Raw genomic sequence first — 288,358 nt, 5'->3', positions numbered from 1 at the left:
TAAACGAATGAACATCCTAGTGAGGCTAAAACCAAAGAGACTTTATCTTTGTCCCAAATGCCATTGAGTTTCTTCTATGTTCTTTGGTCAAATTCTGTACTGGATTCTGGGAACAAAAATGTGCCTAGTTTCACTCTTCTAGGAGTGGGGGATTGGCTTTCTTTTGATATTGTTTTTAAATTTTGGGGATAGTGCTGTAAAATCAGATTGTATCTTAGTAACTCTTTAGACTCTTTAAAAGCATGGTTCATGAGAGACTTGATAAACTGATAAAACAGCCAAGGCCCTGCGAGACCCACACCCGTGTCAGTGACGGAAGTGCAAGCTACAGATACTGAAGGAGCCCTCAGTCCCATTCAGGCAATGAAAGCCCTGTCACTGAGCATGAACAAAATGTACCTTTGGGAGGATGGTTTATGGACATTTAGGACTTTGGATTTTCAACCCACAGTAACAAGGACACTTGATTTCAACCTTGGGTTTTAATACTTCAGGACCTTAATTCATAAGAGCGTTTAATGTGTGCCCTTTTAATTTCTCTGTGAAGAATTTGATACTGGCAAAGGTGTACTTTTAAATTTGCAACATTTCTATGATTTCTGAATTGTATTACTGGATGCTTTTATGTATTTAATCTTAGTTTTTCATTTAACCTCATCAGATGTCTCTGGTTAGCTGTGATGTGGATGGCTGGTAGAACAAAAAGTTGTTTCTGGTCATTGGATATGAGTAGCCTTGGAGTTAATTTAAATTAAAGCAACTTCTCACCCATATCAGAGACTTTTGGGATGAAGCTCGAAGTCGTCCACCAGCAGTTCCAGGAGGCCACTCAAGTGAGTAGCCCCATAAAAGTGTGAGCAGGACTGTCCTGGTAAAGGTCTGTTTTTCCTGAAGGGAGAGCCATATTCCGTTAATTACAGGCTTAAAGGCATCGTTGAGTGGGTTAAGAGATTGAAAGAAACAGGGGACCACTAGTGACAATTTCCCTTCTCATTCCTAATGGTACCACCATGTGAAGGGAATTTGATTAGTATAACTTTTAACCTCCCTGCTCTTATATTCACTGACACTGGCTAGGTGAGGTGACCGACTTGACGGGCAAAGTTGGGAAGAATAACTGGCCATGCTTTGCTAAGCTCTTCTTTCCTTCATCTTCGGAGTGAGTCTGGTGGTAGAGAGACAAAAGTTCTCTGCTCCACTGTGGACACGCCCCTCTCACATGGGTTTGCCTGGAACCAACTTGCTGCAACAAAGTGGGTAAGTCTGGATAATTCTAGCATTCAGTTGACAGACTCACTTGGCTATGTCGTGAAGCCCCATTTTCCAACACGGGCTCTAACAGTCAGAAGTGACATAATGTGTGGGCTCCAGTGCAAAATGAAAATAGAGTGCCTCTTGTTGAAACTACAAAGAAAAAGTGTTGTTGAAAGTATTTGCACTGGGGTACATAGTGTCCTCCCCACATTCATGTTCACCTGGAACCTGTGAATGTGCCCAAGTAAATTCTTTTTTCAGATACAATCGAGATAAGATGACATCATACTAGATGAGGGTGAGCCCTAAATGGGTTCTGTGGGTTGTTGTGTCTTCTCTTTTTCATATATGTCATCTTTTTCAGCAGAAGTGTTTGGCTAATATTGGGAAGTAAAACGAGTAAGCCAAGGATATGATCAGATTCCTTGGACATTCTTGTTTCTTAAAAAACAACTACTTTCTTTCTGTTAGAAGTAAGTTCAGATTCAAATGGAAAGCATGGCCTCCAGAGCTGTTAACACCTTGACTTAGTCTTGGATGTGACCAGTAGCACAGAATTCTGGTGGAACTCAGTAAGACTCCAAATGGGTATCAGATAAGCATGTCATGGAAAGCACACCGTAAGCAGGGTGAAAACTAGATGTGAATAGGGCAGCAGGAATTGTGGTAGACACACACATATTGCACATGTCTCCTCCGCTCATGGGTATATTTTATTGTCCCGTAAACTTTACTTACAAAACGTAAGTTCAAAGATAAAATCATTAAGAATGTCAAGACAGCAATAGCAGAGCATGAAACCAAGCAAGCATGGGGCCCTTTCTGAGCATGGTTCATCCTGGACTTGGTAAACTGGTAAAACAGCCAAGGCTGTGAGATACCCACAGCATGTCAGTGACAGGAGTCCATGCTACAGATATTGAAGGAGCCCTCAATGCCACTCAGGCCCTGCAAGCCCTGTCATTGAGAATGACAGAGCTTTAAATATAAATTTAAATTTAAATATAAATTTAGGAGGATAATCTATGGACACTTAGGACTTTGGATTTTTAACCCACAATAACAAGAAAACTTCATTTCAAAAGGAAGTGTGAGGTCTTCAAGTTTGCTTTGGTTATTGAGGGTCCTTCGTGGTTACATATCAATTTTGGAGTACTTTCTTCTATTTCTGCAAAACTAGGGGATTTTGATAGGCATTGCATTAAATCTGTAGATAGCTTTTTGTAAAATGGACATTTTAACAATAGTTCATGAACATGGATGTCTCTCCATTTCTTTATGTCTTCCTTAATTTCTGTCAGTAATGCTGTAGTTTTCAGTGTACAAGTCTTTCATGTGTTTGGTTAAGCTTATCCCTAAGTATTTTATTCTTTTTGATGGTTTTGTAATGGAATTGTTCTCCTAATTTCTTTTCTGGATTGTTCATTGTTAATGTACAGAAATGCAAGTGATGCGTGTATGTTGCTTTCATATTCTGCAAACAAACTTTGCTAAGTTGGTTTATTCTAATAGATTTTTGTTCTAATAAATATTTTGTGAAATATTTAGCATTTTCTACATCTTTTTCAATAGTTTCCCTTTCAACCTAAGTGTATCCTTAAATCTAGGGGACATTTTGACCCTCATCTTAGGCTTTCATCTTATTTCTCAACTTATTCAGAGTCTTAGTTAGTTAGTGTTCTCCTTATTGTTTGCCACTTTGGAGAATCCAACAAAATGTTCTACTCAAGGTGAGACCTCTTTTCTCTTCCACCTCTGAACCTGAATATCACTTATTACTTACTTCATTCTCTTAGAACTTAGCATTCCAAGTTTAAATGGTGATCTTTCTTAAAGGAGGTCCATATGCTCACCGAATTCAAGACCTCTGGTGAGTTGTGTCAAGTGTGGAGGAATCATATTAACTTGTTGGCTGTTAGCCCCCCTGGAAACATTTCTAAAGTGGCATTTGTGCTTGATATTCAGGTTTATTGGACACCGCATTAACGAGTTTAACAGAGTAAGAGTAGGCTGGTCTTTCCTAAAGCCGAGTTTATCCAAAGGTGACCTTGTAGCCACCTGCATCAGGCTGATCCTCGTTGAGTCATGGAGTGCCCTCAGCCCCCCTAAACTGTAAACTCCTTATAGACAAGAATTATGTTTTATAGCTCTTGTTCCCCTTCCCTATACCTAAACATGCCTGGAATAGAAGATGCCTCTACGAACAGGTGTTGCTTTATTTTAAACTACATTAAGTACATGTATATGTTCATTTCCCTCTGGGAAAGGAGGCTACATTCCACAGGATTCAAATATCAATCCTTTAAACTTCCTTGAACCCACAGATATATAGGTATTTGCATAACTATCCTCCCTCGATACAACTCTAAGATGATCATATCAAAGTATGGTCATAAATTGGTTTTTTTTGTTTGTTTGTTTTTTGTGGTACACGGGCCTCTCACTGTTGTGGCCTCTCCCATTGCACGGAGTACAGGCTCCGGATGCACAGGCTCAGCGGCCATGGCTCACGGGCCCAGGTGCTCCGCGGCATGTGGGATCTTCCCAGACTGGGGCACAAACCCGTGTCCCCTGCATCGGCAGGCAGATTCTCAACCACTGCGCCACCAGGGAAGCCCATAAATTGTTTTTAATTGCAAACAGATAATAAGCAAAGTGAAAGGAACTTCTTCCACCAAAGTAAAGGCCAAAGTTCAAAAAGTCAAATTAATATGGGATTTGTTACTATTCTAAATTCTAAAGAACACTGACAAGAAATATCACAGTGCTGGTTGCTATTATCATCTTTTCATTTTCCATTGCAGTTGTTTATATTATCTTCATGGGATTTCACTGAAGTTATCAAGGTTTCTTAAGAGTCAAATTAAAAATCAAAATCCCTTGAAATGCCAATACAAAGAAAAATGAGTCAGAACGTGAAAAAATGTTTTAGAAAAGCTGACAACATATAATCTGTCCTCATTTCTCTTTTTGAGAGGAGTTCCATCTTATTCACAACCACATGTACAATAGACTGAATAAAACACAACCCCATCACTCAATAGTGATTAAAAAAATGGAAAGACAAGCTGGTTCCAGAAAATTCCTCTATTTATTCCTAGTATCTTGTTCATCTGGCCAGAAAGAGCATTTTGAAATATTCTCTAAATTTTTGTATTTTATTTTACAATAATTTGCTTATTTATCTCAATGTAAATATTAAAAACACATGAGAAATATTTGAACATTTGGCATTTGACTCTTCCTATCTATTTCCTTAATGTTTCCTTTGTGTCCTATGATCATCTTTTGGGATAGACAGGACATACCACTCTCATACTCCCCAGACTCAACAGTGCCATACACATGCAAAATACCTCGTGGGGGTGTGTTAACATACACTTGGTTGAGGCAGGCAGGCTATAGAAGACATCGTGTTTACACCTCAATATTTTCAGTGTTTTTGGACAGTAACCCTAGTTTGAGTGCAAGTTCCATCGATTTATCAAATGCATTTCAGGTATACCTAGGTATGTCCAGTAAAATGGTAAGGCTATATTACTGGGAGACTATTTACATGAGCAAGTGAAAAGAAATCAGTGAAAGAATATATTATAACCAAGAGTCAGATATAAGAAGTCAATCAAATAGAACGTAGATCCCAGAAACATATCCACACATATAAGGACAATTGATTTTTCAACAGAGCTGCAAAGCCAATTTTGAGGAGAAAGGATAGTCTTCTTGAGAAATGCTGCTGGAAGCATGTAGGACATGGATATTGTGTCTAGATAGCCATACGCAAAAGTATGAACTTTGATCCCTACTTCACACCATTTCTAAGCTCTTCCACTACTGAAAAATAACCAATTTCTAAGATGCACAAGGGTTGTTAAACATACACTTAGCACAGACCCCAGTCCCACTCCTGAGTATTTTCTCAAGTGAGGTAAAACCCAAGTTCACATGGAAACCTGCCCTGGGATGTTTACAGCAGCTTGATTCCTGATCCCCTCAAAGCTGGAAACATCCCACAAGTCCTGCCACCCGCAGGCGAATGGACAAACAGAAAATGGAATACAACACAGCCAGAAAAGTGAGTGGCGTCTCATACCTGCAACAACAGGGATGATGGACTTCCCTGGTGGTCCAGTGGCTAAGACTCTGCGCTCCCAATGCAGGGGGCCCGGGATCCATCCCTGCTCAGGGAACTAGATCCCACACACCGCAATTAAAAGATACTGCACACGGCAATGAAGATCCCATGTGCCGCAACTAAGACCCGGCACAGCCAAGTAAATAACTAAATAAATAAATACTTAAAACAACAACAACAACAAACCAACCAGGCATGAATCTCGCATAGGTTTTGCTGAGCCAAAGCAGCCAGAATCAAAGAGCTACGTGCTGTTGTTCCCTTTACCTGACTTTCTGGAAAAGCCAAAACCTTAGGGACAGAGAGGAGATTAGCGGCCAAGAGGCTAGAGGCAAGCTGGCGCCAAAGGGCAGCAAATGGGATGACAGGATTGCTCTGCCACCTGACGACGATCATCTGTCAAAACTGCTACAACTGTGAACAAGTGAACTATGCTTCACGGCTACGAAGGATAAACAAATGATTACATTTTGAAAAATGCGCGGGCCAGCCAACCCATACATGACAAGTGCAGTAAGAGGGGCGGGGAGGCGAGGCAAGTGGATCAGCTGGAGTTCTGAAGGTTCTCCCCACTTTCAGTTTCCCTCCCCTGGGATGTCTCCGCGCCCTGCCCACTGCTCAGGCCGCCCACCCGGGCCACCCGGAGTTACCCAACCGGAACAGCCAGAGCCCAGGCTCAGCCGGGCCTCCGGGCACAGGAAGAGCAAAATAGAACGCGCCAGTGCGCAGTGGCGGGCTGGAAACCCCCGGACCTCAGATAAGTGCGGAGAACCCGGGCCCAGAGTCAACATCGGCTCCCAGGCGGTCCCAGCGTCCCGACCCCGCCCACGGCTGCGACACAGTTTCCACAAACTAACACACACGGAGCCCGCGCGAGGGGCGGGTCGCGCGGGCTTCCCCGCCGGGTCCCCTGGAGGCCGGTCCCCTGCAGGCCAAGCGCACCAAAGGGCGCCACAAAGGCGCCGGCCCAAGGCGCCCGCTGCGCTTTCCCTCCCGAAGGTGGGCTGCGGGGCCCAAGCGTAAACCCTGAGACAAGAACACGCGCACCACGCCGCCACCGGGGACGAGAGGCCGGTGCCCACCTGGCCGGACACCCTGCATTTCTGGAATCACCGGACGCCTGTGTAAATTTCCGTTTGGCATGTCATTTTCCAAAGGCCACTCAAGATCACAGGGACAAAATGCCTAACTAAAACAAAACAAAAACACAAAAAACTGGAGAGAGGGAGGAAAGCGTGTCCTCAAAAATTAAAAAAAAAAAAAAAAAAAAAAAAAAAAAAAAAAAAAAAAACTAAGCACGTTGACAGCGCCAAGAATAAACTACCAGGAAAAACAAAGCCTACATGTCAGATCATAAAGTACAGAAGGGTCACCCCGCCGGCAGTCCAGGACCAGGGTCCCCAGGCCTGCAGAGCCAACAGGAGCCAGGCTCGGGCGGCCCTCGGAAGCGGGTGTCCCCGCGGCCGAGTTCGCGCCCCCGGCCGGCGCCGGCTCCCCTCTGCCCACCCTGCACGCGGGGGCTGCAAGCGGCCGCGGAGAACCACGGCGGGGCAGGAAGGGGGGCTCCAAAGAGGTTCTGGCGACTTGACTCGCTCCGTTTCTCGGTGGGCTCAGCGCGTGCCGTGGGGGAAGAGGGGCGGGGGTCCCGGAGGAGGGGACGGGCGGCACTTACGTACACCGGCAGTGGCCACGGGCAGATGGCGGGCTCGGTCGCCACGGGCGACTACAGCCTCAGCTCCAGCTTCTCTGCCATGTCTTCGCGCGCGGCCCCCGCACCGTGCTAGTCTGGCGGGACGAAGAGGGCCGCGGCGCCGCCGGCGGAGGCGGGGCAGAAGGGCGGGCGGGCGGGAGGCTGAGGGGAGGGGGCCTGGCCTGGGCCTTAGCCGCCGCCGCCACCGCCGCGCTCCCGTCCGGCCCCCGGCTCCCTCTTTGTGGTCACAGGCCCGGGGCCTCCAGCGCTGCCGCGAACTCGGGCCGGCGTGAGGCGAGCACAATGAGCCCGGGGCCTGGATGAACCACTCGCGGCGCGCGCGCCCCGCCCCGTGGACTCGCCCGCTCTCACGCACGCACGCACGTCTTCGGCTGCCCCCGGCCACCCCCACCGGCCCGAGACCCCTCGGGGCCTGGAGTGGCGGGTTCGACTCCCGCCCTTGACGTACCGTGACCCCGCCCCCGGCCCCAAAATAAGACTATAATTCCTCATTAAATATGACAGCCGGAATCCCGGCGTCTGTTCACAAAAATGCCGTGTATTTAGCCTGTGCTACGCACCAGACCCTGGACGCTCAGTACTGGCAAAAAAGGAAATGCCCTGCCCTCATGGCACTGCCATTTTAATTGGAATAGTAGTGACAATGGTCAAGGGAGAAAATAAAGTGTCATCATCAGCACGGCGATGGTTAATCTCGTGTGCACTGCGTGGGGCCCCGGCAACCACAAACATTATTCCAGATGTGGCCAGGAAGGTATTTTTCAGAACAGATTCACACTGAAATTGGTCCACTTTGCGAAAAGGAGATTGTCAATGTCTCAGCGTAGGTGGGCCTCGTCCATCAGGTGAAGGATGGGAGAGAAAAATGAGGTTCCATAGGAAGAGGGTGCTGTTCCTCCAGTGGGCTTGGGACATCAGCTCTTCCCTGTGTCTCCAGCCCAGAGTCCTGCCCTGACTTGCCTGCCTCAAGGTCACATGAGTCAACTCCTTAAAACAAAATTATATATGTAAAAATACTGAATATATACAAGCCTATTAATCTGTATATGTGTATACATGTTATATATATGTATACACATGTTTATATGTGCATGCGTTTGTAGTATATGTGTAAGTACTATATACAGTATGCATACAAGCCTATATATTTGTGTGTATATATTGTATACATGTATGTATGTGTATCTATATATAGTATACATATTATAAATGTGAACATGCTGTATATATACACACACCCATATATTGATATATGGGTGTGTGAATATATACAGTATATGTACACTGTATATATGTATGTATACAGTGTATATTTATATATAGGTGTGTCTATATGTTGTATACCTGTATGTGCATATGTCGTATAGGTATTATATGTATATATTATGTACTATATATATACACACACTTGCATATTTATTTATATGTGTATGTACAGGCGCATATTTCCATATAGGTGTGTATGTGTGGGTATATATTGTATATATGTATGTGTATATATCTTATATATATGTATGTATATATATGATGAATTTATATATACAGTACATGTATATTTTATGCTATATGCTTTTATATGTAGATGTGAATGTGTGTCTATATGTATGTACATGCATGTATTGTGTATATGTGTATATATGTATAGTGTATGTATATACACACCTAAATAACTTTGTATGTGTATATGTGTATGATATATATGTACCTAGGTGTGTATATTGCATGTTATATGTATGTGTACATCCTGTATATATACAAACTATGCATTTTATATGTGTGTACGTATGGTGTATATGTATGTGTATTGTATATATTATGTGTGTATACATACTGTATATATACAAACCATGCATTATACATGTGTGTATTGTATACACTATATGTGTATGTGTGTGTATGCATACTGCATATATACACGTGTGTGTGTGTGTATACACACACACACACCCTATGGATTCTGTTTGTCTGGAGAACCCTCACTGATACGGACACTTATGACAATTGAGCACCTGCTCTTTGCCAGTCAGGGAGCCAAACGCTTGTCCTTTCGGTGTCTCCCTTAAGTGTCACAAGTCCAGGGAGGGAAGGTGATGCCGCTCCTACCAGTTGAGGTGCCTCAGGGTCAGAGAGGTGCACAGGGCAGGGGGCTGGAGCCTGGTGGAGCCCAGGTGGAGTTCTAGCAACGGTACAGCCTAGCAGTCCCACTTCCCCGGGTGCTTCTCACAAAAACACTGAAGGAGAGACGGGGTCTGAAAGAGGGGATGAGGAAGCTTCTGTGGGTCCGCAAGCCCAGACCAAGGCTGACTCGTCAAGGGTGCTAGAGGTCAGGACTGGTTACCCTGGTGGAGGTGGGGTTACACAGAGCCATTCACATTCTGAAAAAGTATCCATTCTGCTCTTGTTTGTATGCTTACCCCCTCCCCCAAATCTTTAAAAAACAGATCCTCTTGGTTCCTGGGAGCACACAAGGGGAAGCTGTGTGTGAGGGGGTATGACCCAGGGGACAGGGAGGATAAGCCCCCCACTTGTTGGGCCAGGAGTGGCTCAGCTTTGTGAGCTAAGGATGGCCCGCGAGGTCCCAGAGAGAAGGGTCCCTGCTCTGTGCACCCCATTCCCAGCCTGAGAAGCCCAGAGCCACCCCCCACACACACACACCAGGGAGGAGAGCCAGTCACCCTGGCTCCCAGTCTCCCGCTCCAAGGCTCCCGGCACTAGGAGCTATTTTCAGCGTTCGTGCCCTAGGACATGGCCAGAGCTACTGTCTCTGGAAACTCTCTGTCTGTCTCTCACCCGCCCTCCCTCTCTCCCTCCTCCACCTCTTCCCCTCCTGATCCAGATCCAGCTGTCCTCCCCTCCACCCTGCATTTCTACACAGGATGGCTCACAGACAGCTGCTCCCACCCGCCACCATTCGATGGATGTCACAGCAAGCCCTGGGGACTTCCCTGGAGGTCCAGTGATTAAGACTCCAAGCTCCCACTGCAGGGGGCGTGGGTTCCATCCCTGGTCAGGGAGATAAGATCCCACATGCCGCACAGCATGGCCCCAAGAATAAATGAATAAAAAATAAAGTTATAGTGATGAAACAGCCCTAGTGGTGCAAGGATGGGATGCATAGCTCTATGGTATAAAGCATAAAGGTCCAGAAACAGATATATGAGCACTTGATATGACAGAAAGTGGGGAAATTAAGGACTTTTCAATAAATGGCATTAGGACAATTGCATATCCATGTGGGAAAAAGTAAATGAGAAAAAAGAAAAAAGCAAGCCCTGGTCAGGTGTGACCTTGGGCCCAGGGCCATTGACACACGTTATCCTGTGCGACGTCCTTCCTTAGACTCCTCCCTCCCTCCTGTGTCACTGTCACTTCCTCCAGAACCTTCCTGGACTCCCCTACACAAGCCCGGGGTGTGCCCTCACCCGCCCTGGATCACCAGAATTCCAATCCCGGCCCACCCTTCCCCGCCAGGTAAAGAACTGTCCCTGGTCAGCAAGACCGTAGAGGTCATTGGCCCTTGCTATTGCAGTTGGTATTGTTACTGTGTTTAGAGAGGGTGACCCACACCCGCCCCCAGTTTGCCCAGGACCGCTCAGGTTTGAGCGCTGGAACTCTGGGGAAACCCTCAGTCCCCGGGAACCCCAGAACGCTGGTCAGCCTATTTAGGACGGACCTTTCACTTGATCTCCCAACCCCCGAGAACCAGAAAGAGAACCTCTCCGCTCCTTCCATTGTAACCTTCATTCATCCATCCACTCATCCCTTTATTCAACTCCTTTATTCAGCAAGTATTTAGGAAGCATCTACTACACAGCAGACACTCTTCTAGGTGCTGGGGATGGAACAGCATCCCTGTCCTCAAAGAGCTCACGTTCTAGCGAGGGCAGCAAACAGTCAACTGAGGTGTGATTTATTACATGCGGATGATGTCTCGGAGACCACTGCAGGGCAGGGTAGATGGGGAGGGAAGGGGCAGTTCTAAATGCAGGTGCTGACGGGATTGGGGCAGACCTTGCCCTGGGCCAGGCTGGTTGCTTCAACACAGCTGTCCTTCCCCAGGGCCATCCTGCCCCCGCCTCACCCAGTTCTTCGGTGATGTCTGGGGAAAATCTGTGCTTGTCACAACTGGCGGGGAGGGGACCCTGGAATAAAATGGGTGGGGCCAGGGATGTTGCTGAACCCCACACAGTGCCCAGGAGGGGCCCCCAGCAGAGGATGACCTGCCCCGAATAACCCCAGTGCTGTGGGGGAGACCCTGCACTAATAGTATCCAGACCCGCTGGTGCCCCTAGATTCCTGCACACTCAGGGACTCGAACCGGGTCACCTCTGTATCCCGAGGTGACCTAGAGTGGGGCAGACAGGAGGGCTGAGATGAGTATCGGGGGTGAAATGACAAATCTCTGCCCACTCTCCCCACTGCACCCCAGGGGCAATGGCCTCTATCTCCTCCCTGTGCAGGTAGCTTTTCCCGCAGCCATTTCTTCTTGTCAAGGTCCCTGTCGCAGGTTGGGTTCCCCTAAGATGACGTTGAGAGCAAGGATTGGAGTGCAGGTGATCGATGTGAGACTTGCAGAGAACATATACAGCTGCCATAGGGTCCCGCAATTCCACTCCTGGGCAGAGATCCGGAGAAAACTCTAATTATAAAATATACATACACCCCTGGGATTTCCCTGGAGGTCCAGTGGTTACGACTCCGTTTTTCCAGTGCAGGGGGCATGGGTTCCATCTCTGGTCAGGGAACTAAGATCCCACATGCCTTGTGACAAAAAAAGAAAGAGAGGGGGGGGAGGGGGGGGGGGAGGGAGGGAGGGAGGGAGGGAGGGAGGGAGGGAGAGAGAGAGAGAGAGAGAGAGAGAGAGAAAGAGAGAGAGAGAGAGAGAGAGAAAGAAAGAAAGAAAAAGAAAGAGAAAGAAAGAAAGAAAGAAAGAAAGAAAGAAAGAAAGAAAGAAAGAAAGAAAGAAAGAAAGAAAGAAAAAGATAGAAGGAAGGAAAGAAAGAAGAAAGAAAGAAAGGGAAAGAGAAAGAAAAAAGAAAGAAAAGATATATGCACCCCAATGTTCATTGCAGCACTATTTACAATAGCCAAGACGTGGAAGCTACTTAAGTGTCCACTGATGGATGAATGGATAAAGAAGATGTGGTACATATATACAATGGAATATTATTCAGCCATAAAAAGAATGAAATAATGCTATTTGCAGCAACGTGGATGGACCTAGATATTATCTTACGAAGTGAAGTCAGAAGAGAAAGACAAATATCATATGATCTCACTTATATGTGAAATCTAAAATACGACACAAATGAACTCGTCTATGAAACAAAAACAGACTCACAGACATAGAGAACAGACTTGTGGTTGCCAAGGGGGAGAAAGAGTGAGGGAGGGTTGGATTGGGAGTTTGGGGTTAGCAGGTGCAAAGTATTAAATATAGGATGGATAAACTACAAGGTCCTACTGTCTAGCACAGGGAACTCTATTCAATACCCTGTGATAAGCCATAATGGAAAAGAAAAAAAGGTTTATTTATAGGTTCCATCCCTAACTGAGCTGGCCCATCCCCTCCCATGGTTCTAAGTGCAGCCCAGGGCTGCAGACTTCCCACCGTGGTCTGCAGCTCCAGAGCAAGCCACCTGCAAACCAGCCACATCTTCCCAGGGGCTGGCAACTCTCCTTTGCTACTGATTCCAAGACACATCCAGAGAGCAAAAATGTGACCATGAAAAGAAACTCAGGTGTGTTCAAATCAGGGAAATCACTTTCTTATCTCTGTTTAGTACTCGCTTAATTTTAGAATAGCTTAGAGTCACAAAGAAGTTGCACAGATCTGTACAGAGTGTACAGAGTGCCGTAGACCCCGACCCAGTACCCCTATTTCCAACATGTTAGTACGTTAGTACGACATGTTTATCCAACTAAGGAATCAAGATGGATACATTATTATTAACTAAAGTCCACACCTTATTAGAATTTCCCTAGTTTTCCCCTAACATCTTTTTTCTCTCCCAGTCTTCTCTGGGCTATGACATTTCTCAGATGAGCCTGGGTTTTGATACCTTGAAAGTTTGGAGGAGGACTGGTCAGGTATTTGGTCCCTCAATTTGTTTGTCTATTTATTTTATGATGTTTTTCTTATGGTTGGTCTGGAGTTATGGGGTTTGGGGTGGAAGATTCAGACAGAGATAAAAATACCATTCTCCTCAGGTCACATCAAGGATACACACCATCAACGGGACTTGTGACAAACGATTTTACTCGTGATCACCTGGCCAGTATCGTCTTTTTTTTTTTTTTTTTTTTTTTTTTTTTGCTGCGTTCAGTCTTCGTTGCTGCACGCGGGCTTTCTCTAGTTGTGGCGAGCGGGGGCTCCTCTTCGTTGTGGGCACATGCTTCTCATTAGGGCGACTTCTTTTGTTTCAGAGCACGGACTCTAGACGTGTGGGCTTCTGTAGTTGTGACATGGGGGCTCAGTAGTTGTGGCTCCCAGGATCTAGAGCGCAGGCTCAGTAGTTGTGGCCCACGGGCTTAGTTGATCTGCGGCACGTGGGATCTTCCCGGACCAGGGCTTGAACCTGTGTCCCCTGCATGGGCAAGTGGATTCTTTTCTTTTTTTCTTTTAGAACCAAAACTTTAATCCCAAGGATTCTCACAAAACATATTACAAATGACATCATGAAAAAAAATATTGCACAGTAACGCAAAATTCAGCTCTACAAGTTACTCTTAATCTGGCAGGACATTGGTATATTGATCATCTCAATTTCCAAAAAATATTCCAAAGAGCTATGTATTCATGTACAGCAATCACAGAGGGGACTTGTGACCTAATTCAACGGTCTTGGACAACATCGGCTGCATCTCGGGGATCTTCACATTCAACAAGTGCGAAGCTGGGAGGGTTTTTAGCAACGCACACACTGCAGAGTGGTCCATAATAGCCTAAAGCTCATTCGAATTCAGTCTTCTTACCACTGTTTCCAAGATTCCCTACATAAACTTTAGAGTCCAACGGACAGGAATCACGATGCAAGACGCTCGTGCCTCCTGGGTTTCACGGGCCACAGGGTGATCCCGGGCCTCCAGAATCTGGCAGCTGAATCTGCTCCCACAAGCTGTCCTGTGGGGATGCTTTTCCCCCTTTGTGTCCAGCCCAGGGCCCTGCTGTCTTGGCCCGGCCTCCTGGGCAAGAGGGTGAACCCCAGCTCCCAGGAGCAGACACTCAGAGCCCTGGTGACCGGACTCACGGGGATGGGGCGCAGCTGGACATGTGTGGCTAGCCTGGTGGTGTTTGGCCCTGTGTGCAGTTCCGGTTCCAGCTGAGAAAGTGCCTCGCTGTGTTATTTTCTTCTGGTTGTGTAAGGATCCCGGGTGTCATTTGATAGAAATGTAGATGGTGTGTTCTTTCTCTCTTTTCTCCCTGCTTCCCCTCCTCCATCTCTCCCTCCCTGGCTCCCTGTCCCTCTCTGCCTCTCCCTCTCCCTCCCCCTCCCTCTCCCCCTCCCTCTCTGTCTCTCCCTCTGTCTCTCCCTCTTTTCTCTCCCACTTCCCTCTCCCTCTCTTTCTCTCTCCCTCTCCCTCTTGCCTCTCCCTCTCCATGTCCCTCTCCCTTTCCCTCTTTCTTCTCCCTCTTTCCCTCTCCCTCTTCCCTTTCCTTCTCTCCATGTCACTCTCTCCCTGTCCCTGTTTCCCTGTCCCTCTTTCCCTGTTCTGCTCTCCCTCTATTTTGTTCCCTTTCCCTCTCCCCCTCCCTCTCCTACTCTCTCTCCCTCTCCCTCCACCTCCTTCCCTCTCCATAGAGGGAAGGAGGTGGAGGGAGAGGGAGAGGGATAGAGGGAGGGGGAGAGGGAGAGAGGGATAGATAGAGGGAGCAAAAGACGTCTCTCCCTCCCTCCCTCCCTCTCTCCCTCTCCCTCCACCTCCTTCCCTCTTTAGAGAGGGAAGGAGGTGGAGGGAGAGGGGGATAGGGAGAGGAAGAGAGAGGAGGGAGAGGGAGAGAGGGATAGAGGGAGGGAGCAAAAGATGACTCTCCCTCCCTCCATCTCTCCCTCCCTCTTTCCCTTTCCCTCCCTCCCTCTCCCTCCATCTCTCCATCTCCCTCACTACCTCCAAGAGAGGGAGAGATGGAGGGAGAGGCAGAGACAAGGGAGAGTGAGAGAGGGAGAGGGAGAGGGAGAGGGAGGGGGAGAGAGGGAGAGAGAGGTCTCTTCCTCCCTCCCTCTCCCTCTCTCCTCCTTCTCTCCCTCACCCTCTACCTCCCTCCATCACTTTCCCTCCTTCTCACTTTCCCTCCATCTCCCTCTCCCTCTGTCTCTCCCTCTGTAACTGTTAGTGAATTATATTAATGAACATCTGTAAGAAATGTTGCAATGATTTCCCTAATGTGAGAGCCTGGGGAAGGTAAATCTGTCTTCTAGGATTTCCTACCCGGAGCTCAGAAATTTAGGTGTTGTTTTAGCTCTCCTACACTCTCTTCACCCAATCCCACCTTCCTGTTGGGGATCGGACCTCCCTATTGGCTATCTCATACCTGTAAACTGCCTGCTTTGTGACATCGTTCTCCTACCTAACCTACTACCACTTGGTAGAGTCTTGGGGTTTCCATGGAGTTGTTTGTAAACAAATTTGCATCATCACAGGTGACCAGTGACCAGTAACCAGTGACCTTTGGACTGGACACATGCGCCGTTCAGCTGCAGCCACTCAGACATCCTCTAGTGTTGTCTCCTCATCTCTTGTATCTGAAGTTGATGTTTCCTCTTCTTCTCTGACCATGGCAGGTAAGAAAAGAAACTTTTTTGTGTGTGTGTGGTACACGGACCTCTCACTGTTGTGGCCTCTCCCGTTGCGGAGCACAGGCTCCGGACGCGCAGGCCCAGTGGCCATGGCTCACGGGCTTAGTTGCTCCGCGGCATGTGGGATCTTCCCGGACCAGGGCACGAACCCGTGTCCCCTGCATCGGCAGGCAGACTCTCAACCACTGCGCCACCAGGGAAGCCCAAGAAAAGAAACTTTTTAAAGTTTTTCATGAGATTTATTTTGCCCCTAAATTTAGTAGTAGATTCAAAGTAGCATGAAATAATGAGGGACACTATTGAACTAGAATTCCGGAGACCTCAGTTCAGTTTTACTTTGACATTTACTATCTGTGTGACTTTGGACAAATCACTGACTGTCTCACAAAGCGTGTTTTTTTCCTTATCTGTTACATTAGAGAATAAAAAGTCAGGGAACAAAGTCAAGGCAGAAGAGAAGCCAACAATTCCCAAGACGAAGCGAAAGAAACACCAAACTGAGCTTATCCAAGAGAGCTTTAAAAAGCCTCGAAGGGCTTCCCTGGTGGCGCAGTGGTTGAGAACCCGCCTGCCAATGCAGGGGACACGGGTTCGTGCCCTGGTCCGGGAAGATCCCACATGCCGGGGAGCGGCTGGGCTTGTGAGCCAAGGCCGCTGAGCCAGCGCGTCCGGAGCCTGCGCTCCCCAACGGAAGAGGCCACAACAGTGAGAAGCCCGCGTATGGCAAAAAAAAAAAAAAAAAAAAAAGCCTCGAACCTCCCTAGGCATGCGCATGCTGGAGTCTGTGACAGTTTTTCACGCACTGGGGAAGAAGAATGATAAGAAAACTGGGCTCTCTTCCTGTCAGGTCTTGGGAAATTCAATCAACCCTAAAGACCGCCAGCCACCCCCAGCGATCCAGCCATGGCGGCATACCCCACGTGAGGGTCAGGGTCCTGAGAAAACTCAAGGCCAAGCCCACAAACCAGACAGCAGTGCTGAAAAAGAGTGTCCATCTCCATCCCAGTATGAGCTGCCTCCTCCTGGGAAGGTCAACTGGATGCCTCTGCCTTTTTCTGCCTGGGACAAGCCTCAAGCTCGACCTGCTCCTCGGAGGCCACAGTCTCTGGCCTCACATCAGCCTGCTGTGGCTGACCGTGCCCAGCCTGCTTCTACTAACCCAGCTCAACCTGCTGCAGTGAGTTCACCCCAGCCACCTCCTGCCTCTTTGCCAGGTCCCTCCAAACCAGCTCAGCCAACTGCGACCAACCCAACCCAAGCAGGTTGGACCGACCATACCCAGCCTAGTGTCCGTCCGTCTGCTGCTCCGAGGCCTGCACCGTACAAAACTTCACCTTGCACTTCTCTCCAGCGGGAGCCTGTTCCCCCTGCTCTAAGCGCCAGTCCCCACCGGAGCTCCAAACCCCATTTCTATTCCAAGACTTCAGGAAGCACCAAATTCAATGGAGGCAACCCAATGTTCCTGAGCCAGTAATGTCAAAGCCCATCGAACAAGAGCAGAGGCCAGAGCGGGAGGCCATGAAGAGGCGGCTCAACAAGAACGTGAGAATGCTGCCAAATACACCTCTCTGGGGAAACTGACGTTTTTTACTGAGAGGGAAAAAGAAATGGAAATTGCTGACTACTACGGATACGTAGTGTAAGAGCTGCTAGGAGAGTTGGTGCCACCTTGGGTACCAGCTGTTCTTCCATATATAGATAAGATAGGTATAAATTTCTCTATTTATTTTGATATATTTAAAAACAATTAAACTGAAGAAATAAATGTAATAGGATTAATAGATGAGTAATAAACCTTTTGAATTTTGAGATGCTGCCAACTGTGACATGGTTTTGTTTTGATGGGGCTGGAATCAAAGTCTGCATGTGAAAGGAAGGACTGAAAGTTGGATGGGAGAAGGAAGGAAATGGGAGGAAAGGGGTGAAAACTGAGGAAAGAGGAAGGAACTTGGCCCAGGGCTAGGAAGGCCAAAAGAGATTTATGGATTTATGAAAGGAAGCAGGAGTGAGGATGAAATGGCAGAAGTAAAAAGCAGGGTCAGAGGTCAGGGTTGAAAGAACAAAATTTGAGTAGAGTTGAAGATGACAGAAGATGAGTCTAGGTTTCCTAGGAGAAACAGAAAAAGTCTCTTGGGGAGGTTGGCCTTAAGTCTCACAACCACCAGATAGGTATGTATGAAAAGAAGAGGTTCAGGACACATCTCTGAAAGGTTTGAGTTGCCTTATGCAGGTGTGACCATAGTGGGGGAATAGGGAAATCTACCAGAGAAGTGGCTCGGGCTCCGAGTTATCCTAGGGGCAGCTGACGACAGGGGCAGAGCCAAGGGAACTGCTGCATCAGGAGGCCCACCAATAGGGCCTGGTATGTACATCACCATGTACTCAACACCTAAGCACCAGGGCAGCCAATGCACTACTCAGTTAATCCTGGCAACAACAGGCAAGGTCAGTATTCCTGTGCCGCTTCACTTAGAGAGGTGCAGCAGAGGGCTGAGGTCACATCGCATGTGGAGGTACAAGGCCTCAATTGGAGGCCCAAATGCCTCCGAAGTCCTCAGTATTTGCAAGTTCCCGCAGGTGGCCAACCTGGCTTTCAGAGCACAGCATCCTGAGGTTACTGGAGGATGAAATCAAACTTCTGGACGGGCCTAAATATGAACTTGAGGGACTTCCTCCATGGACCACGGCACATGCTGCCTTCTGTAAACATCACCCGCGGCTGAAACGCACGAGAAAAATGCGAGGGAAGCGGCCACTCTCACGGGTGAGAGTGGTGGGGGCACACACACTGGGCAGCCGCTCCAACAGCCACAGGACGCAGGCGCCCAGCGCTTCAGGGGCTCCCTGAGAGGCCTCGTGGGGCAGCTCGAGGGAGTGAGGGTGGGAGAGAGGGGCAGGGGTGGGCGTCAAAAGGAATGCAGTGGGGAGAAGGGAGAGATGGAGACAGTGGATAGTGACTATGGGAAATCTGGCAATTTTCATTTTCAAAATTATTTTTCTGAGATGTCATTCACATGCCATAAAATTCACCTTCTGAAACTGCAAATTCAGTGTCAGTTCGTACATTCACAAGCCTATGCAACCATCAGCGTCATCTAACCCATCACGTTTTCATCACCGGAAAAACAAGCCCCCATAACCATCAGCAGGCCCTCTTCATCCCCTCCTCCTTCAGTCCCTGCAACCATTCATTTGCTTTCTGTCACTACGGTTTTGCCTTTTCTGGACATTTCATGAAATAATACACATATGACCACTGTGTTTGGCTTCTTTCCCTTAACATAATGTTTTCAAGTTCGTCCATGTCGTAGCACGTGTCAGTACTTCATTCCTTTTCATGACTGTATATTTCACATATACACCCCATTTAAAAAATCCATTCCTGCACTGATGGGCATTTGGGGTTTTTTCACTAATAAACTCCATTTATTGAGAGTTTATTCTGTGCCAGGCAGCACCAGGCTAAGTTACTGACCTTATTTCACAGATAAAGAGGCTTGGAGAGTGTGAAGAGTTTGCCCAGGATTAAGAGCTAGCAATTTGGGGAACTGGGGTTTGAACTCAGCGAACTTCAGAGGTAACAGATTCACATGACAGAACATTAGAAAAGGTACATACACAAGACAATTCAATGAAAAGTCACCCTTTTTCCCACTTTCCCCAGCCACACGTTTCCCTCCTCAGAGACATCTGCTTTTGTCGTGCTGTGGATCCTTCCAGAGAAATATTTATACCCCAACATGTATGTATCACAATTGATTGACTAATCTGTCCCACTGATTTTAAATGTCACTTTTATGGTATAATAGATTCTTACACCTATTTATATTACTCTTTTCAGAGCTGTCCTATTTTTGCCTGTTTTATGTTTGCCATTTCTATAAAATTCTTTTTATCTTCTTTTTGATTAAAATTTTTTTTCCTTTTCTTGTTTGTTTCTCTTAAGGCATTATCCATTATGTTCATTCACTCGTATTATTTTATTTAATTTATTTAATTAATTTATTTGTTTAGTTTTTGTGTTGTCAGGTATTAGGTGCAGCACGCAGGCTCTTCGGTGCAGTGCATGGGGTCTTCCCTGTGCCTCGTGGGCTCTCTAGTTGTGGCGCGTGGGCTCCAGAGCACGTGGGCTCAGTAGTTGCGGCGTGCGGGCTTACTTGCCCTGCAGCATGTGGGATGTCAGTTCCCCAACCAGGGATCGAACGTGTATTCCCTGCACTGGAAGACAGATTTTTAACCACTGGACAACCAGGGAAGTACCCACTCTTGTATTATTTTAAATGTAGTCTTCATTTCTGAAATTTTTTTCTTTTACTTTGAATTCTGTCCTGAGTTCCATCATCTTACCTAATTCTGGTTTATGCTGTTCTTTCATCTTTTTTTATTATGGTAAAATACACATAAAACAAAATGTAGTATTTCAACCATTTTCAAGTATACAATTCAGTGACATTAAATACATTCACAATGCTGTGCAAACATCACCACTCTCCAAATTCAAAATAATTATGTCAGAAAAGATTGAGCAGGACCTCAGAAAGATGGAGGCAGCCGCACAGTCTCTGAATCTCTCCAAACCCTGACATGGAAGAAGATCAACTAAAACCAAACACCCATAGGTGGCATTTATCAGCATTTACCATTTCCAGAACTTTTTCACCATCCCCAACAGAGACTCTATAGCCATTAAACAATAACTTCCCATTCCCTCCTCGATCCATGTTCTTTCAACTTTTGCATTCTTTTTCCTAACATCTTTTAAAAGCCCACTGTGAAATAACAGGTTACAGTTTTGATCTGGTTTGTGGACCTGTCTTTTCCAACTTGATTTTATTGTCTGAAGAGATGCTATTCTGCTCCTTATTCTCTTTTTTCTTTCACTACGTCTGTACGGGATTTGATCCCAATCCTTTTCTGTCATTGATTTTTGGATGAAAAGAAGTTTTAAAGCACTTTGAAATGGAGGTGCGAGGCCATGAGGAAACACGTTCTTCATGGCTGTTTCATCAGTGGGCTTTTTCATTGGACAGAGTGCAGAGAAAGGACCCCATGAAAGCTGATCACCTTAGCAAAAATGATTTAGTTATGATTTCACCCAAGATTGGTCACAAATCAGCCTGGGAAACTCAATGAACCAGAGACAAGGTATAATGCCGTCTCTCCTTATCTCTGCCTCAGCTCTCAAGGATTGGTCACCTACATGTTATTAGGAATTATTATTTGGTTTCTGTTCATAATTACCATCAGAAGACACAGCACTTATGGGCCCAATTACACAGCCCAGCTACACACCATTCTTCTTCACTGTGGCTTCCTGTCCACCAGCAGGAACTTGATTTATATTTGTTCTCCCTTCACCACAGCCCAGTAATTTTTGTGACTGACTCTCAGTCTCACCAGAATCTGTAGCTCTCACTCGGCCCCAACATCCCACCCCATCATTTGCTCCCTGAAGTGTACTCTAGAAATTTAGGTAAACTGGATATTTTACCATTGTTCACCATCTCTTATGAAACCAGAAGAAGAGCAGCTTTCTTATGGAACGACGCAGAACTTGTAAAGATAAAACACCAGTCTGCACGAGAAAGGGACGAAGAGAATGATGGAAATACTTTCTGGAAAACTATTTTTACATGATGTTTTGTTTGTTCCTGGTAAATAAATTGAAATCTTCTAAATATTCAAACAAAACCTAAACCACTAAATTCAATAATACAATATAATATCAAAACTCAGTAAATTAATTTTAAAAATTTAAAAAAGAAAAAAAGCTGAAGTCCACTGACTAATTATTCAGGCTGTTATATCTTGCTATTTCCAGATACATTCCTTTATCAACTTTTGGTAAAAGGTTATGCTATGTCAGGACAAATGAATTACAAACTTTTCTCTTTTTCCAAAATTTGAGAAATTCCCCTACACTTCTACCTTCATATTTTATAAAAAGGGAAAAGTAGTGACAACCCTGATACTTACATTCAATTGCATCATCTGGCCACATGCCTTCTACATCAATCAAATATCTACAAAACAACAAAATTCAAGTGATTTGTAAATAAAAAGAAAAGAAAATCAAGTTTTTGCAAAAATGGTCCAATTTCGCTTTACAAATATAGATATAAAAATCCTAAGAAAATATCAGCACATCTAATCAATAATTATTAAAGAATGATATATACCATGACTACATAAAGGCTTTATTCCAAGGTTGCAAGGATAATGCAACTTTAGAAAATCTATTAATATAATTATTTACATTAATACAACAATTTAATTAATAAATGAAAGAGAATAAAATACAGGACGAAACTGGCAGATGTTAAAAAGTTATCTGATAACATACAACAGTCAGTTTCAGTCAAAATGCTTTGTACACTCAAAACAGGAGACTTAATATGACAGAGTATGCATCACGAACCAACAAATAACAAAAGACAAATTAGGATCAAGATTAACATCATATCTAAAAAACCCTAGCTAACCAACCATAGGAGCCAGAAGCTTAGGAATCACCGTCACTGACAGCTATTTCTCCCTCACCCTCATCGTCAACCCACCACCAGTGCTAACAGTGATACTGCCTACATACCTCTAGCATCTGTCCACATCTTTCCACCAAAATGACCACCACACCCTGCTCCAAGCCACCATTATGCCCAATTTCTACAAAAGTCTCCTAACTTGTTTCCTCGCTTCCACTCTTTCTCCCCGCAGTGTATTCTCCACTCGGTAGCAAAACGACAGGTTGAAAGTGCAATTGGGTATGTTCCACACACTCACCTTCCACAAGAAAGTTCAATGGTTTTCTATTCCTCTTAAAGTCTGAAACCTTAAACATAAGCCTGCACGATCGAGCTCCTACCCACACTTGCAGCTCCATCATCATGACATGCTCCCCCAACAGCCCCACCATCCCGGCCAGTTCCTCCCACACAGCATATGCTTTCCTCTTATAGGGTCTTGTGCTATTCCTTATGCTCAGAAATCTCTCCCCAACGTCCCTATCTGGTTAATACCGACTCATCCTTCAGATATCAGCTGAAACATCCCTGAATAAACCTTCTCTAAACTCCATGATGAGATCAAATGGTCCCTAAAATATGCTCTCATGGTAGCATGTCCCTCTCCTTGGCACTTGTCAGAGTTGTAATTCGACATGCAGAGTATGATTCTTGACTATCTATTCCCTCTCTGCACTCTTAGAATTCACAAAGGGCAGGTCAAGTCTCTTCACTCACAAAATTTCACAAGTCGTTTTGCTAGCACCCAGCACAGTGCTTAACATAACAGATGCTCAATAAGTATTTCCTGCATGAACAACCATAAACTGGTACAGTGTAGCAAAATCCACAAAAAGCATAAGGGCATAAACTCTTTGATGCAGAAGTCCAATTCTGAGTGAAGTTAACTGAGACAAAGCATATATACTCAAAGATGTTCACACAGGAATGTTCACTACTTTGACGTTTTATAATATCAAAAACTTCTGACTTTTATATGTTCATCAATAAGCAAAGGAACAATGCAGCCTTAAAAAATAATCAAATGAGACCTAATGAAACTTAAAAGCTTTTGCACAGCAGAGGAAACTATGAACAAGACCACAAGACAACCCTCAGAATGGGAGAAAATATTTGCAAATGAATCAACAAAGGATTAATCTCCCAAATATATAAATAGGTCATGCAGCTCACTATTAAAAAAACAAACAACCCAATCAAAAAATGGGCAGAAGACCTAACTAGACATTTCTCCAAAGAAGACATACAGATGGCCAAGAGGCACATGAAAAGCTGCTCAACATCACTCATTATTAAAGTAATGCAAATCAAAACTATAATGAGGTATCAACTCACACCGGTTAGAATGGGCATCATCAGAAAATCTACAAACAACAAATGCTGGAGAGGGTGTGAGGAAAGGGAACCCTCTTGCACTGCTGGTGGGAATGTAAACTGATACAGCCATTATGGAGAACAGTATGGAGGTTCCTTAAAATCTAAAAATAGAATTACCATATGATCCAGCAATCCCACTACTGGGCATATACCCAGAGAAAACCATAATTCAAAAAGACATATGCAGCCCAATGTTCATTGCAGCACTATTCACAATAGCTAGGTCATGGAAGCAACCTAAATGCCGATCGACAGATGAAAGGACAAAGAAGATGTGGTACATATACACAATGGAATATTACTCAGCGATAAAAAAGAACGAAATTGGGGCTTCCCTGGTGGTGCAGTGGTTGAGAATCCGCCTGCCGATGCAGGGGACAGGGGTTCGTGCCCCAGTCTGGGAGGATCCCTGATGCACAGAGCAGCTGGGCCCGTGAGCCATGGCCGCTGAGTCTGTGCGTCCGGAGCCTGTGCTCCGCAACGGGACAGGCCACAACAGTGAGAGGCCCACGTACCACAAAAAAAAGAGAATGAAATTGGGTCATTTGTAGAGACGTGGAAGGACATAGAGACTGTCATACAGAGTGAAGTAAGTCAGAAAGAGAAAAAAATATTGTATATTAATGCATATATGTGGAATCTAGAAAAATGGTACAGGTGAACCGGTTTGCAAGGCAGAAAAGAGACTCAGATGTAGAGAACAAACGTATGGACACCAAGGGGGGAAAGTGCGGCAGGGCGGGGGTCGGTGGTGGTGAGATGAAATGGGAGATTGGGATTGACATATATACACTAATATGTATAAAATAGATAACTAATAAGAACCTGCTGTATAAAAAATAAATAAGTTTTAAAATTTCAATAATAAATCAATAAAATTAATTAATTATTTTTTAAAAAAGAATGAGGTTGGAAGACTGTCAAAACAGCACACAACAGATCACACACTCAAGCCCCGGAAGATGGGGAACTGCCTTAATTCCCCCACTTCGGATCACATCTCCATGCCTCACAAGTCTCAGTCTGACTGGGCTAGCTTTGGCAAGGGGACGGAGCTGGATCAGGAGCTGCTGCTGCCATATCTGGATCAAGTTCCAGTTTGGGTCTATCATCCAACACCTAGCCAGACATGCCCAGCCACTCAGATGAGACGAACAAATTAGGATAGCTCAAAGAATAGGCCTCAAACAGCATCAGCCTGAAGGAGTTTATGACCCTGGAAGAAATGGATCAGAAGAAAGGATCCGGGGGACTTCCCTGGTGGTGCAGTGGGTAAAGACTCCACACTCCCAAGCAGGGGGCCCGGGTTCATTCCCTGGTCAGGGAACTAGATCCCACAGGCATGCCGCAACTAAGAGTTTGCATGCCACAACTAAGGAGCCCACCGGCTGCAAGTAAGACACGGTGCAAACCAATAAATTAATTAAACAAATATTTTTTTTAAAGATCTGGGAGTGTGGGATCTGTATGATGGACTTTGTTTATGCAAATCCAATTTGATTACTGCTGTGTATGCAGATCACCTGGGCTGTACAGGTGACTGGCTGATGAGACCCTTCACGTGCCCCTCCTGCATGGAAACAGTTGATGCACCACTGCTTCTGTCCTACGAGACCAACTGAGCCAGTGTCTCTCACCTGACTTCAAGTGAACCATCATTTGTGGTGGTTTTGATCTTTTGTCGTTGAGCCCAAGGAGCCACGGATTGGGAATTAAGATCATGCATGAAAGTTTCCTAAAAATTCCTGAACGGCTGCAGATGTTGGGGATAAGTACGTGATCTTTTAGAAATTTAGGGGGAAAAGTAGGATGCTATTTTTATGTAAAGTCTTCACCCAGTGTTTAAAAATATAATTGTATTTATATCTTGTTATTGCTCCAGTACATAGGAATTGTGTAAGTGTTACAGCAGCTACATATATTTCACTTGTGTGTCGAAGATTAGGATAAAGATAGTGGTTGTTTTTCCTAAGTGAGATAACTTTCTTCTTCCCCCTACCCAAATTCTTTTCTGAACTTACTGGCATTTGGGTCAAGGTTTTATTTAAAGCTACAGTTTACAACACTGGCACAAAAAAACTAGTTTTAAGCTTGTTTGCATACTTCTTTTTTTAAAAAAATAAACATATAGCATTTACTTTTTACTTTATAGGAACTCCACAAGTTAAGGTCACATTGTTCTTTGGCTGTGATTGTTGTTACTATTGAGGTTGCTGTTTTCTGTCTTTGCTGGTTCTTTCTAATCTACCATTTGCCATTATTGGCATATGATCATCTCAGGGTCACAAGATGGCTGCTGTAAAACCAAGAATCATATTCTCACAATACAAGGAGTGAGCAGAAAAAGAGCCCAAATGCTCATTTACCTAATGCATATTATTTTTCTTTTTTCAGAGAAAAATATCATTCTCATAAGCACAATAACAGCCTTCCCCTAATTACTCATTTGCCAAAACAGATGGATATGACCATTCATAAGACAATTCATGGCAAAGAGGGATAGAATAATGATTGTCTCAGCCTAACAAGGATTTATCCACTAAAGCTGAATGCTTCACTCCTCAAAAAATCATAAAGTTCTATGAGCAAGGAAGAACTACTAAGGAACTGTTAAGTAAACCATTCAGAATTGTTTGTCCAAGACCATATGATTCTTTTTTTCCATTGGAAATGGAATTCATTGCCTTAGGTCTTCTTAAATAGTGTTCTCTTACTGTTGGGGCTGGCTCTGTGCTTGATAACCAGTTCATTTATAACCTGTTACAAGTGCGATATCTACTGGCAGTTAAGAAAGGCAGAATTCAAAGTGATCTCCTAGCTTGTAAGCAAACCGAGATTCATTGTCCCTCTTCTCATTAAAAAATGAGTTACTGTGTCCAGAAACTAACTCTAGTAAATGGGTTTAACATTACCCATTCTTATGTGTTTCATCTAATCATTTTGGTTGTTAATATGGTGATAATTAAAAGTCAAGGTAAATTTTCAACATTAAGAATTCTGATTTATTGAGCTTGAATTATGCCACCATGCTTATGTAAAAATGAAAGAGGCACCATGGTTAAACTCAGAAAAGTTTCTCAGTTGTAAGAATTTTGACTTATTCTTTCCTGTGACCTCCTTCCCTGTTGTCTTGAACCACAGCAAAAGGATACTGCATGTCTTCTTATTGTAGTGCTGAGCTTACTGAAGTCATATACAACACATCTCAGTCTCTGTTTCTTGGAAGGAAAGTCCTGCTAGTTGACTGACAATTCTAAGCAGGGAGAATTAAGATAAATGTGTTTCATGTTTTACACACAAATGCAGAATTTGTATAATCACGACTTCACAGTTGTGATCTCAAAAAAGAAGGAATTTCTCCTTTATATTTTTCTTGCAATTAAGGTAAGAACACTCCGAATCTCGAAGCTTCTGAAGTGTTAGAAGTAGAGATGGTCTAGGAAAGATGGAGTTGTAATGTTTTACCCATTTAGCATGTGTGTATTTTTCCTTATGTACTCGAAGGTGACATATTTGTTCAGCTCAGTGATACTACAGTAGCTAAAAAAATCACTCATTACTACAAGGAGAAGCAATCTCAACCTAACAAATCAGAAGTGTTTCTTATTATTTTATATTGAGTTGAATATTTAACTCAACACTTTTCTACATACAAAACACAAGTCTCTTGAAGGGTTCTTCATAAGTTCATTATATAAGAATTTAGTATGTCATAAGCTTAAACATTTGACATTTAATTGTAGTAGTATGCATGTTGGTTAATTTTCTTATGACCCCATGATGAGTTTGAGAAAAACTCAAAGAATTAGAATATCTGGTTCTATTAAATTCTTACATGTATCTTGCTGAAATTTTTGTTCACTAATTTATATCCAACTACATAAAGCAAATTTGGAGGGAAAAATAATAATAAATAAATAATGACATCTCCAAATATTTTCCTAGGAAGCTGTCCACCATATATTAAATTATAAACCAAAATGTCTGAATACTATACCATTCAATCACATGTAGAGTCAGTTCTGTATATCCAACGGTTCCATATCCTGCAGATATGGAAGGACAATTATACTACACCATTTTACATATGGTAAAATGAGCATCTGAGGATTTTGGCATCCATGGGGAGTCCTAAAACCAATCCCGCTGCAGATAACAAGGGAGCATCGTATATGCTTACATCTGCATTTTTACGTCTGAAAACATATGTGCTAAATTATGACTGGTGGCAACCTCTGAGTAGGAGGCAAAATTGCCTTCCACTTCATACATTTCTCTGACTGCAGTTTTTGCATTCAGCTTACATTAGCTTGCATTACTATTGTAAACAGAACAATTTAAACATGGTCTGCCTCTTGGGGCTGGCAACTCACCTGCAGATGAGGTAGCCAGTCCTGTTTAAACCATGGGTACAGTGGACACCCATAAGTCTGTCTATAAAACAGGTGTCCCTGATCACCTACCACATTCCCTCACCGCTTCATCATGTTGTGTTATTTTCCAATGAATTTAGCACCACTTGACACTCCATATATTTACTTATTTATTTATCTCTCTCCCCCACTAGAACGTAAAGTACGTAAGGGCAAGAACTTTGTTCTTTTCCTACTTCCTAGAACAGTGCCTTCAACTTAGAAGGTGTTATACAAATATTTCCTGAAAATGAATGTATGAATTCTTTGCCCTTTCACACTACACTCTAGTCACAGCAGAGGCTGCCCCTCCAGAGCACAAGTTCAAGCCCTGTGCCTTTAGTCCCTTTTCCCAATACCTGGGCTGTCCTTTCCTCATTCAGGCAAAATCGTCTTCCCCCAAGCCCAGCTCAAATGATGTCTCCTCGGTCAGGCCTTCCTCGATTTTTCCTCTATTTTCCTGCTGCACTTGATCCTTTTATTATAATTAACCCACTTTATAGTCACTACATGTTTACTTTTGTAGATAACTGTAAGTTGCTACTGAACACAGACTTCTAGTCACCTCTGTATCCCCGTGCCGTAACAACAAACCTATAAGCCTCTCGGTGTTTACTAAAACAATTTATTTTCTGAGTCTCTGCCAAACTAGGGAGTGGATAGTAGAGTCTCCTCCTCTTTATCAGTGAGCCTGGCATCTGTGGGAGGGGCTTAGAGCAGAGAAAACCACCAACGGATCATAACTAAGGTCCTGAGACTGCAATGGCAGAGAGCATGGTGAAGTTAGCCCACTGCATGCAGAACACCCACACACGAGTCAGCATATGCAATGGACTACACTTGGTATAACATGTGCACAATCAAGGTTTACAAATGTGTTCTCATGCACTCGTAAGGATCTTCTAGCCCACGCGGAACAGACAGAACACACACAAAGGAGCCTGGAGGAAGTGAGAGCGCCAGCAGCTGCACCCTAACATCTTAAGGGGTAACATTTCTGTGACTACAGTTTACACAAATCAGATAATTTGCCTCCTTTCTTGACACCCTGCTTATCACGGGCAAGGACAAGCCTCTCAAGTTTTAAAGCTAAAGTACAGGGAAGATCTGTGTATAGTTCTTAAGATGTTTAAGAGCTAGTACCTGCATTAAGCATCCAGGTTATAGAATGAAAATTTATCTTGAAATTCCAGTCTCTCCTTCTCTCTCTCACCTCCTATCCCCTATCTTCCCAGCTCCATCTCTATTCCTTCTCCCCTACTCCCTGTTTTATGTATATATGTGCATCATTTTATATATACACGGAATATTTACTCTCTGTCAGGTTTATTTAATAAAGTGCACACTCCTCAGCCTAAATTTAGAAAGAGGACAAGATAAACACCTTCTCCTGTGGGTCACTGGTGTTCCAAAGATGAATGATTCCTCAGTCTTAAAACACAGCAAATACCATGTTCCTTCTGACAGTTAGATGCTAGAAAAAGGCAGGCGGATCCTTACAATTCAGACAGTATTAAGACCCACTAACAACAGAGTAGATCTTAAAGCAGAAACAAGAAAACCTTAGCCTTTGAAGCTCTTCCTGTCTGAAGATACGTACAAGAGGTGGCAGTGTTCTCCCTCACTTGCACCCAAAGGGTAAAAGCAGCAAAAATATCTTAAACACATATGATAACAAAGCCACTCTTCTGGTCCACTCTCTTTTGTTTTGCTTCTAGGGATGTGTCCCACGCTGAACCTTTGCTTTTTCTTTTCTCTTTTATATACGCTAAGAACCTGAGAGGCTTAACCTTTTCTTCCACATCTCAACCAATAAATAGGACAAAAGAACATTTTTATCTTTTTATGTATTTTCCATTCAAATTTTTTAAAAAGAGGTAAGTAAGCTACTTCAGTTCATACTTCTCACACAAATCACCTTCCAAACTAAACTAAGTTGTTTGTGACCATAAACAGGAAAAACACCATACCCTATCAGCACCTTCAGACATTTCCACCTTAATGTTACCAAACACAACAGGCCTAATGTCAGAACTATTTAAAATGTTAAAAATCCCCAACCCCACTCAAAATGCATACCAAAGTTCAGGTAAAGGAAAAAAAAAAACAGAAACAACTCACCATTATCTTTATTTTCTTTCAAAAACCCATTAACAGCACATGGGAATTTAAAAATAGTGTCATCATCTGGCACCTGATGCCCAATTGTACAAATTCTTAAATAACGAATAGTTTCTGATAAGTCCTATAAGGCAAAACCATGAAAATATGTATTACTTCATTTGTCAGGAAAGAATAAAAATTTAATCAGAGAAGGCAGAATAGAAACCAAGAGAGTACATTAAACTTAGTATGTCAGTCATTCTGATGAGAGCCATTTTTTCCAAAGCTGCTTTAACCAGTAAGTATCACTTGATTTTCATTGAAACTGCAGAAAAATCACAGTTACTAGGCATGCAAAAGGAAAAGCAAATCTATATGAATGAATGCACATGTAACTCAAAATGATATAAACAGTTCTACCTACATTTATGTTCTATCTTATATTTCAAGGGCCACAAAGCGGCTGTGATTTAAGTAGAATAGTAGAATAGAGTCTGAAGAACTTGGATTCAAATTAGGAAATAGAGCAAATTTCAGGCATTGTTGAGAACTGGTATTCTCGGGGTGGGAGAAAGTAGACTATCAATAGAAGACAGAAAAGGATAAGTAAAAATTCTGTAGTTCTGAATTTAAATGGAAAGTAGCAGTACGAACCTATGACATATTTTATATTGAAAACAAACATACATATCTCCCAGCTCTGACCACTGAAAAAGTCTAAAAACAACTGATGTCATATCAAAAGGACTCAGGAGTCACTGAGAAGCTCCAACTAACCAAAAACAGGGCCTCATTTAGAATAATAACTGTAACGGAGTCCACGGTGATATGAATAAATAAATTTTTAAAAATTGGTCACCACTGGAGGATATTTGTGAATCAACTCATTATTTTGAAAACTGTTAAATAAAAGAAGAGGGCTTCCCTGGTGGTGCAGTGGTTGAGAGTCCGCCTGCCGATGCAGGGGACACGAGTTTGTGCCCCGGTCCGGGAAGATCCCACATGCCATGGAGCGGCTAGGCTCGGGAGCCATGGCCACTGAGCCTGCGCATCTGGAGCCTGTGCTCTGCAATGGGAGAGGCCACAGCAGTGAGAGGCCAACGTACCGAAAAAAAAAAAAAAGAATCATGTACCAAAATGTTCATTGCAGCTCTATTTTCCATAGCCAGGAGATGGAAGCAACCTAAGTGTCCATCAAGAGATGAATGGATAAAGATGTGGCACATATATGCAATGGAATATTACTCAGCCATAAAAAGAAATGAAACTGAGTTATTTTTAATGAGGTGGATGGACCTGGAGTCTGTCATACAAAGTGAAGTAAGCCAGAAGGAGAAAAACATTTTTTTCTTAGATTCCATATATGCTAACACATATATGGAATCTAAGAAAAAAAATGTCATGAAGAGACTAGTGGTAGGAGGGGAATAAAACACAGACCCAATAGAGCATGGACTTCAGGATATGGGGAGGTGGAAGGGTAAGCTGTGACAAAGTGAGAGAGTGGCATGGACATATATACACTATCAAATGTAAATTAGATCGCTAGTGGGAAGCTGCCCCATAGCACAGGGAGATCACCTCTGTGCTTTGTGACCACCTAGAGGGCTGGGATAGGGAGGGTGGGAAAGAAGGTGATGCAAGAGGGAAGAGATATGGGATCATATGTATATGTATAACTGATTCACTTTATTATAAAGCAGAAACTAACACACCATTGTAAAGCAATTAGAGTCCAATAAAGATGTTAAAAAAAGAATATATGCAACTCATAGAGACAGTTTACAAGCAAAATAAAACCTATCAGAAAAATGAGGCTTTACAAAAAAAATCCTATCAAAACAGTATCATGCCAAAAGCTAAGCATATATCATATTAAAAGTTCAATAGTTTCAATTTTAGAATTGACCTCCAAGCCACAAATCCTCACTAAGAGATTCCGCAAAAGCACTTGCACCCAGGTCACCCATGAGCGTGTCTTAGTTCAGAGTGATGCACCTCAAACCAGCCATACAGTCAAGATCACATCTCCTGGAAGGAAAACTCTCAGCCCAGGTGTCTGCATGCCTTCTGGTGGTCTGATACTTCACAGATTTCACGGGATGAAATTAAGATGCTTGAATAAGGAAACAGGGTGTGCCTACTGAGTATGGCTTATTACATCAGAGATTCACACACACACACATATCAAACATATATGGCAGGGGAATCAAGCTGAGAAATTAAAAAGTCATTCTGGTTTACGAGTCCAGTGACCCAGATTCTAGTCCGTCAGTGATTAGATTCCAGCCACTGGATGACCTGTTTCTCAACAGTTATGTAAAGTTGGACAACTCAATGACAGTCTATGAATTATTTTCCTTAGCTTCTAAGTCAGGGAATGGGTCCTAAATTCTATGATTGCTGAGGCTCTAAATGTCATCATTCTGTCCTCCAATGGTCTCCAAACACCTGACTGGGTAGGGTAACCCATAAGAAAACTTTTTAATATGCATCTTATTTATTAACAAATTATATACACAAAGTTCTATACATATAATGTATGTATATTATAAACCACACAGATATTTTTAAAATGATACAAAGGCAAATAAGTTCTAATGTTTTCTTTTCCTAAATCTAAGACATTTTATTATTATTATTATTATTATTATTATTAAATATTTATTTATTTATTTATTTGGCTGTGTCGGATCTTTAGTTGCGGCATGCCAGATCTTTTATTTGTGGCATGCGGGCTCTTAGTTATGGCATGCATGTAGGATCCAGTTCCTTGAGCAGGGATCAAACACGGGCCCCCTGCACTGGGAGCGCAGAGCCTTAACTGTTGGACCACCAGGGAAGTCCAAGGCATTATTTTAAAAACTGTATTACAAAACGGATCTCACATGCTACCTAGGGTATGCACACAGACTTTAGAGGCCTGGACTATGCACAGGCAGTTTGATGTGCCTTGGGAAAATAATGGTTTCACATTTCACCGCAAGTCTTGTCTTAAAGACATTCAATTCTTTATATTCATAAAATAAATTTTGGTATTAGGGAACACTGAGTTTAAGTGAAAAAAGTCTTATCACATTCTTGAGAAAATAAAGGACTCAAAGTGCCTTTGACACTCTAAAACGAAAATTATGAGTGTCATTTTTCTATTAACAGTAACTTCTAAAAGCTCCAAGCAAAAATAACAGCAATCACTTACAAATTAGTGATTGCTAATAACAGCAATCAATGACTGTAATTAATTACTGTAATAAATCAAAAACTATTTATACAAATTAGTTCATTTCAACCTCATAATGAGGCACAGAGGTTAAGTGACTGGTTCATGGTCACTAGCTATGAAATGGGAGAAAGGGAATTGGAACCTAGGCCATTTGGCTTTGGCACCCGTGTTCTTGACTGTTTTCAATCCCAGGGGTCACTGGACTTGCCCTCTATAGGATCAAAGAATTTTTCAATTTTTAAAATCTAAATTTAAACGTTTCCAGCTTTGTGGGCTATACAGTTTCTGTTGCAACTACTCAACCCCACTGGCATAGGGTGAAAGTAGCCATAGCTACCATGTAAACAATGGGTGCAACTATGTTCCAAAAACACTTTCTAAACAATGGATGTGACTACGTTCCAAAAACACTTTCTCTACCAGGCGACGGGCTGGATCTGGCCCACCAGCCATAGTTTGCCCATCCCTGATCTGCACCATCAAACTATTAAAAAGGCTTCATGTCAAATTATTAAATAACTTTAGGCCTAAATACAGTCATTATAACCACTGTAAAGTTGTTAAGGCATTATTTTTAAAACTATATTTACAAATTGCTGATGTAGTGATTTTTATTAGCTTATAAACTACAGCAGCTGGTAAACACTTGATTCATTTAAGTCTTGAAGACTAGAATGGCATAATTTTTCACAGTATCACAATCAACGTTTTCAGTAAATAAAAATACATAAAAATATTATGAGGTATTATATATTAAATCTCTTATTTCTAAAATTAAGTGGACTATCTTTACTAAATGGTAGAATCCCAAACTGAAAACTGGTCATATACTTTCAACAAAATGAAAGCTGCACTCACATGTGTCAAAAGACAAAAATTAACTGCCATCTGTATCAATATATTAATGTGCGTCAATCACATATGTTTTCATGAAAGTTCAAACATAAAAAAAATCACCTTTAAGATCTTGGCCATGTGATCTGCTCCCTGCCATGTCACATTACACCCCATGACGTTTACTGTCTTCAGAGAGATAGAGTTCTTTACACCTTGACAAATAACTAAAAGGGAAACACACACACACACACACAATATACATTTGTCAATCTTGACTCATTTGCTTTTCTTGAGTCAATTGGAGGTTTATAGCCACATTCTTAAAATCATTAACTGCAGTCTTCCCAAACAGGTAACTGATGAACAGATGCATTCTAAAACTTGTCAGTAACAAAGTGTTACTCCAGTTAACAGCAGCAGTTTAATTGTATTTAGATACTAAAACTGAATACACTGAATACTGCAAACTGTATTCCCAACCACTCAGTAAAATACTACATACCTTTTGAGACATAGGGAAAAAAAGAAAAACCTAAAAATCTTAAGACTCTTCCTATTTTCATTTCCAATGACACTTCCCAATCTTGATGATCAATCAGCGATTTAAATGTCAATTATAAAGCCAGTATTTTATTAGCTGCTATGCAGTATACTAGAGCCATAGAAGAGAGAGGACCTCAAACCCTCTGCTCCCTCAAATTGAAAGGCAGGCTTCCTGACCCCTCCAGACCACTACTGGACACAGGGAACACACACTAATGTTTCAGGAATCCAACTAACAGTCACCTGCTTTGTGATTACTTCCATGACACACCCCCACTAACACCACTGAGTTTGCTGCTCTTATGGGACGTGACATATATTTCCTATTTTAACACATACCACAGTGCGTTATAATTATGATTGCAGATACATGTTCTAACAATTTAAAGATCACGATGACATTTTTGCTCTTTACATCTTGCCATTTCCCTTCCCATAATATTTCTTGAAGAGAAACATTAAAATACAGACAAACAGGGCTTCCCTGGTGGCGCAGTGGTTGAGAATCCGCCTGCCCATGCAGGGGACTCAGGTTCGTGTCCCGGTCCGGGAAGATCCCACATGCCGCGGAGCGGCTGGGCCCGTGAGCCATGGTCACTAAGCCTGCGCGTCCAGAGTCTGTGCTCCGCAACGGGAGAGGCCACAACAGTGAGAGGCCCGCGTACCGAAAAACAAAACAAAACAAACAAACAAAAAATACAGACAAACACAAAAAACAGAAAATATACAAAATGTGTGGTTTGTGGCTTAACAAGAAACTTAAGTAAAATCAGTTCTGACAGTAGCCAGCATGACAAACTTCCACGATACAAAGGAGAATGGATCAAGATTTGAGCAGGCACAGGAGACACTCCAGGCATGAACAACACCAAGAAAAGGTACACAGGAAGTAACGTGGTGTGTAGGAAATCACGAGACCAGTCTGATGAGAAGAGACTTAAACAAGACTGAAACTCAATTTCTAAACCTCCATCTCGGAGATGGCTTAAAGATGGCGGAAGAGTAAGACGCGGCGATCTCCTTCCTCCTCACAGAGACAACAGAAATACATCTACACGTGGAACTTCTCCTATAGAACACCCACTGAACACTGGCAGAAGACCTCAGACCTCCCAAAAGGCAAGAAACTCCCCACCTACCTGGGTAGGGCAAAAGAAAAAAGAATAAACAGAGACAAAGAATAGGCACGGGACCTACACCAGTGGGAGGGAGCCATGAAGGAGGAAAGATTCCCACACACTAGAAGCCCCTTTGTGGGCGGAGACTGCGGGTGGCGGAGGGGGAAGCTCCGGAGCCGCGGAGGAGAGCGCAGCCACAGGGTGCGGAGGGCAAAGCGGGGAGATTACCGCAGCAGATCGGTGCTGACGGGCACTCACCAGCCCGAGAGGCTTGTCTGCTACCCCGCCGGAGCGGGCAGGGGCTGGGAGCTGAGGCTCGGGCTTCAGTCGGATCCAAGGGAAAGGTCTGGAGTTGGCAGAGTGAAAACAGCCTGAAGGGGTTAGTGCGCCACGGCTGGCCGGGAGGGAGTCCGGTTGAAGTGTGGAGCTTCTGAAGAGGCAAGAGACCTTTTCTTCCCTCTTTGCTTCCTGGGCGCGAGGAGAGGGGATTAAGCGCCCCGCTTAAAGAAGCCCCAGAAAAGGGCGTGGAGCTGCCGAAGAAACAAGAGACTATTTCTTGCCTCTTTGCTTCCTCGGGTGTGAGGAGAGGGGATTAAGAGCACCATGTAAAGGAGCTCCAGAAACGGGCACGAGCCGCGGCTGTCAGCACGGACAGTAGAGACGGGTGTGGGACGCTAAGGTTGCTGCTCCCGCCAACAAGAGGCCTGTGTGTGAGCACAGGTCACTCTCCACACCGCCCCTCCTGGGAGCCCGTGCAGCCCGCCACTTCCGGGGTCGCGGAATCCAGGGACAGCTTCCCCAGGAGAATGCACGGCGGGCCTCGGGCCGGTGCAGCGTCACGCCGGCCTCTGACGTCACAGGCTCGCCCCGCATCTGTGCCCCTCCCTCCCCCCTGCCTGAGTGAGCCGGAGCCCCCCAATCAGCTGCTCCTTTAACCCCGTCCTGTCTGAGCAAAGGGCAGATGCCCTCGGACGACCTACACGCAGAGGCGGGGCCAAGTCCAAAGCTGAACCCCAGGAGCTGTGTGAACAAAGAGGAGAGGGGGAGGTCTCTCCCAGCAGCCTCAGAAGCAGCGGATTAAAGCTCCACAATCAACTTGAAGTGCCCTGCATCTGTGGAAAACCTGAATAGACAACGAATCATCCCAAGTTGAGGAGGTGGACTTTGGGAGCAAGATATACTATTATTTTACCCTTTTTTCTTTCTGTGAGTGTGTATGGGTGTGCTGCTGTGTGAGATTTTGTCTGTATAGCTTTGCTTTCACCATTTGTCCTAGGGTTAGACTGACCCGTTTTTCTGAGTTTTTTTAATAGAAATTTTTCTTCTTAATAATTATTTTTTATTTTAATAACTATACTTTATCCTACTTTATTTTGTCTTCTCCCTTTCTTTCTTCCTTCCATCCCTCCTTCCCTTTCTTCCTTCCTTCCTCCCTTCCTTCCTTTCTTCCTTCCTCCCTTTCTTCCTCTCCTCCTTCCTTCCTTCCTTTCTTGCTTTCTTCCTTCATTATTACCTTACTTCCTTCCTCCCTTCCTTTCTTCCTTCCTCCCTTCCCTCCCTCCTTCCTTCCTTCCTTCTTTCCTTTCTATTTTTTCTCCCTTTTATTTTGAGCCATGTGGATTAAAGGCTCTTTGCGCCCCAGCCAGGCACCAGGGCTGTGTCTCTGAGGTGGGAGAACCAACTTCAGGACACTGGTCCCCAAGAGACCTCCCAGCTCCACGCAATGTCAAACGGCGAAAATCTCCCAGAGACCTCCATCTCAACACCAAGACCAAGCTTCACTCAAGGACCAGCAATGAACACTGCTGGGCACCCTATCCCCAACAAAGAGCAAGACAGGTCTACAGCCCCATCCCTTAGCAGAGAGGCTGCCTAAAATCATAATAAGGCTACCAACATCCCCAAACACACCACCAGACGTGGACCTGCCCACCAAAAAGACAAGATCCAGGCTCATTCACCAGAACAGAGCCACTAGTCCCCCCAACCAGGAAACCTACTCAACCCACTGAACCAACCTTAGCCACTGGGGACAGCCACCAAAAACAACGGGAACTATGAACCTGCAGTCTGCAAAAAGGAGACCCCAAACACAGTAAGATAAGCAAAATGAGAAGACAGAAAAACACACAGCAGATGAAGGAGCAAGATAAAAACCCACCAGTCCTAACAAATGCAGAGGAAATAGGCAGTCTACCTGAAAAAGAATTCAGAATAATGATAGTAAAAATGATTCAAAATCGTGGAAATAGAATAGACAAATTTCAAGAAACAGTTAACAAGGACCTAGATGAAATAAAGAGGAAGCAAGCAATGATGAGCAACACAATAAATGAAATGAAAAATACTCTAGATGGGATCAATAGCAGAATAACTGAGGCAGAAGGACGGATAAGTGACCTGGAAGATAAAATAGTGGAAATAACTACTGCACGGCAGAGTAAAGAAAAAAGAATGAAAAGAACTGAGGAGAGTCTCAGAGACCTCTGGGACAACATTAAACGCACCAACATTCGAATTATAGGGGTCCCAGAAGAAGAAGAGAGAAAGAAAGGGACTGAGAAAATATTTGAAGAGATTATAGTTGAAAACTTCCCTAGTATAGGAAAGGAAATAGTCAATCAAGTCCAGGAAGCACAGAGAGTCCCATACAGGATAAACCCAAGGATAAACACGCCAAGACACATAATAATCAAACTGTCAAAAATTAAATACAAAGAAAACATATTAAAAGCAGCAAGGGAAAAACAACAAATAACACACAAGGGAATCCCCATAAGGTTAACGTCTGATCTTTCAGCAGAAACCCTACAAGCCAGAAGGGAGTGGCAGGACATATTTAAAGTGATGAAGGAAAAAAACCTACAACCAAGATTACTCTACCCAGCAAGGATCTCATTCAGATTTGATGGAGAAATTAAAACCTTTACAGACAAGCAAAAGCTGAGAGAGTTCAGCACCACCAAACCAGCTCTACAACAAATGCTAAAGGAACTTCTCTAGGCAAGAAACACAAGAGAAGGGAAAGACCTACAAGAACAACCCGAAACAATTAAGTAAATGGTGATAGGAACATACATATCGATAACTACCTTAAATGTAAATAGATTAAATGCTCCCACCAAAAGACACAGACTGGATGAATGGATACAAAAACAAGACCCATATATATGCTGTCTACAAGAGACCCACTTCAAACCTAGGGAAACATACAGACTGAAAGGAAGGGGATGGAAAAAGATATTCCATGCAAATGGAAATCAGAAGAAAGCTGGAGTAGCAATTCTCATATCAGACAAAATAGACTTTAAAATAAAAACTATTACAAGAGACAAAGAAGGACACTACATAATGATCAAGGGATCGATCCATGAAGAAGATATAACAATTGTAAATATTTATGCACCCAACATAGGAGCACCTCAATACATAAGGCAAATACTAACAACCTTAAAAGGGGAAATCGACAGTAACACAATCATAGTAGGGGACTTTAACACCCCACTGTCACCAATGGACAGTTCATCCAAACTGAAAATAAATAAGGAAACACAAGCTTTAAATGATACATTACACAAGATGGACCTAATTGATATTTATAGGACATTCCATCCAAAAACAACAGAATACACATTTCTCTCAAGTGCTCATGGAACATTCTCCAGGATCGATCATATATTGGGTCACAAATCTAGCCATGGCAAATTTAAGAAAATTGAAATCATATCAAATATCTTTTCTGACCACAATGCTATGAGATTAGATATCAATTACGGGAAAAGATCTGTAAAAAATACAAAGACATGGAGGCTAAACAATACACTACTTAATAGTGAAGTGATCACTGAAGAAATCAAAGAGGAAATCAAAAAATACTTAGAAACAAATGACAATGGAGATACGACAACCCAAAACCTATGGGATACAGCAAAAGCAGTTCTAAGAGGGAAGTTTATAGCAATACAATCATACCTTAAGAAAAGGGAAACATCTCGAATAAACAACCTAAGATTGCATTAAAAGAATTAGAGAAAGAAGAACAAAAAACCCCCAAATTTAGCAGAAGGAAAGAAATCATAAAGATCAGATCAGAAATAAATGAAAAAGAAATGAAGGAAACAATAGCAAAGATCAATAAAAGTAAAAGCTGGTTCTTTGAGAAGATAAATAAAATTGATAAACCATTAGCCAGACTCATCAAGAAAAAAAGGGAGAAGACTCAAATCAATAGAATTAGAAATGGAAAAGGAGATGTAACAACTGACACTGCAGAAATACAAATGATTATTAGAGATTACTACAAGCAACTGTATGCCAATAAAATGAACAACCTGAAAGAAATGGACAAATTCTTAGAAATGCACAAGCTGCCGAGACTGAACCAGGAAGAAATAGAAAATATGAACAGACCAATCACAAGAACTGAAATTGAAATTGTAATTAAAAATCTTCCAACAAACAAAAGCCCAGGACCAGATGGCTTCACAGGCGAATTCTATCAAACATTTAGAGAAGAGCTAACAGCTATCCTTCTCACACTCTTCCAAAAGATAGCAGAGGAAGGAACACTCACAAACTCATTCTATGAGGCCACCATCACCCTGATACCAAAACCAGACAAACACGTCACAAAGAAAGAAAACTACAGGCCAATATCACTGATGAACATAGATCCAAAAATCCTCAACAAAATACTAGCAAACAGAATCCAACAGCACATTAAAAGGATCATACACCATGATCAAGTGGGGTTTATTCCAGGAATGCAAGGATTCTTCAATATACGCAAATCAATCAACGTGATACACCATATCAACAAACTGAAGGAGAAAAACCATATGATCATCTCAATAGATGCAGAGAAAGTTTTTGACAAAATTCAACACTCATTTATGATAAAAACCCTGCAGAAAGTAGGCATACAGGGAACTTGCCTCAACATAATAAAGGCCATATATGACAAACCGACAGCCAGCATTGTTCTCAATGGTGAAAAACTGAAACCATTTCCACTAAGATCAGGAACAAGACAAGGTTGCCCACTCTCACCACTCTTATTCAACCTAGTTTTGGAAGTTCTAGCCACAGCAATCAGAGAAGAAAAAGAAATAAAAGGAATCCAAATAGGAAAAGAAGAAGTAAAGCTGTCACTGTTTGCAGATGACATGATACTATACATAGAGAATCCTAAGGATGCTACCAGAAAACTACTAGAGCTAATCAATGAATTTGGTAAAGTTGCAGGATACAAAATTAATGCACAGAAATCTCTGGCATTCTTATACACTAATGATGAAAAATCTGAGAGTGAAATTAAGAAAACACTCCCATTTACCATCACAACAAAAAGAATAAAATATCTAGGAATAAACCTACCTAAGGAGACAAAAGACTTGTATGCAGAAAACTATAAGGCACTGATGAAAGAAATTAAAGATGATACAAATAGTTGGAGAAATATACCATGTTCTTGGATTGGAAGAATCAACATTGTGAAAATGACTCTACTACCCAAAGCAATCTACAGATTCAATGCAATCCGTATCAAATTACCACTGGCATTCTTTACAGAACTAGAACAAAAAATTTCACAATTTGTATGGAAACACAAAAGACCCCGAATAGGCAAAGCAATCTTGAGAACGAAAAATGGAGCTGGAGGAATCAGGCTCCCTGACTTCAGACTAGACTACAAGGCTACAGTAATCAAGACAGTATGGTACTGGCACAAAAACAGAAATATAGATCAATGGAACAGGACAGAAAGCCCAGAGATAAACCCACACACATATGGTCACCTTATCTTTGATAAAGGAGGGAAGGATATACAGTGGAGAAAAGACGGCCTCTTCAATAAGTGGTGCTGGGAAAACTGGACAGCTACCTGTAAAAGTATGAAATTAGAACACTCCCTAACACCACACACAAAAATAAACTCAAAATGGGTTAAAGACCTAAATGTAAGGCCAGACACTATCAAACTCTTAGAGGAAAACATAGGCAGAACACTCTATGACATAAATCACAGCAAGATCCTTTTTGACCCATCTCCTAGAGAAATGGAAATAAAAACAAAAATAAACAAATGGCACCTAATGAAACTTAAAAGCTTTTGCACAGCAAAAGATACCATAAACAAGACCAAAAGACAACCCTCAGAATGGGAGAAAATATTTGCAAATGAAGCAACGGACAAAGGATTAATATCCAAAATTTATAAGCAACTCAGGCAGCTCAATAACAAAACAACAAACAATCCAATCCAAAAATGGGCAGAAGAACTAAATAGACATTTCTAAAAGAAGATATACAGATTGACAACAAACATGAAAGAATGCTCAACATCATTAATCATTAGAGAAATGCAAATCAAAACTACAATGAGATATCACCTCACACTGGTCAGATTGGCCATCATCAAAAACTCTAGAAACAATAAATGCTGGAGAGGGTGTGGAGAAAAGGGAACACTCTTGCACTGCTGGTGGGAATGTAAATTGATACAGCCACTATGGAGAACAGTATGGAGGTTCCTTAAAAAACTACAAATAGAACTACCATATGACCCCACATTCCCACTACTAGGCATATACCCTGAGAAAACCATAATTCAAAAAGAGTCATGTACCAAAATGTTCATTGCAGCTCTATTTACGATAGCCAGGACATGGAAGCAACCTAAGTTTCCATCAACAGATGAATGGATAAAGAAGATGTGACACATATATACAATGGAATATTACTCAGCCATAAAAAGAAATGAAACTGATGAGGTGGACAGACCTGGAGTCTGTCATACAGAGTGAAGTAAGTCAGAAGGAGAAAAACAAATACCGTATGCTAACACATATATGTGGAATCTAAGAAAAAAAATGTCATGGAGAGATTAGTGGTAGGATGGGAATAAAACATAGACCTACTAGAGCATGGACTTGAGGATATGGGGAGTGGGAAGGGTAAGCTGTGACGATGTGAGAGAGTGGCAGGGACATATACACACTGCCAAATGTAAATTAGATAGCTGGTGGGAAGCTGCCGCATAGCACAAGGAGATCACCTCTGTGTTTTGTGACCACCTAGAGGGGTGGGATAGGGAGGGTGGGAGGGAGGGTGACAAAAGAGGGAAGAGATATGGGAACATATGTATATGTATAACTGATTCACTTTGTTGCAAAGGAAAAACTAGCGCACTATTGTAAAACAGTTATACTCCAATATAGATGTTTAAAAAAAAACTCCATCTCCAAGTGGACGATTCGAAGGACACATGTGCACCAAAGTGGCCGATTTATTCAATCCCTTTAATGGGGAGAACAAGTTTAAAATTGTATTGCTATAGTTTGCCCCAAAAGCAACTATCAAATGTTGGCAGGACACAATGAAGGCTTACCTTTGTTAACATAGTTAAGTCTCTCTCTCTCACAACTAGCCCATTTAGCTCCACGTTCCTTAGCGCACCGACGCACTTAACTCAGCATTTAAGAGCTTTACACAACTAGAAGGTCACATCTTTATTTCTTATCGCAGGAACATGACTTCTGTAAACTTTATTTCTGTCACAACCTAAACCAAAATTATTGTAAAATGAGTGATTTAAACCATATATTTTATCATCATTAAAAAGCATCTAAATTAAAAAGAAGCATCTGCTCTGTGCTAAGGATTGGAAATGACTCCTGTCCTTAAAGCCTTCATTAATGAGGGAGATGTATAAACTCAAAATTTCAATCACATGAGATAAAGAAACATAACCTTTATGCACAGAGGTTCCTATGGAGGCAAAAAGTTATATCTAAGTGACGGCTTCATGATAACCCCGAAGTACAATGTAGAAAGATGAGACCATGCAGAGTTGGAGTACAAAGTGCATTAACTGCTCAGGGAGCATCTGTACAAAGACACTCAAGGCTGACACCTGCTGGGCACAGTAAATACTGCAGGTGGCGAAGACTTAAAGGCCAGGGGTCCAACTGTGAGAACAGACAGAAAGGAAAATAGAGATGCTGGCCTAAGCAAGCCTGGGAGAGAGCATGGACTGTGTCTCACAGGTGATGAGGACTGGGGCTACCACTGGCTGAGTAAGGGTGCCTCCGCTGATTAGAAAAAGGCACCCCGCTGCTGAAGGACTGATTAGATAAAGGGAGTGATCACAAAAAGCTCCCCTTCCTCAGGGCAAAGAGCCCTATGAGGCTTGGCCGAACACAGTTCAGACTACACGCCTCTGTGCAGAGCACACGCTGGGCGGCTAGTATGCACTAACTCTGTGGGCAAGCCATTTGCAGCATTATTTTAGGCATATCTTTTTTTTTTTTTTTTTTTTGTGGTATGCGGGCCTCTCACTGTTGTGGCCTCTCCCGTTGCGGAGCACAGGCTCCAGACGCGCAGGCCCAGCGGCCATGGCTCACGGGCTCAGCTGCTCCGCGGCACGTGGGATCTTCCCGGACCAGGGCACGAACCCGTGTCTCCTGCATTGGCAGGCGGACTCTCAACCACTGCGCCACCAGGGAAGCCCTTTGGGCATATATTTTTATCTTAGGATTTTACTTAACTCAAGTAGGCAGATGAACTTAGAGGAACTGAGCCCAGGGGCCGCAAAACCACCCAGGAGTTTCTGCCATATTCTGGGCAAAATGTAATATGGATGAAGAAACAAATTTAGGAGGAGGCCAAATTTTACAAGATAGACCCACTGGATATGCAAGACAAAAAGAAAGTTCAGTGAAGGAACTCTAAAGAGAATGGGCTCTACAATAAATATTTCTTACATTCAGTGTAAAATATTAGGCAAAATTAAGTACAGTGGCCTTTAAGGTCCCTTCCAGCTCTAATTTCTTTTGATTTCTAACTTATTACCCTGGTTAGTCCCATCAGAGGTACAGAACAGTTCTTACACCTGAATGGGATGCAAAGAATAATCTGACTCCTCTTCACCAGGGGATGAATTGAACTGTCCTGGAAGAAGAGATAACAGGTGGTGTGAACCCCAGATCCTAGAAAAGGGCCAGGCACACGATAAGTATTCAGATTTTTGAAAACAAATGAATAATCATTTCCTCTCCTAGATCTTCACACCCTTTCTCTGCTGGCTACTTTCTGTCAGCTTATAAACATCCTCAAATATACCCACTTAAAAAACTCTCAGACCTATATTGCTTTGGATCTTCTTGTGGATAAACTAAGTCTCTAGCATGCCTTCAAACACCTGTCCTCCCAGAAAGCCCAGATCTGTACCTTGGGCCCAGACCTGTCTACCAGGACCCTCTAAAGCACTGAAGATGAAGTAAGATCCTCTCACCACCCCCAACCCCTTTCTACTGTGCTCTGTATCTCTCAAAAAGATGCAGCAGTAAACTGTCACCCACGCTTGCTGCCCTCCCTGTTCTAACTGGTCACCAGGCCTCACCCATTCTCTCTCAGATTTGCAAAATCCAGTCCCACCTGTTATAACTTAAGTGGGACCCTTGGATTACAATTCACCCAGCACCCCATCAACTGCCTTCCACATGGAGGTCCAAGTGAGCCTCTAAGCCAGAATTCCATTTCACTGTTCTTTGGTGTTTCCCACAGCTTTCAGCATAAACATCCAAACTTCTGACAGGACAAACAAGGCCCCTTTGTGTTGGGCCCCACTACGTTTCCAGGATCAACTCTCATTTCTTTCCCAAACCCTGCATTTCAGTCCTGTACATTAGTTTTCCCACATTTGCTTATATTTCTGAAACTTTAACACACACTGCTCTCTCCTGCCACCCCAGGAGCTTCTACATATCCTTAGAAAGGATGGCACCTCCTTCAAGAAACCTACCCTGAACTTTCCCTTCCAAGAGTCTGTGCTCTGCAAAGGGGAAAGATGGGGGGGATAAATTAGGAGTTTGGCATTAACATATATACACGACTACATATAAAATAGATAATCAACAAGGACCTACTTCATAGCACAGGGAACTCTACTCCATATCCTGTAACAAACTGTATGGGAAAAAGAGTCTGAAAAGAAATAGATACATGTATAACTGAATCACTTTGCTGTACACCTGAAACTAATACAATATTGTCAATCAAGTATACTCCAATATAAAATAAAAATTAAATTAAAGAAAAAAGAGACTCTGTGCTCTGTAGCACCAGAACTCACTTCTTCCAGAGCACGGACTACTGTGATTGTGTTTACCTGCCACCCAGTAGAAGGGAAGATTACCTAGGGCAGAAGCATCGCCCCCAGCAGCCCTTGGTTCTGACAACTCATTCAAGTGCCAGAATACTTTACAAACATAACCTGCTTAATTAACTCTAAGAACCCACAGAAAGAGTGCTTATTAATATCATTTTACAAGTGTGGGGATTGTAGTGCAAAAGAAACCTGCCCAGGCCACAGACAGCATAAGCCCTGGAATTCAAACCCTAAGCTGTCTTCACACCGGTGCTCTTTGCACTATATGATACAACTATTGAAAAAAGACTTTTTTTCCCTAAGCCCTGTTTTAATGGAAAGGAAATGGAGCTGGGATATATTCATTTCCTAATCGCTTTGGTGTGTACCAGGCAAAATCATTCAACAGACCAGGTAACATCTGTGCAACAATTAACGATGCTCCAAACTGTGCGAAGTGTTCTACATTGTAGAGTCTAGAAGCATGAACACAGTGCATCCCTGTAACCGCCACAGAGACTGGGTCCTGTTAAGCCCATGCTACAGATGAGAACACTGAGACCTAGAAGCCTTAAGGCACTAGGCCGAGGTCACCGAGCTGGCAGGAGTCCTAGGCCGAACGCACCGACTAGTGCACGCACACCCGGGCACTAGGCACCAATTCGAGTGCCCACTCTCTATCTGGTACCATCTAAAACACCAATTCGCAGCGCCCACACGAAGGCCCCTGGAAGCAGGAAGTACAAACCTGTCTCGCCAAGCCGTGGCAGTAAGAAGCTCTGGAGACAGATCAGGGGCAGAGGGTGCTCAGGAGCGGCACCCACTCCACCCCGCGGAGGCGGTCGGCGTTAACTGCAGCAGGCCCTCCTGCAGGGAAGTGCGCAAGGCGGGCAGAGGCAGCGAGTCCTGCAGCGCGCACAGGTCCTCACAGCGCGAGAAGAGGTTGGCCGCGCTGTCCCAGCAAGGCTTCACCTAGTGATCATGGCCCGAGAGCGGCCTCGGGGACGCTGGCTACGGACACGATGCCCACACCTGCCTGGGGGCCCCGACTCACCTCCCGGCCCCTCGTGCGCCCACCGCCCGGCGGCTGCAGCCCCACAGCGTGCGCAGCACCCGCGTCGCAGCCAGAAGGCATAGGGCCACGGGCCCCAGCTAGGCCGGCCCCTCCATGCCGCGCTCCCGCGACCCCGCGTGGCCTACTGTTGGCGCCGACATCAACGACCTCCGCGCCGCGTGGCGGGGCTTTAAGCCAGCGTGCTCGAGGACGTCTGTCCGCTCGCCGTGCGTCCGTACGCAGCCCCGCCTCCCACGGTGACTCGGACTGAGGAGCAGGTGCGGTATTTTCGAGACTAGGGCAGCGCGAAAGGACGGAGGTGTGGAGAATTTGGGGTTTCCAAAAAGCGTTTGCTGACTCATCCACACAAAAGTGAGACCTGGTTGTATCAACGCATTTGAAAAGTAAACTCCCGGTAAGTGTCTGTACTCGCCCCGCCCAGGAGAGAACTTGCACTCCGGGAGGGACACAGGAAAGGCTGAGTGAACGTCTGCCTGTGGTCCGTTACCTGGTGCAAGGCTGCGTGAATTTCTGCGGCGAGCTCTTAATTTCTGTAGTTTCTGCTGACTTGAGACGGTGGTTGGCAAATGGTGACGTGTTTCCTGCATTCAGGACATGATCGTGGTTACTAATAATCACTTGGTTTTCTACTGACACCTCCACAGATAATTTACTACTGAATATCCACTTTACAGAAGAGAAACTGAGGCATAGGAAGTGCAGTGACTGAGTAAGAGGAAGGACTGAGACAATTGGTGTTAGTAAATTAACCCTGCAAGGAGGCCCTTAGCCTGTGGTGGCTCTAGTGATGCGGCCGCCTAGGTAAACCAACCAACATCTAAGGCTGTCAACGCCTCAGGGTGACGATCACCGCTGAGGACAACCAGTCACAAACCACCAACTAGGCTTGAAAGCTATAGCAAGTTAGTCATTTCCTTGCTTTGCTTCTGCCCTTGTAAAAGAAAAATGCCTGCAGCTCCTGTGGCTGGAGAGCTCCTCACCACTTCTGCTTTGGTGATGCCTGAATTGAATCTATTTTTATGCACATAAAGTGTTAAAATTTAAAATATGCCTCAGTTTGTCTTTTAACATTGGCCGAAGAAGTTGGATTTGTGTCCAGTTTCTAGAACAGTGGTCATCCTCTGGTCAGGCCTTAGGCGTTACGTGTACAACGTACCTCTTCTACCACCACCTTCTGGATGCCTCCACCCACTACCATCTCCTGCACATCAGATCCCCTAGATGTGGTCAGCAATGGCTTTTACATGCAGCGTGCTCACATTATCACATTGCAGACACTCCTCCGTCCTCCAGCCAGGGTGTGAAGTGAACCATTACCATTCCTGTTGAACAGCCTGCTGTACCCACTTTCCCAAACACAGCCACTCCCCAGCTGACCCTGGGCAACCACTCTTCTGAACTTGGACTCCATCACTGCCATGGATGTCTTTCTATTTAGGCTACATGTTTAAGTATTCTTAAACCACATATAGTATTCTACTATGTTTTCTCTTGTTACTTGCTTTTTTAGTGTTATGTTTGCTAGGTTCATCCATGCTGACACGTAAAGGTCTGTCTAGTTCATGTACTTTCCTCACTATGTAGGATTCCCATGGAGGGAAATACAATAATTTATATGTGCATTTTCCTGTTGATGGACATTTAAATTGTTTCCAATTTTCAATATGATTTCTTTTTAAAAAATATTTTATATACTTTTAAAAGGTTATTTTATATTTATAGTTATTACAAAATTTTGGCTCTATTCCCTGTGTTGTACAATACATCGTTGAGCCTATCGTACACCCAGTAGTTTACATCTCTCACTTCCCCACCCCTGTATTGCCCCCTCCTCCCCCTCTGCACTGGCAACTATTAGTTTGTTCTCTGTGTCTGTGACTCACCTTTTTTGTTATATTTGGTAGATTGTTGTATTTTTTAGATTCCATATATAGGTGGTATCCTACAGTGTTTGTTTTTGTTTGACTCATTTAACTTACCACAATGCCCTCCAAGTCCATCTATGTCGCTGCAAATGGCAAAATTTCGTTCTTTGTTAAGGCTGAGTAGTATGCCATTGGTTATATGTACCGCATCTTCTTTATCCATTCATCTCTTGATGACACTTAGGTTGCTTCCATATCTTGGTAATTGTAAATGCTGAGGATCTGAACATTGGGGTGCATGTATCTTTTCAAATACATGTTTTTGAAAACACATGTTTTTGTTCTTTTTGGATTTATACCCAGGAGTGGAGTTGCGAGGTCATGTGCTAGTTCTATTTTTAGTTTTTTAGGAACCCTCCATACTGTTTTCCACAGCAGCTGCACCAGTTTACATTCCTACCAACAGTGTACCAGGGTTCCCTTTTCTCTAAAAATTGTAAATTTTCTTCCTAGGGGTAATTGAGATGATAGTTGAATAATAACATAAGATCAGGTGAAGTCTAAAGAAATTTTAGAAAACCTGATAAAGTAAGAAAACATCTGTTTGCTGGCATCTGAATGTTAGAGAGACACCAAGACATGTGGGCCAAGTTCTGGAGAGAAGGGAAACACAGACGCAAGTTTGACATTTGGTGCAGCTTTTCTCCTTGGGGCATTTGCTGATTGAAATCTTACAGCCTAGCAGCTGAAAAGCCAAGGGGTTCAAAACACTCTAACGACAAAAGCCAAACATCAAGAGCTGTTTTACATTGATAAAAATCATTTTAACGATGTAGAAGCAGAAAATGAAAAGAAAGAACTTTGCATTACATTTAATAAAAGTTCAGGGAGATCTTTGTGGTATATTAGTGAACTTATATGTGGAAATTTACCCATGTACATTGTGTTGGAGAGGCACAAAGAGTTCAAGAATTCTCACTATTTGAGTACACAATTGCCTTACATGTAGGCATGGTGGCAGCCATTTACATAGCCATGATTTGGAGGATGTTGTGTTAGTCAGCTCTTGCTGTGATAATGCTTTGGAACAAATTGCACTAAACTCAGTTACATAAACAAGAATTTATTTTTCTTGGACTTATGGGCTAGCTGCAGTGGCTCTCTTTTAGACCTCTAGATGGCTGGTTTTGCTCCGTGTTTCGGGTCAGTTTGAGGTCTGTCACACACATGTGCTTCTGGGGCCCAAGTGTGAGGCCACAGCTTCCAGGCCCTGTCTTCTCACAAAGTTCACTGAAACATAAGTGGTGAGTCCAACCGCACCAGCCCATTTAAGGCCTCTGCTGCTCATTTAAGGCCATCATGTCTTCTCACACTTCATTGGCCAAAACATGTCACAGATCTAAGCTGTATTTAGAATATGTGTATTTGTTTGCTCTCACAGAAGAATATTGCATTTTGGACAGTGTTACCTGAGCATTTTCATTGGCATTTGCAAACGTGATAAACGTCGTGTGCCCGTTTTCACCTTTGAGAACTTTTTGAATTTGTGGGACCATTTCTATGGGAAAAGAGGAAGGTACACTTTAGAACTCAACGCTAGTTATGGTATTGTTGGGAGAAGAATTAATGAGATAAGGTCAATACAAATGAAAGATTTGGGATTCACATATTCATCATTAACATTAGCATTCTACAGAACATTCCTGGAGAATTGTGATGCTTGCTTTATGTGATTTCTATCATAAATCGTTATAATTTGACCAAGCCACTTCAGTAAAACATACATCATACAGTACATCGCATTTTAGTTTTTCCTACCACTCCACAAGTTGTCATCAATACTGTACCATAACACAGAAACAGAAACAGAAACTGAGTGAATTCATTGTTAGCAGACGGGCTTCACAAGCAATACTAGTGGAAGTTCTTCAAATGATAGCAGACAGTAACTCAAGCTATAAAAACAAAAAAAAGAATGCTGACTAGAGCAGTTGTGTAGGGAATTATAAAAGATAATGTAATTTAAAATTTCTTCTCCTTTCTTCTCTTAACTAAGTTAAAAAGTTAAGTGCATAAACAATATGACTATATTTGGATTGTTCTGTGTATAACATAAAGAAATATCATATATTTGATGATATGGCAGAAAGAAGGCAGTGAGAACAAAGCTGTATTAGAATAAAAATGACAGTAGATCATAAGCTGAATCTGCAGGAAGAAAGGAAGAGAACCAGAAATGGTAAATAGATGAACCCAACAAACTCAAAAATATTTATTTGCTCTACTTTCTTCTCTAAGCTCCTTTAAAAAATAAGCTTGTGAGAAGTAATCATTATGATAATATGTTGTAAAGTATGTAACATGTATAAATGTAATGGAAAACAAAAAAGAGGGGAAGGCATACAGCTCTCTAAAAGTACAGTTTCTGTTTCTCACTGAAATGAAGCTAGTAGAAGTCTGAAGAGATTCTGAGATGTATTACATAAGCCCTAGTGCAGCCATTACTCAAACAATGTGGTTAAAAATCATTAAAGGAATTACATGTGACAGTAGAAAATATCTACTTACTATAAAAGGAAAATGGAGGAACAACAATAACCAAAAAACAAAATCATGAGACATGTAGAAAACCAAAGGTAAAATGATAGACATAAATAAATCCTACCATATCAATAATAAAAACTAAATGTAAATGAGTAGCAAATTGTAGAGACAGGGAGTAGATTAGTGGTTGCCTAGGGCTGAGAGGGTTGAGGAGAATGAATAAACCTTGTTAATGTGTAATGGGATTTTTGTGAGGGGACAGAAATCTAAAATTAGATTGTTGTGATGGTTACACAAGTCTTTTAGTGGTTACACTGAGAACCACTGAATTGTATACATTAAAGTGTTGAAATTATGGTATGTAAATTACATCCCAATAAAGCTGTTAAACTTATGATGATTATATATTTATAAATTTCAAAATTCATCCAAAATGACAAATTCTTTAAAAATGCAAGCTAACAAGACTAACCCAAGAAAGAAAAAATATCTAAAAAACCTATATCTACTCCAAAAGTTGTTTGTACAATTAAGTACCTTTACAGAAAACGATTTCCAGGGATAAATGGCTTTCCAAGTAAATTCTTCCAAATATTTAGGGAAGAAATATTGGTAATCTTACATAAAAATCTTCCAGGAAACAGAAAAGTATATATTGCTCAAAATATTTATAAGGCCAACATAAGCTTCAGATCAAAACTAAAAAGAATATTACAAGAATAGAATCACAGTCCAGTTTCTCTTTTGAACATGCATACAAAATGTGTAAACAGAAGCACAAACTGTATCCATGATATGTAAAACAATCATATATCACAATCATAGTAGTTTTATTCTTGTAATGCAAGGTTGGTTTAATGTTCAAACATGAAGCTGATCCCAAGAATGAATTAGATTGGAAGAAAGAGTCATTTAAAACAGAAGTCTTGGGAATTCCCTGATGGTCCAGTGGTTAGAACTTGGCGCTTTCACTGCTGGGGCCCTGGGGTCCAATTCCCGGTCAGGGAACTAAGATCCTGCAAGCCATGAGGCAGGGCCCCAAAAACAAAAAAAAAGGTAAAAAAGAAGTCTTAACCAGGAGAAGCACAAGATCGAATAAGCATAACAGATAACACCTTATGAAAAGTAGGTGAAAATGACGGAATATTCTAAAATTTTAAAACAAAAAGAAACTTCTAAAGATTCAAGAGGATGTGACAAATATTGTACATAGGAAAAATATAAAATAAAATAAAATATACAGATGATGGGAGCCCAAAAGTCCAGATGCCCATGTCCTGTCTCTGAAGATTCTCATTCAATGGGTTCTGTTTAAAAACCTACAGGTGTTATAAAGCAGAAATTTAACACATCATTGTAAAGCAATTATACTCCAATAAAGATGTTAAAAAACAACAACAACAAAACAAACCCACTGGTGATTCTGATACGATTCCCAGACAATGTAAAGCTTCTGCTTTACAGGAAATAATACCAGATTATTTTGTTATTTTATAGTTCTATTAACAGGTTGTACTATTGATGGATATGTCTGATGTCAAAATGCACTCCCCACTAGGGAGAAAAAAGGAACTAATAGTCTCTACTGCTACTTGGTGGCAGCATGCATGTATTGCAAGGGCAATTATTGTAGGAATCCAAATTAGTGGAAGATTTTAGAATTGGAAGACTACATACAGATCACCTAGTCAAGCTTCCAACTATTATAGTTGTGAAAACTAAGGCCCATATAAATGAAATGATTTATCTCCAAAGAGCGTTAGTGAAAGAGTCTGAAATAAAAAAAATCTCTGAACTTTTAATTTAGTGCTGTTTTTATTAATCTCAAGTATTAGCTTAAACTTCAGTGTGACAGATTTGGGACTGAATTCTTGCTCAAATTTACTGATTACATGCCTTTTAGTAATTTCCTAAAACACTTTTTAAAAAAAAATAGATTTATTTATTTATTTTTGGCTGCGTTGGCTCTTCCTTGCTAGGCGCTGGCTTTCTCTAGTTGGGGTGAGTGGGGGCTACTCTTTGTTGCGGTGAGTGGGGGCTACTCTTTGTTACGGTGCGCGGGCTTCTTATTGTGGTGGCTTCTCTTTGTTGCTGAGCACGGGGTCTAGGTGTGTGGGCTTCAGTAGTTGTGGTTCATGGACTCTAGAGCACAGGCTCAGTAGTTGTGGCACATCGTCTTAGTTGCTCCCTGGCATGTGGGATCTTCATGGACTACGGCTCAAACCCATGTCCCCCGCACTGGCAGGCAGATTCTTAACCACTGCACCACCAGGGAAGCCCTACTCAAACACTTTTAACTTTGCTTTTCACATATGTAAAATGGTGAGCCTTGACTGATATAGAATATGAGATAACCTAGAACTGTTCTTAACACATACATGTAGTTAAAATTTTGGGGGCTCTCATTCCTCTTAAACAGCCTCTATCCTCTTAACAATGAAAGTGTCTTTCAGCTAGCTAAGCACCCCAGAGCTGACCACATTCGCTCAAGAGATATAGCATTCTTTTTCTTACTGGGGTTCTTTATACCTGATATTTGAACTGCGCTGAAAACATGAACATCTCTTGTTTATACTGTATTAATGGATTTCATAGATGAATTTTTAAAAGTAGTATGCAGGAATTCAGCTGCCTTACTCTCAAGAAATATAATTCGATAGTGGTGGCTAGAATGATAAACAGTGTTTGGACAGGGAGTCCATATTGGATGTGATCTACCTGTACTCCATTCGTCTATTAAGAATAAATAGAATCCTTTCAAAATCTCTTTTAAAGGGCAGTTATTTCCTTCTGACTCATTGAAGTTACCTGCAAGAAAAAGACAGTCTCCTGAATCCTTGTTTAAAAGGCTTTTAAGATAAAGCAGATAATTTTTTGCAACATTTCCCAAACTTTTCATTATCCAATTGGCTGAGGCTTCTCAACGATTATCATTTCACAACAATATCTCCATTTTCACCTTCTTTAAATGAATTGGCCTCATAGATGTGCCATTAAAACAGAGCTTCACTCTCAACACTTCTCTTTTTTTTTTGCAGTACGCGGGCCTCTCACTGTTGTGGCCTCTCCCGTTGCGGAGCACAGGCTCCGGATGCGCAGGCTCAGCGGCCATGGCTCACGGGCCCAGCCGCTCCGCAGCATGTGGGATCTTCCTGGACGGGGACACGAACCCATGTCCCCTGCATCGGCAGGCGGACTCTCAACCACTGTGCCACCAGGAAAGCCCTCAACATATTTTTCATTTTGTATTCAAACAGTATGAAGCAAACAGGATCAGGGAATTCAGCCATAAAAGTGAATTGATTACTGATACATGCTACATCATGGATACAACTCAGTGAAAGAAGTTAGGCACGAAAGGCTTCACATTGTATGGTTCCATTTATACAAAATGTCCAGCAGTGGCAAATCCATACACATGGAAAATATTATACATTAGTGTTTGCCAGGGGTTTGGAACAGAGAGAAATAGGGAATGACTCCTTAAAATGGGTGTATGTTTCCTCCTTGGGGTGATGAAAATGTGTTGCAGCTAGGCAGTGGTGACAGTTTCACAGCATTGTGACAGTACTAACTTCCCCTGAATGGTACAGTGAATTGTAAAATGATCAAAATGGTGACTTTTGTGTTATGTTCACTTTACTCCAATAAAAAGGAGAAAGAATTAGGGAAAGACTTCGAGTTTGGGAAAGTAAGGTGAACTGGTCCAGAAAAAGACAGCTCTACTATTCAGTTTTCTCTCAGCTCTCCCAGTGCATTAATCCTCAGCAAAAAGTAGCCTGAACTTGTAGATGACAGTCATTCAACAGAGTCCAGGGAAAAGTAAATAAACTAAAACCCAGCTCTTCTTCTTTAGCACATCTATGACAGGTTACCTTCCTGCTCAGCCACATGGACATTCATGAGGACGTTTCCATTTAGGTGTCCTCTACTCCAGTACTTTACTCACAGCACATTCACACACGTAGGCAACAGCATCCCTTAATTCGATGGAATCTGCTGTGCTGGTTGTGATCAGTCTCATGAAAAGAAAAGGGAAAGAGGAAAAAGCCTCCACATTGGCTTGGTGGTCTTGACGAAATGGATGCAGAAGACAGCTTGAGTGTCAAACTGGAAACTTTTATTTTCCTTTTCCTTTTCTTTTTATCTTTCCTCTCAGGTCTTCTGCCCACTTCCCACCCCCTTCTTTCCAACAGGAAAGACAGTAATCAGATGCAGTTTTTTGTTTTTGGTAAAACAACTATTGCTTTGGGTTTCTGGTTGTTTGGTGAACATTATTGTTTTTACTGCCAAATGAGCTTCGGTGGTTGATGTAGGGGGTATCTTAGTAACTTATCTTTTTCAAGTTTAAGAGGAAAATCTTTTTTGTTTGAATTGGCTTTTACCGGGTGCTTCAAGGTTTGCTCTTGGCTCTTTGATGGGGGACTGAAGAGCACTGTGTTTCCTTTGAGGTTCCAATGAATAAAGGATCCCATGTCCTCCTGGGCACTTTTTGTTGATTTTGCTGTGTGTGCTCTCTAATAGCCAAATGCAGATTCCAGGAAAATGACATACAAATGAATATAAGTAATCTAATATTTTTAGAATTTTCTTTTGCCATACTCTTGGTCTTATTCTACTTGTAGCAGATGGATTTAAAGAGCACTAGCTATGTATATATTAAATATAATATGAATATACCAATATTAAATATTATAATGATGTGTAAAGGTAATATACCAATATATATATTAATGTATAACAATTATGTATTATATTAATATATATTTTTGTCTAGCATATATTATATACAAAATATATGAGTAATGAAATGTAATTATATGATTAATATGTTTATAATATTAATATGATATATCCTGTAATATTGATTATAAAACAATTCTATCATAATATATAAATATATAATAATTATTGTCTGATATAGTACACTAGTTAATATATTCTATATAACACAATATATAATGTATTAGTATAAGACAATTGTATTATATAATATAAATATAATACATATATAAAACTATATATATTTTAATGATACATTACACATATGAGTATGTATAGCTATTTATAATTATATTTACGTAGGATTCTGTTCATCTTAACAATTGATGTAAAAATATGCAATATTTTCTTCTTTTTGAGTTGTCCAACTTTATTTTTTTAACATCTTTATTGGAGTATATCTCTTTTACAATGGTGTGTTAGTTTCTGCTTTACAACAAAATGAATCAGTTATACATATACATATGTTCCCATATCTCTTCCCTCTTGCATCACCCTCCCTCCCACCCTCCCTATCCCACCCCTCTAGGTGGTCACAAAGCACAGAGGTGATCTCCCTGTGCTATGCGGCAGCTTCCCACTAGCGATCTAATTTACATTTGATAGTGTGTATATGTCCCTGCCACTCTCTCACATCGTCACCACTTACCCTTCCCCCTCCCCATACCCTCAAGTCCATGCTCTAGTAGGTCAGTGTTTTATTCCCGTCCTACCACTAATCTCTTCATGATATTTTTTCCTTAGATTCCATATATATGTGTTAGCATACGGTATTTTTTTTCTCCTTCTGACTTACTTCACTCTGTATGACAGACTCGAGGTTATCCACCTCATTATAAATAACTCAGTTTCATTTCTTTTTATGGCTGAGTAATATTCCATTGTATATATGTGCCACATCTTTATCCATTCATCTGTTGATGGACACTTAGGTTGCTTCCATGTCCTGGCTATCGTAAATAGAGCTGCAATGAACATTTTCGTACATGACTCTTCTTGAATTATTGTTTTCTCAGGGTATATGACCAGTAGTGGGATTGCAGGGCCGTATGGTAGTTCTATTTGTAGTTTTTTAAGGAACCTCCATACTGTTCTCCATAGTGGCTGTATCAATTTACATTCCCACCAGCAGTGCAAGAGTGTTCCCTTTTCTCCACACCCTCTCCAGCATTTATTGTTTCTAGATTTTTTGATGATGGCCATTCTGACCGGTGTGAGATGATATCTCATTGTAGTTTTGATTTGCATTTCTCTAATGATTAATGATGTTGAGCATCCTTTCATGTGTTTGTTGGCAATCTGTATATCTTCTTTGGAGAAATGTCTATTTAGTTCTTCTGCCCATTTTTGGATTGGGTTGTTTGGTTTTTGTTATTGAGCTGCATGAGTTGCTTATAAATTTTGGATATTAATCCTTTGTCAGTTGCTTCATTTGCAAATATTTTCTCCCATTCTGAGGATTGTCTTTTGGTCTTGTTTATGGTATCCTTTGCTGTGCAAAAGGTTTTAAGTTTCATTAGGTGCCATTTGTTTATTTTTGTTTTTATTTCCATTTCTCTAGGAGATGGGTCAAAAAGGATCTTGCTGTGATTTATGTCATAGAGTGTTCTGCCTATGTTTTCCTCTAAGAGTTTGAGAGTGTCTGGCCTTACATTTAGGTCTTTAACCCATTTTGAGTTTATTTTTGTATATGGTGTTAGGGAGTGTTCTAATTTCATATTTTTACATATACCTGTCCAGTTTTCCCAGCACCACTTATTGAAGAGGCTGTCTTTTCTCCACTGTATATCCTTCCCTCCTTTATCAAAGAAAAGGTGACCATATATGTGTGGGTATAACTCTGGGCTTTCTATCCTGTTCCATTGATCTATATTTCTGTTTTTGTGCCAGTATCATACTGTCTTGATTACTGTAGTCCTTGTAGTCTAGTCTGAAGTCAGGGATCCTGATTCCTCCAGCTCCATTTTTCGTTCTCAAGATTGCTTGGGCTATTTGGGGTCTTTTGTGTTTCCATACAAATTGTGAAATTTTTTGTTCTAGTTCTGTAAAAAATGCCAGTGGTAATTTGATAGGGATTGCATTGAATCTGTAGATTGCTTTGGGTAATAGAGTCATTTTCACTATGTTGATTCTTCCAATCCAAGAACATGGTATATTTCTCCACCTATTTGTATCATCTTTAATTTCTTTCATCAGTGTCTTATAGTTTTCTGCATACAAGTCTTTTGTCTCCTTAGGTAGGTTTATTCCTAGATATTTTATTCTTTTTGTTGCAATCGTAAATGGGAGTGTTTTCTTAATTTCACTCTCAGATTTTTCATCATTAGTGTATAAGAATGCCAGAGATTTCTGTGCATTAATTTTGTATCCTGCAACTTTACCAAATTCATTGATTAGCTCTAGTAGTTTTCTGGTAGCATCCTTAGGATTCTCTATGTATAGTATCATGTCATCTGCAAACAGTGACAGCTTTACTTCTTCTTTTCCTATTTGGATTCCTTTTATTTCTTTTTCTTCTCTGATTGCTGTGGCTAGAACTTCCAAAACTAGGTTGAATAAGAGTGGTGAGAGTGGGCAACCTTGTCTTGTTCCTGATCTTAGTGGAAATGGTTTCAGTTTTTCACCATTGAGAACGATGCTATCTGGGGGTTTGTCATATATGGCCTTTATTATGTTGAGGAAAGTTCCCTGTATGCCTACTTTCTGCAGGGTTTTTATCATAAATGGGTGTTGAATTTTGTCAAAAGCTTTCTCTGCATCTATTGAGATGATCATATGGTTTTTCTCCTTCAGTTTGTTGATATGGTGTTTCACGTTGATTGATTTGCGTATATTGAAGTATCCTTGCATTCCTGGAATAAACCCCACTTGATCATGGTGTATGATCCTTTTAATAGGCTGTTGGATTCTGTTTGCTAGTATTTTGTTGAGGATTTTTGCATCTATGTTCATCAGTGATATTGGCCTGTAGTTTTCTTTCTTTGTGACGTGTTTGTCTGGTTTTGGTATCAGGGTGATGGTGGCCTCATAGAATGAGTTTGGGAGTGTTCCTCCCTCTTCTATCTTTTGGAAGAGTGTGAGAAGGATAGCTGTTAGCTCTTTTCTAAATGTTTGATAGAATTCGCCTGTGAAGCCATCTGGTCCTGGGCTTTTGTTTGTTGGAAGATTTTTAATCACAGTTTCAATTTCAGTTCTTGTGAGTGGTCTGTTCATATTTTCTATTTCTTCCTGGTTCAGTCTCGGCAGGTTGTGCATTTCTAAGAATTTGTCCATTTCTTCCAGGTTTTCCTTTTTATTGGCATAGAGTTGCTTGTAGTAATCTCTAATAATCTTTTGTATTTCTGCAGTGTCAGTTGTTACATCTCCTTTTCCATTTCTAATTCTATTGATTTGAGTCTTCTCCCTTTTTTTCTTGATGAGTCTGGCTAATGGTTTATCAATTTTATTTATCTTCTCAAAGAACCAGCTTTTAGTTTGATTGATCTTTGCTATTGTTTCCTTCACTTCTTTTTCATTTATTTCTGATCTGATCTTTATGATTTCTTTCCTTCTGCTAAATTTGGGGGTTTTTTGTTCTTCTTTCTCTAATTGCTTTAAGTGCAAAGTTAGGTTGTTTATTCGAGATGTTTCCTGTTTCTTAAGGTATGATTATATTGCTATAAACTTCCCTCTTAGAACTGCTTTTGCTGTATCCCATAGGTTTTGGGTCATTGTGTCTCCATTGTCATTTGTTTCTAAGTATTTTTTGATTTCCTCTTTGATTTCTTCAGTGATCACTTCGTTATTAAGTAGTGTATTGTTTAGCCTCCATGTGTTTGTATTTTTTACAGATCTTTTCCTGTAATTGATATCTAGTCTCATAGCATTGTGGTCGGAAAAGATACTTGATACGATTTCAATTTTCTTAAATTTGCCAAGGCTAGATTTGTGACCCAATATATGATCGATCCTGGAGAATGTTCCATGAGCACTTGAGAAAAATGTGTATTCTCTTGTTTTTGGATGGAATGTCCTATAAATATCAATTAGGTCCATCTTGTGTAATGTATCATTTAAAGCTTGTGTTTCCTTATTTATTTTCATTTTGGATGATCTGTCCATTGGTGAAAGTGGAGTGTTAAAGTCCCCTACTATGATTGTGTTACTGTCGATTTCCCCTTTTAAGGTTGTTAGTATTTGCCTTATGTATTGAGGTGCTCCTATGTTGGGTGCATAAATAGTTCGATCCCTTGATCGTTATGTAGTGTCCTTCTTTGTCTCTTGTAATAGTTTTTATTTTGAAGTCTATTTTGTCTGATATGAGAATTGCTACTCCAGCTTTCTTCTGATTTCCATTTGCATGGAATATCTTTTTCCATCCCCTTACTTTCAGTCTGTATGTGTCCCTAGGTTTGAAGTGGGTCTCTTGTAGACAGCATATATATGGGTCTTGTTTTTGTATCCATTCAGCCAGTCCTTGTCTTTTGGTGGGAGCATTTAATCCATTTACATTTAAGGTAGTTATCGATATGTATGTTCCTGTTATGATTTACTTAATTGTTTCGGGTTGTTCTTGTAGGTCTTTCCCTTCTCTTGTGTTTCTTGCCTAGAGAAGTTCCTTTAGCATTTGTTGTAGACCTTGTTTGGTGGTGCTGAACTCTCTCAGCTTTTGCTTGTCTGTAAAGGTTTTAATTTCTCCATCAAATCTCTATGAGATCCTTGCTGGGTAGAGTAATCTTGGTTGTAGTTTTTTTTTTTTCCTTCATCACTTTAAATATGTCCTGCCACTCCCTTCTGGCTTGTAGTTTCTGCTGAAAGATCAGATGTTAACCTTATGGGGATTCCCTTGTGTGTTATTTGTTGTTTTTCCCTTGCTGCTTTTAATATGTTTTCTTTGTACTTAATTTTTGACAGTTTGATTATTATGTGTCTTGGCATGTTTATCCTTGGGTTTATCCTGTATGGGACTCTCTGTGCTTCCTGGACTTGATTGACTATTTCCTTTCCTATACTAGGGAAGTTTTCAACTCTAATCTCTTCAAATATTTTCTCAGTCCCTTTCTTTCTCTCTTCTTCTTCTGGCACCCCTATAATTCGAATGTTGGTGTGTTTAATGTTGTCCCAGAGGTCTCTGAGACTCTCCTCAGTTCTTTTCATTCTTTTTTCTTTACTCTGCCGTGCAGTAGTTATTGCCACTGTTTTATCTTCCAGGTCACTTATCCGTCCTTCTGCCTCAGTCATTCTGCTATTGATCCCATCTAGAGTATTTTTCATTCCATTTATTGTGTTGCTCATCATTGCTTGCTTCCTCTTTATTTCATCTAGGTCCTTGTTAACTGTTTCTTGAAATTTGTCTATTCTATTTCCACGATTTTGAATCATTTTTACTATCATTATTCTGAATTCTTTTTCAGGTAGACTGCCTATTTCCTCTGCATTTGTTAGGACTGGTGGGTTTTTATCTTGCTCCTTCATCTGCTGTGTGTTTTTCTGTCTTCTCATTTTGCGTATCTTAGTGTGTTTGGGGTCTCCTTTTTGCAGACTGCAGGTTCATAGTTCCCGTTGTTTTTGGTGGCTGTCCCCAGTGGCGAACGTTGGTTCAGTGGGTTGAGTAGGTTTCCTGGTTGGGGGGACTAGTGGCTCTGTTCTGGTGGATGAGGCTGGATCTTGTCTTTTTGGTGGGCAGGTCCACGTCTGGTGGTGTGTTTGGGGATGTTGGTAGCCTTATTATGATTTTAGGCAGCCTCTCTGCTAAGGAGAGAGGGCCCAGCCGCTCTGCGGATGGGGCTGTAGACCTGTCCTGCTCTTTGCTGGGGATAGGGTGCTCAGCAGTGTTCGTTGCTGGTCCTTGAGTGAAGCTGGGTATTGGTGTTGAGATGGAGATCTCTGGGAGATTTTCACCGTTTGACATTGCGTGGAGCTGGGAGGTCTCTTGTGGACCAGTGTCCTGAAGTTGGTTCTCCCACTTCAGAGACACAGCCCTGGTGCTTGGCAGGGGCGCCAAGAGCCTTTAATCCACACGGCTCAAAATAAAAGGGACAAAAAATAGAAATGAAAGAAGGAAGGAAGGAAGGAGGGAGGGAGGGAAGGGAGAAAGGAAGAAAGGAAGGGAGGAAGGAAGTAAGGTAATAATGAAGGAAGGAAGAAAGCAAGAAACGAAGGAAGGAAGGAGGAGAGGAAGAAAGGGAGGAAGGAAGAAAGGAAGGAAGGGAGGAAGGAAGGAAGAAAGGGAAGGAGGGATGAAAGGAAGGAAGAAAGGAAGAAAGAAAGGGAGAAGACAAAATAAAGTAGGATAAAGTATAGTTATTAAAATAAAAAAATAATTATTAATAAGAAAAATTTCTATTAATAAAAAACAGAAAAACGGGTCAGTCTAACCCTAGGACAAATGGTGAGAGCAAAGCTATACAGACAAAATCTCACACAGCAGCACACCCATACACACTCACAGAAAGTAAAAAGGGTAAAATAATAGTATATCTTGCTCCCAAAGTCCACCTCCTCAACTTGGGATGATTCGTTGTCTATTCAGGTTTTCCACAGATGCAGGGCACTTCAAGTTGATTGTGGAGCTTTAATCCGCTGCTTCTGAGGCTGCTGGGAGAGACCTCCCCCTCTCCTCTTTGTTCACACAGCTCCTGGGGTTCAGCTTTGGACTTGGCCCCGCCTCTGCGTGTAGGTCGTCCAAGGGCATCTGCCCTTTGCTCAGACAGGACGGGGTTAAAGGAGCAGCTGATTGGGGGGCTCCGGCTCACTCAGGCAGGGGGGAGGGAGGGGCACAGATGCGGGGCGAGCCTGTGACGTCAGAGGCCGGCGTGACGCTGCACCGGCCCGAGGCCTGCCGTGCGTTCTCCTGGGGAAGCGGTCCCTGGATTCTGGGATCCCGGAAGTGGCGGGCTGCACGGGCTGCCGGGAGGGGCGGTGTGGAGAGTGACCTGTGCTCACACACAGGCCTCTTGTTGGCGGGAGCAGCAACCTTAGCGTCCCACACCCGTCTCTACTGTTCGTGCTGACAGCCGCGGCTCGTGCCCGTTTCTGGAGCTCCTTTACATGGTGCTCTTAATCTCCTCTCCTCGTGCCAGAGGAAGCAAAAAGGCAAGAAATAGTCTCTTTTTTCTTCGGCAGCTCCGCACCCTTTTCTGGGGCTCCTTTAAGTGGGGCGCTTAATCCCCTCTCCTCGCGCCCAGGAAGCAAAGAGGGAAGAAAAGGTCTCTTGCCTCTTCGGAAACTCCACACTTCAACCGGACTCCCTCCCGGCCAGGCGTGGCGCACTAACCCCTTCAGGCTGTTTTCACTCTGCCAACTCCAGACCTTTCCCTGGGATCCGACTGAAGCCCGAGCCTCAGCTCCCAGCCCCCACCCGCTCTGGCGGGGGAGCAGACAAGCCTCTCGGGCTGGTGAGTGCCCGTCAGCACCGATCTGCTGCGGTAATCTCCCCGCTTTGCCCTCCGCACCCTGTGGCTGCGCTCTCCTCCGCGGCCCCGGAGCTTCCCCCTCCGCCACCCGCAGTCTCCGCCCGCAAAGGGGCTTCTAGTGTGTGGGAATCTTTCCTCCTTCACGGCTCCCTCCCACTGGTGTAGGTCCCGTGCCTATTCTTTGTCTCTGTTTATTCTTTTTTCTTTTGCCCTACCCAGGTAGGTGGGGAGTTTCTTGCCTTTTGGGAGGTCTGAGGTCTTCTGCCAGTGTTCAGTGGGTGTTCTATAGGAGAAGTTCCACGTGTAGATGTATTTCTGTTGTCTCTGTGAGGAGGAAGGAGATCGCCGCGTCTTACTCTTCCGCCATCTTTAAGCCATCTCCGAGATGGAGGTTTAGAAATTGAGTTTCAGTCTTGTTTAAGTCTCTTCTCATCAGACTGGTCTCGTGATTTCCTACACACCACGTTACTTCCTGTGTACCTTTTCTTGGTGTTGTTCATGCCTGGAGTGTCTCCTGTGCCTGCTCAAATCTTGATCCATTCTCCTTTGTACTGTGGAAGTTTGTCATGCTGGCTACTGTCAGAACTGATTTTACTTAAGTTTCTTGTTAAGCCACAAACCACACATTTTGTATATTTTCTGTTTTTTGTGTTTGTCTGTATTTTTGTTTGTTTGTTTTGTTTTGTTTTTCGGTACGCGGGCCTCTCACTGTTGTGGCCTCTCCCGTTGCGGAGCACAGACTCCGGACGCGCAGGCTTAGTGACCATGGCTCACGGGCCCAGCCGCTCCGAGGCGTGTGGGATCTTCCCGGACCGGGACACGAACCTGTGTCCCCTGCATCGGCAGGCGGATTCTCAACCACTGCGCCCCCAGGGAAGCCCTGTTTGTCTGTATTTTAATGTTTCTCTTCAAGAAATATTATGGGAAGGGAAATAGCAAGATGTAAAGAGGAAAAAAGTCATCGTGATCTTTAAATTGTTAGAACATGTATCTGCAATCATGATTATAACGCACTGTGGTATGTCTTAAAATAGGAAATATATGTCACTTCGCATAAGAACAGCAAACTCAGTGGTGTTAGTGGGCGTGTGTCATGGAAGTAATCACAAAGCAGGTGACTGTTAGTTGGAGTCCTGAAACATTAGTGTGTGTTCCCTGTGTCCAGTAGTGGTCTGGAGGGGTCAGGAAGCCTGCCTTTCAATTTGAGGGAACATAGGGTTTGAGGTCCTCTCTCTTCTATGGCTCTAGTATACTGCATAGCAGCTAATAAAATACTGGGTTTATAATTGACATTTAAATCGCTGATTGATCATCAAGATTGGGAAGTATCATTGGAAATGAAAATAGGAAGAGTCTTCAGATTTTTAGGTTTTTCTTTTTTTTCCTATGTCTCAAAAGGTATGTAGTATTTTACTGAGTGGTTGGGAATACAGTTTGCAGTATTCAGTGTATTCAGTTTTAGTATCTAAATACAATTAAACTGCTGCTGTTAACTGGAGTAACACTTTGTTACTGACAAGTTTTAGAATGCATCTGTTCATCAGTTACCTGTTTGGGAAGACTGCAGTTAATGATTTTAAGAATGTGGCTATAAACCTCCAATTGACTCAAGAAAAGCAAATGAGTCAAGATTGACAAATGTATATTGTGTGTGTGTGTATGTGTGTTTTTCCCTTTTAGTTATTTGGCAAGCTGTAAAGAACTCTATCTCTCTGAAGACAGTAAACTTCATGGGGTGTAATGTGACATGGCAGGGAGCAGATCACATGGCCAAGATCTTAAAGGTGATTTTTTTAATGTTTGAACTTTCATGAAAACATACGTGATTGATGCACATTAATATATTGATACAGATGGCAGTTAATTTTTGTCTTTTGGCACATGTGAGTGCAGCTTTCATTTTGTTGAAAGAATATGACCAGTTTTCAGTTTGGGATTCTACCATTTAGTAAAGATAGTCCACTTAATTTTAGAAATAAGAGATTTAATATATAATACATAATAATATTTTTATGTATTTTTATTTACTGAAAACGTTGATTGTGATACTGTGAAAAATTATGCCATTCTAGTCTTCAAGACTTAAATGAATCAAGTGTTTACCAGCTGCTGTAGTTTATAAGCTAATAAAAATCACCACATCAGCAATTTGTAAATATAGTTTTTAAAATAATGCCTTAACAACTTTACAGTGGTTACAATGACTGTATTTAGGCCTAAAGTTATTTAATAATTTGACATGAAGCCTTTTTAATAGTTTGATGGTGCAGATCAGGGATGGGTAAAGTATGGCTGGTGGGCCAGATCCAGCCCGTCGCCTGGTAGAGAAAGTGTTTTTGGAACGTAGTCGCATCCATTGTTTAGAAAGTGTTTTGGGAACATAGTTGCACCCATTGTTTACATGGTAGCTATGGCTACCTTCACCCTACGCCAGTGGGGTTGAGTAGTTGCAACAGAAACTGTATAGCCCACAAAGCTGGACATGTTTAAATTTAGATTTTAAAAATTGAAAAATTCTTTGATCCTATAGAGGGCAAGTCCGTTGACCACTGGGATTGAAAACAGTCAAGAACACGGGTGCCGAAGCCAAATGGCCTAGGTTCCAATTCCCTTTCTCCCATTTCATAGCTAGTGACCATGAACCAATCACTTAACCTCTGTGCCTCATTATGAGGTTGAAATGAACTAATTTGTATAAATAGTTTGTAATTGATTGCTGTTATTAGCAATCACTAATTTGTAAGTGATTGCTGTTATTTTTGCTTGGAGCTTTTAGAAGTTATTATTAATAGAAAAATGACACTCATGATTTTCGTCTTAGAGTGTCAAAGGCACTTTGAGTCCTTTATTTTTTCAAGAATGTAATAAGACTTTTTTCATGTAAAGTCACTGTTCCATATTACCAAAATTTATTTTATGAATATAAAGAATTGAATGTCTTTAAGACAAGACTTGTGGTGAAATGTGAAACCATTATTTTCCCAAAGGCACATCAAACTTGCTGTGCATAGTCCTGGCCTCTAAAGTCTGTGTGCATACCCTAGGTAGCACGTGAGATCCATTTTATAATACACTTTTAAAAATAATGCCTTGGACTTCCCTAGCGGTCCAACAGTTAAGACACTGCGCTCCCAATGCAGGGGGCCCAGGTTCGATCCCTGCTCAAGGAACTGGATCCCACACGCATGTCGTAACTAAGAGCCCACATGCCACAACTAAAAGATCTGGCATGTCGCAACTGAAGATCCAGCACAGCCAAATAAATAAATAAATATTTTAAAATAATAATAAAATAATGCCTTGGATTTAGGAAAAGAAAATATTAGAACCTATTTGCCTTTGTATCATTTTAAAACTATCTGTGTGGTGTATAATGTACATACATTATATGTATAGAACTTTGTGTATATAATTTGTTAATAAATAAGATGCATCTTAAAAAGTTTTCTTATGGGTTACCCTACCCAGTCAGGTGTTTGGAGACCATTGGAGGACAGAATGATGACATTTAGAGCCTCAGCAATCATAGAATTTAGGACCCATTCCCTGACTTAGAAGCTAAGGAAAATAATTCCTAGACTGTCATTGAGTTGTCCAGCTTTACATAACTGTTCAGAAACAGGTCATCCAGTGGCTGGAATCTAATCACTGACAGACTAGAATCTGGGTCACTGGACTCGTAAACCAGAATGACTGTTTAATTTCTCAGCTTGATTCGCCTGCCATATATGCTTGATATGTGTGTGTGTGTGTGAATCTCTGATAATAAGCCATACTCAGTAGGCACACCCTGTTTCCTTATTCAAGCATCTTAATTTCATCCCGTGAAATCTGTGAAGTATCAGACCACCAGAAGGCATGCAGACACCTGGGCTGAGAGTCTTCCTTCCAGGAGATCTGATCTTGACTGTATGGCTGGTTTGAGGAGCATCACTCTGAACTACAACACGCTCATTGGTGACCTGGGTGCAAGTGCTTTTGCGGAATCTCTTAGTGAGGATTTGTGGCTTGGAGGTAAATTCTAAAATTGAAACTATTGAATTTTTAATATGATATATGCTTAGCTTTTGGCATGATACTGTTGTGATAGGTTTTTTGTAAAGCCTTATTTTTCTGATAGGTTTTATTTTGCTTGTAAACTTTCTCTACGACTTGCATATATTCTTTTTTTTTTTTTTTTTTTGTGGTACGCGGGGCTCTCACTGTTGTGGCCTCTCCCATTGCGGAGCACAGGCTCCGGACGCGCAGGCTCAGAGGCCATGGCTCACGCGCCAAGCCGCTCCGCGGCACGTGGGATCTTCCCGCCCGGGGAACGAACCCGTGTCCCCTGAATCGGCAGGCGGATTCTCAACCACTGCGCCACCAGGGAAGCCCTGCATATATTCTTTATAGAAAATGCACAGTTACAAGAGAACAATTACCTATAATCTTAATACGCAGACATAATCAGTGTTCATTTTGTGTGTATACTTTCAGTCTTTTTTTTTCTATGAATATATTTTGTCCACTTGGGGATAACAAAAATAAAATTGTAATATACTTGCTATTTCATATTCCTGCTTTTTTTCATTTAATGATGTATCATTAAGTATTCCATCTTATTGATGTCCCATAGTTTAATCAGTTATTTGCCTTTCGATTTAGACAGTTTGCTTTTCCCTGTCAGAATCATTGTGAATACGTTGTATATACGTCTCTGTGTCCATTGGGATTACTTCTGTAGAGTAAGGAACTAGAAGTGGAATGACCTGAGTGTGACATACTTGTAAGACTTTTGATACACATCGCCGAGTTACCATCCAGAAATGCTATGCCAGTTTGTAGTCCACCCCAACAGTAGATGTGAAGCCTGCCTCTCACAAACACTGGCTTGTAGCACTTTTAAAAAAATGTAAAACTACAGAAGTGAGTACCTCTCCATTTTCTGTGCCAGTAGGATTACTCCCAATTTTATAACTTTTTTCAGTTAATTTAGTATGAGCATTTTGGCAAGTCAGTAAATTTGCATCTCCTGCATCGTTTTTTGTGATTGTTCAGTATTCCATTATGTGAGTATGCCACAGTGCACATAGCTTATCCATTCTTGTATATAAGCTTTGTCGAGTTTTTCACTTACAAATAGTACTCTGATATATATCCTTACCTATATCTCTGACTATTTCTTTTGGTTAAATTCTTAGAAAGAGAGCTGTTGGATCAAAAGGGTATAGACATTATTTCAAGGCTCTTCGTACAGAATCTTGGCTTAATCTGATAGGAGAATAACCACATTTTGTTTTATTTTGTATTCATTTGATTTACTGGTGAGGTTTACTGGCTGTTTGTATTAATCTGGCTATTTGGTTAATTAGAGCGTGTGTCCATTCTTCTGTAGTGAGAGCTTGTAAGGCTTGTATCATATCCTGTCAGATCCGTATGTCTGACTTGCTATTTCTGTGTGTCATGGGGGTGTTGAAAGACTCCAGTTACTTTAACGTGATGGTCCGCACAACACTTAAAAAAAGACTCACCATAGTTTCCTTTCATGGAATAGTTTTAAATACCTGTGCTTTGGTGATGATCCCTTTGGTTTAAATGAGTAGTTTGTTCAGCCCCAGAACGACTAGAACTCATGATCAGTTTTTCTGGTTTTTGTCTGACTTTTTATGGAGACAGTTCTTGACCATCATGCTTTCATGATAGGTTTTTAGTATGGATTGTCTGTTCACACATTGTTTGAATTTGTTATTATTTGTATCCTCTTAGACTTGTCTTTTTTGCTCTAAAACTAACACTTATTACATTTCTTCTATTTTGTTTTCTCCTTTGAAGTAGTTTCAAGTGTGATTTAGAGCTGAAGATCATGATCCAAAGAATGCCGTGCATCTCTGACCTCCACCAGTTTTTGCTCGTGAGGTTTACGTGCCACTGCCGCCCTTGCTAATTATGAACTGAGATTCATTTTGTGATGCTTTTTGCTCATAGGTTATATACAGTTCTTCTTCTGTATACAGTTATACAGTTCTGTAATTGTAAACTATGTTGGGTGATTTATTGGTACTAAAGCCAGGGTTATCATTGCACATCCAAGAAGAGGTTTTTAAATTGGATTATGCATTATGTGTGTGCGTATAGGTTTCTGTTGTTTTTCCATACCCCAAATTACAAGCCTGCCATGACTTGTGTTGTGCAGGACTCTTCCACACGTGAGAAACTGAGAGTTGTCTATATGTTAAATCTGTAGAGTTAGCCAGTGACCTTTTGTCTTTCATCAAAAGCACTTGACCTGCAGCACTGTGGCCTCACCAGTGAAGGAGCAAAGGCTTTACTAAAGGCCCTTGAAACCAACAGAACTCTGCTCGTTCTGGTAATAAGAAAAAAACCCACCGGTTGGTCTGTGGTCACTTTTTAAAATTGATTAACACATAGCAAAACAAAAAGAATTTGTTCACGTATTGACAGTTTTTAAAACTTACTGTGTTCAACTTTCCTCATCATATACAGTTGGCACTTGAACAACGTGGGGTTAGGGGTGCCGACCCCTACGCAGTTGAAAATCTGGGTAGAAGTTTATAGTCAGTGGTTCCGCATCTGTGGATTCAACCAACCTTGGATCGTGAAGGACGATAGTACATATTTATTGAAAAAAAATCCATGTGTCAATGGACCCGCGAGGTACAAACCCATGTTGTTCAAGTTTCAACTGTACTTTTCTAGTGTTGCACTTCCCTTATGTTTTTAGCAGATGATGTTGTAATTAAAGTGAATTATACTTGTAAATTCTTATCTCTACTCTGAATAGAGGTGACCCTAGATACTAAGCCTGCTTCCACCGAGAGCATTATTTCTTTCCTGTGCAACCTCTGAATTCTTGCAAGGAGTACTTTATTCATTTGTCAGATTCACAGGTATTTTTTTTAATATCTTCTGTGTGCCAGATACAGGTTTAGGCACTAGGGCTAAAGCAGTGAACCAGACAGACAAAAGTCTTGCCCTCATGGAGCTTACATCCTAGTGAAGGAGCTCAGATGGCAATGAATAAACAGATAAGTAACATAATTTGAGATAGTAGGAAGTGCAGAAATATCTTAATGTAAGGAGAGTGAAGGGGGGCAGGTAGGACTCCATTGGATAGGTTTGTTAGGGGACAGCGTCACTGGAGAAGTGGCACTTGCACAGAGACCTGAATGAAGAGAGGAGCAAGCCACGGAAGGTCCGGGGTAAGCACATTCCAGGACAAGGAGGCCGTGAGTGTGCAGGCATGTAGGTGGGTGGAGTATTTCAGGAGAAGCAAGGAGGCCGACATGGCCAGAGGACTGAGTGAAGAAGAGTGTGTTATGACGTGAGGTCAGGGTGCTAGCCAGGGGTCTGATCTTATAACGTCTCGAAGGCCAGAGTACAGATTTGGATTATTCTAAATGAGTAGTGGGTATTGAACTGGAAAAAGGCATGATCCAAATAGTATCTGAATAAGGTGAGCTGGTAGAGAGAAAGAACTTGGGGGGATAAAGAAGAGAAACAGGGAGACCAGTTGGGAGACTATCACAGTGGTCCAAATAAGAGATGTTTCTGGCTTAGCTTCGGTTGGAAGTTTGGAGCAAGTGAAAAGCGCTTGAATTCAGGTTGTGTTTTGAGGGTATAGCTTACAAGGCTTGCCGATAGATTGGATGTGGGGTATGAAGGAAATAGTAACACGGAGACAAGTCATTGATGATTATGTGTGCAACTGGGTGGTATCACTTAGAAGAAGGGGGCCGATGGGAGGAGCAGCTTTTGCGGGAATATCAGAACTTTGGTTTGCTCTCTTAGATGCCCTTTAGGTATCTAAGTGTCTGGACAGTGCTCAGACTCTACTTTCTATCCAAAGGTATCCAAAGCCACCTTAGATGCAAAATGTTTAAAGTTGACCTTTGCTGCTGCCAAAATCATAGCCACTGTGGGCAGTCTGCAGTATGTCATCTTAGGTTTCTGAGGAAGAAACTAGCATACACAAAGGAGGAAATAAGTGTACAAGTGCATAATGTAGATTTCATATTTAATTTTATGGGGAAAGCAATAATTAGTTGGCTTTTGGTTTTAAATGGAAATAGCCACTCATTGGGAAATAATTACTCTAATTTCAATTTATTTGACTTTAAATCATTCTGTGATGAAAGCAGTTATGAAAAAAGGTCTGCAGAATGGAAGGAGTGCCAAGTCAGAGCTATATAACATGTTTTAATTCTCTCAGAAGAATTTCTCTTTGTTTTATTTTATTTTTTGCGATACGCTGGCCTCTCACTGTTGTGGCCTCTCCCATTGCAGAGCACCGGCTCTGGATGCGCAGGCTCAGTGGCCATGGGCCACGGGCCTAGCTGCTCCGTGGCATGTGGGATCTTCCTGGACCGGGGCACGAGCCCGTGTCCCGTGCATTGGCAGGCGGACTCTCAACCACTGTGCCACCAGGGAAGCCCAAGAATTTCTCTTTAATGGCTTGTTTTTCTTTCCTTCTTAAAAGAAAATTATCAAGGTACCTTCTGCCATCTTATGTTTTTATTTTTATTTTTATTTTTAATAACATCTTTATTTGAGTATAACTGTTTTACAATAGTGTGTTAGTTTCTCCTTTACAACAAAGTGAATCAGTTATACATATACATATGTTCCCATATCTCTTCCCTCTTGTGTCACCCTCCCTCCCACCCTCCCTATCCCACCCCTCTAGGTGGTCTTTAGTGCACCATGGCTGGTGGATCTGCCATCTTAAAACTAAGTTTTTATTCAAATGAAATGGCTTTTCTGTTTTTGAAAATGGTGTGTGATGCTTTAATTTAGCTTCCCAGAAATGCAGATTGAAGACCTTTTATTAACTTAAAATATCTTAATTTGCAGTGAAGATCAAACCCTCCTCAATTACCTGTAACTTAAATGGCATATTTATCATTTCTCTCTCAGTACCAATGGATAAGTTCTCCATCGGTGAAGGAACCATCCAAAGCTGCTAGACAGAAAAAGAGAACTATAATTTTGGGAAGTGGTCGAAAAGGAAAAGCTACTCTTAGAATTGGCAACTCTTTCTTTTTTTTTAATGCTACTAGAACTTATACCCATTATATGTCCGGTGGGTTAAAATTAAAACATCCTTAATTATTATGCCTCAACGTTTAATTATTTCCTGAACGGTTAGCTATCAGTATTAATTGTGGTTCTTATGGAATGCACCTAGAATGTTCCTGACACATAGTGTTTAATATGTATTAGATATTAATTCTACTATGATAAAGCTCGTGAAGTGACAAAATCCATATCCAGATATGAGGTCACCTTTTCTCCCTTTCACGTGGGGTGCAGGCCTTGGGAAAGAGAGGGAAGCATGTGATGTGTCTAGTGACAACCCCAAAATAAAATAAAGCAGGCAGAGGTCTTGGCGCTTTACAGATATGAATAGCTTTTCTTGTCATCAGAGCCCTGTGAACAGACAGTGTTGTACAGCACCGCAGACAGATTAGGGTCAGGTACAGCAGGGAAGTGGATCAGGCAGGATAAGAACATGCGGAGAGTCGGCGGGGGCTGGTTCCAGTGGCTTTATTTACTAAAGAAACAACAAAAATCACAGATGATAATGATGGTTTTTTTTTTCCAAATATACGAATCAGTGGAAAAACTAGAAATGATCATGTTCAGAATTGTGATCAGTTGTGTCTAAATATGTAAAAGTCAGTTACTTTCCCGTAAGCCAGAAATAACAATAGAAAACAAGGAAAGATCCCATTCATAATAGTCACAAAAATTAGTAAATATCTAGAAGTCAGTTCAGTGTTCACCTGAAAAAGTCAGTGCAAAAGGATAGATGAAATAATTTAAACATACATGTTAACATTAATAAAATATAATGTTAACATATGATCCATCAACATATAAAGCCACTGGCACTGGCAGAGGGAAAGACAGATCGGTGGAAAAGTCCAGAAACTGGTCCCTGTTTACTTGAGAATTGTATTTTAACTTAGACAATTTTAAAGTCTAACTTGACTTTTTGTCTAATTGACTGATTGAAGCATTGCTAATTCATTTAAACAGAAATTAGATATTGGCATCACAGCATACACAAATTCTAGTCAGTCGAAAAGATGCAAGTGCAGCTAAATGCAATAAGCAAATACACAATACAGGAGAGAATTTCTGTCTAACTGTAGGGAGTACAGAAGCCTTCCTAAGTAAGCCATAAAACTCAGAGGCCATAAACTGAAAGATATTTAATTACATGAAAATGTAAAACTTTTCTACAGTTCAAGACATAAAAAAAACAAAATGACAGACACAAAAGTTTGGTAGTGTATTAACATATAAAGGTGACTGTTGATAGAGAGAAGAACCCACCAATAAATGAAAAAGGATAACCAAATTTTATAAAGGCAGGGGGTGGTTTCTAACTGTATGAGCAAACCACTCAGAAGAAACACAGCTGGCTACTACACAGATGAAGAGGGGCCAACTTCTTTAGGAAATGCAGGTTAAAACCATGGGATTTTCTTCCCTCTGATGGGCAGAAATTCTAAAGACTGATAACATCTGGTGTAGACGAGGGACCAAACACACTTTGCGTATGTTAAGTATAACAAATGTGTTCAAATTTGGAGTGAGGCTTGCAGCATCCATCAAAGTTCAAAACTCTCTTGCTCTTTGACCAAAGACGTTTACTTCTAGGCACCTGCCCTCTGCCAGTACTCTGCCTTGCACAGAGCGTGCATCAAACAGGCACCCGCAAGTCCGATGAGGGAGACTTACGTAATGGGGAAACTCTAGCGACAACCTGGATGTCCTTCGGGAGGGGTCTGATGAAGGAAATGAGGATCCATCTGTAGTAGGGAGGAACGTGTGTGTGGAGCTCGGGGAAGGCCTGTGAGCAGGCTGGGAAGATGGCCTGATACGTCATCAGGTCCAAAGGGAAAAGAGCAGGTGTAGAAAAGGACATGTCTCTTATTCCACTTAGAAACCCACCGTGTTTGTATTTGTAAATACTATATATGTATATATGTACATATTGAAACATGCATATATACATGTGTACACATTTGTGTATGTGATCCTGAAAATGCACAAAAGACTATTAATGGCAACCACCTCAATGGAAGGGAATAGATCTTTGTATTTTTAGTCTAGTTTTCCTAATCGTGTGCAAATTTAGACTTAATTTTTTATGTAAAAAATTAGGCAGTCAGGAGAGGCCTGGTGACTCTTTTGTGGGCTTCTCTCACCTCAGGATGCACTCTTCACACCCTTTCTTGTTTCTGGTTTGTCTTTTGCAGCAGACACCACTGAAAGGAGCATCTTGTCATCCCTTGCCAACCGCCTGCGGTTTTCTTGCGCCCTCTAAACCCTCACCACCTTTGTGAGCTGCTGTTTCCTACTGAGGTGAAGCCTTTCCCCTCACACACACCCCTCTGGTACCTTGGGAAGTCCCGGGGTTTCTCAGTTGGCATTCTAGAATACTCATCCCAGAGATGCAGTGGGTTTTTCAGCCACATGCATTTGGGGAAAACTGTGTTCCTGTATGAATTATCCTCTTGGGAGTTCACGATTCACCAGAGCTCTTGAGACGCTCCAGGAAGTTGAGTCAAGAAACCCTTGTAGCCCTGTTAATTCAGGATTTTCTAAATTTCTGAGACTGACTGTGGTACTGCTTTTTCGGTCACAACCATCCTCATCAGCTTCCATCATAGACTCCCTGGGCAGCGCTGCTCAGACTCTGTCCTGGAAGCTTTATAGTCCCAGGATTACCCGCTGCTTCCATGCCCACCCGGCCCCGTGCTGGTGCTCTGTCAGCCTGGCACCTTCTCCCTGCCCCCAACTCATTCAGGCCACAGGCCCTGCCCCCGCTCTGGGATTTGGTGATAACGCCTGGGAGCGGTGGGCCAGCACAGCCCACGGCAGTGTTCTGTGTGGCTCACAGGGTTCAATACACACAATTGGAGTCCTTAGTGGAACATGGGAAGATGACTTAACTGCAGATGTCTTATTTCATAATCCCCGTGTCTCTGAAAGTGGGAAAAACACACTGGGAGGGCCATATGTTTTAAGTAAAAGGGAGACTCTGTTTCTCTGTGGGAGTAAAGAACAGGCCCTCACAGTTAACAGGTAACATAGGGAGTTTGTGCTGAGTCTGTCGTGTTGGGCCTGTTATAGTCATTTCTATGACCCTTGGGTCCCTATTGACATTTGCATTTACTGCCCATGCTTGAAACTCCCCAGCGTCCCTGTCTTGGTAAGGAGCCCTGATTCTGTGGACCTAGAAGTTCTTTGTGGGAGCTTTCTAGCAGGCCTCTCCCCCAGTGTCCCCACCTCCAGCCCCTATGGCGGTCGTAGTGCTTTTTCGAAAACACAGAGCTCCTTGTTGTGCAGACCTGCATGCTCCTCGTTGATCCGATCGATCCAGTTCCCAGGAGAGCGTGTCTGCAGGGCCCTCTGCGGTCTGCAGTCGTGCCCCCAGCCAGGCACCCAGCACCCCAGGTGCTGCAGAGAACTTGCTGGGGTCCCCTGTGCCTTGGCAGAGACAGCTCTCTGCCAGATGCCCTTCCTTCGTCTCCCCCTGTCCTGCCCCTCCCACCTCCCTTCCTCTGAAACCTTCAGCCTTCTGTGTGGCAGAGTTACTTGCTCAGCTCTGTGCTTCCACAGCGCTTGTCGTGTGGCATTTGAATTCCCTCCACAGCCGTTTTGCCAGGTTGTGAGCAGCTGATTCCCCTTCATCGTTTTCTTCCCTCAGCCCCACACCAGGGACGCTCTCGGGCACCGTGCAAAGTTAATCTTCAATTTCTAGTTGTTATGACGTTGTTGCTGTCATGGTACCACCTACGTTCACAGTAGGATGGGTAAATGTGTGTGGGATGACTGTAAATACAGATTCTTTGTAAATGTAGGTTCCTAATTCTTCCCCCTTGTAATATGTTTTCCCCTTAAATCACGTGTCCTTTTAGCTGCTCCAGCTCTATCATTGGACTGTCACCTGGGGAGCCTGAGGCAGCAAAATATCAAAGAGGGTAGACACTACATTTTTAATGTAAATGTCAACCAGGATACCTGCTAGCTGTGCAAAGGGGCCCCAGAATTCAGGCTCAAAGCCTATTACCAGATAGTTGGTTTCCCTGCTTGTGTCTCTTCTCTCTGTCCATGTGCACTTGACTCCTATTAACTTTCACAGGAATTATGTGTGTGCCCTGAGGGGCGAGCATAGCTTTGAACGGGGGCTTCCTCACACTGCTTTTCTGTCTTGTTTACTTTTAATGAATCCACCCTGTAGAAGTGGAAGAATGACAGGATGTGTTTGAGAAAATTTAGAGAGTTATTACATATTTTCCCTGTAATCCAGAATAGCATGCCAGCTCTTCTTCTGTTTGTCTCCTTTGGTTGTCAGTGGAAGATAATTTTGGCTTGCTTACTTTCCAAATGAGAATCTGAAGTCCAATACAAACATACCCTAGGTGAAACGTGACCCATTCATTTTTGAGAGTCTGTATGAGGCCTTTGCAAGGTGTGGAGAATAAAGGGACAGATTTATTGGCTTCAATAGATACATACATAGCATTGAATGTGTTCCAGACACTGTTCTAAATTCTATCAGTTATCTACTTTTGCATCACAGAACACTTCAAGACAGTGACTGAAAACCACAGCCATTTCTTGTGCTCAGGATTGTTTTCAGTCAGCAGGTGGGGCTGGGCTTAGTGGGGTGGTTTCTGCTGCTGGTCTCATCTGAGATCACTTATTCAACCAAAGTCATCTGGTGATCCACCTAGAGTCTAAATGGCCCCCCTCATCTGTCTGGCAGCTGGTGCTGGCTGTGGGCTGGGCCCGTTATTTCCAGCAGGCTAGCTCGGGCTTGCTTACATGGCAGTGATATTTTCAGAGGGCAGGTAGAGGAGCTGCATGCCCCTTGAGGCCTCAGCTTGGAAGTTGCACAGCATCACTCCTGTTGCAGTCTCTTGGTCAAGGCGAGTCCGCAAGGCCAGCCCAGATTCAAAAGGTGTGGAGCACTAGGCCCCACCTCTTGCTGGGAGGGCTGCAGAGAATTTGTGGCCATTTAGTCCTCACATCAGAGAGGCACAACAGAGAGATTGAGTCACCTGTTCAAGGTCACACAGCTCGGGACAATACAGTGTTTTAAGTGCTTTGACAGCTGCTGCTCATTATTTTTAAAGCTTACAGCCACTATTCGGACCAACTTATTGTTTTTCTCTGCAGCCTTGTAGAGAAAGGGTCATTCACATTGCTGTGTGACTGCCATGGGTTGGAAGCTTCATATATGTTGTAGCATTGAATTGTCATAACTAGTATAAAATGGAGATATTATTATTATTCCCAATATTCAGATGAGGAAACTGAGGCTCTTGGAAATTAAGTATGAGTCGCATAAGAGAATGTTAGCTCACTGTTCCATATGCAAGAATGGTCTCCCTATGTAAATTATAAATGTCCTGCCACAGATCTTTTTTTTAATCTCTTGTTTGCATCTGGAAAATGGTTTTTAAAACTTTTCTGTTACTTTGTTAATGGCAGTTGCACATTACAGAAAAAAATCTGGAACAAGAAACATGTTTTTCAGATGTCCAGTGGTGCCCCAGAATAGAAGCAAGATGAATATTGCATTTCGCATTGGCAACACCAAAGGAGATGATCCTTTAGAAAAAAGATTTCGCGACAAAGCTCTTGAACTCAGTATGATCTCCCTGAAAGGGCATAGTTGGTGAGTACACGTCCCATCCAGAAGCTTGTCAGAGAACTGGTTTACTTTTCAGACGCTGAAGGAAACACATGTAGGAGGCTGCCCATCCTGGAGTAGCAGGTACTGTAACTCGTTGGGAAAGACCATTTGTTACGGGGGTTCTCCTGCTGCTGCTTACAGACCCCTTAATACGGTTCCATGGCCGAGAGCATGGCGTGGCCACACTTTCTAGGAGCTTTGGTCAGAATTACCTTTGAAAATCTCTGCTCTGACAGCACAAAGGGTGCCATCCCATGTCTGGTGCAGCTGGCAGAAGCCCGTTCAGTGTAAGAACAGACACTGTTGCTCCCCTGAACATCAGAGAGAGTAGTTAATTCTGTAAGCCCCATGGAAGATGTATGTTCTCACGCATGAGAATAGCTGCCCGCTCCCTGCCCCCTGCACGGCAGGCTCATCGAAGACTTGAGCTAACCTAGGTTACCTGTGAGCGTTAGAAAGGAATTTTCTAATGACTGAGATGTGTGATGCTCCTGGCCACCTGCGTTGGCTTTCAGGTGGGAGGTTGGACACGGTGGTGTCAGGTGCTGCGACCCTCGCAGGAGCTGTTGACGGGAAGGAGGGTCGTCGTGATGCTCAACCCGGTGCTCCTGCTCTTAGCGGCTGCATCGGTGGTTCTTCTGGGTCCGTGGGAGGCATTCGGGCCTCTCTGCATAACGCTGTCACCATCGAAGATGTCTAGAAGCTGGCAGCCTTTGTGAAGCATTTTTTGGAGATGCTCCAGCTATGAGCACATGCTAACCAATATACACTCTGCCCTTGAACAGTGTACAAAATTGAAAGTCACTTGGGCATGGCTAAAAAACCTAAACACACACAGTAGTTTTCTCGAACGAACATGCTTATGATAGATTTTCTTCGTTTTTCAGAGAACAGCAAAATATCCACAGCTATGCCAAGCTGTTGAAATTTAACCTTAATTCTGACTTGAACTGGAAGCTTTTCAAAAATCTTCTCTTGGGGCTTCCCTGGTGGCGCATCGGTTGGGAGTCCACCTGCTGATGCAGGGGACACGGGTTCGTGCCAGTTCCAGGGATCCCATATGCCGCGGAGCGGCTAGGCCTGCGGGCCATGGCCGCTGAGCCTGCACGTTGGGGCCTGTGCTCCGCAGTGGGAGAGGCCACACAGTGAGAGGGCCACGTATCGCAAAAAAAAAAAAAAAAAAGAAAAAGAAATCTTTTCTTGCTTTTCTACCAAATGCTAGCTGCTGTTGTCTTTGCTTCTACTTTTTCTGCCTAGATCTCATATTCAGAGCCGCCTGTGGGTTTAATTATATGCAAATTGCAGGTTATTGCTTATAGAGACACACAGCATGGAGGGTGGGTGGGGCCCTCTAGGTGCTGAATTCTGATCCTTTGCAAGATGACAGCAGTGGGGTCTTCTGGTTTCTTTCCTTATATGGTTATTCTCATAAAGCGATAAAATTGACTTACTATATGTTTATGTAGCAAGGTCTGTTTTTAATACCATGTAGTTTATATCTCTATGCATTTATATCTCTGTGCCTTTATATTTCTAATAATACGGTTCTTGTTGGGATATGTTGAGACTTTGAGAATTTGTCAGGATCCTTGGCCTTGTGCATTAGAGTGTTACGTTCTCAACAGTTGTGTGCCTCCCCTTCCCCCTCCCCTCTCGCGTTTTAAGCTGCTTCACCAGATTTGGAAGCTCCCTGATTCGCCTTTACTTTCCTTTCAGTGGGTAGAGGACGGTTGGTTGTTTGGTTGGTTCTTCGTTTTTCAGCTATGCTGTTAAACTAAAAATCTCTGTTAAATTCCCTTACTGTTTGTTCACGTGACTGTTCTCTTTCTGGTGTTTGACCAGTGATGCTGTGAGTTCGGGAAGATCTTTGCTGAGGAGTCTTTTCCCCTATTGTTCATCCATTGTCAGTGTTTTATGTTGACCGTGTGAAGGACATTAAAGTCCTAAAACATCTAAACCTTAGTCAGTGAATTTCTTTACATGCTTTTTAGACAGATTGTTCTTTTACGAACTTCATGTTGGGAAAACTTGAGTCTAAAAATAGCGTCTGTGAAGGGTATTTTGTTCAGAAAGGTGTAAGACTTGAATCCTGTCCATCCATGTTTTTAAAGATTCAGCATACTGGTAGCTTTCCGTTGGCTTTTGGAATGGACATTGTCCACAAACCACCTTACAACACAGCTCACGGTATAAAGTTGTATGAACTTTGTCCCACTTAGGCTGGAAACATGCCGCTTGGACAGTTTTGAGCTATCTTCGTGTTTCGTTGTATTGTGTAATGAGGACTATACTGATCTTTCGTCCGAGCTCTGCACCAATTGGTTGGGTTAGTTGGGTTTCCTGCTTAGGGCTCAACCTTGCCAGTCTTGGTTCTCTCATCTCTAAAAAGGAGGATTGAAATAACTCCCTGACTGATCTCGGGGATGTTTGAAAGCTGAAAACAAGGGCTCAGTGCAGGATGTGACTGTTTAAACACAGTAAATGTTTCAACAGCAAAAGCCGGACAGTCCATGGACGCCATCCAAGTGTTCACATATAATAGTGCTCAGAGTCTATTTTGCCTCTTTCCTCATCCATTCATCTGATGGTCACAAGTCCCTGTGGTTTGTACCGGCCCCAAGTCTCTTGAATCTCCGCTTATTTCCATTCCCGTTGCCACAGCCAGCTCTGTCAGCGCTCCGCGGATCATGTCAGCAGCCTCCTCTGGCCCTCCCTGCCCCGACCAGCACAGCCCGTTGGACGGTCACTTCCCCTTCGTGCTCCTCCTTGGTGCGTAAAAAAGCCCAGACTTCTGAGCCTAACAGTCACAGCTTTGTGGTGTCTGGTCTGGCTTCTTCTTTCTTGTGTTTCTGGTTCTTGGAATGTGGCGTGCATATATGCCCATGCTACGTCGAGTAAGCCTGGAGATCCTGTCCCGGCTCAGCAAGACTGACGTTCCTTCAAGACACCTGCCAACCTCCTGCCCTTGTTTGTGTCTCCTGCATTGGAAGGATGCTCTTTTCCTTTGTTCTTATAAGCGTGACCCGTTTATCTCATCACAGCACCTTCATTCTGTGTTTTCCTGTACCGAGGGTGTCTGCTTACGTGCCTTCCCCATCAGAGCAAGAACTAAGCCCTGTTTCTCCACCTCCATCACCTGGCACCCTGCCTTGCCCTTAGAAGGTGCTCAACTACTGTCTGTTTAATGAATGGAAAGGTAGGGCTTCCTGAATTTCACAAACAGCCTGCAGTAAAGGCAGAGGTACAATTTCACATACATGGATGTTTTAATTTTTCAAAAGCTTACTATGTAATTTCATTGTTTACTAAAATTTAAAATCTTGGAGGGCTCCCAGACTCTTCTTTACATATGTGCGAAAGTGTTTGGAAAACGGTGAGCCACTGCATTCACACCAGGACAAAGGAGAGTCACTGTTGTCTGGAGCACGGATAGCTGGGAGGTACTCATGGAGCGAAAACCTTGACCTTTGTATGTCTCAAGTGAGTGAACGGACGCCAGTCTGTTGACCACGTGGAGAGAGGGGAAGGGGAGATAAGGATGCAGGCCCCAGGTCAACAGGCTGCGGGAGCCACAACTGGCCAGTCTTTAAGAGGAAAAGCAAAGTGGACAGACAGGTGTCTTTCCGGCCTTGGGAGATCTGTGTCAGCCTTGGTGGCCTCACGTTCCTTTAGAGCCTCCGCAGTGTCCTCCTCCTTCTCCCAAACTGCTTTTGACTATTTTTGTCTTTCACAATGTGACAGCACATAATCATGTTCCTACCACCTAAGTGAGAAAGAACAGATTTGCTCCCACGTTGTTTATGTTTACCTCCACACACCGCTTCATCCCCAGCACTGTGGCTCTGTTCTTTGCCTGCACAAGAAACAAAATTGTTCTGTTCCGCGCTAGTCTATGTTTACCTAAACATCTAATGCTGTCTCGTCACAACTTAGCAGATGCTGGAAGGTTTGGCAAGCCCTTAGGTGAACTATGTGATGTAACAAATAATTAGTCCCTTTTTTCCCCTTTAGAGCTTAAGGAGCCGCTGAGACCCCGTAAAATGGACAAGACCCATTGATAGATGTCTAGCTCTGCCTAAGTCCCTTGCAGGTCTGGTCTTGTATCACTCTGGGATTAATGTTTGTTGTATCGTGTTCTTTGGAAGGAAAATAAAATGAGGAAGAATTTTCTCACATTTGATCTGAATGAACAGAACTAAAAAGTGAAATTCTACTGCATCTGAGAAGAAGTCAATCACTTTAATTGCAAAGAAGATTCCCTGCCTCTGTTAGAAATTGCACTCTTGATAATTTAGAATCAGAATCCATGACAGTTTGTGATGAATTGGCTCCTTTTGGGCTAAAGAAGGTAAGAAGTTCTAATTACCCCTGGATTATTCCAGAGTGGGTAAAAAAAAGTAAAAATTAAAACTAACAAAAAACCATTTCCTATTATAAATAACAATGGAATTTAGTCTGCTATTATACCTTCAGACCTACTGTAGGACATGCTGTTCTTTGCTGTTCCACTTGAGGCAGGATTCACAGTTTTTCTAACGGGTACAGATCACTATGCCTGATACTGTGAGCAAATGCTATACTTGAGCTCCACTCTTGTCTCTCTCAGGCTTTGTTTAGTATTGTGTAACATGTAAATACATACTGTCAACCTCCAGCATGATACCAGGCACATAATAGAAACCCAATAAATGTTTCACTGTGAGTGGAGTATAAGTTGATAGAATATTTTCGAAGGTTGATTAGGCAGATTAGATTGATTGAAAATCTTTCAATATATATATATTTTTTGGTGGTACGCGGGCGTCTCATTGTTGTGGCCTCTCCCGTCGCGGAGCACAGGCTCTGGACGCGCAGGCTCAGAGGCCATGGCTCATGGGTCTAGCTGCTCCGCGGTATGTGGGATCTTCCCAGACAGGGGCACGAACCCATGTCCCCTGCATCGGCAGGCGGACTCTCAACCACTGTGCCAGGGAAGTCCCTGAAAACAGGGAAGTCCCTGAAATATTTCAATATTTTAAGTTTTCATCTCTTTCATTCCAGAAATTCTATGTCTAGAAATTTATATATAGCTATATACATTTATAAAGAGGTTCACATTGCAGCCTTTCTGTAACAGAGAAAAAAACGAAAAAAACCCCGAACTGAAAACAACTAAAAGTCCATCAGTATTGCACTGGCCATGTAAATTATGTAATGTGACGCAGCTATTAAACAGAAGAGAATGGATGTACGCACAAATTGGGAAAATCACTATCCAAGAGAGATTGTAGACTATGTATAGTATACTGCTCTTCTATAAAATACAGGCTATCCATTACGTAGAAATACTTACATACAAGATACAACAAGTGTGAACGTAAGCACTTGGGAAATATCTGAAAGAACCACACACGAAACTGGGAGAGTGGAACAACTTTCCATGTCCTTTATCATGGGAATTCGGAAGGGTACACACACGAACTAATGGGCCTCTGCTGCCATCGTCCGGTTAAGGGGGGAATTGCAGGCGTCTGAGTCCTCTTTAGTAATCAAGCGTCTGAGTCGGCCGGCGTGATGACGTCATCTCGACGGGCGGTGGCGCGTGCGCAGTAGAAGGAGGTCCGCGAGGTACGCGGGCTTCAACCTAGGCGCCTGTGGTTCGGTTCCTTGTGCTGACACTGGGGGCGCCGGGTTGACGACTTAGGCACTCTTGGTGTTGGGTGGGCGGCATGTTGAGGGTCACATGAGCCAGTGGCATCATGCCCGAGGGCGGTGGGGTCAGGGTCGCGGCTTTTCCGGACGTTCGTCGGCCAAGAGGAAAGAACGCACATCCCGGAAAGGTAATACACTTGGCCCCTGGGCGTTGCGGGTGGAGCTCAGAGCCCCTGGGCCTGGGCTTTGTCTTTTCTCTCTCCTGTCACTGTTGCCCCGCGCGCTGCCCCGTCCGCGCTGTGCTAGAGGATATTGGTCGTCTCCCGGCTCAGTTCACAGTAGCTGAAAGCGACGGTGTGTGATGTTCTGATTTCCCCCCATCGTTTTAAAAGGGAGGCTCTGGCCATTGCTCCTCGGGTAACATGCAGAGGAACTGCTTTTGAAGATGGGACTGTCAGTGTTAGGGACACTCCTTAATTACCAAAATAGAATCCCCTTCAATTCCTCAAGCTGTGTTGTTTTGGCACAGAAAATGTGAGTAAGAGGAACTCGAACTAAGTTTGAGTGAAAAAACGCACCGGTACCGCCGAATTTTCCATCGAAACAGTTGATCTGTGTTGTCTCTAGGAATTATAAAGGGCGTACTGTTGCTTCCTAACCGGTGTCATTTGAGAGATCTACCTCTGTACGTTCAAATGATTAATTTGGAGACTTTGCTCATGTGTGCAGTAAACCCTTTAATTCCCTAAGACCTTCCTTTCCTCCATGTCATACCCCATAAAGCCCGCTTCAGTTTATCTCCTGAATTTCTTTTGAATCTGTCAACTCTTCCTCAACATCTAATACTGAACTTGCCTGTCGGTTGCAATTAGGTCCTAACTAGCGTCCATATTTCTTGTTTCCTTCCAGTCCATTCTTCACACAAGAAACCTTAACAGCAAGTTGGAGCATTGCTCATAACCATCGCTCCAAAACATTGTTTTGAGAATAGAAAACCAACTGTTGGCCTTCAAGTCTCTGCGTGGTCTAGAATCCTCTCTGCTTCTCTAGCCCCATCTTGTGCCACTTTTGTCCTCACTTTCTATGCTTCAGACACACTGAATTAACCTTAGTTCTAACTCATCTTACAGAAGTCAGTTCAGATATTAGTTTTCACTGTGAATCCTAGCCTTAAGGAATTTTGTTATCAGGTTTTGTATGAGGACTAAAAATAAACTGGGAAGTGGAAGAATTGAGTTTAAACTATTTCAGTCAACACGCGTGTATTCCTGATACCTTAGTAGTCAACATCGGGCTAGGTTTTATCAGGGATACAGAAGTTCTGGCCGTCTCTGGTTTTAGATATCCCTCATTTGTTGAGACCTTTGCATTGTTTAGTTGCCTTTTATCTGTTTTCAAGACGGGAAAACAGGAACAAGGGAAGTATAGGTTATTACTAGGTGGGGTTGAATAAGTGGAGCAGCACAATGCAAAGAAGAAAGAGGAGAGAGACCTAGTATAGAGGGATATGATTTCCATTTTCAAGGCGCGTTCATCCTATGCAGGGAGACAGCCTAAGATAAAATTTGCCTAACAAACAGTATATTATTAGGTGGAAAGAGTATCTCCCAGTGGGACAGCGGATGCCTGGGACTCGTTGCATTGCTTTCAAAGTTCCTTTAAAAAAGGTAAGTGAAAGTTAATACCGTATGCTTCCAGAAATCTGAATTCACCATATAGAGCCCTGGCTCTCAACCCTGTCGTAGTCCATTTTCCCTTTTTATAGCGAATACTTTTTAATACCTCCTTTAGTATCCAGAAATGGAATTCATAGATAAATACAGCCTACTTTTGTATTTAATGTAAAAAAAAAGCCAATGGAATGCCGTAACTATAAATAAAGGACAAAATACTTTATAAGAAAGTAATATGTATCTCAGTATGTAAATGTTTGGGGATGACTATACTGGAAATAAAGAAATAGTCAGTTACTTGTACCATGAATGCAATAAACTATGGACTTTGATTGATAATGATGTGTCTGTGTTGGTTCACGAATTCTAAGAAATGAAGCACACTGGTATGGCACGTCGATAATGGGAAAGGTTGTGTGGGGTGAAGGAGAGAGGGTATAAGTGGGAACTGTGTACTTTTTACTCAGTTTTGCTGTGAATCTCAAACTGCTCTAAAAGTAGTCTACTAATTTAAAAAGAAAAGTGTGTCGCTGGCACTTGAATAACCAAACAGATCAATGGAACAGAGTACATAAATAAGGCAAATACGTAACAGAATGTTTAGCAGTGAAAGCCATCCTTCATATAGGTAGATATTCAGGAAGTATTTATGTGTCTATTTACAGGCACTCTGCTTGGAGCTGGCGATACAGTGGTAGGCAAAATTGATGTGGTCCCTTCCTTCTGGGAGTTTACAGTCTGGTTAGGAGATCAACATGAAATAAACAAACATAGAAGTAAATGTCTAGAAGTAGGCTTATTTTCTTTTGTCTAATCTCTCTAGGGGAAAGGATTGAAATACCGCTTGTAAATTCCAGAGCAGGAAACTTTACTTTGAATCTCATTTGTTAGCATCACAGGGTTTGAATAAATGGATAATATAATAAAGGATTTTAAACACATGTTCTTTCTTACTTTATTCTTTCTGACAGAGTTTTGAAAAGAATCTTGCTCCAGAAGAATGTTTTTCCCCCTTGGATCTTTTTTAAACAGACTCCAAGAATAGAACGAAGAACTTGGGCTGACTTAACATATACTCGCCGCTATTATAAGCCAGAGGTAAATGGAACCCGTAATTGAAAATGACCTTCTTTCTGATACTGTAATAATTCATAGTAATTTCAGTGCTTATCATCTTATGGTAAGGTGAATCCTGGCCTTCTTTCATGGGTTCAAAAAGGGAAGCTAGTGGTTTCTTAAATACACATTTCTAATTCCTGTTTCAAAATGAGATGAAAGATATGAATTGAACTGTAGTATTTGGCAGTACGCTCTAGATATGCTTAAGAATTTCTATAAGCTTCCATGTTCTATATTTTGAAAATGAAGTAAACTTTTAGTAAGAATAGTAGTAGCCTGAAAGGAAAGAATGGTATGTCCATTATGTCTTTAGCACTTTCTTTCAGCAGTTCCCTGAGCATGTTTAAGCATCATGGTAAAAGACAATTGTTCTATAACTTTTATGCTTTCTTTTCCTAATACCTTCTGATATCGTACAGAAACCCATATATTCTCTTGGCCCATGTAGGACATACCAGTGCAAAGGAATTATCCTTCTTCTGACCTGTTCCATGGCCTTGGGAGACAGTAACACCTAATGTTTGTTAATATTTGTATAGCAGTTTGCCATTTAGAAAGTTGTTTCATATCCATAGACTTAGCTAATCTTCACAAGAATCCTTTGCTGTTGAAGTGGAAGTAGTACTGATATCTCCTACTGAGTGCTTACTCTGCACTAAGCTCAGAGGATAGACAACTACAATTACTAATTTTGCAGACGATGAAACGGACTCTTGGAAAAGGAAGAATTGAAATTTCAACTCAGTTATTCCTCTTTTTTTATTGTGGTAAAATATACGTAAATCCTATTTATTTTAACCATTTATAAATATGCAGTTCAGTGGCATTAAGTACAGTCACAGTGTTGTGTAACCATCACCACTGTGTATAACCAAAACTTTTACATCATCCTCAACAAAAACTCTGTAACCATCAAACAGTAACCACCCCATTTTCCCTCCCACCAGCCTTTAGTAACCTCTATTCTGTTTTCTGTCTCTGTGAATTTGCCTGTTCTAGGTACCTCGTGTAAGTGGAATCTACAATACTTGTCCTTCTATGTCTGGCTTATTTCACTAAACCTAGTGTTTTCAAGGTTTATCCATGTTATAGCATGGAACAAAATGCCATTCCTTTTGAGGCTTAATAAATCCCACTGTGTGTATAACGTAGTTTGTTATTCATTGGTTGATTGACACTTGGGTTGTTTCCACCTGTAGCTGTTGTGAATCATGCTGCTGTGATCATTGGTGTACAAATATTTGTTCAAATCCCTGCTTTCAGTTCTCTTAGATGTGCAGTGTAGGTAGTAGCACAGTTGTTGGATCATATGGTAGCTGTACATTTAACCTTTGAGAAACTGCCAAACCTTTCTACAGTGTCGTCTTGGTTTTAAACAATTATCACAAATTTTAAACATATACGAAAGTACACAAAATACTTTGAGTGTTCCTTGTATACGCATGAACTCATCCAGCTTCAATATTTACCAACTGATGGCTGTCACATTTTATCTATATCCCCACCTGTTTCACCTTATTCCATAGTATCTTGAAGCAGCTCCGAGACAACATGTAAATACACCTATACATTTTTGGTATGTATATTTAAAATATAGGAAAACACAGACCTACTAGAGCATGGACTTGAGGATCTGGGGAGGGGGAAGGGTAAGCTGTGACGATGTGAGAGAGTGGCAGGGACATATACACACTACCAAATGTAAATTAGATAGCTAGTGGGAAACTGCAGCATAGCACAAGGAGTTCACCTCTGTGCTTTGTGACCACCTAGAGGGGTGGGATAGGGAGGGTGGGAGGGAGGGTGACACAAGAGGGAAGAGTTATGGGAACATATGTATATGTATAACTGATTCACTTTGTTGTAAAGGAGAAACTAGCACCCTATTGTAAAACAGTTATACTCAAATAAAGATGTTAAAAAAATATAGGACTTGTATTCCTTAATATAATTTTGTAGTATTAAATACCCAGTGAGTGCTCAAATTTGCAGTTGTCTCCTAAATGTCACAAAAAAATGTTTTTAAGAATTTTGAATTAGATCCAAATAAGGTCCACACTTTGCCGTTGATTGTTAGGTCTCTGAGGTCTTAGTTAATCTATAGGTTCTCCCTCCATGTCTCTCTCACTATTTTTTTTCCTCCTTGAATTTTATTTTTAAAGAAACCAGGTAATTTGTCCCATCTAGATTTTGATGATTACACTCCATGTGTTGTTAACATAACCTTCCATCCCTTTATTTCCTGTAAATTGGTCATTGATCAGAATGAAGCTTGCATGTTTTGTTCTGGCAAGACAGTTTCATAGGTGGTGATGTGTTCTTCCATGGAGACATATAATTGTCTCTTTCTGTGATATTAGCAGTCACTGATGACTCATACCTCCATCCATTCATTCAGTTGAGGCTTCAAAAACTGGTGAATTCTGTTGTTCTTTTTTCACTTATTAGCTGGGTATATTTCTATCAGGAGAAGATTCCGTTCATTAACTACTTGGTTGCCCAGTTGTAGAGGCATGATTCTCTTCTTTTTTTTTTTTCCGGTACGTGGGCCTCTCACTTGTGGTCCCTCCCGTTGTGGAGCACAGGCTCCAGACACGCAGGCTCAGCGGCCATGGCTCACGGGCCTAGCCGCTCCGCGGCATGTGGGATCTCCCCGGACAGGGGCACGAACCCGTGTCTCCTGCATCAGCAGGCGGACTCTCAACCACTGCACCGCCAGGGAAGCCCTCTTCTTTTATTTAACAGTTTTCAAAATAATTGATTCACTAATATCCTCCAGTGGTGACCAGTTTTTTAAAATTTATTTATTCATATCACTGTAGACTCCATTACAGTTATTATTCTAATGGAGGTCCTATCTTTGGCCAGTTGGAGCTTCTCAGTGACTCCTGAGTCCTTTTGATATGACATCAGTTGTTTGTAGACTTTTTCAGTGGTCAGAGCTGGGAGATATGTATGTTTGTTTTAAATATAAAATATGTCATAGGTTCATACTGCTACTTTCCATTTAAATTCAGAACTACAGAATTCTCACTTATCCTTTTCTGTCTTCTATTGATAGTCTTCTTCCTCCCACCCCGAGAATACCAGTTCTCAACAATGCCTGAAATTTGCTCTATTTCCTAATTTGAATCCAAGTTCTTCTGACTCTATTCTACTATTCTACTTAAATCACAGCCGCTTTGTGGCCCTTGAAATGTAAGATAGAACATAAATGTAGGTAGAACTGTTTATATCCTTTTGAGTCACATGTGCATTCATTCACATAGATTTGCTTTTCCTTTTGCATGCCTAGTAACTGTCCATTCTGCAGTTTTAATGAAAATCAGGTGATACTTACTGGTTAAAGCAGCTTTGGAAAAAATGGCTCTCATCAGAATGACTGACATACTAAGTTTAATGTACTCTCTTGGTTTATATTCTGCCTTCTCTAATTAAATTTTTATTCTTTCCTGATGAATGAAGTAATACATATTTTCATGGTTTTGCCTTATAGGACTTACCAGAAACTATTCGTTATTTAAGAATTTGTACAATTGGGCATCAGGTGCCAGATGAAGACACTATTTTTAAATTCCCATGTGCTGCTAATGGGTTTGTGAAAGAAAATAAAGATAATGGTGAGTTGTTTCTGTTTTTTTTTTCCTTTACCTGAACTTTGGTATGCATTTTGAGTGGGGTTGGGGATTTTTAACATTTTTAATAGTTCTGACATTAGGCCTGTTGTGTTTGGTAACATTAAGGTGGAAATGTCTGATGGTGCTGATAGGGTATGGTGTTTTTCCTGCTTATGGTCACAAACAATTTAGTTTAGTTTGGAAAGTGATTTTTGTGAGAAATATGAACTCAAGTAGCATACTTACCTCTTTTAAAAAAATTTGAATGGAAAATACATAAAAAGATAAAAATGTTCTTTTGTCCTATTTATTGGTTGAGATGTGGAAGAAAAGGTTAAGCCTCTCAGGTTCTTAGCGTATATAAAAGAGAAAAGAAAAAGCAAAGGTTCGGCGTGGGACACATCCCTAGAAGCAAAACAAAAGAGAGTGGACCAGAAGAGTGGCTTCGTTATCATATGTGTTTAAGATATTTTTGCTGCTTTTACCCTTTGGGTGCAAGTGAGGGAGAACACTGCCACCTCTTGTACGTATCTTCAGACAGGAAGAGCTTAGAAGGCTGGTGTTTTCTTGTTTCTGCTTTAAGATCTACTCTGTTGTTAGTAGGTCTTAATAGCGTCTGAATTGTAAGGATCCGCCTGCCTTTTTCTAGCATCTAACTGTCAGAAGGAACATTGTATTTGCTGTGTTTTAAGACTGAGGTATCTTTTGTCTGTGGAACACCAGTGACTCACATGAGAAGGTGTTCATCTTGTCCTCTTTCTAAATTTAGCCTGAGGAGTGTGCACTTTTTAAAATAAACCTGAGAGACAGTAAATATTCCGTGTATATATAAAATGATGCACATATATACATAAAACAGGGAGTAGGGGAGAAGGAATAGAGATGGAGCTGGGAAGATAGGGGATAGGAGGTGAGAGAGAGAAGGAGAGACTGGAATTTCAAGATAAATTTTCATTCTATAACCTGGATGCTTAATGCAGGTACTAGCTCTTAAACATCTTAAGACCTATACACAGATCTTCCCTGTATTTTAGCTTTAAAACTTGAGATGCTTGTCCTTGCCCGTGATAAGCAGGGTGTCTACAAAGGAGGCAAATGATCTGATTTGTTTAAACTGTAGTCACAGAAATGTTACCCCTTAAGATGTTAGGGTGCAGCTGCCGGCCTTCTTACTTCCTCTAGGCTCCTTTGTGTGTGTTCTGTCTGTTCCGCGTGGGCTAGAAGATCCTTACGAGTGCATGAGAACACATTTGTAAACCTTGATTGTTCACATGTTATACCAAGTGTAGTCCATTGCATATGCTGACTCGTGTGTGGGTGTTCTGCATGCAGTGGGCTAACTTCACCATGCTCTCTGCCATTGCAGTCTCAGGACCTTAGTTATGATCCGTTGGTGGTTTCCTCTGCTCTAAGCCCCTCCCACAGATGCCAGGCTCACTGATAATAAGGAGGAGACTCTACTATCCACTCCCTAGTTTGTTTGAGACTCCGAAAATAAATTGTTTTAGTAAACACTGAGAGGCTTATAGGTTTGTTGTTAGGGCACAGGGATACAGAGGTGACTAGAAGTCTTTGTTCAGTAGCAATTTACAGTTATCTAGGAAGGTACACATGTAGTGACTATAAGTGGGTTACTTATAATAAAAGAATCAAGTGCAGCAGGAATATAGAGGAAAAATTGAGGAAGGCCTGACAGAGGGGACATCATTTGAGCTGGATTTGGGGGAAGAGGATTTTGCCGGCATGAGGAAAGGACAACCCAGGTATTGGGAACAGGTACAAAAGGCACAGGGCTTGAACTTGTGCTCTGGAGGGGCAGCCTCTGGTGTGACTAGAGTGTAGTGCGAAAGGGCAAAGAGTTCATACATTCATTGTCAGCAAATATTTGTATAACACCTTCTAAGTTGAAGGCACTGTTCTAGGAAGTAGGAAAAGAACAAAGTTCTTGCCCTTACGTACTTTACGTTCTAGTGGGGGAGAGAGATAAATAAATAAGTAAATATATGGAGTGTCAAGTGGTGCTAATTCATTGGAAAATAACACAACATGATGAAGAGGTGAGGGCATGTGGTAGGTGATCAGGGACACCTGTTTTATAGACAGACTTATGGGTGTCCACTGTACCCATGGTTTAAACAGGACTGGCTACCTCATCTGCAGGTGATTTGCCAACCCCAAGAGGCAGACCATGTTTAAATTGTTCTGTTTACAATAGTAATGCAAGCTAATGTAAGCTGAATGCAAAAACTGCAGTCAGAGAAATGTATGAAGTGGAAGGCAATTTTGCGCCCTACTCAGAGGTTCCTATCAGTAATAATTTAGCACATATTGTTTCAGATATAAAAATGCAGATGTAATCATATACGAAATTCCCTTGGTATCTGCAGGAGGATTGGTTTTAGGACTCCCCATGGATACCAAAATCCTTGGATGCTCAAGTCCTGTATGTAGAATGGTGTAGTATACTTGTCCTTCTATATCTGCAGGATATGGAACCGTTGGATATACAGAATTGACTGTACATTTGATTGAATGGTATAGTATTCAGTCATTTTGGTTTATGATTTAATATATGGTGGACATCTTCCTAGGAAAATATTTAGAGACGTCATTGTTATTTATTTATTATTATTTTTCCCTCCAAATTTGCTTTATGTAGTTGGATATAATTTTTTTTTTTTTTTTTTTTGCGGGCCTCTCACTGTTGTGGCCTCTCCCATTGCGGAGCACAGGCTCCGGACGCGCAGGCTCAGCGGCCATGGCTCACGGGCCCAGCCGCTCAGCGGCATGTGGGATCTTCCCAGACCGGGGCACGAACCCGTGTCCCCTGCATCGGCAGGCGGATTCTCAACCACTGCGCCACCAGAGAAGCCCATGGATATAAATTATTGAACAAATATTTCAGCAAGATACATGTAACAATTTAATAGAACCAGATACTCTAATTCTTTCAGGTTTTCTCAAACTCATCATGGGGTCGTAAGAAAATTAACCAACATGCATACTACTACAGTTAAATGTCAAATCCTTAAGTGCTTATGACATACTAAATTCTTGTATAATGCACTTATGAAGAACCCTTCAAGAGACTTGTGTTTTGTATGTAGAAGTGTGTTAAGAGTCAAATATTCAACTCAATATAAAATAATCAGAAACACTTCTGATTTGTTAGGTTGAGATTGCTTCTCCTTGTAGTAATGAATGATTTTTTAGCTACTGTAGTATCACTGAGCTGAACAAATATGTCACCTTCGAGTACATAAGGAAAAATAAACACATGCTAAATGGGTAAAACATTACAACTCCATCTTTCCTAGACCATCTCTACTTGTAACACTTCAGAAGCTTAGAGATTCAGAGTGTTCTTACCTTAATTGCAAGAAAAATATAAAGGAGAAATTCCTTCTTTTTTGAGATCACAACTGTGAAGTTGTGATGATACAAATTCTGCATTTGTGTGCAAAAGGTGAAACACATTTATCTTAATTCTCCCTGCTTAGAATTGTCAGTCAACTAGCAGGACTTTCCTTCCAAGAAACAGAGACTGAGATGTGTTGTATATGACTTCAGTAAGCTCAGCACTACAATAAGAAGACATGCAGTATCCTTTTGCTGTGGTTCAAGACAACAGGGAAGGAGGTCACAGGAAAGAATAAGTCAAAATTGTTACAACTGAGAAACTTTTCTGAGTTTAACCATGGTGCCTCTTTCATTTTTACATAAGCATGGTGGCATAATTCAAGCTCAATAAATCAGAATTCTTAATGTGGAAAATTTACCTTGACTTTTAATTATCACCATATTAACAACCAAAATAATTAGATGAAACACATAAGAAAGGGTACTGTTAAACCCGTTTACTAGAGTTAGTTTCTGGACACATTAACTCATTTTTTTCATGAGAAGAGGGACAAAGAATCTCAGTTTGCTTACAAGCTAGGAGATCACTTTGAATTCTGCCTTTCTTAACTGCCAGTAGATATCGCACTTGTAACAGGTTATAAATAAACTGGTTTTCAAGCACAGAGCCAGCCCCAACAGTAAGAGAATACTATTTAAGAAGACCTAAGGCAATGAATTCCATTTCCAATGGAAAAAAAGAATCATATGGTCTTGGACAAACAATTCTGAATGGTTTACTTAACAGTTCCTTAGTAGTTCTTCCTTGCTCATAGAACTTTATGATTTTTTGAGGAGTGAAGGATTCAGCTTTAGTGGATAAATCCTTGTTAGGCTGAGACAATCATTATCCTATCCCTCTTTGCTATGAGTTGTCTTATGAATGGTCATATCAATCTGTTTTGGCAAATCAGTAATTAGGGGGAGGCTGTTATTGTTCTTATGAGAATGATATTTTTCTCTGAAAAAAAGATAAATAATATGCATTTGGAAAATGAGCATTTGGGCTCTTTTTCTGCTCACTCCTTGTTTTGTGAGAATATGATTCTTGGTTTTACAGCAGCCATCTTGTGACCCTGAGATGATCATATGCCAATAATGGCAAATGGTAGATTAGAAAGAACCAGCAAAGACAGAAAACAGTAACCTCAATAGTAACAACAATCACAGCCAAAGAACAATGGGACCTTAACTTGTGGAGTTCCTATAAAGTAAAAAATAAATGCTCTATATTTATTCTAAAAAAAAAGAACTATGCAAACAAGCTTAAAACTAGTTTTTTTGTGCCAGTGTTGTAAACTGTAGCTTTAAATAAAACCTTGACCCAAATGCCAGTAACTTCAGAAAAGAATTTGGGTAGGGGGAAGAAGAAAGTTATCTTACTTAGGAAAAACAACCACTATCTTTATCCTAATCTTCGACACACAAGTGAAACATATGTAGCTGCTGTAACACTTTACACAATTCCTATGTACTGGAGCAATAACAAGATCTAAATACAATTATATTTTTAAACACTGGGTGAAGGCTTTACATAAAAATAGCATCCTACTTTTCCCCCTAAATTTCTAAAAGATCACATACTTTTCCCCAACATCTGCAGCTGTTCAGGAATTTTTAGGAAACTTTCATGCATGATCTTAATTCCCAATCCGTGGCTCCTTGGGCTCAACGACAAAAGATCAAAACCACCACAAATGATGGTTCACTTGAAGTCAGGTGAGAGACACTGGCTCAGTTAGTCTCGTAGGACAGAAGCAGTGCTGCATCAACTGTCTCCATGCAGGAGGGGCACGTGAAGGGTCTCATCAGCCAGTCACCTGTACAGTCCAGGTGATCTGCATACACAGCAGTAATCAAATTGGGTTTGCATAAACAAAGTCCATCATACAGATCCCACACTCCCAGATCTTTTTAAAAAAATATTTCTTTTATTTAATTAATTAATTTATTGGTTTGCACCGTGTCTTACTTGCAGCCGGTGGGCTCCTTAGTTGTGGCATGCAAACTCTTAGTTGCGGCATGCGTGTGGGATCTAGTTCCCTGACCAGGGAATGAACCCGGGCCCCCTGCTTGGGAGTGTGGAGTCTTTACCCACTGCACCACCAGGGAAGTCCCCCGGATCCTTTCTTTTGATCCATTTCTTCCAGGGTCATAAACTCCTTCAGGCTGATGCTGTTTGAGGCCTATTCTTTGAGTTATCCTAATTTGTTCCTCTCAGCTGAGTGGCTAGGCATGTCTGGCTAGGTGTTGGATGATAGACCCAAACTGGAACTTGATCCAGATATGGCAGCAGCGGCTCCTGATCCAGCTCCGTCCCCTTGCCAAAGCTAGCCAAGTCAGACTGAGACTTGTGAGGCATGGAGATGTGATCCGAAATGGGGGAATTAAGGCAGTTCCCCATCTTCCAGGGCTTGAGTGTGTGATCTGTTGTGTGCTGTTTTGACAGTCTTCCAACCTCATTCTTTTAAAATAATTAATTAATTAATTAATTAATTTTATTTATTTATTATTGAAATTTTAAAACTTATTTATTTTTCATACAGCAGGTTCTTATTAGTTATCTATTTTATACATATTAGTGTATATATGTCAATCCCAATCTCCCATTTCATCTCACCACCACTGACCCCCGCCCTGCCCCACTTTCCCCCCTTGGTGTCCATACGTTTGTTCTCTACATCTGTGTCTCTTTTCTGCCTTGCAAACCGGTTCACCTGTACCATTTTTCTAGATTCCACATATATGCATTAATATACAATATTTGTTTTTCTCTTTCTGACTTACTTCACTCTGTATGACAGTCTCTAGGTCCATCCACGTCTCTACAAATGACCCAATTTCATTCTTTTTTTTTTTGTGGTATGCGGGCCTCTTACTGTTGTGGCCTGTTCCGTTACGGAGCACAGGCTCCGCACGCACAGACTCAGCGGCCATGGCTCACAGGCCCAGCCGCTCTGTGCATCAGGGATCCTCCCAGACTGGGGCACGAACCCGTGTCCCCTGCATCGGCAGGCGGATTCTCAACCACTGCACCACCAGGGAAGCCCCAATTTCGTTCTTTTTTATCGCTGAGTAATATTCCATTGTGTATATGTACCACATCTTCTTTGTCCTTTCATCTGTCGATGGGCATTTAGGTTGCTTCCATGACCTAGCTATTGTGAATAGTGCTGCAATGAAGATTGGGCTGCATATGTCTTTTTGAATTATGGTTTTCTCTGGGTATATGCCCAGTAGTGGGATTGCTGGATCATATGGTAATTCTATTTTTAGTTTTTAAGGAACCTCCATACTGTTCTCCATAGTGGCTGTATCAGTTTACATTCCCACCAGCAGTGCAAGAGGGTTCCCTTTCCTCACACCCTCACCAGCATTTGTTGTTTGTAGATTTTCTGATGATGCCCATTCTAACCGGTGTGAGGTGATACCTCATTGTATTTTTGATTTGCATTACTTTAATACTGAGTGATTTTGAGCAGCTATTCATGTGCCTCTTGGCCATCTGTATGTCTTCTTTGGAGAAATGTCTATTTAGGTCTTCTGCCCATTTTTTGATTGGGTTGTTTGTTTTTTTAATAGTGAGCTGCATGACCTATTTATATATTTGGGAGATTAATCCTTTGTTGATTCATTTGCAAATATTTTCTCCCATTCTGAGGGTTGTCTTGTGGTCTTGTTCATAGTTTCCTCTGCTGTGCAAAAGCTTTTAAGTTTCATTAGGTCTCATTTGTTTATTTTTTAAGGCTGCATTGTTCCTTTGGTTATTGATGAGCATATAAAAGTCAGAAGTTTTTGATATTATAAAACGTCCAAGTAGTGAACATTCCTGTGTGAACATCTTTGAATATATATGCTTTGTCTCAGTTAACTTCACTCAGAATTGAACTTCTGCATCAAAGAGTTTATGCCCTTATGCTTTTTGTGGATGTTGATACACTGTACCAATTTATGGTTGTTCATGCAGGAAATACTTATTGAGCATCTGTTATGTTTAAGCACTGTTCTGGGTGCTAGCAAAATGACTTGTGAAATTTTGTGAGTGAAGAGACTTGACCTGCCCTTTGTGAATTCTAAGAGTGCAGAGAGGGAATAGATAGTCAAGAATCATACTCTGCATGTCGAATTACAACTCTGACAAGTGCCAAGGAGAGGGACATGCTACCATGAGAGCATATTTTAGGGAGCATTTGATCTCATCATGGAGTTTAGAGAAGGTTTATTCAGGGATGTTTCAGCTGATATCTGAAGGATGAGTCGGTATTAACCAGATAGGGACGTTGGGGAGAGATTTCTGAGCATAAGGAATAGCACAAGACCCTATAAGAGGAAAGCATATGCTGTGTGGGAGGAACTGGCCGGGATGGTGGGGCTGTTGGGGGAGCATGTCATGATGATGGAGCTGCAAGTGTGGGTAGGAGCTCGATCGTGCAGGCTTATGTTTAAGGTTTCAGACTTTAAGAGGAATAGAAAACCATTGAACTTTCTTGTGGAAGGTGAGTGTGTGGAACATACCCAATTGCACTTTCAACCTATCGTTTTGCTACCGAGTGGAGAATACACTGCGGGGAGAAAGAGTGGAAGCGAGGATACAAGTTAGGAGACTTTTGTAGAAATTGGGCATAATGGTGGCTTGGACCAGGGTGTGGTGGTCATTTTGGTGGAAAGATGTGGACAGATGCTAGAGGTATGTAGGCAGTATCACTGTTAGCACTGGTTGTGGGTTGACGGTGAGGGCGAGGGAGAAATAGCTGTCAGTGACGGTGATTCCTAAGCTTCTGGCTCCTATGGTTGGTTAGATAGGGTTTTTTAGATATGATGTTAATCTTGATCCTAATTTGTCTTTTGTTATTTGGTGGTTCGTGATGAATACTCTGTCATATTAAGTCTCCTGTTTTGAGTGTACAAAGCATTTTGACTGAAACTGACTGTTGTATGTTATCAGATAACTTTTTAACATCTGCCAGTTTGGTCCTGTATTTTATTCTCTTTCATTTATTAATTAAATTGTTGTATTAATGTAAATAATTATATTAATAGATTTTCTAAAGTTGCATTTTCCTTGCATCCTTGGAATAAAGCCTTTTTGTAGTCATGGTATATATCATTGTTTAATAATTATTGATTAGATGTGCTGATATTTTCTTAGGATTTTTATATCTATATTTGTAAAGCGAAATTGGACCATTTTTGCAAAAACTTGATTTTCTTTTCTTTTTATTTACAAATGACTTGAATTTTGTTGTTTTGTAGATATTTGATTGATGTAGAAGGCATGTGGCCAGATGATGCAATTGAATGTAAGTATCAGGGTTGTCACTACTTTCCCCTTTTTATAAAATATGAAGGTAGAAGTGTAGGGGAATTTCTCAAATTTTGGAAAAAGAGAAAAGTTTGTAATTCATTTGTCCTGATATAGCATAACCTTTTACCAAAAGTTGATAAAGGAATGTATCTGGAAATAGCGAGATATAACAGCCTGAATAATTAGTCAGTGGATTTCAGCTTGTTTTTCTTTCTTAAATTTTTTAAATTAATTTACTGAGTTTTGATATTATATGCACTGCACCACCAAGGAAATCCCTTTTTCTTCCTTCCTTCCTTCCTTCCTTTCTTTAAAGCTCCAAGTCATTTAAAATACATGACTTCTTACTAAAAATCTCCAGTTCATATAACCAAGGGATTTATAACTTCTCCTTTAAAAGATTTATTCCTGGGACTTCCCTGGTGGTCCAGTGGTTCAGACTCTGCACTTCCAGTGCAGCAGGCTTGGGTTCAATCCCTAGTTGGGGTGCTAAGGTCCCACATGCTGTGCAGACAAAGAAATTTTTTTAAAAAGTTATATTCCTGTATTATTGAATTTAGTGGTTTAGGTTTTGTTTGAATATTTAGAAGATTTCAATTTATTTACCAGGAACAAACAAAACATCATGTAAAAATAGTTTTCCAGAAAGTATTTCCATCATTCTCTTCTTCCCTTTCTCGTGCAGACTGGTGTTTTATCTTTACAAGTTCTGCGTCGTTCCATAAGAAAGCTGCTCTTCTTCTGGTTTCATAAGAGATGGTGAACAATGGTAAAATATCCAGTTTACCTAAATTTCTTGAGTACACTTCGGGGAGCAAATGATGGGGTGGGATGTTGGGACAGAGTGAGAGCTACAGATTCTGGTGAGACTGAGAGTCAGTCACAAAAATTCCTGGGCTGTGGTGAAGGGAGAACAAATATAAATCAAGTTCCTGCTGGTGGACAGGAAGCCAAAGTAAAGAAGAATGGTGTGTAGCTGGGCTGTGTAATTGGGCCCATAAGTGCTGTGTCTTCTGATGGTAATTATGAACAGAAACCAAATAATAATTACTGCTAACATGTAGGTGACCCATCCTTGAGAGCTGAGGCAGAGAGAAGGAGAGACGGCATTACACCTCGTCTCTGGTTCATTGAGTTTCCCAGGCTGATTTGTGACCAATCTTGGGTGAAATCATAACTAAATCATTTTTGCTAAGGTGATCAGCTTTCATGGGGTCCTTTCTCTGCACTCTGTCCAATGAAAAAGCCCACTGATGAAACAGCCATGAAGAACGTGTTTCGGGGCTTCACTGGTGGCGCACTGGTTGAGAGTCCGCCTGCCGATGCGGTGGGCGTGTGTTCGTGCCCCGGTCTGGGAAGATCCCACGTGCCGCGGAGTGGCTGGGCCCGTGAGCCGTGGCCGCTGCGCCTGCGTGTCCAGAGCCTGTGCTCCGCAACAGGAGAGGACACACACACACAAAAAAAGAACGTGTTTCCACATGGCCTCGCACCTCCATTTCAAATTGCTTTAAAACTTCTTTTCATCCAAACATCAATCACAGAAAAGGATCGGGATCAAATCCCGTACAGACGTAGTGAAAGAAAAAAGAGAATAAGGAGCAGAATAGCATCTCTTCAGACAATAAAATCAAGTTGGAAAAGACAGGTCCACAAACCAGATCAAAACTGTAACCTGGTATTTCACAGTGGGCTTTTAAAAGATGTTAGGAAAAAGAATGCAAAAGTTGAAAGAACATGGATTGAGGAGGGAATGGGAAGTTATTGTTTAATGGCTATAGAGTCTCTGTTGGGGATGGTGAAAAAGTTCTGGAAATGGTAAATGCTGATAAATGCCACCTTTGGGTGTTTGGTTTTAGTTGATCTTCTTCCATGTCAGGGTTTGGAAAGATTCAGAGACTGTGCGGCTGCCTCCATCTTTCTGAGGTCCTGCTCAATCTTTTTTGACATAATTATTTTGAATTTGAAGAGTGGTGATGTTTGCACAGCATTGTGAATGTATTTAATGGCACTGAATTGTATACTTGAAAATGGTTGAAATACTACATTTTGTTTTATGTGTATTTTACCATAATAAAAAAAGATGAAAGAACAGCATAAACCAGAATTAGGTAGGATGATAGAACTCAGGACAGAATTCAAAATAAAAGAAAAATAATTCAGAAGTGAAGACTACATTTAAAATAATACAAGAGTGGGTACTTCCCTGGTTGTCCAGTGGTTAAAAATCTGTCTTCCAGTGCAGGGAATACACGTTGGATCCCTGGTTGGGGAACTGACATCCCACATGCTGCAGCGCAAGTAAGCCCGCACGCCGTAACTACTGAGCCCACGTGCTCTGGAGCCCACGCGCCACAACTAGAGAGCCCACGAGGCACAGGGAAGACCCCATGCACTGCAACGAAGAGCCTGCGTGCTGCACCTAATACCTGACACCACAAAAACTAAACAAATAAATTAATTAAATAAATTAAATAAAATAATACGAGTGAATGAACATAATGGATAATGCCTTAAGAGAAACAAACAAGAAAAGGAAAAAAAATTAATCAAAAAGAAGATAAAAAGAATTTTAGAGAAATGGCAAACATAAAACAGGCAAAAATAGGACAGCTCTGAAAAGAGTAATATAAATAGGTGCAAGAATCTATTATACCATAAAAGTGACATTTAAAATCAGTGGGACAGATTAGTCAATCAATTGTGATACATACATGTTGGGGTATAAATATTTCTCTGGAAGGATCCACAGCACAACAAAAGCAGATGTCTCTGAGGAGAGAAACGTGTGTCTGGGGAAAGTGGGAAAAAGGGTGACTTTTCATTGAATTGTCTTGTGTATGTACCTTTTCTAATGTTCTGTCATGTGAATCTGTTACCTCTGAAGTTCGCTGAGTTCAAACCCCAGTTCCCCAAATTGCTAGCTCTTAATCCTGGGCAAACTCTTCACACTCTCCAAGCCTCTTTATCTGTGAAATAAGGTCAGTAACTTAGCCTGGTGCTGCCTGGCACAGAATAAACTCTCAATAAATGGAGTGTATTAGTGAAAAAACCCCAAATGCCCATCAGTGCAGGAATGGATTTTTTAAATGGGGTGTATATGTGAAATATACAGTCATGAAAAGGAATGAAGTACTGACACATGCTACGACATGGACGAACTTGAAAACATTATGTTAAGGGAAAGAAGCCAAACACAGAGGTCATATGTGTATTATTTCATGAAATGTCCAGAAAAGGCAAAACCATAGTGACAGAAAGCAAATGAATGGTTGCAGGGACTGAAGGAGGAGGGGATGAAGAGGGCCTGCTGATGGTTACGGGGGCTTGTTTTTCCGGTGATGAAAACGTGATGGGTTAGATGACGCTGATGGTTGCATAGGCTTGTGAATGTACGAAATGACACTGAATTTGCAGTTTCAGAAGGTGAATTTTATGGCATGTGAATGACATCTCAGAAAAATAATTTTAAAAATGAAAATTGCCAGATTTCCCATAGTCACTATCCACTGTCTCCATCTCTCCCTTCTCCCCACTGCATTCCTTTTGACGCCCACCGCTGCCGCTCTCTCCCATCCTCAGTCCCTCGAGCTGCCCCACGAGGCCTCCCAGGGAGCCCCTGAAGCGCTGGGCGCCTGCGTCCTGTGGCTGTTGGAGCGGCTGCCCAGTGTGTGTGCCCCCAGCACTCTCACCCGTGAGAGTGGCCGCTTCCCTCGCATTCTTCTCGTGCGTTTCAGCTGATGGTGATGTTTACAGAAGGCAGCACGTGCCCTGGTCCATGGAGGAAGCCCCTCAACTTAATATTTAGGCCCGTCCAGAAGTTTAATCTCATCCATCAGTAACCTCAGGATGCTGTGCTCTGAAAGCCAGGTTGGCCACCTGCGGGCACTTGCAAATACTGAGGACTTCGGAGGCATTTGGGCCTCCAACTGAGGCCTTGTACCTCCACATGCGATGTGACCTCAGCCCTCTGCTGCACCTCTCTTAGTGAAGTGGCACAGGAATACTGACCTTGCCTGTTGTTGCCAGGATTAACTGAGTAGTGCATTGGCTGCCCTGGTGCTTAGGTGTTGAGTACATGGTGATGTACATACCAGGCCCTACTGGTGGGCCTCCTGATGCAGCAGTTCCCTTGGCTCTGCCCCTGTCGTCAGCTGCCCCTAGGATAACTCGGAGCCCGAGCCACTTCTCTGGTAGATTTCCCTATTCCCCCACTATGGTCACACCTGCATAAGGCAACTCAAACCTTTCAGAGATGTGTCCTGAACCTCTTCTTTTCATAAATACCTATCTGGTGGTTGTGAGACTTAAGGCCAACCTCCCCAAGAGACTTTTTCTGTTTCTCCTAGTAAACCTAGACTCATCTTCTGTCATCTTCAACTCTACTCAAATTTTGTTCTTTCAACCCTGACCTCTGACCTTGCTTTTTACTTCTGCCATTTCATCCTCACTCCTGCTTCCTTTCATAAATCCATAAATCTCTTTTGGCCTTCCTAGCCCTGGGCCAAGTTCCTTCCTCTTTCCTCACTTTTTACCCCTTTCCTCCCCTTTCCTTCCTTCTCCCATCCAACTTTCAGTCCTTCCTTTCACATGCAGACTTTGATTCCAACCCCATCAAAAACATACACGTCACAGTTAGCAGCATCTCAAAATTCAAAAGGTTTATTACTCATCTATTAATTCTATTACATTTATTTCTTCAGTTTAATTGTTTTTAAATATATCAAAATAAATAGAGAAATTTATACCTATCTTATCTATATATGGAAGAACAGCTGGTACCCAAGGTGGCACCAACAATCCTAGCAGCTCTTACTGTACGTATCCGTAGTAGTCAGCAATTTCCATTTCTTTTTCCTTCTCAATGAAAAATGTCAGTTTCCCCAGAGAGGTGTATTTGGCAGCATTCTCACGTTCTTGTTGAGCCGCCTCTTCATGGCCTCCCGCTCTGGCCTCTGCTCTTGTTCGATGGGCTTTGACATTACTGGCTCAGGAACATTGGGTTGCCTCCATTGAATTTGGCGCTTCCTGAAGTCTTGGAATAGAAATGGGGTTTGGAGCTCCGTTGGGGACTGGCGCTTAGTCAGAGCAGGGGGAACAGGCTCCCGCTGAAGAGAAGTGGAAGGTGAAGTTCTGTTCGGTGCAGGCCTCGGAGCAGCAGACGGACGGACACTAGGCTGGGTATGGTCGGTCCAACCCGCTTGGGTTGGGTTGGTCGCAGTTGGCTGAGCTGGTTTGTGGGACCTGGCAAAGAGGCAGGAGGTGGCTGCGGTGAACTCACTGCAGCAGGTTGAGCTGGGTTAGTAGCAGCAGGCTGGGCACGGTCAGCCACAGCAGGCCGATGTGAGGCCAGAGACTGTGGCCTCCGAGGAGCAGGTCGAGCTTGAGGCTTGTCCCAGGCAGAAAAAGGCAGAGGCATCCAGTTGACCTTCCCAGGAGGAGGCAGCTCATACTGGGATGGAGATGGACACTCTTTTTCAGCACTGCTGTCTGGTTTCTGGGCTTGGCCTTGAGTTTTCTCAGGACCCTGACCCTCACGTGGGGTATGCCGCCATGGCTGGATCGCTGGGGGTGGCTGGCGGTCTTTAGGGTTGATTGAATTTCCCAAGACCTGACAGGAAGAGAGCCCAGTTTTCTTATCATTCTTCTTACCCAGTGCATGAAAATCCATCACAGACTCCAGCATGTGCATGCCTAGGGACGTTCGAGGCTTTTTAAAGCTCTCTTGGGTAAGCTCAGTTTGGTGTTTCTTTTGCTTCGTCTTGGGAATTGTTGGCTTCTCTTCTGCCTTGACTTTGTTCCCTGACTTTTTATTCTCTAATGTAACAGATAAGGAAAAAAAAACACGCTTTGTGAGACAGTCAGTGATTTGTCCAATGTCACACAGATAGTAAATGTCAAAATCAAAACTGAACTTCGGTCTCCAGACTTCTAGTTCAATATGTTCCCTCATTATTCCATGGTATTTTGAATCCACTACTAAATGTAGGGGCAAAATAAATGTAATGAAAAACTTTCAAAAGTTTCTTTTCTCACCTGACATGGTCAGAGAAGAAGAGGAAACATCAACTGCAGATACAAGGGATGAGGAGACAACACTAGAGGATGTCTGAGTGGCTGCAGCTGAACGGCGCATGTGTCCAGTACAAAGGTCACTGGTTACTGGTCACTGGTCACTTGTGATGATCCAAATTTATTTACAAACAACTCCACGGAAACCCCAAGACTCTAACAAGTGGTAGTAGGTTTGGTAGGAGAGGGATGTCACAAAGCAGGCAGTTTACAGGTATGAGATAGCCAATAGGGAGGTCCGATCCCCAACAGGAAGGCGGGATTGGGTGAAGAGAGTGTAGGAGAGCTATAACAACACCTAAATTTCTGAGCTCCGGGGAGGAAATCCTAGAAGACAAATTTACCTCCCCCAGGCTCTTAACATTAGGGAAATCATTGCAACATTTCTTACAGACGTTCATTGATATAATTAACAGTTACTTATATTCTACAGAGTATTATATTTTATGTATCATATACTTAGATATATATATATATATATATCTTTAATATCCTTAGGAAGGAAAGAGCCATCAACTTTGAACTATTACAGTTGTTCTGAAATCATATCTGTCTAATTAGTGAACTTAGAGCAGTTTTTAAGGAGCAAAAGTAGGGATGAAGAAGCTCTTTCTGTAACTTGGTTAAAGAGTAGGGTGAAGTTTGTTGAGTGTACCTTGTGGAGAATGTGGTGGTCCAAGGCTCTTTTAGTTTCATCTCCTTGACTCCTACCTTCCTTGGGCTGGGCTAGGCTGGGCCCGGTGGGACTTGCGACTTACATTTCTCTTCTGCTTTCTTTTTTTTTTTTTTTCATTATGGGCATTGTTTCTAGGACAAGCCTAGATCTTGCATGCTTACCTTCATGGATGTTACTTCCTGTCAACTTCCAGCAGCAGGAGTCTTCTTTTCAGTGCTTGATGCTTCACAAAATACACTCAGCCCGTTGGAAGCAAATACCAGAGAGCAAGGAAACATAGCTGGTTGCAAACCTTTCCTCTTCCAGCCTTTGGTTGCAATTCTTTTGCCCATAATTTGCTACCTCCAGTTCCTTGGGCCACACAAGTATCCTGCCATCCAGCTCTTTTATGTGTGAGAGACATTCTAAATACTATCCCTTTTTCTTTGCACAGAAGTATATACAGTGTGGCAGTTACTGTAATCTCCTACCCCTTGCAAACAGCCACTCTAGAATCTCAGACCTCTAGGATTCTCCGTCTTGCATGCTTGGGTGCAAGGCCAAACAAAAGGAAGAGGAGAATAATTAGAGAAAAAAGAGGACATTCGTGGAGAATTGGGAGCAGGTAAGGTGAAAGGGCACAGGAGAAAAGAGATTCATGTAGATTTTTTGTTTTCTGTGGGAAACAAGTTGACACACTTTGGCCTCATTTTGTATTACCAGAACAGACAGTTATAGATATATTTAAGTAGCTCGATAGTGCAGCAACTGCCGTGAATTCTGTACACTAAAGAGAACAGTCTTACATATATTTTTTCATTTTGTTTTATGTCATATTACCTTATTTATAGCATTCACTGGGATGTTTGTAAAATACAGATTTTTCTAAATGCTCTGGTTTTGTCTACAGGGTTATTTCCTTGTCATATTTTTAAGGACTCCAACATTGTAAGACATACTGCATGTTTTTCTCTTGACGATGGTTTATCTTGATGCATCATGAACTAACTTGACCTGTTGGATTTTGTGGAGAAACTGTAAAGAGGGTCTGTGAAAAAGGCATTGTGGTGAGTCGCATTATGCACCCAAGCGTAAGGAGCTGATATGTGCCATCAGCCCAACTTGGCCTGGATTGCCTCTGTTTTAGTTGCCCTGGTTAGTGCTTTTCTCCCTCACCACGCTTGTGACTGTGATAGTGTCAGTAAGGGCTGAGTTGCTAATGATTTATATGTGAGGTAAGCTGGTTTGAGGGAGGAAATCTATGGATGTAGTCATTTTCCTTGGTGGTCAGCTTTCAGGGGTGCAAAGATTGATCTTTCTGGGGACTTTTCCAGTACCAGGAAGATATCCCATAGATGGGACCTCTAAAGACACACATTTAATTTTTAGGCCTGTTTTTCCTATTATGAGATATGAGTTTTTTCCCTGATGGGGATGATGCTTCTCTGAGAAGAAATTGTGAAAGGTGTTGTAGTATAGAGATGTGGCTTAAGCTTTTAAGTTTTTCTCAGGGTTTTTCCCCTAAGCTTCCTACTTCAGAAGGCCTGTTTACATGATACTACTATGTGACCTGAGGCTAACAACTTACTAAATACCTGCAAGCCAGATCAGTGTCTCTTTTCTCTATATTTCCATGGACATCAAGGGACCCATCGCTACTGCAGGTTAGGGTGGGTGGTGTGAGATTGGGGCAAGTGTGGTATGACAAATTTTGGTATCACTCAAATGTTTGCCTATTAAAATACTCAGTTCCAACATTCAATTCGATTTAGGCAAACCCTTAGTTAGGCTTTCCTTGGTTCCAAGCCTATGTAACCTATTTTCTCTCCCTAGTTCCAGCCATTTAACTTTAGCTTGCAGGCTCAGCCTCATCTTAACCTCTAAAAGAATCTTACATGTAGGAGGAAGAAACTAAAGAGCTCTATTTCAACACTTAGGAACATCAAGCTCTACCCTGACCTAAACCTTTATTCTTATAGTTAGGGTACTGTCTTGTCCGGTATACCCACTTCCTGCATTTTGAACCCATCAACTTAACCGAGACCTGGCTTGGTGTAACATAGCCAGTTCATCTACCCCTGAGGCTGTCCTTAATTCTTCCCATTGTCACATTTTGATTTAATTAAATACTGGAATCCCTCAAACCCTTGCATGTGTCCTGATGCCGTATCAGATACTGGTCGATTTTGTTAGTGTCAAATACTTAGCTGTCTGATTCTCCAAATATGCCTTCCTCCTATATTTTCCATCCCAGCATACTACATACCCATGAAGGCATTGTTATATCTCATGTTGGACCCACTCCCATCCAGAGGCCTACTCTATGCTAGTTCCCATACTTTCTGGAAACCTTGTTATGGCCAGGTCTGGATTTTTTTTTTTTAACATCTTTATTTGAGTATAACTGTTTTACAATAGTGTGTTAGTTTCTCTTTTACAACAAAGTGAATCAGTTATACATATACATATGTTCCCATAACTCTTCCCTCTTTTGTCACCCTCCCTCCCACCCTCCCTATCCCACCCCTCTAGGTGGTCACTAAGTACAGAGGTGAACTCCCTGTGCTATGCTGCAGCTTCCCACTAGCTATCTAATTTACATTTGGTAGTGTGTATATGTCCCTGCCACTCTCTCACATCATCACCGCTTACCCTTCCCCCTCCCCATATCCTCAAGTCCATGCTCTAGTAGGTCTGTGTTTTATTCCCATCCTACCAGTAATCTCTTCATGACATTTTTTTTTTTAGATTCCATATATATGTGTTAGCATACGGTATTTGTTTTTATCCTTCTGACTTACTTCACTCTGTATGACAGATTCCAGGTCTATCCACCTCATTACAAATAACTCAGTTTCATTTCTTTTTATGGCTGAGTAATATTCCATTGTATATATGTGCCACATCTTCCTTATCCATTCATCTGTTGATGGACACTTAGGTTGCTTCCATGTCCTGGCTATCGTAAATAGAGCTGCAATAAACATTTTGGTACATGACTCTTTTTGAATTATGGTTTTCTCAGGGTATATGCCCAGTAGTGGGATTGCTGGGTCATATGATAGTTCTATTTGTAGTTTTTTAAGGAACCTCCATACTGTTCTCCATAGTGGCTGTATCATTTTACATTCCCACCAGCAGTGCAAGAGTGTTCCCTTTTCTCCACACCCTCTCCAGCATTTATTGTTTCTACAGTTTTTGATGATGGCCAATCTGGCCGGTGTGAGATGATATCTCATTGTAGTTTTGATTTGCATTTCTCTAATGATTAATGATGTTGAGCATTCTTTCATGTGTTTGTTGGCTATCTGTATATCTTCTTTGGAGAAATGTCTATTTAGTTCTTCTGCCCATTTTTGGATTGGGCTGTTTGTTTTTTTGTTATTGAGCTGCATGAGTTTCTTATAAATTTTGGATATTAGTCCTTTGTCCGTTGCTTCATTTGCAAATATTTTCTCCCATTCTGAGGGTTGTCTTTTGGTCTTGTTTATGGTATCTTTTGCTGTGCAAAAGCTTTTAAGTTTCATTAGATCCCATTTGTTTATTTTTGTTTTTATTTCCATTTCTCTAGGAGATGGGTCAAAAAGGATCTTGCTGTGATTGATGTCATAGAGTGTTCTGCCTATGTTTTCCTCTAAGAGTTTGATAGTGTCTGGCCTTACATTTAGGTCTTTACCCATTTTGAGTTTATTTTTGTGTATGGTGTTAGGGAGTGTTCTAATTTCATACTTTTACATATACCTGTCCAGTTTTCCCAGCACCACTTATTGAAGAGGCTGTCTTTTCTCCAATGTATATTCTTGCCTCCTTTATCAAAGATAAGTTGACCATATGTGTGTGGGTTTATCTCTGGGCTTTCTATCCTGTTCCATTGATCTATATTTCTGTTTTTGTGCCAGTATCATACTGTCTTGATTACTGTGGCCTTGTAGTATAGTCTGAAGTCAGGGAGCCTGATTCCTCCAGCTCCATTTTTCGTTCTCAAGATAGCTTTGGCTATTCGGGGTCTTTTGTGTTTCCATACAAATTGTGAAATTCTTTGTTCTAGTTCTGTAAAAAATGCCAGTGGTAATTTGATACGGATTGCATTGAAGCTGTAGATTGCTTTGGGTAGTATAGTCATTTTCACAATGTTGATTCTTCCAATCCAAGAACATGGTATATTTCTCCACCTATTTGTATCATCTTTAATTTCTTTCATCAGTGTCTTATAGTTTTCTGCATACAAGTCTTTTGTCTCCTTAGGTAGGTTTATTCCTAGATATTTTATTCTTTTTGTTGCAATGGTAAATGGGAGTGTTTTCTTAATTTCACTCTCAGATTTTTCATCATTAGCGTATAAGAATGCCAGAGATTTCTGTGCATTAATTTTGTACCCTGCAACTTTACCAAATTCATTGATTAGCTCTAGTAGTTTTCTGGTAGCATCCTTAGGATTCTCTATGTATAGTATCATGTCATCTGCAAACAGTGACAGCTTTACTTCTTCTTTTCCTATTTGGATTCCTTTTATTTCTTTTTCTTCTCTGATTGCTGTGCCTAGAACTTCCAAAACTAGGTTGAATAAGAGTGGTGAGAGTGGGCAACCTTGTCTTGTTCCTGATCTTAGTGGAAATGGTTTCAGTTTTTCACCATTGAGAACGATGCTAGCTGTGGGTTTGTCATATATGGCCTTTATTATGTTGAGGAAAGTTCCCTGTATGCCTACTTTCTGCAGGGTTTTTATCATAAATGAGTGTTGAATTTTGTCAAAAACTTTCTCTGCATCTATTGAGATGATCATATGGTTTTTCTCCTTCAGTTTGTTGATATGGTGTATCACGTTGATTGATTTGCGTATATTGAAGAATCCTTGCATTCCTGGAATAAACCCCACTTGATCATGGTGTATGATCCTTTTAATGTGCTGTTGGATTCTGTTTGCTAGTATTTTGTTGAGGATTTTTGCATCTATGTTCATCAGTGATATTGGCCTGTAGTTTTCTTTCTTTGTGACGTCTTTGTCTGGTTTTGGTATCAGGGTGATGGTGGCCTCATAGAATGAGTTTGGGAGTGTTCCTTCCTCTGCTATCTTTTGGAAGAGTTGGAGAAGGATAGCTGTTAGCTCTTTTCTAAATGTTTGATAGAATTCGCCTGTGAAGCCATCTGGTCCTGGGCTTTTGTTTGTTGGAAGATTTTTAATCACAGTTTCAATTTCAGTGCTTGTGATTGGTCTGTTCATATTTTCTATTTCTTCCTGGTTCAGTCTCGGCAGGTTGTACATTTCTAAGAATTTGTCCATTTCTTCCAGGTTTTCCTTTTTATTGGCATAGAGTTCCTTGTAGTAATCTCTATAATCTTTTGTATTTCTGCAGTGTAAGTTGTTACATCTCCTTTTTCATTTCTAATTCTATTGATTTGAGTCTTCTCCCTATTTTTCTTGATGAGTCTGGCTAATGGTTTATCAATTTTATTTATCTTCTCAAAGAACCAGCTTTTAGTTTGATTGATCTTTGCTATTGTTTCCTTCACTTCTTTTTCATTTATTTCTGATCTGATCTTTATGATTTCTTTCCTTCTGCTAAATTTGGGGTTTTTTTGTTCTTCTTTCTCTAATTGCTTTAAGTGCAAAGTTAGGTTGTTTATTCGAGATGTTTCCTGTTTCTTAAGGTATGATTGTATTGCTATAAACTTCCCTCTTAGAACTGCTTTTGCTGTATCCCATAGGTTTTGGGTCGTCGTGTCTCCATTGTCATTTGTTTCTAAGTATTTTTTGATTTCCTCTTTGATTTCTTCAGTGATCACTTCGTTATTAAGTAGTGTATTGTTTAGCCTCCATGTGTTTGTATTTTTTACAGATCTTTTCCTGTAATTGATATCTAGTCTCATAGCATTGTGGTCGGAAAAGATACTTGATACGATTTCAATTTTCTTAAATTTGCCAAGGCTAGATTTGTGACCCAATATATGATCGATCCTGGAGAATGTTCCATGAGCACTTGAGAAAAATGTGTATTCTCTTGTTTTTGGATGGAATGTCCTATAAATATCAATTAGGTCCATCTTGTGTAATGTATCATTTAAAGCTTGTGTTTCCTTATTTATTTTCATTTTGGATGATCTGTCCATTGGTGACAGTGGGGTGTTAAAGTCCCCTACTATGATTGTGTTAGTGTCGATTTCCCCTTTTAAGGTTGTTAGTATTTGCCTTATGTATTGAGGTGCTCCTATGTTGGGTGCATAAATAGTTACAATTGTTATATCTTCTTCATGGATCGATCCCTTGATCATTATGTAGTGTCCTTCTTTGTCTCTTGTAATAGTTTTTATTTTAAAGTCTATTTTGTCTGATATGAGAATTGCTACTCCAGCTTTCTTCTGATTTCCATTTGCATGGAATATCTTTTTCCATCCCCTTACTTTCAGTGTGTATGTGTCCCTAGGTTTGAAGTGGTTCTCTTGTAGACAGCATATATATGGGTCTTGTTTTTGTATCCATTCATCCACTCTGTGTCTTTTGGTGGGAGCATTTAATCCATTTACATTTAAGGTAGTTATTGATATGTATGTTCCTGTTACCAATTACTTAATTGTTTCGGGTTGTTTTTGTAGATCTTTCCCTTCTCTTGTGTTTCTTGCCTAGAGAAGTTCCTTTAGCATTTGTTGTAGACCTGGTTTGGTGGTGCTGAACTCTCTCAGCTTTTGCTTGTCTGTAAAGGTTTTAATTTCTCCATCAAATCTGAATGAGATCCTTGCTGGGTAGAGTAATCTTGGTTGTAGTTTTTTTTTTTTTTCCTTCATCACTTTAAATATGTCCTGCAACTCCCTTCTGGCTTGTAGAGTTTCTGCTGAAAGATCAGATGTTAACCTTATGGGGATTCCCTTGTGTGTTATTTGTTGTTTTTCCCTTGCTGCTTTTAATATGTTTTCTATGTACTTAATTTTTGAAAGTTTGATTATTATGTGTCTTGGCATGTTTATCCTTGGGTTTATCCTGTATGGGACTCTCTGCACTTCCTGGACTTGATTGACTATTTCCTTTCCTATACTAGGGAAGTTTTCAACTCTAATCTCTTCAAATATTTTCTCAGTCCCTTTCTTTCTCTCTTCTTCTTCTGGCACCCCTATAATTCGAATGTTGGTGCGTTTAATGTTGTCCCAGAGGTCTCTGAGACTCTCCTCAGTTCTTTTCATTCTTTTTTCTTTACTCTGCCGTGCAGTAGTTATTTCCACTGTTTTATCTTCCAGGTCACTTATCCGTCCTTCTGCCTCAGTTATTCTGCTATTGATCCCATCTAGAGTATTTTTCATTCCATTTATTGTGTTGCTCATCATTGCTTGCTTCCTCTTTATTTCATCTAGGTCCTTGTTAACTGTTTCTTGAAATTTGTCTATTCTATTTCCACGATTTTGAATCATTTTTACTATCATTATTCTGAATTCTTTTTCAGGTAGACTGCCTATTTCCTCTGCATTTGTTAGGACTGGTGGGTTTTTATCTTGCTCCTTCATCTGCTGTGTGTTTTTCTGTCTTCACATTTTGCTTATCTTACTGTGTTTGGGGTCTCCTTTTTACAGACTGCAGGTTCATAGTTCCCGTTGTTTTTGGTGGCTGTCCCCAGTGGCGAACGTTGGTTCAGTGGGTTGAGTAGGTTTCCTGGTTGGGGGGACTAGTGGCTCTGTTCTGGTGAATGAGGCTGGATCTTGTCTTTTTGGTGGGCAGGTCCACGTCTGGTGGTGTGTTTGGGGATGTTGGTAGCCTTATTATGATTTTAGGCAGCCTCTCTGCTAAGGGATGGGGCTGTAGACCTGTCCTGCTCTTTGCTGGGGATGGGGTGCCCAGCAGTGTTCGTTGCTGGTCCTTGAGTGAAGCTGGGTATTGGTGTTGAGATGGAGATCTCTGGGAGATTTTCACCGTTTGACATTGCGTGGAGCTGGGAGGTCTCTTGTGGACCAGTGTCCTGAAGTTGGTTCTCCCACTTCAGAGACACAGCCCTGGTGCTTGGCTGGGGCACCAAGAGCCTTTAATCCACACGGCTCAAAATAAAAGGGAGTCAAAATAGAAAGGAAAGAAGGAAGGAAGGAAGGAGGGAGGGAGGGAAGGGAGGAAGGAAGAAAGGAAGGGAGGAAGGAAGTAAGGTAATAATGAAGGAAGGAAGAAAGCAAGAAACGAAGGAAGGAGGAGAGGAAGAAAGGGAGGAAGGAAGAGAGGAAGGAAGGGAGGAAGGAAGGAAGAAAGGAAAGGAGGGATGAAAGGAAGGAAGAAAGGAAGAAAGAAAGGGAGAAGACAAAGTAGGATAAAGTATAGTTATTAAAATAAAAAATAATTATTAAGAAGAAAAATTTCTATTAATAAAAAACAGAAAAACGGGTCAGTCTAACCCTAGGACAAATGGTGAGAGCAAAGCTATACAGACAAAATCTCACACAGCAGCACACCCATACACACTCACAGAAAGTAAAAAGGGTAAAATAATAGTATATCTTGCTCCCAAAGTCCACCTCCTCAACTTGGGATGATTCGTTGTCTATTCAGGTTTTCCACAGATGCAGGGCACTTCAAGTTGATTGTGGAGCTTTAATCCGCTGCTTCTGAGGCTGCTGGGAGAGACCTCCCCCTCTCCTCTTTGTTCACACAGCTCCTGGGGTTCAGCTTTGGACTTGGCCCCGCCTCTGCGTGTAGGTCGTCCAAGGGCATCAGCCCTTTGCTCAGACAGGACGGGGTTAAAGGAGCAGCTGATTGGGGGGCTCCGGCTCACTCAGGCAGGGGGAGGGAGGGGCACAGATACGGGGCGAGCCTGTGATGTCAGAGGCCGGTGTGATACTGCACCGGCCCGAGGCCCGCCGTGCGTTCTCCTGGGGAAGCTGTCCCTGGATTCCGGGATCCCGGAAGTGGCGGGCTGCACGGGCTGCCGGGAGGGGCGGTGTGGAGAGTGACCTGTGCTCACACACAGGCCTCTTGTTGGCGGGAGCAGCAACCTTAGCGTCCCACACCCGTCTCTACTGTCCGTGCTGACAGCCGCGGCTCGCGCCCGTTTCTGGAGCTCCTTTACACGGTGCTCCTAATCCCCTCTCTTCGCGCCCGAGGAAGCAAAGACGCAAGAAAAAGTCTCTTGTTTCTTCGGCAGCTCCGCGCCCTTTTCTGGGGCTCCTTTAAGCGGGGCGCTTAATCCCCTCTCCTCGCGCCCAGGAAGCAAAGAGGGAAGAAAAGGTCTCTTGCCTCTTCGGAAGCTCCACACTTCAACCGGCCTCCCTCCCGGCCAGCCGTGGCGCACTAACCCCTTCAGGCTGTTTTCACTCTGCCAACTCCAGACCTTTCCCTGGGATCCGACTGAAGCCCGAGCCTCAGCTCCCAGCCCCCGCCCGCTCCGGCGGGGAAGCAGACAAGCCTCTCGGGCTGGTGAGTGCCCGTCAGCACCGATCTGCTGCGGGAATCTCCCCGCTTTGCCCTCCGCACCCTGTGGCTGCGCTCTCCTCCGCGGCCCCGGAGCTTCCCCCTCCGCCACCCGCAGTCTCCGCCCGCAAAGGGGCTTCTAGTGTGTGGGAATCTTTCCTCCTTCACGGCTCCCTCCCACTGGTGTAGGTCCCATGCCTATTCTTTGTCTCTGTTTGTTCTTTTTTTCTTTTGCCCTACCCAGGTAGGTGGGGAGTTTCTTGCCTTTTGGGAGATCTGAGGTCTTCTGCCAGTGTTCGGTGTGTGTTCTATAGGAGAAGTTCCACGTGTAGATGTATTTCTGTTGTCTCTGTGAGGAGGAAGGAGATCGCCGCGTCTTACTCTTCCGCCATCTTTGAGCCATCTCCGAGATGGAGGTTTAGAAATTGAGTTTCAGTCTTGTTTAAGTCTCTTCTCATCAGACTGGTCTCGTGATTTCCTACACACCACGTTACTTCCTGTGTACCTTTTCTTGGTGTTGTTCATGCCTGGAGTGTCTCCAGTGCCTGCTCAAATCTTGATCCAATCTCCTTTGTACCGTGGAAGTTTGTCATGCTGGCTACTGTCAGAACTGATTTTACTTAAGTTTCTTGTTAAGCCACAAACCACACATTTTGTATATTTTCTGTTTCTTGTGTTTGTCTGTATTTTTTGTTTGTTTGTTTTGTTTTGTTTTTCGGTACGTGGGCCTCTCACTGTCGTGGCCTCTCCCGTTGCGGAGCACAGACTCCGGACGCGCAGGCTTAGTGACCATGGCTCACGGGCCCAGCCGCTCCACGGCATGTGGGATCTTCCCGGACCGGGACACGAACCTGTGTCCCCTGCATCGGCAGGCGGATTCTCAACCACTGCGCCACCAGGGAAGCCCTGTTTGTCTGTATTTTAATGTTTCTCTTCAAGAAATGTTATGGGAAGGGAAATAGCAAGATGTAAAGAGCAAAAATGTCATAGTGATCTTTAAATTGTTAGAACATGTATCTGCAATCATGATTATAACGCACTGTGGTATGTCTTAAAATAGGAAATATATGTCACGTCGCATAAGAGCAGCAAACTCAGTGGTGTTAGTGGGGGTGTGTCATGGAAGTAATCACAAAGCAGGTGACTGTTAGTTGGAGTCCTGAAACATTAGTGTGTGTTCCCTGTGTCCAGTAGTGGTCTGGAGGGGTCAGGAAGCCTGCCTTTCAATTTGAGGGAGCATAGGGTTTGAGGTCCTCTCTCCTCTATGGCTCTAGTATACTGCATAGCAGCTAATAAAATACTGGGTTTATAATTGACGTTTTAATCACTGATTAATCATCAAGATTGGGAAGTATCATTAGAAATGAAAATAGGAAGAGTCTTAAGATTTTTAGGTTTTTCTTTTTTTTCCTATGTCTCAAAAGGTATGTAGTATTTTACTGAGTGGTTGGGAATAAAGTTTGCAGTGTTCAGTGTATTCAGTTTTAGTATCTAAATACAATTAAACTGCTGCTGTTAACTGGAATAACACTTTGTTACTGACAAGTTTTAGAATGCATCTGTTCATCAGTTACCTGTTTGGGAAGACTGCAGTTAATGATTTTAAGAATGTGGCTATAAACCTCCAATTGACTCAAGAAAAGCAAATGAGTCAAGATTGACAAATGTATATTGTGTGTGTGTGTATGTGTGTTTTTCCCTTTTAGTTATTTGGCAAGGTGTAAAGAACTCCATCTCTCTGAAGACAGTAAACTTCATGGGGTGTAATGTGACATGGCAGGGAGCATATCACATGGCCAAGATCTTAAAGGTGATTTTTTTTATGTTTGAACTTTCATGAAAACATATGTGATTGACGCACATTAATATATTGATACAGATGGCAGTTAATTTTTGTCTTTTGACACATGTGAGTGCAGCTTTTATTTTGTTGAAAGAATATGACCAGTTTTCAGTTTGGGATTCTACCATTTAGTAAAGATAGTCCACTTAATTTTAGAAATAAGAGATTTAATATATAATACCTCATAATATTTTTATGTATTTTTATTTACTGAAAATGTTGATTGTGATACTGTGAAAAATTATGCCATTCTAGTCTTCAAGACTTAAATGAATCAAGTGTTTACCAGCTGCTGTAGTTTATAAGCTAATAAAAATCACTACATCAGCAATTTGTAAATATAGTTTTAAAAATAATGCCTTAACAACTTTACAGTGGTTATAATGACTATATTTAGGCCTAAAGTTATTTAGTAATTTGACATGAAGCCTTTTTAATAGTTTGATGGTGCAGATCAGGGATGGGCAAAGTATGGCTGGTGGGCCAGATCCAGCCCGTCGCCTGGTAGAGAAAGTGTTTTTGGAACATAGTGGCACCCGTTGTTTACATGGTAGCTATGGCTACCTTCACGCTACGCCAGTGGGGATGAGTAGTTGCAACAGAAACTGTATAGCCCACAAAGCTGGAAATGTTTAAATTTAGATTTTAAAAATTGAAAAATTCTTTGATCCTATAGAGGGCAAGTCCATTGACCCCTGGGATTGAAAACAGTCAAGAACACGGGTGCCGAAGCCAAAGGCCTAGGTTCCAATTCCCTTTCTTCCATTTCATAGCTAGTGACCATGAACCAATCACTTAACCTCTGTACCTCATTATGAGGTTTAAATGAACTAATTTGTATAAATAGTTTTTAATTGATTGCTGTTATTAGCAATCACTAATTTGTAAGTGATTGCTGTTATTTTTGCTTGGAGCTTTTAGAAGTTATTATTAATAGAAAAATGACACTCATGATTTTCGTCGTAGAGTGTCAAAGGCACTTTGAGTCCTTTATTTTTTCAAGAATGTAATAAGACTTTTTTCATTTAAAGTCACTGTTCCATATTACCAAAATTTATTTTATGAATATAAAGAATTGAATGTCTTTAAGACAAGACTTGTGGTGAAATGTGAAACGATTATTTTCCCAAGGCACATCAAACTTGCTGTGCATAGTCCAGGCCTCTAAAGTCTGTGTGCATACCCTAGGTAGCACGTGAGATCCATTTTATAATACACTTTTAAAAATAATGCCTTGGACTTCCCTAGCGGTCCAACAGTTAAGACACTGCGCTCCCAATGCAGGGGGCCCAGGTTCGATCCCTGCTCAAGGAACTGGATCCCACACGCATGCCGTAACTAAGAGCCCGCATGCCACAACTAAAAGATCTGGCATGTCGCAACTGAAGATCCGGCACAGCCAAATAAATAAATAAATATTTTAAAATAATAATAAAATAATGCCTTAGATTTAGGAAAAGAAAATATTAGAACCTATTTGCCTTTGTATCATTTTAAAACTATCTGTGTGGTGTATAATGTACATACATTATATGTATAGAACTTCGTGTATATAATTTGTTAATAAATAAGATGCATCTTAAAAAGTTTTCTTATGGGTTACCCTACCCAGTCAGGTGTTTGGAGACCATTGGAGGACAGAATGATGACATTTAGAGCCTCAGCAATCATAGAATTTAGGACCCATTCCCTGATTTAGAAGCTAAGGAAAATAATTCCTAGACTGTCATTGAGTTGTCCAGCTTTACATAACTGTTCAGAAACAGGTCATCCAGTGGCTGGAATCTAATCACTGACGGACTAGAATCTGGGTCACTGGACTCGTAAACCAGAATGACTGTTTAATTTCTCAGCTTGATTCCCCTGCCATATATGCTTGATATGTGTGTGTGTGTGAATCTCTGACGTAATAAGCCATACTCAGTAGGCACACCCTGTTTCCTTATTCAAGCATCTTAATTTCATCCCATGAAATCTGTGAAGTATCAGACCACCAGAAGGCATGCAGACACCTGGGCTGAGAGTCTTCCTTCCAGGAGATCTGATCTTGACTGTATGGCTGGTTTGAGGAGCATCACTCTGAACTACAACACACTTATTGGTGACCTGGGTTCAAGTGCTTTTGCGGAATCTCTTAGTGAGGATTTGTGGCTTGGAGGTAAATTCTAAAATTGAAACTATTGAATTTTTAATATGATATATGCTTAGCTTTTGGCATGATACTGTTGTGATAGGATTTTTTTAAAGCCTTATTTTTCTGATAGGTTTTATTTTGCTCGTAAACTTTTTCTACAAGTTGCATATATTCTTTTTTTTTTTTTTTTTTTTTGTGGTACGCGGGCCTCTCACTGTTGTGGCCTCTCCCGTTGCGGAGCACAGGCTCCAGATGCACAGGCTCAGAGGCCATGGCTCACACGCCCAGCCGCTCCGCGGCACGTGGGATCTTCCCGCACCGGGGAACGAACCTGTGTCCCCTGAATCGGCAGGCGGATTCTCAACCACTGCGCCACCAGGGAAGCCCTGCATATATTCTTTATAGAAAATGCACAGTTACAAGAGAACAATTACCTATAATCTTAATATGCAGACATAATCACTGTTCATTTTGGTGTGTATACTTTCAGTCTTTTTTTTTCTATGAATATATTTTGTCCACTTGGGCATAACAAAAATAAAATTGTAATATATTTGCTATTTCATATTCCTGCTTTTTTCATTTAATGATGTATCATGTAGTATTTCATCATATTGATGTCCCATAGTTTAATCAGTTCTTTGCCATTAGATTTAGACAGTTTGCTTTTCCCTGTCAGAAACATTGTGAATACGTTGTATATACGTCTCTGTGTCCATCGGGATTACTTCTGTAGAGTAAGGAACTAGAAGTGGAATGACCTGAGTGTGACATACTTGTAAGACTTTTGATACACATCACCGAGTTACCATCCAGAAATGCTATGCCAGTTTGTAGTCCACCCCAACAGTGGACGTGAAGCCTGCCTCTCACAAACACTGGCTTGTAGCACTTTTAAAAAAATGTAAAACTACAAAAGTGAGTACCTCTCCATTTTCTGTGCCAGTAGGATTACTCCCAATTTTATAACTTTTTTCAGTTAATTTAGTATGAGCATTTTGGCAAGTCAGTAAATTTGCATCTCCTGCATCGTTTTTTGTGATTGTTCAGTATTCCATTATGTGAGTATGCCACAGTGCACATAGCTTATCCATTCTTGTATATAAGCTTTGTCGAGTTTTTCACTTACAAATAGTACTCTGATATATATCCTTACCTATATCTCTGACTATTTCTTTTGGTTAAATTCTTAGAAAGAGAGCTGTTGGATCAAAAGGGTATAGACATTATTTCAAGGCTCTTCGTACAGAATCTTGGCTTAATCTGATAGGAGAATAACCACATTTTGTTTTATTTTGTATTCATTTGATTTACTGGTGAGGTTTACTGGCTGTTTGTATTAATCTGGCTATTTGGTTAATTAGAGCGTGTGTCCATTCTTCTGTAGTGAGAGCTTGTAAGGCTTGTATCATATCCTGTCAGATCCGTATGTCTGACTTGCTATTTCTGTGTGTCATGGGGGTGTTGAAAGACTCCAGTTACTTTAACGTGATGGTCCGCACAACACTTAAAAAAAGACTCACCATAGTTTCCTTTCATGGAATAGTTTTAAATACCTGTGCTTTGGTGATGATCCCTTTGGTTTAAATGAGTAGGTTGTTCAGCCCCAGAACGACTAGAATTCATGATCAGTTTTTCTGGCTTTTGTCTGACTTTTTATGGAGAGAATTCTTGACCATCATGCTTTCATGATAGGTTTTTAGTATGGATTGTCTGTTCACACATTGTTTGAATTTGTTATTATTTGTATCCTCTTAGACTTGTCTTTTTTGCTCTAAAACTAACACTTATTACATTTCTTCTATTTTGTTTTCCCCTTTTAAGTAGTTTCAAGTGTGATTTAGAGCTGAAGATCATGATCCACAGAATGGCGTGCATCTCTGACCTCCACCAGTTTTTGCTCGTGAGGTTTACATGCCACTGCTGCCCTTGCTAATTATGAACTGAGATTCATTTTGTGATGCTTTTTGCTCATAGGTTATATACAGTTCTTCTTCTGTATACAGTTATACAGTTCTGTAATTGTAAACTATGTTGGGTGATTTATTGGTACTAAAGCCAGTGTTATCATTGCACATCCAAGAAGAGGTTTTTAAATTGGATTATGCATTATGTGTGTGCGTATAGGTTTCTATTGTTTTTCCATACCCAAAATTACAAGCCTGCCATGACTTGTGTTGTGCAGGACTCTTCCACACGTGAGAAACTGAGAGTTGTCTATATGTTAAATCTGTAGAGTTAGCCAGTGACCTTTTGTCTTTCATCAAAAGCACTTGACCTGCAGCACTGTGGCCTCACCAGTGAAGGAGCAAAGGCTTTACTAAAGGCCCTTGAAACCAATAGAACTCTGCTCGTTCTGGTAATAAGAAAAAATCCACCTGTTGGTATGTGGTCACTTTTTAAAATTGATTAACACATAGCAAAACAAAAAGAATTTGTTCACGTATTGACAGTTTTTAAAACTTACTGTGTTCAACTTTCCTCATCATATACAGTTGGCCCTTGAACAACATGGGGTTAGGGGTGCCGACCCCTACGCAGTTGAAAATCTGGGTAGAAGTTTATAGTCAGTGGTTCCGCATCTGTGGATTCAACCAACCTTGGATCGTGAAGGACGATAGTACATATTTATTGAAAAAAAATCCATGTGTCAATGGACTCGCGAGGTACAAACCCATGTTGTTCAAGTTTCAACTGTACTTTTCTAGTGTTGCACTTCCCTTATGTTTTTAGCAGATGATGTTGTAATTAAAGTGAATTATACTTGTAAATTCTTATCTCTACTCTGAATAGAGGTGACCCTAGATACTAAGCCTGCTTCCACCAAGAGCATTATTTCTTTCCTGTGCAACCTCTGAATTCTTGCAAGGAGTACTTTGTTCATTTGTCAGAATCAGAGGTAATTTTTTTTTAATATCTTCTGTGTGCCAGATACAGGTTAAGGCACTAGGGCTAAAGCAGTGAACCAGACAGACAAAAGTCTTGCCCTCATGGAGCTTACATCCTAGTGAAGCAGTTCAGATGGCAATCAATAAACAGATAAGTAACATAATTTGAGATAGTAGGAAGTGCAGAAATATCTTAATGTAAGGCGAGTGATGGGGGGCAGGTAGGACTCCATTGGATAGGTCTGTTAGGGGACAGCGTCACTGGAGAAGTGGCACTTGCACGGAGACCTGAATGAAGAGAGGAGCAAGCCACGGAAGATCCGGGGTAAGCACATTCCAGGACAAGGAGGCCGTGAGTGTGCAGACATGTGGGTGGGTGGAGTATTTCAGGAGAAGCAAGGAGGAAGACATGGCCAGAGGACTGAGTGAAGAAGAGTGTGGTATGACATGAGGTCAGGGTGCTAGCCAGGGGTCTGATCTTATAACGTCTCGAAGGCCAGAGTACAGATTTGGATTATTCTAAATGAGTAGTGGGTATTGAACTGGAAAGAGGCATGATCCAAATAGTATCTGAATAAGATGAGCTCGTAGAGAGAATGGACTTGGGGGGATAAAGAAGAGAACAGGGAGACCAGTTGGGAGACTATCACAGTGGTCCAAGTAAGAGATGTTTCTGGCTTAGCTTCGGTTGGAAGTTTGGAGCAAGTGAAAAGCGCTTGAATTCAGGTTGTGTTTTGAGGGTGTAGCTAACAAGGCTTGCCGATAGATTGGATGTGGGGTATGAAGGAAATAGTAACACGGAGACAAGTCATTGATGATTATGTGTGCAACTGGGTGGTATCACTTAGAAGAAGGGGGCCGATGGGAGGAGCAGCTTTTGCGGGAATATCAGAACTTTGGTTTGCTATCTTAGATGCACTTTAGTTATGTAAGTGTCTGGACAGTGCTCAGACTCTACTTTCTATCCAAAGGTATCCAAAGCCACTTTAGATGCAAAATGTTTAAAGTTGAACTTTGCTCCTGCCAAAATCGTAACCACTGTGGGCAGTCTGCAGTATGTCATCTTAGGTTTCTGAGGAAGAAACTAGAATACACAAAGGAAATAAGTGTACAATTGCATAATGTAGATTCCATATTTAATTTTATGGGGAAAGCAATAATTAGTTGGCTTTTGGTTTTAAATGGAAATAGCCACTCATTGGGAAATAATTACTCTAATTTCGATTTATTTGACTTTAAATCATTCTGTGATGAAAGCAGTTATGAAAAAAGGTCTGCAGAATGGAAGGAGTGTCAAGTCAGAGGTATATAACAGGTTTTAATTCTCCCAGAAGAATTTCTCTTTGTTGGTTTTATTTTATTTTATTTTATTTTTTGCGATACACTGGCCTCTCGCTGTTGTGGCCTCTCCCATTGCAGAGCACCGGCTCTGGACGCGCAGGCTCAGTGGCCATGGGCCACGGGCCTAGCTGCTCCGTGGCATGTGGGATCTTCCCGGACCGGGGCACGAGCCCGTGTCCCGTGCATTGGCAGGCGGACTCTCAATCACTGTGCCACCAGGGAAGCCCAAGAATTTCTCTTTAATGACTTGTTTTTCTTTCCTTCTTAAAAGAAAATTATCAAGGTACTTTCTGCCATCTTATGTTTTTATTTTTTTATTTTTAATAACATCTTTATTTGAGTATAACTGTTTTACAATAGTGTGTTAGTTTCTCCTTTACAACAAAGTGAATCAGTTATACATATACATATGTTCCCATATCTCTTCCCTCTTGTGTCACCCTCCCTCCCACCCTCCCTATCCCACCCCTCTAGGTGGTCTTTAGTGAACCACGGCTGGTGGATCTGCCATCTTAAAACTAAGTTTTTATTCAACTGAAATGGCTTTTCTGTTTTTGAAAATGGTGTGTGATGCTTTAATTTAGCTTCCCAGAAATGCAGATTGAAGACCTTTTATTAACTTAAAATATCTTAATTTGCCTTGAAGATCAAACCCTCCTCAATTACCTGTAACTTAATTGGCATATTTATCATTTCTCTCTCAGTACCAATGGATAAGTTCTCCATCGGTGAAGGAACCATCCAAAGCTGCTAGACAGAAAAAGAGAACTATAATTTTCGGAAGTGGTCGAAAAGGAAAAGCTACTCTTAGAATTGGCAACTCTTTCTTTTTTTTTTAATGCTACTAGAACTTATACCCCTTATATGTCCGGTGGGCTAAAATTAAAACAGCCTTAATTGTTATGCCTCAACGTTTAATTATTTCCTGAATGGTTAGCTGTCAGTATTATTTGTGGTTCTTATGGAATGCACCTAGGAGGTTCCTGACACATAGTGTTTAATATGTATTAGATATTAATTTTACTATGATAAAGCTCGTGAAGTGACAAAATCCATATCCAGATATGAGGTCACCTTTTCTCCCTTTCACGTGGGGTGCAGGCCTTGGGAAAGAGAGGGAAGCATGTGATGTGCCTAGTGACAACCCCAAAATAAAATAAAGCAGGCAGAGCTCTTGGCGCTTTACAGATATGAATAGCTTTTCTTGTCATCAGAGCCCTGTGAACAGACACTGTTGTACAGCAGCGCAGACAGATTAGGGTCAGGTACAGCGGGGAAGTGGATCAGGCAGGATAAGAACATGCGGAGAGTTGGCGGGGGCTGGTTCCAGAGGCTTTATTTACTAAAGAAACAACAAAAATCACAGATGATAATGATGGGTTTTTTTTTTCCAAATATACGAATCAGTGGAAAAACTAGAAATGATCATGTTCAGAATTGTGATCAGTTGTGTCTAAATATGTAAAAGTCAGTTACTTTCCCGTAAGCCAGAAATAACAATAGAAAACAAGGAAAGATCCCATTCGTAATAGTCACAAAAATTAGTAAATATCTAGAAGTCAGTTGAGTGTTCACCTGAAAAAGTCAGTGCAAAAGGATACATGAAATATTTTAAACATACATGTTAACATTAATAAAATATAATATTATCCTATTATCCATCAACATATAAAGCCACTGGCAGAGGGAAAGACAGATCGGTGGAAAAGTCCAGAAACTGGTCCCTGTTTACTTGAGAATTGTATTTTAACTTAGACAATTTTAAAGTCTAACTTGACTTTTTGTCTAATTGACTGATTGAAGCATTGCTAATTCATTTAAACAGAAATTAGATATTGGCATCACAGCATACACAAATTCTAGTCAGTCAAAAAGATGCAAATGCAGCTAAATGCAAGAAGCAAATACACAATATAGGAGAGAATTTCTGTGTAAGTGTAGGGAGTACAGAAGGCTTCCTAAGTAAGCCATAAAACTCGGAAGCCATAAACTGAAAGATATTTAATTACATGAAAATGTAAAACTTTTGTACAGTTCAAGACATAAACAAAACAAAATGACAGACACAAAAGTTTGGTAGTGTATTAACATATAAAGGTGACTGTTGATACAGAGAAGAACCCACCAATAAATGAAAAAGGATAACCAAATTTTATAAAGGCAGGGGGTGGTTTCTAACTGTATGAGCAAACCACTCAGAAGAAACACAGCTGGCTACTACACAAATGAAGAGGGGCCAACTTCTTTAGGAAATGCAGGTTAAAACCATGGGATTTTCTTCACTCTGATGGGCAGAAATTCTAAAGACTGATAACATCTGGTGTAGACGAGGGACCAAACACACTTTGCGTATGTTAAGTATAACAAATGTGTTCAAATTTGGAGCAAGGCTTGCAGCATCCATCAAAGTTCAAAACTCTCTTGCTCTTTGACCAAAGACTTTTACTTCTAGGCACCTGCCCTCTGCCAGTACTCTGCCTTGCACAGAGCGTGCATCAAACAGGCACCCGCAAGTCCGATGTGGGAGACTTACGTAATGGGGAAACTCTAGCGACAACCTGGGTGTCCTTCGGGAGGGGTCTGATGAAGGAAATGAGGATCCATCCGTGGTAGGGAGGAACGTGTGTGTGGAGCTCGGGGAAGGCCTGTGAGCAGGCTGGGAAGATGGCCTGATACGTCATCAGGTCCAAAGGGAAAAGAGCAGGTGTAGAAAAGGACATGTCTATTATTCCACTTAGAAACCCACAGTGTATTTGTAAATACTATATATGATTATATGTACATATTGAATGATGCATATATTCAAGTGTACACATTTGTGTATCTGATCCTGAAAATGCACAAAAGACTATTAATGGCAACCACCTCTATGGAAGGGAATAGATCTTCGTATTTTTAGTCGAGGTTTCCTAATCGTGTGCAAATTTAGACTAAATTTTTTATTTAAAAAATTAGGCAGTCAGGAGAGGCCTGGTGACTCTTTTGTGGGCTTCTCTCACCTCAGGATGCACTCTTCACACCCTTTCTTGTTTCTGGTTTGTCTTTTGCAGCAGACACCACTGAAAGTAGCATCTTGTCATCCCTTGCCAACCGCCTGCGGTTTTCTTGCGCCCTCTAAACCCTCACCACCTTTGTGAGCTGCTGTTTCCTGCTGAGGTGAAGCCTTTCCCCTCACACACACCCCTCTGGTACCTTGGGAAGTCCCGGGGTTTCTCAGTGGGCATTCTAGAATACTCATCCCAGAGATGCAGTGGGTTTTTCAGCCACATTCATTTGGGGAAAACTGTGTTCCTATATGAATTATCCTCTTGGGAGTCCACGATTCACCAGAGCTCTTGAGACGGTCTAGGAAGTTGAGTCAAGAAACCCTTGTAGCCCTGTTAATTCAGTATTTCCTAAATTTCTGTGACTGACTGTGGTACTGCTTTTTCGGTCACAACCATCCTCATCAGCTTCCATCATAGACTCCCTGGGCAGTGCTGCTCAGACTCTGTCCTGGAAGCTTTACAGTCCCAGGATTACCCGCTGCTTCCACGCCCACCCGGCCCCGTGCTGGCGCTCTGTCAGCCTGGCACCTTCTCCCTGCCCCCAACTCATTCAGGCCACAGGCCCTGCCCCCGCTCTGGGATTTGGTGATAACGCCTGGGAGCGGTGGCCCAGCACAGCCCACGGCAGTGCTCCGTGTGGCTCACAGGGTTTAATACACACAATTGGAGTCCTTAGTGGAACATGGGAAGATGACTTAACTGCAGGTGTCTTATTTCATAATCCCCGTGTCTCTGAAAGTGGGAGAAACACACTGGGAGGGCCATATGTTTTAAGTAAAAGGGAGACTCTGTTTCTCTGTGGGAGTAAAGAACAGGCCCTCACAGTTACCAGGTAACATAGGGAGTTTGTGTTGAGTCTGTCGTATTGGGCCTGTTATACTCATTTCTATGACCCTTGGGTCCCTATTGACATTTGCATTTACTGCCCATGCTTGAAACTCCCCAGCGTCCCTGTCTTGGTTAGGAGCCCTGATTCTGTGGACCTAGAAGTTCTTTGTGGGAGCTTTCTAGCAGGCCTCTCCCCCAGTGTCCCCACCTCCAGCCCCTATGGCGGTCGTAGTGCTTTTTCGAAAACACAGAGCTCCTTGTTGTGCAGACCTGCATGCTCCTCGTTGATCCCATCGATCCAGTTCCCAGGAGAGCGTGTCTGCAGGGCCCTCTGCGGTCTGCAGTCCAGCCCCCAGCCAGGCACCCACACCCCAGGTGCTGCAGAGAACTTGCTGGGGTCCCCTGTGCCTTGGCAGAGACAGCTCTCTGCCAGATGCCCTTCCTTCGTCTCCCCCTGTCCTGCCCCTCCCACCTCCCTTCCTCTGAAACCTTCAGCCTTCTGTGTGACAGAGTTACTTGCTCAGCTCTGTGCTTCCACAGCGCTTGTCGTGTGGCCTTTGAATTCCCTCCACAGCCGTTTTGCCAGGTTGTGAGCAGCTGATTCCCCTTCATCGTTTTCTTCCCTCAGCCCCACACCAGGGACGCTCTCGGGCACCGTGCAAATTTAATCTTCAATTTCTAGTTGTTATGACGTTGTTGCTGTCATGGTATCACCTACGTTCACAGTAGGATGGGTAAATGTGTGGGGGACGACTGTAAATACAGATTCTTTGTAAATGCAGGTTCCTAATTCTTCCCCCTTGTAATATGTTTTCCCCTTAAATCACGTGTCCTTTTAGCTGCTCCAGCTCTATCATTGGACTGTCACCTGGGGTGCCTGAGGCAGCAGAATATCAAAGAGTGTAGACACTAAATTTTTAATGTAAATGTCAACCAGGATACCTACTAGCTGTGCCAAGGGGGGCCCAGAATTCAGGCTCAAAGCCTATTAGCAGATAGTTGGTTTCCCTGCTTGTGTCTCTTCTATCTGTCGCCGTGCCCTTGACTCCTATTAACTTTAACAGGAATTATGTGTGTGCCCTGAGGGGCGAGCATAGCTTTGAATGGGGGCTTCCTCACACTGCTTTTCTGTCTTTTTTATTTTTAATGAATCCCACCCTGTAGAAGTGGAAGAATGACAGGATGTGTTTGAGAAAATTTAGAGAGTTATTACATATTTTCCCTGTAATCCAGAATAGCATGCCAGCTCTTCTTCTGTTTGTCTCCTTTGGTTGTCAGTGGAAGATAATTTTGGCTTGCTTACTTTCCAAATGAGAATCTGAAGTCCAATACAAACGTATCCGAGGAGAAACGTGACCCATTCATTTTTGAGAGTCTGTATGAGCCCTGTGCAAGGTGCGGAGAATAAAGAGACAGATTTATGGACTTCAATAGATATGTACATCGCACTGAATGTGTTCCAGACACTGTTCTAAATTCTATCAGTTATCTACTTTTGCATCACAGAACACTTCAAGACAGTGACTGAAAACCACAGCCATTTCTTGTGCTCAGGATTCTTTTCAGTCAGCAGGTGGGGCTGGGCTTAGTGGGGTGGTTTCTGCTGCTGGTCTCATCTGAGATCACTTATTCAACCAAAGTCATCTGGTGATCCACCTAGAGTCTAAATGGCCCCCCTCATCTGTCTGGCAGCTGGTGCTGGCTGTGGGCTGGGCCTGTTATTTCCAGCAGGCTAGCTCGGGCTTGCTTACATGGCAGTGATATTTTCAGAGGGCAGGTAGAGGAGCTGCATGCCCCTTGAGGCCTCAGCTTGGAAGTTGCACAGCATCACTCCTGTTGCAGTCTCTTGGTCAAGGCGAGTCCGCAAGGCCAGCCCAGATTCAAAAGGTGTGGAGCACTAGGCCCCACCTCTTGCTGGGAGGGCTGCAGAGAATTTCTGACCATTTAGTCCTCACATCAGAGAGGCACAACAGAGAGATTGAGTCACCTGTTCAAGGTCACACAGCTTGGGACAATACAGTGTTTTAAGTGCTTTGAAAGACGCTGCTCGTTATTTTTATATTTTACAGCCACTATTCGGACCAACTTATTGTTTTTCTCTGCAGCCTTGGAGAGAAAGGGTCATTCACATTGCTGTGTGAGTGCCTTGGGTTGGAAGCTTCATATATGTTGTAGCACTGAGTTGTCATAACTAGTATGAAATGGAGATATTATTATGATTCCCAATATTCAGATGAGGAAACTGAGGCTCTTGGAAATTAAGTATGAGTCGAATACGAGAATGTTATCTCATTGTTTCATATGCAAGAGTGGTCTCCCTATGTAAATTATAAATGTCCTGGCACAGATCTTTTTTTTTAATCTCTTGTTTGCATCTGAAAATGGTTTTTAAAACTTTTCTGTTGCTTTATTAATGGCAGTTGCACATTACAGAAAAAAAGCTGGAACAAAAAACATGTTTTTCAGATGTCCAGTGGCACCCCAGAATAGAAGCAAGATGAATATTCCATTTCACATTGGCAACACCAAAGGAGATGATTCTTTAGAAAAAAGATTTCTCGACAAAGCACTTGAACTCAATATGATCTCCCTGAAAGGGCATGGGTGGTGAGTACACGTCCCATCCAGAAGCTTGTCAGAGAACTGGTTTATTTTCCAGACGCTGAAGGAAACACATCTAGGAGGCTGCCCATCCTGGAGTAGCAGGTACTGTAACTCGTTGGGAAAGACCATTTGTTACGGGGGTTCTCCTGCTGCTGCTTACAGACCCCTTAATACGGTTCCATGGCCGAGAGCATGGCGTGGCCACACTTTCTAGGAGCTTTGGTCAGAATTACCTTTGAAAATCTCTGCTCTGACAGCACAAAGGGTGCCATCCCATGTCTGGTGCAGCTGGCAGAAGCCCGTTCAGTGTAAGAACAGACACTGTTGCTCCCCTGAACATCAGAGAGAGTAGTTAATTCTGTGAGCCCCATGGAAGATGTATGTTCTCACGCATGAGAATAGCTGCCCGCTCCCTGCCCCCTGCACGGCAGGCTCATCGAAGGCTTGAGCTAACCTAGGTTACCTGTGAGCGTTAGGAAGGAATTTTCTAATGACTGAGATGTGTGATGCTCCTGGCCACCTGCGTTGGCTTTCAGGTGGGAGGTTGGACACGGTGGTGTCAGGTGCTGCGACCCTCGCAGGAGCTGTTGACGGGAAGGAGGGTCGTCGTGATGCTCAACCCGGTGCTCCTGCTCTTAGCGGCTGCATCGGTGGTTCTTCTGGGTCCGTGGGAGGCATTCGGGCCTCTCTGCATAACGCTGTCACCATCGAAGATGTCCACGAGCTGGCAGCCTTTGTGAAGCATTTTTGGAGATGCACCAGCTATGAGCACATGCTAACCAATATACACTCTGCCCTTGAACAGTGTACAAAATTGAAAGTCACTTGGGCATGGCTAAAAAACCTAAACACACACAGTATTTTTCTCGAATGAACATGCTTATGATAGATTTTCTTCGTTTTTCAGAGAACAGCAAAACATCCACAGCTATGCCAAGCTGTTGAAACTTAACCTTAATTATGACTTGAACTGGAAGCTTTTAAAAAAACTTCTCTTGCGGCTTCCCTGGTGGCGCAGTGTTTGGGAGTCTGCCTGCCGATTCAGGGGACAGGGGTTCGTGCCCTGGTCCGGCGATCCCATATGTCGCGGAGCGGCTAGGCCTGTGGGCCATGGCCGCTGAGCCTGCACGTCGGGGCCTGTGCTCCGCAGTGGGAGAGGCCACAACAGTGAGAGGGCCACGTATCGCAAAAAAAAAAAAAAAATCTTTTCTTGCTTTTCTACCAAATTCTAGCTGCAGTTGTCTTTGCTTCTACTTTTTCTGCGTAGGTCTCATATTCAGAGCCGCCTGTGGGTTTAATTATATGCAAATTGCAGGTTATTGTTTATAGAGACATACAGACACACAGCATGGAGGGTGGGTGGGGCCCTCTAGGTGCTGAATTCTGATCAGCACCTAGATCAGCAAGATGACAGCAGTGCGGTCTTCTGGTTTCTTTCTTTATATGGTTATTCTCATAAAGCGATAAAAGTGACTTACTATATGTTTATATAGCAAGGTCTGTTTTTAATACCATGTAGTTTATATCTCTATGCATTTATATCTCTGTGCCTTTATATTTCTAATAATACGGTTCTTGTTGGTATATGTTGAGACTTTGAGAATTTGTCAGTATCCTTGACCTTGTGCATTAGAGTGTTACGTTCTCAACAGTCGTGGGCCTCCCCTTCCCCCTCCCCTCTCGCGTTTTAAGCTGCTTCACCAGATTTGGAAGCTCCCTGATTCGCCTTTACTTTCCTTTCAGTGGGTAGAAGAACGGTTGGTTGGTTGGTTGGTTGGTTGGTTCTTCGTTTTTCAGCTATGCTGTTAAACTAAAAATCTCTGTTAAACTCCCTTACTGTTTGTTCATGTGACTGTTCTCTTTCTGGTGTTTGACCAGTGATGCCCTGAGTTCGGGAAGATCTTTGCTGAAGAGTCTTTTCCCCTATTTTTTTTTTTTTTTTTTTTTGGTATGCGGGCCTCTCACTGTTGTGGCCTCTCCCGTTGCGGAGCACAGGCTCCGGACGCGCAGGCTCAGCGGCCATGGCTCACGGGCCCAGTTGCTCCGCGGCATGTGGGATCTTCCCGGACCGGGGCACGAACCCGTGTCTCCTTCATCGGCAGGCGGATTCTCAATCACCGCGCCACCAGGGAAGGCCCATCTTTTCCCCTATTGTTCATCCATTGTCAGTGTTTTATGTTGACCCTGTGAAGGACATTAAAGTCCTAAAACATCTAAACCTTAGTCAGTGAATTTCTTTACATGCTTTTTAGACAGATTGTTCTTTTATGAACTTTATGTTGGGAAGTGAGTCTAAAAATAGCGTCTGTGAAGGGTAGTTTGTTCAGAAAGGTGTAAGACTTGAATCCTGTACATCCATGGTTTTAATGATTCAGCATACGGGTAGCTTTCCGTTGGCTTTTGGAATGGACATTGTCCACAAACCACCTTACAACACAGCTCACGGTATAAAGTTGTATGAACTTTGTCCCACTTAGGCTGAAAACATGCTGCTAGGACAGTTTTGAGCTGTCTTCGTGTTTCATTGTATTGTGTAATGAGGCCTATACTGATCTTTCGTCGGAGTTCTGCACCAATTGGTTGGGTTAGTTGCGTTTCCTGCTTAGGGCTCAACCTTGCCAGTCTTGGTTCTCTCATCTCTAAAAAGGAGGATTGAAATAACTCCCTGACTTATCTCGGGGATGTTTGAAAGCTGAAAACAAGGGCTCAGTGCAGGATGTGACTGTTTAAACACAGTAAATGTTTCAACAGCAAAAGCCGGACTGTCCATGGACGCCATCCAAGTGTTCACATATAATAGTGCTCAGAGTCTATTTTGCCTCTTTCCTCATCCATTCATCTGATGGTCACAAGTCCCTGTGGTTTGTACCGGCCCCAAGTCTCTTGAATCTCCGCTTATTTCCATTCCCGTTGCCACAGCCAGCTCTGTCAGCGCTCCGCGGATCATGTCAGCAGCCTCCTCTGCCCCTCCCTGCCCCGACCAGCACAGCCCGTTGGACGGTCACTTCCCCTTCGTGCTCCTCCTTGGTGCGTAAAAAAGCCCAGACTTCTGAGCCTAACAGTCACAGCTTTGTGGTGTCTGGTCTGGCTTCTTCTTTCTTGTGTTTCTGGTTCTTGGAATGTGGCGTGCATATATGCCCATGCTACGTCGGGTAAGCCTGGAGTTCCTGCCCCGACTCAGCAAGACTGACGTTCCTTCAAGACACCTGCCAACCTCCTGCCCTTGTTTGTGTCTCCTGCATTGGAAGGATGCTCTTTTCCTTTGTTCTTATAAGCGTGACCCGTTTATCTCATCACAGCACCTTCATTCTGTGTTTTCCTGTACCGAGGGTGTCTGCTTACGTGCCTTCCCCATCAGAGCAAGAACTAAGCCCTGTTTCTCCACCTCCATCACCTGGCACCCTGCCTTGCCCGAAACTGCTCAACTACTGTTTGTTTAATGAATGGAAAGGCAGGGCTTCCTGCACTTCACAAAGAGCCCGCAGTAAAGGCAGAGGTACAATCTCACATACGTGGATGTTTTCATTTTTCAAAAGCTTACTATGTAATTTCATTTTTTACTAAAATTTAAAATCGTGGAGGACTCCCATACTCTTCTTTACATATGTGCGAAAGTGTTTGGAAAACGGTGAGCCACTGCATTCACACCAGGACAAAGGATAGTCACTGTTGTCTGGAGCACAGATCGCTGGAAGGTACTCATGGAGCGAAAACCTTGACCTTTGTATGTCTCAAGTGAGTGAATGGACGCCAGTCTGCTGACCACGTGGAGAGAGGGGAAGGGGAGATAAGGATGCAGGCCCCAGGTCAACAGGCTGCGGGAGCCACAACTGGCCAGTCTATTTTTTTTTTTTTTTTTTTTTTTTTTGTGGTACGCGGGCCTCTCACTGTTGTGGCTTCTCCCGTTGCGGAGCAGAGGCTCCGGACGCGCAGGCTCAGCGGCCATGGCTCACGGGCCCAGCCACTCCGCGGCATGTGGGATCTTCCCGGACCGGGGCACGAACCCGTGTCCCCTGCATCAGCAGGCGGATTCTCAACCGCTGCGCCACCAGGGAAGCCCTGGCCAGTCTTTAAGAGTAAAAGCAAAGTGGACAGACAGGGGTCTTTCCGGCCTTGGGAGATCTGTGTAAGCCTTGGTGGCTTCACGTTCCTTTAGAGCCTCCGCAGTGTCCTCCTCCTTCTCCCAAACTGCTTTTGACTATTTTTGTCTTTCACAATGTGACAACACATAATCATGATCCTACCACCTAAGTGAGAAAGAACAGATTTGCTCCCACGTTGCTTATGTTTACCTCCACACACTGCTTCATCCCCAGCACTGTGGCTCTGTTCTTTGCCTGCACAAGAAACAAAATTGTTCTGTTCCGCGCTAGTCTATGTTTACCTAAACATCTAATGCTGTCTCGTCACAACTTAGCAGATGCTGGAAGGTTTGGCAAGCCCTTAGGTGAACTATGTGATGTAACAAATAATTAGTCCCTTTTTTCCCCTTTAGAGCTTAAGGAGCCACTGAGACCCCGTAAAATGGACAAGACCCATTGATAGTTGTCCAGCTCTGCCTAAGTCCCTTGCAGGTCTGGCCTTGTATCACTCTGGGATTAATGTTTTTTGTATCGTGTTCTTTGGAAGGAAAATAAAATGAGGAAGAATTTTCTCACATTTGATCCAAATGAACAGAACTAAAAAGTGAAATGCTACTGTGTCTGCAAAGAAATCAATCACTTTAATTGCAAAGAAGATTCCCTGCCTCTGTTAGAAATTGTGCTCTTGGTAATTTAGAATCAGAATCCATGACAGTTTGTGATGAATTGGCTCCTTTTGGGCTAAAGGAGGTAAGAAGTTCTAATTACCCCTGGATTATTCCAGAGTGGGTGGAAAAGCTTGATCAAAGAGATATTGGGAGAGAGCTAGAAAAGCTAGCAGTAAGCAAAGATTCATTGCATTTCTTTTTAAGAATCTAAAGAATAAAATAGTTCATTTGTTGTGACAAAAACAAGAGCCTGTGGTGTTTGAAATCCCAGAGCAAATTGGATTTTCTAAGAAAATAGGGAACTGGGCATATGAGAAAAGTTTACGTACCCAGAAGTCCTATAGTTAGGTTATAGAAATTGGCCTTGCTTAATTGTTAGCACACGAGAATACTGACAGCCTTGCGCCTCATTTGGGGAAAAGTATGGAGTTCACACTTTGAGTGTTTAAATGTGTAAGTAATTGGCACTAAGTTGAAGGCAGTCCAAAATGTTTTATTCAAATGAAAGCATAATTTAAGTTAGTAGAAATGTACTCAGGGTCCTCCTAATGAATGAATCTACTGACCCAATCCCTTTTGGTATCCTAGCCTTTGTTTCTCTTCCGATTGCCAACAATCCCTGAAGAATAGGCTGGATTTTAGGTTGACGCATTTTATTTTGAATGGTGTGTGTTGATTTTATGTATCTATATAGATGTAGATATATACTTATAGATATATTTTCAAACTTAAAGAAAAGTTGCAAGATTAGTACAAAGAACTGTTGTATGTGCTTTACCTAGATTCACCAATTATTACTATTTAGCTTTATTTGCTTTGGCATTCACTGTCTCTCCATATATACATGTTTTTTTTTTCTCCTGAACCCCTTAAGGGTAAGGAGACATTGTGCCCTTTTCCCTGGAAATAGTGATTACTTCCTAAATGAAACAAAATTTTCTTACCAAACCACAGCACAGTGGTCTAAGTCAGAAATTTAACATTGATACTGTTGACTGATGTACCGTCCATATTCAAATTTTGCCACTTATTCCAGTAACACCCTTAATGGCTAATTTTTTCAGGCCAGGAACCAGTCTACAATCATGCGCTGCACTTAGTTCTCATGTCACTTTGGTCTAAGTATGAAGTAATTCTTCAGCCTCTTTGTTCTTCCTATTATTGAGAGTTTGTGACGAGTATAGGCTGGTTGTTGTGTAGAATGATCCTTGGTCTGGGTTCGTCCACTGTTTCCTCATGGATGTTTCATGTGATGTGCTTTGGATGGGGGTCCACAGAGGTGACAGTGTGTCTCTCTGTGCATCCTTACAGGAGCCACCTGATGGCCCTCTGTCTCATTAGCATCTTGGTTAAGGTGGTGCCCACGAACTTTCTCCACTGTCAAGTTATTATTTGTCCGTTTGTAGTTAATAAGTAATTTATGGAGAGATAGTTTGAGACTCAAAGTATTCTGTTCTTCATCAAACTTTTGACTTACATATCTGGTTCATAGAACCAGTAATTCAGGTGTATTTATTTGATGAAGAAGGTGAAGTGATTCTTAATGCTTACTTCCCACTAGTAGTTTTAACAAGCCACTCTTCTTTCTCCCGAAGGAAAAAAAAATCCTAAAATATAAGCAGCAGAGGTGTGCAGCACAGTTCATTGACAAAAGGCAACTGTTGGAGGACATATATTCCAGGAGCTCTGAGAGTAACAAACATATTTTGAGAATGTGAACAGTAGGGGCAAGTGTGCTTTTTGGTGAATCAGGGAAGGAGGAAAAGAATCCCCTGATCGGGATATAGGGACCAACTTGCAGACTTTTCCTTCCCTGTCTAGTCAAGGTTGTTGATTTCTCAAGAGTTGTAGAAGGACAGCCCTTTGGCCACACAGACCTTTAATCTAATAACCAGATCGTGAACCACATAGCCTGATGATGCTTTAAAAGATGTGAAATATATCTATAACAATCTAAAGTGAAAGTTGCTTCTAATGACTCTAGCCCAGCAGAATAGGCCCCAAGAGAAAAGTAAAATCTTGGCTTCCATCTAGCCAGGTGAAGAGCTGTAGGCATCCCAAGAAATGAAACTTGAAGTTGAAACGTAAGAAATGTAGGAAGTTACAAGTCATTCTGGGGGAAAAAAAATAATGATCTTATCCAGCAGAATAAAAAGCGGCTAGAGGCTGAATCATTCTTTCCTGTTCCCTTCCTCCAGTTTACAACCATAGGTTCTTTAGGTTGAAAGTCCAGGGGTTGAAGCAGAAATCTTTAGGAGTTCTTAGGAAATGACAGGTGAGCAGGTTAATAACCTCGGGTAGGAGCAATTCTGCTGTAAAACACACTGGGGAAAATACTTCTGAATTTCTAATGGATTTAAATCTAGGCAGTCTAACATATTTTCTAAAGAACTATGTTCAAATTAAGGCTCCAGCTGATGTTACCCAGTCGCCTCCCCCATTAAGCCATCTCCAGTTCTCCCAATGTCATATTGTTCAAGATATGGTGTCTTCCATGAGCAAGGTTCTTGTGCATACAGGGGCAAGACGTATCAGTTAGGATTTTGTTGGTCACAATAGATAGAAACCTTGGTCCCAACTGGCTAAAGTGAACAAACAAACAACCAAAAATTATTGGTTGATGTAACTGAACAGTCCAAAGACAAGGGCCAGCCCAGATCTGGTTTACTCCAGAGGCCCATGGTGTGTATTCTTTGGAGCCTCCTTTCTAGGACTCGGCGTCTTTGTCCTCCTTCGTGTCATGCTTCAGGATAACCACATTGGTGACATTGCCTCTTCAGAACAGGTCTGTAGCTCTGCTTTCCTCGCCAGAGTGTCCAGCCTCAGTCTGCTTGGGCTGCCTTAGGTCAGGTGCTCGTCCCTGTGCCCATGAGTAGGACCCGGAGGAAAGGACATGCTACCTGGCTGGAATACAACAGGACCCATCCTTGGAGCTGGGTAGCTGGCCAGTCCCACCTAAACCATATAGGAGCCTGTGCAGCTTGCCAAATAAGTTCTGCTTTTTGTGGCCTTTATGGAGCTTACAGCTTCATCAGGGAGGCAGACAAACAAATAAGCAAATGGATACAAGATACGAAGTGAAAGAACAGAGCTGTGAGAGTAAATGTCAAGGAGACACAGTCCAGACAGCGGAATGGGAAGTGACATTTGAGTTGAGATCTGAATGGTTGAGCAGGAGTTAATCAAGAAAAGAGGTTAGGGAGAGACAAAGGCCACGTGAGCATTTGGGGGAACATTTATCACTTTACTCTCTCTTAGGAGAGTTGGTGTGTGATGCTCAAAATATTGAACAACTAGTATGGTCCCCTAAAGAGGGCAAAATTACAAGTGGCCAAAAGAGGATGACTGCAGGAAAGCAGCAGCTCGCTGTAGGTGGCCACAGATGAGTGGCCCACTGCTGGGGTCTGAGGCCCACAGGGTTAGGGCTGGGGCAGAGACTGTTAACCAACTAGGATGGAAGTCGTAGATAAGTATATCAATAACTGGTATGGCAGCAGAGGCACGTACCTGCTGGATTTCAAGCCTGAGTGTACCCCCTTTTTTTCCGGGCCTCTTTCCACTACTTACTGACCACCAAACCGTCCCTATGCAATATTCAATAAATGTTGACTAAACATATAGATGGCTATATTGATAGCATGGGAAAATTATCTGCATTCATGCCTGATTGATATTGATAGAAGATTTCGCCCCAGAGCAAATTAGCAAATGCTTCCCTAGACTCCGCAGAGCATCTCAGATGGTGATTTTCAACTCGAGGCTTCTGGGATTTGAATCAGCATCTGCCTGAGGTTTGCAGGTTGAGGGGAATCTCAGCCTGGAGACACATGTTGATTCCACGGTACAGTGTTGGAAGCCCACACGGAGTAATAAACGTATAGTTGTGCTCTTTTTGAACCATGTAATACTTATTGACTTAATGGGCACGTTAAAACAAAACTCATGAGGTGAAGCGTTAACATCTTAATTCCTGTCTTTTTTTGAAGGGGGAGAAAATGTGGGCCTGCATTTCAGCATGGAGGTTTGTCTGCAGCCAGTAGAGGCTGCCTCTTTAGATGGTGTGCTCTAATTTGCTTTTCTTCCACCTTTCTTACCGTTTTCATATTTGTTCCTTACTTGCCCTGGGGTCCCGGGTCTGAAAATAGCGAGATTTGAGCTTTCTATTGGAAAACCATTGCAAGGTAAAACGAGGACGATGGTCCTGGGCACCACGCTCCTGGCCTTCTCCACTGTTTTAACCCCAGCAGCAGGAGCATAAACTTTCCAGCTGTGTGAAGGACTCAGAACTGAGCTAGAGCCATCCCCAAACCAGCTGAAGTTAGTCTGTTAGCTTTGTGCAGGCTGAAAGCTTTAAGTAAGCATTTCCAGTCATACCTTCTGGTCATTTCCCTTTAGTGTACCGTTTCCACCTCCAGGTTCTTCTCTTACACCCTGAGAGGCTGGCCCAGAACTAACCGAGGAGCCGCCACTTGGCTGAGTCATTGTCATTAGCCTCCTTTTAGTCTCTTAAGCATCTCTCCTGTTTAGGGCTGAAGTCTAGTTGTATAAGATTTCAAGTAAAAACTCCCATCCGCAAGTCACTGATCCATTCATCCAACCTTACCTAGTTAGTTAGCGAAATGGGGAATCGTATTGGCAAGATCATTGTCCTTAAGCGATTTGGAGCCTAGTAGGGAAATTCAAATGCCAACATGCAGTTGTCCTACTCTGGGACAAGTGCCTATCAGGTAGGGTTGCAGATAAAATACAGGACACCCGGTTAAACTTGCACGGTGTATGTGTTAAATCTGATAACCCTAGCACCGGGGAAAGTGTTGGGTGCAAGGGAACACAGGTGAGGAGGACCAGGGAAGTCTTCGTAGAAGCACTGCCATTGAGGCCAACATGAGAGGGGTTAAGCCAGAAGAGGTGGAGGATAGGGGAGTGCTCTGTGAAGACAGAATAGCACGTGTGAAGGCCCTGACTTGATAGGTGCCCCAGGAAATTCAGGGGCCTGAGGTTCAGGATGTGGGAATATGGAGGGTGGAGGAGTATGTCAGGGGAGGGGAGACTGGAGACGCGATGAAGTCCTGCCATGGAATGTGGACTGGATCCTAAGCACAACGGGCCAGCCATTGTAGGACTTGAAGCGGCAGTGACGTCAGGTGCGCATTGGAGAAAACTCCTTGTGGCTGGAGTGTAGTGACTGATTCGAAGAGGGGGGCTGGAGACAGGAGAAGGCAGAGCGGTGCCCTGCTGCAGTAACGAGAGTGAGTGATGGCCGTGGCTGTGAGGGAGAAAGAGGAATGGATGCGCTACTTAGAGGAGGGATGGGTAGATGCGGGAGATGAGGGAAGAGAAAGGTCGTGTATGAAGGTGGTTCCCCTCAGTGGGACAGGAGAGGTAGGAGAAGTGGGCACTGCGCTGCCCTTTACCTGTTTGCCTCAGGCCGGCTCCCTGCCTGTCCACTGCTCTGCTCCGTGTCACAGGGCTGATCCTGCAAACCCCATCGCCCAGATTTCCTCACCAGCTCTTTTCCAAGTAGGTTCAGCCAATGGAGAGCATTGGCCGGAGGTTGGAGGGCAGGGCGATGGGAGAAGCCAACGTATTTTCCCTCGCCCTCCGCCCTCCGCGCTCTGTTTGGGCAGCCGCAGCAGGGCTGGTGGCCGCTGTGCTCTGAGTGGCTGCCCCACCAGGCAGCCCCTCCCTCTGGGCTGCCAGCTCCTGCCTGGCAGCTGTGGCAACACCACTTCCTTCTTTGCCCCCCAGCCCAGCAGTGGGGTGGGCGTGGTTTCCTCTGCTGTGACTCTGGGATGTCTCACCATCCCATCTGGCCTTTTATTTATTTTTTTAATTTTTCTTGCGGTAGGCGGGCCTCACTGTCGTGGCTTCTCCCGTGGCGGAGCACAGGCTCCGGACGCGCAGGCTCAGCTGCCATGGCTCACGGGCCCAGCCGATCCGCGGCATGTGGGATCCTCCCGAACCGGGGCACGAACCCGTGTGCCCTGCATTGGCAGGCGGACTCTCAACCACTGCACCACCAGGGAAGCCCCCATTTGGCCTTTTAGCTTTTTCATCACCATGTGAAATTTGTCGTATTGAACTACCTGTCACGGGCTGTTTTTCTGAGTGGACATTCAGTAATATGGACGTGTTGGATTTCAGGTGCCTTATGAGACATTTAAATGGAGACGTTTAACAGGAAGTCATATATAGACTGAAAGGTGCAGAGAGTGGTCTTGGATGGAGACAGACTTAGCTGGTGATGGAAACTAGGGGAGAGGATGAGGTCCTTGAGGGAGATGGCATAGAGGATGAAGAGCAGAGAGCCTAATACAGAGCCCTGAGAAATACCCCAAGGAAAATCAGCTCAACAAGAGACTGGGAGGGTGCCAAGAGACAGAAAACGGTCAGGAGGGTTGGATGGCGCAGAAGCCAAGAGAAGAGATTTTCAAGACAGAGACGTTGTTTAAGATATAAGTCAGGGGCTTCCCTGGCAGCGCAGTGGTTCAGAGTCCGCCTGCTGATGCAGGGGACACGGGTTCGTGCCCCGGTCCGGGAAGATCCCACGTGCCGCGGAGCGACTGGGCCCGGGAGCCATGGCTGCTGAGCCTGCACGTCCGGAGCCTGTGCTCCGCAACGGGAGAGGGCGCAGCAGTGAGGGGCCCGCGTACCGCAAAAAAATAAAATAAAATAGAATAAAATAAAGATATAACTCGGCTTGGCGGTCACATAGATAAGGATTGAGAAGTAGTCCCCTGGACTTGTCAACGGAGAAATCATTGGGGGCTTCAAGGAGATCCGTTTCATGAGAGTAGTGGGGCAGAAACCAGATCGCAGTGTAGATGGGAGGGGAGCAATGGGGGGCAAGTCAAGAAATTGATGGCAAAGGGAAAGAAGGGAGGGGTGGATAGAAGGACAGGAGAATAGAGTGGAGGTGGGCATTTCCTTGTGGCTCTTTAACTCTGGCTGGGAGGGGCCAACAGAGGAGAGCGTGAAGATGTAGGAAGAGAGGGTGGCATCCCGAGCCCAAGGAGGACTGGCCTCTGTCTTCAGCTCCCACCAGCTGGACGTTCCCTTTCTCTAGCTTTCCACGTAGGCTGTGGAAGTTGCCCCTTGCCTCCTTGGATCAGCTGCCCTTGATTCGTTCGTCCTTTCTTCTTTTTCAGCACATCTGGGTCATACGTTATGTGAAGACAAACAAATCACTACTGACGGTTAATTTTCTTGAAAACCCCCCCAGGCAGGTACCATTTTGGAGAACTACATATTGTGCCTCAAAAAGCCAAAGTAGCCCATTTTTCCTCTCTCATTGGGAGAGATTGCTGTTTCTTGGAGAACCCGATGAAGAGGGTGACTCGCACTTAGGAGTAACGTTGCTTGCAAAGTGCGAAAGGTGAGGTAGTTTGGCTCTGAGGCCTGAGACTTCCTGAGAGATGGCAGACTCACAGCTCCCATTTCCCTCTGACCCTGGGCTCTGAGCTCATCCAATGAGATGGTAAATGAAGTCACTGACACGGTTGAAAGGATAACTTTCTTCTCTCTTTTTCATTCAGAGCAAATTTAATGGAATTTGTATACAACATATGGATGAAATATCCATACGATGGGGCTTGACTATATCCTCACAATTCCCCTTCCCTTTTCTACATCTGGCCCCTTTAGCTCTGCAGACGTAACCCCACACCATCAACCCCCCCAGTCGGTCCACTGAGCGTCTCTTCCTCCTTCGCATCTGGTCGTTGTCGTCACCTTGCTCTGCACTACCGCCTCCTGCGGTAGCTGTTAGGTCCAGGGAGGTTGGTTCACTGTGAGCAAGTAACCGTCAACTCCATGGACAGGTGGAAGTGACTTGGCAGCCGGAATGAGCCCACCCTGAGTTAATTATACCAATGAGGGTCAAGGAGAGCGGGGATGCAGCTGGTGTGCAGAGCCCCGGCAGTTGTGAGACACATGCTCCTGAATCCACATGTTGCTCCATATCCAGCCTTGCCTTTCTTGGTTCTCTCTCTTGACTCCATCCAGGTTTCTGCTCTCCTTGTCCCTTTGGGGAGGGAGGTCAGTACCGGCCCAGGTGTAGTCCCCCAATGCTTCCTACTTCCAGGCCCTACGTAGGCTTGTATATCCACTTGCTTGGGTTGCCCTGGCATTCGTGACAAGAAGTTGAGTGGTTTCTGCCCTAGGCTCTCTTTTTCTGGCGTCCTTCCTTGCTGAAATGTCAGAGGACGCCACTGAGAGGGCATAACCGCCGGTTGACCCGAGAGCTGGACCCGGGCAATCAGAGACTCCTCACCCCCTCCCCCGACCTTGGAATATACATTCTGCCCACCGTTCCCACAGTGGGAACCCTTTTCAAAAACTCAGCCTTGAGAGAGGAACGTGTTCTTGAGACCATGTGGACAGTATATGTGACTGAACCCTGTTAAGATCTCTGTGTAAACTCAAGATTCTGGCGCGTGGGTGCTGAGATCTGTTTGTCTTTCAGCTGACCAAGGCAAGCTTTGTAAGCAGGTTCCCTTGCTTGTTGAAACTGCCACTCACTTGTCTGGAGTGGGCTGCCTCTTTCTTCAGTCTCTCGTTGTCCTCTGTGTATAGGGGCCAGTTTGCACCCCAGCAGATAATCTTAATGCTTTGTTTGCTTCCAAGAATGTACAAATCAAGTAATGCTTTTGTGATGAAAATTATACAGCATTATACAGAGAACCAAACATATACTTTCCATTATATCTTTGATGTACTAGTTGGTGTTACATGCACATGTTTCTTCACCCGTGTTCTTTGGACTGTTTTTTTCATTCGTGTCTATTTTTCTTCAGATGATTTTCTAGTAATTTATACAAATTTGTGAATCTGGATAAACTAATATCTTTGACTCTCAATTTCAGGTTGCATCCTTTGCTCTCCAACAGTCATTGAAGTGCTGTTTTCAATATGTCCAGGCAGGGATTCAAAATAACGAAAATGCTTTTGAAAAATAATGTCGTAGGTTGACAGAGTGGTTTATACATGATAGCATAGGCTTATGCTCTTAATTCTTCCTCACAACCCTGCTTATCGTGGCTGGAATTGCTGCTACACCTGTGGGGGCAGCTGGGGCCTGACAGGGCCACATGCCTCTTATGCCCCAGCTAGTAACTGGAGCTTGTACTCACGGGGGCAGCAGGGCTCCGAGAGGGAGAGTAGAAGCCCAGAGGGACCTGGCTCTGAACTGGTCCACCATTGTTTCTGCTGCTTTCTATTGGCCATGGCACATCACCTAACTTCAAGGGTGGGGAAATCAACTCTGCCTCTTGATGGGAGAAGTTGGAATGTCACATTGCAAAGAGTGAGGACACAAGGAGTCAACCTGGAGCCATTTTTGCAATTTTGGATGGTGCTTGGTGCCTTCCTCAAGGAGGTCGTACAAAACCATTTTTCAAACATCCCAGGTTCCTATAAATCTCCACCTCTGCTTTGGCGGCCCCTAAAAATTCCCAGTCAGTCTTGGTGAGGGGACACTTGGTGACAGTGTTCTCTTTCGAAATGAGTAGTTCCGTTATCGACATTACATTGCTCCCCATCCATTATTTACACGGTTTCCCTGTTTGTATGTGCAAAATATTTATGTGTATATTTTGAGACATAAATTGTACAGGCCTCTTTTTTTTCTTTCGCACACCCTAGAGATGTTATAGAGGGAGTAAATGTGTCCAAATTTGGGGGAAATTGGAACAGTCAAGAGTTACCTGTATGGAATGCTGTTAACGATGACAATTCCCGCTACAGTACCTTTCCTCTGAGACACTTAGGGTCTGTCAACAGATTAAAAGTAGCAAAAGATGCCGATGGAGAGAATTTTCATTACCTTGTGCTCTGAAAACTTGGATTTTCATTGGTTTGAATGGGCCTGAAAATGCATTTTTCTTAGTAGGGGCATAGAAGCCTCTAGCGGTATACTTAATAAAGCGAGGTGAGTTATAAGCAATCATCTGTTGGAGGGTAAATGTACCACACTCCACTTTAAGAAAAATACAATATAAAAGTCTTACCATGGAAGAAAATCTTTAAAAAAAAACTTCAAGAAAAATAAAGACATGACACCATATTCAGTTTAAAGTCAGTGACTTATAAGCAAAGCAAAGCAAAGCCAGTCTGATTAAGGCCGTTGCATTGTTCTCGCATTTTTTTAGGTCTCACCCATTTCTGTGGCCTTTTTAGAACCTAAGCTTCTAGGGCTCAGAGACGTTTGTCTTGATGTAGGACTGAGCAAATGCACGGAGAGGTTCTCAATAAATAGGCATTAAATTCTAAGTCCAGAAGGGGCCTTGAGATTCCTTCTCTTTACTCCTTTGTAGAACTGTTTTAACCAGCCCCCCAAAACAGAGATTTTCTTTAAATCTCAAAATTCAGACATTCCACAATCAGAACTTACTTCTCATATTGCCTTGTGGTCTGCTGTGGGCATCTGTCGAATGGTGTGAACTGTGCATGGGGACCATGGCCTACCCTCCAGGCCCACGGTTTGGGCTGCTGTGGTGCCATGCTGTGCCCAAGGGCCTTCTTCTTTGGAGGTCTGGGCTCCAGTGAGCCTTGGTCATGTTCTTTTATGGAACCTTGGGTGCTCGACCACTCTGACCCTCAGTCTCATTTGCAGGTTCTGGGGAGGATTAAATGAGCTCACGTGATATCCAAGTGACTGAGGCAGAGTACACTCGGGATGAATCTCTGCTTGGTTTTCATTGGCTGCAGAGGAGGGGATGACCCTAGGGGTGAGCTCCTTGGACTCCAGCTTTGGAGCCTCTCCAACTTGAATATGGGTATGCCTCTCGTGGATTTTGTTAAATGCAGGCTGTTATTCAGTAGTTCTGGGTGGGGCCTGGATTCTGTGCTTCTAACGAGCTCCTACGTGACGGTGACACTGAGAGCAAGGGTCCAGCTCCTGCCTTCCTCCCTTTCCGGAATAGCAGGACGTCTGCTCCCCCGGGAGGAGAAAACATCGGCAACGTGACCACTAGTAACCAGTTTCCTTCGCAGGCAAGGGACCTTTACCACTGCTCCCAACCATTTTGTCTGAGGCCCAGCAAGCCAAAATACTGAGATGCTGAGGTTTGCAGCAAAGAGGAGCTTTATTCACGAGGCAGCCAAGTGAGGAAGTGACGTGAGAATAGGTCTCAAATCCGCCTCCCCAAAGGCAAGGGGCTTGGGGTATCTATGGGACAAAGAATAAAGAGGCAGGGCAGCATGAGGCATGGGGAGCATGAGGAAAGGTGATTGGAAAAAGGTGTGCTCATCATCATTCTGAGCTGGCGTAACTAGGCAACAGGGCTCAGCACATTCTCTGGCTGGAGTTTTCGGCCCTCTGATGGCAGGAGGTCAAAAGGCACTTGCCCAGGGGGAAGATCGGTGGTCCTCTCCAGTCTTAACAGGCTCCTCCTAACTAGGCAGAGCTGATTCCAAGTTCCTGGACAATACTGGGGCAAACATCTTATTGCTTATGCTACATGCTACTTGGAGGACGTGCAAGTGTTCAAGCTCCTTTGATGAGTGAAGACAGGATTTGACTAATCATGACACATGGTTTCACCTCCAGACGAGCAGAAGAGAGCTGTAGGCTGAGTCTGGCTCCTGGCACCTGGAATTGGAGGCAGATGGTTTAAAAACGGGCTCTCCCACCCTCTGTGTGATCTCAGCTAGATAGACTATTGAACCTTCCTGTGCCTGTTTCTCCACCAGCAGCATGGGGACACTCGGAGTCCCTCTCTTGGGGGCTGTTCAGTGAGATATAGATGCATGCACAGGCACATGGGAGACACCCAGTGTGTGTTACCTCCGTGCTTATTTTTATTAGGAGACCAGTATTGTTAGAAGATTTCTGGTTTGGACAGCAAATTAGATAGGTGGTCATTACTATAGTGTATGCAACAGCAATTCACATTACCATTTGCAAAAAGGTAGTTGGTTGTCCAATGGAGATTATAAACATCCATTTACCATGAGCTACTGAACAGATACTTTACACAGTAACTCCTTCAAGTACTATTTCAAATCAATTCTCTTTGTTTTCTTAAGCAATTGTTAACCCCCAATTTTGTGAATAGTACCAAGTAAGTCACTTGAAAATCATCTAGAGCAATCTATTTCACTTAGCAAGCCTAAAGCTGTAGTTCAACAATTTTATTTCCTGTTCTATGACAAAAATTACTCTGAACAGCTATCCCCTGGATAAGTAATCAGCTCAAGCTACTTTGACTGACTAAATCTGATTTACTGAGTTAATAAGCCAGTTGATGTAGAATAGGTCTAATGCATATTTCTCATCCATTCTGCATTAAACTGTTTCCCATGCCTCAAATGTCTTTTGTCCCATTCGTGCATATCCAAATTCCTACTTCTGTGCTGTAGGGCTTGGCTCAACTACACCTGCCTTTAGTTAAACTTTTCTCACCTGCACAACTGGAGATAATTTTAGTCTCCTCATGACTCCCACGGGGCTAGCTCTGTCGTGACACTTGACTACTTGGTGGCATATTTTATTTTAAAAAGCCTTCCGTTACTCCGTGCACATCAAACAGTAAATGCTTTCTGTTAGCAAACGTGCATAACCATTTTCTGAACTCTTCTGCTCCTGGCAAGATTCATGAACACACCAGGCAAATAAAGTGAAAGAGGAGACAGTACATAGTGTTGTATTCAATTGGGTCTTGATACCTAAGTGTGACTCTTAACCAAGGATTATGCAGTAGTTAAGGACACAGATTAAAGTTGTTTAGAGTGTGTCCTAAAGTCTCACTGGCAGAATTTAAATCTCTACTCTGGCAGTTGTAGACCTAAGACAAATTCTTCCTTAAACTTCATTTCCTGCATCTGAGAAAGATAATAGTATCTCCCTTGTAGTAGACTGAATAATACCATTGAACTAAATACCATTGAGGCTAAATCTTCTCTAGTTTCTAGGATCACTCACTTTCTCATTTCTCCCTTCTCCTTTTAGTTCAGAGTCTTGTCAATTTAGTCCCTTCCCTAACCACAACTTATAAGAAGGGGACACCACAAAGTGATGAAAGTCTAGACGGTCTGGTTTTAATCCTGGGTTTTTGCCACCAACTTACTGTGTGGCATTAAGCAAGCTATTCAGCCTGTCTGGGCCTCAGTTTCCCCCCAAAAAGGTGAATATTATGAATAGTACCTAGCTATAAGGTTGCCATTATGAGGCAAGTGAGTTAATATTTGCTAAGCACTTAGAATAGTACTTGTTACAGTCTAAGCACTACAGTTGTGCTCGTTAATAATAATCAATGAAGTTGCAAGTGTATAACTTACTCAACTTTCTGTCATAACTTTGAAGTGTTGGTCTATCTGTTGGCCGGTGTTGCAGGTAAATGAGTCGAGGCATGGGCTGAGGCATTGCTACCACTGGGTGGTGTGTTCTCATATCTTGGAACAGCGGTGTGAAATGGGTAGTGGTTCTCCTTGGAGACGGGGCAGACTGGCAAATGACAGCCTGGGAAGGAGGTGTGGTGCCCATAGCTTTGCTGTCAGAGGTTCTGTGTGCTGAGGCACCGGTGCCGGCCTAAGCCGTAAATGGGATGCTGGGGAAAACAGGAGTGGAATGGAAAATAAAAGCCTGGGAAGGAGGTGTGGTGTCCATAGGTTCGGGGTCAGAGGTGCTGCCTGCTGAGGCATCGGTGCCCGCCGAAGCCGTAAATGGGGTGCTGGGGAAAACAGGAGCGGAATGGAAAATAAAAGCCTGGGAAGGAGGTGTGGTGTCCATAGGTTCGGGGTCAGAGGTGCTGCCTGCTGAGGCACCGGTGCCCGCCAAAGCCGTAAATGGGGTGCTGGGGAAAACAGGAGCGGAATGGAAAATAAAAGCCTGGGAAGGAGGTGTGGTGTCCATAGGTTCGGGGTCAGAGGTGCTGCCTGCTGAGGCATAGGTGCCCGCCAAAGCCATAAATGGGGTGCTGGGGAAAACAGGAGCGGAATGGAAAATAAAAGCCTGGGAAGGAGGTGTGGTGTCCATAGGTTCGGGGTCAGAGGTGCTGCCTGCTGAGGCATTGGTGCCCGCCAAAGCCATAAATGGGGTGCTGGGGAAAACAGGAGCGGAATGGAAAATAAAAGCCTGGGAAGGAGGTGTGGTGTCCATAGGTTCGGGGTCAGAGGTGCTGCCTGCTGAGGCATCGGTGCCCGCCAAAGCCGTAAATGGGGTGCTGGGGAAAACAGGAGCGGAATGGAAAATAATAGCCTGGGAAGGAGGTGTGGTGTCCATCGCTTCCATATCAGAGCTGCTGCCTGCCTGATCTGAGAGCAGAGAGTAAAAGTGGAAGAGCTTCTCCCTAGCTTCTAACTCTTCTCAAGATCCAGCACGCACTGGACACTGGAAGGCTCAGCCTGGCTCTGTGACATGTCCATTGTACGCATCACAGAGAAAGGGTGGGCGGGGCAGGGGGTGAGGCGGGGGTGGGGGAGCACATGCAAACCCAGCCCCTGGAGAAACCCTGGCCCAAGGGCAAAGGGAGGGTCCCCTTCTGGACTTTCTAGTGGCTGGGACTTCTCGCTGTGGGTGGCAGGTGTTTAGCACCGGACGGGCCACCGTGCAGAGACTGTTGGGGACTGTGGAAGCCTTCTCGTCCAGAGCTCACCCTGCCTGGGCACCAGATCTGCAGGCCCCTCAGCCCTGCGTATGTATCGGCCAGCCGTTCCCACCACGGGGCCAGAGAGTAGAGCCTGCTCAGAGCTGAGGGCAGGAGGCACCCAGAGTTGCCAGGGTGTGGCCAGCCTCCTCCGGGGACCTCTCCAGCTTCTCTGCGAGGCCTGGAGACTGGAGCACCTCCTCCAGGGCTGCTCAGCTGCCAGCATCACCATGAGCCAGGCGGTGAAGGTTTCTGAGCAGGGGATGCAGAGCCTGACCTGACTGCATGCTGCACCCCACGATGTCCCTTCCTGGCAGATAGGTTCTTTCTTCACTTCTTTTTTGACATTTGGTAAAACAACATTTAAACCTTCGACTGTTCTTCAGGGTATACAGATGGTAGTGGCTTAGCCGGGATTCGAACCAAGCCTGTGTGATTCCAGAGCTCGTGCTCTGGACTGTGGTGCCTCCTTATCATATATGCTTCATGTGTTACTTGTTTTCCTTTTTTTCTTGTAGTCCTTATGGTACTTAGCCCTAAGTGCCATACCTGTAAGGAACAGCTACACTGCCCTGTAGGAGGTCTTCTTTTGTTCAATGCATGACTTGGTTATCCATCACACTGGGTTCTAATCTCAGAAGATACAGGTCAGGGACCACCAGTTGTGAGCATAGCACCATTCCACATTTCTAAGTGAGGCTTGAAGCTAGGATTTTCCCTTTGTCTAGTTTGAAGGATCCAGATATGTAAAGATTATATTCTAGATAAATCATGGGCTATCCTGAAAGAAATTCACCAGTGAATTTTTCCGTTTGGATTAGAAACCAGTTTCTCTGGCCTTCCTGGAGTATATCCAGTAAGGCATCTCATTCATATCTAGAAAGCAAATATATCATTTATTGCAACTTGAGCGTCGAGCTATGAAAGTTTAAAGTACGATCAACACAATTTGGTCATTGTGAGTCTGCCAGCTGGGTCCACCCTTGACTACACATATGTAACTCTAGAAATTCTTATGCCCAAGAGAGGAGACGTACTCTTGGGTGTCTAGGACAAGGGAAACGTGTTGTTATTCAGGAGCTGGAAGCTTCAGCATGACAGGAAAGAATTGAACAATCCTGGTCTACACAGCACTTTACCTTGTTTAAAACTCATTTCTTTGCCTTGCTTCACTGGAGTGTTTTCTGCCTCCTGGGGCTGACATTGTGTGTTATATATCACACATGTGACATGTAGAAGTTTCAGAACCCAGAATCATATAGATGAGCAAAAATGTATTTATATATTTTTGTTTAAAATCTATTTAAAGTAACACTGGGCATAATTCATATATTCCAAAATTAGTGTGACCCTCTGTTGATGAGATTCTTTTTATGGTATGTCACAGCAAATTTGGACTTCCATCCCCAATAAACTGTAGGGTTGGAGGCCACAAAAGCTTTTGCTCAGACCTAAATTCTGTCTGAAAAGAAAGGGTAAATAAGCCCTTTCTAAGCTCCCCAAGAGCAGAAATGATTTACAGCTGTTGCATTGAACCATCATTCCTTGATCTCATTTGGGAAGAGTTCAGTAAGAAACAGTGTCTTGATTTTTGTTTGTTTTGTTTGTTCCCTGTTTTCTTGTCTTGCTTACCAACAATGCATTGTAATTCACGAGTTAGTATGGCAGCAGGCTGAGTGTTGCCTGGAGCTCATTAAATGAACTTTTTTTCCTAAAATGACTTTTTTCTCCTTGTTTTCAGCCCCTCTTCTTTCCTCTGCCCTTTACTATAACCAGAGCTCAGCAAAAGCTGACTGGCTTTGTGCAGACCTTACTTAGGGTAGTCTTTTCTTCATTATTTTATTCATGGCTCCTCCATTTCACTGTTTGCCTTCTCGAAGTGTGTTGACATCTTTCTGTGGTTGATGACTTCCAAAGTGTCTTGGCTTTTATTGGTTGATTAATTTTGGTATTTCTACAGTTTTATTTCAATATGGTTTCAGGAGGAACAGAAAGTAAAGATGTTTCCTAGCCTGCCATCTGGATCTGAAAATCCCTGTTGATTTTAGAATCCAATGTTCCCATGGGAAAAACCCAACCTGGGCATTAATAGATGTAACACTCCAGATTTCAGCTTTTCTTGAGCAATCACTAAGGATTTACTATGTGGTTGTTTCTAATGGGAAAGTAATAACTATCTCATGGCGTTGATTTGAGGATTAAATTAGATAATGAACATGAAATAAACCTTTGTAAGGTTTAAAAATGTATAAAAATGTTTTTCATATTATTTGATTTGTTGCTATTTCAACTTTACGTGACAGTTGTTTATGACCTTGCTTATGTGAGGAAATGCCTTCTGGTTTATTGTTTTGAAAGCCAGAATATATTTTTCAAAACCTCAATGGAAATGGCATCATTTGTGAAGGTTAATGTTGAAGGCATAAATGTTTCTTGAAACCTATCACTTTACAATGTTTTCAGGCACTAATTGACTCATGTATTCCTCTTCCGAATTTTGTTGAGTGCCTCCTACCAGCCACATGCTTTACATCAGGTGTTGGAAAGCATTTTCTGGATTTTAAATATCTTAGGCTTTGTGAGCCATATACAGTTTCTGTAACTTCTCGTCCTCTTTCTTCTTCAACAACCTTTCTAAGCGTGAGAACCATTATTAGCTCACAGTCCCACAGACCCAGGCTGAGCGCCTGATGTGATTTGTGGCCATTATGTGCGGATCCCTGCTGTGTGTCCTCACTGAGGAGGAAGCGCATTTTTGAGTAATCACTTCTTTGATTCAACTATTGGTCTTCTGGGGCTTGTCCTTATTCTCCTACAGTCTCTAATCAACATGGCATCCAGAGAGATCCTGTTAAAACATAAGTCAGTTCATGTCACTCACATCTCTTCAATGGCTTCTTCACAGAAAAAGCAAAGTCCTCAAAGTGCCTCCACAGCCCTAGAAATCTGGACCTCTGTTTCCTCTCTGACTATTTCCTTCTCCCACTTTGCTCGCTGTGTTTTCCACACTCTGACATCCTTTCTGCTGCTTGGATCCTCCAAGCCCACCCTTTCCTCATTGCCTTTCCGTCTGCGTGTTCCCTCTGCTTGGACCCTTCACTTCCCAGGTGCATGCGCTCCTTGCCCCCTCTCACAACCTGAAGTTCCCGCTTACATTTTATCTTCCCCAGAAAGCCCTCATGGATCACTTCGTTTCAGATCGCAGCCTCCTCCTACCAGCTAACAATCTCCATCTCCCTTCCCTGCTTGCTGTTTTTCTCCAGCACTTCCCTGATATACTAGTTATTCTATCCATTTATTTAATTTCTATTTACATATGTATACTTATGATTTTTATATTGGCTTCTTGACTTTTGTCTCCCCCCTCAGCTCAAGAGGGTTTATTCATCTGTGTTCATCACTGCTGTGTTTCCTGAACATGCCTATGAAACATAGTGAAGAATGGTGCCTGCAATTTGGGAAGGGATCAATCAGTTTTCTTGGCTGAATGAAGAAATATGTTCATAAATTAATGAACACATTTCCGGGGTTTCTAAATTGAGGACTAATGGGAAGAGGAAGGCAACGGGTTGGGACAGGTAGTGCAAGAAGTAGTATTTGGAGCACTCTGATAGCTCTCCTAATAGATACGATTTTGTTCATGTAAGTAGTTTTAATGAGAGACCTGGGAACTAGGGACACACAGCTTCAAGAGTTTTAGAATGCATTCTGTAGAGGTCTTTTTAAATGTGTACAAATATCATTGAAAATATATGCACGCATATACACCTCTGTTACTTTATTTAGTGTTTTACAAGAGCCCCTCAGTGAAGGGGTAGTAGCAACTATCAGTATCCTTCCTTTATGATGAGCTTAATTTATTCAAAGTTACATTATAATTTATTTGTAACTGAAACTAGACTTAGTTATTGAGTAGACCCTCCCTAGAAACCTATGACATTAATAAAACCAACAAAATTTGTTCAGTTTCCAATTATGGAAACTGACTCAATTATGGGCCATCCTTTTTTTTTTGCGGTACGCGGGCCTCTCACTGTTGTGGCCTCTCCCACTGCGGAGCACAGGCTCCGGATGCGCAGCCTCAGCGGCCACAGCCCACAGGCCCAGCCGCTTGGCGGCATGTGGGATCCTCCGGGACCGGGGCACGAACCCGCGTCCCCTGCATCGGCAGGCGGACTCGCAACCACTGCGCCACCAGGGAAGCCCATGGGCCATCCATTTTAATGAAGGGAAGAAGTGATTTAACAACTACAGAGCAAACAGAATATTAAGTGTTTTCCTCCATTACTATTAGTAATGGATAAAGTGGGCTCCAACGCCTTCAAGGTAGCTTGAAGACCATCATCTGTTAGTCACGGGCAGGGGGATGTTCAGCCAGGATGTCTTTCTCTGTCACTGAGAAAACTTTCCATGATATATAATGATACTTAGTGAAACAGATACGGGGCATTTGGGTAATTAGGAAACCATTAGCATATTTTTTCGGAAGCCTTGACTACAAACTGAAGACAGTGGATTTGGACACTTTCGGCTCTGAAGAAGTTGTTTGGATATTCATCTTTATGCTGAATGAAATACGTTTATTTCATCTCTGCAGCTTCCCATATACCATTTTGCAACCTCTGTTTTGTGTTTGAAAAGACTTTTAGAAATTAAAAATCTAGTTTAAAAGTAAGTGACAACTTAAGTGATATATAGAATATTTTGTTGACTTACACGAGCATGCAGGATTAAATATGACACAGTTCAAATGTTAATTTTTATTTTAATGTGCATATTGGGGTGGAGTCTTCAAGGTGCCAGAAAACAAGAATTCACCCATCCTGTTTGGAACTCCAGCACACACACCCCTTCGGTTACCAGTTCTGTTCATGCCACAGAATCATCTTCAGAAAATGTACTGTTTTCTATGTACCTGGTCTGTATATCTCAATTAGTTGGAAGAATTTCCCAGATACCTCTTAATATGTAGTGCTCCAATTCCAATCTTGCCAAGTCCTGTACCAGGGACATAGCCCATAGGAGTTTTATTTCTCTTGATTTCTCTGGCTTGTTCAGAACCCAATGAAAGAACAATGGAATGGGATCAAAGAGATCAGGGTTCTTGTCCCAGATTTACCGTAAAATAATTGTGTCCCCTTGGGAAAATTATAGTTATTCTAGACCCCTTTCCTTTTCTTTACTTTGACAGAGCTGCACTAGATGACCCCAAATAACATAGCACTCTTTCAGTAGTAGCTTAGATGTTATTGGTATTGTGAAACAAATGAAGACAATGACACATGAAACTGTGCAACATCTCTGTAACTATGTGTTTTTAGAGTTGCTTCCATTTTACAGATGATGACTGAGCACAGAAGTAGATGTTTGGAACCAGAGGTTCCAAAGTAAATGGAGCTAAACGACAAGTTTCCTTCTTTCCTGAAGCTGACTTAGCCAAAACATAGGCTGCTGAATATTAAGCTGTAAAGCATATTATCAGTACATTTTAAAAGAAGCTGTTCTTCTAGGATTTCCAGTGAATAGCAAGAGGTTTTGAAATTCTTCAAAGATCATCTAATTTTGTGAGATTTCCAGCTCTATTTTCCTGTCAAGCAAGTTGCATTAGTGCCAGGTAATCATGTGAGCTTCTGGATGCTTCTCTGAACCTCTTGAATTTTTCTTCTTGCTATCTGAAATTCATGCCAGATAAGCCTTTTGCTAGAGCGTATGTACAGACTTGTGTATTTTTATATAGGAAAGCGATGCATTGAGTCAGGACGGGGGTTAAGCCCTCATTCTCAGAGTGGTATTGAGCTCCTGGTGAAATATAATCATCATTTCCTCAGAATCGAAAAGCAGTTATCTCTAGTTTTTAATCCCATTAACTATTTATACATTTACGTATGATATGTGTATTTATTGTACCTACTAGGTGTGTTGTCTTTGGGAAGTACAAAGCTCTTTGAGACATAGGTTGTGCATTTTTTTTGTTTTCCCACAAATACTGTGACCTTTTGAGCAGGAAGGTCTATATTTTACTAACATCTAGAAGCAGAAGTTAACACCGTGTCTAAGATGTAGTCAATGAATATGAAATAGATAAATGAACATATTTTTAAGGAAGGGCCGAGACATGAACAAATAGAAACATTTCATTTTCAGTCACAAAGCAACCACAGACATACAAATGATACAGACAACAAGTGCTATGTCATTCAAAGAAGGCATAGAATAGATACAGCAAGGATCTCCTCTATGGCACAGCGAACTCTACTCAATATTTGGTAATAACTTAGAAGGGAAAAGAATGTGTAAAGGGAATCACTGTGCTGTACACCTGAAAGTAACCCAACATTGTAAATCAACCATACTTCAATTAAAAAACAACCAACAGACAACCACAACAACAAAAAACCAAAGAGGTCATAGAAGTTCTTATGAGATTCCATTAGACAAGCCAAATGAGGACAGGAGAGAACGGCTTTTGAATCAATTCAGAGGAGAAGTCACAGAGAAACTTGTCTTTGACCTGAACTTGAATTTCCATTAAGATTGCAGCACAGGGATATTACAGATGAAGGTAATCACATAAACTTACTGTACTGAAACTTGCAGAGGTTATGAGTGTTGTTCAAGATCCCAAAGCAAGTGCATTGTGGAATCAGAATTTTAAGTGAGGCCTAATGAACTAAAAACAAACAAACAAAAAATCAAGCCCTTCCTGGGATACCATGTTGCCTTTGAAGTCGTTTTATTTGGTGGCTTGGTAGAAAGTGGTTCCAGTGTTTCTGGCAGGAATGACTAGTTCTGTCCCCCCGCGGCCCCCCACCCCGCGAGTTGATCCTCAAGGTTTCCTTTAGAATGGACTTGCTAAAATGCAGACACACTAGTATTCATGATGCCTGTGTCCAATCATTTCTCCTGCCATTGCCTACTTCACTTCTGGATTCTATGAACAATTCACTGCCTTCCTTTATCCTTTTCCCTCCTCCAAGAAATCCTTTCTCCCTATGGGGCACCTGAGAAACGCACTTCATTTTTCAAAACTCAATGTACGTATTATGTCTTCTGTGCAGTCTTCTTTTTAGTGTTGTGACCGCACGCTCCTTTTTGCTACCCTTGCACTCCTGCATGCCTGATTGTTGCACTCGCTACACTGTATTGTATTTGTATGTTTACATAACTCTGTTTTCCCCTGGGCAACGTTCCTTGGGGCCAGGGACTACCTTTTTTCATCTATTGATGTTGCCTTAGCGTGTTACTTGTTGTGAAGTAGTTAGTTATAAAAATGAGATTTGATTAAATTGAAAATTGTTATATACATATTAGTTATTATTTACAGATAGAACAGGAAAAAATGTTAATGTTGGTGCTGAAAGTTCACTACTAGTAAATGGTGGTGGTACTTGACTTCACTTATATTATTTTCCCCACTATTATAGCTTTCTACCTGATATCTCTTCTTTATTTCCACCTGTGTTTCTTTATTACTAAACCAAGAAAAACAGGTATGAGGGTAGGGCTAGGCCATACGTGGCTGGAGTAGTACAGAAATTGTCTGGGGTTTTGGTGAGAAAATCCTGAAGCATACAGGTCTGCATCTTCCCTTTGAGGCATGTGGAGGGGTCTGCTTCTAAAGAGTTTTATTAGCAACTACTCAAGATGCTTTTGCACAAGGCTCCTGATTAGCTGTGGGTATACGAAGAGTGAATCAGAGTTAGCGTAGTTTCTGATTTCTTTTACATTGTCCATGTGGATGATCACTTTTTACTGCTGGCGGTGGTGGTGGTGGGGAGTGAGGGAATGTTCCTTTCCTGCTCCTGATGTTTCAGTCCTGTCAAGAGAGCTGCTAGGGTCATCTCAGCCCTGCTTCTTTACTGACTCTGCCCCAGGATGATCAAGTGACTTATATAGAAAGCTTGAAAAGAATTCAGTGAGCATGCTTGCCTTGACTAATTCTGTCCTCTCCCTTGAGAGTGTGAGTGAGTGTCTTCTGTTTCTCTCATTCTGTGTGTTACTAGTTAGTAAGTCTGCCCAATTCTGGGGTTCAGTTATGTGATCGTTTCATTCAAACTGGATTCTCAAGCCAGGGTTATCAGCAGTAACAGGAATATCCGGCCCTCCCTCTTTTCTCTTATTTCCTAATTTATTCCAAACCAAATGGAATTAAGGCATTGTACTTGCTGGAAGGTCATTAGAAGACCCTAACATTTGGTGCATTACCTGGGAGCACTGAGAAATAAAAAGAAAGGAGCAGACATTTTGGAGAGGAAAGTGTCCATGTGGAAAATATTTTGGTACTGCTAAGGAAGGTAGTCTAGTGCCCTGGTCTTTAATGTATGGTGGGATGTTGAGACCTCTGACTGTTTGAAAATATTTAGGTTTGTGCAGTAAACTGCTGAAGCCTAGAAAAGGTTTAATGCCTGCTGTATAAGTGTCCCGTGCTTGCTGGGAGACTAATAAACTTGGAGGCTTAACACAATAGAAATTTGCTATCTCACAGTTGTAGAGGCCAGATGTGTGATATCAAGGTGTCAGCAAGGCTGCTCTCCCTACAGATGCTCTAGGGGAGATTCTGTCGCGTGCCTCTCTCAGCTTCTGGTGGTTGCCAGCTTCCTCGGCTTGAGGCCACCTCACTCAGTGTTTGTCTCTGTCCTCACATCCCCCGTTCTGTGTCTGTATGTTCTCTTCTGTCTGTCTCACATGTCCCTCTGCCCTGCTTGTATAATGAGGACAATTGTCAGTCTGTTTGGGACCCATCCAGGTAATATAGGATGGAAATCCCATCTCAAGGTCCTTAATAACATTTGCAAAACCTTTATTTTCAAATGAGGTAACAGTCAAGGATTAGGACATGGATATATTCTTTGGGGGGCCACCATCCAACCCACTACACCAGCCATACGATACTTTGATTTTGGCTGATGGCTGCAGCTTATGGCGTGGGAGAGTGGCTGTTTCTTTCGAGCCACTTAAGTAAAGGTCTGACAGAAAAGGGCGTTAGGGAGTTGCAGGTGACCAAGCGATACGTGGAGCGGAATGAATAAGGCACCTGGAGGGTCTTTAGTATACAGAGCCTTTACCTGGCACTTGACTTGAGAGTGTGCAGGAGTTCACAGGGTAGGAAAGTCTCAGGCAGCCGTCCACCTTGCCTTACTCTTCAGGTACAGTTTTTCCCAAGCAGGCTTGACTGAGACAAAGACTCAATTGTAAGGGAAACGTTTTCTAGAACTTGTCGGCATTGACACATACGGTCTACCGTAGGCTCAAGTGACTCCCTTTACATGTAGACCCAAGATGACACTGGATTTTCTCCAATTATGTTGGAGAAAGCAAGGTTCTCTTAAAGGCAGCCGCCTTTGGTCTATGCAGGTCCGTAGCAGGAGGCAGTGAAAATGGCCATGGCGGCATACGGCTGTCAAATCTACGCATCAGAACTGGAGGTGTAATGTCACTCGACTGAACCCATAATCAGTTCAGTACTGCAGTGTGAACCACAGGGTCATCACAGGGGAAGGATAACTCAAGAGTCCATGTGTGACAGATGCTCAGGGCTGTGCCTGCACGTGGCAAATTCATAGTGACAAACCAACGTCAGGCTAAAAGATTCCTCCTGGTTCGAAGTTCACAGGTCAGAAATTGCAGTTAAATGGCATAAACGAATGGACATCCTAGTGAGGCTAAAACCAAAGAGACTTTATCTTTGTCCCAAATGCCATTGAGTTTCTTCTATGTTCTTTGGTCAAATTCTGTACTGGATTCTGGGAACAAAAATGTGCCTAGTTTCACTCTTCTAGGAGTGGGGGATTGGCTTTCTTTTGATATTGTTTTTAAATTTTGGGGATAGTGCTGTAAAATCAGATTGTATCTTAGTAACTCTTTAGACTCTTTAAAAGCACGGTTCATGAGAGACTTGATAAACTGATAAAACAGCCAAGGCCCTGCGAGACCCACACCCGTGTCAGTGACGGAAGTGCAAGCTACAGATACTGAAGGAGCCCTCAGTCCCATTCAGGCAATGAAAGCCCTGTCACTGAGCATGAACAAAATGTACATCTGGGAGGATGGTTTATGGACATTTAGGACTTTGGATTTTCAACCCACAGTAACAAGGACACTTGATTTCAAGCTTGGGCTTTAATACTTCGGGACCTTAATTCATAAGAGCGTTTAATGTGAGCCCTTTTAATTTCTCTGTGAAGAATTTGATACTGGCAAAGGTGTACTTTTAAATTTGCAACATTTCTATGATTTCTGAATTGTACTACTGGATGCTTTTATGTATTTAATCTTAGTTTGTCATTTAACCTCATCAGATGTCTCTGGTTAGCTGTGATGTGGATGGCTGGTAGAACAAAAAGTTGTTTCTGGTCATTGGATATGAGTAGCCTTGGAGTTAATTTAAATTAAAGCAATTTCTCACCCATATCAGAGACTTTTCGGATGAAGCTCGAAGTCGTCCACCAGCAGTTCCAGGAGGCCACTCAAGTGAGTAGCCCCATAAAAGTGTGAGCAGGACTGTCCTGGTAAAGGTCTGTTTTTCCTGAAGGGAGACCCATATTCCGTTAATTACAGGCTTAAAGGCATCGTTGAGTGGGTTAAGAGATTGAAAAAAACAGGGGACCACTAGTGACAATTTCCCTTCTCGTTCCTAATGGTACCACCATGTGAAGGGAATTTGATTAGTATAACTTTTAACCTCCCTGCTCTTATAGTCACTGACACTGGCTAGGTGAGGTGACCGACTTGACGGGCAAAGTTGGGAAGAATAACTGGCCATGATTTGCTAAGCTCTTCTTTCCTTCATCTTGGGAGTGAGTCTGGTGATAGGAGACAAAAGTTCTCTGCTCCACTGTGGACACGCCCCTCTCACATGGGTTTGCCTGGAACCACCTTGCTGCAACAAAGTGGGTAAGTCTGGATAATTCTAGCATTCAGTTGACAGACTCACTTGGCTATGTCGTGAAGCCCCATTTTCCAACACGGGCTCTAACAGTCAGAAGTGACATAGTGTGTGGGCTCCAGTGCAAAATGAAAATAGAGTGCCTCTTGTTGAAACTGCAAACAAAAAGTGTTGTTGAAAGTATTTGCACTGGGGTACATAGTGTCCTCCCCACATTCATGTTCACCTGGAACCTGTGAATGTGCCCAAGTAAATTCTTTTTTCAGATACAATCGAGATAAGATGACATCATACTAGATGGGGGTGAGCCCTAAATGGGTTCTGTGGGTTGTTGTGTCTTCTCTTTTTCATATATGTCATCTTTTTCAGCAGAAGTGTTTGGCTAATATTGGGAAGTAAAACAAGTAAGCAAGGATATGATCAGATTCGTTGGACATTCTTGTTTCTTAAAACACAACTACTTTCTTTCTGTTAGAAGTAAGTTCAGATTCAAATGGAAAGCATGGCCTCCAGAGCTGTTAACACCTTGACTTAGTCTTGGATGTGACCAGTAGCACAGAATTCTGGTGGAACTCAGTAAGACTCCAAATGGCTATCAGATAAGCATGTCATGGAAAGCACACCGTAAGCAGGGTGAAAACTAGATGTGAATAGGGCAGCAGGAATTGTGGTAGACACACACATATTGCACATGTCTCCTCTGCTCATGGGTATATTTTATTGTCCCGTAAACTTTACTTACAAAACGTAAGTTCAAAGATAAAATCATTAAGAATGTCAAGACAGCAATAGCAGAGCATGAAACCAAGCAAGCATGGGGCCCTTTCTGAGCATGGTTCACCCTGGACTTGGTAAACTGGTAAAACAGCCAAGGCTGTGAGATACCCACAGCATGTCAGTGACAGGAGTCCATGCTACAGATATTGAAGGAGCCCTCAATGCCACTCAGGCCCTGCAAGCCCTGTCATTGAGAATGACAGAGCTTTAAATATAAATTTAAATTTAAATATAAATTTAGGAGGATAATCTATGGACACTTAGGACTTTGGATTTTTAACCCACAATAACAAGAAAACTTCATTTCAAAAGGAAGTGTGAGGTCTTCAAGTTTGCTTTGGTTATTGAGGCTCCTTCGTGGTTACATATCAATTTTGGAGTAGTTTCTTCTATTTCTGCAAAACTAGGGGATTTTGATAGGCATTGCATTAAATCTGTAGATAGCTTTGTGTAAAATGGACATTTTAACAATAGTTCATGAACATGGATGTCTCTCCATTTCTTTATGTCTTCCTTAATTTCTGTCAATAATGCTGTAGTTTTCAGTGTACAAGTCTTTCATGTGTTTGGTTAAGCTTATCCCTAAGTATTTTATTCTTTTTGATGGTTTTGTAATGGAATTGTTCTCCTAATTTCTTTTCTGGATTGTTCATTGTTAATGTACAGAAATGCAAGTGATGCGTGTATGTTGCTTTCATATTCTGCAAACAAACTTTGCTAAGTTGGTTTATTCTAATAGATTTTTGTTCTAATAAATATTTTGTGAAATATTTAGCATTTTCTGCATCTTTTTCAATAGTTTCCCTTTCAACCTAAGTGTGTCCTTAAATCTAGGGGACATTTTGACCCTCATCTTAGGCTTTCATCTTATTTCTCAACTTATTCAGAGTCTTACTTGGTTAGTGTTCTCCTTATTGTTTGCCACTTTGGAGAATCCAACAAAATGTTCTACTCAAGGTGAGACCTCTTTTCTCTTCCACCTCTGAACCTGAATATCACTTATTACTTACTTCATTCTCTTAGAACTTAGCATTCCAAGTTTAAATGGTGATCTTTCTTAAAGGAGGTCCATATGCTCACCGAATTCAAGACCTCTGGTGAGTTGTGTCAAGTGTGGAGGAATCATATTAACTTGTTGGCTGTTAGCCCCCCTGGAAACATTTCTAAAGTGGCATTTGTGCTTGATATTCAGGTTTATTGGACACCGCATTAACGAGTTTAACAGAGTAAGAGTAGGCTGGTCTTTCCTAAAGCAGAGTTTATCCAAAGGTGACCGTGTAGCCACCTGCATCAGGCTCATCCTCGTTGAGTCATGGAGTGCCCTCAGCCCCCCTAAACTGTAAACTCCTTATAGACAAGAATTATGTTTTATAGCTCTTGTTCCCCTTCCCTATACCTAAACATGCCTGGAATAGAAGATGCCTCTACGAACAGGTGTTGCTTTATTTTAAACTACATTAAGTACATGTATATGTTCATTTCCCTCTGGGAAAGGAGGCTACATTCCACAGGATTCAAATATCAAGCCTTTAAACTTCCTTGAACCCACAGATATATAGGTATTTGCATAACTATCCTCCCTCGATACAACTCTAAGATGATCATATCAAAGTATGGTCATAAATTGTTTTTTTTTGTTTGTTTGTTTTTTGTGGTACACGGGCCTCTCACTGTTGTGGCCTCTCCCATTGCTCGGAGTACAGGCTCCGGATGCACAGGCTCAGCGGCCATGGCTCACGGGCCCAGCCGCTCCGCGGCATGTGGGATCTTCCCAGACTGGGGCACGACCCCGTGTCCCCTGCATCGGCAGGCAGATTCTCAACCACTGCGCCACCAGGGAAGCCCATAAATTGTTTTTAATTGCAAACAGATAATAAGCAAACTGAAAGGAACTTCTTCCACCAAAGTAAAGGCCAAAGTTCAAAAAGTCAAATTAATATGGGATTTGTTACTATTCTAAATTCTAAAGAACACTGACAAGAAATATCACAGTGCTGGTTGCTATTATCATCTTTTCATTTTCCATTACAGTTGTTTATATTATCTTCATGGGATTTCACTGAAGTTATCAAGGTTTCTTAAGAGTCAAATTAAAAATCAAAATCCCTTGAAATGCCAATACAAAGAAAAATGAGTCAGAACGTGAAAAAATATTTTAGAAAAGCTGACAACATATATTCTGTGCTCATTTCTCTTTTTGAGAGGAGTTCCATCTTATTCACAACCACATGTACAATAGACTGAATAAAACACAACCCCATCACTCAATAGTGATTAAAAATGGAAAGACAAGCTGGTTCCAGAAAATTCCACTATTTATTCCTAGTATCTTGTTCATCTGGCCAGAAAGAGCATTTTGAAATATTCTCTAAATTTTTGTATTTTATTTTACAATAATTTGCTTATTTATCTCAATGTAAATATTAAAAGCACATGAGAAATATTTGAACATTTGGCATTTGACTCTTCCTATCTATTTCCTTAATGTTTCCTTTGTGTCCTATGATCATCTCTTGGGATAGACAGGACATACCACTCTCATACTCCCCAGACTCAACAGTGCCATACACATGCAAAATACCTCGTGGGGGTGTGTTAACATACACTTGGTTGAGGCAGGCAGGCTATAGAAGACATCGTGTTTACACCTCAACATTTTCAGTGTTTTTGGAAAGTAACCCTAGTTTGAGTGCAAGTTCCATCGATTTATCAAATGCATTTCAGGTATACCTAGGTATGTCCAGTAAAATGGTAAGGCTATATTACTGGGAGACTATTTACATGAGCAAGTGAAAAGAAATCAGTGAAAGAATATATTATAACCAAGAGTCAGATATAAGAAGTCAATCAAATAGAACGTAGATCCCAGAAACATATCCACACATATAAGGACAATTGATTTTTCAACAGAGCTGCAAAGCCAATTTTGAGGAGAAAGGATAGTCTTCTTGAGAAATGCTGCTGGAAGCATGTAGGACATGGATATTGTGTCTAGATAGCCATACGCAAAAGTATGAACTTTGATCCCTACTTCCCACCATTTCTAAGCTCTTCCACTACTGAAAAATAACCAATTTCTAAGATGCACAAGGGTTGTTAAACATACACTTAGCACAGACCCCAGTCCCACTCCTGAGTATTTTCTCAAGTGAGGTAAAACCCAAGTTCACATGGAAACCTGCCCTGGGATGTTTACAGCAGCTTGATTCCTGATCCGCTCAAAACTGGAAACATCCCACAAGTCCTGCCACCCGCAAGGGAATGGACAAACAGAAAATGGAATACAACACAGCCAGAAAAGTGAGTGGCGTCTCATACCTGCAACAACAGGGATGATGGACTTCTCTGGTGGTCCAGTGGCTAAGACTCTGCGCTCCCAATGCAGGGGGCCCGGGATCCATCCCTGCTCAGGGAACTAGATCCCACACACCGCAATTAAAAGATACTGCACACGGCAATGAAGATCCCATGTGCCGCAACTAAGACCCGGCACAGCCAAGTAAATAACTAAATAAATAAATATTTAAAACAACAACAACAACAACAACAAACCAACCAGGCATGAATCTCGCATAGGTTTTGCTGAGCCAAAGCAGCCAGAATCAAAAAGCTACGTGCTGTTGTTCCCTTTACCCGACTTTCTGGAAAAGCCAAAACCTTAGGGACAGAGAGGAGATTAGCAGCCAAGAGGCTAGAGGCAAGCTGGCGCCAAAGGGCAGCAAATGGGATGACAGGATTGCTCTGCCACCTGACGACGATCATCTGTCAAAACTGCTACAACTGTGAACAAGTGAACTATGCTTCACGGCTACGAAGGATAAACAAATGATTACATTTTGAAAAATGCGCCGGCCAGCCAACCCATACATGACAAGTGCATTAAGAGGGGCGGGGAGGCGAGGCAAGTGGATCAGCTGGAGTTCTGAAGGTTCTCCCCACTTTCAGTTTCCCTCCCCTGGGATGTCTCCGCGCCCTGCCCACTGCTCAGGCCGCCCACCCGGGCCACCCGGAGTTACCCAACCGGAACAGCCAGAGCCCAGGCTCAGCCGCGCCTCCGGGCACAGGAAGAGCAAAATAGAACGCGCCAGTGCGCAGTGGCGGGCTGGAAACCCTCGGACCTCAGATAAGTGCGGAGAACCCGGGCCTGGAGTCAACATCGGCTCCCAGGCGGTCCCAGCGTCCCGACCCCGCCCACGGCTGCGACACAGTTTCCACAAACGAACACACACGGAGCCCGCGCGAGGGGCGGGTCGCGCGGGCTTCCCCGTCGGGTCCCCTGGAGGCCGGTCCCCTGCAGGCCAAGCGCACCAAAGGGCGCCACAAAGGCGCCGGCCCAAGGCCCCCGCTGCGCTTTCCCTCCCAAAGGTGGGCTGCGGGGCCCAAGCGTAAACCCTGGGAAAAGAACACGCGCACCACGCCGCCACCGGAGACGAGAGGCCGGTGCCCACCTGGCCGGACACCCTGCATTTCTGGAATCACCGGACGCCTGTGTAAATTTTCGTTTGGCATGTCATTTTCCAAAGGCCACTGAAGATCACAGGGACAAAATGCCTAACTAAAACAAAACAAAAACACAAAAAACTGGAGAGAGGGAGGAAAGCGTGTCCTCAAAAATTAAAAAAAAAAAAAAAAAACTAAGCACGTTGACAGCGCCAAGAATAAACTACCAGGAAAAACAAAGCCTACATGTCAGATCATAAAGTACAGAAGGGTCACCCCGCCGGCAGTCCAGGACCAGGGTCCCCAGGCCTGCAGAGCCAACCGGAGCCAGGCTCGGGCGGCCCTCGGAAGCGGGGGGTCCCCGCGGCCGAGTCCGCGCCCCCAGCCGGCGCCGGCTCCCCTCTGCCCACCCTGCACGCGGGGGCTGCAAGCGGCCGCGGAGAACCACGGCGGGGCAGGAAGGGGGGCTCCAAAGAGGGTCTGGCGACTCGACTCGCTCCGTTTCTCGGTGGGCTCAGCGCGTGCCCTGGGGGAAGAGGGGCGGGGGTCCCGGAGGAGGGGACGGGCGGCACTTACGTACACCGGCAGCGGTCACGGGCAGACGGCGGGCTCGGTCCCCACGGGCGACTACAGCCTCAGCTCCAGCTTCTCTGCCATGTCTTCGCGCGCGGCCCCCGCACCTTGCTAGTCTGGCGGTAGGAAGAGGGGCGCGGCGCCGCCGGCGGAGGCGGGGCAGAAGGGCGGGCGGGCGGGAGGCTGAGGGGAGGGGGCCTGGCCTGGGCCTTAGCCGCCGCCGCCGCCGCGCTCCCGTCCGGCCCGGGGCTCCCTCTTTGTGGTCACAGGCCCGGGGCCTCCAGCGCTGCCGCGAACTCGGGCCGGCGTGAGGCGAGCACAATGAGCCCGGGGCCTGGATGAACCACTCGCGGCGCGCGCGCCCCGCCCCGTGGACTCGCCCGCTCTCACGCACGCACGCACGTCTTCGGCTGCCCCCGGCCACCCCCACCGGCCCGAGACCCCTCGGGGCCTGGAGTGGCGGGTTCGACTCCCGCCCTTGACGTACCGTGACCCCCCCCCCCGGCCGCAAAATAAGACTATAATTCCTCATTAAATATGACAGCCGGAATCCCGGCGTCTGTTCACAAAAATGCCGTGTATTTAGCCTGTGCTAGGCACCAGACCCTGGACGCTCAGTACTGGCAAAATAGGAAATGCCCTGCCCTCATGGCACTGCCATTTTAATTGGAATAGTAGTGACAATGGTCAAGGGAGAAAATAAAGTGTCATCATCAGCACGGCGATGGTTAATCTCATGTGCGCACTGCGTGGGGCCCCGGCAACCACAAACATTATTCCAGATGTGGCCAGGAAGGTATTTTTCAGAAGAGATTCACACTGAAATTGGTCCTCTTTGCGAAAAGGAGATTGTCAATGTCTCGGCGTGGGTGGGCCTCGTGCATCAGGTGAAGGACGGGAGAGGAAAATGATGTTCCATAGGAAGAGGGTGCTGTTCCTCCAGTGGGCTTGGGACATCAGCTCTTCCCTGTGTCTCCAGCCCAGAGTCCTGCCCTGACTTGCCTGCCTCAAGGTCACATGAGTCCACTCCTTAAAACAAAATTATATATGTAAAAATACTGAATATATACAAGCCTATTAATCTGTATATGTGTATACATGTTATATATATATGTATACACATGTTTATATGTGCATGCGTTTGTAGTATATGTGTAAGTACTATATACAGTATACATACAAGCCTATATATTTGTGTGTATATATTGTATACATGTATGTATGTGTATCTATATATAGTATACATATTATAAATGTGAACATGCTGTATATATACACACACCCATATATTGATATATGGGTGTGTGAATATATACAGTATATGTACACTGTATATATGTATGTATACAGTGTATATTTATATATAGGTGTGTCTATATGTTGTATACCTGTATGTGCATATGTCGTATAGGTATTATATGTATATATTATGTACTATATATATACACACTTGCGTATGTATTTATATGTGTATGTACAGGCGCATATTTCCATATAGGTGTGTATGTGTGGGTATATATTGTATATATGTATGTGTATATATCTTATATATATGTATATATATGATGAATTTATATATACAGTACATGTACATTTTATGCTATATGCTTTTATATGTAGATGTGAATGTGTCTATATGTATGTACATGCATGTATTGCATATATATGTGTATATATGTATAGTGTATGTATATACACACCTAAATAACTTTGTATGTGTATATGTGTATGATATATATGTACCTAGGTGTGTATATTGCATGTTATATGTATGTGTGCATCCTGTATATATACAAACTATGCATTTTATATGTGTGTACGTATGGTGTATATGTATGTGTGTATTGTATATATTATGGGTGTATACATACTGTATATATACAAACTATGCATTATACATATGTGTATATATGTGTGTATTGTATACACTATATGTGTATGTGTGTGTATGCATACTGCATATATACACGTGTGTGTGTGTGTATACACACACACACACCCTATGGATTCTGTTTGTCTGGAGAACCCTCACTGATACGGACACTTATGACAATTGAGCACCTGCTCTTTGCCAGTCAGGGAGCCAAACGCTTGTCCTTTCGGTGTCTCCCTTAAGTGTCACAAGTCCAGGGAGGGAAGGTGATGCCGCTCCTACCAGTTGAGGTGCCTCAGGGTCAGAGAGGTGCACAGGGCAGGGGGCTGGAGCCTGGTGGAGCCCAGGTGGAGTTCTAGCAACGGTACAGCCTAGCAGTCCCACTTCCCCGGGTGCTTCTCACAAAAACACTGAAGGAGAGACGGGGTCTGAAAGAGGGGATGAGGAAGCTTCTGTGGGTCCGCAAGCCCAGACCAAGGCTGACTCGTCAAGGGTGCTAGAGGTCAGGACTGGTTACCCTGGTGGAGGTGGGGTTACACAGAGCCATTCACATTCTGAAAAAGTATCCATTCTGCTCTTGTTTGTATGCTTACCCCCTCCCCCAAATCTTTAAAAACAGATCCTCTTGGTTCCTGGGAGCACACAAGGGGAAGCTGTGTGTGAGGGGGTATGACCCAGGGGACAGGGAGGATAGGCCCCCCAATCGTCGGGCCAGGAGTGGCTCAGCTTTGTGAGCTAAGGATGGCCCGCAAGGTCCCAGAGAGAAGGGTCCCTGCTCTGTGCACCCCATTCCCAGCCTGAGAAGCCCAGAGCCACCCCCCACACACACACACCAGGGAGGAGAGCCAGTCTCCCGCTCCAAGGCTCCCGGCACTAGGAGCTATTTTCAGCGTTCGTGCCCTAGGACATGGCCAGAGCTACTGTCTCTGGAAACTCTCTGTCTCTCACCCGCCCTCCCTCTCTCCCTCCTCCACCTCTTCCCCTCCCGATCCAGATCCAGCTGTCCTCCCCTCCACCCTGCATTTCTACACAGGATGGCTCACAGACAGCTGCTCCCACCCGCCACCATTCGATGGATGTCACAGCAAGCCCTGGGGACTTCCCTGGAGGTCCAGTGATTAAGACTCCAAGCTCCCACTGCAGGGGGCGCGGGTTCCATCCCTGGTCAGGGAGATAAGATCCCACATGCCGCACAGCATGGCCCCAAGAATAAATGAATAAAAAATAAAGTTATAGTGATGAAACAGCCCTAGTGGTGCAAGGATGGGATGCATAGCTCTATGGTATAAAGCATAAAGGTCCAGAAACAGATATATGAGCACTTGATATGACAGAAAGTGGGGAAATTAAGGACTTTTCAATAAATGGCATTAGGACAATTGCATATTCATGTGGGAAAAAGTAAATGAGAAAAAAGAAAAAAGCAAGCCCTGGTCAGGTGTGACCTTGGGCCCAGGGCCATTGACACACGTTATCCTGTGCGACGTCCTTCCTTAGACTCCTCCCTCCCTCCTGTGTCACTGTCACTTCCTCCAGAACCTTCCTGAACTCCCCTACACAAGCCCGGGGTGTGCCCTCCTCACCCGCCCTGGATCACCAGAATTCCAATCCCGGCCCACCCTTCCCCGCCAGGTAAAGAACTGTCCCTGGTCAGCAAGACCGTAGAGGTCATTGGCCCTTGCTATTGCAGTTGGTATTGTTACTGTGTTTAGAGAGGGTGACCCACACCCGCCCCCAGTTTGCCCAGGACCGCTCAGGTTTGAGCGCTGGAACTCTGGGGAAACCCCCGGTCCCCGGGAACCCCAGAACACTGGTCAGCCTATTTAGGACGGACCTTTCACTTGATCTCCCAACCCCCGAGAACCAGAAAGGGAACCTCTCCGCTCCTTCCATTGTAACCTTCATTCATTCCTCCACTCATCCCTTTATTCAACTCCTTTATTCAGCAAGTATTTAGGAAGCATCTACTACACAGCAGACACTCTTCTAGGTGCTGGGGATGTAACAGCATCCCTGTCCTCAAAGAGCTCACGTTCTAGCGAGGGCAGCAGTCAACTGAGGTGTGATTTATTACATGCGGATGATGTCTCGGAGACCACTGCAGGGCAGGGTAGGTGGGGAGGGAAGGGGCAGTTCTAAATGCAGGTGCTGACGGGATTGGGGCAGACCTTGCCCTGGGCCAGGCTGGTTGCTTCAACACAGCTGTCCTTCCCCAGGGCCATCCTGCCCCCGCCTCACCCAGTTCTTAGGTGATGTCTGGGGAAAATCTGTGCTTGTCACAACTGGCGGGGAGGGGCCCCTGGAATAAAATGGGTGGGGCCAGGGATGCTGCTGAACCCCACACAGTGCCCAGGAGGGGCCCCCAGCAGAGGATGACCTGCCCCGAATAACCCCAGTGCTGTGCGGGAGACCCTGCACTAATAGTATCCAGACCCGCTAGTGCCCCTAGATTCCTGCACACTCAGGGACTCGAACCGGGTCACCTCTGTATCCCGAGGTGACCTAGAGTGGGGCAGACAGGAGGGCTGAGATGAGTATCGGGGGTGAAATGACAAATCTCTGCCCACTCTCCCCACTGCACCCCAGGGGCGATGGCCTCTATCTCCTCCCTGTGCAGGTAGCTTTTCCCGCAGCCATTTCTTCTTGTCAAGGTCCCTGTCGCAGGTTGGGTTCCCCTAAGATGACGTTGAGAGCAAGGATTGGAGTGCAGGTGATCGATGTGAGACTTGCAGAGAACATATACAGCTGCCATAGGGTCCCGCAATTCCACTCCTGGGCAGAGATCTGGAGAAAACTCTAATTAAAAAATATACATACACCCCTGGGATTTCCCTGGAGGTCCAGTGGTTACGACTCCGTGTTTCCAGTGCAGGGGGCATGGGTTCCATCTCTGGTCAGGGAACTAAGATCCCACATGCCTTGTGACAAAAAAAGAAAGAGAGAGAGAGAGAGAGAGAGAGAGAGAGAGAGAGAGAGAGAGAGAGAGAGAGAGAGAGAGAGAGAAAGAAAAAGAAAGAGATAGAAGGAAGGAAGGAAAGAAGAAAGAAAGAAAGGGAAAGAGAAAGAAAAAAGAAAGAAAAGATATATGCACCCCAATGTTCATTGCAGCACTATTTACAATAGCCAAGACGTGGAAGCTACTTAAGTGTCCACTGATGGATGAATGGATAAAGAAGATGTGGTACATATATACAATGGAATATTATTCAGCCATAAAAAGAATGAAATAATGCTATTTGCAGCAACGTGGATGGACCTAGATATTATCTTACGAAATGAAGTAAGTCAGAAGAGAAAGACAAATATCATATGATCTCACTTATATGTGAAATCTAAAATACGACACAAATGAACTCGTCTATGAAACAAAAACAGACTCACAGACATAGAGAACAGACTTGTGGTTGCCAAGGGGGAGAAAGAGTGAGGGAGGGTTGGATTGGGAGTTTGGGGTTAGCAGGTGCAAAGTATTAAATATAGGATGGATAAACTACAAGGTCCTACTGTCTAGCACAGGGAACTCTATTCAATAACCTGTGATAAGCCATAATGGAAAAGAAAAAAAGGTTTATTTATAGGTTCCATCCCTAACTGAGCTGGCCCATCCCCTCCCATGGTTCTAAGTGCAGCCCAGGGCTGCAGACTTCCCACCGTGGTCTGCAGCTCCAGAGCAAGCCACCTGCAAACCAGCCACATCTTCCCAGGGGCTGGCAACTCTCCTTTGCTACTGATTCCAAGACACATCCAGAGAGCAAAAATGTGACCATGAAAAGAAACTCAGGCGTGTTCAAATCAGGGAAATCACTTTCTTATCTCTGTTTAGTACTTGCTTAATTTTAGAATAGCTTAGAGTCACAAAGAAGTTGCGCAGATCTGTACAGAGTGTACAGAGTGCCGTGGACCACGACCCAGTACCCCTATTTCCAACATGTTAGTACGTTAGTACGACATGTTTATCCAACTAAAGAATCAAGATGGATACATTATTATTAACTAAAGTCCACACCTTATTAGAATTTCCCTAGTTTTCCCCTAACATCTTTTTTCTCTCCCAGTCTCCTCTGGGCTATGACATTTCTCAGATGAGCCTGGGTTTTGATACCTTGAAAGTTTGGAGGAGGACTGGTCAGGTATTTTGTCCCTCAATTTGTTTGTCTATTTATTTTATGATGTTTTTCTTATGGTTGGTCTGGAGTTATGGGGTTTGGGGTGGAAGATTCAGACAGAGATAAAAATACCATTCTCCTCAGGTCACATCAAGGATACACACCATCAACGGGACTTGTGACAAACGATTTTACTCGTGATCACCTGGCCAGTATCGTCTTTTTTTTTTTTTTTGCTGCATTCAGTCTTCGTTGCTGCACGCGGGCTTTCTCTAGTTGTGGCGAGCGGGGGCTCCTCTTCGTTGTGGGCACATGCTTCTCATTAGGGCGGCTTCTTTTGTTTCAGAGCACGGACTCTAGACGTGTGGGCTTCTGTAGTTGTGACATGGGGGCTCAGTAGTTGTGGCTCCCAGGATCTAGAGCGCAGGCTCAGTAGTTGTGGCCCACGGGCTTAGTTGATCTGTGGCACGTGGGATCTTCCCGGACCAGGGCTTGAACCCGTGTCCCCTGCATTGGCAGGTGGATTCTTTTCTTTTTTTCTTTTAGAACCAAAACTTTAATCCCAAGGATTCTCACAAAACATATTACAAATGACAGCATGAAAAAAAATATTGCACAGTAACGCAAAATTCAGCTCTACAAGTTACTCTTAATCTGGCAGGACATTGGTATATTGATCATCTCAATTTCCAAAAAATATTCCAAAGAGCTATGTATTCATGTACAGCAATCACAGAGGGGACTTGTGACCTAATTCAACGGTCTTGGACAACATCGGCTGCATCTCGGGGATCTTCACATTCAACAAGTGTGAAGCTGGGAGGGTTTTTAGCAACGCACACACTGCAGAGTGGTCCATAATAGCCTAAAGCTCATTTGAATTCAGCCTTCTTACCACTGTTTCCAAGATTCCCTACATAAACTTTAGAGTCCAACGGACAGGAATCACGATGCAAGACGCTCGTGCCTCCTGGGTTTCACGGGCCACAGGGTGATCCCGGGCCTCCAGAATCTGGCAGCTGAATCTGCTCCCACAAGCTGTCCTGTGGGGATGCTTTTCCCCCTTTGTGTCCAGCCCAGGGCCCTGCTGTCTTGGCCCGGCCTCCTGGGCAAGAGGGTGAACCCCAGCTCCCAGGAGCAGACACTCAGAGCCCTGGTGACCAGACTCACGGGGATGGGGCGCAGCTGGACATGTGTGGCTAGCCTGGTGGTGTTTGGCCCTGTGTGCAGTTCCGGTTCCAGCTGAGAAAGTGCCTCGCTGTGTTATTTTCTTCTGGTTGTGTAAGGATCCCGGGTGTCATTTGATAGAAATGTAGATGGTGTGTTCTTTCTCTCTTTTCTCCCTGCTTCCTCTCCTCCGTCTCTCCCTCCCTGGCTCCCTGTCCCTCTCTGCCTCTCCCTCTCCCTCCCCCCTCCCTCTCTGTCTCTCCCTCTGTCTCTCCCTCTTTTCTCTCCCACTTCCCTCTCCCTCTCTCCCTCTTTCTATCTCCCTTTCCCACTTCCCACTCCCTCTCTCTCTCTTTCTCTCTCCCCCTCCCTCTTGCCTCTCCCTCTCCATGTCCCTCTCCCTTTCCCTCTTTCTTCTCCCTCTTTCCCTCTCCCTCTTCCCTCTCCTTCTCTCCATGTCACTCTCTCCCTGTCCCTCTTCTCTGTTCCGCTCTCCCTCTATTTTGTTCCCTTTCCCTCTCCCCCTCCCTCTATCCCTCTCCCTCTCCCTCCACCTCCTTCCCTCTATGGAGAGGGAAGGAGGTGGAGGGAGAGGGAGAGAGAGCAGGAGAGGGAGGGAGACAGGGATAGACAGAGGGAGCAAAAGACGTCTCTCCCTCCCTCCCTCCCTCTCCCCCTCTCCCTCCCCCTCTCTAAAGAGGGAAGGAGGGGGAGGGAGAGGGGGAGAGGGAGAGGAAGAGAGAGGAGGGAGAGGGAGAGAGGGATAGAGGGAGGGAGCGAAAGATGTCTCTCCCTCCCTCCATCTCTCCCTCTCTCCCTCCCTCTTTCCCTTTCCCTCCCTCCCTCTCCCTCCATCTCTCCATCTCCCTCACTACCTCCAAGAGAGGGAGAGATGGAGGGAGAGGCAGAGACAAGGGAGAGGGAGAGAGGGAAAGGGAGAGGGAGGGGGGAGAGAGGGAGAGAGAGGTCTGTTCCTCCCTCCCTCTCCCTCTCTCCTCCTTCTCTCCCTCACCCTCTACCTCCCTCCATCACTTTCCCTCCTTCTCACTTTCCCTCCATCTCCCTCTCCCTCTGTCTCTCCCTCTGTAACTGTTAGTTAATTATATTAATGAACATCTGTAAGAAATGTTGCAATGATTTCCCTAATGTGAGAGCCTGGGGAAGGTAAATCTGTCTTCTAGGATTTCCTACCCGGAGCTCAGAAATTTAGGTGTTGTTTTAGCTCTCCTACACTCTCTTCACCCAATCCCACCTTCCTGTTGGGGATCGGACCTCCCTATTAGCTATCTCATACCTGTAAACTGCCTTCTTTCTGACATCATTCTCCTACCTAACCTACTACCACTTGGTAGACTCTTGGGGTTTCCATGGAGTTGTTTGTAAACAAATTTGCATCATCACAAGTGACCAGTGACCAGTAACCAGTGACCTTTGGACTGGACACATGTGCCGTTCAGCTGCAGCCACTCAGACATCCTCTAGTGTTGTCTCCTCATCTCTTGTATCTGCAGTTGATGTTTCCTCTTCTTCTCTGACCATGGCAGGTAAGAAAAGAAACCTTTTTGTGTGTGTGTGGTACACGGACCTCTCACTGTTGTGGCCTCTCCCGTTGCGGAGCACAGGCTCCGGACGCGCAGGCCCAGTGGCCATGGCTCACGGGCTGAGTTGCTCCACGGCATGTGGGATCTTCCCGGACCAGGGCACGAACCCGTGTCTCCTGCATCGGCAGGCAGACTCTCAACCACTGCGCCACCAGGGAAGCCCAAGGAAAGAAACTTTTTAAAGTTTTTCATTAGATTTATTTTGCCCCTAAATTTAGTAGTAGATTCAAAGTAGCATGGAATAACGAGGGAGACTATTGAACTAGAATTCCGGAGACCTAAGTTCAGTTTTACTTTGACATTTACTATCTGTGTGACTTTGGACAAATCACTGACTGTCTCACAAAGCGTCTTTTTTTCCTTATCTGTTACATTAGAGAATAAAAAGTCAGGGAACAAAGTCAAGGCAGAAGAGAAGCCAACAATTCCCAAGACGAAGCGAAAGAAACACCAAACTGAGCTTATCCAAGAGAACTTTAAAAAGCCTCGAACCGCCCTAGCCACGCGCATGCTGGAGTCTGTGACAGTTTTTCACGCACTGGGGAAGAAGAATGATAAGAAAACTGGGCTCTCTTCCTGTCGGGTCTTGGGAAATTCAATCAACCCTAAAGACCGCCAGCCACCCCCAGCGATCCAGCCATGGCGGCATACCCCACGTGAGGGTCAGGGTCCTGAGAAAACTCAAGGCCAAGCCCAGAAACCAGACAGCAGTGCTGAAAAAGAGTGTCCATCTCCATCCCAGTATGAGCTGCCTCCTCCTGGGAAGGTCAACTGGATGCCTCTGCCTTTTTCTGCCTGGGACAAGCCTCAAGCTCGACCTGCTCCTCGGAGGCCACAGTCTCTGGCCTCACATCGGCCTGCTGTGGCTGACCGTGCCCAGCCTGCTTCTACTAACCCAGCTCAACCTGCTGCAGTGAGTTCACCCCAGCCACCTCCTGCCTCTTTGCCAGGTCCCGCCAAACCAGCTCAGCCAACTGCGACCAACCCAACCCAAGCGGGTTGGACCGACCATACCCAGCCTAGTGTCCGTCCGTCTGCTGCTTCAAGGCCTGCACCAAACAAAACTTCACCTTCCACTTCTCTCCAGCGGGAGCCTGTTCCCCCTGCTCTGACTAAGCGCCAGTCCCCACCAGAGCTCCAAACCCCATTTCTATTCCAAGACTTCAGCAAGCACCAAATTCAATGGAGGCAACCCAATGTTCCTGAGCCAGTAATGTCAAAGCCCATCGAACAAGAGCAGAGGCCATAGCGGGAGGCCATGAAGAGGCGGCTCAACAAGAACGTGAGAATGCTGCCAAATACACCTCTCTGGGGAAACTGACGTTTTTCACTGAGAGGGAAAAAGAAATGGAAATTGCTGACTACTACGGATACGTACAGTAAGAGCTGCTAGGATTGTTGGTGACACCTTGGGTACCAGCTGTTCTTCCATATATAGATAAGATAGGTATAAATTTCTCTAGTTATTTTGATATATTTAAAAACAATTAAACTGAATAAATATAATAGAATTAATAGATGAGTAATAAACCTTTTGAATTTTGAGATGCTGCCAACTGTGACATGGTTTTGTTTTGATGGGGCTGGAATCAAAGTCTGCATGTGAAAGGAAGGACTGAAAGTTGGATGGGAGAAGGAAGGAAACGGGAGGAAAGGGGTGAAAACTGAGGAAAGAGGAAGGAACTTGGCCCAGGGCTAGGAAGGCCAAGAGATTTATGGATTTGTGAAAGGAAGCAGGAGTGAGGATGAAATGGCAGAAGTAAAAAGCAGGGTCAGAGGTCAGGGTTGAAAGAACAAAATTTGAGTAGAGTTGAAGATGACAGAAGATGAGTCTAGGCTTCCTAGGAGAAACAGAAAAAGTCTCTTGGGGAGGTTGGCCTTAAGTCTCACAACCACCAGATAGGTATTTATGAAAAGAAGAGGTTCAGGACACATCTCTGAAAGGTTTGAGTTGCCTTATGCAGGTGTGACCATAGTGGGGGAATAGGGAAATCTACCAGAGAAGTGGCTCGGGCTCCGAGTTATCCTAGGGGCAGCTGATGACAGGGGCAGAGCCAAGGGAACTGCTGCATCAGGAGGCCCACCAGTAGGGCCTGGTATGTACATCACCATGTACTCAACACCTAAGCACCAGGGCAGCCAATGCACTACTCAGTTAATCCTGGCAACAACAGACAAGGTCAGTATTCCTGTGCCACTTCACTTAGAGAGGTGCAGCAGAGGGCTGAGGTCACATCGCATGTGGAGGTACAAGGCCTCAATTGGAGGCCCAAATGCCTCCGAAGTCCTCAGTATTTGCAAGTGCCCGCAGGTGGCCAACCTGGCTTTCAGAGCACAGCATCCTGAGGTTACTGGAGGATGAAATCAAACTTCTGGACGGGCCTAAATATGAACTTGAGGGACTTCCTCCATTGACCACGGCACATGCTGCCTTCTGTAAACATCACCAGCGGCTGAAACGCACGAGAAGAATGCGAGGGAAGCAGCCACTCTCACGGGTGAGAGTGGTGGGGGCACACACACTGGGCAGCCGCTCCAATAGCCACAGGACGCAGGCGCCCAGCGCTTCAGGGGCTCCCTGGGAGGCCTCGTGGGGTAGCTCGAGGGACTGAGGGTGGGAGAGAACGGCAGAGGTGGGCGTCAAAAGGAATGCAGTGGGGAGAAGGGAGAGATGGAGACAGTGGATAGTGACTATGGGAAATCTGGCAATTTTCATTTTCAAAATTATTTTTCTGAGATGTCATTCACATGCCATAAAATTCACCTTCTGAAACTGCAAATTCAGTGTCATTTCATACATTCACAAGCCTATGCAACCATCAGCGTCATCTAACCCATCACGTTTTCATCACCCTAAAAAGAAGCCCCCGTAACCATCAGCAGGCCCTCTTCATCCCCTCCTCCTTCAGTCCCTGCAAACATTCATTTGCTTTCTGTCACTACGGTTTTGCCTTTTCTGGACATTTCATGAAATAATACACATATGACCACTGTGTTTGGCTTCTTCCAATTAGCATAATGTTTTCAAGTTCGTCCATGTCGTAGCATGTGTCAGTACTTCATTCCTTTTAATGACTGTATATTTCACATATACACCCCATTTAAAAAATCCATTCCTGCACTGATGGGCATTTGGGTTTTTTTCACTAATAAACTCCATTTATTGAGAGTTTATTCTGTGCCAGGCAGCACCAGGCTAAGTTACTGACCTTATTTCACAGATAAAGAGGCTTGGAGAGTGTGAAGAGTTTGCCCAGGATTAAGAGCTAGCAATTTGGAGAACTGGGGTTTGAACTCAGCGAACTTCAGAGGTAACAGATTCACATGACAGAACATTAGAAAAGGTACATACACAAGACAATTCAATGAAAAGTCACCCTTTTTCCCACTTTCCCCAGCCACACGTTTCCCTCCTCAGAGACATCTGCTTTTGTCGTGCTGTGGGTCCTTCCAGGGAAATATTTATACCCCAACATGTATGTATCACAATTGATTGACTAATCTGTCCCACTGATTTTAAATGTCACTTTTATGGTATAATAGATTCTTACACCTATTTATATTACTCTTTTCAGAGCTGTCCTATTTTTGCCTGTTTTATGTTTGCCATTTCTCTAAAATTCTTATCTTCTTTTTGATTAAATTTTTTTTTCCTTTTCTTGTTTGTTTCTCTTAAGGCATTATCCATTATGTTCATTCACTCGTATTATTTTATTTAATTTATTTAATTAATTTATTTGTTTAGTTTTTGTGGTGTCAGGTATTAGGTGCAGCACGCAGGCTCTTCGTTGCAGTGCATGGGGTCTTCCCTGTGCCTCGTGGGCTCTCTAGTTGTGGCGCGTGGGCTCCAGAGCACGTGGGCTCAGTAATTGCGGCGTGCAGGCTTACTTGCCCTGCAGCATGTGGGATGTCAGTTCCCCAACCAGGGATCGAACGTGTATTCCCTGCACTGGAAGACAGATTTTTAACCACTGGACAACCAGGGAAGTACCCACTCTTGTATTATTTTAAATGTAGTCTTCATTTCTGAATTATTTTTCTTTTATTTTGAATTCTGTCCTGAGTTCTATCATCTTACCTAATTCTGGTTTATGCTGTTCTTTCATCTTTTTTTATTATGGTAAAATACACATAAAACAAAATGTAGTATTTCAACCATTTTCAAGTATACAATTCAGTGACATTAAATACATTCACAATGCTGTGCAAACATCACCACTCTCCAAATTCAAAATAATTATGTCAAAAAAGATTGAGCAGGACCTCAGAAAGATGGAGGCAGCCGCACAGTCTCTGAATCTCTCCAAACCCTTACATGGAAGAAGATCAACTAAAACCAAACACCCAAAGGTGGCATTTATCAGCATTTACCATTTCCAGAACTTTTTCACCATCCCCAACAGAGACTCTATAGCCATTAAACAATAACTTCCCATTCCCTCCTCAATCCATGTTCTTTCAACTTTTGCATTCTTTTTCCTAACATCTTATAAAAGCCCACTGTGAAATAACAGGTTACAGTTTTGATCTGGTTTGTGGACCTGTCTTTTCCAACTTGATTTTATTGTCTGAAGAGATGCTATTCTGCTCCTTATTCTCTTTTTTCTTTCACTACGTCTGTATGGGATTTGATCCCAATCCTTTTCTGTTATTGATTTTTGGATGAAAAGAAGTTTTAAAGCACTTTGAAATGGAGGTGCGAGGCCATGTGGAAACACGTTCTTCATGGCTGTTTCATCAGTGGGCTTTTTCATTGCACAAAGTGCAGAGAAAGGAACCCATGAAAGCTGATCACCTTAGCAGAAATGATTTAGTTATGATTTCACCCAAGATTGGTCACAAATCAGCCTGGGAAACTCAATGAACCAGAGACAAGGTATAATGCTGTCTCTCCTTCTCTCTGCCTCAGCTCTCAAGGATTGGTCACCTACATGTTATTAGGAATTATTATTTGGTTTCTGTTCATAATTACCGTCAGAAGACACAGCACTTATGGGGCCAATTACACAGCCCAGCTACACACCATTCTTCTTCACTGTGGCTTCCTGTCCACCAGCAGGAACTTGATTTATATTTGTTCTCCCTTCACCACAGCCCAGGAATTTTTGTGACTGACTCTCAGTCTCACCAGAATCTGTAGCTCTCACTCGGCCCCAACATCCCACCCCATCATTTGCTCCCTGAAGTGTACTCTAGAAATTTAGGTAAACTGGATATTTTACCATTGTTCACCATCTCTTATGAAACCAAAAGAAGAGCAGCTTTCTTATGGAACGACGCAGAACTTGTAAAGATAAAACACCAGTCTGCACGAGAAAGGGAAGAAGAGAATGATGGAAATACTTTCTGGAAAACTATATTTACATGATGTTTTGTTTGTTCCAGGTAAATAAATTGAAATCTTCTAAATATTCAAACAAAACCTAAACCACTAAATTCAATAATACAGGAATATAACTTTTTAAAAAAATTTCTTTGGCTGCACAGCATGTGGGACCTTAGCTCCCCAACTAGGGATTGAACCCACGCCTGCTGCACTGGAAGTGCAGAGTCTGAACCACTGGACCACCAGGGAAGTCCCAGGAATAAATCTTTTAAAGGAGAAGTTATAAATCCCTTGGTTATATGAACTGGAGACTTTTAGTAAGAAGTCATGTATTTAAAATGACTTGCAGCTTGAAAGAAAGGAAGGAAGGAAGGAAGGAAGAAAAAGGGATTTCCTTGGTGGTGCAGTGCATATAATATCAAAACTCAGTAAATTAATTTAAAAAATTTAAGAAAGAAAAACAAGCTGAAATCCACTGACTAATTATTCAGGCTGTTATATCTTGCTATTTCCAGATACATTCCTTTATCAACTTTTGGTAAAATGTTATGCTATGTCAGGACAAATGAATTACAAACTTTTCTCTTTTTCCAAAATTTGAGAAATTCCCCTACACTTCTACCTTCATATTTTATAAAAAGGGAAAAGTACTGACAACCCTGATACTTACATTCAATTGCATCATCTGGCCACATGCCTTCTACATCAATCAAATATCTACAAAACAACAAAATTCAAGTCATTTGTAAATAAAAAGAAAAGAAAATCAAGTTTTTGCAAAAATGGTCCAATTTCGCTTTACAAATATAGATATAAAAATCCTAAGAAAATATCTGCACATCTAATTAATAATTATTAAACAATGATATATACCATGACTACAAAAAGGCTTTATTCCAAGGATGCAAGGATAATGCAACTTTAGAAAATCTATTAATATAATTATTTACATTAATACAACAATTTAATTAATAAATGAAAGAGAATAAAATACAGGACCAAACTGGCAGATGTTAAAAAGTTATCTGATAACATACAACAGTCAGTTTCAGTCAAAATGCTTTGTACACTCAAAACAGGAGACTTAATATGACAGAGTATTCATCACGAACCAACAAATAACAAAAGACAAATTAGGATCAAGATTAACATCATATCTAAAAAACCCTATCTAACCAACCATAGGAGCCAGAAGCTTAGGAATCACCGACACTGACAGCTATTTCTCCCTCACCCTCACCGTCAACCCACCACCAGTGCTAACAGTGATACTGCCTACATACCTCTAGCATCTGTCCACATCTTTCCACCAAAATGACCACCACACCCTGGTCCAAGCCACCATTATGCCCAATTTTTACAAAAGTCTCCTAACTTGTTTCCTCACTTCCACTCTTTCTCCCCGCAGTGTATTCTCCACTCGGTAGCAAAACGATAGGTTGAAAGTGCAATTGGGTATGTTCCACACACTCACCTTCCACAAGAAAGTTCAATGGTTTTCTATTCCTCTTAAAGTCTGAAACCTTAAACATAAGCCTGCACGATCGAGCTCCTACCCACACTTGCAGCTCCATCATCATGACATGCTCCCCCAACAGCCCCACCATCCCGGCCAGTTCCTCCCACACAGCATATGCTTTCCTCTTATAGGGTCTTGTGCTATTCCTTATGCTCAGAAATCTCTCCCCAACCTCCCTATCTGGTTAATACCGACTCATCCTTCAGATATCAGCTGAAACATCCCTGAATAAACCTTCTCTAAACTCCATGATGAGATCAAATGCTCCCTAAAATATGCTCTCATGGTACCATGTCCCTCTCCTTGGCACTTGTCAGAGTTGTAATTCGACATGCAGAGTATGATTCTTGACTATCTATTCCCTCTCTGCACTGTTAGAATTCACAAAGGGCAGGTCAAGTCTCTTCACTCACAAAATTTCACAAGTTGTTTTGCTGGCACCCAGCACAGTGCTTAACATAACAGATGCTCCATAAGTATTTCCTGCATGAACAACCATAAATTGGTACAGTGTAGCAACATCCACAAAAGGCATAAGGGCATAAACTCTTTGATGCAGAAGTCCAATTCTGAGTGAAGTTAACTGAGACAAAGCATACATATTCAAAGATGTTCACACAGGAATGTTCACTACTTTGACGTTTTATAATATCAAAAACTTCTGACTTTTATATGTTCATCAATAAGCAAACCAACAATGCAGCCTTAAAAAATAATCAAATGAGACCTAATGAAACTTAAAAGCTTTTGCACAGCAGAGGAAACTATGAACAAGACCACAAGACAACCCTCAGAATGGGGGAAAATATTTGCAAATGAATCAAAAAGGATTAATCTCCCAAATATATAAATAGGTCATGTATCTCAGTATTAAAAAAACAAACAACCCAATCAAAAAAGGGGCAGAAGACCTAACTAGACATTTCTCCAAAGAAGACATACAGATGGCCAAGAGGCACATGAAAAGCTGCTCAACATCACTCATTATTAAAGTAATGCAAATCAAAACTACAATGAGGTATCACCTCACACCGGTTAGAATGGGCATCATCAGAAAATCTACAAACAACAAATGTTGGAGAGGGTGTGAGGAAAGGGAACCCTCTTGCACTGCTGGTGGGAATGTAAACTGATACAGCCACTATGGAGAACAGTATGGAGGTTACTTAAAAACTAAAAATAGAATTACCATATGATCCAGCAATCCCACTACTGGGCATATACCCAGAGAAAACCATAATTCAAAAAGACATATGCAGCCCAATGTTCATTGCAGCACTATTCACAATAGCTAGGACATGGAAGCAACCTAAATGCCCATCGACAGATGAAAGGACAAAGAAGATGTGGTACATATACACAATGGAATATTACTCAGCTATAAAAAAGAACGAAATTGGGGCTTCCCTGGTGGTGCAGTGGTTGAGAATCCGCCTGCCGATGCAGGGGACACGGGTTCATGCCCCAGTCTGGGAGGATCCCTGATGCACAGAGCAGCTGGGCCTGTGAGCCATGGCCGCTGAGTCTGTGCGTCCGGAGCCTGTGCTCCGCAACGGGACAGGCCACAACAGTAAGAGGCCCGCGTACCACAAAAAAAAGAGAATGAAATTGGGTCATTTGTAGAGACGTGGATGGACCTAGAGACTGTCATACAGAGTGAAGTAAGTCAGAAAGAGAAAAAAATATTGTATATTAATGCATATATGTGGAATCTAGAAAAATCGTACAGGTGAACCGGTTTGCAAGGCAGAAAAGAGACTCAGATGTAGAGAACAAACGTATGGCCACCAAGGGGGGAAAGTGGGGCAGGGCGGAGGTCGGTGGTGGTGAGATGAAATGGGAGATTGGGATTGACATATATACACCAATATGTATAAAATAGATAACTAATAAGAACCTGCTGTATAAAAAATAAATGTTTTAAAAATTCAAAAATAAATAAATAAAATTAATTAATTATTTATTTTTTAAAAAAGAATGAGGTTGGAAGACTGTCAAAACAGCACACAACAGATCACACACTCAAGCCCCGGAAGATGGGGAATTGCCTTAATTCCCCCACTTCGGATCACATCTCCATGCCTCACAAGTCTCAGTCTGACTGGGCTAGCTTTGGCAAGGGGACGGAGCTGGATCAGGAGCCACTGCTGCCATATCTGGATCAAGTTCCAGTTTTGGTCTATCATCCAACACCTAGCCAGACATGCCCAGCCACTCAGCTGAGAGGAACAAATTAGGATAGCTCAAAGAATAGGCCTCAAACAGCATCAGCCTGAAGGAGTTTATGACCCTGGAAGAAATGGATCAGAAGAAAGGATCCGGGGGACTTCCCTGGTGGTGCAGTGGGTAAAGACTCCACACTCCCAAGCAGGGGGCCCGGGTTCATTCCCTGGTCAGGGAACTAGATCCCACACGCATGCCGCAACTAAGAGTTTGCATGCCACAACTAAGGAGCCCACCGGCTGCAAGTAAGACACGGTGCAAACCAATAAATTAATTAATTAAATAAAAGAAATATTTTTTAAAAAGATCTGGGAGTGTGGGATCTGTATGATGGACTTTGTTTATGCAAATCCAATTTGATTACTGCTGTGTATGCAGATCACCTGGGCTGTACAGGTGACTGGCTGATGAGACCCTTCACGTGCCCCTGCTGCATGGAGACAGTTGATGCAGCACTGCTTCTGTCCTACGAGACTAACTGAGCCAGTGTCTCTCACCTGACTTCAAGTGAACCATCATTTGTGGTGGTTTTGATCTTTTGTCATTGAGCGCAAGGAGCCACGGATTGGGAATTAAGATCATGCATGAAAGTTTCCTAAAAATTCCTGAACGGCTGCAGATGTTGGGGAAAAGTATGTGATCTTTTAGAAATTTAGGGGGAAAAGTAGGATGCTATTTTTATGTAAAGCCTTCACCCAGTGTTTAAAAATATAATTGTGTTTAGATCTTGTTATTTCTCCAATACATAGGAATTGTGTAAGTGTTACAGCAGCTACATATGTTTCACTCGTGTGTGGAAGATTAGGATAAAGATAGTGGTTGTTTTTCCTAAGTGAGATAATTTTCTTCTTCCCCCTACCCAAATTCTTTTCTGAAGTTACTGGCATTTGGGTCAAGGTTTTATTTAAAGCTACATTTTACAACACTGGCACAAAAAAACTAGTTTTAAGCTTGTTTGCATAGTTCTTTTTTTTTAGAATAAACATAGAGCATTTATTTTTTACTTTATAGGAACTCCACAAGTTAAGGTCCCATTGTTCTTTGGCTATGATTGTTGTTACTATTGAGGTTGCTGTTTTCTGTCTTTGCTGGTTCTTTCTAATCTACCATTTGCCATTATTGGCATATTATCATCTCAGGGTCACAAGATGGCTGCTGTAAAGCCAAGAATCATATTCTCACAAAACAAGGAGTGAGCAGAAAAAGAGCCCAAATGCTCATTTACCTAATGCATATTATTTTTCTTTTTTCAGAGAAAAATATCATTCTCATAAGCACAATAACAGCCTTCTCCTAATTACTCATTTGCCAAAACAGATTGATATGACCATTCATAAGACAATTCATGGCAAAGAGGGATAGAATAATGATTTTCTCAGCCTAACAAGGATTTATCCACTAAAGCTGAATGCTTCACTCCTCAAAAAATCATAAAGTTCTATGAGCAAGGAAGAACTACTAAGGGACTGTTAAGTAAACCATTCAGAACTGTTTGTCCAAGACCATATGATTCTTTTTTTCCATTGGAAATGGAATTCATTGCCTTAGGTCTTCTTAAATAGTGTTCTCTTACTGTTGGGGCTGGCTCTGTGCTTGAAAACCAGTTCATTTATAACCTGTTACAAGTGCGATATCTACTGGCAGTTAAGGAAGGCAGAATTCAAAGTGATCTCCTACCTTGTAAGCAAACCGAGATTCATTGTCCCTCTTCTCATGAAAAAAGTGAGTTACTGTGTCCAGAAACTAACTCTAGTAAATGGGGGTTTAACATTACCCATTCTTATGTGTTTCATCTAATCATTTTGGTTGTTAATTTGGTGATAATTAAAAGTCAAGGTAAATTTTCAACATTAAGAATTCTGATTTATTGAGCTTGAATTATGCCACCATGCTTATGTAAAAATGAAAGAGGCACCATGGTTAAACTGAGAAAAGTTTCTCAGTTGTAAGAATTTTGACTTATTCTTTCCTGTGACCTCCTTCCCTGTTGTCTTGAACCACAGCAAAAGGATACTGCATGTCTTCTTATTGTAGTGCTGAGCTTACTGAAGTCATATAAAACACATCTCAGTCTCTGTTTCTTGGAAGGAAAGTCTTGCTAGTTGACTGACAATTCTAAGCAGGGAGAATGAAGATAAATGTGTTTCATGTTTTGCACACAAATGCAGAATTTGTATAATCACGACTTCACAGTTGTGATCTCAAAAAAGAAGGAATTTCTCCTTTATATTTTTCTTGCAATTAACGTAAGAACACTCTGAATCTCTAAGCTTCTGAAGTGTTAGAAGTAGAGATGGTCTAGGAAAGATGGAGTTGTAATGTTTTACCCATTTAGCATGTGTGTATTTTTCCTTATGTACTCGAAGGTGACATATTTGTTCAGCTCAGTGATACTACAGTAGCTAAAAAAATCACTCATTACTACAAGGAGAAGCAATCTCAACCTAACAAATCAGAAGTGTTTCTTATTATTTTATATTGAGTTGAATATTTAACTCAACACTTTTCTACATACAAAACACAAGTCTCTTGAAGGGTTCTTCATAAGTTCATTATACAAGAATTTAGTATGTCATAAGCACTTAAACATTTGACATTTAATTGTAGTAGTATGCATGTTGGTTAATTTTCTTATGACCCCATGATGAGTTTGAGAAAAACTCAAAGAATTAGAATATCTGGTTCTATTAAATTCTTACATGTATCTTGCTGAAATTTTTGTTCATTAATTTATATCCAACTACATAAAGCAAATTTGGAGGGAAAAATAATAATAAATAAATAATGACATCTCCAAATATTTTCCTAGGAAGCTGTCCACCATATATTAAATTATACACCAAAATGTCTGAATACTATACCATTGAATCACATGTACAGTCAGTTCTGTATATCCAACGGTTCCATATCCTGCAGATATGGAAGGCCAATTATACTACACCATTTTACATACGGTAAAATGAGCATCTGAGGATTTTGGCATCCATGGGGAGTCCTAAAACCAATCCCGCTGCAGATAACAAGGGAGCATCGTATATGCTTACATCTGCATTTTTATGTCTGAAAACATATGTGCTAAATTATGACTGGTGGCAACCTCTGAGTAGGAGGCAAAATTGCCTTCCACTTCATACATTTCTCTGACTGCAGTTTTTGCATTCAGCTTACATTAGCTTGCATTACTATTGTAAACAGAACAATTTACACATGGTCTGCCTCTTGGGGTTGGCAACTCACCTGCAGATGAGGTAGCCAGTCCTGTTTAAACCATGGGTACCGTGGACACCCATAAGTCTGTCTATAAAACAGGTGTCCCTGATCACCTACCACATGCCCTCACCGCTTCATCATGTTGTGTTATTTTCCAATGAATTTAGCACCACTTGACACTCCATATATTTACTTATTTATTTCTCTCTCTCCCCCACTAGAACGTAAAGTATGTAAGGGCAAGAACTTTGTTCTTTTCCTACTTCCTAGAACAGTGCCTTCAACTTAGAAGGTGTTATACAAATATTTGCTGAAAATGAATGTATGAATTCTTTGCCCTTTCACACTACACTCTAGTCACACCAGAGGCTGCCCCTCCAGAGCACAAGTTCAAGCCCTGTGCCTTCTGTACCTGTTCCCAATACCTGGGTTGTCCTTTTCTCATTCAGGCAAAATCGTCTTCCCCCAAGCCCAGCTCAAATGATGTCTCCTCGGTCAGGCCTTCCTCGATTTTTCCTCTATTTTCCTGCTGCACTTGATCCTTTTATTATAATTAACCCACTTTATAGTCCCTACGTTTACCTTCCTAGATAACTGTAAGTTGCTACTGAACACTGACTTCTAGTCACCTCTGTATCCCCGTGCCGTAACAACAAACCTATAAGCCTCTCGGTGTTTACTAAAACAATTTATTTTCTGAGTCTCTGCCAAACTAGGGAGTGGATAGTATAGTCTCCTCCTCTTTAACAGTGAGCCTGGCATCTGTGGGAGGGGCTTAGAGCAGAGAAAACCACCAACGGATCATAACTAAGGTCCTGAGACTGCAATGGCAGAGAGCATGGTGAAGTTAGCCCACTGCATGCAGAACACCCACACATGAGTCAGCATATGCAATGGACAACACTTGGTATAACATGTGCACAATCAAGGTTTACAAATGTGTTCTCATGCACTCGTAAGGATCTTCTAGCCCACGCGGAACAGACAGAACACACACAAACGAGCCTGGAGGAAGTGAGAGGGCCAGCAGCTGCACCCTAACATCTTAAGGGGTAACATTTCTGTGACTACAGTTTACACAAATCAGATAATTTGCCTCCTTTCTTGACACCTTGCTTATCATGGGCAAGGACAAGCCTCTCAAGTTTTAAAGCTAAAGTACAGGGAAGATCTGTGTATAGTTCTTAAGATGTTTAAGAGCTAGTACCTGCATTAAGCATCCAGGTTATAGACTGAAAATTTATCTTGAAATTCCAGTCTCTCCTTCTCTCTCTCACCTCCTATCCCCTATCTTCCCACCTCCATCTCTATTCCTTCTCCCCTACTCCCTGTTTTATGTATATATGTGCATCATTTTATATATACACGGAATATTTACTGTCTGTCAGGTTTATTTAATAAAGTGCACACTCCTCAGCCTAAATTTAGAAAGAGGACAAGATGAATACCTTCTCCTGTGGGTCACTGGTGTTCCAAAGATGAATGATTCCTCAGTCTTAAAACACAGCAAATACCATGTTCCTTCTGACAGTTAGATGCTAGAAAAAGGCAGGCGGATCCTTACAATTCAGACGGTATTAAGACCCACTATCAACAGAGTAGATCTTAAAGCAGAAACAAGAAAACACCAGCCTTCTAAGCTCTTCCTGTCTGAAGATACGTACAAGAGGTGGCAGTGTTCTCCCTCACTTGCACCCAAAGGGTAAAAGCAGCAAAAATATCTTAAACACATGATAACAAAGCCACTCTTCTGGTCCACTCTCTTTTGTTTTGCTTCTAGGGATGTGTCCCACGCTGAACCTTTGCTTTTTCTTTTCTCTTTTATATACGCTAAGAACCTGAGAGGCTTAACCTTTTCTTCCACATCTCAACCAATAAATAGGACAAAAGAACATTTTTACCTTTTTATGTATTTTCCATTCAAATTTTTTAAAAAGAGGTAAGTAAGCTACTTCAGTTCATACTTCTCACACAAATCACCTTCCAAACTAAACTAAGTTGTTTGTGACCATAAGCAGGAAAAACACCATACCCTATCAGCACCTTCAGACATTTCCACCTTAATGTTACCAAACACAACAGGCCTAATGTCAGAACTATTAAAAATGTTAAAAATCCCCAACGCCACTCAAAATGCATACCAAAGTTCAGGTAAAGGAAAAAAAAAAACAGAAACAACTCACCATTATCTTTATTTTCTTTCACAAACCCATTAGCAGCACATGGGAATTTAAAAATAGTGTCATCATCTGGCACCTGATGCCCAATTGTACAAATTCTTAAATAACGAATAGTTTCTGGTAAGTCCTATAAGGCAAAACCATGAAAATATGTATTACTTCATTTGTCAGGAAAGAATAAAAATTTAATTAGTGAAGGCAGAATATAAACCAAGAGAGTACATTAAACTTAGTATGTCAGTCATTCTGATGAGAGCCATTTTTTCCAAAGCTGCTTTAACCAGTAAGTATCACTTGATTTTCATTGAAACTGCAGAAAAATCACAGTTACTAGGCATGCAAAAGGAAAAGCAAATCTATATGAATGAATGCACATGTAACTCAAAAGGATATAAACAGTTTCACCTACATTTATGTTCTATCTTTTATTTCAAGGGCCACAAAGCGGCTGTGATTTAAGTAGAATAGTAGAATAGAGTCTGAAGAACTTGGATTCAAATTAGGAAATAGAGCAAATTTCAGGCATTGTTGAGAACTGGTATTCTCGGGGTGGGAGAAAGTAGACTATCAATAGAAGACAGAAAAGGATAAGTAAAAATTCTGTAGTTCTGAATTTAAATGGAAAGTAGCAGTACGAACCTATGACATATTTTATATTGAAAACAAACATACATATCTCCCAGCTCTGACCACTGAAAAAGTCTAAAAACAACTGATGTCATATCAAAAGGACTCAGGAGTCACTGAGAAGCTCCAACTAGCCAAAAACAGGGCCTCATTTAGAATAATAACTGTAACGGAGTCCACGGTGATATGAATAAATAAATTTTTAAAAATTGGTCACCACTGGAGGATATTTGTGAATCAACTCATTATTTTGAAAACTGTTAAATAAAAGAAGAGAGCTTCCCTGGTGGTGCAGTGGTTGAGAGTCCGCCTGCCGATGCAGGGGACACGAGTTCGTGCCCCGGTCCGGGAAGATCCCACATGCCATGGAGCGGCTAGGCTCGGGAGCCATGGCCACTGAGCCTGCGCATCTGGAGCCTGTGCTCTGCAATGGGAGAGGCCACAGCAGTGAGAGGCCAACGTACCGAAAAAAAAAAAAAAAAAAGAATCATGTACCAAAATGTTCATTGCAGCTCTATTTACCATAGCCAGGACATGGAAGCAACCTAAGTGTCCATCAAGAGATGAATGGATAAAGATGTGGCACATATATACAATGGAATATTACTCAGCCATAAAAAGAAATGAAACTGAGTTATTTGTAATGAGGTGGAGGGACCTGGAGTCTGTCATACAAAGTGAAGTAAGCCAGAAGGAGAAAAACATTGTTTTTCTTAGATTCCATATATGCTAATACATATATGGAATCTAAGAAAAAAAATGTCATGAAGAGACTAGTGGTAGGAGGGGAATAAAACACAGACCCAGTAGAGCATGGACTTCAGGATATGGGGAGGTGGAAGGGTAAGCTGTGACAAAGTGAGAGAGTGCCATGGACATATATACACTATCAAATGTAAATTAGATCGGTAGTGGGAAGCTGCCCCATAGCACAGGGAGATCACCTCTGTGCTTTGTGACCACCTAGAGGGCTGGGATACGGAGGGTGGGAAAGAGGGTGATGCAAGAGGGAAGAGATATGGGATCATATGTATATGTATAACTGATTCACTTTATTATAAAGCAGAAACTAACACACCATTGTAAAGCAATTAGAGTCCAATAAAGATGTTAAAAAAAGAACATATGCAACTCGTAGAGACAGTTTACAAGCAAAATAAAACCTATCAGAAAAATGAGGCTTTACAAAAAAAATCCTATCACAACAGTATCATGCCAAAAGCTAAGCATATATCATATTAAAAGTTCAATATTTTCAATTTTAGAATTGACCTCCAAGCCACAAATCCTCACTAAGAGATTCCGCAAAAGCACTTGCACCCAGGTCACCCATGAGCGTGTCTTAGTTCAGAGTGATGCACCTCAAATCAGCCATACAGTCAAGATCACATCTCCTGGAAGGAAAACTCTCAGCCCAGGTGTCTGCATGCCTTGTGGTGGTCTGATACTTCACAGATTTCACGGGATGAAATTAAGATGCTTGAATAAGGAAACAGGGTGTGCCTACTGAGTATGGCTTATTACATCAGAGATTCACACACACACACACATATCAAGCATATATGGCAGGGGAATCAAGCTGAGAAATTAAAAAGTCATTCTGGTTTACGAGTCCAGTGACCCAGATTCTAGTCCGTCACTGATTAGATTCCAGCCACTGGATGACCTGTTTCTGAACAGTTATGTAAAGTTGGACAACTCAATGACAGTCTATGAATTATTTTCCTTAGCTTCTAAGTCAGGGAATGGGTCCTAAATTCTATGATTGCTGAGGCTCTAAATGTCATCATTCTGTCCTCCAATGGTCTCCAAACAGCTGACTGGGTAGGGTAACCCATAAGAAAACTTTTTAATATGCATCTTATTTATTAACAAATTATATACACAAAGTTCTATAAATATAATGTATGTATATTATAAACCACACAGATATTTTTAAAATGATACAAAGGAAAATAAGTTCTAATATTTTCTTTTCCTAAATCTAAGACATTATTTTATTATTATTATTATTAAATATTTATTTATTTATTTATTTGGCTGTGTCGGATCTTTAGTTGCGGCATGCCAGATCTTTTATTTGTGGCATTCGGGCTCTTAGTTATGGCATGCATGTAGGATCCAGTTCCTTGAGCAGGGATCAAACACGGGCCCCCTGCACTGGGAGCGCAGAGCCTTAACTGTTGGACCACCAGGGAAGTCCAAGGCATTATTTTAAAAACTGTATTACAAAACGGATCTCACATGCTACCTAGGGTATGCACACAGACTTTAGAGGCCTGGACTATGCACAGCCAGTTTGATGTGCCTTGGGAAAAATAATGGTTTCACATTTCACCACAAGTCTTGTCTTAAAGACATTCAATTCTTTATATTCATAAAATAAATTTTGGTAATAGAGAACACTGACTTTAAATGAAAAAATCTTATCACACTCTTGAGAAAATAAAGGACTCAAAGTGCCTTTGACACTCTAAAACGAAAATTATGAGTGTCATTTTTCTATTAACAGTAACTTCTAAAAGCTCCAAGCAAAAATAACAGCAATCACTTACAAATTAGTGATTGCTAATAACAGCAATCAATGACTGTAATTAATTACTGTAATAAATCAAAAACTATTTATACAAATTAGTTCATTTCAACCTCATAATGAGGCACAGAGGTTAAGTGACTGGTTCATGGTCACTAGCTATGAAATGGGAGAAAGGGAATTGGAACCTAGGCCATTTGGCTTTGGCACCTGTGTTCTTGACTGTTTTCAATCCCAGGGGTCACTGGACTTGCCCTCTATAGGATCAAAGAATTTTTTCAATTTTTAAAATCTAAATTTAAACATTTCCAGCTTTGTGGGCTATACAGTATCTGTTGCAACTACGCAACCCCACTGGCGTAGGGTGAAGGTAGCCATAGCTACCATGTAAACAATGGGTGCAACTATGTTCCAAAAACACTTTCTAAACAATGGATGCGACTACGTTCCAAAAACACTTTCTCTACCAGGCGATGGGCTGGATCTGGCCCACCAGCCATAGTTTGCCCATCCCTGATCTGCACCACCAAACTATTAAAAAGGCTTCGTGTCAAATTATTAAATAACTTTAGCCCTAAATACAGTCATTATAACCACTGTTAAGTTGTTAAGGCATTATTTTAAAAACTATATTTACAAATTGCTGATGTAGAGATTTTTATTAGCTTATAAACTACAGCAGCTGGTAAACACTTGATTCATTTAAGTCTTGAAGACTAAAATGGCATAATTTTTTCACAGTATCACAATCAACGTTTTCAGTAAATAAAAATACATAAAAATATTATTATGTATTATATATTAAATCTCTTATTTCTAAAATTAAGTGGACTATCTTTACTAAATGGTAGAATCCCAAAGTGAAAACTGGTCATATTCTTTCAACACAACGAAAGCTGCACTCACATGTGTCAAAAGACAAAAATAAACTGCCATCTGTATCAATATATTAATGTGCTTCAATCACGTATGTTTTCATGAAAGTTCAAACATAAAAAAATCACCTTTAAGATCTTGGCCATGTGATCTGCTCCCTGCCATGTCACATTACACCCCATGAAGTTTACTGTCTTCAGATAGAGTTCTTTACACCTTGCCAAATAACTAAAAGGGAAACACACACACACACACACACACACACACACACACACACACACACAATATACATTTGTCAATCTTGACTCATTTGCTTTACTTGAGTCAATTGGAGGTTTATAGCCACATTCTTAAAATCATTAACTACAGTCTTCCCAAACAGGTAACTGATGAACAGATGCATTCTAAAACTTGTCAGTAACAAAGTGTTACTCCAGTTAACAGCAGCAGTTTAATTGTATTTAGATACTAAAACTGAATACACTGAATACTGCAAACTGTATTCCCAACCACTCACTAAAATACTACATACCTTTTGAGACATAGGAAAAAAAAGAAAAACCTAAAAATCATAAAGACTCTTCCTATTTTCATTTCCAATGACACTTCCCAATCTTGATGATCAATCAGCGATTTAAATGTCAATTATAAACCCAGTATTTTATTAGCTGCTATGCAGTATACTAGAGCCATAGAAGAGAGAGGACCTCAAACCCTCTGCTCCCTCAAATTGAAAGGCAGGCTTCCTGACCCCTCCAGACCACTACGCGACACAGGGAACACACACTAATGTTTCAGGACTGCAACTAACAGTCACCTGCTTTGTGATTACTTCCATGACACACCCCCACTAACACCACTGAGTTTGCTGCTCTTATGCGACGTGACATATATTTCCTATTTTAACACATACCACAGTGCGTTATAATCATGATTGCAGATACATGTTCTAACAATTTAAAGATCACGATGACTTTTTTGCTCTTTACATCTGGCTATTTCCCTTCCCATAATATTTCTTGAAGAGAAACATTAAAATACAGACAAACAGGGCTTCCCGGGTGGCGCAGTGGTTGAGAATCCGCCTGCCGATGCAGGGGACACAGGTTCGTGTCCCGGTCCGGGAAGATCCCACATGCCGCGGAGCGGCTGGGCCCGTGAGCCATGGTCACTAAGCCTGCGCGTCCGGAGTCTGTGCTCCGCAACGGGAGAGGCCACGACAGTGAGAGGCTCGTGTACCGAAAAACAAAACAAAACAAACAAACAAAAAATACAGACAAACACAAGAAACAGAAAATATACAAAATGTGTGGTTTGTGGCTTAACAAGAAACTTAAGTAAAATCAGTTCTGACAGTAGCCAGCATGACAAACTTCCACGGTACAAAGGAGAATGGATCAAGATTTGAGCAGGCACAGGAGACACTCCAGGCATGAACAACACCAAGAAAAGGTACACAGGAAGTAACGTGGTGTGTAGGAAATCACGAGACCAGTCTGATGAGAAGAGACTTAAACAAGACTGAAACTCAATTTCTAAACCTCCATCTCGGAGATGGCTTAAAGATGGCGGAAGAGTAAGACGCGGCGATCTCCTTCCTCCTCACAGAGACAACAGAAATACATCTACACGTGGAACTTCTCCTATAGAACACACACCGAACACTGGCAGAAAACCTCAGACCTCCCAAAAGGCAAGAAACTCCCCACCTACCTGGGTAGGGCAAAAGAAAAAAGAATAAACAGAGACAAAGAATAGGGACGGGACCTACACCAGTGGGAGGGAGCCGTAAAGGAGGAAAGATTCCCACACATAGAAGCCCCTTTGCGGGCGGAGACTGCGGGTGGCGGAGGGGGAAGCTCCGGAGCCGCGGAGGAGAGCGCAGCCACAGGGTGCGGAGGGCAAAGCGGGGAGATTCCCGCAGCAGATCGGTGCTGACGGGCACTCACCAGCCCAAGAGGCTTGTCTGCTCCCCCGCCGGAGCGGGCAGGGGCTGGGAGCTGAGGCTCGGGCTTCAGTCGGATCCCAGGGAAAGGTCTGGAGTTGGCAGAGTGAAAACAGCCTGAAGGGGTTAGTGCGCCACGGCTCGCCGGGAGGGAGTCCGGTTGAAGTGTGGAGCTTCCGAAGAGGCAAGAGACCTTTTCTTCCCTCTTTGCTTCCTGGGCGCAAGGAGAGGGGATTAAGCGCAACGCTTAAAGGAGCCCCAGAAAAGGGCGCGGAGCTGCCGAAGAAACAAGAGACTTTTTCTTGCCTCTTTGCTTCCTCGGGCGCGAGGAGAGGGGATTAAGAGCACCGTGTAAAGGAGCTCCAGAAACGGGCGCCCGCCGCGGCTGTCAGCACGGACAGTAGAGACGGGTGTGGGACGCTAAGGTTGCTGCTCCCGCCAACAAGAGGCCTGTGTGTGAGCACAGGTCACTCTCCACACCGCCCCTCCTGGGAGCCCGTGCAGCCCGCCACTTCCGGGGTCCCGGAATCCAGGGACAGCTTCCCCGGGAGAACGCACGGCGGGCCTCGGGCCGGTGCAGCGTCACGCCGGCCTCTGACGTCACAGGCTCGCCCCGCATCTGTGCCCCTCCCTCCCCCCTGCCTGAGTGAGCCGGAGCCCCCCAATCAGCTGCTCCTTTAACCCCGTCCTGTCTGAGCAAAGGGCAGATGCCCTCGGACGACCTACACGCAGAGGCGGGGCCAAGTCCAAAGCTGAACCCCAGGAGCTGTGTGAACAAAGAGGAGAGGGGGAGGTCTCTCCCAGCAGCCTCAGAAGCAGCGGATTAAAGCTCCACAATCAACTTGAAGTGCCCTGCATCTGTGGAAAACCTGAATAGACAACGAATCATCCCAAGTTGAGGAGGTGGACTTTGGGAGCAAGATATACTATTATTTTACCCTTTTTTCTTTCTGTGAGTGTGTATGGGTGTGCTGCTGTGTGAGATTTTGTCTGTATAGCTTTGCTTTCACCATTTGTCCTAGGGTTAGACTGACCCGTTTTTCTGGGTTTTTTTAATAGAAATTTTTCTTCTTAATAATTATTTTTTATTTTAATAACTATACTTTATCCTACTTTATTTTGTCTTCTCCCTTTCTTTCTTCCTTCCATCCCTCCTTCCCTTTCTTCCTTCCTTCCTCCCTTCCTTCCTTTCTTCCTTCCTCCCTTTCTTCCTCCCTTTCTTGCTCTCCTCCTTCCTTCCTTCCTTTCTTGCTTTCTTCCTTCATTATTACCTTACTTCCTTCCTCCCTTCCTTTCTTCCTTCCTCCCTTCCCTCCCTCCCTCCCTCCTTCCTTCCTTCCTTCTTTCCTTTCTATTTTTTCTCCCTTTTATTTTGAGCCGTGTGGATTAAAGGCTCTTGGCGCCCCAGCCAGGCACCAGGGCTGTGTCTCTGAGGTGGGAGAACCAACTTCAGGACACTGGTCCCCAAGAGACCTCCCAGCTCCACGCAATGTCAAACGGCGAAAATCTCCCAGAGATCTCCATCTCAACACCAATACCCAGCTTCACTCAAGGACCATCAATGAACACTGCTGGGCACCCTATCCCCAACAAAGAGCAAGACAGGTCTACAGCCCCATCCCTTAGCAGAGAGGCTGCCTAAAATCATAATAAGGCTACCAACATCCCCAAACACACCACCAGACGTGGACCTGCCCAGCAAAAAGACAAGATCCAGGCTCATTCACCAGAACAGAGCCACTAGTCCCCCCAACCAGGAAACCTACTCAACCCACTGAACCAACCTTAGCCACTGGGGACAGCCACCAAAAACAACGGGAACTATGAACCTGCAGTCTGCAAAAAGGAGACCCCAAACACAGTAAGATAAGCAAAATGAGAAGACAGAAAAACACACAGCAGATGAAGGAGCAAGATAAAAACCCACCAGTCCTAACAAATGCAGAGGAAATAGGCAGTCTACCTGAAAAAGAATTCAGAATAATGATAGTAAAAATGATTCAAAATCGTGGAAATAGAATAGACAAATTTCAAGAAACAGTTAACAAGGACCTAGATGAAATAAAGAGGAAGCAAGCAATGATGAGCAACACAATAAATGAAATGAAAAATACTCTAGATGGGATCAATAGCAGAATAACTGAGGCAGAAGGACGGATAAGTGACCTGGAAGATAAAATAGTGGAAATAACTACTGCACGGCAGAGTAAAGAAAAAAGAATGAAAAGAACTGAGGAGAGTCTCAGAGACCTCTGGGACAACATTAAACGCACCAACATTCGAATTATAGGGGTCCCAGAAGAAGAAGAGAGAAAGAAAGGGACTGAGAAAATATTTGAAGAGATTAGAGTTGAAAACTTCCCTAATATAGGAAAGGAAATAGTCAATCAAGTCCAGGAAGCACAGAGAGTCCCATACAGGATAAACCCAAGGATAAACACACCAAGACACAAAATAATCAAACTGTCAAAAATTAAATACAAAGAAAACATATTAAAAGCAGCAAGGGAAAAACAACAAATAACACACAAGGGAATCCCCATAAGGTTAACGTCTGATCTTTCAGCAGAAACCCTACAAACCAGAAGGGAGTGGCAGGACATATTTAAAGTGATGAAGGAGAAAAACCTACAAGCAAGATTACTCTACCCAGCAAGGATCTCATTCAGATTTGATGGAGAAATTAAAACCTTTACAGACAAGCAAAAGCTGAGAGAGTTCAGCACCACCAAACCAGCTCTACAACAAATGCTAAAGGAAATTCTCTAGGCAAGAAACACAAGAGAAGGGAAAGACCTACAAGAACAACCCGAAACAATTAAGTAAATGGTAATAGGAACATACATATTGATAACTACCTTAAATGTAAATGGATTAAATGCTCCCACCAAAAGACACAGACTGGATGAATGGATACAAAAACAAGACCCATATATATGCTGTCTACAAGAGACCCACTTTAAACCTAGGGACACATACACACTGAAAGTAAGGGGATGGAAAAAGATATTCCATGCAAATGGAAATCAGAAGAAAGCTGGAGTAGCAATTCTCATATCAGACAAAATAGACTTCAAAATAAAAACTATTACAAGAGACAAAGAAGGACACTACATAATGATCAAGGGATCGATCCATGAAGAAGATATAACAATTGTAAATATTTATGCACCCAACATAGGAGCACCTCAATACATAAGGCAAATACTAACAACCTTAAAAGGGGAAATCGACACTAACACAATCATAGTAGGGGACTTTAACACCCCACTGTCACCAATGGACAGATCATCCAAAATGAAAATAAATAAGGAAACACAAGCTTTAAATGATACATTACACAAGATGGACCTAATTGATATTTATAGGACATTCCATCCAAAAACAACAGAATACACATTTTTCTCAAGTGCTCATGGAACATTCTCCAGGATCAATCATATATTGGGTCACAAATCTAGCCATGGCAAATTTAAGAAAATTGAAATCATATCAAATATCTTTTCTGACCACAATGTTATGAGACTAGATATCAATTAAGGGAAAAGATCTGTAAAAAATACAAAGACATGGAGGCTAAACAATACACTACTTAATAGTGAAGTGATCACTGAAGAAATCAAAGAGGAAATCAAAAAATACTTAGAAACAAATGACAATGGAGACACGATGACCCAAAACCTATGGGATACAGCAAAAGCAGTTCTAAGAGGGAAGTTTATAGCAATACAATCATACCTTAAGAAAAGGGAAACATCTCGTATAAACAACCTAAGTTTGCATTAAAAGAATTAGAGAAAGAAGAACAAAAAAACCCGAAATTTAGCAGAAGGAAAGAAATCATAAAGATCAGATCAGAAATAAATGAAAAAGAAATGAAGGAAACATTAGCAAAGATCAATAAAAGTAAAAGCTGGTTCTTTGAGAGGAAAAATAAAATTGATAAACCATTAGCCAGACTCATCAAGAATAAAAGGGAGAAGACTCAAATCAATAAAATTAGAAAGGGAAAAGGAGATGTAACAACTGACACTGCAGAAATACAAATGATTATTAGAGATTACTACAAGCAACTGTATGCCAATAAAATGAACAACCTGAAAGAAATGGACAAATTCTTAGAAATGCACAAGCTGCCGAGACTGAACCAGGAAGAAATAGAAAATATGAACAGACCAATCACAAGAACTGAAATTGAAATTGTAATTAAAAATCTTCCAACAAACAAAAGCCCAGGACCAGATGGCTTCACAGGCGAATTCTATCAAACATTTAGAGAAGAGCTAACACCTATCCTTCTCACACTCTTTCAAAAGATAGCAGAGGAAGGAACACTCCCAAACTCATTCTATGAGGCCACCATCACCCTGATACCAAAACCAGACAAACACGTCACAAAGAAAGAAAACTACAGGCCAATATCACTGATGAACATAGATCCAAAAATCCTCAACAAAATATTAGCAAACAGAATCCAACAGCACATTAAAAGGATCATACACCATGATCAAGTGGGGTTTATTCCAGGAATGCAAGGATTCTTCAATATACGCAAATCAATCAACGTGATACACCATATCAACAAACTGAAGGAGAAAAACCATATGATCATCTCAATAGATGCAGAGAAAGCTTTTGACAAAATTCAACACTCATTTATGATAAAAACCCTGCAGAAAGTAGGCATACAGGGAACTTGCCTCAACATAATAGAGGCCATATATGACAAACCCACAGTCAGCATCGTTCTCAATGGTGAAAAACTGAAACCATTTCCACTAAGATCAGGAACAAGACAAGGTTGCCCACTCTCACCACTCTTATTCAACCTAGTTTTGGAAGTTCTAGCCACAGCAATCAGAGAAGAAAAAGAAATAAAAGGAATCCAAATAGGAAAAGAAGAAGTAAAGCTGTCACTGTTTGCAGATGACATGATACTATACATAGAGAATCCTAAGGATACTACCAGAAAACTACTAGAGCTAATCAATGAATTTGGTAAAGTTGCAGGATACAAAATTAATGCACAGAAATCTCTGGCATTCTTATACACTAAGGATGAAAAATCTGAGAGTGAAATTAAGAAAACACTCCCATTTACCATCACAACAAAAAGAATAAAATATCTAGGAATAAACCTACCTAAGGAGACAAAAGACTTGTATGCAGAAAACTATAAGACACTGATGAAAGAAATTAAAGATGATACAAATAGGTGGAGAGATATACCATGTTCTTGGATTGGAAGAATGAACATTGTGAAAATGACTATACTACCCAACGCAATCTACAGATTCAATGCAATCCGTATCAAATTACCACTGGCATTCTTTACAGAACTAGAACAAAAAATTTCACAATTTGTATGGAAACACAAAAGACTCCGAATACGCAAAGCAATCTTGAGAACGAAAAATGGAGCTGGAGGAATCAGGATCCCTGACTTCAGACTAGACTACAAGGCTACAGTAATGAAGACAGTATGGTACTGGCACAAAAACAGAAATATAGATCAATGGAACAGGACAGAAAGCCCAGAGATAAACCCACACACATATGGTCACCTTATCTTTGATAAAGGAGGGAAGGATATACAGTGGAGAAAAGATGGCCTCTTCAATAAGTGGTGCTGGGAAAACTGGACAGCTACCTGTAAAAGTATGAAATTAGAACACTCCCTAACACCACACACAAAAATAAACTCAAAATGCGTTAAAGACCTAAATGTAAGGCCAGACACTATCAAACTCTTAGAGGAAAACATAGGCGGAACACTCTATGACATAAATCACAGCAAGATCCTCTTTGACCCATCTCCTAGAGAAATGGAAATAAAAACAAAAATAAACAAATGGCACCTAATGAAACTTAAAACCTTTTGCACAGCAAAAGATACCATAAACAAGACCAAAAGACAACCCTCAGAATGGGAGAAAATATTTGCAAATGAAGCAACGGACAAAGGATTAATATCCAAAATTTATAAGCAACTCTTGCAGCTCAATAACAACAAAACAAACAATCCAATCCAAAAATGGGCAGAAGAACTAAATAGACATTTCTAAAAGAAGATATACAGATTGACAACAAACATGAAAGAATGCTCAACATCATTAATCATTAGAGAAATGCAAATCAAAACTACAATGAGATATCACCTCACACTGGTCAGATTGGCCATCATCAAAAACTCTAGAAACCTTAAATGCTGGAGAGGGTGTGGAGAAAAGGGAACACTCTTGCACTGCTGGTGGGAATGTAAATTGATACAGCCACTATGGAGAACAGTATGGAGGTTCCTTAAAAAACTACAAATAGAACTACCATATGACCCCACAATCCCACTACTAGGCATATACCCTGAGAAAACCATAATTCAAAAAGAGTCATGTACCAAAATGTTCATTGCAGCTCTATTTACGATAGCCAGGACATGGAAGCAACCTAAGTTTCCATCAACAGATGAATGGATAAAGAAGATGTGACACATATATACAATGGAAGATTACTCAGCCATAAAAAGAAATGAAACTGATGAGGTGGATAGACCTGGAGTCTGTCATACAGAGTGAAGTAAGTCAGAAGGAGAAAAACAAATACCGTATGCTAACACATATATGTGGAATCTAAGAAAAAAAATGTCATGGAGAGATTAGTGGTAGGACGGGAATAAAACATAGACCTACTAGAGCATGGACTTGAGGATAGGGGAGGGGGAAGGGTAAGCTGTGACGATGTGAGAGAGTGGCAGGGACATATACACACTGCCAAATGTAAATTAGATAGCTGGTGGGAAGCTGCCGCATAGCACAAGGAGATCACCTCTGTGTTTTGTGACCACCTAGAGGGGTGGGATAGGGAGGGTGGGAGGGAGGGTGATGCAAGAGGGAAGAGATATGGGAACATATGTATATGTATAACTGATTCACTTTGTTGCAAAGGAAAAACTAGCACACTATTGTAAAACAGTTATACTCCAATATAGATGTTTTTTAAAAAAAAAAAACCCTCCATCTCCAAGTGGACCATTCGAAGGACACATGTGCACCAAAGTGGCCGATTTATTCAATCCCTTTAATGGGGAGAACAAGTTTAAAATTGTATTGCTATAGTTTGCCCCAAAAGCAACTATCAAATGTTGGCAGGACACAATGAAGGCTTACCTTTGTTAACATAGTTAAGTCTCTCTCTCTCACAACTAGCCCATTTAGCTCCATGTTCCTTAGCGCACCGACGCACTTACTCAGCATTTAAGAGCTTTACACAACTAGAAGGTCACATCTTTATTTCTTATCACAGGAACATGACTTCTGTAAACTTTATTTCTGTCACAACCTAAACCAAAATTATTGTAAAATGAGTGATTTAAACCATATATTTTATCATCATTAAAAAGCATCTAAATTAAAAAGAAGCATCTGCTCTGTGCTAAGGATTGGAAACGACTCCTGTCCTTAAAGCCTTCATTAAGGAGGGAGATGTATAAACTCAAAATTTCAATCACATGAGATAAAGAAACATAACCTTTATGTACAGAGGTTCCTATGGAGGCAAAAAGTTATATCTAAGTGACGGCTTCATGATAACCCCGAAGTACAATGTAGAAAGATGAGACCATGCAGAGTTGGAGTACAAAGTGCATTAACTGCTCAGGGAGCATCTGTACAAAGACACTCAAGGCTGACACCTGCTGGGCACAGTAAATACTGCAGGTGGCGAAGACTTAAAGGCCAGGGGTCCAACTGTGAGAACAGACAGAAAGGAAAATAGAGATGCTGGCCTAAGCAAGCCTGGGAGAGAGCATGGACTGTGTCTCACAGGTGATGAGGACTGGGGCTACCACTGGCTGAGTAAGGGTGCCTCCGCTGATTAGAAAAAGGCACCCCGCTGCTGAAGGACTGATTAGATAAAGGGAGTGATCACAAAAAGCTCCCCTTCCTCAGGGCAAAGAGCCCTATGAGGCTTGGCCGAACACAGTTCAGACTACACGCCTCTGTGCAGAGCACACGCTGGATGGCTAGTATGCACTAACTCTGTGTGGGCAAGCCATTAGCAGCATTATTTTAGGCATATCTTTTTATCTTAGGATTTTACTTAACTCGAGTAGGCAGATGAACTTAGAGGAACTGAGCCCAGGGGCCGCAAAACCACCCAGGAGTTTCTGCCATAGTCTGGGCAAAATGTAATATGGATGAAGAAACAAATTTAGGAGGAGGCCAAATTTTACAAGATAGACCCACTGGATATGCAAGACAAAAAGAAAGTTCAGTGAAGGAACTCTGAAGAGAATGGGCTCTACAATAAATATTTCTTACATTCAGTGTAAAATATTAGGCAAAATTAAGTACAGTGGCCTTTAAGGTCCCTTCCAGCTCTAATTTCTTTTGATTTCTAACTTATTACCCTGGTTAGTCCCATCAGAGGTACAGAACAGTTCTTACACCTGAATGGGATGCAAAGAATAATCTGACTCCTCTTCACCAGGGGATGAATTGAACTGTCCTGGAAGAAGAGATAACAGGTGGTGTGAACCCCAGATCCTAGAAAAGGGCCAGGCACACGATAAGTATTCAGATTTTTGAAAACAAATGAATAATCATTTCCTCTCCTAGATCTTCACACCCTTTCTCTGCTGGCTACTTTCTGTCAGCTTATAAACATCCTCAAATATACCCACTTAAAAAACTCTCAGACCTATATTGCTTTGGATCTTCTTGTGGATAAACTAAGTCTCTACCATGCCTTCAAACACCTGTCCTCCCAGAAAGCCCAGATCTGTACCTTGGGCCCAGACCTGTCTACCAGGCCCCTCTAAAGCACTGAAGATGAAGTAAGATCCTCTCGCCACCCCCAACCCCTTTCTACTGTGCTCTGTATCTCTCAAAAAGATGCAGCAGTAAACTGTCACCCACGCTTGCTGCCCTCCCTTTTCTAACTGGTCACCAGGCCTCACCCATTCTCTCTCAGATCTGCAAAATCCAGTCCCACCTGTTATAACTTAAGTGGGACCCTTGGATTACAATTCACCCAGCACCCCATCAACTGCCTTCCACATGGAGGTCCAAGTGAGCCTCTAAGCCAGAATTCCATTTCACTGTTCTTTGGTGTTTCCCACAGCTTTCACCATAAACATCCAAACTTCTGACAGGACAAACAAGGCCCCTTTGTGTTGGGCCCCACTACGTTTCCAGGATCAACTCTCATTTCTTTCCCAAACCCTGTGTTTCAGTCCTGTACATTAGTTTTCCCATATTTGCTTATATTTCTCAAACTTTAACACACACTGCTCTCTCCTGCCACCCCAGGAGCTTCTACATATCCTTAGAAAGGATGGCACCTCCTTCAAGAAACCTACCCTGAACTTTCCCTTCCAAGAGTCTGTGCTCTGCAAAGGGGAAAGATGGGGGGGATAAATTAGGAGTTTGGCATTAACATATATACACGACTACATATAAAATAGATAATCAACAAGGACTTACTTCATAGCACAGGGAAATCTACTCCATATCCTGTAACAAACTGTATGGGAAAAAGAGTCTGAAAAGAAATAGATACATGTATAACTGAATCACTTTGCTGTACACCTGAAACTAATACAATATTGTCAATCAAGTATACTCCAATATAAAATAAAAATTAAATTAAAGAAAAAAGAGACTCTGTGCTCTGTAGCACCAGAACTCACTTCTTCCAGAGCACGGACTACTGTGATTGTGTTTACCTGCCACCCAGTAGAAGGGAAGATTACCTAGGGCAGAAGCATCGCCTCCAGCAGCCCTTGGTTCTGACAACTCATTCAAGTGCCAGAATACTTTACAAACATAACCTGCTTAATTAACTCTAAGAACCCACAGAAAGAGTGGTTATTAATATCATTTTACAAGTGTGGGGATTGTAGTGCAAAAGAAACCTGCCCAGGCCACAGACAGCATAAGCCCTGGAATTCAAACCCTAAGCTGCCTTCACACCGGTGCTCTTTGCACTATATGATACAACTATTGAAAAAAAGACTTTTTTTCCCTAAGCCCTGTTTTAATGGAAAGGAAATGGAGCTGGGATATATCCATTTCCTAATCGCTTTGGTGTGTACCAGGCAAAATCATTCAACAGACCAGGTAACATCTGTGCCACAATGAACGATGCTCCAAACTGTGCTAAGTGTTCTACATTGTAGAGTCTAGAAGCATGAACACAGTGCATCCCTGTAACCGCCACAGAGACTGGGTCCTATTAAGCCCATGCTACAGATGAGAACACTGAGACCTAGAAGCCTTAAGGCACTAGGCCGGGGTCACCGAGCTGGCAGGAGTCCTAGGCCGAACGCACCGTCTAGTGCACGCACACCCGGGCACTAGGCACCAGTTCGAGTGCCCACTCTCTATCTGGTACCATCTAAAACACCAATTCGCAGCGCCCACACGAAGGCCCCTGGAAGCGGGAAGTACAAACCTGTCTCGCCAAGCCGTGGCAGTAAGAAGCTCTGGAGACAGATCAGGGGCAGAGGGTGCTCAGGAGCGGCGCCCAGTCCACCCCGCGGAGGCGGTCGGCGTTAACTGCAGCAGGCCCTCCTGCAGGGAAGCGCGCAAGGCGGGCAGAGGCAGCGAGTCCTGCAGCGCGCACAGGTCCTCACAGCGCGAGAAGAGGTTGGCCGCGCTGTCCCAGCAAGGCTTCACCTAGTGATCATGGGCCGAGCGCGGCCTTGGGGACACTGGCTACGGACACGATGCCCACACCTGCCTGGGGGCCCCGACTCGCCTACCGGCCCCTCGTGCGCCCACCGCCCGGCGGCTGCAGCCCCACAGCGTGCGCAGGACCCGCGTCGCAGCCAGAAGGCATAGGGCCACGGGCCCCAGCTAGGCCGGCCCCTCCATGCCACGCTCCCGCGACCCCGCGTGGCCTACTGTTGGCGCCGACATCAACGACCTCCGCGCCGCGTGGCGGGGCTTTAAGCCAGCGTGCTCGAGGACGTCTGTCCGCTCGCCGTGCGTCCGTACGCAGCCCCGCCTCCCACGGTGACTCGGACTGAGGAGCAGGTGCGGTATTTTCGAGACTAGGGCAGCGCGAAAGGACGGAGGTGTGGAGAATTTGGGGTTTCCAAAAAGCGTTTGCTGATTCATCCACACAAAAGTGAGACCTGGTTGTATCAACGCATTTGAAAAGTAAACTCCCGGTAAGTGTCTGTGCTCGCCCCGCCCAGGAGAGAACCTGCACTCCGGGAGGGACACAGGAAAGGCTGAGTGAACGTCTGCCTGTGGTCCGTTACCTGGTGCAAGGCTGCGTGAATTTCTGCGGCGAGCTCTTAATTTCTGTAGTTTCTGCTGACTTGACACGGTGGTTGGCAAATGGTGACGTGTTTCCTGCATTCAGGACATGATCGTGGTTACTAATAATCACTTTGTTTTGTACTGACACCTCCACAGATAATTTACTACTGAATATCCACTTTACAGAAGAGAAACTGAGGCATAGGAAGTGAAGTAACTGAGTAAGAGGAAGGACTCAAACAATTGGTGTTAGTAAATTAACCCTGCAAGGAGGCCCTTAGCCTGTGGTGGCTCTAGTGATGCGGCCGCCTAGGTAAACCAACCAACATCTAAGGCTGTCAACCCCTCAGGGTGACGAACACCGCTGAGGACAACCAGTCACAAACCGCCAACTAGGCTTTAAAGCTATAGCAAGTCAGTCATTTCCTTGCTTTGCTTCTGCCCTTGTAAAAGAAAAATCCCTGCAGCTCCTGTGGCTGGAGAGCTCCTCACCACTTCTGCTTTGGTGATGCCTGAATTGAATCTATTTTTATGCACATAAAGTGTTAAAATTTAAAATATGCCTCAGTTTGTCTTTTAACATTGGCCGAAGAAGTTGGATTTGTGTCCAGTTTCTAGAACAGTGGTCATCCTCTGGTCAGGCCTTAGGCGTTACGTGTACAACGTACCTCTTCTACCACCACCTTCTGGATGCCTCCACCCACTACCATCTCCTGCACATCAGATCCCCTAGATGTGGTCAGCATTGGCTTTTACATGCAGCATGCTCACATTATCACATTGCAGACACTCCTCCGTCCTCCAGCCAGGGTGTGAAGTGAACCATTACCATTCCTGTTGAACAGCCTGCTGTACCCACTTTCCCAAACACAGCCACTCCCCAGCTGACCCTGGGCAACCACTCTTCTGAACTTGGACTCCATCACTGCCATGGATGTCTTTCTATTTAGGCTACATGTTTAAGTATTCTTAAACCACATATAGTATTCTACTATGTTTTCTCTTGTTACTTGCTTTTTTAGTGTTATGTTTGCTAGGTTCATCCATGCTGACACGTAAAGGTCTGTCTAGTTCATGTACTTTCCTCACTATGTAGGATTCCCATGGAGGGAAATACAATAATTTATATGTGCATTTTCCTGTTGATGGACATTTAAATTGTTTGCAATTTTCAATATGATTTCTTTTTAAAAAATATTTTATATACTTTTAAAAGGTTATTTTATATTTATAGTTATTACAAAATTTTGGCTCTATTCCCTGTGTTGTACAATACATCGTTGAGCCTATCGTACACCCAGTAGTTTACATCTCTCACTTCCCCACCCCTGTATTGCCCCCTCCTCCCCCTCCGCACTGGCAACCATTAGTTTGTTCTCTGTGTCTGTGACTCTCCTTTTTTGTTATATTCGGTAGATTGTTGTATTTTTTAGATTCAATATATAGGTGATATCCTACAGTGTTTGTTTTTGTTTGACTCATTTAACTTACCACAATGCCCTCCAAGTCCATCTATTTCGCTGCAAATGGCAAAATTTCGTTCTTTGTTAAGGCTGAGTAGTATGCCATTGGTTATATGTACCGCATCTTCTTTATCCATTCATCTCTTGATGACACTTAGGTTGCTTCCATATCTTGGTAATTGTAAATGCTGAGGATCTGAACATTGGGGTGCATGTATCTTTTCAAATACATGTTTTTGAAAACACGTGTTTTTGTTCTTTTTGGATTTATACCCAGGAGTGGAGTTGCGAGGTCATGTGCTAGTTCTATGTTTAGTTTTTTAGGAACCCTCCATACTGTTTTCCACAGCAGCTGCACCAGTTTACATTCCTACCAACAGTGTACCAGGGTTCCCTTTTCTCTAAAAATTGTAAATTTTCTTCCTAGGGGTAATTGAGATGATAGTTGAATAATAACATAAGATCAGGTGAAGTCTAAAGAAATCTTAGAAAACCTGATAAAGTAAGAAAACATTTGTTTGCTGGCATCTGAATGTTAGAGAGACACCAAGACATGTGGGCCAAGTTCTGGAGAAAAGGGAAACAAAGACGCAAGTTTGACATTTGGTGCAGCTTTTCTCCTTGGGGCATTTGCTGATTGAAATCTTACAGCCTAGCAGCTGAAAAGCCAAGGGGTTCAGAAGACTCTAACGACAAAAGGCAAACGTCAAGAGCTATTTTACATTGATAAAAAGCATTTTAACGATGTAGAAGCAGAAAATGAAAAGAAAGAACTTTGCATTACATTTAATAAAAGTTCAGGGAGATCTTTGTGGTATATTAGTGAACTTATATGTGGAAATTTACCCATGTACATTGTGTTGGAGAGGCACCGAGAGTTCAAGAATTCTCACCATTTGAGTACACAATTGCCTTACATGTAGGCATGGTGGCAGCCATTTACATAGCAATGATTTGGAGGATGTTGTGTTAGTCAGCTCTTGCTGTGATAATGCTTTGGAACAAATTGCACTAAACTCAGTTACATAAACAAGAATTTATTTTTCTTGGACTTATGGGCTAGCTGCAGTGGCTCTCTTTTAGACCTCTAGATGGCTGGTTCTGCTCCGTGTTTTGGGTCAGTTTGAGGTCTATCACACACATCTGCTTCTGGAGCCCAAGTGTGAGGCTGCAGCTCCCAGGCCCTGTCTTCTCACAAAGTTCACTGAAACATAAGTGGTGAGTCCAACCGCACCAGCCCATTTAAGGCCTCTGCTGCTCATTTAAGGCCATCATGTCTTCTCACACTTCATTGGCCAAAACATGTCACAGATCTAAGCTGTATTTAGAATATGTGTATTTGTTTAAAGTTGGGTGCTCTCACAGAAGAATATTGCATTTTGGATAGTGTTGCCTGAGCATTTTCATTGGCATTTGCAAACGTGATAAACGTCGTGTGCCCATTTTCACCTTTGAGAACTTTTTGAATTTGTGGGACCATTTCTATGGGAAAAGAGGAAGGTACACTTTAGAACTCAACGCTAGTTATGGTATTGTTGGGAGAAGAATTAATGAGATAAGGTCAATACAAATGAAAGATTTGGGATTCACATATTCATCATTAACATTAGCATTCTACAGAACATTCCTGGAGAATTGTGATGCTTGCTTTATGTGATTTCTATCATAAATCATTATAATTTGACCAAGCCACTTCAGTAAAACATACATCATACAGTACATCGCATTTTAGTTTTTTCCTACCACTCCACAACTTATCATCAATACTGTACCATAACACAGAAACAGAAACAGAAACTGAGTGAATTCATTGTTAGCAGACGGGCTTCACAAGCAATACTAGTGGAAGTTCTTCAAATGATAGCAGACAGTAACTCAAGCCATAAAAACAAAATAAAGAATGCTGACTAGAGCAGTTGTGTAGGGAATTATAAAAGATAATGTAATTTCAAATTTCTTCTCCTTTCTTCTCTTAACTAAGTTAAAAAGTAAGTGCATAAACAATATGACTATATTTGGATTGTTCTGTGTATAACATAAAGAAATATCATATATTTGATGATATGGCAGAAAGAAGGCAGTGAGAACAAAGCTGTATTAGAATAAAAATGACAGTAGATCATAAGCTGAATCCGCAGGAAGAAAGGAAGAGAACCAGAGTTGGTAAATAGATGAACCCAACAAACTCAAAAATATTTATTTGCTCTACTTTCTTCTCTAAGCTCCTTTAAAAAATAAGCTTGTGAGAAGTAATCATTATGATAGTATGTTGTTAAGTATGTAACATGTATAAATGTAATGGAAAACAAAAAAGAGGGGAAGGCATACAGCTCTCTAAAAGTACAGTTTCTGTTTCTCACTGAAATGAAGCTAGTAAAAATCTGAAGAGATTCTGAGATGTATTACATAAGCCCTAGCGCAGCCATTACTCAAGCAATGTGGTTAAAAATCATTAAAGGAATTACATGTGACAGTAGAAAATATCTACTTACTATAAAAGGAAAATGGAGGAACAACAATAACAAAAAAACAAAAACATGAGACGTAGAAAACCAAAGGTAAAATGATAGACATAAATAAATCCTACCATATCAATAATAAAAACTAAATGTAAATGAGTCGCAAATCGTAGAGACAGGAAGTAGATTAGTGGTTGCCTAGGGCTGAGAGGGTTGAGGAGAATGAAAAAACCTTGTTAATGTGTAATGGGATTTTTGTGAGGGGACAGAAATCTAAAATTGGATTGTTGTGATGGTTACACAAGTCTTTTAGTGGTTACACTGAGAACCACTGAATTGTATACATTAGAGTGTTGAAATTATGGTATGTAAATTACATCCCAATAAAGCTGTTAAAATTAGGATGATTTTATATTTATGAATTTGAAAATTCATCCAAAATGACAAATTCTTTAAAAATGCAAGCTAACAAGACTAACCCAAGAAAGAGAAAATATCTAAAAAACCTATATCTACTCCAAAAGTTGTTTGTACAATTAAGTACCTTTACAGAAAATGATTTCCAGGGATAAATGGCTTTCCAATAAATTCTTCCAAATATTTAGGGAAGAAATATTGGTAATCTTACATAAAAATCTTCCAGGAAACAGAAAAGTATATATTGCTCAAAATATTTATAAGGCCAACATAAGCTTCAGATCAAAACTAAAAAGAATATTACAAGAATAGAATCACAGGCCAGTTTCTCTTTTGAACATGCATACAAAATGTGTAAACAGAAGCACAAACTGTATCCATGATATGTAAAACAATCATATATCACAATCATAGTAGTTTTATTCTTGTAATGCAAGGTTGGTTTAATGTTCAAACATGAAGCTGATCCCGAGAATGAATTAGATTGGAAGAAAAAGTCATTTAGAACAGAAGTCTTGGGAATTCCCTGCTGGTCCAGTGGTTAGAACTTGGCGCTTTCACTGCTGGGGCCCTGGGGTCCAATTCCCGGTCAGGGAACTAAGATCCTGCAAGTCATGAGGCAGGGCCCCGAAAACAAAAAAAAAGGTAAAAAAGAAGTTTTAACCAGGAGAAGCACAAGATCGAATAAGCATAACAGATAACACCTTATGAAAAGTAGGTGAAAATGATGGATTATTCTAAAATTTCAAAACAAAAAGAAACTTTTAAAGATTCAAGAGGATGTGACAAATATTGTACATAGGAAAAATATAAAATAAAATAAAATATACAGATGATGTGAGCCCAAAAGTCCAGATGCCCATGTCCGGTCTCTGAAGATTCTCATTCAATGGGTGCTAGATTTCCTCTATGTTTAAAAACCTACAGGTGTTATAAAGCAGAAACTTAACACATCATTATAAAGCAATTATACTCCAATAAAGATGTTAAACAACAACAACAAAACAAACCCACTGGTGATTCTGATACGACTCACAGACAATGTGAAGCTTCTGCTTTACAGGAAATAATACCAGATTATTTTGTTATTTTATAGTTCTATTAACAGGTTGTACTATTGATGGATATGTCTGATGTCAAAATTCACTCCCCACTAGGGCTAAAAAAGGAACTAATAGTCGCTACTGCTACTTGGTGGCAGCATGCATGTATTGCAAGGGCAATTATTGTAGGAATCCAAATTAGTGGAAGATTTTAGAATTGGAAGACTACATACAGATCACCTAGTCAAGCTTCCAACTATTATAGTTGTGAAAACTAAGGCCCATATAAATGAAATGATTTCTCTCCAAGGAGCGTTAGTGAAAGAGTCTGAAATAAAAAAATCTCTGAACTTTTAATTTCGTGCTGTTTTTATTAATCTCAAGTATGAGCTTAAACTTCAGTGTGACAGATTTGGGACTGAATTCTTGCTCAGATTTACTGATTACGTGCCTTTTAGTAAGTTCCTAAAACACTTTTTAAAAAAAATAGATTTATTTATTTTTGGCTGCATGCCTCTTCCTTGCTAGGCGCGGGCTTTCTCTAGTTGGGGTGAGTGGGGGCTACTCTTTGTTACGGTGCGCGGGCTTCTCATTGTGGTGGCTTCTCTTTGTTGCTGAGCACAGGGTCTAGGTGTGTGGGCTTCAGTAGTTGTGGTTCATGGACTCCAGAGCACAGGCTCAGTAGTTGTGGCACATGATCTTAGTTGCTCTGTGGCATGTGGGATCTTCCTGGACTAGGGCTCAAACCCGTGTCCCCCGCACTGGCAGGCAGATTCTGAACCACTGCGCCACCAGGGAAGCCCTACTCAAACACTTTTAACTTCGCTTTTCACATATGTAAAATGGTGAGCCTTGACTGATATAGAATATGAGATAACCTAGAACTGTTCTTAACAGATACATGTAGTTAAAATTTGGGGGCTCTCATTCCTCTTAAACAGCCTCTATCCTCTTACAATGAAAGTGTCTTTCAGCTAGCAAAGCACCCCAGAGCTGACCACATTCGCTCAAGAGATATAGGATTCTTTTTCTTACCGGGGGTTCTTTATACCTGATATTTGAACTGCACTGAAAACATGAACATCTCTTGTTGGTACTGTATTAATGGATTTCATAGATGAATTTTTAAAAGTAGTATGCAGGAATTCAGCTGCCTTACTCTCAAGAAATATAATTCGATAGGGGTGGCTAGAATGATAAACAGTGTTTGGACAGGGAGTCCATATTGGATGTGATCTACCTGTACTCCCATTCGTCTATTAAGAATAAATAGAATCCTTTCAAAATCTCTTTTAAAGGGCAGTTATTTCTTTCTGACTCATTGAAGTTACCTGCAAGAAAAAGACAGTCTCCTGAATCCTTGTTTAAAAGGCTTTTAAGATAAAGCAGATAATTTTTTGCAACATTTCCCAAACTTTTCATTATCCAATTGGCTGAGGCTTCTCAACGATTATCATTTCACAACAATATCTCCATTTTCACCTTCTTTAAATGAATTGGCCTCATAGATGTGCCATTAAAACACAGCTTCACTCTCAACAGTTTTTTTTTTTTTTTTTTTTTTTTTTTTTTTTTTTTTTTTTTTTTTTTTGCGGTACGCGGGCCTCTCACTGTTGTGGCCTCTCCCGTTGCGGAGCACAGGCTCCGGATGCGCAGGCTCAGCGGCCATGGCTCACGGGCCCAGCCGCTCCGCAGCATGTGGGATCTTCCCGGACTGGGACACGAGCCCGTGTCCCCTGCATCGGCAGGCGGACTCTCAACCACTGCGCCACCAGGAAAGCCCTCAACATATTTTAAATTTTGTATTCAAACAGTATGAAGCAAACAGGATCAGGGAATTCAGCCATAAAAGTGAATGGATTACTGATACATGCTACATCATGGATGCAACTAAGTGAAAGAAGTTGGCACGAAAGGCTTCACATTGTATGGTTCCATTTATACAAAATGTCCAGCAGTGGCAAATCCATACACACGGAAAATATTATACATTAGTGTTTGCCAGGGGTTTGGAACAGAGGGAAACAGGGAATGACTCCTTAAAATGGGTGTATGTTTCCTCCTTGGGGTGATGAAAATGTGTTGCAGCTAGGCAGTGGTGACAGTTTCACAGCATAGTGACAGTACTAACTTCCCCTGAATGGTACAGTGAATTGTAAAATGATCAAAATGGTGACTTTTGTGTTATGTTCATTTTACTCCAATAAAAAGGAGAAAGAGTTAGGGAAAGACTTCGAGTTTGGGAAAGTAAGGTGAACTGGTCCAGAAGAAGACAGCTCTACTATTCAGTTTTCTCTCAGCTCTCCCAGTGCATTAATCCTCAGCAAAAAGTAGCCTGAACTTGTAGATGACAGTCATTCAACAGAGTCCAGGGAAAAGTAAATAAACAAACCCAGCTCTTCTTCTTTAGCACATCTATGACAGGTTACCTTCCTGCTCAGCCACATGGACATTCATGAGGACGTTTCCATTTAGGTGTTCTCTATTTCAGTACTTTACTCACAGCACATTCACACACGTAGGCAACAGCATCCCTTAATTCGATGGAATCTGCTGTGCTGGTTGTGATCAGTCTCATGAAAAGAAAAGGGAAAGAGGAAAAAGCCTCCACATTGGCTTGGTGGTCTTGACGAAATGGATGCAGAAGACAGCTTGAGTGTCAAACTGGAAACTTTTATTTTCCTTTTCCTTTTCTTTTTATCTTTCCTCTCAGGTCTTCTGCCCACTTCCCACCCCCTTCTTTCCAACAGGAAAGACACTAATCAGATGCAGTTTTTTGTTTTTGGTAAAACAACTATTGCTTTGGCTTTCTGGTTGTTTGGTGAACATTATTGTTTTTACTGCCAAATGAGCTTCGGTGGTTGATGTAGGGGGTATCTTGGGAACTTAACTTTTTCAAGTTTAAGAGGAAAGTCTTTTTTGTTTGAATTGGCTTTTACTGAGTGCTTCAAGGTTTGCTCTTGGCTCTTTGATGGGGGACTGAAGAGCACTGTGTTTCCTTTGAGCTTGCAATAAATAAAGGATCCCATGTCCTCCTGGGCACTTTTTGTTGATTTTGCTGTGTGTGTTCTCTAATAGCCAGATGCAGATTCCAGGAAAATGACATATAAATGAATATAAGTAATCTAATATTTTTAGAATTTTCTTTTGCCATACTCTTGGTTTTATTCTACTTGTAGCAGATGGCTTTAAAGAGCACTAGCTATATATTAGTATATATTAAATATAATATGAATATACCAATATTAAATATTATATGATGTATAAAGGTAATATACTAATATATATATTAATGTATAACAATTATGTATTATATTAATATATATTTTTGTCTAGCATATATTATATACAAAATTTTGAGTAATGAAATGTAATTATATGATTAATATGTTTATAATATTAATATGATATATCCTGTAATATTGATTATAAGACAATTCTATCATAATATATAAATATATAATAATTATTGTCTGATATACTACACTAGTTAATATATTCTATGTAACACAATATATAATGTATTAGTATAAGACAATTGTATTATATAATATAAATATAATACATATATAAAACTATATATATTTTAATGATACATTACACATACGAGTATGTATAGCTATTTATAATTATATTTACATAGGAATCTGTTCATCTTAACAACTGATGTAAAAATATGCCATATTTTCTTTTTTTTGAGTTGTCCAACTTTATTTATTTTTTTAACATCTTTATTGGAGTATAACTGTTTTACAGTGGTGTGTTAGTTTCTCCTTTACAACAAAGTGAATCAGTTATACATATACATATGTTCCCATATCTCTTCCCTCTTGCGTCACCCTCCCTCCCACCCTCCCTATCCCACCCCTCTAGGTGGTCACAAAGCACAGAGGTGAACTCCCTGTGCTATGCGGCAGCTTCCCACTAGCTATCTAATTTACATTTGGTAGTGTATATATGTCCATGCCACTCTCTCACTTCGTCACAGCTTACCCTTTCCCCTCCCCATATCCTCATAATCCATGCTCTAGTAGGTCTGTGTTTTATTCCAGTCCTATCACTAATCTCTTCATGACACTTTTTTTCTTAGATTCCATATATATGTGTTAGCATACGGTATTTGTTTTTCTCCTTCTGACTTCACTCTGTATGACAGACTCCAGGTCTATCCAACTCATTATAAATAACTCAGATTCATTTCTTTTTATGGCTGAGTAATATTCCATTGTATATATGTGCCACATCTTTATCCATTCGTCTGTTGATGGACACTTAGGTTGCTTCCATGTCCTCGCTATCGTAAATAGAGCTGCAGTGAACATTTTGGTACATGACTCTTTTTGAATTATGGTTTTCTCAGGGTATATGCCCAGTAGTGGGATTGCGGGGTCGTATGGTTGTTCTATTTGTAGTTTTTTAAGGAACCTCCATACTGTTCTCCATAGTGGCTGTATCAGTGTACATTCCCACCAGCAGTGCAAGAGTGTTCCCTTTTCTCCACACCCTCTCCAGCATTTATTTTTTCTAGAGTTTTTCATGATGGCCATTCTGACCGGTGTGAGATGATACCTCATTGTAGTTTTGATTTGCATTTCTCTAATGATTAATGATGTTGAGCATTCTTTCATGTGTTTGTTGGCAAGCTGTATATCTTCTTTGGAGGAATGTCTATTTAGTTCTGCCCATTTTTGGATTGGGTTGTTTGTTTTTTTGTTGTTATTGAGCTGCAAGAGTTGCTTATAAATTTTGGATATTAATCTTTTGTCAGTTGCTTCATTTGCAAATATTTTCTCCCATTCTGAGGGTTGTCTTTTGGTCTTGTTTATGGTATCTTTTGCTGTGCAAAAGGTTTTAAGTTTCATTAGGTGCCATTTGTTTATTTTTGTTTTTATTTCCATTTCTCTAGGAGATGGGTCAAAAAGGATCTTGCTGTGATTTATGTCATAGAGTGTTCCGCCTATGTTTTCCTCTAAGAGTTTGATAGTGTCTGGCCTTACATTTAGGTCTTTAACGCATTTTGCATTTATTTTTGTGTATGGTGTTAGGGAGTGTTCTAAATTCATACTTCTATAGGTAGCTGTCCAGTTTTCCCAGCACCACTTATTGAAGAGGCCGTCTTTTCTCCACTGTATATCCTTCCCTCCTTTATCAAAGATAAGGTGACCATATGTGTGTGGGTTTATCTCTGGGCTTTCTATCCTGTTCCGTTGATCTATATCTCTGTTTTTGTGCCAGTACCATACTGTCGTGATTATTGTAGCCTTGTAGTCTAGTCTGAAGTCAGGGATCCTGATTCCTCCAGCTCCATTTTTCGTTCTCAAGATTGCTTTGGCAATTCGGGGTCTTTTGTGTTTCCATACAAACTGTGAAATTTTTTGTTCTAGTTCTGTAAAAAATGCCAGTGGTAATTTGATAGGCATTGCATTGAATCTGTAGATTGCTTTGGGTAGTAGAGTCATTTTCACAATGTTGATTCTTCCAATCCAAGAACATGGTATATTTCTCCACCTATTTGTATCATCTTTAATTTCTTTCATCAGTGTCTTATAGTTTTCTGCATACAAGTCTTTTGTCTCCTTAGGTAGGTTTATTCCTAGATATTTTATTCCCTTTGTTTAATGGTAAATGGGAGTGTTTTCTTAATTTCACTCTCAGATGTACATCATTAGTGTATAAGAATGCCAGAAATTTCTGTGCATTAATTTTGTATTCTGCTACTTTACCAAATTCATTGATTACCTCTAGTACTTTACTGGTAGCATCCTTAGTATTCTCTATGAATAATATCATGGTATCTCAAACAGTGACAGCTTTACTTCTTCTTTTCCTATTTGGATTCCTTTTATTTCTTTTTCTTCTCTGATTGCTGTGGCTAGAACTTCCAAAACTAGGTTGAATAAGAGTGGTGAGAGTGGGCAACCTTGTCTTGTTCCTGATCTTAGTGGAAATGGTTTCAGTTTTTCACCATTGAGAACAATGCTGGCTGTGGGTTTGTCATATATGGCCTTTATTATGTTGAGGAAAGTTCACTCTATGCCTACTTTCTGCAGGTTTTTTTTATCATAAATGGGTGTTGAATTTTGTCAAAAGCTTTCTCTGCATCTATTGAGATGATCATTTGGTTTTTCTCCTTCAGTTTGTTGATATGGTGTATCACGTTGATTGATTTGCATATATTGAAGAATCCTTGCATTCCTGGAATAAACCCCACTTGATCATGGTGTATGATCCTTTTAATGTGCTGTTGGATTCTGTTTGCTAATATTTTGTTGAGGATTTTTGCATCTATGTTCATCAGTGATATTGGCCTGTAGTTTTCTTTCTTTGTGACGTGTTTGTCTGGTTTTGGTATCAGGCTGATGGTGGCCTCATAGAATGAGTTTGGGAGTGTTCCTCCCTCTCCTATCTTTTGGAAGAGTGTGAGAAGGATAGCTGTTAGCTCTTCTCTATGTGTTTGAGAGAATTCACCTGTGAAGCCATGTGGTCCTGGGCTTTTGTTTGTTGGAAGATTTTTAATCACAGTTTCAATTTCAGTTCTTGTGATTGGTCTGTTCATATTTTCTATTTCTTCCTGGTTCAGTCTCGGCAGCTCGTACATTTCTAAGAATTTGTCCATTTCTTCCAGGTTGTCCATTTTATTGGCATACGGTTGCTTGTAGTAATCTCTAATACTGTTTTGTATTTCTGCAGTGTCAGTTGTTACATCTCCTTTTTCATTTCTAATTCTATTGATTTGAGTCTTCTCCCTTTTTTTCTTGATGAGTCTGGCTAATGGTTTATCAATTTTATTTATCTTCTCAAAGAACCAGCTTTTAGTTTGATTGATCTTTGCTATTGTTTCCTTCATTTCTTTTTTATTTATTTCTGATCTGATCGTTCTGATTTCTTTCCTTCTGTTAAATTTGGGGTTTTTTTGTTCTTCCTTCTCTAATTGCTTTAGGTGCAAAGTTAGGTTGTTTATTCGAGATGTTTCCTGTTTCTTAAGGTAGGATTGTATTGCTATAAACTTCCCTTAGAACTGCTTTTGCTGTATCCCATAGGTTTTGGGTTGTCGTGTCTCCATTGCCATTTGTTTCTAAGTATTTTTGATTTCCTCTTTGATTTTTTCAGTGATCACTTCGTTATTAAGTAGTGTATTGTTTAGCCTCCATGTCTTTGTATTTTTTACAGATCTTTTCCCTTAATTGATATCTAGTCTCATAGCATTGTGGTTGGAAAATATACTTGATACGATTTCAGTTTTCTTAAATTTACCAAGGCTAGCTTTGTGACCCAATACATGATCTATCCTGGAGAATGTTCCATGAGCACTTGAGAGAAATGTGTATTCTGTTGTTTTGGGATGCTATGTCCTATAAATATCAATTAAGTCCATCTTGTGTAATGTATCATTTAAAGCTTGTGTTTCCTTATTTATTTTCATTTTGGATGATCTGTCCATTGGTGACAGTGGGGTGTTAAAGTCCCCTACTATGATTGTGTTACTGTCGATTTCCCCTTTTATGGCTGTTAGTATTTGCCTTATCTATTGAGGTGCTCCTATGTTGGGTGCATAAATATTTACAATTGTTATATCTTCTTCATGGATCGATCCCTTGATCATTATGTAGTGTCCTTCTTTGTCTCTTGTAATAGTTTTTATTTTAAAGTCTATTTTGTCTGATATGAGAATTGCTACTCCAGCTTTCTTTTGATTTCCATTTGCATGGAATATTTTTTTCCATCCCCTTACTTTCAGTCTGTATGTGTCCCTAGGTTTGAAGTGGGTCTCTTGTAGACAGCATATATATGAGTCTTGTTCTTGTATCCATGCAGCCACTCTGTATCTTTTGGTGGGAGCATTTAATCCATTTACACTTAAGGTAATTATCGATATGTATGTTCCTATTCCCATTTTCTTTATTTTTTTGGGTCTTTTCCTTCTCTTGTGTTTGTTGCCTAGAGAAGTTCCTTTAGCATTTGCTGTAAAGAGGTTTGGTGGTGCTGAACTCTCTCAGCTTTTGCTTGTTTGTTAAGGTTTTAATTTCTCCATCAAATCTGAATGAGATCCTTGCTGGGTAGAGTAATCTTGGTTGCAGTTTTTTTTTCCTTCATCACTTTAAATATGTCCTGCCACTCCCTTCTGGCTTGTAGGGTTTCTGCTGAAAGATCAGACGTTAACCTTATGGGGATTCCCTTGTGTGTTATTTGTTGTTTTTCCCTTGCTGCTTTTTATATGTTTTCTTTGTATTTAATTTTTGACAGTTTGATTATTATGTGTCTTGGTGTGTTTATCCTTGGGTTTATCCTGTATGGGACTCTCTGTGCTTCCTGGACTTGATTGACTATATCCTTTCCTATACTAGGGAAGTTTTCAACTATAATCTCTTCAAATATTTTCTCAGTCCCTTTCTTTCTCTCTTCTTTTTCTGGGACCCCTATAATTCGAATGTTGGTGCATTTAATGTTGTCCAAGAGGTCTCTGAGACTCTCCTCAGTTCTTTTCATTCTTTTTTCTTTATTCTGCCATGCAGTAGTTATTTCCACTATTTTATCTTCCAGGTCACTTATCCATTCTTCTGCCTCAGTTATTCTGCTATTGATCCCATCTAGAGTATTTTTAATTTCATTTATTGGGTTGCTCATCATTACTTGCTTCCTCTTTATTTCTTCTAGGTCCTTGTTAAATGTTTCTTGAAATTTGTCTATTCTATTTCCAAGATTTTGGATCGTCTTTACTATCATTATTCTGAATTCTTTTTCAGGTAGACTGCGTATTTCCTCTTCATTTGTTAGGTCTGCTGGGTTTTTACCTTGCTCCTTCATCTTCTGTGTTTTTTTCTGTCTTCTCATTTTGCTTATCTTACTGTGTTTGGGGTCTCCTTTTTGCAGGCTGCAGGCTCGTAGTTCCCATTGTTTTTGGTGGCTGTCCACAGTGGCTAAGGTTGGTTCAGTGGGTTGAGTAGGTTTCCTGGTTGCGGGGGGACTAGTGCCTCTGTTCTGGTGAATGAGGCTGGATCTTGTCTTTCTGGTGGACAGGTCCACGTCTTTTGGTGTGTTTGGGGATATTGGTAGCCTTATTATGATTTTAGGCAGCCTCTCTGCTAACGGATGGGGCTGTAGTCTTGTCTTGCTGTTTGTTGGGCATAGGGTGTCCAGCACTGTTCGTTGCTGGTCCTTGAGTGAAGCTTGGTCTTGGTGTTGAGATGGAGATCTCTGGGAGATTTTCGCCATTTGACATTGCGTGGAGCTGGGAGGTCTCTTGTGGACCAGTGTTCTGAGGTTGGTTCTCCCACTTCAGAGACACAGCCCTGATGCCTGCCTGGAGCACCAAGAGCCTTTAATCCACATGGCTCAAAATAAAAGGGAGAAAAAATAGAAAGGAAAGAAGGAAGAAAGGAGGGAAGAAAGAAAGGAAGGGAGGAAGGAAGAAAGGAAGGAAGGGAGAAAGGAAGAAAGCAAGAAAGGAAGGAAGAGAGGAAGAAAGGGAGGAAGAGAGGAAGAAAGGGAGGAAGGAAGGGAGAAAGGAGGGAAGAAAGGAAGCAAGACAGGAAGAAGACAAAATAAAGTAGGATAAAATATAGTTATTAAAATAAAAAATACTTATTATGAAGAAAAATTTCTATTAAAAAAAAAAAAACAGGTCGGTTTAACCCTAGGACAAATGGTGAAAGCAAAGCTATACGGACAAAATCTCACACAGCAGCACACACATACACACTCACAAAAAGAAAAAAAGGGGAAAATAATAGTATATCTTGCTCCCAAAGTCCACCTCCTCAACTTGGGCTATTTCGCTGTCTATTCAGGTTTTCCACAGATGCAGGGCACTTCAAGTTGATTGTGGAGTTTTATCCGCTGCTTCTGAGGCTGCTGGGAGAGACCTCCCCCTCTCCTCTGTGTTCGCACAGCTCCTGGGGTTCAGCTTTGGACGTGGCCCCGCCTCTGCCCGTAGGTCGTCCGAGGGCGTCTGCCCTTCGCTTAGACAGGACGGGGTTAAAGGAGCAGCTGATTCGGGGGCTCTGGCACAGGCCGGGGGGGAGGGAGGAGCACGGATGCGGGGCGAGCCCGTGGCGGCAGAGACCGGCGTAACGCTGCACCGGCCCGAGGCGCGCCGCGCGTCCTCCCGGGGAAGCTGTCCCTGGATCCCGGGACCCTCGCAGTGGCGGGCTGCATGGGATCCCGGGAGGGGTGGTGTGGAGAGTGACGTGTGCTCGCACACAGGCCTCTTGGTGGCAGCATCAGCAACCCTAGCTCCCACACCCGTCTCTGTTGTCCGTGCCGACAGCCGCGGCTCGCGCCCGTTTCTGGAGCTCCTTTACGCGGTGCCCTTAATCCCCTCTCCTCTCGCACCAGGAAACAAAGAGGCAAGAAAAAGTCTCTTTTCTCTTTGGTAGCTCCGCGCCAGTTTCTGGAGCTCCTTTAAGAGGCGCGCTTAAACCCCTCTCCTTGCGCACCAGGAAGCAAAGAGGGAAGAAAAGGTCTCTTGTCTCTTCGGCAGCTCCAGACTTCAACCGGACTCCCCCCCCCGGCCAGCCGTGGCGCACTAACCCCTTCAGGCTGTTTTCACTCTGCCAACTCCAGACCTTTCCCTGGGATCCGACTGAAGCCCGAGGCTCATCTCCCTGCCCCTGCCCGCCCCGGCGGGTGAGCAGACAAGTCTCTCGGGCTGGTGAGTGCCGGTCGGCATCGATCCTCTGTGCGGGAATCTCCCCGCTTTGCCCTCCGCACCCTGTGCTGTGCTCTCCTCCGCGGCTGCGGAGCTTCCCCCTCACCCACCCGCAGTCTCCGCCCGCAAAGGGGCTTCTAGTGTGTGGAAACCTTTCCTCCTTCACGGCTCCCTCCCACTGGTGCAGGTCCCGTCCCTATTCTTTGTCTCTGTTTGTTCTTTTTTTCTTTTGCCCTACCCAGGTAGGTGGAGACTTTCTTGCCTCTTGGGAGGTCTGAGGTCTTCTGCCAGCGTTCGGTGGGTGTTCTATAGGAGAAGTTCCACGTGTAGATGTATTTCTGATGTATCTGTGAGGAGGAAAGTGATCTCCGCGTCTTACTCTTCCGCCATCTTCTCGCACCCCTGCAATATTTTCAATCAAATGGGCCTTAACCTCACTACCTACACATAACTACTTTTATAATCTTGAACCCTAACTCATGCTTACATATCTCTCAACCTGCTTTTCTACACATGCATATATACACACATTTATACACGATATATATGTATACTACCAGTTTTCAGTTCAATGTATATAAATATATAATATATATAATTATATTCCTGTGTATGTATACAAATATAAATCAGAGGTATGTGTATAGGTATGTATTTCATATGTTTATATAAATATATCATACATATAATGTATGTGTAAATAAATCCATGACTATATACATACATACACAGAAATATACTTATATAAACAAAAGGGACCTAAATAAACATAGTTCTCTGAGAATAAAACTAGTTATGTCTCACTGTTTCAATAACAGTTTATAGTTTTCTACTGTATGTGCTTCTATAATTGTTATGAACAATTCCCATTTGTTGAATGTTAAGTTGTTTTATTTTTTTGCCATAATTAATGAAGCTCTGAAGAATACGGTGGTCAAGATTACTTGAAAAACTCTCCTAAAAGAAAAGGGTTAGGTATTGGAGGTTAAATGTACACAACATATTTTTAAGTGTGTGGTTGATTTTTGAAGTGTGCAGTAGAAATTTCCAGGACCCATGAAAGAAGGGTGATACATGTGTGAGAGTTCTAGCTATATTAAGAGTGGATTGAAGATCTTGATAGCTTACAACAGAAGCTGAAAATCCTGTTTTTATGGAGCCCAATGGCAAATATTTTAGGCTGTGTGGACCCAAGAGGCAAAATTGAGGATATTATTTAGGTACTTAGGTAACCATTTAAAATGTTACCAGTTAAAATGTGAAAATAATTCATAGCTCATAGGCCATAAAAAATAGGCAGCTGTCTGGATTTGGAATACAGGCCATAGTTTAATGACACACCTGACACAGAGACTTGTTTTTAAATGGCCATGACCACATGGGAGGCAGGAGATAAGACTCCATCCCTACTAGATGGGAAGTTAGAACTAAACCTATCTATCCCTAGCTTCACCTTTAATGAAAGGGTGTGCTGGGAGAAAAAATATCTGCTTGCAAAGGGAGACTAAGACCAAATTCTCTTGGCCTCCACTCTGGGTAGGAAACAGGTAGGAAATCTTGAGAATTCTGAACCCCAGATCTGTGTTCACAGTGTTTGGGTTGCAAATTTATTTGCGGTCTTGTGAGCAAAAGCTAAGAAGTTAACTTAAAATGCTCCCAAATCAGTGGTATTCCAAACACAAAACTAAACCCTTTCTGGAGAGGTAGACCTTCAACACAGGCCTATAACGTTCCCACAGATAAAGTTTAGCTCAAGGTGAGCTCATGATCTAAATGTACACAATAATGAAGAAATCAGCTACAATGGGAGAGAATCAGCAAAAGCAATCAATACCAGAATTAGATTCCCAAGGCCATCCATCAGATGTTGGAATCATCAGGTGCAAGTCAGAAAATATACATACAACTAGAACTGAAACAAGGAACAAGGATCGAAGGTTGTGTAATACAGCAGATTAATCATGGAGAGGAGTGCTGTTTTTTAATATATGGTAGATTAGATTTTCTGCCTAATTATATAAGTACATTTATCTTAAAAAACAGATTATTTTGAAGTCTTATTGGCTGTAAAATAAGTTAAGGGTATTTCAAAGGGCTTCTCTCCAAAGAAAAGGGAGAAGTAGCAAAACACAGAAATTCTAGGGGAAAAATGTCAATAGATACATTGCTATAGGGTGAACTAAGCCTTCGGCCAGCAACAATGGGGAGGAGCTGACCCTTAGATACTTACAACTAAGCTGACATTTTCAAAAAGGTTCAACTATTTATAACTAAAAAGATTTCTTAAAATGAGTAACCAAGGGTTTCAATTGACATCACAATAGCAAAACAATAAACCCTGAGAACAAAGAAAAATAGATAATAAAGATATGAGCAGAACTTAATAAAACAGAAAAGAGTATAAAATTAAGGTGATTTAATAAGTCAAAAGAATATTCTTTGAAAAGATTTTAAAAACACACTTTGATTAAGCAAAACAAAGCATAAGTAAATAATATGCAGAAAGAATCAGGAAAATGTTATAGCAGAGAGTACAAACAGAAAATATATGAAATGCCAGTAAATTTGAACATTTCTGTAAAGTGGACAATTTCCTAGCTCCTAAAGTTTACCAAAACTGCCACAAGAGGAAATACATAGCTGGAGTTCTTTCACCAGTAAAGCAATTAAGTCAATAGTTTACAGTCTTTCACCCAGAAAATACCAGACCCAGCCTGATCATTTGGGAGGTGAATTCTATCAAACTTCTATTAAACAGATAACATCAATAATAACAAAGAAAAACTTCTAGAGAGTAGCGAAGGAAGAATGCTCCTTTATTCATCTTATGAAGCCTATATAATCCTAATACTGAAAATACATTAGGACTGTAAGGAAAAAGAAATTTACAGGTCAAATTTACTTGTAAATATAAAAGCAAAAATTTTAGACTATGATATTAGCTACCCAAGTTCACTAGAGTAAGAAAAAGCATGAGCAAGTTTTGTCATGCAATGAATGAAAAGATAGTTTAATGTCAAGAATATATATGAATAGATTGAAATGACCACATTTTATTTCCTTCATCTGTCTCTTTAAAAAATTGATAAGTACTTATATTGACCTCTCTTGTACTAGGCACTGAGCTAAGTCACTTACATATTTACTCCTTTAAACCTTCTATCATCCCTGGGGGAAAGTTCTATTTAGCTTCCATTTCTTAGCTAAGACTCTAACCCCCAGGAAAGTAAAGCAACATTTGTAAGTTTTTGTGGATGGTCAGTGATGGGACCAGTACAGGAACATCCAAAGTCTATGCTTGGAAACAGTGCCCCATGTTGACACTCACATTACAGATGAAAGGAAAGGAACCATGCACTTGCCATATAGATTAAATCTCACATGACAGGTGAAAGGAAAGGAACCATGCACTTGTATTATAGATTAATATCCACATAACAGGTTAAAGGACAAAGAAACATATGCTTCTCTAAAAAGTTGTCAAGAAAGCATATCCATTTGTAAATATATTTCCCAATTTCTTTTGCTTGTTTTCTGACCTTTGTAGTGCATTTTGCCATGAGGAAAAATTTAATTCTTATATAATTAAATGTATCCTTTTTTCTTTGTATCTTTTTATTTATTTATTTTGTGGTACGCGGGCCGCTCTCGTTGCGGAGCACAGGCTCCGGAGGCGCAGGCTCAGCGGCCATGGCTTCCGGGCCCAGCCGCTCCGAGGCATGTGGGACCTTCCTGGACTGGGGCACGAACCCGCATCCCCTGCATCGGCAGGCGGACTCTCAACCACTGCGCCACCAGGGAAGCCCCTCTTTATATCTTAGAAAGGTATTCCTCATGAATAATTTATTTCAAGTCTCCCAGGTTTCTGATACTTTTACAGTTTCATTATTTTTTAACTTTTAACTAGTTGCTCTATCTAGAAGTTAGTAATGATAGCCATATCTTCCCACTTGTGTTGAATAATTTTTGCTACTGATCCAAAATGTGAATTTTATTTTAATCCCAATTCCGTTATGCTCTTGCATCTAATTTTAAGATGCTTCCTATTCCACTGGTTGTTTTGTCTATCTGAAACAAAATGCTACCTTAACTATAATGTAATTATAATAAATGTAATTAGTAAACATAATACAATATATAATAAATTACATAATATAAAATAACAAAATACAATTTACCATATCACGAGGTCAAAGGAGAGCAGAACTGTACAATCACTTGAAATATCCCCCAAAAGATATTTTATAAAATTCAATATTCATTGGTAATTTAAAAGAAAGAGTAAAATAGGGATTGGTGAATGCTTCCAAAATAAGAAGAAATTATATGTCTAAAAGAGAAAGAGGTAAATGATAAACTTTAGTAACACTGGCAATAAATGCAGGACAAGATGAAGATGCCTGATATAATGTTAAAGAAAAACTATTATGTAACATTGTTTTTTGCAGCACTGATGAGTTCAGTGAAAAGAGAATCTCATAGGAAAGAGTATCTCGTTCTTCTTAATGTCTGTACACTTGTCCATTGCATGAACATAACAGCTTATTTAACCAATATGTTACTGATCTGCATCTGGATTTCTAGGTTTTCATGGAATTGTATTTTGCACAGTTGTTACAAACTCTAGGACTTCCTCTTATGTTTATATCTTTTGAAAGAAACAATATCTCCACAGATGATTCATCTGTGCTGGCTGCTAGCTGACTTTGTGTACTTCTCAGTTCTTCCCTTTACCTTCCTAGTCAATATGAAAACGGAAGGCAAGAAGGTCTCCTGTTCAGATACTGTAAAGATAGATCTTGGTGATACAGTCTTGGTGGTAAAGGCTAAAAGTATCAACCCAGAACAAGTGTTTTTCCAGCTGTAACTATGCGTGATTCCCTTAGCTTGATTCCATAGAGGATGTAAGACAAGACTGTAGAATCTGCCGTCAAAGTGCTTCCGGTAGGATGAGCTAAGTCAACTGTGGAGCCGTATCTAATTCAAGACAAAATATAAGGTCTCCTTTTCTCTCCTAGCAAAACTTGGTGGAGTGAATGTAGAAGTCACTGTATGCTTTTAATTAAAGGAACACAGTAAATCTTGTATTGGAAGGTGATTATTCTGGTCTCTTTGTGGAGATGAATTGGAAATTGTCTAGAAGAAGGAAAATTAGGTTAACCAAAGTGAAACTTGTAAATAATTGAGCATTAATTAAATATCTGTGGTCTCTGTTTCTCTTTGATCATAATTTCTCCCAATTTGTAGACCTCTTTGATACCTGATTAATCGTTGTCAAAGATTCAGTTAACAATGATTATTGCTGTGTATTAGGTTTTGCCTGGGCCCTGCAGAAACTATCCTAAATTACCAGCTATGGTTGTCACTTGATTTCCTCACAGAGAACAATCAGAACTCCTTGTCTTAAGCGGCTTGGAATGTGAAACTAGTTAGTCTCTTAGATATTGTTAGAGGACCCTACAGAGCCCATTGGTGAAAGTTTGGAAAACATCGGGCTTCTTAAAATTGATTCTTGTAGTGCTTTAGGAAAGATCACTGAACCAAAAGAATGACGGTGTTTCTGGCTCTGTTGTTAGCATTCTCCATGGAAACATTGCTGAAGCTTCTGGACTCAATTTCCTTCCCCATGTGTGAATGTCACTGAAAATATCCAACTCCATTCTATCCCCATATAACTTCAGAAACTAAGCAAAATGAACACTCAAAATTCATTTCAAATAATAAAATGAATATATAACATAGAATGGAACTGGGAAAATACCTGGTTTAAATTCTGGAAAGTACCAACTATACGGTTCTGGATAAGTTGCTTAATCTTGCTTAGTCTAATTTAATGCCCATCTCACAGGATGTTATGATGATTAATTTAATATCTTTGTATAATGTACAGTGTTATGTAATGTCTTCTTGTTTCTCTTGAGTAAATTCATTTCCTTAAGCAACTCACCGTAAACAATAGTTACTTACTTGCTTAAATTACTCTTCTATTATCAGCTGAATTGTGTCCTGCTCAAGTAAATATGTGGAAGTCTTAACCCCCAATACCTCGTAATAGGACTGTATTTGGAGATAAGGCCCTTCAATAGGGAATTGAAATAAAATGAGGCCAAATGGGTGGGCTTTAATCCAATATGACTGGTGTCCTTATAAAAAGACAATATTAGGACACAGCCATGCACAGAGAGAAGAGCATGTGAAGACAAAAGGAAAACATGGCAACTACAAACCAAGAAGAGATAGCTCAGAAGAAATCCATCCTGTTGACACCTTATCTCAGATGTCTAGCCTCTAGACCTGTGAGTAAGTAAATTTCTGTTGTTTAACCTCCTCAGTCTCTGGTACTTTGTCATGGCAGCTCTAGGAAACAAATACAACTTTCTATGGCCTCCTTGTCTCAAGTTGAAAGTTCAATATTTGGCATCATAGCTAGGAAACAAAAATATCATCTACATTCCTTGTTATAGTCTTGCTTCCCCATTCTCATTGCTAGTAATTTCCATATTTGGGTCTGTTTTCTGTATGTTGTAAACAGAACGTTACGCTCATCTCTAGTCTTACTGCTAATATACAATAAATGTGCAGATACTGAATAGATTTTGGAGAAGTGCAACCTATAGTTGGTACATGTGTGGATGTGTGTATATTTATATAATTTATACTTTTTCTCTATTTTCTTCCTTTGTTGTGAGCTAGGATTCTCTGCTTTAGTGACTAGTACTCCTGAATACTAATCCCTGAATTTAATTCACCAAAAATTGTCAAAAATAATCATAATATGGGGAAAGAGAGAGTGATAGATGGAGAAGAACAAACAATCAGGCAAGGGCAGTACTGTGAATGATTAGGGTCTTATTAATGAGATTATGTTAGTCTAGAGGAAATGACCGTAAATATCATCAGTGAGCCCAGTTGGTCTTTACTGACTGCTAGACATATCCCTGAGGTCTGTTCTTAGACTCCAACTGTATGATTACTACTGCCTGAAAGTATTATTTCAACAACTAAAGTCACTTAATGGAAAAGGAATATGCCTTTAGAGAATCAACAGTAATTTTTCTGTCTGATTAAAAAGCAATGCTGACTGTCTGGAAACCTCAGTCATATTTGTAAGCAGGAAAGCATTGGCTATTAAAAGTGGGTGGTGTAAGACTTACTAGAGCATAGACTTGAGGATATGGGGAGGGGGAAGGGTGGGCTGTGACCAACTGAGAGAGTGGCAGGGACATATATACACTATCAAATGTAAATTAGATAGCTAGTGGGAAGCTGCCGCATAGCACAGGGAGATCACCTCTGTGCTTTGTAACCACCTAGAGGGGTGGGATAGGGAGGGTGGGAGAGAGGGTGATGCAAGAGGGAAGAGATATGGGAACATATGTATATGTATAACTGATACACTTTGTTGTAAAGGAAAAACTAACACACTATTGTAAAACAATTATACTCCAATAAAGATGTTTTTTTAAAAAAAAGTGGGTGGTGTAAAGAGATGAGCAGAAACTTTGGCGATAGGTATACCTGGATTTAATTCTCACTTCTGCCACTTGGCTGCTGGATAGCTTTAGGCAAGTTTCATACCTCCCTGAAATTCACTTAATTCAGTCTGTAAAATGGCATAATAACTTATTATAGCATCCTTTTAGGAATTTTAAATCAGTTATTGAAATAAGAGTACACAATGTATAGACAAGTATGGATTCCTCACGAGGTGTTTGACCTTTCATTTCTCCAGTATCCCACCCCCATCAAATAAAGAAAAATACTTTTTAAAATTTATGAATATTTCCTTGTTCTAAAGTTAAAGCCATAACAATAAAAATAATCAAATGGCCTACTATCATACCATTAGATGAACAAAAAAATAGGTGTTCATGAGAGTTCCAAATTAGAATACAAGTTTTCATTAGGCACCTGTTTATGTATGCTATTGTGCTCTTTACAATAAATAATTAAATTTAAAAGACTTAATTCCTCACTTTTAAGACTTTATTAGTTTACAAGTTACATATTGACCTACGCTAAATTTCATACTGACCCATGCTAATGAATTCAGTACAGAAAACAAAAAACACTGCACTCAAGCAAACTACATATATATGGATGACTTCAATGCATTTCTATCCTACCGTGTCTCATACAGCATTGTGGTAACTCACCAGAATACACACAATCAAATATAATGGGAAAAGCACATAATATAAACAGGGCCAAGGAAACATAGACAGAAGATGAAGAAAAGATGAGCGAAATGTGAACAGGAGGAAGTGTAGTTAATCGAGTTGTATGTTTTGACTTTAAGATTCTCTGTGTAGGGACTTCCCTGGTGGCACAGTGGTTGGGAATCCGCCTGCCAGTGCAGGGGACATGGGTTCAAGCCCTGGTCCAGGAAGATCCCACATGCCATGGAGCAACTAAGCGTGTGTGCCACAACTACTGAGCCTGTGCTCTAGGGCCCATGAGCCACAACTACTGAAGCCCACGTGCCACAAGTACTGAAGCCCCAGTGCCGAGAGCCCATGCTCCACAACAAGAGAAGCCACAGCAATGAGGAGCCTGCACACCACCACGAAGAGTAACCCCTGCTCGCCCCAACTAGAGAAAGCCCGTGTGCAGCACCAAAGACCCAACACAGCCAAAAATAAATAAATTTATCTAAAAAAAGATTCTCTGTGGATAAAACAATCTGTAAATAATTGGTTACAAAGCCACATTATTTGAAGTTGCCAGGCTGCACATTAACAGTCTGATGCAAAGGGACAGCACAGGAAAACTATTCAAAGATAAAGATTTTTAAATCTTTGCAGTTTGAAACATTTTAGAGCAAGTATAATGAGCTTGACACACATTTCAACACTCAACATGTTAATCACATGGTCAATGTATGCCTCAAAGTCATTGGAAATAGTTGCTGTCTCTGTCCCTGATATCTAAAACTGATCTCTGATGTGTAAAACTCAGGAGGTATTGATATCCACTTTTTGGCATCTGAACAGGAAACAAAGCTCTTTCGCAGTGATACTACAGAATGAAGTAAATGCAAAAGGATACAAAAGACAAAGTACTGAGGGAATGTATTAACAAAAGGAATCAAACTAAATTTTGGTGACCTGGGGCCTACGATTGTACACACTCCATGGAAATACCCCAACCTAAATACTGGTATAGGAGAAAGGGTACTGCAAAGCCCATCACAGTATAATGCTTTTAAATGTCCCTTTCAAGGTTGGCTCCACTCAACACTGAGTATAGGAAATCTTCCCATCAGGCAGAAACACCAGCTGCCCAATGATTGACCAAGAAATTAACACACTAATGAATAAACGATGATAATTTATTTCTATCCCTGACAACAGGAAACAGCACACACTCTGTGTCAATGGTATGTCCTCTTTCCCACTTCTCTAAATGGTGAATTATGTTTTTTCCTTTATTGCTTTATATCATGTGTGGCAGGCATGATGGGAAATGGCTACCAATGGTTCTGTTATTGATTTCTACCTTCATTTCACTGTGGCTAAAGAAGATACTTTGTATGATTTCCATTTCTTAAAAATGTATTGGTACTTGTATTGTGGCCTAACATATGGTCTATCCTGGAGAATGTTCCATGTGTACTTGAGAAAAATGTGTATCCTTCTGTTGTTGAGTGGAGTGATCGATATATGGCTGTTAGGTTTAGTTGGTTAAATGTGTTATTCAGTCCCCCTACCTCTCTACTGATCTTCTGTCTAGATGTGTTATCCATTATTGAAAGCAAGGTGTTGATCTCCAACTATTATTTTAGAGCTATCTAGTTCTTCCTTCAATTCTGTCAATGTTTGCTTCACATATTTGGGGGTTGTTTGGTACATATATGTTTATAGTTGTTATATCTTCTTGATAGATTGAACTTGTTATCAACGTACAGTGGCCTCCTTATCCTCTTGTGATAGTTTTTGATTTAAAGTTTCTTTTGTGTGATATTAACATAGCCATCCCAGATCTGTCTTCCTTCCTTCCTTCCTTCCTTCTTTCCTTTCTCTCTCTCTCTTTCTTTCTGTCTTTTTTGTTACTATTGGCATGGGATATTTTATTCTATGCTTTAACTTTCAACCAACTTGTGTCTTTAGAAATCAAGCGAGTTTTTTGTGGACAGCATATACTTGGATTATGGTTGTTTTTAAACTCCTTTCTGCCAATGTTTATCTTTTTATTGGAGAGCTTAATCCACTTACTTTTTCAAAAATTACTGATGAGGAAGAACTTAATTCTTTCTGTTTCCTGCTTGTTTTCTGTATGTCATATGCATTTTTTGCCCCTCATTTACTCCATGACCGACTTCTTCTGTGCTTAGCCGATTTTCTTGTAGTGAACTCTTGATTCCCTTTTCATTTCTTTTTGCATGTAGTCTATTGATATTTTCTTTGTGGTTATCAAGAAGATTACATTTACCATTCTAAAGTTAAAACAATATAATTTGAATTGAAACCAATTTCAATAGCACACAGAAACTCTGTTGCTGTACAGTTCCATTTCTCCTCTTTACATTATTGTTGTCAAAAAATACACCTTTATACTTTGTGAGCCCAATAACATGGGTTTATGATTATTTTATGCATTTGTTTTCTCAATCATGTAAGAAATAAAAAGTAGAGTTACAAGCCAGTAACACAATGCTGGCTTTAGTGTTTGCCCATGTATTTATCTTTACTGGAGATTTCTATATCTTTATACAGCTTCGAGTTGCTGTCTAATGTCCTTTCATTTCAACCTGAAGGTTCAATTGAGCATTTCTCCTAGGGCAGTGGTAGGAAGTTGTAAAACAACCGTCCTCAGCTTCTGTTCATCTGGGAATATGTTAATTTCTCCCTAAGTTTTGAAACCAGTTTGACCAAATATAGAATTCTTGGTGGACAGCTTTTCTCTTTCAGCACTTTAATATGTCTGGCCTTTTGCTTCTGTGGTTTCAGATAGGAAATTAGCAATTAATCTTTTTGAGGATCCCTGTTTTGCAACAAATTTCCTTTTTCTTTCTCCTCTGGGAGAAAAGATTCTTTCTCTGTCTTTTGGCTTCTGAGAGTGTGATGATACTGTTTCTTGTTGTGGGGTTCTTTGAGTTTCTCTTTGTCCTGAAATCAGCCAAAGATTTCCAGTAACCAAACACATACTGAACCAGGGAAGAGGCAATTTGAAAATGGCAGGAAAGCTTTGTGGCATTTTTATTTGCCCTTGCCCCATCCACTGTTAGTGTAGTGATGGTCTTAAAGTGGTGGAGTCTTAATGCAATGACAGTCTTAAAATAGCAGCAGACCATTCCTAGTATGGGACCCTCAATCCTGCTTCCGGAGGGAGCAGAAGAGACCGTACTCTCAGATTATTATGTGTATCTGTTCTCACCTGTCTGGGAGCTACCTGAAGGACTGACACAAGATGCTTATCTCTGTCTTACCTAACTTGGAACACAGTCTGGAAAAGCAGCGGTCATTGCTCAAAAAAAGTGCAAGGTGAACTAACAAAGCACAGATGGCTGGGGCAGAAGACTGTGCATTGAAATACAATAGACCACATAAGATCCAGGAGCAAAAGTTGGGGGAGATTCTTTGGGAAATTAGAACATACAAAAAGTACACATGTGTCCAGAGAGATTAAGAAAGCCACATGCATACTCAAGATAAGAGGCATGTTCTGAAAACACCAGAGGAGTCTCTAAGCTTTTACCATGGGCTGAGCCCTGAACTCAATGCAGGTCAGCTAAATGTTGAAGAAGTGATCCAGCAATCTGCACAATGGGAAGAGGTGTGTGCTTTTGAGTGTGCATGTGGATGTGCTTGTGTATATTTGTTTTTGTTTGTTTTAGGTGCAGGAATTCAAGGAAATCTCTGTCAAAACATTAGCTAAGCATGAACGAAAGGAACAGAGACTTCAGTGCCTACATACGATAAGGAATTCAATCATTGCAAAAATAGTTTGGAAAGGTCTCTAAACAAACAGACTACTACAGACTTCAACAATCAAAAGCCCAGAAAACCCTGGGAAAGTGGGAGAATCTGATTTCCATAGACACCACATTATAATATTTGAAAGGCAAATTTTCAACCAAAAAAATCACAAGGTATACAAAGACATGGAAAGTATGGTCCATTGAAGAAAACAAATTAATTGATGAAACCATCCCTAAGGAAGCCCAGACTTTTCTGCATTGCATATTCTTGCCTCCTTTGTCATAGATTCATTGACCATAAGTGCATGGGTTTCTTCCTGGGCTCTCTATTCTGTTCCAGTGATCAATGTTTTTGTGCCAGTACCATACTGTTTTGATTACTGTAGGTTTGTAGCACAGTCTGAAGCCAGGGAGCATGATTCCTCCAGTTGTGTTCTTCTTTCTCAAGACTGTTTTAGCTATTCAGGATCTTTTGTGTTTCCATACAAAGTTTAAAATTATTTGTTCTAGGTCTGTGGAAAATGCCCTTGATATTTTGATACAGACTGCATTGAATCCATAGATTTCCTTGGGTATGATGGTTATTTTAACAATATTAATTCTTCCAATCTGTGACCATGGTATATCTTTCCAGCTGTTAGTGTCATCTTTAATTTCTTTTATCAGTGTCGTATAGTTTCCTGGGTACAGGTCTTTTACCTCCTTAGCCAGGTTTATTCTTATGTATTTTATTCTTTTGCATGCAATTGTAAATGGGATTATTTCCTTAATTTCTCTTTCTGATAGTTCACCATTAGTGTATAGAAATACAGTAGATTTCTATATATTAATTTTGTATCCTGCAAATTTACCAAGTTCGTTTTTGAATTCTAATAGTTTTTTGATGGTGTCTTTAGGATTTTTATGTATCATGCCATCTGCAAACAGTGACAGTTTTACTTTTTCCTTTTCATTTTGGAGTCCTTTAATTTATTTATTTATTTTTGTCTGATTCCTGTGGCTAGGACTTCCAAAGCTACGTTCAATAAAAGTGGTGGTGAAAAAAAAAAAGTGGTGAGAGTGGGCATCCTTGACTTGTTCCTGATCTTAGGGGAAATGCTTTCAGCTTTTCACCATTGAGTATGTTAGCTATGGGCTTATCATATATGGCCTTTATTATGTTGAGGCATGTTCCCTCTATGCCCACTTTCTGGAGAGTTTTTACCATGAATGGATATGGAATTTTTTTTCAAAAGCATTTTCTGCATCTATTGAGATGATCATATGGTTTTCAGTCTTCAATTTGTTACTGTGATGATAAGAGACCTAAGACAGCTACACAGGCTAAGTGACCTTTCCTTCCCTGAATGGGTAGGTATCCTTGTTCTACCTTCTAATTGAGTTAGTATCTAAGTAAAGAACTGCCAGGTGTCATTTAGTTCACACTACACTGCTGTGGCAATATAGAAATGAATTTGCCTAAATCATTTGGCTTTTCTAAATTATAGTAAATGAATATACTGAATGAATACTTCAACTTAAGGCAATGTTCTTAAAAACATATTAATGTAGGCACTTCAGCGAAGAATTGAAAACTAAACAAAAAATTCAGGTAAAGGTTGAAATAAAAGTACACTCAGTTGTATCCAGTTTCCTCTTGTAAATCTCTCTTTTTAATTTGTTTTTTATCTGTTTTGATTTTGGGTTTTTTTGGTTTTTTTGCGTTACATGGGCATCTCGATGTTGTGGCCTCTCCTGTGGCAGAGCACAGGCTCCAGACGCACAGGCTCAGTGGCCATGGCTCACGGGTCCAGCCGCTCCACGGCATGTGGGATCTTCCTGGACCAGGACACAAACCCATGTCCTCTGCGTCGGCAGGCAGACTCTCAACCAGTGCACCACCAGGGAGGCCCTCTCTTTTTAATTTGAGTGGACAGTCAATTGAGAATATCTGACTTGGGGCTAAGGAAATCTAAGTCTTCTTGGCCACACTGTATTCTCTTATGTCATTTAATAAAGACAGCAGTTGGGTTGCTGAAAAAATAGTGGGAAAAATGAATCCCTCACATCCAAAGGGCAGCTCTTGAAAATATGTGGATTGTTGTGGTTGTTTTGCTCTTCTGCCCTCAGAAGTTCTAATCTTAACCTTAGCCCCTCATGGAGAGAGACTTTTTAAACCAGTTCCCACATTACTCTTTATGTGACTGATGAAAAGAGAAACCCAACACTTTTCCTGTGCTTTCAACCAGTTATCTTCTTCAAAAATCTGTTTGGATTGTTTTCCCTTAATCTTGCCTGGCAAGGGACTTATGGGAAGGTTCGTATTGTTTGAAAGTTTAGTGCCAGTATCTGCAAAGAAAGAAGAAAGTAAAGAAGGAAAGATGTGTTTATCAAACACATCCCAATAGTGAAGGTGTGAAAGCACCTTTTGAAAAAGTTCACCTGTCAGAGTTTAGCTGTATTATTACATTTTCTTTCATTCATTGAAAATAAATAATTATCAGTGAATCCTTTCTAGATTTTCTAGTTTCCCAAAGTTCCCTGTATTCACATTCTAAGAGGAAAAATGGTATTTTACGTCACTGCTCTCCACCTTATATTATTTATAATCACTCCTCATGACCTCTTCCTTCAAAGGAACGTGATCCTGAGAAGTATCCTTCGTTTGTCTTTGTGGAATAAGTGATGGGGATTCATCCTGGAGACCTGTGAGATGTTTAAAATGTGGCATAATGAAACTAGGATAGAGAGTTCTGGAAAGATCTGGAAAGATGGCTGGTAGAGTGTGGCCAGACGTGGGAGAAGAGAGACGTACAGAGAGAGGGAGAGGAAATTTTTAGAGGGAGAAAATTAAACAAATAAGTAAATAAGTTTTGTTGTGTGGTGTGGGATGCAAGCCTTTCTCTCCCCCTTTCCTTCACAATCTCTTTGTTAAAGACTGTGTTTTTCAGTAGTTTTGCTAAGATAGGATTTGCCGTTTTGTTTGGATACTGAGAATGGACCCATGGAAACAGTTACGTTTGGGTTATCTCTGACTATCTTTAATGAAGAACATAAATGTTGGCTACACTATCTATGCACATGCTATCACCATGCCTTTTTTGTGCTCTGTTCCTATATCTGAGTCCTCTTCTTTCTTTAAGGTCAATCTCAAATCTCATCTGAAAGGTACATTTATTGATAGATTCAACCCATAATGAACTGTCCCTTCTTTGTCCTCCTTAGGCTCTGATTATTTATAAGAATTCATTTTTGAACTTAGAAACTGTCCAATATGATATATTACTTATTTCCTCAGCATATATTATATCCTCAACACAGTTATAAGCTTTTGTGGGTCTGGGATCATACATTCTGTAATTTTTCTCAGTACTTAACACTTACTTTGATAAAAAGCGCATTCATTCATCTAAGCATCATTTATTGAGTGTTAATTAAATATCTCAACTCAGTAAATATTGTTTGCATGAATGCATACGTGAATGAGGGAGTCTTCAATAGGTAGCCTAATGGAACCGCCCAATGTGAAAAAAACAAAAACATAAACACAAAAGCAAGCCAAAAAGTGGACCAGGACTTTCTGTAAACTATCCTGCTTTTTGTTGGATGATGCCATGGAAGTCAAGATGCTCCTGAAAGGTCTTAATAGCTGACCAAGAATAGGAAACAATTGAAATTCTCTCAGGCTTATTCAACCCTATCACTGGACACATTTATACCTCTCGGGAATGTTATTCAAAGAAGAGATTAATAAAGCTTTGATAGATGAGTTGATAAACCTCTAAATATGTAAATCTTCATTTCCTCCTAGGTTTTCTCTATTTTGGGTTTCCAAAAGATTTAAATAAACCACAGGATAATTAAAAATTCGACATTATCTTTCTTCCCTTCACGTTTTTTGATGGTAAACACCTTTTTATTTTCTCCATAGTGCTGCCCAGTTTCCACCAGTACAGTTCAGAAGTGAATTTTGCTCTGGATGGTGGGATATATAAGATGTAAATGAATTGTTTGTATATGTTTTAGAATTCTTCAAAAGGGCCTGGCCATGGAAATGCATTGACTATTACTTAAATAACTCAAGTAACTTCCTCAGAATTATTATTCTATTCTGGTTAGGATACTATCTGCTCTGGTTTGTTAAAATTTCCCTTCAGAGTGGTTTTAATTTTCTTTCTGATAGGGTCCTAGGATTTATTGCCACAGCCATCCTGCATCTGTTTTTCTTTGAATTACTCTCCTTGCAGTTTCTGATCCATACAGGGCCCTACAGGTTAGTGACAAGCTGGCCATCACAACTCTGGGAAGGACAGGCCTACTTTTCAGAGGTGTTGATGTTTTCTGTACCTGAAGGGTTTAAAGAGATATCAGTCTTCCTCACCACCTCCCTTGGCCCTCTTAATGGACTAAGCAGTTCCTCATGAACTTTCTGTAGGATATCTGTACCAACTTCTCAATATTGTTCCTTCCTGAGTCTAAATTCCTGGCCTCAAGGTAATGTGAGATTTCTAGCTCCAGCCCCTATTTACGTAAGGCCTATACTAAGGAACAGAACCCATAGACATCAGTTCGCTCTTATTTCTCTAGATTTAAGTTCTCTGTTACTTTCTGAAACATGCAGGTGTTCCTTTCTTTCTTTTAATCTCAGCTATGTGCTTTTCACTTTTTCAAAATTCACCCAGAGTTTACGTGTGTCTCCAGTAAGAGTACATTAAATTGAGCTTAGTCTGCTATTCTACTGGCATATTAGAGATCCAAATAATTTGCTACTTAACTGGATTCAATTACCTGTATATTTCAGGCATCTGAAACTCACCATGTTCCCAATTTCCCTCCTTATTGTTAGTAATTTTCTTGGGAATCTGGATGACATTAAATGGAATAAAGTTCGTGAGTGGCCCAGGAATGCCTGACAGTTTGTTTGTCAGAGTGGCCAGGGAAAGTGAAGCAAGGAAGAAAACCAAATGCAAAACCGAATCACATTATTATGGCTGAGTTTAGTCCCAAGATTCCATGCAGAGCTGTGTGTAGAGCTGGGTTGGGTTATAAATTATGCCAGAGCTCTAGGTGGGGCTGACACCATGTCGTGCCAAGCTCTCAGTTCTGGGCTAATGTCATCTCTGGTCCGCTCTATGGAGTGGAAACTTTGGAGAAATGGCCAATGTGTTCCACGGTGTAGGAAGAGGGAAACTGGGAACATGACTTTCTAAATTGTGGTTAGTAATTCTAAATTACTAACCACTGTAAATGTGCCTTGAACTGTGTTTTTTTTGTTTTTTTTTTTTTGTTTTTTTTTGCGGTACACGGGCCTCTCGCCACTGTGGCCTCTCCCGTTGTGGAGCACAGGCTCCGGATGCGCAGGCTCAGCGGCCATGGCTCACGGGCCCAGCCGCTCCGCGGCATGTTGGATCCTCCCGGACCGGGGCACGAACCCGTGTCCCCTGCATCGGCAGGCGGACTCGCAACCACTGCACCACCAGGGAAGCCCTTGAACTGTGTTTTTTATTTTGACCAGTCAGATCAATGACTTTCCTTTTGAATGAAATGTTGCTATGTATATGAGCAGGAAAACAAAACTGGTGTAAGGAATAGATAGCTAGTGGGAAGCAGCCACATAGCATGGGGAGATCAGTTGGGTGCTTTGTGACCACCTAGAGGGGTGGGATGGGGAGGGTGGGAGGGAGAGAGATGCAAGAGGGAAGAGATATGGGGACATATGTATACGTATAACTGATTTACTTTGTTATAAAGCAGAAACTATCACACCATTGTAAAGCAATTATACTCCAATAAAGATGTTTAAAAAACTGGTAGAAAGAGATAGAGAGACCGGGAGTCTTATTTTCCCACCAATTAACTTTTCCTCTGACCATGCATGACCTTCCCTTTGAGTCTCCTCGACCTTGAGGATGATCGCAACCCCTTGGGTTGGGTGATGGCAACCCCATGTTCGCTAGAACCTCTGTAGTTAACTTTGATTTTTCCCACTCTGTCTATCCATCCCATGTGTGCAGTCAGACATTTGATCTTGGACTTTTACTGACAAAATATGCTTGAATATAAGCATTTCTTTTCACTCCCACTGCTACTGCTATTGTCACTGCCTTAACTAGGGCTTTATCTTTAAGTTCTTTATATAAATATATAAATGTCTATATATAAATAAAATACACAAATAAATAAAATATAATATTATTTCTGATGGTTTTAAAGTTTTTTCTTGATAATGATTTTTCCTGATAAAGATACACAGTATCTTATATAAATACTTTTGTATTATCTGTTCTTTTCTTAAAATTTTTGTCATATGATTCTATCTCTTGGTATGTCTAGAACTTTTTGATTGAAGGCTGTCTATTTTATTTGGCATTTTTTGTTTTTCTCAGTGGAAACGTTGTTTTGCTTCAAACTATTTTATTTTACCTGGCAGTAACAAATCTTCAAATTACAATTTTTTAAATGCTTTCAAATATCAATACTATAGGTGTCACAAAATCTAGAAAAATGACATTTAAAAATTAACTACTGGGCTTCCCTGGTGGCGCAGTGGTTGAGAGTCCGCCTACCGATGCAGGGGACACGGGTTCCCAGTCTGGGAAGATCCCACAGGCTGCGGAGCGGCTGGGCCCGTGAGCCATGGCCGCTGAGCCTGCGCATCTGGAGCCTGTGCTCTGCAATGGGAGAGGCCACAACAGTGAGAGGCCCGCGTACCGCACAAAACAAAAAAAAGTTAACTACTGCCAGATGTGTCTGTATAAAACTTTTCCCCACTCTTTTAGCTATAAATTCTTTTACTGCCTCCTCATATGACAATTTATGTATTTTAGAAATAAAATTTTAAGAAATAAACTTTGTAGTTTATAGACATAGATTACTTTTTACATGGTTGATTAGAATTTTCTTTTAGTTATTAATAGTTTAGAAAAGTTTATTTCAGCTTCACAATTTATTATTGATAATGTCACATTACTTTTCATTGTTAACTTTGAGAAAATCTCTATGGACTACTTCCTCATAAATATTTACTATTATAAATGCATTACTGATTTCAGTACTGCTATAGGTTTGTGCATTACAGGAATTCTGATAAAATACTCATTCACACCATTACATTACACACATTACTGATGGAGTATATTCTTTTATTTATTTAATTATTTATGGCTGTGTTGGATCTTCGTTGCTGTGTGCGGTCTTTCTCTAGTTGCAGTGAGTGGGGGCTACTCTTTGTTGTGGTGCACAGGCTTCTCACTGAGGTGGCTTCTCTTGTTGCAGAGCACGCGCTCTAGGCATTCAGGCTTCAGTAATTGTGGCTCACAGGCTCAGTAGTTGTGGCTCACGGGCTCTAGAGCGCAGGCTCTGTAGTTGTGGCGCACGGGCTTAGTTGCTCCGCGGCATGTGGGATCTTCCCGGACCAGGGCTCGAACCCGTGTCCCCTGCATTGGCAGGCGACTTCTTAACCACTGTGCCACCAGGGAAGCCCCTGGAGTATATTCTTGACAGAAGAAAATTTCCGTTTTGACGAAGCATTGATGAGAACTGAATCTTTGACTTCTCTTTCACATGCTTGATGATTGAAATAATTTTCCACAGAAAAGCTTCTGGTTTTATACTTTTCAGTTCTTTTTTTTTTTCTTCAAATGCACATGCTTTCAGAGCTGTGAAGTGCAAGACATGGCTGTACTGTAAGGTGGTTTTTGTCCTTATGCTTCTGTGTCTTGCGCTAGTTAAGTCAGTCGAGTAGTCAGTAAGAGTACTGGAAGTTATTCCTGTAATGGGATAGTATATAGTCAATGACATATGGTGGTGTCTGAAAATCACATAATAGCCTCACTTAAAACATCTCTTTAGCCAGATTTCAAAAAAGCCTGTGGCCATTCCAGTATGATCCAACGTAGCTGAATATGATAGAAGAAAGATTGGCAAAGAAAGAGACGCTGGTCTTACCTGATGGAAGTTAAAATATCTCACTTCTGACAATTTTGCAAAAACCTATAATTACATGAACTAATTTCTAGGGTTCTTCATAGGACCTAAAAAGCAACCCATAGAGTTGTGGAACAATAATAGAAGCTACTGTAATGAGAAGCCCATGCACCGCAACAGAGTAGCCCCCGCTCACCACAACTAGAGAAAAGCCGCACGCAGCACTGAAGACCCAACGCAGACAAAATAAAAGTAAATAAATAGGGGCTTCCCTGGTGGCTCAGTGGTTGAGAGTCCGCCTGCCGACGCAGGGGACACGGGTTCATGCCCCGGTACGGGAAGATCCCACATGCCGCGGAGTGGCTGGGCCCATGAGCCATGGCCGCTGAGCCTGTGCGTCCGCAGCCTGTGCTCCGCAACGGCAGAGGCCACAGTCTTGAGAGGCCTGCGTACCACACACAAAAAAAGTAAATAAATAAATTTATTTTTTAAAAAGTAATACTCAGGTTTGAGGCATGAGAAATATGAGGAGAAGTTAGCTAATGTTTTCACAAGTTTATAAATATCAAGCTCAGTCTCTAAGATTTTAGCATTATATACAATATCGGTTACTTATTACTGGTTTGGGAAGGCCAATTTAAAATTTTTCATCTTACTGTATTGAAATTCACGTCCCTAATGTTTTCCACATTGACTATATGAATGATGAAGAAAATTCAATCATCTATTTCATTTCCAACTGGACAGAAAACACAATTTTAAAAAGTGTTTGGACTACTACTGACTTTTGATTTCTTCTAAGGCAAGCGTATAGGTAATTTTTATTCCCTGAATAGGAGAAAAAATGGTGGAAGAAGGCAGGGTTAAGAATTAAGATTTCAAGACCGTGAGAGGTAGATGGCCAACCAGAGTTCCTAAGGTTCGGTGCCTGGAACTGTTGCCGCTGCTTAAGCCTGTCAAAGCAGTGGTATGGCTGCTGCCCTCGTATTTGCTCCCTCTAGAAACACTCTTGCCAGTAGTGGCGGCAGCGGGACTCAGTGATCCCCTTTTCTCTCTCCCTCCAGAAGCTCCAGATGGCGTCTTCCGTGGGCAACGTGGCCGACAGCACAGAGCCAAGGAAACTAACCTTCCAAGGGTTAGCTGAGTTGGCACATCGAGAATATCAGGCGGGAGATTTTGAGGCAGCTGAGAGATACTGCATGCAGCTCTGGAGACAAGAGCCAGACAATACTGATGTACTTTTATTACTTTCATCTATACACTTCCAGTGTCGAAGGCTGGACAGATCTGCCCACTTTAGTACTCTGGCAATCAAACAGAACCCTCTTCTGGCAGAAGCCTATTCGAATTTGGGGAATGTGTACAGAGAAGGAAGGCAGTTGCAGGAAGCAATTGAGCATTACCGGTATGCAGTGCATCTCAAGCCAGATTTCATCGATGGTTATATTAACCTGGCAGCCGCTTTGGTAGCAGCAGGTGACTTGGAAGGGGCAGCACAAGCTTACGTCTCTGCTCTTCAGTGCAATCCTGATTTGTACTGTGTTCTCAGTGACCTGGGGAACCTGCTCAAAGCCCTGGGTCGCTTGGAAGAAGCCAAGGCATGTTATCTGAAAGCAATTGAGACGCAACCGAACTTTGCAGTAACTTGGAGTAATCTTGGCTGTGTTTTCAATGCACAAGGGGAGATTTGGCTTGCAATTCATCACTTTGAAAAGGCTGTCACCCTTGACCCCCATTTTCTGGATGCTTATATCAATTTAGGAAATGTCTTCAAAGAGGCACGGATTTTTGACAGAGCTGTGGCAGCTTACCTTTTTGCTCTAAGCTTGAGCCCAAATCATGCAGGGGTACATGGCAACCTGGCTTATGCATACTATGAGCAAGGCCTGATAGATCTGGCAATAGACACCTACAGGCGAGCTATTGACTTGCAACCCCATTTCCCTGATGCTTACTGCAACCTAGCCAACGCTCTCAAAGAGAAGGGCAGTGGTGCCGAAGCAGAAGATTGTTATAATGCAGCTCTCGGGCTGTGCCCCACCCATGCAGACTCTCTGAATAACCTAGCCAATATCAAAAGAGAACAGGGAAACATTGAAGAGGCACTTCGCTTGTATCATAAAGCCTTAGAAGTCTTCCCAGAGTTTGCTGTTGCCCATTCAAATTTAGCAAGTGTATTGAAGCAGCAGGGACAACTGCAGGAAGCTCTGATGCATTATCAGGAGGCTATTCGAATCAGTCCTACCTTTTCTGAGGCCTACTATAATATGGGAAACACTCTAATGGAGATGCAGGATGTCCAGGGAGCCTTGCAGTGTTATATTCGTGCCATTCAGATTAACCCTGCATTTGTGGATGCCCACAGCAATCTGGCTGCCATTCACAAGGATTCATGGAATATTCCAGAAGCAATTGCTTCTTATCGCACCGCTCTGAAGCTTCAACCTGATTTACCTGACGCTTATTGTAATTTGGCTCATTGCCTGCAGCTTGTCTGTGATTGGACAGACTATGATGAGCGAATGAAGAAGTTGGTCGGCATTGTGGCTGACCAGTTAGAGAAGAACAGGTTGCCTTCCGTGCAACCTCATCATAGTATGCTGTATCCTCTTTCTCATGGCTTCAGAAAGGCTATTGCTGAGAGGCATGGGAACGCCTGCTTGGATAATATAAATGTCCTTCACAAACCACTGTATGAACATCCAAAAGACTTGCGGCTCAGTGGTGGCCGACTGCGTGTAGGATACGTGAGTTCTGACTTTGGGAATCATCCTACTTCTCATCTTATGCAGTCTATTCCAGGCATGCACAACTCTGACAAATTTGAGGTATTCTGTTATGCCCTGAGCCCAGATGATGGCACAAACTTCCGAGTGAAGGTGATGTCAGAAGCCCATCATTTCATTGATCTTTCTCAGATTCCATGCGATGGAAAAGCAGCTGATCGCATCCATCAAGATGGTATACACATCCTTGTAAATATGAATGGTTATACCAGGGGTGCTCGAAATGAACTCTTTGCTCTCAGGCCAGCTCCTATTCAGGCAATGTGGCTGGGGTACCCTGGGACTAGTGGCGCGCTTTTCATGGATTATATCATCACTGATCAGGAAACTTCACCTGCTGAAGCTGCTGAGCAGTATTCTGAGAAACTGGCTTATATGCCCCGTACTTTCTTTATTGGTGATCACGCTAATATGTTCCCTCACCTGAAGAAAAAAGCGGTCATCGATTTTAAGTCCAATGGGCACATTTATGACAATCGGATTGTGCTGAATGGCATCGACCTCAAAGCATTTCTTGATAGTCTACCAGATGTGAAAGTAGTCAAGATGAAATGTCCTGATGGAGAAGACAACACAGACAGCAGTAATACGGCTCTTAATATGCCTGTCATTTCTATGAATTCTATTGCAGAAGCAGTTATTGACATGATTAACAGAGGACAAATTCAGATAACAATTAATGGATTCAGTATTAGCAATGGACTGGCAACTCCCCAGATCAACAATAAGGCTGCCACTGGAGAGGAGGTTCCCCGTACCATTATTGTAACCACACGTTCTCAGTACGGGTTACCGGAAGATGCCATTGTGTACTGTAACTTTAATCAGTTATATAAAATTGACCCACCTACTTTGCAGATGTGGGCAAGCATTCTGAAGCGTGTTCCCAATAGTGTACTGTGGCTGTTGCGTTTTCCAGCAGTAGGAGAACCTAATATTCAATGGTACGCACAAAATATGGGCCTTCCCCAGAACCGTATCATCTTTTCACCTGTTGCTCCTAAAGAGGAACATGTTCGCAGAGGCCAGCTGGCTGATGTCTGCTTGGACACTCCACTCTGTAATGGACACACCACAGGGATGGATGTGCTTTGGGCAGGGACACCCATGGTGACTATGCCAGGAGAGACTCTCGCTTCCCGAGTTGCAGCTTCCCAGCTCACTTGTTTAGGCTGTCCTGAGCTTATTGCTAAAAATAGACAAGACTATGAAGACATAGCTGTGAAACTGGGAACTGACCTAGAATACCTGAAGAAAATTCGTGGCAAATTCTGGAAGCAGAGAATATCTAGCCCTCTGTTCAACACCAAACAATACACAATGGAACTAGAGCAGCTCTATCTACAGATGTGGGAGCATTATGCAGCTGGCAACAAACCTGATCACATGATGAAGCCTGTTGAAGTCACTGAGTCGGCCTAAGTAATGACTGTGTGCATGGGAGAATTACCCCTGTATGTCAGCCTCAACGTCCTGGGGGAAAGGGAACTACTTTTTACTCCTCTGTACAACTTTTTACTTCTCTGTGCAACACCCATGTTGCACATGGGTGACAGACAATGATAAGAAATAGCACAGCCAGCCTTGCTTCCTGCATGATCATGATAGGGAGAGACACAAGAGATGCGAAGCTGCTGTTCCACAAGGAGTCTCCAGAGAACTTTGCAGCCGCCAGGTGTTGCGTAAGTCTGGGAGGTCTCATCTCCCTTGGTCTTCCATGGGATGGATGGTAAGTGTGGAAGGGAGATAGAGATTGCCCAGCCGTTTTTGATTATCAGGGATTGATTGAGTCTTCTGAATTATTTTTTTTCTTATATTTTGGGTATTGGAGCTTTTAAAAATGTTTGGTTTCAGGTATTTTTCTTCATGTTAAGTGTATATGATTCTCTTGAGATAAGGTTTTAAGCTAAAATATTCCTTGTTTAGTTTCTGAGCTCTACAGATAAATGGGGACTTTGCTGGTGTAGTCTTTTTATAGGTTTTATAAACCACTTGAGCCTAGATCAGCGATTTTAGTGTCTGACATAATGTTTGGAACTATCGGTGCTCTGCTGGTTTCTAGATGATGGCTTAAATTCTTTTTCTGGTCTGTTTCCTTCTTCCCTTCTCCCCACGCTAAAAATTGTCCTGTAACTTGGCTAACAAAAAACCAAGTCTCATTCAAAACCTCCCAGAGTGTTTCTCTTAAACACAACGTGTGGTGCCAAATGAAGAATCTTAGGAGTGATGAGTAATTATGAAGGGCGCAGTGGTGGTACTGTCACCGATGATAATAATAATGGATTTTGGGCCTAGAGTTTTGACCTGTTTCACCAGTGTTTTACTGTTGACTGCCCCTCTATGCTGCCTCCAAAAGTGACAGTGTGTGGTAAGATTTTTACTTTCATTTCTAAAGTTTGTCTTTTTTAAGTGAGTCCTGTTCTTCCTTTGTCTTTCAGCAGAAATGAAATCCCAAGTAAGTATAAGTATTCAACTATTTGATCGGTAAGTCACAGTTATCTCCAGTACATTAAATAACTGGCACCAAAAAACATGTTATAGGTAAAAAGCTCTGAAGGACCAGCTATGTATATGATAATTATGTTTCAGAACTTTTAGGGTATTATATATAATAACTTGTCTTCTGGACGTGGTCTTGAAGTCTTTATGGATTCAGCCTCAGTAGTAGCAAACTGCACTGCTACTTGGTTTGGAGTACAAATTAGACTTTAGCCCTCCTGGACGTTGAGTTTTTGGTATTGAAAACCATAGGAATGAAATTATTGTATTTCAACAAAGATCGAGGGCTTGAGGCTTAAACAAGCCAACATATGAATATATGTTTTTGTCTTGCTGTACTGCACATATGCTGTCTGGTAACCGATACTTTTTCTGCTAGTATTGAGCAAGATTATGTCTTTCCAAGGCGCTGAGGCAGTGCACCTGTTCTGTAGTTGCAGCTGTTGCCTGAATGTATCCTAGCTGACAAATTATTGATTAATCAGAACTTGAATCTCTGAAAGATTTGTACTGGGAACCAAAATCTGAGCAAGGAGTCTCAAATGTAATTCTTAAACAGAATTACATGTTAATGAACCATTTAACAGTGTAAATGAAGGAACATCAGTGTAGGGATTTCTTTTAATTTATTTTTTACCTGCTTGAAATATCAGTTAAAGGTTGCCAGCTTGGTTGCAGATGAACGGACGTTTGAAGTTCACCAAACTACTTAATGTGGAATAGGATAATAGGCTTCCAACGCCCTCAAGGCTGTGACCTTGCAGCCATTTTACACAGCACATCATCCTCCTATAGGGATGAACCTTTCCCCTGGCCCGAAAAGTAGCCGCTCTGGTTGAAGCTTTGCTTATTGTAACAGGGTTTTGTTTCCAGGTAACATGTCTGTGGTAGACTTAATTCTGCATAGAGATATAGATATTACTGGAAACTAATTGTTTTTTCTATTATACTCTGCTTTATCCAAAAAGTAAAACATTTAAATTGTGCTCCCGAAATTCAGATGTTCTCTTGCAATCTTTAAACAATACATGAATGATTTGCCCTTAAAAAAAAGAATTAAGCAGTTAAGCTGTTGGTCCCAAATCAGACAAATTATCCTTATACCTCCTGTCAATTTGGTTAACAGAGACTGTTATTTTATTAATCCTTATGATCCCGTGATTCTTTCATGTTTCAGGGCACAGCAGGTGAGAGAGTGGATTTGTTAAGCTGGGTGGGTTTATCCTTCTGTTATGTGTTCATTCAGTTGTATGTTCATCTACTTATTGTACACATACGGCAATAGAAGCTGCTAAAGCAATCATTGCTATTCTGCAAAACAACAAGGCACAGAAGCAGATGTCTTATTTCTGAGATTTCTCCTCCCAGGATTATGATGATTAAAGATCCTTTCCCCCCACTCCCTGGAGAGGACAAGGGGCTGCTCGCTGGAGGTTTCTTAATGACTTGGGGAAAGGCTCAGATATCCCCCCATTATGGTAATCCACCCCAGGGACAAACCACACAAGAATATTATGAATTTATTTTATTTTTCTATCCTTGCAAAGGTAATACTCAGCTCATTAGAAAATGAAAACTATACCGTCAAATTTCAGAATTACATGGATGAAGAAAATCACCAAAGCGGCATCATATCACGTGCGTTATAGTTGTACTGACTATACTGACTATATTAACTATATTGTGTTAACAATATATTGTATCACTATATATTGCAAAGGCAAAATGCTGTAACTTATTTCAGAGAAAATACTTATGTTGGCAGACCCCAAATTGTACATTGTAGACGGGTCCTAGGAAAAGATTTAATTCATAGTGGACAAGACGTGAGCTTCTGTTTTCAGCCACGTGCTATTTCAAGAATTAAACATCATGAATAATACAGGATATAAGAGGAATGGTCTAAAGAAGGAAAAGCACATTTTGATTAGGAAAGAGAATTTAAGGCTTAAGTCTTTTTTTTAAGGAAAACTGCCTTTTTACTATGAGATAAGAAAATTGTTTCCTTCTTTTCTTCCTTGCTTTCTTCTTCTTCTTTTTTTTAACCTTTTTTTAAAATTTTTGGATATTTGACCTCTAATCTGAGATGACTGAAAATGCCTCCTCTGGGCGTCAACTTTTTGAAAGACCTTTTCCCCCTCCCTAAGGGCTATTTGCCTCTTGGAGGCATTGTCTACATTAGTCAGCAAGAGGCAAGCATTTGTCCTTGCACGAAATGCTGACATCTCCTGATAAGAGGGAAGCTGCAAAGTAGAAGAATTGAAGGTCAATATGTTGATATTGGTCTCAAGTGCATTGATGTACATTTGTGAATTGGGGAAGGGGAGTGAAGCTTGAGAGTGGGCCAGTGGGGAGGGGTAAATATTTTGTGATGCTGTCTACCTATGGGCTTAGAAAGTTTACAGCTGCATTAGGAGGACAAGCATTACCATTAGCATGAAAAGCAGGGCAGACCTCAGTTGCAAAAGCTTCTAGCCATACACATAGGGCAATACGTAAATGATACACCTTATTGCATTCACCCACTCACCCTCCCCTGTTCACGCTAATTGGAAATGTCAATCCATTTCAGAGAAGTACTACAACTATCAATCATTTTCCCTGGCACGAATCTTCCAGGAAGAAGAAAATGAAATACACCTAGCCACGGAGCTCACGCACTAGCCCATGTGTCTTAGATTTAATATCTGATCGCTAGCTGGCTTGAAGCCAAGAGGTGGTTCACAAAGTTGCTGCACATTAGAATCACCTGGGGGCCTCTGAGACCTCCCCGTGCCAGGCTCCTCCCTACACCTCCTGAATCAAAATCTCTGGGGCTGGGATCCAGACGCCAATGTTTTTCTTAAAAGCTCTTTAGGGAATTCAAATGAGCAGCAAAGCTTGAGAACCAGCCCAATGAGGGGAACAAACTGATTTCACACAGATAAAGTGGGGCAATTCATATGTTAAGAGAACGTGAATAAATATGTGTGTATATATATATATATATATATATATTTCTTTTTTTCTCCTAATTCTGTTTGTGTTTCAAATAGGCTTTTTTTTCTTCTGCAAAAAGCTTTATTGTTTCCATTTGGTCCAAGGCTTGGGAGAGGGCTCCAGGGCGGTTACAAAGCTGCCTCGCGGCTGCAGAGCGGGGCTTCAGGCGGAAGCTGTGACGCCAGAGGCGCTCCTCAGAGGCCGCTGGACTTCTGAGACTCCTGTTTGTGCTCGAGGGTGAGCCTTTCAAAGAGATGCTCGCCCAGCACAACCTGAGGACCAGCCAGCCTGCGGAGCTTGGTCAGGTAGGTGGTCGCCCATCTTCTTGATGAGTTTCACCTGCTCCTCCAGGAAGCGGCTCTCCAGGAAGTCACAGAGGTGGGAGTCCGCGCGGGCAGAGCCCAGGGCGCGCAGATCCCATAGTGCCTGGTTCAGGTTCTTCTCCCTAAGAATGGCGGCTTCCACAGCGTCCTGGGTTCTACCCCGCTCATGTGGAGAAGGCTTCCGCGCATCCTGGAAGAGGGCGCGGCCGCAGCACTGGTTTTGCATTTTCAAGAGGCGCTGGGCGCCCTCGCACTCCTCCTCAGCCAGTTGGCGCCAAATGTGGCCCACACTGTCCAGAGTCCCATTGCTGCTGTCGAAACAGAAGCTCAGAGAGAGGTAAGTGTCCACAGATGCAGGCTGAACAGGCGGTGGACGGCGGCCTCCACCTCGATGGAATAATTCTGAGGAAGCTGGGAACTTGTGGTTGATCAGTGACAAGGATTTAAGCTCACAAAACGGTGTTGGCCTGTCCTGGAGGCTGAGCATAGGTGAGTGGCTGATTCTAAAGGTTGCGACTGGAAGAAAGGTAGGAGGGTGGTCGGGGGCTGGAGCAAGGAGCGTCCCTGGGTCTGTTCATTGCAAACACCGTTGAAGCAAAAGACAGCTGTGCAGGACCGCCGGGCGCACTGCCTCAAATAGGCTTCGATATAAATGAACAAGAAGTCCAAGCAAGGACAAAACTTACCCTTCCCCCCACCAGAATAGCTGGCGATACTAGAATCTAGATGTGGGGAGGGATTCTTCCGTTACTTTCTTAACATTCCAAGCCAGTAGAGCAGTGGTTCTCAAAGTATGGTCCCCTTGTAAGCAAGCAGTACCCTATGGGGCCTTCCTAGGACAGACCCATCCCCCATCTCCTCTGCTGTAGTTCCTCTCTGAAGTACTCAGACAATAGTATCTCAGGCATATTTCTTGGGTTTTCAGATGCTAAAAACCACCACCAAATGGAAGAAATTAACTCCTTGATGATCATGAGCACTGTAGCCCCCAGACCTTCTGGCACGTAAGGATGGATAATGTTACCTGCCCTGTGGCCTCAACATCAACCAGTCAGAGGATTGTGCACGAGGTAATCACATTCCCTGGGACGTCCCTCCCTCACCTGGCCTTTAAAAATGCTTTGCTGAAATCCTTTGGAGATTTCAGGGGTTTTTGGAACACGGGCCAACCCCTCTCCTTGCTCGATGCTGCAACAAACCTGTCTCTGCTCCACACTCCAACCTTTAGGTATGTTGGGCCTCACTGTGCTTCAGACACACGAACCTGCATTCGGTAACAACCTGACCAGCTTTAGCAGCGTCCCCTGATAATGTGTTCGATATTCCAGTTGTAGGGCCCTGTCCCAGCCCTATGGAATCAGCAACTCTGGTGGGGCTCAGTGATCTCTGTTATAACAGGCCCTCCAGATGATTTTTCTTCACCTTAAAGTTTGGACATATCTGCATTGTCAGCTGGCCAAAGCGTCCACCAGCAGGGGAAGGGGAGCGGCGCCTGGAAAAGATCGGGACCAGCCAAGGCAAGTCCAGCAGCATGTGCCGTGGTAGTCACGGAGAACGCCTTTGCTCCACTGGTTGGCACAGACTAGTATCTGGGAGCACTGGCAGGGTTATGGAGGATGCTTTACATGTCAATGTAGAGTGACCGCTGTCCTGGTTTGCCAGGGACTTCCCCTGTGTGAGCACTTAAAATCTCATCCCGGCAAAGCCCTTAGCCCTGGGTTTGAAAAACTTAGGCAATAACATGAAATTTAGGGGAAACAGGATCTAGGTTTTGGGCAAGTCACAAGTGCTAATTAAAGCTAAGCAAGGATGGACAACATCTAGCCTTGTTTGCCCCTTTGTGGGGACGTAAATCTGATTGGGTGAAAGGACTTATTGTTAAGAAATCTTTGTGGAAACATCCCCTTCTGCTTAGTCCACTGGTTCTCAGTTCTGGCTAGACATTGGCGTCGTCTGGGGAGATTTTAAATGATTTTATTGCTCTAGGATGACCAACCGTCGGTGTGAGGGTTTGTAAAAAGTGCTTCAGATGATTCTAACGTGCAGCCAAATTTAGGTGCCACCGCTTAAGCTTTTGAACCGCGGCTACATATTTTCACCTCATCTTCCTGTGAGAATATCCAACAGTAGCTGAGGTTTGTGTTGTTTTCTTTTTCTTTTTTTCACTGTCTTATTATAAGATTTACTGTCTTAAATAAGATTGAATGTACAGAAAATCCTGCTAGTCCTTCTGGTATAGCTGGATACTTAGAATAATAGCGTTAAGATATATACCATTTAAGTATTGTGACTGGCCTTTGTAAAATCAACATCTGCATTGAATTAGTAGGATCCCTTTTGAAGTTGTCATGTTGGGGAGCTATACCTCTGATCTGCTGCCATTGCTAAATATCTTATTAGGAATTGCTTTTAAAAATCTTTAGGAATTAAAACCAAGATTGCTGTATTATTTGTCCTGGGACCACAAAAACCTCACAAAGTTCCCCCGCTGTACCTTCTACCCCCATCTCTAACCCTTGGCAACTTCTTATCTGTTCTCCATCGCCACAGTTTTGTTATTTTAAGAATAATAAGTAAACATAATCATCAATTACTTAATCTTCGGAGATTGGCCTTTTAAATTTTTCCCTCAGCATCATTCCCTTGAAGTTCATTTCAATTTTTGCCTATATTAATAATTTGTACCTTTTTGTTGCTCGGTAGTATTCTATCGTAAGATTTTATCATATCACAAATTGTTTCCACATTCATCCATTGAAAGACATTTGGGTAGTTGCCAGTTTTGGCTATTAAAAATAAAACTGCTAGGAACATTTCTATGTAAGTTTCTGTGGGAACTTCATTAAGTTTTTGTTTCTTTTGGATAAATGCTCAAGAGTACAATTACTGCGTTGTAGGGTGAATCTACTTTTAGGATGAAAAGAGACTGTCAAGCTGTTTCTCAGAGTGGCTAAACCATTTTATTTTTCCACCAGTGATGTAATTTTTCTACGTACTCGCCAGCATTTGATATTGTCACTATACTTTAATTTTAGTTATTCTCTGATATGTCATTATGGTCTTAATTTGCATTTCCCTAATGGCTAATGATGTTGAACATCTTTTCATGTGCTTCTTTGCCATGTGTATATTCTCTTCCATGAAATGTCTGTTCCTGTCTTCTGCCTATTTTCTAGTTGGATGTTTTTAAGTTGTTTGGAGACTTCTTTGTATATTATAGATACAAGTCATTTGTCTCATATGGGATTTTCAAATATGTTTTCCCACTGTGTAATTTGAGTTTTCATCCACTTAAAAGGATCTTCTAGGAAGCATTTTTAACTCATTTTGATGAGATCCAGTTTATCAGTTTTTGCTTTTATTGATCATACTTTCCGTGTCAAGTCTAAGAATTATTCACCTAGTTCTAGATGCCAAAGATTTTCTCCTTTTTTTCCCTAAAAATGTCCTGCTTTTACATTTACGATTATGATCCACTTTGATTTAGTTGTTGTGTAAGGTGTGGAGGTTTAGGTTAAGGTTCAATTTTTGTTTTTTTTGTTTGTTTGTTTTGTTTTTTATTTTGTTTTTTGTTTTTTTTGCGGTATGCGGGCCTCTCACTGTTGTGGCCTCTCCCGTTGCGGAGCACAGGCTCCGGACGCGCAGGCCTAGCGGCCATGGCTCACGGGCTTAGTTGCTCCGCGGCATGTCGGATCTTCCCGGACCAGGGCACGGACCCGTGTCTCCTGCATCGGCAGGCGGATTCTCAACCACTGCGCCACCAGGGAAGCCCTGTTTGTTTGTTTTTGTTGAGGGATATCCAACTGTTTCAGTACCATTTTTTGAAAAGTCTATTCTTTCTTGATAGCTTTTGCACTGCTGTCAAAAACAAGTTAAATGTATTTATGTCAGTCTATTTCTGGGTTCTCTATTCCATTCCATTGATCTATGTATCTACCCTCCATCATTACTGCAAAATCTTGAAATTGGGTAGGTTAATTCCTCCCATTTGAATCTTCCTTTACAAATTGTTTTAGCTATTCTTCAGCCTCTTCTTACTATATAAATCTTAGAATAAGCTTGTCTATATCCACAGAAACCTTGAGGGCATTTAAAGAGTAATTGTGTTAAGCCTCTTAACTTGGGGAGAATTGACATCTTCATTACGTTGTGTTTTCTAATCCATGAACAAGGTATGTCTCCCTATTTGTTTGGGACTTTTCAATTTTTCTTCATCAGCATTTTGTAATTTTCAGTATACAGGTCCTATAAATGTCTTATTGGGCTTATATTTAAGTATTTATTTTGGTCAGTTGTAAATGGCATCACATATTTTTATTTAAGCTTCTACACATTTGTTATTAATATATAATTTGATAAAATTGTGTTGATTTTGTACTCTTAAAACATTGACAAACTAATATTATTTCTCAAGCTTTTTGTGTTTTCCTTGGCATTTTCTCCATTTAGATTTTCATCTCATCTTCAGATAGAGACAGTTTTACTTTTCCTTAATCAATATAATAGGATATATTACTATTCAACATTCAGTAGGATATATTCCTTCCTATTTTACATAGTAGGAATAGTCCTTTTTTCTTTTAAATAAACTTTTTAAAACTTTAACTTTTAAATTTATGTATTTATTTATTTTTGCTTTATTTTCTTACTAGTCCCTCCAGTAATATATTTAATAAAAGTGGTGAGAGCAGATATCGGTGCCTTGTTTCTGATCTGACAGAGAAAGCATTCAGTCTTTCACAGTTAAATATCATGTTGGTATAGGTTGTTTGTAGATCATCTCTATGAGTTTCAAACTATTCCTAGTTTGCTTGGAGTTTTTTTTCTTCTTTCTTTAAAATCATGAATGGGATTGGAGTTTGTCAAATGCTTTCTCTGCATTAATGGATAGGCTCACATGACTTTTCCCCCTTAATCTATAGGATATGGTGGATTACACTGTTTTGTTTTTTTTTTTTTTGCGGTATGCGGGCCTCTCACTGTTGTGGCCTCTCCCGTTGCGGAGCACAGGCTCCGGACGCGCAGGCCTAGCGGCCATGGCTCACGGGCTTAGTCGCTCCGCGGCATGTGGGATCTTCCCGGACCAGGGCACGAACCCGTGTCTCCTGCATCGGCAGGCGGATTCTCAACCACTGCGCCACCAGGGAAGCCCGGATTACACTGTTTGATTTTCAAATACTTAACCAACTTTGCATAACTGGAATAAATACCACTTGATCATGGTATATTATTCTCTTTATATATTTCTGGATTTAATTTACTAATATTTGGCTGAGGATTTTTGCAGCCAATTCATAAAAAATATTGGTCTGTAGTTTTCTTCTTTCTATACTATCCCTGTCTGGTTTTGGTATCAAGGTAATACTGGCTTCATAAAATTAATTAGGAACTGTTCCCTCTCCTTCTGTCTTTTATCTACTCATGTAAAATTGGTGTTAATTCTTTAAGTCTTGGGTAAAAGTGAAACATCTAAGCCTGAATATTTCTTTTGGGAGTTTTTTTTTTTAAACATCTTTATTGGAGTATAACTGTTTTACAATAGTGTGTTAGTTTTTCCTTTACAACAAAGTGAATCAGTTATACATATACATATGTTCCCATATCTCTTCCCTCTTGCATCACCCTCTCTCCCACCCTCCCTATCCCACCCCTCTAGGTGGTCACAAAGCACAGAGGTGATCTCTTTTGGGAGTTTTTAAATGAAAAGTCAGTGTTTCAAATGGTTACAGGAAAATTGAGATTATCTATTTCATCTTGGCTGAGTTTTGGTAGTTTGGGGTGTAGAAGCATTGGTCCATTTCATCTACATTTTTGAATATATAGTGTAGACTTGTTCATAATAACTTGTCCCTTATTAACCTGCAGGATATGTCATGGTATCCCTGGTTGCATTTCTGATATATGTGATTTGTGCCATCTCTCTTTTTATCTTTATCAGTCTTGCTAGATGTTTATTGATTAGATTGTTTATTTCAAAGAACCAGCCTTTTGTTTCACAGATTTTCCCCTCTATTTTGATGTTTTCAGTTTCATGGATTTCTGTCTCATCTTTATTATTTCCTTCTTTCTGCTTGTTTAGTGTTTTACCTCTTCCTTTTATACTATTTTAATAGAGAAAATTAGATTATTGCTTTGAAATATTTTCTTTCCCAATTTAGTGCTATAGACTCCTCTTTCAGCATTGCTTTCACTTCATTCCACAAACTTTGATCTGTTATATCTCCATTTTCTTTTATTCTGTGCATTAAAAAATTTTCCTTGACACTGTCTTTTTTACCCATGAGCTATTTGGAATTGTGATGTTTAGTTTTCATGTGATTGAAGATTTTCCTGTTGTCTTTCTGCTATTGATTTGTAGTCTGATTCCATTATGGCTAGAGAACATACTCTCTATGATTTTAATTCTTTTAAATCTACTCATGTTTTTTTATTGCCCAGTATATGGTATATGAGTGAGTGTTCCATGGACACTTGAATATGTATTCTGTTCTTATTGAGTGTGTTCTTCAAACATCAGTTATATCCTGCTGATTGACAATGTTTTCATTTTTTCCATATCCTTGCTGATTTTTCTGATAGTTCTATAAATTGCTGTGTTGAAGTCTCAAATAATAATTGTGGATTTAAAATTTTCTCCTTTTACCTTTTTCAGTGTTTGCTTCATGTAGTTTGAAGTTCTGTTGTTTGGTGCACACACATTTAGTATCACTAGGTCATCTAGGTGGATTATTTCTGTGATCTTTATGTAATGACCCTCTGCCCCGAATAATTTCCTTTGCTCTGAAATCTACTTTATCTGATATCAATATAGCCATTCCTGCTTTTTCTGATTAACGTTCACATGATATATCATTTTCATCCTTTTACTTTGAACTACCTATATCATGATGTTTAAAGTAAGCTTCTTATAGACAGTATATAGTTGCAACATGCTTGTGATTTTTTAATCTACTCTTCCAATCTCTGTCTTTGATTTGGTTATTTGGATCATTTACAGTTAATGTAATTATTGCTATGTTAAAGATTAGGTCTACCATTTTATTTTTTGTTTTGTCTTTTACCTTAGTTTCTCAATCCTGTCTTTCTCTTATTTTGCCTTCTTGTGGGTGACTTAAACATTTTTTAGTAAGTCCATTTTAATTTAATTTATTTATAATCATTTGTGTATGCTGTTTGCATAGTTTTCTTAGTGCTTGCTTTTGGCATTACACTATACATATGTAACTTATCATAGCCTACTGGAATCAGTGTTTTATTACTTCAAGTGAAGTTTCAAAATTTTACTTCCCTTTAGGTCTCTTAATATTCCCCAGGGTTTTTTTTCTGTTTTTTTTTTTTTTTTTTCTGGTATGTGGGCCTCTCACTGTTGTGGCTTCTCCCATTGTGGAGCACAGGCTCTGGACACACAGGCTTAGCGGCCATGGCTCATGGGCCCAGCCGCTCGCCGGCATGTGGGATCTTCCCAGACCGGGGCACGAACCCGTATCCCCTGCATTGGCAGGCAGACTCTCAACCACTGCGCCACCAGGAAAGCCCCCTGGCAGGCGGATTCTTAACCACTGTGCCACCAGGGAAGTCCCTGGATTTCAGCTTTGAACTGCTCTCTCTGGGAAAGATTTGCTGTTTGTACAGTTATTCTAACAGTTCATCCACTCCTCAGTATTCAATAGGAGCCGTGGACATTGCTTAGAAAGACAAAACTTCATTGAAGACCTTCAGAATGGTCCCATCAGAAAGTAAGTTGCATATTATATGTGATATTTGTGGTTAGGAAGATCTATTCTTATATCATTTAAGTTGCACATATCCCTTCTTCCTGTACCTTGTTTACTTGCTCGAGGAAACCTAAACAAATAGGAATGGGGGGGGGCGGATGGAATTGTTATTTTCACGGGCCAAAATATAGTCCTAAATTGGCTACTGAATTTGCAGACCAGTAATATTTTGTGGAAACATGCTGTTTGAGGAATCGGGATTCCAGTGTATCCAGAACAAGTGGCTTTGAAGACTCAGAGCATATGATGGAACCAGTTCACACAGCTAATAAGTCTGTTAACCAAGGACCGAAGTATAACCTACATCAGACCCCAGGTTACCCAACATCTCGGCATTTCCATACCCAGACCCAAGATTTGCAGCAATCAGAAAGGTATCTCTGCTTTCCCTTTTTCTAGAATTGAAATAGAAATTAATACTATAAATTAGTGCAAACACATTATACTGTGAAGAACTGGTGTTTTCTTGCTGATCAGTGTCAACCAGGAGGTGTTGTATGTTCCATAGTTTGCATTTAGGGCTGGAAAATCAAGTATAGGAGGGGGAATAGGTGATTTTTCAAGGGCAGTTGGGAAGAGGACTTAGAAATTTTCATTGATTCTTAAACTTAGTTTAAACCAATAATTTGATGTGAGTGTCAGAAAGGATCTTACATTCTTAGGCTGCATTAATAGTGGTATAGTCTTCAGAATAAAGAAGGTTGCTTTATTTAAAGAGTAAATACAAATTATAGGGAAAATGGTAAAATTCCAGTAGAGAAACTTGCAAAGGGGTTGAACACATAAATCACAAACATACTTTTACTTGGGAAACAGGAAAAACCTCAATACAATTAAAACAACAACAGTGTTTGCTATTTGGCTGTTAATTTAGCAAGTGTTTGACAAGGTAGTCCAGTGTATTGATTGTCCGGCTGGACCTGGGTGTGCTTCCTGGCTCTGCTGTTCACCCTGTATGTGGTCTTGAGTAAGATCTCTAAATTCCTATTTTCTTACCAGTTAGATCGAAATGTTAATAATATTATAAGTAAAATTTTAATAACATATACCTTGGGATTGTTGTTGATTATTACATGAGTTAATAAAGTACTTTAGCACATTGTAAACTTTCAGTTTTCAAAAAGATGTTTGGCATTTTTAGCAGATGTAAACATTTCAAACAGGTGTTGCTTGTGTTGCCAGGGGCGCTGAAAAATGATATAGCCCTTTTGAAACATAACTGTAATAGCCATAAAAATGTTCATACCTAGTAATTCCGCCATGAGGTTACAGAAATACTTAAAAATATGGAAAAATCTACATGCATTTAATCATTCAGCACATTCCTCAAACTCCCTACTATGTATCAGACCCTGGACTAGGGGCTTCGGATACAGTTGTATATGTTCTGGGATGTTAATCCCAGCATTTTTTACAGTAGTGGAAAAATTGGTAGCAGTTTGCATTTCTAACGATGAAGAATAGCTAAGTAAATTATTATATCCATAGTATGATATTTTATAAAGCCATTGAAAGTGATAGCTTACTTATGATAAGTGAAAATAATAGGTTATGATTCAGCAGTCTAAAAAAGATGCTAGGGGGAAAAAGACCAAAAGTAAATATTAACCAGTTTACTTAGATTAAGTGGGATTGAGGGGTTTTGGGGGGTGTTTACTTTTCTCAGATTTCCAAATTTTCTTTTGTATGATTATATAAGATTTACTGATGTTGCTTTTGAAACAATTAAATTTTAACTTTCCAAGTTTGTTGCATGTGCCATGGTTAGAATTTCTACATGTTATAATTAATTTATATATGTATTTAGTTACAAAGTGAAAGTAGGCTCCTGGTTTCAAAAATAAATAGCTTATTCTGTTTCATGTCAACCTTGCCACACTTGGACAGAATGTATCTGATTAGAATAGTATATGCGCATTTATCTCTATAGGGAAAGGTGGAAAGGCTTCTGGGAACCTACAGTGTGCCCAGGCATTGTGGTGGGTAATTGAAGTATATCATCTTAATTTACCTTCAAAACAATCCATGAAGATGGAAGGTATTATTAGCTCTATTTTTAAAAAACTACAAAATCCAAAAGCTAAGCAATTTTATCTGCTAAAATCACACAGGTAGAAAACAGTAGAACCAGAGTATCTATGTATAATTTTATAAAGCTTATTATGTATATTGATGAAAATGAATAATGGTGTATTACTTTTGTTTAAGAAAATTTTCACAGAATCAGAACATTTACCAGAGAGGCCATATTCCTCCTCCTGGTCCCCACGGAGAGGACCGTTTACACAGGAGGTACTCTTGGAATGTAAAGCCAAATGCCAGTCAAGCAGCGCAGAACAGAAGGTGGTATCCTGGCGGTTACTACAGACTACCCTATCCGACCTCTTATAGATGGACCAAGTGACACAAGCCTACTGTGGAAATCTATCTAGAGACAGAACAGGACTGAAGACAGCCAGAGTGACTTTTTATAAGATCAGGTCAAATGAGGTTTATAATCTCTTTTAGTGCTCCCTTATGTGTTCGAGCTTAAGGAAAAATTATGTTGATACTTAGCTCCGCTGATAAATTTGCAGTATTTACAACAGTGAAGGAAATAATCTGTCATTCCTGTCTTAAATTTTTTTAAAGGAGGATGATATTTTAGAACTGATGAAAAGTAATAAAGAGCATCCTTTGTAAATTATTTTTTAAAATTCTATCTTCCTCTTCTGGTGTATTTCCTTCTGAATAGACTTGTAATGTTAGTGTTGTGTGTGCAGAAAATTTTTAGTGTTTTTGTCATGTGCTGTTATTACCCAATCATCAGGGTATCTTCACCCCTCCCCCCAAAACTGTTCAAGATTTCTATTAAAATCTACCTAGGAGATAATCTCTTTAGAACCTAATCACTATTTGTAATTAGTTGTAGTATTTTTCTGATTAGACATTTCTTTCTTTCTTTTGGCAGTCTATTGTTGGATTTGACCAATTTCCTTTCACTGAATTGTCAGATATGCCATCTAACACTGGATAAACTTTTAGGGATTGATTGTCAATTGAGCAGGAGAGACCAATTGACAAACGTAAATGCTCAATGCTGGGTAATTTACCTGGCAAGGTAATTGTTACCAACTGGGTGGAGCTACTCAGAAAACTTGAAAACTTCTGTAGACTATAAAAGTTGCTTGATGAACAGAATAGGGTGCGACATTTGAAGCCTGGAATATCTGGGGAGACCTGCATGGCTCCTCGTGTTGTTGCTTCTTTGGTGAACGTAACCTGCAGCAGTCTTTTTCCACTTGCCTCTCACAGCGGAATGGTGCCTTGACCTTGACTTTTTCTAAGTTGCCCCTTCTGCTAGTTTACCTCTGGAACACACAGCTGGATCACGTGGGAGCTGTTCATTATTTTTAGTTGCAGAGGAAGCCAGAAACCTTTGTTTGCTCAAGAAAGGGTCTAACTGTCATGACATCATAAGCCTTGGTAAATATTTGATGAATACTTGGGCAAGTTGGCTTCATTGTTTAAGTCTCTGATTTTGAAGCGTTGTATCATGGAAAGTCTGATACTGCATATGATAGTTGTTTTCTCTGTTCTGTGTTATAAATGAACATCCTGCGGAACCTGACCCTGAGGAAGTGCTCTAACTCAGCTACTCCCTGGTCTGTGTCTGATGAGCTCAGTCAGGTTGCTACCTCTCATCTAGGTGGTGGCTCAGAAAGTGTTTTTCTGCCCGCCACATTTAACAGAGATACAAGAGTTCTTCTTGCCAGAAGGCTGCTCTGTGGAATTGTTCCTTCACATACATTGTGAACTCTCCCTTGGAAAGATAGTGGAGCAGCAAGACAACTGGTGAGGCAAAAAAAAAAAAGTGCCACCAGGGACAGGCATGGGAGTCCAGCTAATCGAATAGTTTTAAGGAGTTCCTTGGCAAGCAGTTTCTGAGGAGGACTTTGCCAGCACAAGTGTCATCTTAAGCACTGCCACCTTTGAAAACCTTCTTTGATCGTGTTGTCCTCTCTGTCCCCATCCCATTTCATTTATCAACACAGCTTATTGAAAACCAGTCTCCGTTTGCCATCTCGTGTCTCATTTGCTCTTCAGCACACTGTGTTTCTGGCTTCTGCTCACGTCACACCACTGAAAGTCCTCTGGCTAAAGGGACGAGCAACCTTTGTGAAAGGTCTTTAGTGGTCTGTCTAAGCTTTTAAATTGTTTATTTTTATTAAAAAAAAAACAACACAGGTTAAGTATTGGGTTGGCCCAAAAGTTTGTTTGGGTTTTTCTGCAGGATGCTACGGAAAACCCAAACGAACTTTTGGGCCAACCCAATAGTTTAAAATTCAAATAGTTCTACCGAGATTTCTGTGAAAAAGAGTAGTCTTCCCATCAGCACCCCTGCCCTATCCCCTGATTGTCACTCCCCAGGGCAATCCCTTTAAGTAGTTTTGCATTATTTTCTACCCAAAGGCAACCACTTTAAGTATTTTAGCATTATTTTCTAATATTTGCCTCCATATTTAAATACTAGGCTTATATTACCACGTCTTGATTTCTCAGTTTCTGATACTATCTATTGACTTCCTACCGTGGAAGATGAGAATTTAGCTCTTTCCCATCATCTGTCCACGTACACACTTCTGTTCCCCTCATCTTTTCAGGATAGTTATTTCCCAACTTCTGGTGAAATCAGTATTCTAAGTTTATGTTATTTGCTTGGTAAGTATCATTCACCTCTGAACCATCGTGTACGAGTATGTCTCCATTCTTTACAACGTTTTGTCCCCTTCAGTCTTGTTTGCGTCTTTTCCTCTGAACCTATCACTAATTCATCCTCCAAACCTCTAACACCACTGTCACATTTCTCAGTGTGGATAGGGTAAACACATCAGATTCTTTTTTGTTTGAAATCTTTCCTGGATTGATTGGACTTGTTCTTGACCTGTTCTAGGTAGGGCACTGTTTTCAGTTTGCCAGGGCTGCCATAAAAAAGTACCACAGACTGGGTGGCTTACATAACAGATGTTTATTTTCTCACAGTACTGGAGGCCAGAAGTCCAAGATCAAGGTGTTGGCAGGGCTGGTTTCTTCTGAGGCCTCTCTCCTTGGCTTGTAAATGGCCACCTTCTCCCTTGGTCTTCACATGGTCTTCCCTCTGTGTCTACGTGCAGATTTCCTTTCCTTATAAGGATACCAGTCATAGTGGATTAGTGCCCACCCTAATGACCTCATCTAAACTTACCTCTTTAAAGATGCCATCTCCAAGTACGGTCACATTCTGAAGTCCAGGTGGTTAGGATAACTTCAACATATGACTTCCGCAGGAGCACAGCTCAACATGTGACAGGCACGTCGGTTGTTTTCTACACCTGAGCCGTAGCTCTTGCCCTGAGATTTCTCTTTGCCTTCACCCTGCTCCTTTCTTATGCCCCTCTTCTGTGTCCTGGATCCACAGCAGCTGCATTCATGGTTTACTTCCCTGTTTGGTGGAGCATATCCTTCCATGGTTTCCCAAGGATTAATGGGATGTAAATTTTTTGAGGCTTTTGCATGTCTGAAATGGGTTTATTTTATTCTTCCACTGCACTGATAGTTTGATAGACTGTACAATTGTAGGTAAGCACTTTAAAATGCATTTTTTCATTGTTTTCCAGAGTTCATTGTTGCCGTTTGAAGCCTTGTGCTATTCCGATTCCAGAACTTTTATTTGTGACCTGTAATTTTTCTTTCTGCAACTCTAGGATCTCTGTTTCAGGTGTCCTGAAAGTTCATGATATGACTTAGCGTGGGTATTTTTTAAATTCATAATGCTAGATATTAAGGGAGGTCTTCCAGTCTTGCAGGCTATGTGCATCAGTTCTGGGAAATTTTCTTTTCGCTTTATCTTTTCTATTTTCTTTTTGGGGAACTTCTACTGGTTGACTATTGGATTTTCTGAAATGTACCTCTAAGTTAAGTATATTTTTTTCTTTTATTTTCCAGTGTTAATCTTTCCTTTCTTTTTTTTAAATCCCAAGAATTTTCTCAGCTTTATTTCCACCCTTCTGTTGATTGTTTAGGTTTTCTGCTACATATTATATACGTATTTCTTCTGCTGTATATTTTTAAAAATAAATTTATGTATTTATTTAATTTGGGCTGCATTGGGTCTTTGTTGCTGCACGCAGGCTTTCTCTAGTTGCAGGGAGCGGGGGCTCCTCCTCGTTGCACCACGTGGGCTTCTCATTGTGGTGGCTTCTCTTGTTGCCGAGCATGGGCTCTAGGGCATGAGGGCCTCAGTAGTTGTGGCCCATGGGCTCAGTAGTTGTGGCTCGTGGGCTCTAGAGCGCAGGCTCAATAGTTGTGGTGCACGGGCTTAGTTGCTCCACGGCATGTGGGATCTTCCCGGACCAGAGCTCAAACCCATGTCTCCTGCATTGGCAGGTGGATTCTTAACCACTTGCCACCAGGGAAGCCCCCTGCTATATGTTTTTAATCCCCAAGAGCTAGCTCTTCTTTTCGCAATGTTTTTTTCCCAGGCATTTCATTCTTTTATTGTTTTAAATGAATGCATTATCTTGTCTCTCTCTAAAGTTATCAATTTTTAAGTTTCTTTTGTTCCTGTCAGCTGTTTTTGTGTTGTCCTGTTTGTTGATGCCTTTCTCTCCTTTTAGATGTGATCTTGAAATATCTGGTGATCTTTGCCTGTCATTTAGTACTTAAGATTGAGGCACTCAGGGCTGATGGAAGTGTATGGTAGACTTGTAGTAAGGTGCTCAGTCACCTTGACTTTTTTGTTTAGTTTCCCCTTGCTGCACACAATTAGGTTTTATTTTTCTCCATTCTGAGAGTTAATATCTTTGACATTTTTATTGCTCTCTCTCTCTCTCTCTCTCTCTCTCTCTCTCTCTCTCTCTCTCTCTCTGTTTGTGTGTGTGTGTCTACCATTCATCATCCCTCCCATTCTCTTGTGTTCTTAATGTTTAGGTGTCTTATCTTCTTGGTAGGGTTTGAGTAAAGCGTAGAGATATAGGCATGAGTTCAGTCTAGCCAGTGTAATGAGACTTTGCCAATTAAATTGGTTTTGGGTTTAACCTCAGTCTGGTAAGCTTGATTTTTATGCATCATGTCTCAGGAGTGCAGGCCATTCAGTGCCCTAAGTCATGATTTGGACCCACAAAATCAACTACAAACACTCCTGCTCTGGAGGTAGGCCCTATCTAGATCCTGTCTGAACCACCTTTCTAATGTAATTCTAACAACTGCCCCAGAATTATGTCCTAAAACAAGCTCATTAATGTTATTCCCCTGTTGGAAACCTTTAAGGGCTTACGGCCTTCAGAATCCATTTCCAACTCCTTGTCAGGGCCCTGTGTGATCTGACTCCCAGCTGAGTTTTCAAAGCCTCTGCCGTGTTCCACTCCATGCTTCAGTGTGCCGGCCATTTCTTGACCACAACATTATACATGTTTATGCCGCAGTATCTTTGTCTTTCAGGTTGTTCCCTTGGCTACAATGGCTCTCCTATAGCCTCTGTGAACAAATCATTCTTGAAGCCCCCTCTCCTCAGTAAAGCCTTCTCTCCCAACCCTACCCCCCTACTGAATTACTCCTTTTTCTACAAGGTACCGTGTATCACTATTTAGCATTTATTTCATTCATAGCTCCTCTTATGTGAAACACAGCTTCTAAGAATGGTCTCAGATTCCCTCAACCTCCTCCCCCTCCCTGAAGGTGCCATCTGCCCCCTGGACCACACTCCCCTGTTTTGCCTTTGCCAGCAAACCTAATTAGCACTCTCTGAGCTGACTAGAGCCCAGGTGAAACTCCGGGCCTCCATACCAAGCCCTCTCCATTCTCAGCCATCCCTCCATGTTAGAGTTGGAGGAGATGCTACATATCAGGCCACAACTCTGGCTTTCTGAGCTGCTAGAGAAGGGTGAGATGATGAACAGAAGTGTAGAGGAGTTGTCTCCCATGGAAGGAGGCTTGATTGATTAATGAAATGCGTAAGACAGGAGGAAGCCTTGCAGCAAATTCCCGCTTCTTTCTCCCTTCTGTGGATTACTCTCAGGAATGGTTTTTCCTTTCAAGCCTCCCAAAGAAAGTCCAGCTTGCTGAGTGAACATATATACCAAACAACCTGTGTGTCTTTTTGTGTCATTGTGAAGCCTGTTCCTCACCCTCACAACTCTGTTTTTACATACAACCCCCCCAAAATACCAGCATTTTAATCCTTGCCTCAGGCTCTGCATTCTAGAAGACCTCTGCAAGACAAATGTAACACATTTAAAATTCATAAATGTAGGGACATCCCTGGTGGCGCAGGGTTTGAGACTCTGCCTGCTGATGCAGGGGACATGGGTTCGTGCCCCGGTCTGGGAACATCCAACATGCCGTGGATCGGCTGGGCCTGTGAGCCATGGCCACTGAGCCTGTGCGTCCGGAACCTGTGCTCCACGACGGGAGAGGCCACAACGGTGAGAGGCCCGCATACCACAAAAAAAAGAAAAGAAAAAAAAAGTAAAAAATATTGAAAGATTTTCAATCAATCTAATCTGCCTAATCAACCTTCGAAAATATTCTATCAACTTATACTCAACTCACAGTGAAACATTTATTGGGTTTCCATTAGGTGCCTGGTATCATGCTGGAGGTTGACAGTATGTATTTACATTTTACACAATACCAAAAAAAGCCTGAGAGAGATAAGAGTGGAGCTCAAGTATAACATTTGCTCACAGTATCAGGCATAGTGATCTGTACCCGTGAGAAAAACTGTGAATCCTGCCTCAAATGGAACAGCAAAGAACAGCATGTCCTACAGTAGGTCTGAAGGTATAATAGCATACTAAATTCCATTGTTATTTATAATAGGAAATGTTTTTTGTTAGTTTTACTTTTTAGTTTCTAATTTCTGAAAGTATCTTACATACACGGTTAGTAACCTTCACAACCGTTTGAGCTGGGTAAACAGAGTCAGGAAGGTCACAATTATTGAATGAATCAATGAATGAATGAGTAAAAAGATCACTAGCTTTAGTGTATCTGGGACAGTCATAGTCTAACCAAGTTTCAATCCACAAGCATTTATTTACAATTCTGAAAACTTCCACATAATTACAAATGGGAAAATATTAGTAAATTACTATTTGGATAAAGAAAAGATACATGCTAGCTCAACAAACTTACAATTAGCCACATTCAAGTTGGTGCTAAGTCATATAATATTCTTTTGCAATTTATGAAAAATATCCAATAGGCATGTAATGGTCAAAAAGTACAAATGATACAAATATCTACACAAATGACAATGTACAAATTGTGACATAAATCTATCAGAAACTAGAAAATCTGTGTTGGTCTTATAGTTCCAGCTTGCTAAAAGATACAGGCTTTGGGTGGGAACACAAAAAAATCCAGACCTGGCCATAACAAGGTTTCCAGAAAGTATGGGAACTAGCATAGAGTAGGCCTCTGGATGGGAGTGGGTCCAACATGAGATATAACAATGCCTTCATGGGTATGTAGTATGCTGGGATGGAAAATATAGGAGGAAGGCATATTTGGAGAATCAGACAGCTAAGTATTTGACACTAACAAAATCGACCAGTATCTGATACGGCATCAGGACACATGCAAGGGTTTGAGGGATTCCAGTATTTAATTAAATCAAAATGTGACAATGGGAAGAATTAAGGACAGCCTCAGGGGTAGATGAACTGGCTATGTTACACCAAGCCAGGTCTCGGTTAACTTGATGGGTTCAAAATGCAGAAAGTGGGTATACCGGACAAGACAATACCCTAACTATAAGAATAAAGGTTTAGGTCAGGGTAGAGCTTGATGTTCCTAAGTGTTGAAATAGAGCTCTTTAGTTTCTTCCTCCTACATGTAAGATTCTTTTAGAGGTTAAGATGAGGCTGAGCCTGCAAGCTAAAGTTAAATGGCTGGAACTAGGGAGAGAAAATAGGTTACATAGGCTTGGAACCAAGGAAAGCTTAACTAAGGGTTTGCCTACATCGAATTGAATGTTGGAACTGAATATTTTAATAGGCAAACATTTGAGTGATACCAAAATTTGTCATACCACACTTGCCCCAATCTCACACCACCCACCCTAACCTGCAGTAGCTATGGGTCCCTTGATGTCCATGGAAATATAGAGAAAAGAGACACTGATCTGGCTTGCAGGTATTTAGTAAGTTGTTAGCCTCAGGTCACATAGTAGTATCATGTAAATAGGCCTTCTGAAGTAGGAAGCTTAGGGGAAAAACCCTGAGAAAAACTTAAAAGCTTTGGGCTTCCCTGGTGGCGCAGTGGTTGCGAATCCGCCTGCCGATGCAGGAGACACGGGTTCGTGCCCTGGTCCGGGAAGATCCCACATGCCGCGGAGCAACTAAGCCCGTGAGCCATGGCCGCTAGGCCTGTGCGTCCGGAGCCTGTGCCCCGCAACGGGAGAGGCCACAACAGTGAGAGGCCCGCATACTGCAAAAAAAAAAAAAAAAAAAAAAAAAAAAAAAAAAAACTTAAAAGCTTAAGCCACATCTCTATACTACAACACCTTTCACAATTTCTTCTCAGAGAAGCATCATCCCCATCAGGGAAAAAAAAACTCATATCTCATAATAGGAAAAACAGGCCTAAAAATTAAATGTGTGTCTTTGGAGGTCCCATCTATGGGATATCTTCCTGGTACTGGAAAAGTCCCCCTGAAAGCTGACCACCAAGGAAAATGACTAGATCCATAGATTTCCTCCCTCAAACCAGCTTACCTCACATATAAATCATTAGCAACTCAGCCCTTACTGACACTATCACAGTCACAAGCGTGGTGAGGGAGAAAAGCACTAACCAGGGCAACTAAAACAGAGGCAATCCACGCCAAGTTGGGCTGATGGCACATATCAGCTCCTTACGCTTGGGTGCATAATGCGACTCACCACAATGCCTTTTTCACAGACCCTCTTTACAGTTTCTCCACAAAATCCAACAGGTCAAGTTAGTTCATGATGCGTCAAGATAAACCATCATCAAGAGAAAAACATGCAATATGTCTTACAATGTTGGAGTCCTTAAAAATATGACAAGGAAATAACCCTGTAGACAAAACCAGAGCATTTAGAAAAATCTGTATTTTACAAACACCCCAATGAACGCTATAAATAAGGTAATATGACATAAAACAAAATGAAAAATATATGTAAGACTGTTCTCTTTAGTGTACAGAATTCACGGCAGTTGCTGCACTATCGAGCTACTTAAATATATCTATAACTGTCTGTTCCGGTAATACAAAATGAGGCCAAAGTGTGTCAACTTGTTTCCTACAGAAAACAAAAAATCTACATGAATCTCTTTTCTCCTGTGCCCTTTCACCTTACCTGCTCCCAATTCTCCACAAATGTCCTCTTCTTTCTCTAATTATTCTCCTCTTCATTTTGTTTGGCCTTGCACCCAAGCATGCAAGACGGAGAATCCTAGAGGTCTGAGATTCTAGAGTGGCTGTTTGCAAGGGGTAGGAGATTACCGTAACTGCCACACTGTATATACTTCTGTGCAAAGAAAAAGGGACAGTATTTAGAATGTCTCTCACACATAAAAGAGCTGGATGGCAGGATACTTGTGTGGCCCAAGGAACTGGAGGTAGCAAATTATGGGCAAAAGAATTGCAACCAAAGGCTGGAAGAGGAAAGGTTTGCAACCAGCTCTGTTTCCTTGCTCTCTGGTATTTGCTTCCAACGCGCTGAGTGTATTTTGTGAAGCATCAAGCACTGAAAAGAAGACTCCTGCTGCTGGAAGTTGACAGGAAGTAACATCCATGAAGGTAAGAATGCAAGATCTAGGCTTGTCCTAGAAACAATGCCCATAATGAAAAAAAAAAAAAAGCAGAAGAGAAATGTAAGTCGCAAGTCCCACCGGGCCCAGCCTAGCCCAGCCCAAGGAAGGTAGGAGTCAAGGAGATGAAACTAAAAGAGCCTTGGACCACAACATTCTCCACAAGGTACACTCAACAAACTTCACCCTACTCTTTAACCAAGTTACAGGAAGAGCTTCTTCATCCCTACTTTTGCTCCTTAAAAACTGCTCTAAGTTCACTAATTAGACAGATATGATTTCAGAACAACTGTAATAGTTCAAAGTTGATGGCTCTTTCCTTCCTAAGGATATTAATGATATATATATATATATATCTAAGTATATGATACATAAAATATAATACTCTGTAGAATATAAGTAACTGTTAATTATATCAATGAACGTCTGTAAGAAATGTTGCAATGATTTCCCTAATGTTAAGGGCCTGGGGGAGGTAAATTTGTCTTCTAGGATTTCCTCCCCGGAGCTCAGAAATTTAGGTGTTGTTATAGCTCTCCTACACTCTCTTCACCCAATCCTGCCTTCCTGTTGGGGATCGGACCTCCCTATTGGCTATCTCATACCTGTAAACTGCCTGCTTTGTGACATCCCTCTCCTACCAAACCTACTACCACTTGTTAGAGTCTTGGGGTTTCCGTGGAGTTGTTTGTAAATAAATTTGGATCATCACAAGTGACCAGTGACCAGTAACCAGTGACCTTTGTACTGGACACATGCGCCGTTCAGCTGCAGCCACTCAGACATCCTCTAGTGTTGTCTCCTCATCCCTTGTATCTGCAGTTGATGTTTCCTCTTCTTCTCTGACCATGTCAGGTGAGAAAAGAAACTTTTGAAAGGTTTTCATTACATTTATTTTGCCCCTACATTTAGTAGTGGATTCAAAATAGCATGGAATAATGAGGGAAAGTATTGAACTAGAAGTCTGGAGACCGAAGTTCAGTTTTGATTTTGACATTTACTATCTGTGTGACATTGGACAAATCACTGACTGTCTCACAAAGCGTGTTTTTTTTTCCTTATCTGTTACATTAGAGAATAAAAAGTCAGGGAACAAAGTCAAGGCAGAAGAGAAGCCAACAATTCCCAAGACGAAGCAAAAGAAACACCAAACTGAGCTTACCCAAGAGAACTTGAAAAAGCCTCAAACCTCCCTAGCCACGCGCATGCTGGAGTCTGTGACGGTTTTTCACGCACTGGGGAAGAAGAATGATAAGAAAACTGGGCTCTCTTCCTGTCGGGTCTTGGGAAATTCAATCAACCCTAAAGACCGCCAGCCACCCCCAGCGATCCAGCCATGGCGGCATACCCCACGTGAGGGTCAGGGTCCTGAGAAAACTCAAGGCCAAGCCCAGAAACCAGACAGCAGTGCTGAAAAAGAGTGTCCATCTCCATCCCAGTATGAGCTGCCTCCTCCTGGGAAGGTCAACTGGATGCCTCTGCCTTTTTCTGCCTGGGACAAGCCTCAAGCTCGACCTGCTCCTCGGAGGCCACAGTCTCTGGCCTCACATCGGCCTGCTGTGGCTGACCGTGCCCAGCCTGCTGCTACTAACCCAGCTCAACCTGCTGCAGTGAGTTCACCCCAGCCACCTCCTGCCTCTTTGCCAGGTCCCGCCAAACCAGCTCAGCCAACTGCGACCAACCCAACCCAAGCGGGTTGGACCGACCATACCCAGCCTAGTGTCCGTCCGTCTGCTGCTCCGAGGCCTGCACCGTACAAAACTTCACCTTCCACTTCTCTAAGCGGGAGCCTGTTCCCCCTGCTCTGACTAAGCGCCAGTCCCCACCGGAGCTCCAAACCCCATTTCTATTCCAAGACTTCAGGAAGCACCAAATTCAATGGAGGCAACCCAATGTTCCTGAGCCAGTAATGTCAACGCCCATCGAACAAGAGCAGAGGCCAGAGAGGGAGGCCATGAAGAGGCGGCTCAACAAGAACGTGAGAATGCTGCCAAATACACCTCTCTGGGGAAACTGATGTTTTTCATTGAGAGGGAAAAAGAAATGGAAATTGCTGACTACTACGGATACGTACAGTAAGAGCTGCTAGGATTGTTGGTGCCACCTTGGGTACCAGCTGTTCTTCCATATATAGATAAGATAGGTATAAATTTCTCTAGTTATTTTGATATATTTAAAAACAATAAAACTGAAGAAATAAATGTAATAGGATTAATAGATGAGTAATAAACCTTTTGAATTTTGAGATGCTGCTAACTGTGACGTATATGTTTTTGATGGGGTTGGAATCAAAGTCTGCATGTGAAAGGAAGGACTGAAAGTTGGATGGGAGAAGGAAGGAAACGGGAGGAAAGGGGTGAAAACTGAGGAAAGAGGAAGGAACTTGGCCCAGGGCTAGGAAGGCCAAAAGAGATTTATGGATTTATGAAAGGAAGCAGGAGTGAGGATGAAATGGCAGAAGTAAAAAGCAGGGCCAGAGGTCAGGGTTGAAAGAACAAAATTTGAGTAGAGTTGAAGATGACAGAAGATGAGTCTAGGTTTCCTAGGAGAAACAGAAAAAGTCTTTTGGGGAGGTTGGCCTTAAGTCTCACAACCACCAGATAGGTATGTATGGAAAGAAGAGGTTCAGGACACATCTCTGAAAGGTTTGAGTTGCCTTATGCAGGTGTGACCATAGTGGGGGAATAGGGAAATCTACCAGAGAAGTGGCTCGGGCTCCGAGTTATCCTAGGGGCAGCTGACGACAGGGGCAGAGCCAAGGGAACTGCTGCATCAGGAGGCCCACCAGTAGGGCCTGGTATGTACATCACCATGTACTCAACACCTAAGCACCAGGGCAGCCAATGCACTACTCAGTTAATCCTGGCAACAACAGGCAAGGTCAGTATTCCTGTGCCACTTCACTTAGAGAGGTGCAGCAGAGGGCTGAGGTCACATCGCATGTGGAGGTACAAGGCCTCAGTTGGAGGCCCAAATGCCTCCAAAGTCCTCAGTATTTGCAAGTGCCCGCAGGTGGCCAACCTGGCTTTCAGAGCACAGCATCCTGAGGTTACTGGTGGATGAGATTAAACTTCTGGACGGGCCTAAATATTAAGTTGAGGGGCTTCCTCCATGGACCAGGGCACGTGCTGCCTTCTGTGAACATCACCATCAGCTGAAACGCACGAGAAAAATGCGAGGGAAGCGGCCACTCTCACGGGTGAGAGTGGTGGGGGCACACACACTGGGCAGCCGCTCCAACAGCCACAGGACGCAGGCGCCCAGCGCTTCAGGGGCTCCCTGGGAGGCCTCGTGGGGAAGCTCGAGGGACTGAGGATGGGAGAGAGCGGCAGCGGTGGGCGTCAAAAGGAATGCAGTGGGGAGAAGGGAGAGATGGAGACAGTGGATAGTGACTATGGGAAATCTGGCAATTTTCATTTTCAAAATTATTTTTTTGACATGTCATTCACATGCCATAAAATTCACCTTCTGAAACTGCAAACTCAGTGTCAGTTCGTACATTCACAAGCCTATGCAACCATCAGCATCATCTAACCCATCACGTTTTCATCACCCTAAAAAGAAGCCCCCGTAACCATCAGCAGGCCCTCTTCATCCCCTCCTCCTTCAGTCCCTGCAACCATTCATTTGCTTTCTGTCACTACGGTTTTGCCTTTTCTGGACATTTCATGAAATAATACACATATGACCACTGTGTTTGGCTTCTTTCAATTAGCATAATGTTTTCAAGTTCGTCCATGTCGTAGCATGTGTCAGTACTTCATTCCTTTTCATGACTGTATATTTCACATATACACCCCATTTAAAAAATCCATTCCTGCACTGATGGGCATTTGGGGTTTTTTCCCTAATAATCTCCATTTGTTGAGAGTTTATTCTGTGCCAGGCAGCACCAGGCTAAGTTACTGACCTTATTTCACACATAAAGAGGCTTGGAGAGTGTGAAGAGTGCCCAGGATTAAGAGCTAGCAATTTGGGGAACTGGGGTTTGAACTCAGCGAACTTCAGAGGTAACAGACTCACATGACAGAACATTAGAAAAGGTATATACACAAGACAATTCAATGAAAAGTCACCCTTTTTCCCACTTTCCCCAGACACACGTTTCCCTCCTCAGAGACATCTGCTTTTGTTGTGCTGTGGATCCTTCCAGAGAAATATTAATACCCCAACATGTATGTATCACAATTGATTGACTAATCTGTCCCACTGATTTTAAATGTCACTTTTATGGTATAATAGATTCTTACACCTATTTATATTACTCTTTTCAGAGCTGTCCTATTTTTGCCTGTTTTATGTTTGCCATTTCTATAAAATTCTTTTTATCTTCTTTTTGATTAAATTTTTTTTTCCTTTTCTTGTTTGTTTCTCTTAAGGCATTATCCATTATGTTCATTCACTCGTATTATTTTATTTAATTTATTTAATTAATTTATTTGTTTAGTTTTTGTGGTGTCAGGTATTAGGTGCAGCACGCAGGCTCTTCACTGCAGTGCATGGGGTCTTCCCTGTGCCTCGTGGGCTCTCTAGTTGTGGCGCGTGGGCTCCAGAGCACGTGGGCTCAGTAGTTACGGCGTGCGGGCTTACTTGCCCTGCAGCATGTGGGATGTCAGTTCCCCAACCAGGGATCCAACGTGTATTCCCTGCACTGGAAGACAGATTTTTAACCACTGGACAACACGGGAAGTACCCACTCTTGTATTATTTTAAATGTAGTCTTCATTTCTGAATTATTTTTCTTTTATTTTGAATTCTGTCCTGAGTTCTATCATCTTACCTAATTCTGGTTTATGCTGTTCTTTCATCTGTTTTTATTATGGTAAAATACACATAAAACAAAATTTAGTATTTCAACCATTTTCAAGTATACAATTCAGTGCCATTGAATACATTCACAGTGCTTTGCAAACATCACCACTCTCCAATTTCAAAATAATTATGTCAAAAAAGATTGAGCAGGACCTCAGAAAGATGGAGGCAGCCGCACAGTCTCTGAATCTCTCCAAACCCTTACATGGAAGAAGATCAACTAAAACCAAACACCCATAGGTGGCATTTATCAGCATTTACCATTTGCAGAACTTTTTCACCATCCCCAACAGGAACTCTATAGCCATTAAACAATAACTTCCCATTCCCTCCTCAATCCATGTTCTTTCAACTTTTGCATTCTTTTTCCTAACATGTTTTAAAAGCCCACTGTGAAATACCAGGTTACAGTTTTGATCTGGTTTGTGGACCTGTCTTTTCCAACTTGATTTTATTGTCTGAAGAGATGCTATTCTGCTCCTTATTCTCTTTTTTCTTTCACTACGTCGGTACGGGATTTGATCCCAATCCTTTCCTGTTATTGATTTTTGGATGAAAAAAGTTTTAAAGCACTTTGAAACAGAGGTGTGAGGCCATGTGGAAACACGTTCTTCATGGCTGTTCCATCAATGCTTCAGTTATACTGTTTTGGAATAACTGTTTTACAGGAGGCACAAACCAGTGGGCTTTATCATTGGACAGAGTGCAGAGAAAGGACCCCATGGAGAGAAAGGACCCCATGGAAGCTGACCACCTTAGCAAAAATGATTTAGTTAGGATTTCACCCAAGATTGGTCACAAATCAGCCTGGGAAACTCAATGAACCAGAAACAAGGTATAATGCCATCTCTCCTTCTCTCTGCCTCAGCTCTCAAGGATGGGACACCTACATGTTAGCAGTAATTATTATTTGGTTTCTGTTCATAATTACCATCAGAAGACACAGCACTTATGGGCCCAATTACACAGCCCAGCTACACACCATTCTTCTTCACTTTGGCTTCCTGTCCACCAGCAGGAACTTGATTTATATTTGTTCTCCCTTCACCACAGCCCAGGAATTTTTGTGACTGACTCTCAGTCTCACCAGAATCTGTAGCTCTCACTCTGCCCCAACATCCCACCCCATCATTTGCTCCCTGAAGTGTACTCTAGAAACTTAGGTAAACTGGATATTTTACCATTGTTCACCATCTCTTGTGAAACCAAAAGAAAAGCAGCTTTCTTATGGAATGACGCAGAGCTTGTCAGGATAAAACACCAGTCTGCACGAGAAAGGGAAGAAGAGAATGATGGAAATACTTTCTGGAAAACTATTTTTACATGATGTTTTGTTTCTTCCTGGTAAATAAATTGAAATCTTCTAAATGTTCAAACAAAACCTAAACAACTAAATTCAATAATACAGGAATATAAATTTTTAAAAAAAATTCTTTGGCTGCACAGCATGTGGGATCTTAGCTCCCCAACTAGGGATTGAACCCACGCCTGCTGCACTGGAAGTGCAGAGTCTGAAGCACTGGACCACCAGGGAAGTCCCAGGAATAAATCTTTTAAAGGAGAAGTTATAAATCCCTTGGTTATATGAACTGGAGATTTTTAGTAAGAAGTCATGTATTTTAAATGACTTGGAGCTTTAAAGAAAAGAAGGAAGGAAGGAAGAAAGAAAAAGGGACTTCCTTGGTGGTGCAGTGGATATAATATCAAAACTCAGTAAATTAATTTAAAAAATTTAAGAAAGAAAAACAAGCTGAAATCCACTGACTAATTATTCAGGCTGTTATATCTCGCTATTTCCAGATACATTCCTTTATCAACTTTTGGTAAAAGGTTATGCTATGTCAGGACAAATGAATTACAAACTTTTCTCATTTTCCAAAATTTGAGAAATTCTCCTACAGTTCTACCTTCATATTTTATAAAAAGGGAAAAGTAGTGACAACCCTGATACTTACATTCAATTGCATCATCTGGCCACATGCCTTCTACATCAATCAAATATCTACAAAACAACAAAATTCAAGCCATTTGTAAATAAAAAGAAAAGAAAATCAAGTTTTTGCAAAAATGGTCCAATTTCGCTTTACAAATATAGATATAAAAATCCTAAGAAAATATCAGCACATCTAATCAATAATTATTAAACAATGATATATACCATGACTACAAAAAGGCTTTATTCCAAGGATGCAAGGATAATGCAACTTTAGACAATCTATTAATATAATTATTTACATTAATACAACAATTTAATTAATAAATGAAAGAGAATAAAATACAGGACCAAACTGGCAGATGTTAAAAAGTTATCTGATAACATACAACAGTCAGTTTCAGTCAAAATGCTTTGTACACTCAAAACAGGAGACTTAATATGACAGAGTATTCATCACGAACCAACAAATAACAAAAGACAAATTAGGATCAAGATTAACATCATATCTACAAAAACCCTATCTAACCAACCATAGGAGCCAGAAGCTTAGGAATCACCGTCACTGACAGCTATTTCTCCCTCACCCTCACCGTCAACCCACCACCAGTGCTAACAATGATACTGCCTACATACCTCTAGCATCTGTCCACATCTTTCCACCAAAATGACCACCATACCCTGGTCCAAGCCACCATTATGCCCAATTTCTACAAAAGTCTCCCAACTTGTTTCCTTGCTTCCACTCTTTCTCCCCGCAGTGTATTCTCCACTCGGTAGCAAAACGACAGGTTGAAAGTACAATTGGGTATGTTCCACACACTCACCTTCCACAAGAAAGTTCAATGGTTTTCTATTCCTCTTAAAAGTCTGAAACCTTAAACATAAGCCTGCACGATCGAGCTCCTACCAACACTTGCAGCTCCATCATCATGACATGCTCCCCCAACAGCCCCACCATCCCGGCCAGTTCCTCCCACACAGCATATGCTTTCCTCTTATAGGGTCTTGTGCTATTCCTTATGCTCAGAAATCTCTCCCCAACATCCCTATCTCGTTAATACCGACTCATCCTTCAGATATCAGCTGAAACATCCCTGAATAAACCTTCTCTAAACTCCATGATGAGATCAAAAGCTCCCTAAAATATGCTCTCATGGTAGCATGTCCCTCTCCTTGGCACTTGTCAGAGTTGTAATTCGACATGCAGAGTATGATTCTTGACTATCTATTCCCTCTCTGCACTGTTAGAATTCACAAAGGGCAGGTCAAGTCTCTTCACTCACAAAATTTCACAAGTCGTTTTGCTAGCACCCAGCACAGTGCTTAACATAACAGATGCTCAATAAGTATTTCCTGCATGAACAACCATAAATTGGTACAGGGTAGCAACATCCACAAAAGGCATAAGGGCATAAACACTTTGATGCAGAAGTCCAATTCTGAGTGAAGTTAACTGAGACAAAGCATATATATTCAAAGATGTTCACACAGGAATATTCATTACTTGGACGTTTTATAACATCAAAAACTTCTGACTTTTATATGTTCATCAATAAGCAAAGGAAAAATGCAGCCTTAAAAAATAAACAAATGAGACCTAATGAAACTTAAAAGCTTTTGCACAGCAGAGGAAACTATGAACAAGACCACAAGACAACCCTCAGAATGGGAGAAAATATTTGCAAATGAATCAACAAAGGATTAATCTCCCAAATATATAAATAGGTCATGCAGCTCACTATTAAAAAAACAAACAACCCAATCAAAAAATGGGCAGAAGACCTAAATAGACATTTCTTCAAAGAAGATGTACAGATGGCCAAGAGGCACATGAAAAGCTGCTCAACATCACTCATTATTAAAGTAATGCAAATCAAAACTACAACGAGGTATCACCTCACACCGGTTAGAATGGGCATCATCAGAAAATCTACAATCAACAAATGTTGGTGAGGGTGTGAGGAAAGGGAACCCTCTTGCACTGCTGGTGGGAATGTAATCTGATACAGCCACTATGGAGAACAGTATGGAGGTTACTTAAAAACTAAAAATAGAATTACCATATGATCCAGCAATCCCACTACTGGGCATATACCCAGAGAAAACCATAATTCAAAAAGACATATGCACCCCAATGTTCATTGCAGCACTATTCACAATAGCTAGGTCATGGAAGCAACCTAAATGCCCATCGACAGATGAAAGGACAAAGAAGATGTGGTACATATACACAATGGAATATTACTCAGTGGTAAAAAAGAATGAAATTGGGGCTTCCCTGGTGGCGCAGTGGTTGAGAATCCGCCTGCCGATGTAGGGGACATGGGTTCGTGCCCCAGTCTGGGACGATCCCTGATGCACAGAGCGGCTGGGCCTGTGAGCCATGGCCGCTGAGTCTGTGCGTCCGCAGCCTGTGCTCTGCAACGGGACAGGCCACAACAGTGAGAGGCCCACGTACCACAAAAAAAAAAAAAAGAACGAAATTGGGTCATTTGTAGAGACGTGGATGGACCTAGAGACTGTAATACAGAGTGAAGTAAGTCAGAAAGAGAAAAACAAATATTGTATATTAATGCATATATGTGGAATCTAGAAAAATGGTACAGGTGAACAGGTTTGCAATGCAGAAAAGAGACACAGATGTAGAGAAAAAACATATGGACACCAAGGGGGGAAAGTGGGGCAGGAAGGGGGTCGGTGGTGGTGAGATGAAACGGAAGATTGGGATTGACATATATACACTAATATGTATAAAATAGATAACTTATAAGAACCTGGGGCTTCTCTGGTGGCGCAGTGGTTGAGAGTCCGCCTGCCGATGCAGAGGACACGGGTTCGTGCCCCGGTCCGGGAAGATCCCACATGCCGTGGAGCAGCTGGGCCCGTGAGCCGTGGCCGCTGAGCGTGCGCGTCTGGAGCCTGTGCTCTGCAACGGGACAGGCCACAACAGTGAGAGGCCCGAGTACCGCAAAAAAAAGAACCTGCTGTATAAAAAATAAATAAGTTTTAAAAATTCAAAAATAATTAATTAATTAATTAATTAATTAATTATTTTTTAAAAAAGAATGAGGTTGGAAGACTTTCAAAACAGCACACAACAGATCACACACTCAAGCCCCGGAAGATGGGGAACTGCCTTAATTCCCCCACTTCGGATCACATCTCCATGCCTCACAAGTCTCAGTCTGACTGGGCTAGCTTTGGCAAGGGGACGGAGCTGGATCAGGAGCCGCTGCTGCCATATCTGGATCAAGTTCCAGTTTTGGTCTATCATCCAACACCTAGCCAGACATGCCCAGCCACTCAGCTGAGAGGAACAAATTAGGATAGCTCAAAGAATAGGCTTCGTACAGCATCAGCCTGAAGGAGTTTGTGACCCTGGAAGAAATGGATCAGAAGAAAGGATCCGGGGGACTTCCCTGGTGGTGCAGTGGGTAAAGACTCCACACTCCCAAGCAGGGGGCCCGGGTTCATTCCCTGGTCAGGGAACTAGATCCCACAGGCATGCCGCAACTAAGAGTTTGCATGCCACAACTAAGGAGCCCACCGGCTGCAAGTAAGACACGGTGCAAACAAATATATTAATTAATTAAATAAAACCAATATTTTTTAAAAGATCTGGGAGTGTGGGATCTGTATGATGGACTTTGTTTATGCAAACCCAATTTGATTACTGCTGTGTATGCAGATCACCTGGGCTGTACAGGTGACTGGCTGATGAGACCCTTCACGTGCCCCTCCTGCATGGAGACAGTTGATGCAGCACTGCTTCTGTCCTACGAGACTAACTGAGCCAGTGTCTCTCACCCGACTTCAAGTGAATCATCATTATTGGTGGTTTTGATCTTTTGTCATTGAGCCCAAAGAGCCAGGGATTGGGAATTAAGATCATGCATGAAACTGTCCTAAAAACTCCTGAACAGCTGCGGATGTTGGGGAAAAGTATGTGATATTTTAGAAATTTAGGGGGAAAAGTAGGATGCTATTTTTACGTAAAGCCTTCACCCAGTGTTTAAAAATATAATTGTATAATTGTATTTAGATCTTGTTATTGCTCCAGTACATAGGAATTGTGTAAAGTGTTACAGCAGCTACATATGTTTCACTTGTGTGTCAAAGATTAGGATAAAGATAGTGGTTGTTTTTCCTAAGTGAGATAACTTTCTTCTTCCCCCTACCCAAATTCTTTTCTGAAGTTACTGGCATTTGGGTCAAGGTTTTATTTAAAGCTACAGTTTATAACACTGTCACAAAAAAACTAGTTTTAAGCTTGTTTACATAGTTCTTTTTTTTAGAATAAACATAGAACATTTATTTTTTACTTTATAGGAACTCCACAATTTAAGGTCCCATTGTTCTTTGGCTGTGATTGTTGTTACTATTGAGGTTGCTGTTATATGTGTTTGCTGGTTCTTTCTAATCTACCATTTGCCATTATTGGCATATGATCATCTCAGGGTCACAAGATGGCTGCTGTAAAACCAAGAATCATATTCTCACAAAACAAGGAGGGAGCAGAAAAAGAGTCTGAATACTCATTTTCCAAATGCATATTATTTATCTTTTTTCAGAGAAAAATATCATTCTCATAAGAACAATAACAGCCTTCCCCTAATTACTCATTTGCCAAAACAGATTGATATGACCATTCATAAGACAATTCATAGCAAAGAGGGATAGGATAATGATTGTCTCAGCCTAACAAGGATTTATCCACTGAAGCTGAATGCTTCACTCCTCAAAAAATCATAAAGTTCTATAAGCAAGGAAGAACTACTAAGGAACTGTTAAAGTAAACCATTCAGAACTGTTTGTCCAAGACCATATGATTCTTTTTTTCTATTGGAAATGGAATTCATTGCCTTAGGTCTTCTTAAATAGTGTTCTCTTACTGTTGGGGCTGGCTCTGTGCTTGAAAACCAGTTTATTTATAACCTGTTACAAGTGCGATATCTACTGGCAGTTAAGAAAGGCAGAATTCAAAGTGATCTCCTAGCTTGTAAGCAAACCGAGATTCTTTGTCCCTCTTCTCATTAAAAAATGAGTTAATGTGTCCAGAAACTAACTCTAGTAAACGGGTTTAACAGTACCCTTTCTTATGTGTTTCATCTAATTATTTTGGTTGTTAATATGGTGATAATTAAAAGTCAAGGTAAATTTTCCACATTAAGAATTCTGATTTATTGAGCTTGAATTATGCCACCATGCTTATGTAAAAATGAAAGAGGCACCATGGTTAAACTGAGAAAAGTTTCTCAGTTGTAACAATTTTGACTTATTCTTTCCTGTGACCTCCTTCCCTGTTGTCTTGAACCACAGCAAAAGGATACTGCATGTCTTCTTATTGTAGTGCTGAGGTTACTGAAGTCATATACAACACATCTCAGTCTCTGTTTCTTGGAAGGAAAGTCCTACTAGGTGACTGACAATTCTAAGCAGGGAGAATGAAGATAAATGTGTTTCATGTTTTGCACACAAATGCAGAATTTGTATAATCACAACTTCACAGTTGTGATCTCAAAAAAGAAGGAATTTCTCCTTTATATTTTTCTTGCAATTAAGGTAAGAACACTCTGAATCTCTAAGCTTCTGAAGTGTTAGAAGTAGAGATGGTCTAGGAAAGATGGAGTTGTAATGTTTTACCCATTTAGCACGTGTGTATTTTTCCTTATGTACTCGAAGGTGACATATTTGTTCAGCTCAGTGATACTACAGCTAAAAAAATCATTCATTAGTACACGGAGAAGCAATCTCAAGCTAACAAATCAGAAGTGTTTCTTATTATTTTATATTGAGTTGAATATTTGACTCTTAACACTTTCCTACATACAAAACACAAGTCTCTTGAAGGGTTCTTCATGTTCACTATACAAGAATTTAGTATGTCATAAGCACTTAAAGATTTGACATTTAACTGTTCATTAATTTATATCCAACTACATAAAGCAAATTTGGAGGGAAAAATAATAATAAATAAATAAGAATGATGTCTCCAAATATTTTCCTAGGAAGCTGTCCACCATATATTAAATTATAAACCAAAATGTCTGAATACTATACCATTCAATCACATGTACAGTCAGTTCTGTATATCCAACGGTTCCATATCCTGCAGATATGGAAGGCCAATTATACTACACCATTTTACATACGGGAGGTGAGCATCCGAGGATTTTGGTATCCATGGGAAGTCCTAAAACCAATCCTCCTGCAGATACCAAGGGAATATCGTATATGCTTACATCTGCATTTTTAAATCTGAAAAAATATGTGCTAAATTATTACTGGTGGTCACCTCTGAGTAGGGCGCAAAATTGCCTTCCACTTCGTACATTTCTCTGACTGCATTTTTTGCATTCAGCTTACATTAGCTTGCATTTCTATTGGAAACAGAACAATTTAAACATGGTCTGCCTCTTGGGGTTGGCAACTCACCTGCAGATGAGGTAGCCAGTCCTGTTTAAACCATGGGTACAGTGGACACCAATAAGTCTGTCTATAAAACAGGTGTCCCTGATCACCTACCACATGCCCTCACCTCTTCCTCTCGTTTTGTTATTTTCCAATGAATTTAGTACCACTTGACACTCCATATATTTACTTATTTATTTATCTCTCTCCCCCCACTAGAACGTAAAGTACGTAAGGGCAAGAACTTTGTTCTTTTCCTACTTCCTAGAACAGTGCCTTCAACTTAGAAGGTGTTATACAAATATTTGCTGAAAATGAATGTATGAACTCTTTGCCCTTTCACACTACACTCTAGTCACACCAGAGGCTGCCCCTCCAGAGCACAAGTTCAAGCCCTGTGCCTTCTGTACCTGTTCCCAATACCTGGGTTGTCCTTTCCTCATTCAGGCAAAATCCTCTTCCCCCAAGCCCAGCTCAAATGATGTCTCCTCGGTCAGGCCTTCCTCGATTTTTCCTCTATTTTCCTGCTGCACTTGATCCTTTTATGATAAGTAACACATTTATAGTCACTACATGTTTACCTTCGTAGATAACTGCAAGTTGCTACTGAACAAAGACTTCTAGTCACCTCTGTATCCACGTGCCCTAACAACAAACCTATAAGGCTCTCGGTGTTTACTAAAACAATTTATTTTCTGAGTCTCTACCAATTCTAGGGAGTGGATACTAGAGTCTCCTCCTCTTTATCAGTGAGCCTGGCATCTGTGGGAGGGGCTTAGAGGAGAGGAAGGTACCAACGGATCATAACTAAGGTCCTGAGACTGCAATGGCTGAGAGCATGGTGAAGTTAGCCCACTGCATGCAGAAGACCCACACACGAGTCAGCATATGAAATGGACTACACTTGGTATAACATGTGAACAATCAAGGTTTACAAACATGTTCTCAGGCACTCATAGGGATCTTCTAGCCCACGCGGAACAGACAGAACACACACAAAGGAGCCTGGAGGAAGTAAGAAGGCCAGCAGCTGCACCCTAACATCCTAAGGGGTAACATTTCTGTGACTACAGTTTACACAAATCAGATAATTTGCCTCCTTTCTTGACACCCTGGTTATCACAGGCAAGGACAAGCCTCTCAAGTTTTAAAGCTAAAGTACAGGGAAGATCTGTGTATAGGTCTTAAGATGTTTAAGAGCTAGTACCTGCATTAAGCAACCAGGTTACAGAATGAATATTTATCTTGAAATTCCAGTGTCTCCTTCTCTCTCTCAACTCCTATCCCCTATCTTCCCACCTCCGTCTCTATTCCTTCTCCCCTACTCCCTGTTTTATGTATATATGTGCATCATTTTATAAATACACGGAATATGTACTGTCTGTCAGGTTTATTTAATAAAGTGCACACTCCTCAGGCTAAATTTAGAAAGAGGACAAGATGAACACCTTCTCCTGTGGGTCACTGGTGTTCCACAGACGAAAGATTCCTCAGTCTGAAAACACGGCAAATACCATGTTCCTTCTGACAGTTAGATGCTAGAAAAAGGCAGGCGGATCCTTACAATTCAGACGCTATTAAGACCTACTAACAACAGAGTAGATCTTAAAGCAGAAACAAGAAAACACCAGCCTTCTAAGCTCTTCCTGTCTGAAGATACGTACAAGAGGTGGCAGTGTTCTCCCTCACTTGCACCCAAAGGGTAAAAGCAGCAAAAATATCTTAAACACATATGATAACGAAGCCACTCTTCTGGTCCACTCTCTTTTGTTTTGCTTCTAGGGATCTGTACCACTCTGAACCTTTGCTTTTTCTTTTCTCTTTTATATACGCTAAGAACCTGAGAGGCTTAACCTTTTCTTCCACATCTCAACCAATAAATAGGACAAAAGAACATTTTTATCTTTTTATGTATTTTCCATTCAATTTTTTTAAAAAGAGGTAAGTAAGCTACTTCAGTTCATACTTCTCACACAAATCACCTTCCAAACTAAACTAAGTTGTTTGTGACCATAAACAGGAAAAACACCATACCCTATCAGCACCTTCAGACATTTCCACCTTAATGTTACCAAACACAACAGGCCTAATGTCAGAACTATTAAAAATGTTAAAAATCCCCAACCCCACTCAAAATGCATACCAAAGTTCAGGTAAAGGAAAAAAAAGAAACAGAAACAACTCACCATTATCTTTATTTTCTTTCAAAAACCCATTAACAGCACATGGGAATTTAAAAATAGTGTCATCATCTGGCACCTGATGCCCAATTGTACAAATTCTTAAATAACGAATAGTTTCTGGTAAGTCCTATAAGGCAAAACCATGAAAATATGTATTACTTCATTTGTCAGGAAAGAATAAATAATTAATCAGAGAAGGCAGAATATAAACCAACAGAGTACATTAAACTTAGTATGTCAGTCATTCTGATGAGAGCCATTTTTTCCAAAGCTGCTTTAACCAGTAAGTATCACCTGATTTTCATTAAAACTGCAGAATGGACAGTTACTAGGCATGCAAAAGGAAAAGCAAATCTATGTGAATGAATGCACATGTAACTCCAAAGGATATAAACAGTTCCACCTACATTTATGTTCTATCTTATATTTCAAGGGCCACAAAGCGGCTGTGATTTAAGTAGCATAGTAGAATAGAGTCAGAAGAACTTGGATTCGAAATAGGAAATAGAGCAAATTTCAGGCATTGTTGAGAACTGGTATTCTCGGCGTGGGAGAAAGTAGACTATCAATAGAAGACAGAAAAGGATAAGTGAAAATTCTGTAGTTCTGAATTTAAATGGAAAGTAGCAGTATGTACCTATGACATATTTTATATTAAAAACAAACATACATATCTCCCAGCTCTGACCACTGAAAAAGTCTAGAAACAACTGATGTCATATCAAAAGGACTCAGCAGTCACTGAGAAGCTCCAACTAGCCAAAAACAGGGCCTCATTCAGAATAATAACTGTAATGGAGTCCACGGTGATATGAATAAATAAATTTTAAAAGATTGGTAACCACTGGAGGATATTTGTGAATCAACTCATTATTTTGAAAACTGCTAAATAAAAGAAGAGGGCTTCCCTGGTAGTGCAGTGGTTGAGAGTCCACCTGCTGATGCAGGGGACACGGGTTCGTGCCCCGGTCCGGGAAGATCCCACATGCCGCGGAACGACTAGACCCCGTGAGCCATGGCCTCTGAGCCTGCGCGTCGGGAGCCTGTGCTCCGCAACGGGAGGGGCCACCACGGTGAGAGGCCTGCGTACTGGAAAAAAAAAAAGAGGGAATTATGCCTCTACAACTGGGCAACCAAGTAGTTGATGAACGGAATCTTCTCCTGATAGAAATATACCCAGCTAATAAGTGAAAAAAGAACAACAGAATTCACCAGTTTTTGAAGCCTCAACTGAATGAATGGATGGAGGTATGAGTCATCAGTGACTGCTAATATCACAGAAAGAGACAATTATATGTCTCCATGGAAGAACACATCACCACCTATGAAACTGTCTTGCCAGAACAAAACATGCAAGCTTCATTCTGATCAATGACCAATTTACAGGAAATAAAAGGATGGAAGGTTATGTTAACAACACATGGAATGTAATCATCAAAATCTAGATGGGACAAATTACCTGGTTTCTTTAAAGATAAAATTCAAAGAGGAAAAAAAAAGTGAGAGAGACATGGAGGGAGAACCTATAGATTAACTAAGACCTCAGAGACCTAACAATCAACGGCAAAGTGAGGACCTTATTTGGATCTAATTCAAAATTCTTAAAAACAACTTTTTATGACATTTAGGAGACAACTGCAAATTTGAGCACTCACTGGGTATGTAATATTAAAAATGATATTAAGGAATACAAGTCCTATATTTTAAATATACATACCAAAAATGTATAGGTGTAATTACATGTTGTCTTGGAGCTGCTTCAAGATACTATGGAATAGGGTGAAACAGGTGGGGGTATAGATAAAATGTGACAGCCATCAGTTGGTAAATATTAAAGCTGGATGAGTTCATGGGTATACAAGGAACATTCACAGTATTTTGTATACTTTTGTAGATGTTTAAAATTTGTGATCATTGTTTAAAAACAAGATGACCCTGTAGAAAACAGTTTGGAAGTGGCTCAAAGGTTGAACGTAGAGCTACCATATGATACAACAACTCTGCTACTACCTACACTGCATATCTAAGAGAACTGAAAGCAGGGATTTGAACAAATATCTGTACACCAATGATCATAGCAGCCTGATTCACAATAATTACACGGTGGCAACAACCCAAGTGTCAATCAACCAATGAATAACAAACTACATTATACACACAGTGGGATTTATTACGCCAAAAAAGGAATGGCGTTTTGTTCCATGCTATAAGATGGATGAACCTTGAAGACACTAGGTTTAGTGAAATAAGCCAGACATAGAAGGACAAATATTGTAGATTCCACTTACACGAGGTACCTAGAACAGGCAAATTCATAGAGACAGAAAATGGAATAGAGGTTACCAAGGACTGGTGGGAGGAAAAACGGGGTGCTTACTGTTTGATGGTTACAGAGTTTTTGTTGAGGATGATGTAAAAGTTTTGGTTATACACGGTGGTGATGGTTACACAACACT

At 41.9% G+C, this 288,358-nt stretch overlaps 1 protein-coding gene, 2 long non-coding RNA genes and 6 pseudogenes across 3 annotated transcripts; 6 read left to right on the top strand and 3 right to left on the bottom strand.

Annotated features, from left to right (window-relative positions):
• Positions 1 to 24,758: 24,758 nt before the first annotated feature.
• Positions 24,759 to 25,418, top strand: LOC131755490 (RING finger protein 11-like; annotated as a pseudogene).
• Positions 25,419 to 64,841: 39,423 nt separating this feature from the next.
• On the top strand, positions 64,842 to 79,258 carry LOC136794136 (centrosomal protein of 78 kDa-like). Its single transcript, XM_067033311.1, has 8 exons — positions 64,842 to 64,860; positions 65,523 to 65,626; positions 67,682 to 67,856; positions 70,100 to 70,210; positions 71,957 to 72,022; positions 72,754 to 72,867; positions 78,354 to 78,512; positions 79,074 to 79,258. The coding sequence occupies exons 1-8, from the start codon at positions 64,842 to 64,844 to the stop codon at positions 79,256 to 79,258; spliced, it is 933 nt and encodes a 310-aa protein (XP_066889412.1).
• Positions 79,259 to 84,154: 4,896 nt separating this feature from the next.
• LOC131755463 (RNA/RNP complex-1-interacting phosphatase-like) lies at positions 84,155 to 261,269 on the top strand (annotated as a pseudogene).
• Positions 95,732 to 96,401, bottom strand: LOC131755498 (RING finger protein 11-like; annotated as a pseudogene).
• Positions 145,900 to 166,212, bottom strand: LOC136794180 (uncharacterized). The gene is made up of 2 exons (XR_010840563.1): positions 166,098 to 166,212; positions 145,900 to 146,424 (listed from the first exon to the last, which is right to left on the bottom strand). It is a non-coding gene; the product is annotated as an uncharacterized lncRNA (long non-coding RNA).
• On the top strand, positions 183,723 to 184,391 carry LOC131755480 (RING finger protein 11-like; annotated as a pseudogene).
• On the top strand, positions 243,473 to 246,610 carry LOC131755451 (UDP-N-acetylglucosamine--peptide N-acetylglucosaminyltransferase 110 kDa subunit pseudogene; annotated as a pseudogene).
• Positions 261,270 to 275,811: 14,542 nt separating the features above from the next.
• Positions 275,812 to 280,357, bottom strand: LOC136791959 (uncharacterized). The gene is made up of 3 exons (XR_010840374.1): positions 280,083 to 280,357; positions 277,328 to 277,374; positions 275,812 to 276,637 (listed from the first exon to the last, which is right to left on the bottom strand). It is a non-coding gene; the product is annotated as an uncharacterized lncRNA (long non-coding RNA).
• A 75-nt stretch (positions 280,358 to 280,432) lies between these two features.
• LOC131755488 (RING finger protein 11-like) lies at positions 280,433 to 281,100 on the top strand (annotated as a pseudogene).
• The last annotated feature ends 7,258 nt before the right edge of the window (positions 281,101 to 288,358 follow it).

This window comes from Kogia breviceps, chromosome 4 (assembly GCF_026419965.1).
Source record: "Kogia breviceps isolate mKogBre1 chromosome 4, mKogBre1 haplotype 1, whole genome shotgun sequence".
NCBI lineage: Eukaryota > Metazoa > Chordata > Mammalia > Artiodactyla > Physeteridae > Kogia > Kogia breviceps.
The sequence above is the reverse complement of the archived record's forward strand: the minus strand, read 5'-3'. Positions and strand labels throughout refer to the sequence as shown.

Coding starts and splice junctions, on each gene's coding strand:
- LOC136794136 (XM_067033311.1), top strand. Junction 72,023..72,753: donor TGGAAGGAGTGCCAAGTCAG/AGCTATATAACA, acceptor CATTTCTCTCTC/AGTACCAATGGATAAGTTCT. Junction 72,868..78,353: donor AAAAGCTACTCTTAGAATTG/GCAACTCTTTCT, acceptor TGTTAATGGCAG/TTGCACATTACAGAAAAAAA.